We start from the raw sequence: 209,930 nt of genomic DNA, 5'->3' as shown, positions 1-209,930 counted from the left end.
ACAAACGCAGACTTTTGCTAGACCAACCAACCCCCCCCCCCCCCTGCCACAAGAGTCTACGTGGTTTATTAACAGTCCCTTACGTACTGCAGATTGATGCGACATGACTTGGTGACGTTTGAATTCATTTCACTTGTGATTCCATCGTGTAAGATATTTGCTGTTCATCTACATGTCGTAAACAACGTGCTTCTTCAATTTGTTGTCCGATATTTCTGCTATCTAATAAATATGAAAAGGTATAATCGTGCCGTGCCGTGTCTGAGTAATGCGGATCGAGCTTCGAACAAAACAGGAAAATCTGACACAGGGGCATTATACGCTGAGAGAATGAAGCAGCGTGGTTCATTTCGTAATTACTCCGATCCGAACCTAAGAAAGATGTTAGAGAATCATCGTGCAATAGAAATGCGCGCAATTTTTTTTTTTATTAAAATGAACTCCCTGGTTTTATAGCAAGATACTACGATGGTTTGCGCGCGCTATCATTCCGTCCGCGTCACCGCCATAAGTATTTGAGAGAGGAGAGAATGAATCGCAATCGTACACTGGCACTGCGAACGACCGGCGGATGAGTGGTGAAGGTAGGCACGATATCGCGTATCGCGTAGGAAGGTGGATAATGTTGGCTTATTATTTGATTTGTTGCTGGCAGTGTTGCCAGATTCTTAGTCTGAAAGGCAAATTTAAATCACAAAAAAATAGTTTTACCCACCCGGTCGGTGGGTGGTGTGTTTCTTCCTCCCAACAACACTAGCATCTAGAATACTAAATTAAAATCCGACTGGGTTTGAATCTCCTCCATAATAAAAACATGAAAAGTCCTATAACACACGAAAAACAACAACCGGCAGCGGGAGGTTGACGGTGAGACGCAACCAGGTCAGGTGGAGACTGAAAAATTACTTATCACGGCAATTGTGGTGGCGTATGTTCGCTCGCGCTGCGGTATGCCGTCTGTTTAGTTGACTACCGAAACCAGAGCAGAACGGGTGGCGTAGCGCGAAATCTTGCCACGGTTGTCAGTTGGCTGCTCGATGTGTGCAGCAAAAGGACAGACCGACCGACCGACCGACCGCGAATTGGTTGATGCAAAACACAAACTAACAGGCGGCTAAGTTTCGGTCGTCAGGTTGCCATAGGTGCAGTGTGCGAACATTTTAGGGAAACAAAGCAAGCTAACCGGAGCGCGGTTGACAGTTTGCCTCCGGGATAAGTTTCTCGTGTCCTCGGAAAGAAAATAAGTTGTTAGCTTTCAACTGGCAATGGGCCGGGGAAGGGTGTAAAATTGTGCTGTTATAAAGCTTGATACGGTTCATGCGATGTGTGATTGAAGGTGATTAATTAGCCTGTCGGTAAGAAATGGTTTCTCTTTGTAACGATCAATCGGTTGTGTCAGGCGTGTAACCAGAATGTCATCGTAGAATGGGAATTCAAGAAAAGTGTGATTTTCATTAATGTGCTTGGTCGATAGTTAGTGATACATGAAGCACAGTGCGTTTCCAGTCGTAACACTCCACACTGCGGCTTGGCTACAAGAGTTTGATGATTGGAAGAAGACGTGTGAAAATATCGGTACTAACTAATCTGCAGTAGCTACATATTTTTAACTTTTGCACGTAATACAATTCAAACAAGACACAGCTGTGCAGGTACCGATTATAGTATTACATCAGAGTCACGTAGATCCGGCCGGAATTTAGCGTGGGGCATCCCGTACAGGTGAGCAATGATTATTTTGAGATTGTTACATTCATCACACATTTCTGGAAGGTTTATCAAATTAAACACTGTGTTTGCACAGCAGAGTTCATGCGAGTAAGTTTCTAATTTGGAAAATAATAACTCTGGAATTTTAACTTATTTTGATAATAAACAGGTCGTTAGATGCGAAACTAAACATTATCTCTAAATTTTTTATTAAAACAAAGACGTTGCTTTATAATAATATTGAAGAATTTCCTTATGATTGGAAAGTCGCAAAATAATAACTATTTTCACATTATTGTCCTAAAATCGCATAGTATTTTTAACAAAAGAACATAATTTAGCAAACCGCTAGAATGAACTATTTTCCTTCTTTCCAGAGTAATGCAAAGATTGAAAATCGGTTGCAAAATGACAGCTCAGCTATTTTTTGTGCTGAAAGTCTCAAAATATAGTTCTTCTTTGTCATAAATTAGCATTTTGATGGAATTCATCATTTTTTAAACATTGTGATCGTTCGCAGCGGTAGGACCCGTTTCCTGCCTTCCAATAAACGAACGAAGCGAACAAGGCACAAACAGCGAAACAAAGACGGACTGTGATATAAAAGTATAAAGACACAAAGTACGATCGATCGACCACCGCCGGCGGTGACTGAACTAGACTGTCGTGAATTTTATTTGGCGCACTTTATCACAGATAATACATGTACAACGGCGGGGGCATATGCACAGATTGCGCTCTGCCGCAACATACTCCCCCACCAAAACGAATGTTTTTTTTGTCAACAGCTGTATGATTGGTTTAATAAAGTCAAATGACGGGCACTGAGAACTTTTGAAATGAACTTCGACATGTTTGCTTCATTATAGTAACTTTGGACGGTGGTATTCCATTGTGTTGACATGATGGCGTTCAGCGATTTACTTCGGCGGAGCACTTGCTTTTGATGACTGCATTTGGGGACGTTGCGATCGGTGCAACTGGAAGTTGATCCCGCTGGAGTAATGCATTCCACTAAGCGGCTGCAAGTACGCCCACACCGGCTTAGCTCCGCAGGGGGATGATATTGCTAAGCGGCTGCATACTTGCCCACACCGGCATAGCTGAAGTGACGCGAAATAGAATCGTAACCAATTGTCTTCACATAAATTCCAAATTTGAATAATCGGTCGGCAGGTTGTTGTGGCACGGTGGTATCCTGGTCACGGCACCATATGATCGTTCGCAGCGGTAGGACCCGTTTCCTGCCTTCCAATAAACGAACGAAGCGAACAAGGCACAAACAGCGAAACAAAGACGGACTGTGATATAAAAGTATAAAGACACAAAGTACGATCGATCGACCACCGCCGGCGGTGACTGAACTAGACTGTCGTGAATTTTATTTGGCGCACTTTATCACAGATAATACATGTACAACGGCGGGGGCATATGCACAGATTGCGCTCTGCCGCAACACATTGTTTTAGGCTGTTTTTGGTGAAATCTAAAAGGTCACTTTAAAAGTACAAAATCACTGCAATCGGTGTATATTTTAATTTTGGATGCACTGCCGAAACACCCTAGGGTTCTTCGAACACATTTTCAAGTGACATGTAAACATTCATAATTTCAAAGTAGATCAATTTCATGAAAATAAAAATTATGCAAACCATGACATAATGTGAGCCCATGTCTAAGTTCAAAATGTAATATAAGTCTCTGACATCCCTGAAAATAGCATTTTTGAATATTCTTTCAAGCGACGCGTTGAAGTATATCCAGATAGTCCATTTCGGCTCATAGAATAAAAAAACATTGGAAATTATTGCGAGTGACTAACGAAAGTGAGACAGAACAAGATTCATTTAGTACTGCCTAACCTAAAACAAGCAAACAAGCCTGCGCGAGATTAGCTTTTTACGCTAGAGTCCTTCACGGGACGTGGAGATTGATGGTGTGGTCACGGAGTTGAGTCTGTGCTTAGATGATTTTTTGATGCTTGGATTTTTTTCCGTGGATCGGTCCCTAAGGGTAATAGAAAACGAGCGATTTTATTCGGTACCATTCGAAGGGGATAAGAAGGTTTAGTCCCCATCAGACTTCTTTCGGGTGGCCTTCGCCGGGTTCATACAATTAACTCACTTTTACATGGATAAGGTTCATCAACTCGTTCGCCTTTTTGTATCGAGGATCATGAACTGTCTCTGTTGTGGTCATATTCCACATGATCTCTCGACATGTTCCCGGTACAAACTGCGAAGGAATAAAATTAAGGGACAACTCCAGACAAAGAAAGAACGCTCCAGGCGCTTTTATGCAGAAATGTTTAAAAAAGTTACACCTGAGTCATTTATTTAGAAAATTCCTTATGATCTCTTGTGATTTGGTGAGACGCTTTTGAAGAACTGTCCATAGCTGAACTTGGGAGTTCGACGAAAAAACCTTTACTGTTTCGATCTTCCGAGTAAATGACCTAAGCTATCTCCGTCTGAAATAAAATCGATACCAAATAAAGGGCGAGTCGATAATCTTTGCAACACTAGATTGATGGGTAAATCGACAATGTAATCGAAATGAATCCAAAATTTTACAATAGTTCAATATATGTATTTATTTCAGCTCACATACATCGTTCAAATTTTAGGATTAGTTTGAATAAAGTGTTTGACATTTGCGATTGACTTTCTTTATCAAAGCCAGTACAGTCGTTACGGGCGTGTATTTCTTAGCTTTTTCCACTTGCTTGTCATTTTCTTTCCATACTTCACCTCCTATTTGGTTTTCCGAATTTGGTGCTTCATTATGGCTCAAATAGGACATATTTCTGGACAGGTTTGTGGGTTCATTTCTTTCGGCACAAAATTCACAGAATCAGCCGAGTACCATTTCTGCATGTTTTCACAGTGACATGAAACCAAATCGGACCCAAAGAGCTGTTTTTGATCATGCTGCCTCAAAAAACGGTAAAAGAGGCACCCAGTTTTGTAGATGCTTGAGCAACACCGTAAAAAAAGATCTTTAAACATAGTGACTAAAATTGCATGGACAAGAATTATTCTCGTTTTTTGCAAGAATTGTAATATTATTAAAATATATCGCAGGTAATTTAAGCAGGCGAGATAAGTAAAAAAAACTTATAAATTATTAAACGGTACTTGAATAAATCTTCACTGGTAGTACACATCCAGTTCACATTTTCAACGATGATGCCTATTCTTGTAAAACAATTATATGTAGAGAACATGTTTAGTCTGATCATAATTTAAACTTATTTTCGCGATTATATAGATCTAATTAAATTTTAATTCAAACATCTGTCTAATGAGATGTGTCTAAAGTTGAATAACAAGAAATAAAGGAAGTCAGTCAGTCTAACTTCTGACCTCACACAAAGCAGAAGCAACAAAATCGCTATGCTATAGCAGGCTATAGGCACCAGTGAATCAAGCTAGCTATTGTTCTATATCAATGCACATACAAACTGTATCGTTGCCCCCGGCTGCGGAGTGAAATGAGTTTTCCAAATGAAACAAAAGTGCCCGTGCTACGGGATAACACGATTTCGATCAACTTTAATAAAACTCGTGTTAGACCCACAGTTCAGGAAGTGGAACAATTAGTTAAAGTTAAAATGGAGCTTAATCTCGCTGAAGTTACGTACATTCTACTACATCACGTAAAAAACTGTGTTTTGATCATGTTTAGAAGCACAGGCCGAAAACTTCATTGCAAAGAACAACATGCAACACGAGGTCGAATTTAATAACACCAGAATCAATATCCCCGTGCATATGGAAAACGATATGGTGGACGTGCGTATCCATGATTTGACCCCGCGCATGAAGAAAGATTACATCAAACGAATCATGTCGCAATATGGAGAAGTAGAATCTATTACGAATGACACCTGGAGAAATTTCACCGACATTCCCAACGGCGTTCGTATTGTGAGGATGCGAGTGACTAAACCAATACCTTTTTACATGACTATCGAATGCAAATCACCGAAGGATGGCGTGACCTATAAGCAAACAACGTTAATCATATCCCGGGCAGACTCCAACATGCCAATTCTGCAACCATACAGCCCACTACGGAAAAACATGCGCCGAAGCAACTAGTCAAAACTCATCTACTACAGCCCACTCTAACAAGCAGCCACCGACACCTTCAGATAAACCAAAAAACAACGATCCAATTAATCATTAATGCAGGTGCAAGAACCACGACAACCGCTCCCAAACCAACAACTAGCATCGCCAATAAAGAAGCAAATAGCGATGAAGACGGATTTAGAACAGCGACCCGTAAGAACAAGAAACAAACAAGAACCTCTGATCGCGAACAGCAAGAAAGCAGTACCGATGACGACATGGACGGAAACGAGAACGCGAGATAAGGCAGACTGAATGACCCCCAAGCGGCTTCACCGCCAAGGAAAAGGATCTCAACACGCAGCAGCAAACTGCGTCAACAAGATCTGGCAGACCGACATTCTTAGAATTTATATATATTTTTTATTTCCACTTATTGTAAAAAAAATTAAAAGACCCACGGCTCAGATGTGCTAACGCATTGAGCCGTTTCAAATAAAACTTTAGATTGAAAAAAATAAAAAAAGGAAGTCAGTCACTTCCCAGTCTAACCAGCGACGTCTGCTCCAAATATGAACCAAATCTAACATGCGTATCTACCACATCAATGTGCTTGAAATTTGTATAAGATGTTTCTACAATTTTGACTCTATATGCAAATGCAAATTTGATGACTCTGTATGCATTAGATTCTTACTGCAAGTGAGCAGCGCATAGTGGTTCCATTCCTTAAGGGAGGCGGTCATAAATATATTCAATGCAAATTTTGATACAAAACTGCATTTCTATAGTAAATTTGGGTCGCTGAATTCAAATTTCGCAATAAAAAATCTATTATATCCACCTAACAGTGTGATTCGGCCTTTCTTATTACATTAGGGCTCATCATTTTTTTTTTGTTCCAGGTTTTTTTTAGTATCGAATAGTACAAGTTGTGCTTCGCTGGTAAAAAAAAAATAATAGTTATTCATTGGAAGTCCTCTAAATTGTAGCTTTTGCACCTGAACTCAAATATTAGGATATCGTTTTCGGTGAGCATTATATCTCGTTAACCAACTAACAGACCAATCTGCAAATATTGTTCGTAATTGGTACAGCATGTTAACGAAAGAATTTTAAATAAATCGTGTATTTTTTCCTTTAAAATTATGGTTTTCGTGAATAACAAAATGTTTTCCTGCAATAAAAATTATCCCATAATAAAAAAAACTCCGTTAGAGTACCAGCTATTTTAAAATGGAAAAACGAGAAATAGTTTATGATTTCAAGTTTATTCGTAAAAATTAATCGCATTGGGCTTTTTAACGCACTTGAGAACGTAATTGTAATACGAAGTGGAGTGAGACATTTGCCTCGTACATTGCATATTCCGTAGCGACATGTGTTTCAACGAGAAGTGTCAAATAAATGAATATAACTCAACTTCTAATGATTCGATATAATAATTTTAGATATAATAATAATAATTAAGCTATATAGTTTCGATATCAGTAGTAATTATTAACGTAATATTATTTGACAATGTGATATAAAGTTTTTTGTCTTGCATTATCCCGATAAACATATACAACATCTTAGATTCTCTAGGCAGTCTGGGCGCAGAGATGCGCAGCTGAATCCTAGTTTAAGTGGACTAGACCATTTTGAAAAGAAGTTCGGGAAGGATATTGAGAGACAAAGTTAGTTAAAGTCATATTGAAAAATTTTAAGTTAATTTTTATATTATATATACAAATAAACCCATTTTTCTGCTCTCCTTACACTCCAGTAACTGAATTTTATCATTCAATACACAGTTAATAGTAGTGTTGTCTGAAAAGAAATATGAATATTAAAAATTACAGATCGAAAAAACATTTTTAGGCGAGCAATCGATTATCGATATTACTTACATTATCGGTAAATAACGAACCACCCTATGTATTATTCTACATACTAAGAAAACCAGTTCATTTTTGACAAAATTCATCATGAAACTATAAAATATACATCCATACCGATGCAATCGCACGATAAAAACACGCCTTCGCCGAAATATTTTTTTTTGGGGAGACCACTGTGCAGCGTAACAACAAGTACAGATTTTTTGAGAAAAAGTATAGAATGGTACAGATTTTTGCAGCTAAAACGGAATTTTCGTTTGACAAATCTAATAATAAGTAATGTTGAGAAATTTTTGATAGTTGACTGACAAACGTGATCGCCACTCACCCCAGTGGGTCTGGGTTCAATCCCAGCCGAGACCGTTGAGATTTTCTGAGGTGAAAAATCTGTGATCACGTCTTTTTTCGGAAGCGAAGTAAGACCGTTTGTCCATCTGTTGATAGGCTGGTACCTAGGGTCCAGATGGAGGATTTACTTCTCTCATCAGAGTTACAAATATTCTTGTTCACTGAATGAAAATTGAACATATTCAGCCGAATTAATCTACTGTACTGAATACTGTACGAAGCGAACGTGCAACAACGAATCGAACGCACCAAAGTAGACACTGGCACAATGTAAGCGATGATAATTATAATTTTAGGGGATTCTGCACCCTACACCCCTTGCTTATATCAAAAATTGCAAAAAATTTCTAGAACAGGGTAACACCAGTCGGAAGTCCGTCATAGTAAACATACACTGTCAAAGTTTGATAACTGTAAATTCATAGCATCCCGAGAAATAAACAAATAACAATAACGTGCTCTTCTCATGTAATTATTGTGGCTCGTAAAACAAGGATTTGCAGCTCTAATAAAGGCTGTTATTCTATTATATCAGTGCATTCCAGTTCTATTTATACCGTATTAAAAAAGTAATTTTGAGAAAGTGCTTTCAGGATGTAGAAATTATCAGAAACTATTTAAGTTAATGCCACACCAGTTTATCATCGCATTCTTGACCAATTTTTACAAACTTGATTTCAAATGATATATATGACACTTCCATTGATTGCTATTGAATTTCAATTAGAATTTTCCTTTGGTCTCGGAGTTATAGGTTGTTTAAGGGGGTCTTTTACTTTCACGGTTTCAAAAAATCGATTTTTTTTTCTTTGTTGAATTTCAATCTATATGTATCTGAGAATACGCCACAGAAAGGATTTGGTGAAAAGCACATTCCTTGGCATGTTTCTGGAAACCGGAAGGTACCCAACTCCGGCCGTTTCTAGGCGCGGCGCACCACGATGGCGCTTGTCTATGGAAAAATATTGTTTAAAGAATTCACCGGTCCATTTTTGTCGGTTTATGTATGTGAGCGTCTGTGAAAAGTTCCTTGTTTTTTTTAGGACGAGATTGTCGTATGGAAAAAAGAATGCGTCGGACATGTTGAGAAGCGTATGGGAACGAGACAAAGAAAACTGAAGCAGGAAAACAAAAGGTATCGGTGGGAAAGGAAAGGAAAGTTGAGGGACAAATCAATCGGCCAGCTAACAAAATTTATGAGCTGGCGATTCGGATAAACTAAAATTCTGTTGAATATATGCGAAATGCAAATGGCTTCCCTTGAACACTGCTCGTCATCGCACGAAAATCCTCAACACTAAAAGTGTCCACCTGGTGAGAACAGTTGGTGCAAGTGGCGTCAGGCCTAAGCGAAAGAAACTTTAGAAACTTTCGAACATGTCAGTATCTACGAAAGTCTATCATCTAATGATTTATTAGAGAGATGCTTAGGAGCTCACACCCAAAACATCAATGAGTCTCTGAATAGTGGAATCTGTTCCTTAGCGCCAAAACACATGCACAAATTCTAGCATATCATCAAATAAAATAAATCCCTCTCGTTTAAATATAGCCAACGTGACTATGATTATAAAAAATATGAGTTTTCTGATTACAGATTACCCAATTTGCCAAAACTACTTAAGCGGGACCCATGGAGTTTCAACATTAATGTCACCAATGAAGTTACAAAGTCGCGAGAGATTTTTCTTTTCATCTTCAAAAGTAGAATTGAAAAGTTAAAACAAGTATCTTCAAAATAAAAAAAAAACAAGTTTCTAAATCCATTGAGTAGATTCTTTACAATTTATTTCCAAAAAAGTGCTCAAATTCGGCCTAATGCACATTCAGTCTAATGTCCATTCGGCCTATTGTCCATTTGGCCTAATGCCGATTCGGCCTAATCTCCATTGGGCTCAATGTCCATCAGCCTAGTGTCCATCAGCCTAATGTCCATTCGGCCTAATGTCCACTCGGGCGAATGTCCTTCGCCCTAGTGACCTTCGGCCTAGAAAAAATATGCAAGCACTCTAAAAATCGACTTTTTAACTGAGGCCCGAAGAACTGAGCCTCTCGAGGTCGGAAAATGTTTGTGCCGCCTCTCCCCCTCCCCGAAATTTTTAAATTCTTGAGAAATTTTAAAATAGTTTCTATTTTAAATTCGTTCTAAACTCAAAATCATTCCAAACCAGATACGATCACCAAAACTTATTTTAATTAAATGAGGTTATTACATATCACGTGTTGTACCATGAACATTTCAAAATCGAAATTTCGGACCCCCTCCGAATTTTTTTCTTCTGGATCCGCTCCTGAATGCGTGTGAAGCTTATATATCCACTTTTTACGATTAACGAATGTGTGTCGTTATCGCACGGATAGAAATGAGGTGTTTTAGGAAATATGTATGTTTGTTGGCTCTAGTGTACGCCTCTGACAGCCATTTTTTCAGGAAGTTTCAGGTTATGAGTTATTTATAGCAGCGGAGGAAAGAATGGAACAAAACAAAAGGCAACAATCAAACGATTGAGAGTGTTGGGCGGAAGGGGGTGTAAGTTGTCGAGGAAAGGGAAACTTTTTGAACTTCATTAGGATACGAAACCCTAATAATAACGAAGTTATATGTTTTGCCTTTCTCATATAAAGAAAGGCTATGCAATCACTGTAAAAATCGACTTTTTAACGGAGGCCCGGAGGGCCGAGTGTCATACACCATTCGATTCAGTTCGTCGAGATCGGCAAATGTCTGTGTGTGTATGTGTGTGTGTGTATGTGTGTGTATGTGTGTGTGTCATTTAAACTCACACAATTTTCTCAGAGATGGCTGAACCGATTTTCGTAAACTTAGTTTAATATGAAAGGTATAACGCTCCCATAAGCTACTATTGAATTTTTAGTTGATCCGACTTCCGGTTCCGGAGTTACGGGTTGAAGAGTGCGGTCACACAGCAAATTCCCATATAAACTGGTACCACCATGATGTTCAAATGATGTAAAACATATTAAAATTGATGTAGCATTACTCTAGTTTGCGGGACTGGATCACTAATGATCAATCAAAGCAGCTTTGACCACATTGGCCACCTATGGCAGTTCATGACGCCCCCGGGGAACCCGCCAAGTTTCTATGATTATATCACACCCATTCCCCAACGATTTCTCTACCGATTTTTACAAACTTGATTTCAAATGAAAGATACAGTAATGCCATTGACTGCTGCTGAATTTCATTCTGTTCTGACTCTTGCTTCCGGAGTTACAGGGGTGTTAGTAAGGATACACTGGAATTTCCCATATAAATCGCGGTAGAATCGTAATACCTCAGAGGCTAAAAACTATTGAAATGGTCACCAAATTACTTCTAATCGCAGATCTAGATCACTGATTGCCAATCAAACATTCTTTGAATATATTGTCCACTATCGACGATTCCGGAAGTCCGGAATTCCGGGCATATTCCACAAATAAAGTCACATTCGGTGATGACTGAACCGATTTTCTCAAACCAAGTCTCAAATGGAAGGCAAAAAATGAGTATTGCATCAGAGCCCCTCCGCCCCCCCCCCCCGCCTTGCCCTTAAATCTCCATCCTTCATCACTACCGTCCCCTTGGACCACCCTCACGCCCGCATTTCCTTCATCGCCCGCATACCAAAATAAGATGAAGGATTTCTGACGCATCCTCCACTCCCACTCTACTAACCCCCCATTCCCTACATGTTCAAACCCATTCCACCAACCTTTCCAAATTATAATCACATGAAGATAACATTGAACTCATGCTTATTAAGCTAATTAAATATTATTCTTTTGCCTTTCTTATATAGAAAGGTTATGCAATTGCTCCAAAAACCGACTTTCTAACCGAGGCCCGGAGGGCCGAGTCTCATATAACATTCGACTCAGTTCGCCGAGATCGCAAAATATCTGTGTGTATGTATGTGTGTATGTATGTATGTATGTATGTATGTATGTATGTATGTATGTATGTATGTATGTATGTATGTATGTATGTATGTATGTATGTATGTATGTATGTATGTATGTATGTATGTATGTATGTATGTATGTATGTATGTATGTATGTATGTATGTATGTATGTATGTATGTATGTATGTATGTATGTATGTATGTATGTATGTATGTATGTATGTATGTATGTATGTATGTATGTATGTATGTATGTATGTATGTATGTATGTATGTATGTATGTATGTATGCATGTTTTTTTTTAGAGTGCAGTAAAAAAAAAATTCAGAAAAACCCTGAGTGAGGAAAAATGTACAAAAACCCCATTGTCAGGGAACGGGTTTGGGCTGCCATCACCCGACCCGCTAAAAACCACTGCTCTTGCCCAGAACCTGATTCCTCCCCGGCACTACCTTACGGCACTACTTCGGGGAGGGGTTCCTATGTGCATAGCACGCACTCTAATTCAACTACTTACTAGTTCGTTTCTTCCGTAGGGTGACAGCCCCACTCCTCTACACACCACCAATTCTCTACCATCCACACAGACTGGCAAGCTCTGCATGGCAGTCGGAAATCTGGCTGTGAGTCGAGGCTTAGTACTCCTCCCCTACGAGTACAGTCTGAGCGGCAAACTTCTGACTGTCTAATTCACCGAGCCCTTCGGCTCGCTTGTGCCGGTTAGCACCGCAACTCCCTTCTCGCACCATTCAACGCCGTTTACTCTTTGAGCACCAGACTTGTTCGCGAACTACTCGGTCTAGTCTCCGACGATGGACCTAGCCTACTCCGACGGAGAATTCCCCGGCGAGAGAAGTTCTCCCGAAACCGAGCCAACCAACCAGATGTCGAGGTCAGTTCGGCGATTCCGGTGGAGCAGAGCGTCCGGTTCGCTGATGCCCCGACGACCTGCAACTGGTGGTATTTCGTCGCGGTCTACTCAGTCTAGTCCCCGGCGGTGAATCTAGCTTACGCCGACGGAGAGTTCCCCGGCGAAGGAGGCTCCCCCGGTACCGATTCTTCTTTTGTTTTAGCACCACAATTTCATGAGCCCTTTGGTTTCCTCTCGTTCCGTTTCGCCCGATCTACTCGATCTAGTCCCCGGCGGTGGATCTAGCCTACTCAACGGGCCATACAGTAGGTGCTGAGGTCTATCCGGCGATTCCGGTTGGAGCGTAACTTCCGGTTCACCGGCGCCCCAACGACCCACTGCTAGCTCTGCGACGCGGTCTACTCGGTCCAATCCCCGGCGGTGGATATAGCCTACTCACGAGCTACCCGGAAGGATGTCGAGGTCGGTTCAGCGATTCCGGTGAAGCTTGACGTCCGGTTCCCAGGCGCCCCGACGACCCAACTCGGTGCTACATCACGCACTACTCAACTGGTCCCCGGCGGTGGACCTAGTCTACACAGTTGGAGAGTTCCCCGGCGGCGGAATTTCTCTCGAAACCCGATTTGCGGTTTCTTGTTGGTCTCTACGCCACCTCCTCTGCAACTCGGAGAGTATGCTCGAGACCACTCTGTTGACAGCGTCCCAGGTATGTTCGTCACGGCACATCTCTTCGACGATATTGTCCGCTGTCATACCAGGTATACCCCTACGAACTTCTTCGAATCTAGGGCATTCGAAGACCACGTGTTCCGGTGTCTCCTGCACGGTCGCATAACCCGGGCAAAGGGGTGACGAAGCATGTCCAAACCGATGCAAGTAATTCCGGAAGCATCCGTGCCCGGACAAAAACTGCGTCGAATGGAAGTTCACCTCTCCATGCTTCCTATGTACCCAGGCCGATACATTTGGGATGAGTCGGTGGGTCCACCTTCCTTTCTCCGCGTTGTCCCACTCCTGTTGCCATTTAGCCAACGAGTCCGCTCGAACCTGTCTCCTAGCGTTACGTGCATTTCTCCGCTGATAGCATTCCACGTCCTCCGCCAGGGTAATGCAGATGGGGATCATCCCGGCGATAACGCATACTGCCTCCGGCGATATTGTTCTGTAGGCACTCGCGACTCGTACGGCCATCAGTCGGAATGTCCTGTTTAGCTTTTCACGGTTCCGCTTGGTTTTCAGCGCAGCACTCCAGGCAGGAACCCCATATCGGAGTATCGATGACGAAACAGTAGATAGCAGACGTCTCGTGCTGCTTCTCGGACCGCCGACGTTTGGCATGATTCTCGCTATTGCGTTCGTTGCCTTCACCGACTTTTCACAGGCGTAATCAACGTGGTTGTTGAAGCTCAACCGGTCGTCGATTATAACTCCCAATTGCATCAAAGCACGTTTCGATGCAATCACGTGCCCTCCGACGTCGATCTGCATCCGTTGGACCGATCTGCAGTTACTGACCAACAACACCTCCGTCTTGTGGTGAGCTATTTGCAGCTTAACCCCGTTCATCCAGCTCTCGATCGCGTCTATTGTCTCCGTCACCGACACCTCCACTTCTTCAAGTGTCTCACCCATCACCGTTAGTGACACGTCGTCCGCGAAACCTACGATTTTCACTTTCCTAGGCAGCTGCAGCGTTAAGACCCCATCGTACATCCCGTTCCAAAGGGTTGGACCGAGAATGGAGCCCTGAGGAACGCCCGCTGTGACACGCAATGACTTCTGTCCTTCGCTCGTCTCGTACAGTAGCACTCTGCTCTGAAAGTAGCTCTTCAGGATCTGGCACAGATAGTCGGGAACCCTCATTCTATGCAGCGCTGCAGCGATGGCTTCCCAGCTGGCACTGTTGAACGCGTTCTTCACATCTATTGTGACCACAGCGCAGTATCGATCTCCTCTTCGCTTCTGTTTAGATGACTTCTCGGCACTCTCGAGCACTATCCGAATTGCATCCACTGTCGATGCTCCTTTGCGGAAACCAAACTGCATCTTGGACAGTCCGCGCTCACCTTCCGTGAATTTCGTCAACCTGTTAAGAATGATCCTTTCCAGGAGTTTTCCGAGTGTATCCAGCAGGCATATGGGTCTGTACGAGGTCGGGTCGCCAGGTGGCTTCCCTGGCTTCGGCAGCAACACCAGCTTCTTGACCTTCCACATTTCGGGGAAGTTGCCTTCATTTAGGCACTTCTGCATCACTATCCTGAACATGTCCGGATATGCCAGGATCGCAGCTTTCAGTACCACGTTTGGTATTCCATCCGGACCAGGGGCTTTCTTTGGTTTTAGGCGCTTCGATGCTTCTACTAGCTCGTTGTTAGTCACTTGCCGATCCATGTTTGTTCCTTCTTCCTCGCCGTGCGGTGACGGTGGCCATATAGTTGGATCGTGCTTCGGGAAAAGACCCTCGACGATTATCTTCAGCTTACTCGGACACATTTCGGCTGGCGTCGTCGGACCCTTCATTTTCGCCATCACGACTCGGTATGCGTCACCCCAGGGATTGGCGTCTACTTCTAGGCATAGCTCCTTGTGGCACTCTGACTTGCTAAGTCTGATCTCCCGTTTTAGAGCGGCCCTAGCTTCCCGAAACGATGCCTTACGCTCTTCTCTATCTGGTTCCGACCTTGCTCTTTGGGCCCGCCTTCTGGCTCTGAGACAAGCAGCGCGTAACGTACTAAGCGTCTCGTTCCACCAGTAAGCTGGACGCCGTTTGTTGCGTGGTTCCAGTTTTCGCGGCATTGTGGCGTCACAAGCCGCCACAATCCTTCTTGTTAGGTCAGCCGCATCCACGTTCTCGGTCCCGCCGTTCGGCCGAAGTGCCTCAACAAAGAGGGCTTTGTTGAAGGCTTTCGTCTTCCACTTTCGTTCGCCGGTCACCCTTCTCTGTACTGCCGCGGGGTTCCGTTGACCGATACGGTAGCGAATCTCCTGGTGGTCACTATGCGTATACGTTTCGCATACTCTCCAATCCATGTTCGCTGTCAATGAGGGACTACAGAATGTGACGTCTATGATAGACTCCCTCCCGTCTCTCCGAAATGTACTAACAGAGCCTTCATTGCACAATCGTACGTCTAACTTCGCTAGAGCTTCCTGCAGGATACACCCTCTTGTGTTGGTTACTCTACTGCCCCATTCCACAGCCCAGGCGTTGAAGTCACCACCAATGACTACCGGCTTCCGATCGATCAACTGCTCGGTTAACTGCTCCAGCATTAGGCTGAACTGCTCTACTGTCCACCTTGGGGGAGCGTAACAGCTGCATACGAAGATGCCGTTGATTTTGGCTATCACGAAACCCTCATAGGAACGTTCTACCACTTCTTGGATAGGGAATCTTCCCATTACTTGTATCGCTGCGGTTCCTGATCTATCCGCCACCCAGTTACCGTTATTAGGGGGGACTTGATAAGGCTCTGCGATCAAAGCGACATCGCACATAGTTTCTGTCGTAGACTGCCACAACAGTTGCTGTGCGGTATCACAGTGATTCAGGTTTATCTGGGTCATCTCCATCACCGTTGGCCTGCAGTCGCCTTCTTGTACGCTGGGCATTTAAAGCCACCCGTCTGATGGTCGCTTCCTTCCGCTGGGGTGCAAAGCAAGCACTTCGGCCTCTGCGTGCAGATGGCAAGATGGCCCGTCTCTCCGCATTTCCAGCACATCCCGGATCTGTCCGGGCCTTTGCAAGCCCCTGCTAAATGTATGTATGTATGTATGTATGTATGTATGTATGTATGTATGTATGTATGTATGTATGTATGTATGTATGTATGTGTGTATGTGCGGATTTGCTAACAAAATGTCCACATCGGTTTCTTGGAGATGGCTGAACCGATTTTTACAAACTAAGATTCAAATGAAAGGTATAATATTCCCATAGGTTGCTATTGAATTTCATTTTCAACCGACATCTTGTTCCGGATTACGAGTTGAAGAGTATGGTTACAAAACAAAATTTGTTGATTTGTCCACATCGGTTTCTCGGAATTTTCTGAACCGATTTTGACAAACTTGATTTTAAATGAAAGGTCCATCAGCTGCTGTTGAATTTTGTGTGGATCCGAGTTCTGGTTCCTGAATTACAGGGTGATACGTACGATCACGCAGCAAATCCCGATTCTAACGAATTCTGCGATGAATTGGTGAGGTGATTTTTTTCCAAAATATAAACACAACTGTTGAATTTGTAGATCTAGGTCACCAACAGTCATTCAAAGTCTCTTTGGCCACCATCGACGGATCCGGAAGCATCGAAATTCAGAATAACGGTTATATTGGTTTTTCGAAAATGGCTAGAACGATTTGATCAACTTAGTCTCAAATGAAAGGTGTTGCGTCCCCGGAAACTGATATTAAATTCCATCTCCATCCGACTTCCAGCTCCGGAGTTACGGGTTGTGGAGTGCGATCACATAGAAAACTCCGATTCAAACCGATACCTCGATGAATGCAAAAAGGTGCTCTTATATATACTTACCAAGTGTAATAAGAATGAAAGACATTTCCATAATGTTATATTGTACGAACCAGTTATTAAATCATAGTTTGGAGAAATGAGAAAGGCACAATTGCACCTATAGGTGGATTAAAACAGGTTTTTTTCGAGAGCGTTGCACTCACCTCAAATTGTGAACGGAATTGCCCTTACTCAAAAAGCTGTGATATCTATTTTCGCTTGATGACATGAGATTGTGAGCATACAAACGGAAAATGTAATGCACGCAGTTTTGGGTGCATGGAAGAATTTTAGTATATAATAGGCGTCGTCTTCCGGTTTGGAAATTTCAGCACCATTTTTCACCGAATAGAGTGCACCAATGATAATATTTCAATGGACAGATTTAGAAGTTAAGTGTCTTCGATAAAGCTGTAATTTAGGCACTTTCAAGTAAAGTTTTTGTGCATGCCCTATTCTGTCTCCCTTTTTCAAAATATGGAACTAAAATTTTCTAGCAAATTGATGACTCATATTGTGTAGTAACATTCGACTAAACATACTGCAAAAAGAATCGTGTTAGGTTCCTTGCAAAACTGACTCAGATATCTCTTTGTTAAAAGTTCAAAAAATTCTCCTAACAAAGCTATATTTATAGGCAAGGGAATTATCATTTTTATTCTCACTTTTAGTGAAATTTTGAAACCTAGTGCCATCTAGTGGTAGAATTGTGAGATATTAAACTGTTAAAAATCCTAATAAAACATTCACCATGCTGGTCCGAGAGCTAAATTTGACCGATTTCATTCAAATTTGCAGTAGACAATCCTGGTGGGACCAAGAGTCGATTCACGATTGACTTTTCAAAAAATTGTTTTTTTTTGTATGGACAGTCTAATATGAGTCATCTAGTAAAGGAGAAATCAATAATCCATTGAAGGATTTTTCCTTCAATTTCATTGTATAGAACTCCACGAACTACATCACGCATCTTACGTATACTTATTGCGATAGTCGCCTAAGTCAGCCTAGAGAAAGTTCCGCAGACCACTTTACTTATGCCTCAACTTTTCACATCAATCCTAGAAGCTTAGTCTCTTCGCGCATCGCAATGGAATCGCACGGTAATCAAACGTAACCGCGAAAAATCAGTCATCGAACACATATTCGCTTTTTGTCGGGCGCACGAAAATTGCCCCAGACAAATCATTATTAGAGCCTTCTGTTTACTGGAGTAAGTGTAATCTAACAACTCGCACATGTTTATAAATAGCATGTTCCTCCCGGCATTATCCGTTTACATTTGATCATGTGACAGTGAACCGGTTACTGTTTGATTTACCACAATCCACCCGTACCAACCAACGGCGCTACCTGAGCCGACTCCCACGGATCTCACCAGAAGTGTCGGTGGTACTGATTAGGCAGTTTTTGACCCCCGCCGAGGAGGGCAAAGTGCGGATGAACGCGCATTATTTACCTGCCTACAGTCGGTGTCACGATCCGTGCCAATGTCCCGTTCCATGGCACAACCTTCACGCTGAGGGAGAAATAAAATAGGTAGGTAGGTACTTATTGCAGCTCGAGGACGAAGCCTACAGAAATACAGAGCGATAAGCCGTCATCGTGAGGGAAATATCGAACCGTGCAACGGAACAAATAGCGGAGATAATCAGTGGTGCGCACCTATCTTTACAATTGCCTATCTTTCGGTGATAATTTTCGTCTTCGAATATTCACCCTTACCATCAAATCGAACGTTGCAAATTGGTTTGGTATTAGAGACCCTTTGTAGTCGTTCGTTATCGTTCCCAAGCTGTGATATCTATTTTTGCAACGGTCAATCTCTACGAAATTCGATGGCGCGTGATACGAGCCAACTCGAAGAAACTGGTTCAAATGTTCGGTTGTGATGTTAGTGTGAGGCTGTTTAAGAACTTGATAGGGTAAAGATTTTTCCAACTCTGTGAAGAAGGAACTCGTCACTAGATTTACTTTTCAATTCGCGTCGTTTTTTATCAGTCTATTATATTGATGAGGACCGGTTCTGCAAGTCAACTCGATAATAGATGGTATGTAGTAATTGATTGAGTACACGCTAAGCTTCCTCATCACCCCAGTAGCATTTGCAAACATGCATACGTTTATGTCCGGGAATGGTGATAGTATTTAGCCGTATCGTTGGGTTTTCGTTAGCGCAGTTCAGTTCCAGCTCTCGATTGCCATGTCCACTCGCAATGTTTGATCCGCACGTCCGAATGTGGCACAATCGTATGATGCAATAAAAAAAATAAGCAACCAATTAGTTATCTTTTAATCCCTGATGGACATTTAGTGGAACAACAACACATGGCTATAATGTGCAATAAAATTGGACACACAATGCCAAATTGATAATTTCGATTATCATTCGACAGCAGTTAATGTAGATATAGACCGATGAATTTGTGGTTATGGTCTTTTCAAACAATTATTTGTGATTTGTGTGTGTGTGTGTGTTTTTGAATATTGCAAAAAAGCGATAATCAAGCTCATTCATTTGCGTATAGCAGCGGTGTTCACCGTTCATACTCTCTACCAGCTCAACTAGCGTTTCCAGAAAGCATCTTTCTTGAAATATCTTATAAAGATCCACTCCAGATCTACTCAAAAATTCTTGCACAATCTTTCCAAAATGATGATAAATATTCATAAAGAAAAAAATGGTCCCAAAAAATCGATTTGTTTATAACAATAATAGAATGAATAAGCTAAATAACATAAAAAGTATTTCAAAGATTTTTGCAAGTTCATAAGAAAACGAATTTTTTGTTTATAGAACATTTTTTCCAAGCATCGAAACTCGTAAATTATACGCTAATCAAAATTTATCAACCGGGCCTCTAAAATTGGGTGAAATTGAAATTTCGATGGAAAATCCAATGTCTCGGTGTATACAAAATCAAATTTAGATGGCCTTGCAAAAAATTGACCTTAGCATTGACTTTTTAAGTGTTTTGCCTGTTTATTTAAAAAAAATGCAACGGGGGACGTAATTGACCGATTTTAACGAACTAATTACCAATGAAATAGTTATAAGACACACATTGTTTGTGATTTTTTTCCGATCCGAAAAGCTACTGAGGAATTCCACGAAGATCCGTCCCAAAATCTTTAAAATCGTGACCGACCATCTTAGATTCCAATGAAACTTTACACGTTTCACCGTCATGCAAGACTAAATATTTTCCACAGGTAATAAGATTATTTTGACTCAAGAGCAACTTTTCAAAAGGGCGTAAACGTTTCTACGTGTATGAATTTCAATTTTTTTTGTTCGATTACTGTATTTTATACAGCAAAACTATCTGAGAACGAATTACAGGGAATGATTACTTCTGTCTGAAAAAAATATACACTGAAAAAAATGTTGTGTCATTTTTTAATAAAACAAAAATTTATGATAAAAATTTAAATTGCGAAAAAACCCATTTTTTTTAAATTTTTTATATTTTGTTAACAAAAACCTAAAGAGAAAAGAAACATTTTGAATGTGATTGCATGATGGAGAAAAAGTTGGTAAAAAAGTTTTCCTAACAATAACTTCGTACATATTTTTAAATTCCATATTAATAGACATACAAAATTGTAATTCTATTACAGAATATAATTCTAAGCACCATTTAAAATCAAAATGCATTTAACAAAAATCTTCCAAAATGCGATAGTTTTCGAGATATTTGAAATTTTGCTCCTTCAAAAACAATTAATTCGTGTAATTATGCTCTTTTTAAAAGGTATTCGCGTTACCCCATCAAAAAATGTCAAAAATTTAATGTTTATCGTTTTAAAGACGTAAAAGCAACTTTTTTAGTGTATTTGGATCCTGGAGAAGCTTTCAATAAAATAGTTTTCCTAACAACAACTTTTGACATTTTTTTATAATTCTTACTATTTGCAGTCAAAAATGCAATTTTCTTTTTGAATATGATTCTAAACGCCATTTTAAATCGAAATGCTCTTAACAAAAATTTTCTAAAATGTAGTAGTTCTCGAGATATTTTAATTTTTGTTTTAACAACACAATTATTTTATTTTATTACGACCTTTTCATAAGTTAGTCGCGTTTCTCCATCAACGATAATAGGTTTTTTAAAAGGCCCGTAAACTTTCCTGCAACTTTCTCTTTGACATCAAGGCGATATTGTGAAACATTTTAATGTTACATGAAAACAACCAACATATGATTCAGATATTGGATGTTCCATAAATGACGTAGCATTTTTTGAGTGATTTTAACACCCCCCCCCCTCCCCCATCGTAGCATTTCGTCACAAACCTCTAAATACCCCCTGGTAATTACGTAGCTTGACAGTAACTCTGCCCCCCTTTTCTCCGTAAATTTTTTAAAAATTCTATTCTATTTCCTTTTAAAAAAGCTACGTAGCATGACATGACCCCCTACCCCCCCCCCCCCCCCTGTCGTCACACATCATCACAAAATACAAAACTCCCCCCTCCCCCATATAATGCTACGTCATTTATGGATGATCCCTATATAGTTTAATCAACAGACCCTATGGTTGAAATATATTTTGGTTGCTTTCATGTAACTTTCAAATGGTTTACAATATCGCCTTGATGTCAAAGAGAAAGTTGCACGAACGTTTACGGGCCTTTTGAAAAACCTATTATTGTTGATGGAGAAACGCGACTAACTTATGAAAAGGTCGTAATAAAACAAAATAATTGTGTTGTTAAAACAAAAGTTAAAATATCTCGAGAACTACTACATTTTAGAAAATTTTTGTTAAGAGCATTCCGATTTAAAATGGCGTTTAGAATCATATTCAAAAAGAAAATTGTATTTTTGACTGCAAATAGTAAGAATTATAAAAAAATGTCAAAAGTTGTTGTTAGGAAAACTTTTTTATTGAAAGCTTTTTTTTTAATTCGTTTATTTGACACGGCTCAATGCGTTAGCTTAGAGGAGCCATGGGTCTTTTATATATTTACAAGAAGTAAAAAATAAAAATAACAATAAATTTTATTTTGGGCCTGTAAGATCCCGTGCGCGCAGCTTGCTATTGCGAGCGGAGATCTTTTTTCGCGTCAGGAAAATGTTCCTTCTTTCGCCAACTTCGTGGTTACCCATGTTTGTCTCGTTGTTGCTTACGTCGGTATCATCATCTCGATTACTGCCGTGATACTCGCGATCAGATCTTCTTTCTGGCTTTTTGTCCTTGCGGGTCCCGAATGTGAACACTCTATCCTTGGTGGTAGCTTCTTCACTGGTGGTATTAGTTAAGTTTGAGGCTTTTGCAGTTGTCATTATTGCCTTAACTCCAGCCACAAATTTGGCAACCGATTGTGGTTCAGGTAAAGATATTGGGGCTTGGGTGTTGGCATTGTTTTCTGCAACTGAGCTTTCCTTAGCAGTTTCTGGGCAGGGTTGTCCGTAGTGCGCCGTTTGTTCACAGAATTGGCACGTATTAGTTTGTCCCTGATATGTACAAAGAGTTCGCTGTGTAATAGTATCACCCCTTTCTGTGTTGTACTGCAGGGTAAGGTAGGAGGGAATGGGTTGGTCTACCCGCATTCTCACCACAAAGACGCCATTTGAAATACATGGGAAGTAGTTTCTCCATGTGTCCTCCGTAATAGATTCCACTGCTCCATAATGCGACATGAATCTTTTAATTGCCACTTTGCAAGTAAGTGGAGATAAATCATGTAATTTAACTTCTATATTCCCATTATCCATGTATACAGGGATCTTGATTTCAGCGTTGTCACAAATAAGCACGTGTTTTAAGTTATTCTGCGAAATGAATCTTTTCGCCTGGGCGAATTTGTTGAAGGTTATCAGCACCGCATGCCTGACGTGCTCAAGCTGTATGCAGGTGACTTCCGAAAACCGAATCTGCATTTTCACCTTCAGCAGATGTTCCACATCACGAATACTTGGTCTTATGCGAAAAGACCTGAAGTCAATGGCCACTGTGTTAGGCCGAATAATCACGTTTTGTTGATGAGACTCAGTCATCTAGATAGATCACACGAGAATAAAAATAACGGTATCCTTTGTTGTTCAGATAATGCACACAAATAACTGTTTTTTCGTTCGCTTTGCACTGGCTCGGACAGAAGCAGTAGCACACTGGGTATTGTGACCGATGCCTTTGATGGTTGAAAATAGACTGAGTTATTGAAAGCTTCTCCATGATCCAAATACACTAAAAAAGTTGTTTTTACGTCTTTAAAACGATAAACATTAAATTTTTGACATTTTTTGATGGGGTAACGCGAATAACTTTTAAAAAGAGCATAATTACACCAATTAATTGTTTCTGAGGGAGCAAAATTTCAAATATCTCGAAAACTATCGCATTTTGGAAGATTTTTGTTAAATGCATTTTGATTTTAAATGGTGCTTAGAATTATATTCTGTAATAGAATTACAATTTTGTATGTCTATTAATATGAAATTTAAAAACATGTACGAAGTTATTGTTAGGAAAAATTTTTACCAACTTTTTCTCCATCATGCAATCACATTCAAAATGTTTCTTTTCTCTTTAGGTTTTTGTTAACAAAATATAAAAAATTAAAAAAAATGGGTTTTTTCGCAATTTAAATTTTTATCATAAATTTTTGTTTTTTTTTTGAAAAATGACACAACATTTTTTTCAGTGTATATTTTTTTCGGACAGAAGTATTCATTCCCTGTAACTTGTTCTCAGATAGTTTTGCTGTATAAAATACAGTAATCGAACAAAAAAATTCAAAAATTCATGCACGTAGAAACGTTTACGCCCTTTTGAAAAATTACTCTTGTATCAAAATATTCCAATTGCCAGAGAATATCATGGAGATTCATACAGCGAACACACCTGTAAAGTTTCGTTCGAATCGACGATGGTCATATTTTGCGGTCGGCCGGTTTCTCATGGAATCCCTCTACTATTTTGTATATATTTGAAATAATTTTTATAACACAATGAAATAAAAAAAGCTGGGTGGGTAATGTCTGTGACATAACCGGGGTGTCGTGATTACACTTCAGACTATTACTTCAAGGCTTATGATATTCAAGGAAAACTTAATTCTTATTGGATGTTAGGCAATGGTCACGCCGGAGATCAATTTGTTCAGTTTTTCATCATTTGCGTTTCCTACCAGCTCCAATATTCCGGTGATGAATTCCTATTACGGCCACAAACTGGACGGATGCTCTAGCATAGTAGCCCTTTCTCAGCAGACGGTGGATTCGACCGACAGGAAACTGAAGACCGGCACAAAACGAGCGGGATTATTGTTTTCCCTTCGTCTTTCCTTCTTTACCGCATCCAAACATAGCGAGCGTATGATGTAGGCAGAACGAATATAATATAACCCCCGGTTTTGCACTCGATTCAGTTTACGTTCGAAACCAAATGGGCTGACCATCGAATGAAATCAGTTTACTTTCATTGTCAAAGTGGCGGAGCTTCGAACGAAAACAGTTGAATATTTGCGACTCGGTGCATGAGATTACTGGGAACCAATCAGGAATGAGCTTCAGTCAGATGATTTAAAATCGGGGTTTTCCATGTGTGTTTGCTAATTTCGACCAGTCGGAAATAGTTGCTGATGGAAAAGATGTTCAAATTTAATTCTTGGTTGATGCTTTGATAACGCTGATAAGGACTAATTTGCTCTCTGGGTGGCAGATTTTTGTTTCAATTGGCCCTCGTTACTAGCACGGAGCTGCACGAACTGATTATTGTAAACCTTCTCTCTTGATGGTTGAATGTAGTCTTGTGCCATCTGGCAAGGTTGACTAGTAGAAACTGACCAAAATCACAAATCTTTCTGTTCAAGATTTGCGGCTTGGTGCATGAAATTAGCGGGAACCAAACACTAACGAGCTGCGGACGGGCGTTTTAAAATCGTTTTTTCCATATTCCATATGTATGCTAAGTTCCACCCAACGGAAATAAAAAATCCGATTATAGTACTCGAATGATGCCTTAATAGCAATCGACTCTCGGTTTTGTTCTCGGTTTAGCTTACGTTCGAAACTAAAACGGTTTACTTCCATCGTCAAAGAGGTTAAATAGCTTTGAACAAGCACTAATCTGGCTCGCGTGGTCCGTTGATCGAATTGTACAGATTAATTACTGCTTTCACAAAATCTATTATTACCGTTATTTTCAGTAATTCTACGTTTTGCAAAATTATTTCAAATACGGCTAAAACTATAGCTCTTTACCACACTGGGTTAGTAACAATAGCATATCCTGCAGTTTCAGCTCTCTGTGCATAGGTTCATCTATGTATGGAGAACCAAAAATTCGGATACGTTACATTACTACAGGGTAGTTGCATATGGCAGTTGCAGCATTACTACAGGGCAGTTGCATATCAAATGATATGATGCTCTGTAATCGGTCTCATAAAGATCACATGAATAATACTCAGTGCGCTGAATAGTAAGCATGTGATAATTGAGTTTTCAATGTCAAGTTAGTGCCCTGACTAGAGTTGTGCTTGGAAAAATGCAACAAATTCATTGACATTTTCGGACTCACATCCGGCAGAAAAGTCTTTGTTTGAACGCAAGTTTGCACGCCAATGGTTGGCATGTTCGGATGCAGCCCAAGAGCGAATCTTGTACTTTATCCAACTAATCGACAGTGGTAGAACTGGTTCTGGACTAATGAAGTCAGTCGCAGCACTAGCTCTAGCCAATTCGTCCGCCCATTCATTTCCAGTAATACCGGAATGACCGGGTATCCATAGAAGGTAGATAAAAGTTGAAATGCTAGGTTCTTCGATTTGAGTTCGACATGCGATTACTAATTTCGATCTCGAATCTGCCGAATTAAGTGCTTTGAGGGCAGCTTGACTGTCAGAGCAAAAATAGATTATTTTTCTGCAAATTCCCTGTTGAAGTGCTGATTGTACGCCACACAGAATCGCAAAGATTTCTGCTTGGAGTACGGTACAGTATCTACTCAGCGAATGATATTGGTTTAATCTCATTTCGTGACAATAGACACCAGCACCGGCTCGGCCCTCCAAAAAAGAACCGTCAGTATAACAAACTACGTATTCTTCAAGTTGTCGCTCCATTCAGCCAGACAGGCATTCGTCGCGAAGAAGAATTCTCACATTGAAAGTTTTAAAAGGAAAACTACATGTGAATGTAAGGTCACTAGGAGAAAGTGTATACTCATCTTAAGTAATCATTTAGGGCCACAGTCTTGTGTGGCTAGTTGCACGATCTATTGGGTTACTGTTGCAGAGCCCAGTAACCTTAAGACTGTATGTACAAGAAAGCGCTTCTTGTTTCAGAAACACATGTAGCGGTTTTATGTTCCATAGTGCCTCTAGAGCAGCAGTAGGTGTTGTCGAGAACGCACCAGTCATCGCCATCAAGATCATCACCTGAAGATGATTGGATTTTCATGACTTCTCCCTTCTGCCACCAAACAAGTCACCCGTATACCAGTATTGGTCTAACGATTATTGTATAGATCCACTGAATGTACTTGGTTTTGAGTCCCCATGATTTGCCGAAAGTCCGCCGAAGGCCATGCAAGTTTTCTTGATCCTGAAATCGATGTAACCTGTTCTATTATTTTTTGAGTCGAGAATCACCCCAACGTACTTAACTTGATCTGCGATAATGATTTCAGTGTCAAAAAACTGTAATGGACGAGCACCAGTTGTAATCCTTCTTTGCGTGAAAAGCACCATTGATATTTTATTTGGATTAACTGATAGTCCAACATGAAGACACCATTGCTCAACACCCGTATAAGGCTTGTTACATCAAATCAAAAAGTGTGTTAATGCAAATACCGGTGATCATTATGTGATAATCATCGGCGAAACCATACGCCGGAAACCGAAGCTCATTAAGTTTCCTCAACAAGCCATTGGCGACAAGGTTCCATAGATGTGATGACAGCACACATTTAGTTTCCTTATCTCTACTTCTCTTAACGATGAGCACTAATGTCGGTTGCTAAGCATTGCGTGTATCCATGATATATGAAGGTAAACCATGACCTCGTGCTGCTCCCAAATCCACAAATCTCGTCTTTCGTAGATGTCTAAATCCACAAATCTCGTCTTTCATGGATGTGTCGAAGAAAATAGTATATTCAGAAGTATTTTTGAAATGAACACGGTTGGAATTGTAAGAAGAAGGATTTATGTTCTGCGCTATGTGGTCAAAGCACAGGGACATGAAATGGGTCTGTGAATTGAGCTCGACAAGCCGTTTCGAAATTTTCAATCACCTCCAAGTTCAAGATATCGTATCGAATGAGCAATCGATATGAAAGATTCCGATACCTAATGTGGCATCCCCAAGTACCTTTCGAGTCGAATCAGACGCCTATATATTTTACTGTGAAGACTTGAGCAATAGTTTGACCCAATACCAGAAGCTGTAGTGCTGGCTGGTTCATGCTTCCTAGAAAATACAACTAGCTCAGTTGTCTCCGTGAAGAATTCGATACCAAACTTAAATTGTAATAGTCCTTGAAGATCGACAGCTTTGGGTCCCGTTACAGAAACCACGCCATCGTCTGCAAGTTGAACATGCAGGAATTGTCAAGACATTCATCAATGTCTTTGACATAGAAATTGTATAACAGGGGGCTTAGACATGAGCCCTGGGGAAGGCCCATGTAGCTAAATCGTGATGTCGATAAGTCACCATGCGGAAAATGCATGTGCTTTTCCGATAACAAGTTTAGTAAAATGTTGTTTAAAGTCGCTGAAAGACCATGCTGGTGCAGCTACTCTGAAAGAATGTTGATAGAAACTGAATGTAAAGCCCGCTTTATATCTAGAAACACCACCATGCCATCTACTCTTTGTATGCTAGCCATTTGATTTTCGGTTGAGAGCAACGCAAGACAATCGTTCGTCTCTTTGCCTTTGCGAGAGCCAAATTGTGTATATGACAGTAAGCCATTTGCTTCAACCCAATTGTCGAGGCGGGGCAGGATCATTTTCTCGAACAACTTCCGGATATAAGTCAGCATTGCGATCGGTCGATACGAATTGTGCTCGGAGGCTGGTTTTCTTGGTTTTAGGAGGGCGATGACCTTCACTTTTCTTCAATCGTGTGGACAATGTTAGCCTCAAGCAACTTATTAAATAAGTTCAACAAGCGTCTCTTGGCAGAGTCTGGCGGTTTCTTCAACAAGTTGAATTTGACTCTGTTTGGCCCTGGAGCTTTTATTACATGACAAGAGAGCAAGTGAGAACTCTACAATCGAAAACGGTGTTTCGTTCGCGTTATCGTTATAGGACGCGGCGCGGTAGATCTTCTGTGCCGGGGCGGAATCCGGACAAACCTTCTTGGCGGAATCGAATATCCAACGGTTGGAATATTCCACGCTCTCATTAGTGCTCTTTCGGTTTCGCATACGTCGGGCTATTCCCCAAAGAGTGTTCATCGATGTTTCTCTCGTTAATCCTTCGACGAACCGGTGCCAATAACTTGGTTTCCATCAGACTCTTCACTCGCTTGTCTAACGTCGCGTACTGTCTAAAACTACCGGGTAACCTGTCGTTCCGGAAGGTCTTATACGCGGCGGCCTTCTCCGCGTACACGTCTGAGCACTCTTAGTCTCACCATGAAATAGGAGGACGTTTTGCCTTTCTCATATAGAAAGGTTATGCAATCACTCTGAAAAAGGTCAACCTAATCCCGGCCCGGAGGGCCGAGTGTCATATCCCATTCGACTCAGTTCGTCGAGATCGGAAAAAGTCTGTATGTGTGTGTGTATGTGTGTATGTGTGTGTATGTGTGTGTATGTGTGTGTGTATGTATGTGCGTATGTGTCAAATAATGTCACTCATTTTTCTCAGAGATGGCTGGACCGATTTGCCCAAACTTAGTCTCAAATGAAAGGTGCAACCTTCCCATCGGCTGCTATTGAATTTTGGATCGATCGGAATTCTGGTTCCGGAATTACGGGTTTCAGAGTGCGGCCACACAGAAATTTCTCATAAAAACTATAGGAAAAATTAAAAATAGAATTTTTATTTTTGATGCTAAATGTATTCAAGGTGCATAAAACGTCGAGATTTGATGCAAACACGAAAAAAATTTGACTACGATTCACTTTTTTGGATTTTGCACATTTTTGCCTTTCTCATATAGAAAGGTTATGCAATCACTCTGAAAAACGTCAACCTAATCCCGGCCAAATTTTTTTTTCGACTCGCATAAGGTTTCTGGATTTTAACAGGGACGTAGTTGATGGTTTACGGAGAGGGGTTACACCCCCCTCTACTGTTCACTGCCCTCCTTTAAAAATCTCCTTAAATCACCCCTCAGACCACCACCTCATACCCCTCCCTTTCAACCCCATCATCTTTGAACCACCACTATATTACAAAGCATACCAATTTAAGCTGGGGAGTCGTTCGTTCATGGGACTTTCGCCCTCCTCACATACCCATCCCCGCATGACAAAATGAGTTAGCAAGCAGATAACATTGATCTAATGCTGATTAGGCTAATGGAGTATGATATTTTTTTGTTTCAAGTGTTTCACCGTCGACACGTAGCTCATCAAGTTCGTGGCTGGCATGCCATTGTGTATAAGTGCAAAGTGTACTAAGAATGTAATGGACATTTCCACAATTATGTTGAACATAAAAAGCCTCCGTGCCATAGTTTAGAGAAATGAGAAAGGCACAATTGCACCGCTAGGTGGATTAAAACAGGTTTTTTTGTATATTCGCGTCGGTTACTGGATTAATCTGAGCTTGTTTCACGCTGTCGAGAATCAAGCCAGTCAAAAAGGTGCTCTCTTCCTCCGGAGGAAATTCTTGAGTAGATTCGATGTTGTCGGATATCGCGGCAGCATAGCTTTTCCATGGAAGGAAATAGTAAAACTGGTATATTTTTCTATAGACATATTTTAATTTATATAAGTAAAAATCAAATAAACACACTAAATACGTATCAATTTCTTACCTCCTGTAAGAAATCGAAAGTCTTATTGTAATGTTATAATCCATTTGATACAAACATTACAATAAGGTGGGACTGGTTGATGAAACGATGGCCTCGGAACATGTCTGACGCTGTATACGAAATGGATCATCAGAAAATCCATTTGGCTAATACCTACCTAAATCCATAAACCAAGTTGTTTGCATGAATTTGTTTAAATACATGCAAACATTTTTTATCTGTAAATCACTACCGGTTAGTGGGAGTTACGATGGTTAACATACACACCCACTATAGCTATTAACAAAATGTTATATTTTACATGCACCCACAAGCATGTAGAAGATATTGAGTTCATCAATTACGGGTACAATATGGAAAAGTTAAGAAAAATACAAATGTTGAAACTAAACTTCCGAAAAACAACTATTTCGGCCCAAAACATAAACCCACACTTTGTATAAGGTATTTTCAACAAAAATCTTCGAAATTGAATTTTATACAACTTTTCTGAAAACCTAAATCATCCAAACAATAGAAATTGTAGAATTATATTGTGAATATTTTTTCAAGGATACCTAGGGTCTATATTATCTAAGGCCTCAAATAGGTATTGTTCTATTTTTATGAATTTGTAGAACTGAAATTATTGGTTAAACTAAAGTAGAATCCTCGGACTAAATAAAATCATATACATAGAGTAGATTTATTTTTGTATTTTTTTAACTTTTCCATATTGTGGCCATAATTGTCCATATGTTCTACATGCTAATAGGTGCGTGTAAAATATAACATTTTGTTAATAGCTAATAATGTACACAATTTAAAAATAATATAAACATGGTCATCCAAGCAATGCGACCCACTATATCCTGTTTCTATGTAATATTAAATTTATTCTTGAAATAATAGAGTATTGCCGGATCCACGGAAAAGGTGCATAAATTGTCGAATTGTCGGATTGAATAAGACATTTAATGGTAGTGAAATACCGAATTCTTTTGTCAACAAACGAAAATGCTGCATTCAAATAGGTTTTTATCTAATGAGGAGTCTCGAAAGTTTCGAAAAGTAGGCTTTGCCTCAAGCGGTTGTGAAAATTTTGAGGCTGTCACAATTTTAGAAGATTTTTTAAACCGTAGCTTAAAAAGAATTTTTAAAAGGTTTATTTTCGAAAAGTTCAGTGCTAAATTTCATCGTGATAAAGGATTATTTGTTTAATCTTTCCGAAAGAGGTAACAGATTTCACTCAAGCTGGAAGGGGAACTTCAAAAGATCCGGTAGGATTACTTAAGTGTTTCGATTACCCCGTTAATGGCGGACGGGAAACGCAGTTCGCTCGGCTAAACTGGAAACAGCCGTTTCGAATAAACTTTCGTATCGAAATGGACCACTAATATTGCTAAGTATCTGTACCGTTTTTATTATTTACGACTTTTTATATTGAAACCATGTTTAAATAGCGTACGTTATGGCTCCGGAAAGAGCAATGTATTTTGTATATCTCCTTCCTCATTTGTCCTTGATTCCTTTGTAAGAGTTTATATTACCGTATTCGATCACTACATTGCCATAGTGAGACAAAATTGGAAAACAATATGTTTTTCGAATTAACATGTAAAATTAATTAACCGACATAGAACTCTATATTTTTGCAATCTTTTTGAGAGTGTAGTCGATGTGTTTTTTGAAATTTAGATTTTCATCTATAATTACTCCTATTTAATTTAACTGACACGTTCTAACACATTGTTATCCAACTTAAAATTAACCCAACCACTGTTCATTGGGTTTTTCTCAATCAATAAATTTTAGCCAAGAACTCAAACTTCCTAGATGACTATTCAGTTTTTCAGCAGCTGTAGTAGCATTGTAGCAAGCAATAAATATCACACAGATTAGGGTACGTAGATTGGTGTCTCTAGTCAGAAGATAACAATATTTGCAATGACTTCCTAATTCTGAGGAATTATGTAGTTATTGCTAATATTCCCAGAGCGAGTAAAGGCGCTTTAACCTAGGCTCTTTAGCCAGGGCAAGGTGTAAATACCTCTGTCCCATCCCAAAGGACCAAAGGAGTGACATTAACCTTCTTAGCCAAGTCACGCCCAACGTTTTATCCTAACCCCCTATAATCTGAAACGGTCGGTACGGTTGTCCTCGTTTCTTCCTCATCCAAGTTTCAAAACGATTCGTTGGTTGAATTGTTCATTAAGTGAATAATTCAATTGCCGTATAATATTGAAACATCTTCAAACACAACTCTGCACAGTAGGCCTGGCCGTTTTAATATTTGCGACATATTATAATATGCTTCAAATATTAATGTTGACAAGAAAAACACTAAAGAATAACTGCAGTGTTTTCCAGGATGCTTTTCAATACTGGCTGTGTAAGGGTTAGGATAGAATAGAATAGAATTAGGAGTCTCGAAAGTTTCTGAAGTGGAAGGGCGAGTGTCCGTTTCTCAATAACGTCTCTTCACCTCTTTTTCAACCATCACAAACGTTCCGAAACAAATCGAAATAAATTGGATTATCATCCAGGATAAACTGCAAAAATTGTAACTCTTGGCAAAGGAAGCTACTTCAATGAGATACAAAGCCGCCGCACAGTGGGACGGAGTCAAAAAAAAGCCGGACATTGATATTTGCAATGAAACTATTGGTTATAGCACGTTGATGTCTTCGGAAAAGTTTCTTTATTTTTAAGTAGTTTAATACAGGATGTTTGGTTCATGGTTAAGAACCTCTCGGGGGATGATAGACTGTCATATTTGGAGAAAAAAAGTGTTCTACACATACCATCAAATCTCAACCCGTACAGAGTTATTGAACTTTTTGTGTAAAAAACTTATTTGTCTAAAAATACCTCTAACTTTAAAAGTATACTTTGTATTTTAAATATTTTAGTTCCATTCGAAAGGTGTGAAAATTTCCTATTCAGTGGTGTTCTCATATCTTTTAGTTAATTAGTTTTAATTACCTCTTGCTGTAAAGTAGTTAAAAGTTAGTGTTTTTGAGGAGGTTTTTGCTAATTTTCTCGAAATAATGAAGTATAATTATAGCAATATCCATTATCCAAAAGTTGGGTTTTAGGACGATTCATAATTTGTTCTTGGACGACATATTCCTATCTCTTCTCATTTCTTTGTAATTTCATTTCTATTCTTTTCCTGTAACCGACTTACAAGTGCTTAAAAGGCTCCAATCTGAAAAATATGCTTTATATCGTTATTTACAAGATTTTATTGGAAAGCTAAGAAAATGTCCTATCAGTGTATGTACAAATATCTTTTAGTTAAGTGTACTAAATGATTTTTTACTAACGAAATAACTCAAAATTTATGTTTTATGGAGTGTTTTTTAATTATTCTAATTATTAATCAACAAAATTTATCGTTACTATTGTTCATTTGATGCCCCTTAATGTTCACTATAACTTTTTATTTAACACTTTGTCTGTAACTTTTTTCATTTTGCTGCTATTTAATAGTTAACACACCTCGCCACAAATGTAGTGGGTTCGAAATCGTTATTTTTGCATATGAAACGATGTGATAAAAACGATTTTGCGTCGAAACCAAAAGAGATAATTGAATGGAGTCAAAGAAAGAACTGTAGAATTTGCTGAGATGCATTATTTCCATGATAATAATGGTGATGTTTATTATTTACTATTTTAAGAAAATTAACGAAAATGCTAATAATAGCACTAACTTTAAACTAATTTACTTCTAGAAGAATACTAAATTCACTTAACTGAAAGGTATTAATACATTTTTCTCTGTAAAATTTTCCTGGCTTTCGAATAAAAAGAAAAAAAGTACAATAAGTGCCATACTTTTTCAATTAGAGCTGGTATTAGTGAAAATTAGATAAAAATATTCAAGTTGAATAACCCAAACTCATGAAAATAAGAAAAGGTAAGTGTATCATGTCAAAGAACGAATTGTGCAGCTCTTCAAGACTAACAATCTGGATTATTAAAATGATGAGGTTAACTATTAAGATTTTCAAGAAAAATCGTTTAAAATTGTTTAATTTTTACTAAATTACTTTGAAAAGGCTACTTAAACTCATTAGCTGAAACATGTGAGGGCATCACTCAAAGCGAAATTTTTTCACCTTCTCAGTGGACCTAAAATATTTGAAATACAAAGTATACTTTTTGAGTTAGAGGTATTTTAAGACAAATAAGTTTTTTACACATAAAGTGCAATAACTCTGTAACGGTTGAGATTTGATGGTATGTGTAGAACAATTTTTTTCTCCAAATATGAAATATCTATCACCCCCCGAGAGGTTCTTAACCATGAACCAAACACCCTGTATAATGTTGGAAAATTTTAATTTAACTTTGATTAACTTTGCAAGTTGTTGCCAAAATTGATAGTCATGCATGGAAAGTTTGTAGACGAAATGATTTTATGAAACTTTGTTGAAGTAGCAAAATTGCTATCTGTTAAGCGAAAAAAGTTATTGGGTGAAACTTTTTTATTTGATTTTTTACAGTTTTTCGATGTTCTAGAAAGTTGTAGATGCTTTCAAAACACACCTTTTTACGGAATAGACCAACTCGCATCTCTTCGTTTTTAGGATGTATGCCTGTTTTTTGGGCTAACTTTAAGGGGTTTGTAGGTTTGTAGAGTAGCAAGTAGTAGCAGCTAAATTTATTCTTTTGATGTTCAGCCAGAAATACCCTATTGACACATATATAAATCATACGGGGATCTAATGGGATCCTTGGAATAATGTGGGGTAAAATAGACTAGCGTTTCTATAAATTATTTGTGTTATGAAGCATGAAAAATAAACTATTGTGCGAAATTAATAAACATTTGAAACAACTTTTATGAGATTTAAAGTTAATTTTTTTATTAACATGCTCATAAGTCATCAGTGTCCTGCCAAATCTTCTTCGTCATTGGCAATCAATCAATTTTGGCAACAATTTGCAAAGCTATTTTTTTATCTGCGTATACCCCCTTAAATCAAAATTTTCCAACATTATATTAAACTACTTATAAAATTAAGAAACTTTTCCGAAGACATTACCGTGCTATAACCAATAGATTCGTCACAAATATCAATGTCCGGCTTTTTTTGATTCCGTCCCACTGTGCGCCGGTGTAGTAGCTACTGCCAGGAGCGAATCCAGAAAAAAATTTCGGAGGGGGTCCGAAATTTTGATTTTGAAATTTTCATTGTATAATACGTGACATGTAATACCCTCATTTATTTCAAATCAGTTTTGGTTGTCGAATCTGGTTTGGAATGATTTTGAGTTTAGAACGAATTTTAATTAGAAACTATTTTAAAATTTCTGAAGAAGTTTGATATTTTGGGGGGGGGGGGTCCGGACCCCCAGGACCCTCCTCCTGGATCCGCCACTGAGTAGTGCAGAAGTTGATGACACGTATCAAGATCAGTTTCCATTCGAGAGAAATGAAAATCGCTAAACCCGAATTGTATCTTTAAAATACAATAAATACGTAACACTATCCTCTAACAAAGTTTTATTCTGAACCATACAGATTCTGAGATACTTCTGATTGAAAGCGTACCGATTCTGAATTAGAAGGGATTTAAGCACTATTTACACCTATTGGATCCGATTGTGAAATCAGTCGCTTTGTTTTACACCAAGAAAGGCAGAGGAACGGGAAATCAGTCAAATGTATGGCATATTACATTTATTTTAAAACTACGACTGGTACAAACCAGTTCGGAGGTCGACTTCGGTGCGATTGTCTTAACGCGTAAGAAGTCCAAACAAAACATTTACAGTAACATCATCTGACGTAAAACGCCTCATTTCGCAGAACACTGTCACTATTGTTAGCTTAGCTCGGAAAGTGGCTGAAAGGAAATGCTTGTCGGTTTCAATTGATGCTTGAATCACAACGACAAAGCCAACGACGACGACGACGGAGAAATGCAGTTCTGTTTACACTTCCTCTAGGGCGGCATGCCAGTATGTAAGTCATTCTATGCACAAATTATTACTACAAACTCTGGAACCCGATAAATGAGCAGTGGTCAATTACCTACTTACGCCGGCGAAGTGGCATTGTGTGTTGTAAACTAAACTACACAGCGCGGGAGGGTTCCGCGAAATCGATCCATATTTTTATGACAGTCATCTAAATTGATCATTATCTACTTTCGCGAAGCTGGATGCCGCCGCCAGCCGCCAGTCGGTCAGTTAGTCAGCCAGTCTGTTATGGAAGTGACCGGCGAGAATAGAAAAAAAATTCCTCATGGGTTTAAAATAGAATGGATGCCGTCGGTTGGGCCAAATTTAGGAGCCAGATGGCGTATTATTTAGGGTTCGTCGCGGTTGCGGTAATTACCGCAACCGCGCGGTATTTACCGCACCCGCACCGCAAAAACTGCGGTGCGGCGAGACACTTTTTCCAGCGGATGCGGTGCGGGAAATGAGCTGTTACCGCGCGGTATTACCGCAACCGCACTTCAAAAAATAATTGATAAAGTCTGCTGTCTGCATTAAAAAGTGAATCAAAACTATGACTTTTACTATTTGAGAAGGACACGACTAGATTTATTTTCTGAACGAATGCTTAGAATGTCAGAACGTTCGAGTTTTATTTATTACTCTACAATAGAGAAACATGATAAACATTTAATTGCTCTAATTTCCATTGACTTGACAATGATTTGAAAAGAAATCCGAATATAATCTGTATTCGACCTATCGCTACTTGATTTTTCACATTTTGGTCATTCTAATGTGATAAAACATATTTTAACTAGGAAATAAAATCTATAAGCTGTGCCCAATATAATTTGGCACCATTATTTTTACGACTTATTTTGAAAACTATTTATTTTATACTTCACAGAAAAAATTTACAAACGAACCTTTTCAAATACATAAAACGCAAAATTGAAATTGAAAAACAATTGAATTTTACTGTCAAATCCAATTACAAAATGCATCATTTCTCCTTATTCCTCTTGGCAATCGTGGAATAATGACTCGTTTTCGATGACATTCACTCAAATGTGAATTTTGATTAATTTGGAGAACTTAAATATGAAATAATGATACTAAGACTTATAAACAATCCAAAGAATGTAATTATCATCATCAAACCAACGACATCAAACCAAAACGAATTTGGAGGATTTTTTTTCGCGTTAGTCCAACTGGGAATATTTTCTACCAAATTAACAAATAATATTTTTCAGTTAAGAGTATTTTATAACTTTTTGAAAATAAAGCTTTCGAAGTTAGTGTTGGGCATTGCGATTTGTTTTTGTGTTTCTCCAAGTCTCCCTCAAGGTCTCCCTTCATATTGTGACAAGTGTCAAAGTTAACCCAGATGCTAAATTTTGCGTAGTTTGGACATTTTTCGCCTTAATTGAAAATTTCTCTCCAAACATTAACGTAGGGGTTAGATATTTTTACATAGAATCTGTATACAAAGTTTGAAAGAAATCGGTTAAGTAGTTTTTGAATGGCAGGTACACCGAAAATCATGTTTTTCCAGAGACGTTATATAAAAAGCTTCGTCACCGGGTCGTTTGTCGATATTTTGCATGAAAAAATTACAGCATGTTATTGAAATGGTACACTATTACGCAGTTTAAAAAATTCGAGAAAGTGTTTTTTACGCCAAAATCCTTACCTCCTTAATAAAACTTGCAAAGTTGAATATTTTCATAAATATTCCATTCTGAGGAGTCCGTCAAAGTTAATTTTCGTGTAAATAAGAATAACTTTTTTACTATCTATGGCTATACAAAACAAATGAATAATTTTTCAGCACAATTTTTAAAATACATCATTTTTACCGCATTTACCGCATTACCGCGCGGTGCGGTGCGGTAAATAAAATGCGGTTGCGGTAAGCGGTGCGGTTTTAATATTTTTTTGCGGTTGCGGTGCGGACTATCCATTTACCGCCCACATCCGCACCGCGACGAACCCTAGTATTATTCTTTCACTGCACGCGCGTGCTTAACATGTTTGATTCATATATCGTTCGCAGAGGTTTTTTTTGTTTGATCCTAGCAGTATTCTACCGGCTTTGATCTTTAGCGGTTAATTGCTGATTACTTTTACTACGAACTGCGCTTAACATTCATTGAATTAAGTGAAGTTCATTCAGAAACCCTTTGAGGAACGATTGGCTTTTAATTGGATGTAGTTAAACCCTATTTATAAATATTTAGAGCGTGAAAATTTTAAATAGACAACAGCCTGCTTTGAAAAAAAAAATATATTGGTTAAAGGTTGAAAATGTGCAATAAGTTAGCGATCAAACGAGTTGATTGTGTGTGTTTTTAAATATTCCAGCCAAACAGTAGAAACTTTCCCAGGAAATGGCAATTCTTTTCATATAAATGTATAAATAGGGATCAAACTGTAATTGTTATCAAAAAATGTTATATGAACAATCGGTGGGTAATTTATTTACAGACAATTTGAAATTTTGGTCAGAATCGGCAAAGTGGAACTGAAAATATTTGTGGAGATACATTTTTTTAAAACATCAACATTGATTTTCCGCGATCTTGCGAAATCCGTTTCGACCGCATTTTCCATTTCAGGGAGTCATTTTCGAGCTCGAGATGCGTGAATCTGCAGGAGCACAGGTGCCGCTGTTCCAAAAATTGTTTACTCTCATCCGTAAAGACTGGATTGTAAGCGAGCATTGTAATTGCATACTGAATAGTGTCAGTATTGTGGGGAAAGTTAACATGATCTAGCGATATGTTCCGCGTACAAACAGCGTAATTAGGAACTGAATTGTAAGGGACGCTTTAAGCATTTTTTTTGCAGAAATGCTAAAAAGGGCTACGCCACCGGCCATGACTAGCTGTTGGGTTGGGTTGGATCTGATCCAGGAAGAGTGCAACTCTGACGATTTCTATATATTACTTTGCTTATAAGCTATAGATATGAGAAGATTCTTTGCACACTCCAGATCAACTGTATAGACCAAATGGTTTCTTCTAGGGGGCACCTAATATAGCAGATTGAAGAATCACTGTCGCAAAGCCAAAGCGAAATTTGATATTAAACAAGGAATTCCTAGCGCATCCAGGGATACAAAAAATGTCAAGTATTTCAATAATGTAGCGAAACATTCTATCTAGTGGTGGACTAATGAAGTTCTCTGGCATGGTGGACTTAATTTTCCCAGATTTCAACGTTTCTGATCCTGTTAAAAGTCTCTTGATCATTTTGCTTCTTATAGTGAGAATATTTGTAGAATATTTGATTGCGAAATGGCCTAAGCTTGCAGCGATTGTATCTTTCGATAGCTAATTCTGCGTACAAGGATCTACAGTGATCCAGAAAATACTAGTTGAACCGTTTCTGCGTATCTACAAATCGCCTGCTAAATCAGAAGCTATAGTGCAAATTTCGTCATTCTCTTCGTTCAAATATTCTAACAATATTTTTTTCTACTCATTCAATTTAGCATCGTGTACATCTTGCAAACGTGTAGTTTTGAATACCTTGCATTTTCTAGCTCCGTCAAGGTTGGTTAGCATATAAATACCATGAACTCTTGAATATCCGTTATCGTAACAAGAGTAAAGTGTAACTTGTAAATAAATAATAAAACTCATTTTCAACAGCAAAAATATATACACTTAGCTGTTTTAACGCGTTTTTACGCGGATTTTCTTAATTGGTTTTTTTACGCGGATTTTCTAATTAACGAAGTTTTTTATGCGGATTTTCCAATAAACGCAGTTTTTGCAAAATTATTCCAAGTAGTTTTGAATACAAAAGACTTAGACTTTTTGCTGAAAATCATTTTAAATGCAAAGAACTTTGAAGAATTTTGGCAGCTTTTATTTTGCACGGATTTCGCAATTACTACGGTTTTAGCAAATAATATTCTACGTCCTTCTGAATGCAAAAGACTTAGAAGATTTTCGGAAAGATGGAAGAGACGGGTCTGGAAGACTCCTTATGACCCGCACCTCAACAATATGGATATTTTCGGAATGGACTTGACGAGTAGCTGTCAGAAATTGATTTTTGACGCCATTTTGAAATCCAAGAATGCGACTTCCGGTTTAGCGAAATTCGCTATAACCCAATCAATATGGATATTTTCGGAATGACCTTGAAGAGTATGTGCCAGAAATTGTTTTTGACGCCATTTTGAAATCCAAGATGGCGACTTCCGGCTTAGTGAAATTCGATATAACCTAATCAATATGGGTATTTTCGGAATGGCCTTGAAGAGTAGATACCAAAAATTGTGATATGGGTATTTTCGAAATTGTCTTGAAGAGTAGATGCGAGAAATTGATTTTCGACATTTTGAAATCCAAGATGGCCACTTCCGGTTTAGTGAAATCGCTATAACCCAATCAATATGGGTATTTTCGGAATGGTCTTGAGGAGTAGATACCAGAAATTTATTTTTGACGCCATTTTGAAGTCCAAGATGGCGACTTCCGGTTTAGCGAAATTCGCTATAACCCAATCAATATGGATATTTTCGGAATGGTCTTGACGAGTAGGTGCCAGAAATTGATGATATGGGTATTTTCGGAATGCTCTGGAAGAGTAGGTGCCAGAAATATATTTTTGACGCCATTTTGAAATCCAAGATGGTGACTTCCGGTTTAGTGAAACCGCTACAACCCAATCATTATAAATATTTTCGGAAAGGTCTTGAAGAGTAGGTGCCAGACATTGATTTTTGACGCCATTTTGATTAAAAGATGGCGACTTCCGGATTAGCGAAATTCGCTATAACCCAATCAATACGACTATTTGTGGAATGACCTTGAAGAGTAGGTGCCAAAAATTGGTTTTTGACGCAATTATGAAATCCAAGATGGCGACCTCCGGTTTAGCGAAAGTCGCTATAAATACCCAATTAATATGGGTATTTTCGGAATGGTCTGGAAGAGTAGGAGACAAAGGTCGATGTTTGACGCCATTTTGATTTCCAACATGGCAACTTCCGGGTTAGCAATATTCGCTATAACCCAGTCAATATGAATGTTATCGGAATGATCTTAATGAGTAGGTTCCAAAAATTGATATTTGACGCCATTTTGAAATCCAAGATGGCGATTTATGATTTATCGGAATTCGCTATAACCCAAACAATATGGGTATTTTTGGAAGTTGTAGTACACATAGTTTCAATTAAACAGTTGAATCTACTTGAATTTAAGAAATCTGCTTAATTTGAATCAATTCAAACCTCCAATTCACACCACATACGTCTCTTTCTTCTCTCACTTCCATGCTCACTGCACTCTTCTGGATGAAAAAAAAAATTTTTTTTGCGTTTCGCTGGTTTATGATTAGATCTTATATTCGAGGATGTTCTGGATTATTGCCCAGATTTTTCATGCGGGAATTTCGGTGGACCGGGAATATCCATAATAATTGTGTTATAGCTAATTTCAGTAAATCGGAAGTCGGAAATATAAATTTGTGGCACCTACTCGTTAAGACCATTCCGAATATATCCATATCGCATGAGTTACAGCGAATTTCGCTAAACCGGAAGTCGCGATTTTGGGTTTCAAAATAGCGTCAAACATAAATTTCTGGCACTTACTCGTCAAAACCATCCCGAAAATACCCATATTGTTGAGGTGCAGGCCATAAGGAGTGCAGACCCGTCTCTTCCATCTTTCTGAAAATCTTCTAAGTCTTTTGCATTCACAAGGACTTAGAATATTTTTGCAAAAACCGTGTAAATTGCCAAATCCGCGTAAAAAACCGCCAAAATTCTTTGCATTTAAAAGGACTTAGATTTTTTTTCAGGAAAAAGTCTAAGTCTTTTGCATTCAAAAGGACTTAGAATATTTTTGCAAAAACCGTGTTAATTGCGAAATCCGCACAAAAAAAAAACTTCCAAAAATATTTTAAGTCTTTTGCTGAGATTTTTTTGCACGCGGATTTTCGAATTACGCGGTTTTTTTACGCGGATTTTCCAATAACCGCGGTTTTTACACGAATTTTGCAATTAACGTGGTTTTTTACGTGTAAAATCAAACATGGGTGTATCCGGTTCTTCACACATACTGGTCACTCCAAATTGTATGTAGACAAGGCACTTAGGAGTTATATGGAATTGGAACAGGATATATTGTGACAGGATGCCAAACGCCAAACGATAAATAACTCACATACGGCAGATGTAATGATTGCGTCGCCTTACGGAAACTATGAGAACTGTATCTTCAGTTATGCGTGCGGCACATTCCTTTGTAACGTGTAGACGTACTGAAACCCAGTGTACTGAAACGATTATTTTAAACAATTTCGTCGAAAATAATTGCAAAATGATGTATCGAGCTTCAAAGCATTTACAACGAGCAGAAAGTAACGGATAACATGTTTTTTTGAAACTTTTCATGAACGATCAGATTAGTTCTCACAAAGTCACATCAGTATTACTGTTTTATTTTTATTTAGAAAAGAACGAACACCGATTTGAATTGGAAAGGCGCATATTTATGGCGTTTTTAATTATGTAATTTATGATTTGCTGACGGGCGAAATAGGTAGCAGGGCCGTCTTAAGACCATTCGGGGCCCCTGGGCACTGTTGAATTAAGGGCCCCCCATCACTGAACAGGTGTAAATAGATGTATATTAGCATGGTTTTTCAAGCCAGACTTTCAAATTTGAGCCAAGTGTGCCAACAAACCACCAAAACAATACATAGTTATAGATTCTACCATCAGGTGGCATTATACACGCATAATGGTCTGAGATGATCTAAAAATTTATTAGCAAGTGACTCTATCATGCACAGAATTTCCAAAAGAAAATCCCGGACACCCTAAGCTAAACTTAATAGCGTTTAACCCATCTACGCCCATGTTGTTTGTGGACAACAACGTTTTTAAACAACTATAACTTTTGATTGAGGCAAGATTTTCTCACAAAAACAAGTAAGGCTCATAAATGTGACTATTGCCTTTCATTTGGGTTTTAACAGTTACAAGGATCGGCTCTAGAACTGAAGTTATTGCAATTAGTCTGATTGGATTCCGATGAAGCAATGCTGCCAGACAATTTAAGTTAACGACTGAAAATGAATTTTTCATATATCTTCGTTATGTTGCAATAGTATTGAAAACTGATAAAACCTATCAATTTAGACTGTCTTTGGCTACGTTTTCAACGCAAGTGGATTATTGTAAATATTTTAAGAGAATTGTATTGAGCATTGGAAGGTAAAAATTGTGCAGCTTCTAGCACTGCGAGGAAAGCACCTAGCTTTATGAAAAAAGACTTGCTTGTTGCTTGACCCCATCGTTTTCAAGGAAAAATAGTTTTGAAACCCTACATGCACTTGAAAAAAGTTGGGCATGAAAGGGTTAAAATGATAAAGCGGAATATGGCAGAGAAGAATTGTGTTGCAATCAAAGAACTCTAAAACGAGACATATTGTAAAAGCCATTGGAAAGATAGAAGGACATTTGAAAGTTATTAATAAAGAAATATTGTGTAACGTTTCTCTTAATATCAGTTGCATAATATAGCAGAAACCTGACAGAATCATGCGGTAATCTGACCTTCATAGTTGCATGACGTTGTTTGAGAATGAAGAGTGCTTTAGTCAAGGGGAATCCTGACGTATGACGAGTTCGCGCCCAGCATTTGAACGTTGGCTCGACCACTAGAAAACCTTTGTATTTCGTGGCGGTGGCGTTCGTAAACAAAGCGCTAAATTTATTCATAGGGTAATAGTACGGTTTTCACATTTTCAATCTGAACATTTTATCATCGAGACTATAGCTGTCAAATATCGTATATGGGCGAACATTGGTATTTTAGGAGATTAAGTAAAGTAAAGCATCACACATTCTAATTTTTACAATGCTGACAAAATAAAAAAGTATTTGTTGTTCATTTTTTTGTTGTATTTTTTGCTATTTTTTCGGAGTTCTTCTCTTCTAGATCTAAAGCTAAAGTGTGCCCAATCTATAAGAAACGATGAGTCTTGCTTCAAACTGAACTAACTAAAATTGGAAATGCATTTGCCAAGAAATAATAGTCAAGTACACCATTTGGCCGTGCATGATAAATTGAATTTAACGTTTCGAATTCTTCTTATTAACGTATGACAGCCATCTTGATCGCGATGTTAGGTCCAAAATTGCAGACAATAAATTTGAATGGTAGGATAACTAGTTTTTAGTTTTGAAACTACGAGAGTTAAAAAATACGCATTAACATTGTCCCGTTTAGAACTTCTTGATTGTGAGCAATACAACATTCCTGATGTAATGAAAATGGTCAGAGTCAACATCCTACTTCCAAAAAAGCCACATATTCTTTTCCATTGAACTTCCCACTTCTATCCTCGCTGTAGGAATAGAAACAACGGTTCTTAGCAATATCCCAGCGTGTACGAATTTTTTGTCGAAGCAGGCTTTTTTGTTAAATAATTCAACAAATTTAAACTTGAATGTTTGTGCAATTGTTGAATTGGTTCAATCTTATCCTGACCTGATGCGTTTCCTGTCGCTAGTAGAATAATTCTGCTTTGTTGTCTGATGCTTTTTGATTGTTTGACCACATGGAATACGAATCAATGTGCGATTTCGGGCTGCTTTGCTACCGATTCATTGATATGATGTATTGAGATATTAACCACAAATTCAAATTTCTGACATTTTAGCAACGCACTGAAGAGTTACAAATATTCAAGTGCACCTTTTTTCAAAGACAGACGTTAGTATGGATTTATATCCATCCTCAGTGCGAGGTCCCCAAAATCGCGGGGCCCCTTGCTCTGGCCCAGTGTGCCCATGCGGAAAGACGGTACTGATAGGTAGTAACTAGGAAAAAAGGGTACGTAAAAGGAAGGAGCCATGGCATTCAAAGGGGAAGAGCGGGCATACCATATTGTCGAATTAGGCAACTGTGCAGTGAATTGCACTGAATTGTGCTCGGGAGGTGGTAGAAAAAAGAATCCTCGTTTTTAGCATCTACCAACTGTCGAATCTGAAAAAAAATCTCTGCTGAAAAGCTATTGATTTCAAAAGCAATCTTGGCAACAAAGAAGTTGCCGCATTTGCAGAAATCTACAGCTAAAATGTGAAATATTGTTCCAGAGTAAGTGGAATGTTTTGTTGTTCCGAATACTAGTTAAATTTGTTTTATAAAAATCATAATTGTGAACGTTTAATTGCACTGTTTAGTTTTTCTCGCTCTTCTAGAAACAATAGTTCGTGCACCGGTATTTTACCGGTACTACCGGTACTGAGGGCGTCAGAACCGTGGAACCGGCTCTCGCCAGAAAGGGAACCCTCGTTATTACACAAATAAGCGTAGAGGAAATTTTCACTTTGTAGTAAGCAAGCTTTTCACTGCATCCTATCAGTACATGGACTCGTATTAATTAAACACATTAGTATGGATGGATGGATAAAGCACAAGATTAATTTATAGGAAATTTTGATACAGAAAGTTGGAAAAATCGACAATTCATAAAAACGGGACAATACCGTAATGTATTTTATGACGTGTGCGTTGAGACATTTATAAAAATGCCAAAAAAAATTTGCCACAGAGTATATTCTTAGCAACGTGGCCTTTGATGGCTGCATTTATTCTAGTTCCGTTGAAAATGTCAACCTCGGATGCCGCATTCGGAAGGAAAATACGAAGAAGAATTGTTTCGTTTTTCCGTTTCACTCGACGTACGTTAGATTTGTTTTCCGAATCATTCTGTCAAGACAAAGTTATTTTTATTCCAACCAACGGTTTTTCATTGATTCGTAACCTAAGGTGAGTTTTCCGTCGTTATAAATACCCTAAAAGTTGGTTTCCGTGCCTATTCTAATACTGTACCGGAATCAATTAGCTATGCAACGAGGTCAAGAAAGAGTCCTTACTACTATAGTGTATGTGTTTTTTTTTCCTTCGCCGTCGCCGGTTCCGTCCCAAGCATTTCTCGTCCGATTGATTTATGATTCTTTCTCCGTCTGCCAGTGAGTCATGTCAGTTCCGTTGTGGCGTCTTGACCTGGTCTATTTTTGTATTCATATGCGGATTAGCAGCACATACTGTATCAGTTTACAAACAGCACCCGGTAATCACTAAATAGCACGGATCCCGGACCTTCACCGGAGGCAGCAACCCGCTCACCTGGCGCGCCGCGGCCCTTGCCAGCCAGGGTCGAGTGGCAATGCAATGAGTTGTGCACAATTTGTCATCATAAATTCGTGCGGATGGGTGTCGGTCGTTCAGCGTTTGCCAGCCGGCGGACAGCTGCACCACAATACCCGCGCGGTCCATCGAACGAGCGAGTGTGACTGACTGTATCTAAACTGTGATTGATTTATGCACATCGCAAACTGTTCCTTTCGCGGCGGTCTTATCTCCTCGCTTTTTGGTGGTGTGTTTCTGCAATTTCCAACAGATAACATAATCAGCTAAATGAACACAGTGATAATGCGTTGAATTGGCTCGATATCTGCTGACAGTCAGTGTGGAGGGGATCCGGTGACCGGATGAGAGTTATTTTTATTTACTAATAATTAAACGGTAATTAGATGGAAATAAATGGCTACACAGCCGTTGTATTAAATACTACAATTAAAAAAATTGTTTTGTTTGGTTTGGCCATTCAACGATTATTATCCTTTTCTTCTTGGTTAGAACTATATCTTAGATTGATTGGAGGCAGCCGCAATCTGAAGGCAAGCTGTGTTTAATAAAGCTACACCGCAAGAAAAGTGAAAATGAAAAACAAACAGCTAATTTGGGTGGCCAAGTCAGACGCCAGAAGGTACACGACCTAGAGCCGGAAAAAACTTGAGGAATTAATAATGCTAACCTTTTGCTTTCCGACTGGTTGGGGCTAGAAACCAGAATGAGGGCTAAACAAAGCACAGTAATGAGTTCTAATGGCATAATGGAAGAGAAAATCGCAGCAGTTTTTAGTATCTACTAGTAGATGTTTTCCAACGAGCATTGCCCCGCGGCTGGTTGTTAAAAGTGAGCTACATATATTCTCTGTCGCAGCCGTTCTATACTGACCGCCATGCCAGCCAGTGTGATCGGAGAGAGCAGGCTGCGGCTTTGTTGGATCCGGCCGTCATCCGTTGCAAGAACGCGTGGTCATCGCGTGCTACCGAAATGTGACACACACAAATTATGAGTAAATAAGCGCGGGTTTTGCCTTTGAATCTATAAATAGTGGGTCATATTGTTGGACGATTGATTGCTGGCACTTTTCGTGGTGTTTGTGAGCTGGTGCAAAGAAGTGGATTTATTTATACTTCTATGCATGATTCTATTCCATATTCATCAGGAGGAGGAGGGTGATTTAGAAAATAGCTGTCCTTGATGAAAACATGAGCTTGCTGCACAGCGGAAGAAGGTGAAGGTTATTAATAATATATGGATTGAAGAATACATGTTATTCTTTTGAGACTACTTCGGCTACGCAACCAAATCTCACTTCTTCTTCCTAGTCAACACATTTTTTTAATTTAACGAGCAAATAGTCGCACCCATCAAATTTGGCAAGACAATTAAGATAATGAGAGTACAGTGATGAAGAACAAAATAAATAACATAACAAATCCGCAAGGCTCCATTGCAGTTGAGTATGCAGTCGGTTTCACGACTCAAAGTTTATTCCCTGAATAAATTCCTCCATTTCGTAGATAAAAAGGCCAAAGTCTCTGGCTGATTCATGTTTCAGATAACTCTTTGAACAGGTGTTTCATCGCAACTCTACTACCGCGCCACCATAAGCAACAATTTTCCTCGTCCCGCATCACATTGCTTGTATCCCCAGTTCCAGATAGCGAAGTGAATCAGAATGCTTCGTCACTGACCTAGCGTTAATATCCTGTTTGAAAATTCGGAATAATCATGGATTATTCTCTGTACTGACCCGGCAGCTTTGAAACGTTTCGATTGAACTCTAACGCTGCGGCAGTGATGCAGCATTCTGTTTGTGCCTTTAAACATTTTACACCGTTTATCATCGATCACGTTCCTTGTTTACACATTTATTAAATTCTTGTTTTGTGTACTGCTGCCGAGATGTGGAATACTAACGGGCTAGACAGCCGTGCGCAGTGTGTGCGCTTTATCCGAGCAACCATTTAGCGAGTTGATCGGACACAGGCAGGGCTACCATCAACAACAAGCAGGCGGAGAATTAACCCTTCGACGGCACGCTGGTGCTGGTTTGGATCTGGAATCAGACATGTGGCGTTAAACGGCGGTTTTTCAATTATTACGAAAATAACAAAATAAGATTTTTGAATACTACGCGTATAATTTTGTGTTTTCTTTATATTTCAAATGAGAAGTTTTTTTTGGGTTCACTATATGCAAAAAAAAAATCCCAATTAACAAATTTTTAGGTAAGACCAAAAACATTTATTTTTCAGCGAACTCTCAATCGATTTTTACTAACTTGATTTCAAATCAAAGACTCACATTGACTGCTATTGAATTTCATTCAGTTCTGACTTTTGGTTCCGGAGTAACAGGTTGGTTATTACGGTCACATAGGAATTTCTGCCCAGTTAATAGTTAGTTTGAAACCTCATTATCTCATCATGAATGACTAGACTTGCGTCAAGGCGGGCTTCCGGGGCTACTATTATTCACCGCCCAGCACAAGTGATCAAATGTAAGATCTAACAACTATCCTACAAGCAACAATAGCAATAATCTAACTGGTTCTGCCAGCAGAGCAGGCATTGCAATGAAGAAATTCGGTCAAAAGCATTCCTTTTATATCAAGCGATGAATTGTGTAGGACGCTTTTGAATGTCGAGATGAGGTCCGTGTTAGGGAAAGTCTTGCGCAAATTTGTGAAAATTGTATATGTTTTCCCTATTTATTGCATATTTACGGATTTTTCAATAGTTGGCTAATAAAATCCATTGATAAATTTGATAACAATTTTTTACTGAATATTTTCTGAATTGATTGGTGTTCGAATCATAAAAATCCATCAATAATTAACAAAACGTAAGCGAAAACTTTGCCTGTTTTTTTACATTTTCCCAATATTTTTACAATAACACGAATTTTTCAATAGTGCACATTTGAAATAGCAATTTATAGTTGAAACCAATTTTTAAGTTAGACTTCTCTGAATCTATTAGTATTTAAATGACGCAAATCCATCAACAGTTAACAGCGATTCTGTTTTTGCCTTTCTCAATAGAAAGGTATAACAATTGCTCTGAAAACCGACCTTTTAACGGAGGCCCGGAGGGCCGAGTGACATATACCATTCGATTCAGTTAGTCGAGTTCGGCAAATGTCTGTGCGTGTGTATGTATGTATGTGTGTGTATGTGCGCCTGTGTGTGTATGTGACCAAAAATGTCACTCATTTTCTCAGAGATAGCTGAACCGATTTTGACAAACTTAGTCTCAAATGAAAGGTGCAACATTCCCATAGGCTTCTATTGAATTTCTAATGGATCCGACTTTCGGTTCCGGAATTACAGGGTGGTGAGCACGATCACGCAGAAAATGTCGATTTTGATAAATTCTGCAATGAATGTATAAAGGTGAAAAATTTTCCAAAATATGACCACAACTGCTTCGATATGTAGTATTAGGTCACTAACATCCATTCAAAGTCTCTTTGGCCACATTGGCTACCATCATTGGTTCCGGAAGCCCCGGCGGAAGTATCTAATTTCAGAATAACAGTCACATCGGTTTCTCGGAGATGGCTAGACCGATTCAACCAAACTTAGTCTCAAATGAAAGGTATTGCGATGAAAGCAAAAAAGGTAAAAGTTTAGGGAAAATGTCTTTCAAGCAACTTAAATTTGCTGTTCTAGGTCACCGACGGCCAACCAAACTTTCGTTGACTACACTGACCACCATAGACGATTCCGGAAGTGCCCGGGAAAAACATCCATCTTTCAAAATTAACGAACTCACATCAGTTTCCCGGAAATGGTTGGGCTGATTTTCACAAACTTAGTCCCAAATGATAGCTATAATATCCCCACAGATGTCTATAAAATTTTGTACGGATCGCTTATATGGTTCCGGAAATATAGACTAAACCGTCCAGTTACATATGAAATTCCCGTGTAAGCCGGATCTCAAAATTTTTTTCAAAGGGAAATTTCTGAAATCGAATTCGTATTTTTGATGCCAAACATCTTTAAAATGCATGAAACGTCGAGATTTTATTTTATCTCGAATTTTTTTTTTTATAAAAATCGACTTTTTGGGACTTAACCGATTTCATTTCTTTTTTCAATTCAATATTACCGTGGCTGGTTTTTCTTTTGCAAAATTTTAGAACTAGAACAATGATTTCTTTTCTTGTATATAGTTGTCAAGTATAATAAAATTGTAATGTATACATTTGAAAGCTTTTAATAAATATAAGCAACTAAAAAATTCTCGTGTTCATGGTTGAGAAAGGCACAATTGCATCGCTAGGTGGATTAAAACAGGTTTTTAAAATTATGCCACATTTTCGTGACGCAGTTCGAAATCAGATTTTAGTTTTACACCTAGCCCCATATAGTAGAGTAAATCATTTTCAATGCTAAAAATTAAAATATTAAAAAAATAGGAATGGATCTCATGTCCTTCCTTGTCCAGCCAGAGTATCCAGACAAATTCAATTTTCACCAACGATGTAGACACTTATGCATTGTATAAAGAATAACTTTTGAACCACAAGTCGCAGCCTATTACACTCTTCTAGGAAGTTGTACACGGTATTCGTATCTACCAAAATCGGCATAGCATATATTTTTAGAATACATAGGAACATGTCAACGGAATATTAAATATCCATATTAAATCACATACAAACTTTAAACCATTTGTGCCAAAATATAGTGCAACCTATCAAATCATCATTTTGCATGGTTGAATGAGGTCGTATAGCTAGTAGTTTTAGATCGGTTCTACTGAATTCTAAAATTTGTGCCACCCTACTGAATATGTAATATACATTTCCACCATTGTATTGAACATGACCAGCCATGGAATCGTAGTTTGGACAAATAGAAAATTGCACCACTAGGTGGATTAAAACAGGTTTTTCCTGAATTTAAAAAAAAATAAAACACTACACACTATTAAAAGTATGGGAATCTCGAAAGAACCCTTATCCTAAAGACTAAAAACAAAATAAAAATTGTCATTGGATAGAATATATTTGTTGGCTGGGTCTTCCAGAGCAGTCGAAATTGTAGTATCATCACATATGTGCACCATCTTCAGTAGTCACAATGTGTAAGTTATCTCGCTTGAAGTAATTCCTAAAGGACCTATTACACTAGTTTACATCATTTCTGAACTCAATAAGCTGGTAGACATTTTCAATGTAAAATCGTGTGTCAAATCCGAAAATGAAGTCCAAAAAATTTACAGTAGAACAGTTTTCGGGTTAAAAAACAGTAAAAAAATGAATTTCACCTGTAAAAAAAGTACGTCCAGTAAAATTTAAATATCTTCGGTTGTAGAGCATCGCTATGCAATATTATTATGTTGAATTAAAGGCAATTGAATGTACTTTTGGTCGTTCGAACATTTTTTTAGTGCGATTACTGGTTCTGGTGTTATTTACGAGTTTATTGAACTTCTTCTTATTTTTAACTCATTTTTCAAAAAAGCGCGTTTGGTCAAGATTTTGGGCAAGATAAAGCAATCCGAAAAATTATATTTTTATGGGAAATTAAAGTCTGCTAATAACCAATGACAATAAGCACTTTCAGTTTAAATCGGATGGAAATTGTGAAAGTTATTCAATTTTTTATAGAATGGGATTTTTTGAGTTTCTCGTGGTTCAATAAGTTGAACCGCCTCGATTCCAATTTTTTCTAGGGATTGTTTCATAATATATGAGGGATGCTTTGTAAGAATTCTGTTAAACAAGAAAATTTAATTATTTTGAAAGAATTTAATCTGGGGTAATATTCGAACTCATTTATCTAAATAATTCAAGATTACTGATAACAATATTTTTTTGGAATGATGTCTTCAAAATATTGGTATTAAAAATTCCATATATTTACACGTGTCAACAGAATCGAATATTTACAAAATACGTTATAAACTGCCCGCTCGACAACGCCCTGATACACATATCGGAAACTTGTGACGACGCAAAATGTTAAATGCTGGCACTAGCTTCACAATTGATGACTTATCCACCTATTTTGTCAAGTTTTGTTCTACTAACATTTTATTTTACTTTATTAAAACGTCTAAAAATATAATTTTTCGGATTGCTTTATCTTGCCCAAAATCTTGACCAAACGCTCATTTTTCTTTAAAAAATAAGAAACAAATTATGAAAAAATTCAAAAAACTCGTAAATAACGCCAGTACCAGTAATCTCACCAAAACAAAATGTTCAAACGACCGAAAATTAATTCAATTCAACATGATAATATTGCATATCGATGCACTACAACCGAAGATATTTGGATTTTACTGAACGTACTTTTTTACAGGTGAAATTCATTTCTTTACTGTAACTCAAAAACTGTTCTACTGTAATTTTTTTTGAATTCATTTTCGGATTCAGCATACAATTTTACATCAGAAATGGTTCAGTTTTTATTTTTATTTTGTAAACTAGTGTTTTAGTATTAATATACTCATTGGCATAACCTCATCAAGTTATTATGAAATAGATGAGAATTACCCATTCTTAGAAACAAAAAATACCCGCTTTTTGATAGCTCGAATAACTTCCGAAAATGAGCAATTTATAATCATGAAATTAGTGAAGTTTTTTGCCTTGTCTAGTCTAGTCTAGTCTACACATACACAGCCAATACATGTAGGGATCCTGGAAAATTGCAGAAAATTTCAGACGTTCTTGTCAATATTAATGTGTGTGGCAGATATGATATGTGACACAACCATTAAAGCGGCCAGGCCAACTGTGCAGCGTACAATGTAGAAGATGATTCAAAATTATAAGGCAATTAAATTATTCATTTGAAGAATAAAATCAACGAACCATTTTAAACCTTGAATAAGGATGAAACGTGGACAACCGTACCAACCGTTTCAGTTCAAAGGGGTTTTTACAAATCGTTGGGAGCAGGCATTGCATTTACCGCTCATATGAGTAAATGCGCCCGGATAGTTTGCTGCCGCGACAATAAAAACTCACATTTTCACACGAAAAGTTAATGGCACTCACAAAACTTCTCCGGATAAATACAACGTGTTATTACTCCGGATAAATAAAACAGCCGGAGAATGAGTGAATGAGTTTATCACGGTATCCATTTTGCGTTCGCTGCTTTGTTGTCGTTATTCCAAAACACGAAAAAACAAGTCTATCGTACTTCTTTGACGCTTTTCTTTGTAATTACATGTATTTTTTGAAGTTTTAATTGATTTCCACGAAATTAAAATTTTGCCACCTTCTCCGGTGAGAAGAAAAAAGTCAAATAAATTTTGTCCGGAAAATCATTCTCACGCTATTTGTGGAGACGGAGAATTTTGCGACTCATCTTATCCCGGAAAAGTTGGACATCGGATAAGCTTCTTCTCGCGTGAGTAAGAGAGAATTACAATGCCTGGTTGAGAGCGACTTGACTAAAAAGGTTCATGTCACTCCCTTGGTCCCAACTTCTTGGGATGGGACAGAGGTATTTAGACCTGTCCTGGCTAATACGCCTAGGTTAAAGCGCCTTTATTCACTCTCTGAAATAAAGATGTGGCAGCCATTCTTTTCTTCATCGGTTTTTTGTAGCTGCCTACTGGTACTGTGATCTGATGCTTCGTCCGAGGAAATTTCCAAAAAGAGCCAACGGTGCTGACAGATTTGCTGGATCCGACTGGAGTTTATGTGGTTCGGCTTCGTTTGTTGATGGTTGATGATATAGAAGGTACGACGTTTTAGAAATGGTACTATAGCTGCTGTGAGCGAGGTTTCCTGCGGAATGTCACCCGTAGCACCTGATTTATCGGTAGTCTTGAGTTGGCCCCAGAAGTGGACATTGGTGAGCAGGAAGTCCAGAGTCTATTCCATTTGCCACACTGCTACAATTATAATATTTACTTGCCTTGAAAAATCTTGGAAAAATGCCAAGTTGAAAAAACAAGTTGAAAAAACACGTCTGTTTACACCAGCCTACTCAGTTCAAATCATTAGTGAAGTTTTTTGCTTTGTAACGAAAATAACACCGAAGGTGACAGCCAATCTCATATCCGTTTTATAATACTATACAAATACTATTAAATGAGAGGTGAACAGCTTGACTCCCACCGGAATCGTTATTGTTAATTTCTTCAGCTGTGGTGAAATTTGTTCTACTTTGCCGCACAATTCCTGTACAATTTGATCATTTCTACTCATTAGACGATAATAATTAGATTAGTCGACAGTAATGACTATAGTTTCCTACAAATATAACAACACTCTCAAACATCATTTTACTATCCATGTAGTAAGTTTTGTTTCGTTTTTCCTATATAGAGCAAGTTGTGAAAATCAGACAAAAAGTAGTTGGGTCATTCTGACATAAAATTGGAGAAAAACAGAGCCCCCCCTTCCCCCTATTGGCATGACCTGTCTAGTGTTAGATCCTGCTTCAACTGTAATTTGATGGATTTAAAAAATTTAAATTTAAAAATGTGCGCCTCTCCAGAGCTAGCCGTTGATTTTTTTGTTTTCTACTGTGTGCATTGGAAGCTACAAAATCTTCAAATTGGACCATTCCAGGTAAATTGAATGTTAAAAGAATCCAAGCATACCGCTTCTAGTTGTTCGTGATACGTATGAGGTTAGCAAGTAAAATCAAACGAGTAGATGTTGTAAACATTTGTAGTAAATACTCTCTATAAACAGTACATTTAAAAAAAATATACGAAAATTAACATCATATTAATGAATGCTGACACAATATCCGCAACTATTGCACACTCCTAGAATGTTGGGATCTTCTGATAATGTGAGCCTTTCAGACCAAGATCATGTTGCTTAAATCAACAAAACCAATACTAATGTTTTTTATCGGATGTGCATAACAGACTAAGATACAGTGCTTGACGAAGGCTGCATTCGTAATCGTTATTTAAAAGTTTTAAGAGAAAGCAAAACGTCGACTCATTCTGGTATTGGTTCATTTGCAAATGACGCAAATCCCTAGTATCTCTGCACATGCATTGCATTGCCGTAGTCGTCCATCCACATAGTCACATAAAACGACTTGGAATAGAAATTCAAATCATTTTTGCTCTTCTGTCCCCTCTCATTGTCATGCAAATGATAATGATAAGCGAAGAGCTTATCGAACCACGCGCACCGCTGGATCAGCTTCTGTGATAACAAAGTTTCAAACCGACAACAGAGAGCTCACTAGACGAAACGATCCAGCTCCTCCCGCTTTCAGACGCGTCACCACGAGCGCTTGCTTTTCTGTTGACCAGAAATGAACCTCAAAAGACACCGATAACGATCTCGCTTCACTTTAGTGTTGTTCCTTCTTCAATGGGATTTTTGCGGATACGGACACACTCACAAGCAACATTGTTGACTCAAAATTACTTTGTTACTTTGATTTTGGATGTGCTGTAAAGAATGTGGCGAAAAGAGGCTGGATGACACTACTGTAAGCATAATCGATTATCCAAAATAAATGAGAACTCTAAGTCCCGATCAAGACGTGAAATTTGAGTCACCCTTGCAAAAAATATCCAAACATTCGCCCGAAAGTTAGTCTTCCCTCATGACACACTTTGATCCAGAAGAAACAAAACAAAACATAATCTTGAACCGGATGATAAGATTGCAACGCTGCTGGGGGTTTTTGTTTATCACCAGTGCAAATGTGTTCGGTTGTGTGTCTAGATGACATCCCGATAACGATCAAATAGATCAGCACGGTTACGAGTGGCTGACCAACGACGACGACGCTAACTCAATTATTGATCCGCCAATTGATTGTTCAAACAAGACGTGCGAGTTTTGCACCAAAGTTGGCCACTTTTGGTTCTGCGATTTGATGAATTATTTCTCAGCTGTTATGGAGCTCTTATTTTCCTTTTTACACATTAGTCGTGGTGAACTAGAGATGCTTTGAAGTATTCTGGTTGTTACGGATTTGTAGTATTGTTGATAAACATATTTAGGAAACTGTGCTTTACAAAAAAGATTTATTAAGTTTCTCATACCTTGAAAAATTTGGATTAGAAAAAAAAACAATGAAACAATAGTTAACATTGTGAGACGAGACATCATAAAAGCGTGAAATATCTTTTATCACACAGAAAGCTAACTAATGATCGAAATAGAACAAATGTACAACGCAAAATCAGATAAATAGGGTTACTGTGCCATTAATCATCTTAGGTGATTTATTCATCTCACCCATTGGAACACATGATTTAGAACAGCGCACAATATGAAAAATGAACGTTCATATCTGCATATGTTAAAATTCGCTCTCGCTAAACTTTCATTTCAACCGACTGTTGTCCACTAGGAGGTTGATTACAGTCGCAGATAACAGAAAGCAGTCGATCTCTCTCTGAAAAAAAAACTAGTCTAGAGGCCGTATGGCATCCATTTCTGCCGAGCATCAATCCGCTGGGTTTCTGCTCACGTGTCTCCGAAGTTCTCAAGTCAAGGTGTTTCGCCGTGTCGAGAATCTAAAATCTAAAACCGGGACATTGGGTGATCTTCATCGGGCCCGAAGGGAATCCAATAGTTGATATTCGATATCGTGATAATCGTTGTCACAAGCGCAGATACCGCTATTGACAAGCTCAATACGTCCGAGATGAGCGTCTAGCTTATAGTGATTGGACATGAGCCGAGACATCACACGAATAAAATCCCGACCCACATCCATTCCTCTGGCCCAAGGTTTCGTTGATACCTTCGGGATGATAGAATATAGCCACCGTCCTTATTCTCCATTGCTCCAAGATGTCTGCCAACTTTCTAGTATCCTTTGATGAGAGATATTGATAAATTCAATGAAGTAGATTGGTCTTTCGTATATGTCTAAAGCTCCCGCCTTAGCTAAAGAGTCTGCTTTTTCATTACCTGGAAAGGAGCAATATGAGGGATCCTGAACTAAGGTAATCCTGTACGATCTTACAGACAAAGCACGCAGGTGCTCGCAGATTTTCTCCAGAAAATATGGAATGTGCTTTCTAGGATTCACTGAACGGAGAGCTTCTATTGAGCTAAGGCTATCCGAGACAATAAAGTGATGATCGGTGGGCAAAGTATCAGTAATCCCAAGAGTATACTGCACAGCAGCAAATTCTGCGACGTAAACTGAAGCAGAATAATAGAGTTGGAATGAGGCAGTGAGGTTTTGATTGAATATTCCGAAGGCAGTGGGGCCATCGAGACTTGACCCGTCGCACCTCTCCATAGAAAATTGTGACAAAATTATAAAAATTGGTTTATGTGACTAAAAGCTGGGTTTGTAAGTAATTTTGGGTAGCTGAATTCATTTCAGTTACCAGTTTTGAAATTCTATATTTCCATTTTCGACTATTTTTATGTAAACTCATTTGAATGCGTCGGTCGTTAAAGAGTTAATATACACGTTAATAATAGCAGCCAATCACATCGAATGCTAGAAATGGTTGACAAAACTAGTACAAATCACTCATTTTTCAGCAATATGATGGTTAGGCAATCAATTTGTAAGAAGATTTATAAGCCATGAGGCGTCTCCATATGGGAATATTCAAAATATAGATATAAAAACTTCGGCGCGAAAATGCGCAAGATGAGGCCTGTATATTCCGAAATTTTGAGTAAGATTCATGATAAATGACCCATGGGAGACCATCTCAAAAATTGTAAGACGCGTAAAGATAAATCACTTATATGACTTTCAATTTCTCAATTGATTTTTCTTAATTCAGAACAAACGTAAGTGATATTTGCCCAAAAAGCTTAAATCTATAGTTTAACACATTCATTCTTCTTTCTGAAGCACTCAAAACAACTCCAATCGAACTACATAGCCGTTTAAAATTCGAAGGTACGAAGAATTCTTATGAATTGAATTGAACACAAATCCTTGACATCACTTGCTTCAACGACATGTTAAAAATTCACTTTTCATCTGATTTTGGTAAAATTTGAAGATAATTTTATTCAAACTAAGAAAAAAGCAGAATTGATATTATGTGCCATGTAATCGAAGTACAAGGACATACATCGGGTTTGAGAACTGAGCTCGACAAGCCTTTCAAAATTCTGCAGTTACCAATGGGCACAAGATATCGCACCGGATGAGCAATCGATATGAGAGGTCCTAAATTTTTCATCGAAAGCACTCCCATCAGCACTTCTAGCCTCATCGTATGGATCGAGTGTATGCACCCCAAAGCAATACGCAAACAATAATAGTTTGATGAAGTGTATGTTCGCAGCGGAGTGAAAACAGAAACACCCGTACTCCATCAACGACAATATCGTTATTTGGTATAGCCTGATCAAGTCTCCTTGGTCACCCACCATGCTCCGGATATTGTACGGAGAAAGTTGATCCTTTGTTGTCACTTCTGTTTCAGATAGCTAATGTAACATCCCCTGGTACATTCAGAGTCAAACCAGACCCCAAGCTATACTAGACACGAGTAACTCAGTTTTCTCCATGGAGAATTCGATACCCAGCTGGAGGGTCCAAGCCCCCTTAACATCCAAGAAAACTGATATCATCTACTCTTTACTAGCATAGGCCATTTCAATTTCCGTTGCGTTTGCGGAAGCCAACTTGTGTATCTGACAGTCAGTCATTTGCTTCGAGCCAATTGTCAAGGCAAAGCAAGGCCATTTTTTCGAACAACTTCAGGATGCAAGACACCATTGCACTTGGTCGATAGGAGTTGTGATCGGAGGCTGGGTTTTCCTGGTTTTTTTATGGCAATGAGCTTCACTTGCCTCCAGTCATGAGGGACAATCTTAGAAACTTATTAAATAAATTCAACAAGCGTCTCTTGGTAGTGTGGCAGATTCTTCAATAAGTCGAATTTGGTTCTGTCTGGTCCTGCGACTCCACAGAGAGCTCCACAATCGAAAAAGGGGGACGTGGCGCGATGGATCTTCTGTTCCGGGGCGGAATCCGGACAAACCTTCCTGGCGAAATCGAATATCCCACGGATTGAGTATTCCACGCTCTTGTTAATACTGTTTCGGTTTCGTATACGCCGGGTCGTGCCCCAAAGAGGTCTCATCGATGTTTCTCTCGTTAGCCCGTCAACGAACCGGCGCCAGTAGCTACGTTCCTTGGCTTTCACTAAACTCTTCATTCGCTTTTCTAACATCGCATACTGTCGATAGATAGCTGGTTTTTCCCACCATGGGTTGGGAGGACAGCTACGAAAGTTCGCGTCTGGTGCGCATTTAGTCTGAGTTTGAATCGCGGTGTCGAGAATCTAGCCAGCCAGGAACCCGAACTCTTCCTACGGAGGAAACTCGTGTGTGGATACGATTTGGCCGGATATCGCGGACGCGTAGCTCTTTCAATCAATATTTCGTGTGAGGTCATACGAAATAACGTTAGCAATAGTAATTACGATTGGCAGAGAGTCGCTGCCGTGGGGATCAGGGTTTACTTTTCACATGCAATCTTACCGCAGCGATGTGTTATTTCACCCGTGTTCAAAATGGTCACTGTCGCCGACGCAAAATCATAAACAGCTGTTCGCAGCGAGCACAAGAAAACCGTTCGGCAGAATCAAAACAAACCACCGCAACATAGAACAGTTCGTTCTGACCTAAAGAGGCAGAAGGAAAATCAAATTACATTCAAGTGCGCCCAATGATGAGTCAATGCGCGCTCACGCAAGGGTCATATATGCTTCATCGGCATTTTCGGTGCCACTGCCGGTCACAGCGCATTCGAAGACGATAATTATATCGATATTTGACTTCGCGCGGTGGCTTGGATAATAAAACATTTGTGCAGAGTTGACAACAATATTCATTGTTAACATTCTGTACCAAAACAAATCCAAATAAAATCGATTCAAAAATCGATTATTTGTAAATAGCTAGCTTTAGGAAAGTAGGTATATAAACCAAAAAATTGTATAATAAAATCAAGTTGAAATCGAGCAGTCGAAAGTACCACTTCACTCAGTCGAAAATCCTTTACTTCGTGTCCAGACCCTGGAGTTCTTCGTTGGTTTTTCCACCTTGTTAAATCCAAAGTCAAATTACTTCCTTGTTTGTAACGCAAGCGGGGAAGCAAATTGTCTTACGACCAGAATTAGTATTGGTTTGTTACGCAGAACGATACTAACTGGACGAGGAATTCCCGGCTTATTAAGCTATAGCGTGTGGTATTTGTAACGCAGGTGCCACAAACTATACTTAGTCTAGAATTAGAAGTGGCTTGTACCGCAGGACGCTTCTAACTAGACCCAGCACCCCCTTCTGCGGCGAAAGATCGTTCGGCGGAACGATATATGGTGGCTCCAGAGAGGATTTATCCTCACAATTCTCGCCACAGAAGGCACGAAGTAAAGAAAAACTACTAAGTCCTACACTGACCAAGCTACGGTAGTGGAAAAAGGCATAAACATTAAGCGAACACCTACAAACTGTGGTGGAAAAACGCTAGAAACACAGCGTGTCCGTAGCTTATAACGGACAGTAATACGCATTGCAATACGCGTCACTTACAAAATCGCTAATAAGGCGTATCCGCAGCCAATAGCGGATTCGGTGAAAACAAACAGTGCTTGAATAAGATATCACAATATATATCACACCGTGCGATATATCACTAGTGAATCTAAAACAAGCCGAAAGAGAAAGCGGATCTAAAGGATGGCATCTGGAGGATACGCGCACAACCCGAATGGGAATTGCCGCCTGTGCAAGGATAAGGACAGCGCGGACGAATGGATGGTCGAGTGCTCAAAGTGTTGGAACTGGTTCCACATGACCTGCACCAAACTTGAGAAAAGACCCTCCACTAAGGACCTCTGGCACTGCCCAAAGTGCAAAGAGGAAATAATGGAGCTCCAGCAACTAAGAAAGGAGCTGGAGGATCAAAAGAAGAAGACTACCAGGAGTGTGTCCAAGGAACGCGGACCAGCAGACACTGTAGAGCTGCTAAGACGCCAATTTGAGGCACAAATGGAAAGCCAAAAATTGCGTGATGAGGCATTTCAAAAAGCCATGATTGAGATGGCAACCAAAATGCACCAAGTAAAAATGGACCCCGAAGCGGGACAACAAATGGCTCCGACAATCAAATTGCCGGATGAAATTACAAACTTACTGAGGAGGCAAACAGCAACACCCCTCCCAGTTTTCAACGGAAATTACAAGGATTGGCCAAATTTCAAACGGCTTTACGAACAAAGCAAACGAGAAGGTCAATTCAGCGATACCGACAACATAAACAGACTTATGGCAAGTCTAGGCAAGGCAGCAAAGGTACACGTAAGTGCCTTGCTGATGGATCCAGGAAACGAGAAACATGTAGTAGAAACTCTGGATAGTATTTACGGACAACCGTTGGCTATATACAACGAACTATGGAAGGATTTGGCAAAGTTACGGAACCCACGCATGGAATACCCTCAAAGCATGGTGGACTTCGTAGTGACTCTCGGAAATTTGGTGTCCAACATGTCCATGATACAGTGTGAGGATTATTTAACTAATCCGTTGCAGATGGCTGAACTTGTTTGCCGCTTACCACTGAACTTAAGAGAACAATGGGCGGACAAGGAAGCAGAAGCAATGATTCCGCAAGAAGGACGACCACGGCAAAAACTCACACTAAAGGAATTACACGAGTTTTTGAAACCGCAACAGCAAAGAGCAACACTTCTTATTGCACAAAAGGTGTGTCAATCTGAGAAGGAAAACCCGAAAAATGAGCGCCAATCAAGAGTCAATATGCACGCTGAAACAACATCCAGATCCCAAGCCAAATGTTCCTGTTGTAGTCAACAACACTGGATAGTAGCATGCCCGGTCTTTAAAAAGATGAGTGTGGAAAAAAGACGAGAACTGGCACTAGAGAAACGCATGTGCTTTAACTGTTTACGCCAAGGACACTCCTTTAGAAACTGTCAAATGAGGCCAAACTGCAGAACAGAAGGATGTACAGCATATCATCACACATTTCTTCACGTCAGACCAAAAACAAATGATGAAAAACGAGCCTCCCAAAAGGAGGAAACAAAACAAAAAATCAAGGAACCTTCAGGACAATCAAAAGACAACAAGAAGAACCAAGATAAGAAGGAAGTGAAAGAAATAGATGCGCAAGCTCCAACATCGTCCACCTCGAAGGAACAAGAAGATGTGCGCACTAACATACACGCTACCAAAAGAAATAAGGTCTACTACCAAATACTGCCGGTTACACTTTATGCGCAAGGAAGACAATTAGAAACCTTCGCATTTTTGGATCACGGCTCATCGAACAGTCTAATCCTCGACGACTTGGCCAAAGATTTAGGTTTGCAAGGGCCAGTATCACCATTATGCATAAAATGGACAAATGACTCCGTACACGAAGATAACGAAAGCCAAAGCGTATGTTTCAAAATATCAGGCGACAACAAAATTCGATACCAAATGGAAAGTGTACGTACAGTAAAAAAATTATCCTTGCCACGACAGACACTTGACTACAAGGATCTTCATGACAACTACAACCATCTTAAAAACCTTCCTATTCAAGGATACGAGAATGCTGAGCCGACATTACTTATTGGACTTGATCATCCCCGACTATTAACAGCAACAAAACAGAGAGCAAGCAAAGTCGGTCCAGTTGCCGCTAAAACACCAATAGGATGGGTCATTTACGGAAGGACCAACTCCCGACATCAAGGAGAAATATATTCCTGTGTAGTAGAGGAGCAAGACTCACTACGAGAAGAAATGAGGAAATACTTCTCAACGGAAGAGTTTGGCGTTAAGGTTAGCACCACTAACCAACAGAGCGAGGAGGATAGACGAGCTGAAAAATTGATAAAAGAAACAATGAAGTATGACGGGAGTCAATACGAAATTGGCCTTTTATGGAAACAAGCCAGGCCCATAATGCCAAAATCAGAAAGCTTCAAGGGAGCATTAAAGAGGTTAGAATACACTGAAACTAAGATGAGGAAAAACCCTGAGTTTGCCCAATGGTACACGGACAAAATTAAGGAATACGTTGAAAAGGGATACGCACGAAAATTAACAGCAAACGAGATAACACTAACAACCGATAAAACATACTATTTGCCTCATTTCGCTGTCGTAAATCCTAATAAAACACCTTTAAAACCGCGACTTGTATTTGACGCAGCTGCCAAGGTACAAGGATTATCGCTCAACACTGAATTACTCTCTGGTCCCGATAACTTGACATCGCTCTTTGGAATTTTACTGAGATTCCGAGAAGGAAAGTGCGCAGTAGCAGGAGACATCCAAGAGATGTTCTCACAAATTAAAATACGCAAAGAGGATCAGGAGGCTCAACGATTCTTATGGAGGGACGGTAAGGCTTCAAATACCATGGGACACTACGTAATGCAGGTAATGACGTTTGGAGCAACCTGCTCACCTGCATGTGCCCAAGCAGTAAAGAATGCAAACGCAGAGAACTACCGAGATTGCGATCCGGTGGCAGCGAACGCCATTATAAAACAACACAATGTTGACGATTATCTGGACAGTTTCTCGACAGCGGAGGAAGCCAGTGCAGTCACGTTCGGAGTTATAAAAATTCATGAAGCTGCACACTTCACACTAAGAAACATCATTTCAAACGATGCCGAAATGCTGGACGTTCTACCTGAACGCAACGTCGCGAGACAATCCACCCAAAAGGAATTTATTGAAAAAACTGCAACATCAGAGAAAGTCCTCGGAGTATACTGGGACACGACGCAAGACACAATTGGGTATAGAATAGCAGACTTCAAGTCCAACGCCATACCGACCAAAAGAGAAGTCCTCTCAACAATTGCCAGAATCTTCGACCCTCTTGGATTAATAGCGCATATTACGATTGGAGGTAAATTACTAATGCAACAAGCCTGGAAAGAAGGTATAGACTGGGATGAGAAAATATCTACGAAACTAATGGAAGATTGGACGATTTGGACAAATAGACTATCCACAATATCATATCTGAGAATTTCTAGGTGTTTCTCTCCCAACATACCGGACGCAAAATCATTGGAATTGCATATCTTTGTTGATGCATCAGAATCAGCGTTCGCCGCGGCAGCATAAATACGAGCAGAAACCTTACATGGATACGACGTAAGCCTAATAGCAGCAAAAACGAGAGTTGCACCAAATAAAGCCATGTCAATTCCAAGGCTAGAACTTCAAGCCGCGGTGTTAGGCACACGATTGAAAACAACCGTTTTAAAGGAACTTCGATTGAATATTACAAACGTAACCATGTGGACAGATAGCACCACTGTACTCTCCTGGATACGAAGTGACCATCGCAGGTATAAAACATTTGTAGCCAACCGAGTAAGCGAAATACTCGACGACACAACGATCTCCCAATGGAGGTGGGTACCATCAGGAATGAATCCGGCAGACGAAGCAACACGGAACATCCAACCTACGGAATCTATATGGTATACAGGAGCGACGTACCTAAATACAAAAGTGGAATCATGGCCAAAGGAGAAAGGTGCAGTCATTGAAACTTCAGAAGAAAAAAGGGTTTGCAGCGTTCAAGAAATACAACCTGCGAACATTATTATGCACACAACTTGGTGCTCGGATTGGGGACGACTAAAGAAGGCAGTTTGTTACTGGCTCAAATACATGGAAAAATTGAGGACGAAAGTATCAAACTCCAGATATGATGAGACAATTACTTCTGATCATTATAAGCGAGCAGAAATCCTATTGTTACAACAAGCACAGCAAGAAGCTTTTCCATCCGAGCTAGTGGCTCTGATCAACGGCGAAGGTATTTACCAGAACAGCTCTGTAGCAGATCACGAGCTTGCATTAGATGAAAACCGTCTCATCCGAATCAGCGGACGAATACAAAACATGACTCCAGTACTATTACCAAACAAGGGACATATAACGAATTTGATCATAAAACAATACCACGAGAAATTTCTACACCGTGAAACGGAAGCAGTTATAGCTCAAATACGACAGCATTTCTGGATAATCAAGATTAGGGCGGCAGTAAAAAGAGTGAATGCAAGATGTCAACTCTGCAGAAACAAGAAGGCAAGCCCTCACCCTCCAAAAATGGGCACATTGCCAAGCTGCCGCACCACTCCAAATTTAAAACCATTTACACACACCGGTATAGACTTCTTTGGACCAATGGAAGTTACTGTAGGAAGAAGATGTGAAAAACGCTGGGGTGCACTCTTCACCTGTATGGCTACTCGAGCTATACACCTGGAACTAGCAGACGACTTAAGTACAGACGCGCTTCTCATCTGCATAAAAAACTTACAAAACAGGCGCGGCAAGGTCTGTGAAATGTACAGCGATAACGGCACCAATATGGTTGGCGCAAGTAATCAGATGAAGGAATTAGAAATCAGAACAGCGATCGAAGGAATAAAATGGAATTTTATTCCACCATCAGCTCCACACTTTGGAGGAGCATGGGAACGTATGATACAAGAGGTTAAAAAATTACTAAATGAAAAGCTATGGCCAGTATCAAAACCCAAGGAGAGCGTACTTAGGAATGCTCTAATCGAGATAGAGCATCTCCTGAACAGTCGCCCGTTAACACATATACCATTAAGCTCCAACGATGATGAACCCCTGACACCAAATCATTTTTTGATTGGATGCGCAGGAGGAACGTATCCTTCACTCGACGACACGTCGCGAGCCGAGGCAACAAGAGAACACTGGAAAAAGGCTCAAATGGCAACTACTAAATTTTGGGATCGGTGGAGTACAGAATACCTTCCTAAACTGAACAAACGAGAAAAATGGAAACAGAACACAGAACCACTCCAGCCTGATGATGTCGTTGTTTTTCCAGACGAACAACGGAAAGGGAAGTTTCATAAAGGAATTATAACCGAAGTAAGGAAGGCGCAGGATGGCCAAACAAGGTCTGCGGTCGTTCGCACTGAAAACTCTAAATTAGTTAGGCCAACTGTAAAATTGGCCAAATTAGACGTAAAGGCAGATACGGTATTCACCGGTCACATACAGGAAATATCACCAAAACGAAAAGACGTCTTCCCGCAAAATAGTAGCTCAAATGCAAAGGCAAATATGACAGATTGGGGTAAGCGACAAAAAATCGACATAGAGCTAGTAAAACAACTAGCAGAAAAGCACAAAGCCGCTCATCCAACCAAACCGAAAAAGAAAACTATTCGAGCTAGGCCAAACATGTGGGCAAAAATGCTCGTCACTACAGCAGCAGTACTATCTTTAAATACAACGTCTAGTATGACCATCAAACCCGTACCAAATGCGGGACTTTTATTCGATCACGAAGCTACCTATTTAATACAAACCGGAATTTGGGACACACAAATTACTACAAACATATCTCCCACCGACGATGTAAAACTCATTGACACGATACACAGAAACATCGAAGACGCTATAAATGGACTAAAGCAGAAAATAAAAAATCCAACACTCATCGACTTGGCTACCTCGATTGAACAACAGTGTTACGCCGCGAAGCAGGAAATTTTGGAACCAGCTCGAGTAAAAAGAGGAAAGGGAATTTTTGGATTCCTTAAAGACATACTATTCGGAGGCGATGATCTGACAGAGCAAATCGAGGCTATCCGAATGAACGAAGAACAAAAAATTCATGACGTCACACATAGCATGAATCAGCTAAGGGAAAGAACCCTGCAACAAAACAATCAATTTGAACAACGGATTCACCACGCATTAGATGGAATCAAACTTTTGAACAAACAGTTCGCGATGAACTATGCAGAAACTCTAGCCAACCATCTGATGGACACAATAATGGTGGCTAAACAACTGATCGAGAGTATTCTCACACGTCACAGAAAATTGAAACGTATACCCATCACCATAGAAGAAAGAAATGAATTCATCCAACAAGCGAACCTGCGACTTCCTGCAAATCACTACATACCCGAGGATGAGTTTGCAACCCATTATAAACTCAAAATAAAGAATGATTCGTATCACATCACGATGAGATCTATTGTGATACTAAGAGCTAATCATTCGAAAATTTCAAGGTTATAGCTATACCAGACTTTGAAAACAGAACAAAAATTCATGTTGATCAACCAAGAATCGCCATCAATCAGCACAACCAGTATTTCTATCCCTCTAATGAGGCAAGGAAACTAAACGAAACACACTTCCTCTGCTTCAAGCCAACAATACAGATGGAAATGTCATGCGTGCCAGCAGCAATATTTCACAAGCGTCCCGTAAGAAACTGCAATATTACAACTTTCGATAACCTGCCCACCGATTACGCGGAAGTAATCATATTATCACAACCAAACACACTACTATACTACGCAAAAGATCCAAATACAATCACGATACTCTGCAATAAGGAATTGAATTTCACCTCATACAACATAGCGGTTGTAAAATTAGATCCTGGTTGTGAAATACGAACCAAGCACAGCGTAACGTACGCTAGCATTGGCGGAACTTCAAAGCAACAAAAAATATACTTCAAACGCCACGATCAAATACCTCAATGGAAAAACGACAATTTCAATGCGTCAGAAGACACTTGGGAAACAACAGAACTTGATCCGATAGCTGCAACCCATTCATCCTATCACAACGATCCTGAAACAAAGGCGATAAATCATCATGTTCCGGTCATAGTAGCAGCGGTATCATCAGTACTTGTTGTAGCCACGATAATCAGCGCCCTTTACTATAAGAAAGGCAGTCGACGTTACACCATTAGAACATCGAGCAGACCAACTCCACTTCCAAGACGACCACCGAGAATAATTCCACGAACAACAGCTGCAAATAGTGTTACACAAATTTAAAGCAAGTGCATTAATAACTTAAACAAATATTAAAAAATAACTTGAAAGATAGGAACGTTATCATTTATTAAATATTAAACTAGGCTCCAAAAACATAAATCATTAGTAGGTAACAAAAGTAAATATTATATGAACCTTTATAATCAAATAGGCATCGAAAATCTCGACAAGCAAGATGACCATCGGCGCGTCGGCTAGTTTTTCGTAAGGTCTATGGGATAGACTTACGGGGGGCAATATGTCGCCGACGCAAAATCATAAACAGCTGTTCGCAGCGAGCACAAGAAAACCGTTCGGCAGAATCAAAACAAACCACCGCAACATAGAACAGTTCGTTCTGACCTAAAGAGGCAGAAGGAAAATCAAATTACATTCAAGTGCGCCCAATGATGAGTCAATGCGCGCTCACGCAAGGGTCATATATGCTTCATCGGCATTTTCGGTGCCACTGCCGGTCACAGCGCATTCGAAGACGATAATTATATCGATATTTGACTTCGCGCGGTGGCTTGGATAATAAAACATTTGTGCAGAGTTGACAACAATATTCATTGTTAACATTCTGTACCAAAACAAATCCAAATAAAATCGATTCAAAAATCGATTATTTGTAAATAGCTAGCTTTAGGAAAGTAGGTATATAAACCAAAAAATTGTATAATAAAATCAAGTTGAAATCGAGCAGTCGAAAGTACCACTTCACTCAGTCGAAAATCCTTTACTTCGTGTCCAGACCCTGGAGTTCTTCGTTGGTTTTTCCACCTTGTTAAATCCAAAGTCAAATTACTTCCTTGTTTGTAACGCAAGCGGGGAAGCAAATTGTCTTACGACCAGAATTAGTATTGGTTTGTTACGCAGAACGATACTAACTGGACGAGGAATTCCCGGCTTATTAAGCTATAGCGTGTGGTATTTGTAACGCAGGTGCCACAAACTATACTTAGTCTAGAATTAGAAGTGGCTTGTACCGCAGGACGCTTCTAACTAGACCCAGCACCCCCTTCTGCGGCGAAAGATCGTTCGGCGGAACGATAGTCACATTGAAGTTGTCATGTCGTACCGTAGAAGTTAAAATCACCTAAAACTAGCCTTGGTTCGGGGAAAAGTTCTGCAATATCGTAAAGCTGTTGGTGGCCAACTGAGGCTCGAGGTAAAATGCAAAGGTTTTTGCCTTTCATTCTAGTTTGGCAAGCGACAGCTTGAATGCCTGGTGGCAAGAGGAGGTTGAGTCGATTGAAAGAATAGCACTTTTTGATCCCCAAAAGTACTCCTCCGTAATAGTTTTCTCGATCCAAGCGAATATTATTAAAATCGTCAACATTCAGGTGTATTTCTAAAGTAAGCCATGTTTCGCATAATGCAAATGCATCGTGTTTCAAATTATTTATTAAAATGTTAAAAGAATCGATTTTTGGGATAATGCTTCTGCAATTCTACTGTATAACAGTGATCAAATCCGTGACCTCGTACGATGAATTGGCCATAACGAATCTTATTACTACAATGCGAGGCTGTGTATCCAAATTGTTTACAATTAGTACAGTTCATGACCCGCGTCACAAAAGGGCGAACAGGTAGACGAATCTTGTCAAAGAGAAAGTAGTTAGGCAGGGCTGATCCGGCGAATATCACCCGATAAGAGTCTGAGTTAATATATGTCCTCTTTCCGTCAGACGATCCCGATCCCGCACACTTCAACCCGATTTGCTGGTACGTAAACTCTCTAATCCGTCGTAAAGGCCCGTAGTCAGCAATAACATTTGCCTGATTCAAACTATTTACCACCATCTGAAGCTTATCAGGGCGAATTTTCGATATTTCCGCCACGGCCGATTATCGCTACATCACTGCAAATTCAAACACTTTGACCCGGAAACGGATCACATAAGGCCCGGTGGCAGAACATGGATATATCTTGAGACGGGGAGTCGATTTTGTTTCTACATCCATCTTATCTTGAGGTGAGCCATTGTGAAGGGAATTCATTTTTGTATTGCCCAGTGTACGTTAGTAGGAGCATCAATGTAATATAGTAGTGGTACTTATGTTTTATTTATAACGGTATCCAAGCTGCTCACAAGATGAGAAACGCTGCCACTGCTCTGGGGGTCATATAACTGCGAACACCACAAAGCACAATCGCGATTATCTCGAAATCATGTTTTCCAAAAACGTATTTGCGGTGACTACGATTGCCGAAAAAGTTTTCAACCGATTATTTAATTGTTCGTAATTTAACTGCCGTGTCCTTGAACGATTCCTACTTTTTGCAACCTTCTGAGTTAGAGGTCATTGAAAACTATCATTTTTATTTAAAAAATGATCGTAACTCGATAACGAAAATGATATCGATTCACTATCTTCAGCATAAATATGCGCAATGAAAAGTACTAAAATTTATTCATAGAGGGTATGAAGATAGACCCACTATTTAAAAAGTTACAGTTGAAAAACTGACTTTTTCAGAAACACCCTAAGTTAAAGAATAAAAATAATTTTAACATGAAAACCGATAATGCTATAACTTTGATGTATTTGAAAATGTTACTTGAAAAATATTTTTCTACAACTTTGCTGAAGTAAGTACCTTGCTATACCATTTTGTTCGAAAAATAATTTTTCGAAAATAATGTTCGAGAGGACCACCCTAGCTACATTTTACTTTAAAAGAAAGCCAATTTAATTCCCAAAAATATTCTCTCAGACATAATTTCTCTAAAATGAACGGTTTGGGAGTTATTGATTTTTGTACCGAAAAACTGCCCTTGTGACCCATAGTGGAGGGGTACTTGATGAGGGAAGGGCTGTTTAGGGAAGGGTGGTGAGTGATGTGAGGGGGGGGGCGTTCCCCTCACCGTATCCCCCCAAACTACGACTCTGTTAAAATACAGAAAACCTATGCAAGTGAAAAAAAATTAGGATTAGGTTGACGATGCTCAGAGTGATTGCATAATCAGGGATGCCAAAGGTACTGGTAAACTACATTTTTTCGGTATATTTACATTTGCACAAGCCGTACAGCCCGCTACAGCGACGCATCACTACAGCTCTTGCCAGAACGGTAGCCAAACCGAGTACATTTTCCCGTAGAGCAGTAGAATACATTTTTGTTTTGCTGCTGTACTCCGACTGCTCGGTGAGAGTGTGGTGTAGTAAAGTTTGTTCTCTCGCTTTGTACACTTTTCTCTGTGTAGTCAAAGGGAGAGGCCCGTACACGAAAGCGATGATCCCGGTCGTGGCGTAAACGAACCGCATTCATTGTCGTCGTTTGTGATTGAAAATATTGAATAGATTAAAAATATTAAAAAGTGTAAAATAAGGAAAGAAAAGCTGTACCGCTCGCGTCTGGTGGCTGTACTGGGGGCTGTATTTCTTTGTCATGTTACTGCTTTGCTTACAGACTGCCGTACAGCGCTGGGTGTCCTGCAATAGCGAACGACAGCAGCGTCAAATGAGAAATGAGAATGTAGGCAGAAAAATTGCAGCCGCAGAAAAGGTAGGCATTTTGCATCCTTGCGTATAACCTTTCTATAGGAGAAAGGCAAAAAATTGTTCCAGCTTATTTGGGAATTTCATACGTGACCGAACGATTCAGTCTATATTTCTGGAACCATAAATCCGATTCCTAAGAAATTTCATTGCAATCTATGGGGATAATATACCTTTCATTTCGTAAAAATCGGCCCGACCATTTTTGAGAAACTAATGTGAGTTTGGTAATTTTGAACGATGGACATTTTTTATCGATACTGCCGGAACATTTTACGGTGGGCAATGTGGCCAACAAGACTTCGAAAGAATGGTGGGGGGAAGGGTTTATCGGAGGTGTAACCAACCGCATTGTATACCTTCCATTTGATTCTTGGTTTGTGAAAATCGGTTCAGTCATCACCGAATAGACGATATGATTTTAATTCTGGAATATACCAGAGACCCGGGACTTCCGGAATTGTCGATAGTGGACAATAACTAAGAATCTTTAATTGTCCATCAGTGATCTAGATCTGCAAATCAGAGTTATTTTTTGTCCATTTCAGTAGATTTTGAACCTCTGAGATATTCTAATCGTAACGGTTTATATGGGAAATTCCTGTGTGACCGCATTAATCAACCTATAACTCCGGAACCTATAGTCAGATTGGAATAAAATTCAATAGCAGATAATGGCAGTGTTATTTCTTTCATTTGAAATGAAATTTGTTCAAATCGATCAAGAATTCATTGAGAAATAGACGGGATATTAACTTAGGAATTTGGCGATTTTCCGAGGGCATCAAGAACCGTCATAGGTGGCCAATGTGGTCAAAACTACTTCAATTGGCCATTATTAATCTAGATCCGCAAATAAAAGTAATGTTGCATACATTTTAATATGTATTTCATCATTTGGATATCATGTTAGTACCAGTTTATATGGGAATTTGCTGTGTGACCGCACTCTTCAACCCGAAACTCCGGAACCGGAGTTTCGATCAAAAAATATTCAATAGCAGCCGATGGGAAGGTTGTACCTTTCATTTGAGACTAATTTTGTGCAAATCGGTTCAGCCATCTCTGAGAAACAGAGGTGACATTTTTTTCCACATACACATACATACATACACACAGACATTTTCCGATATCGATGAACTGAGTCGAATGGTATATGTGAATCGGCCCTCAGGACCTCGGTTAAAAAGTCGATGTTTGGAGCAATTGCATAACCTTTCTATATGAGAAAGGCAAAACGTGTTTTGCGAAAATTGTTATAGCTTCGATAATTTTTAATATTTTTTTACGTTCTCGAGTAGATTTTGCAAATTGGACATTGTACTACGCTAGACGTATAACAAGTATTTCATTAAAATATAGCTACATAAATTACCAAAAATTAAAACTTTTTCCTGCATCTAAACATATATAACCCATTAACCCTCCGGAAGTCGCACAATTAGCTCACTGAACGAGCAGCCGCAGCTGCTCTAAGACGATTTCGCCAGATTTTCAGAGCAGCGTGCACTCAGTGCACTAGCGTGACTCCCGGAAGGTTAAAGTTTGTTTGAAGCAACAAATCCATTTTCGTATTTGGGTTATCAAGTGAAGACCTCATCAAAATGCTTCCCGGTTGCGCCCCGGACAGGACCAGGTGTCCAACCATCTGTGTATTACCATTTCCTCGTTTACATTTATTCGACGACCTTAATGCATATATCCTCCTCCTCGATAAGGCCAGCTTGTATAGAAATGATCGATGCGTTTCCGTCATAGCACACGTACCATTGGTCAGGGCGCAGCTATCCTCGTGTTACTCACTTTTTTACCAGCAACAGCAAAGGTAAGACTCGTTTGAGTGTTATAGCGAGCTGGGTGATCCTATCCCTAGTTAAGGTCATGTATAAATGAAGTAAGGCATGAACAAAAACAGAAATATTATTCTGTTGAACGAAAGAGTGGTTTTTAATAAAATTGATGTTATATTTTTAGACACACTTCTTTCAACAGTTATGAAAATCAGCAAGTTGTTTATGCTAGATCCAAACCGCCAGATGCTTCATCCCCAACCTATCCACAGGTTCTACCGCTGCAATAAGCTCCTCACGATTCACGTGTATGTCAAAAAACCTTTTTCTTCTCGTTCTTTGGAGCTAGCGTCAATCCGGCACTAGCTTAGTCCTGTCACTAAGTTAGTGTTGGATTCTGATGAGACGAAGTTGAAACGCAAATTCCATAACTAACTTGCTCTTGAATCAAATGAACGTTGAATCAATGTACTTCGTCTTTACTATCACACTTAGACATATTTTGAGTAGCTGTAATACATTCATTTTCGCAACACAATGGAAAACGAAATTCCCAAATTATTAGTGTTTCAGGTTTGCTAATGAGCGTACCACTCTGGAACAAGCATACTTTGATTTAACTAGTATTAGATCAATATTCCAGCATAATTGTCTCACGTAAGAATTTCAACGTTAAAAAACAATTCACTATGACAAAAAGTATTTTTCATGATGCGTCATCAAAAGCAAGCTGTACTAATGGAAAATTGAATGACAAACAGTATGCTGATAGTATAATTTTGTCCAACACAAAAGAACATGTTTAAAACTTGCATTGCATTTTTCTCGACTGAATGATTTGGAATATGGGACAAATATGATTGGAACGGCATAGTACAATTACTCAATAATTACTTAGCTGTTTACTAACAAAATAATAAAAAAATTCCAAGTTTCTCTTGGATCATAAAACTTTAACAGAAACTTTCAATAAGTTTCATAAGTTTCAACAAAATCCTATCCAATCCATCCCATTCAAATAAATCTCTGGTCAATATTGAAGCATCCCTAAGCCTCGCATTCGTACACACAAGCTCTTATCACGCGAGCCATGCTTCGCGACGACGGATCTGATTCTTAGTTTTCACTACTTTTTCTCTTTTTCTCCCTTCCGCAGGAAACCACCCCCGAAGTGTGCTCTACTTTGACCGATCAGTTTAGGAAAATCAGAAGCAGAGCAGAGCACTCACCAAAGCAGACGGAAGGGAAATAGTAAAAATCACAACCCCAAAAAAGGGGTCAAACGACAAAAGCTCGACCTTACTCCGGTCAGTTGGAACAAAAGTGGTTCATTTCCATCAAGATATAGTAGCAGACGGACAAAGCAAAGGGAGGGAGAGGCTGGGTACGGTACACCTTTGCCACCCACGGCGCGGACGGACGGCAGAGCTTCACCATCAGTAGTTCAGAATGGAGACGATTAACAAGGAAAATATACAAATAGGTGATAATGGTGGACCAACGGCCATAGTAGCGGCAGCAGCGGTAGCCGGCCCTGCACTCACACCACCAGCGGCGACAGCGTCGATGACGGTTTTCGAGCTGGGAGAAGAAAAGTCCCAAATCGAGAAATCAGTTCACTCTCAGTCACAGTCGCCGTTGCAGCAGCCAGCGAATACGGGATTACGCGCCTGGTTCCGCAAGTCAAACACTTGTGGCAGTTTGTACGTGAAGTGTAGTTGCAGCTCCTTGGGTGGAGGACCGCACGCCACGACCGGAGAAGGGGTGGCCAAAGGTGTGGGCAGCAATAGTCGCAATCGCAGTAGGCCTTTTTCGACATCGGAGAAGGATTTTCGCAAGATCAAGGTACTCCATGCTTTCGCACATCCCGACACGACTACTTTGTTCACGCACGAGAACAAATACGCGAATAACATTAGCGAATCACCGACACGGGCGCTGATAACTTCTGCCCAAGCTGGAGAGTTTGAAGTTCTGCACTCGACACATTCCAAGCGGCTGTCGATTCCGAACATCGATCCGGACTATGCGTTTCATCCGGAGTTCGTACTCAAGAAGGTAGCACCGAATAGCAACGGGTTCAGTAAAGAAGGCAAATCTGCGTCCGTTTCCATTCCGTCGGCTCGACGAGGTTATTTGAAGAAAGGATCCAAAAGCTTCCCAGGACTATCGCCATCCGACAGTAGCGTAGATTCGATACTGCGCTCCTTTGCGCAAAACTATTCCGAGTCTTCGAGTGTAGACGAAGTGAATGAAGAAGAAGAGCAGCAGAATTGTCAAAGTTGTGGAACCGAAGAGCTAAGCAGTTCACAGGATTCGTATGTGTCGTTTACTGCAGAGGAAAATCCTAGTCGAAGTTCATTTAGCAATCGCAACATCCGACAACTCTCACTCAAGTATGCCGGAATCGGTAGTGGTGACAGTGAAGAACCTGACCTAGCGAAAGACGATAAAACTGTCTGTGAAAGTGATATTCAATTAGTGGAGAACAAGCGAAGTATTCCGATTCCAACGAGCAAAGCGAATGTTAGTGGTGTTTTAGCAACTCCAGGTACCAGCAGTAGTGATATTATTTGTGATAGCGCTCAAAGTATTTGTAATAGCGACAGTAGTAGCAATGAGAGTAGCCCACGGAGCCCACCGTCGCAGTTGTTGAATCCGACTCCGTGTTCCTCGGCGGGTCGAACCGTCAAACCAAAGCTAGACTCTTCAGCGCATGAGTTCTTCATACTGTCCGGTATACTAGGACCAATGGGCAATGGATCGTCACTCATGCGGAAAACCTCCAAGATTGTGCCGAATGTCGACGCACCGGTCAAGGAGAAGGTGAGTTGATGGATACATGAACAAAAAAGGGAAATGACATTTAATCAAGTTTAAACGAATTGCTACTACTTCAATTGAAAAGTGACGCCACAACGCTAATTGACTTTTTCAACAACAAACTGATCACGGGATGCGTGGAAGAGCACATAGCGTCTCACGTTCTGATCGTTGTTTAGCTTGGCTCGGAATGACTAAGATTGTTTGCCCGCATCCAGCGGCCAGCGACTGATTGTTGATTAAGATCGAATTAAGTCGGCCACTGGTGTTTGGCATTGAACGGACATTCGTTGGGAATTAGTGTTCATTGATTTTGAAGACGAGTGTTTGTTTCGGGGGAAACCGAAAACTTTAAAGTGCGATGTTTTTGTCACGCCAATTGAACCATTGAGTCAATAGATATACGAAACAATAATATTATTGTGAATCGGCTTGGTTTCCGCAATTGTTTTAGAAATGTTACATCTATGTTCGATTGATTGAATCTAGATTATTGTACTAAATGACAATTTCATTCCAATCAGTCTGTCAACGGCAATCTAAATTAAAATGACACGAAAATCTTCAATATACAATATATTAAGAAGCTCTGGAAAGGTGATTGACGATCAAATTTTTTAGAAACAAATCCCAATTAATGAACGTTTGCTGTAGTTGATTTAAGGTAGGGGGGGGGGTGGAGGTAAGGGTTTAAGATGTGAGATAAGCACAGTTTCCAGTCCTGCACAAATAACACTTCGAATAAATTGAATAAATGAAAGAAAAATAATAAAACAAATGAAAATTTAAAATAATTATGAAGCAAATAAATAAAAAAGTTATTCATGAAATGGCCAGAATGAAATATATAAATAAAATTAAAAAAATAAATCAAATTAGCTCAAAGGAAAACTAGACAATATAAAAAAATAATGAAATTAAGATAGTAAATTGAATTGTTTCAAGCTAACAAACTGTCATCCAATAATAAAAAGAACTGACTAAACCGAAATAATAAAATGAAGAAACTTAATAAAATAAATGAAACTGGTGAAAATTAATAATTTAATAATATGAATAAAAACAAAAAAATTAATAATATCAATAATATAAATAATATGAATAATATGGATAAAATTAACATTTTCATACTCAATATTTTTCTTGAACATGGTTCCAAAACCGTTTTTCTTAAAAGTGTTAAAGTAAAGAAACACGAAAAACCTGTTTTGATCAAGTTAGATTCTTATCTAGCAGTGTGAGAAGCTGCTCAATTTTTACAACCGACACTTCTGCAAAGTTGTCAATTCGGCAGAAAAGATAGCCGAAAGCAGTCTATATTGATACAATTTATCAGTTTTCAACAATATTTGAAGACAACGAAGATATATCAAAATATATTTTTCACCGATAACAGAAAATGTCTCTGGCAGTACTGCTCCAGTGAAATCCAATTAGAACAATTGCAATAACTTCAGTTCTACGGATATTTTTTGTAACTATTAGCGCTCAAATAAACGAGGATAGTCACAATTGTTAGTTTTACTTTTTTGTGAGGAAATCTTGTTTGACCCCAAAGTTATAGCTGTTTGAAAACGTGGTTGTTTATAAATAACAGGGTATACAGAGGGTTCATAAAATCAATAAAATAAATAGAACGAATAAAATAAACGAAATGAAGAAAGTGATAAAAGGAATAAAAATATTTTCTTTCTATATATTTTATCATTTTTTGCCTTTCTCATATAGAAAGGTTATGCAATTGCTCCAAAAACCGACTTTCTAACGGAGTCCCGGAGGGCCGAGTGTCATATACCATTCGACTCAGTTCGTCGAGATTGGAAAATGTCTGTGTGTGTATGTATGTGCGGATATATTAACAAAATATCCACATCGTTTTCTCGGAGATGGCTGAACCGATTTTCACAAACTTAGTCACGAATGGAAGGTACAAGGCTCCATTCGGCTGCTATTGAATTTCATTTAGTTTTGATTTCCGGTTCCGGAGTTACGAGTTGAGGAGTACGGTTACATAGAAAATCTTGATATAATTTGTCCACATCGGTTTCCCGGAATTTTCTGAACCGATTATCACAAACTTAGTCTTAAATGAAAGGTACAACGTTGCCATCGGCTGCTATTGAACTTTGTGTGGGTTGGACTTCTAGTTCCTGAATTACAGGATGATGAGTACGATCACGCAGAAAATCCCGATTTCAACGGATACTGCGATTAATGTATAAAGGTGAGATTTTTTCAAAAATGTGACCGCAACTGCTTGGATTTGTAGTTTTATGTCACTAACAGTCATTTAAAGTTTATTTGGCCACATTGACCACCATTGACGGATCCGGACGCCCAGGCGAAAGTATCCAAGAATAATAATTACTAGACCGATTAAACCAAACGTAAATGAAAGCTTTTACTACCCCGTAAACTGCTATTAAATTTAATTCTGATCCGACTTACGGTTCCGGTGTTGCGTGTTGTGGCATGCGGTCACATAGAAAATTCCAACTTAAAATGATACCTCGATGAAGGCAAAAAGGTAAAAATTTTGCTAAAATGAATATATCTTTGTGTCAAACAACTTGCATTAGCCGTTCTATGTCACTGACGGCCAACCGAAGTCTCGACGACCGCATTGACCATCATAGACGGTTCCGGAAGTGCCCCGGAAGAATCACCACCTATAAATATTAACAAACTCACATCAGTTTATCGGGGATGGTTGGGACGATCTTCACAACTTAGTCCCAAATGAAAAGTATATAATCGCCATACATGTGTATAAAATTTCGTACGGTTCTCTTATATGGTTCCGGAAATATAGATCGAACCCTCCGGTCACATATGAAATTCCCACATAAGCCGGAACAATTTTTTTTTCTTAAGGGGACTACATGAAGTTTCAGAAATCGAAGCATAGTACTTTCGATGCCAAATATCTCCAAAATGCATGAAACGACTAGATATTGTGGTATGTCGAAATTTTTTTTGGCTGCTATTGAATTTTATGTCGCTTTGAATCCGTTTCCGGAATTACGGCTTTAACCCACAAAAAGACAAGGGATCTCAGAGGCCCGGTTAGATACTGTTCTCTAGTTTCGATTAACTTGTAATTTGAAATACAAATGATCGAATGTTTTCGGGGCTTCGACTCTCTCTGATAAAACGACAAAACAAGAGGCTTACGATTTCGTTGGGTTTTAGGAGTGATGCTTCTTGAAGTCACAATTATAAGAGTGCGACCACACATATAAACTGATACCACTATAACAGTCTAAATCACTAATGACACCCCAAAGTCGTTTTGACATTAGCCATACACCTAGAAAACATCGTGTAAATTTACGTATCCTGACCCCGGCATATACGAGCATCAAAAATGACTTACTTTTAAGTTTGATTTTAATTTTACATGACGTTGTATTTCGTAAATCACGTAATTTTACTCCACATATAGCGTTTGTTCTGAATGGCAGTAAGTGTAATTTTATGTCATTGCGCATGTAATGTATATGTTTCATGTGAAATTAAACGGAGCACGGTTATATTTCGTCATTTCGTGAATTACGGTTTGTTAAATTCTATCATGCTTGCAATTACGTCAACGATAAAACTTATATTTTTTTGATATGCATCTACGACGGTTTTTGAGTTCACAGAAGTAGGAACTGAATAAGAAAATTATAAAATCGAATTTATATTTTTAATGCCAAATGTCTTTAAAATGCATGAAACGTTGAAATTTGATCAAATCTCGAAAAAAAAGTCGACCAAGATTGACTTTTTTGTATTTTCGCAAATTTTTGCCTTTGCTTTTCTCATATAGAAAGGTTATGCAATCACTCTGAAAATCGTCAACCTAATTTTCTTTCGACTGACATAGGATTTATGGATTTTACAGGAGCGTAGCTAGGGGAGTAAGGAGGACATCAGGTCCTGCGAGCGTGTGTAGGTGCAAAGTGTATTAACCCTAGAAAGTTGCACTGGGGTACAAATGTACCCCACGCCTTCTTTGGAGTCGTATGAAAACGAGAATTCGGTATTTACCGACCTGGGACCCTCATCATAATTCAATTTAGAGTTCCTAGTAAGAGTAGAAAAAGGTGGTTTGCTTATAGCCTTTGTGGAAGCAGGTGTCAAAGTAGGCGTGGGGTACATTTGTACCCCTGTTTACGGTTGCCGTTAGTGTTTCGTCAGATTTCGTGCTGTCAGTGGAAATGTGATTCGTGACAATACCAGTTTAAATACTGGTTGTTTTATTGCGTAAATAACAACTAGTGTTGATTGGGCGTCAACGCAGCAGAAGAGGTTACCAAATTTTTAAGTCTTTATTGAATAGCGGAGTTCAAAATTTCCTGAAATAGCTGAGTTCATGTAAAATACTTCATTAAATCAAATTTGTGTCTTACGTTTAGTATTCTTCTGTTCGTTTCGCTTTTCCTGCGCCTTATCAATAACAAGAACGACTTGATCCTGAGAACCTAACGGTAATACAATTGTAGAAATTGTAGAAATGATAACTGCAATTACATTGCTTTGGTCACCTAACTTTTACCGGTGCCGTTTATACTATTAGTTTCTGTGGTAAGCGTTTCGCTGAACCTATGGTGGTTATAGGATAGTTGAGTGTAAATGCTGAAAATTATTTTTCTTACCACTTTTTGTACGGGAACTACTTTTAGGCCCTCAATGATCTTAATTTTAATCTCTTATAAATTATAACATTTTAGAAATTAAGCTAGAATAGCTTCTTAACCCATTATTGCCCAACTTATTTTTCACGAGCATCACAAATTGAGTTTTCCGATCGGAAAAAAATGATGTGGTCATTCCAGTAAAATTATTTTCGTACTCAAAGCAGCCGATATAATAAGGAACAACCAGTGAAAATTTCAGCTTGATCGATTAATTGGTTCCTGAGATATCGTGATCGCCGCGAATGAACTTTTCAACAAAATACAACTCCGAGATAATCGAGTTTTACTGTCGATGCAGCGAGTCAACGGTCTAGCGTATCAAACACTACGCACCGCCTACGAGTGGTCGATGGGTAGCGGTCTATGAATAGCTATAACTCAATATGTAGTATTCCGATCTTAATGAAATTTTGAGAAAAATTTTCTCAGCGTATGTAGTTTCAGAATATCTAATTTACAAAAATTCGATTTTTTTTCATCCTGACAGAAATGTGTAACTCCTTAAGGGAAAATTGATTGAAAACAAAGCGTAAACACCGGTTTAACCACTCTAACTTCTCTAAACGTATTCTGCAAGAGTATACGAACAATAATAATTCATTTATAATGCCTGTTCTACGTTATTGTTTTAGTAATAGGAGTTTTTCTTATCACCCACTATATATAGTAGGTTGGGCAATAATGGGTTAATGTTACCAACTATTTTACTAGCACAGCACTCGACTCACTTCCATGCGGTTTGCCTGACTTCTTTTGTCGATTTCCCCGTTGTACTATGATAGGGTAGCAAGGGCTGTTGTCCGTGAACGGCTCATGTCAGGGAACCATGGGTTTGCGAGCAGATGTTGTCCGAGTGAAGCGCGTTGACCGAAGGGTCGTTGACAACTAGTATTATATGATCGTTTTTAATCATTTATTTAATTTATTTAATTTAATTTTGCAGCGGATAAAAAAGTTGTTCTCATTTTTGCTCATTTTTATTGTTTTATTGTTTATATTTTATAGTTTTTCAAAGCAATGGTTCGCAAGTATAATTTGCGCACAGTAACTGCAGTAACAGTAACGTTGCGTGTTACCAATGTATTACTGGTCAGAAATATTTTTTCATTTCAATTTCCACCCCATTTCGTGGTATTTTCCAAAACACGATTTTCAAACTTTTACTCTTCAAAATATTTGCACTTTTTAAAATATATCGAAATTCCATTTTTTACCGTTTCAAGTCCATCCTTTGAATTTTTAGAATCATTTGATTTTTTTCAAATCGGTTCAAAATTCGCAATTATGGTAAGCGATTTTTTCACTTTTTATTTTGTTCAAACCAATTTATGTATCATTGATTCAATAAATTCCTTACTTTCACTTGCACAGCTGTTTTCAAAATTTAAACACGAAGAAAGTGATGTATTATACATTTCTTTTGTTTGCATTTTTACCTGCGAAAAATGCGATCAAACGCGTGGGGTACATTTATACCCCAGTGCAACGTTCTAGGCTGGAAAACGCAAGTGAAACGTTCTAGGGTTAAGAGTGTAATAGACATTTCCACAATTATATTGAACATAATCTGTCATGGAGTCATCGTTTGAAGAAATGAGAAAGGCACAATTGCACCGTTAGGTGGATTAAAACAGGTTTTACTTATTTGAAGTTACTTATTTTGCTCATTATCCGAGACAAGTTCCAAATCGATCCAATGGTTATAGGTTTGAAAACTAGCTGCTGGCAAACACAAATTTAAGCAATGATAAGTGATAAAGGCGAGGATGAAGGTAAATCCTGACATCTTACAACTGTTTGTTGAATATTACTAACGGTGGTAGATAGAAAAATGAAAAACAAATATAAAATTCGGCTGGTTTTTTTAAAGCAATCATTACTGTGATGAAAAATGGGCGCTGAAGTCTTTTCGACAACTTTCAAAATATTTAAGATAAGCTACAAATTTGCTGAGGATCATCTCAAAATACTCGTGAAAGCAAAATTCATAAAAATATTTCACTTTTAAGGTGATTAATCTGTGAAAACATGGTATCAAAAGAAAGAGCATATCGTCACGGTTGTGCTATCTTATGACAAGCGGCATTTTGCATATTTCGCGAAAAACGATTTTTAAAGTCGGAATTAAAGTTTCTATATAGAAACTTATAAACGGTATAAACAATTCAAAGAAGACAATTGGTGCTTCTATCTATTCTGTATTAATCTCGCAAATATTACGAAGAGCAGTCGACTATGTTACGAGTTTGTGCTATAAATGTAAACAAAAGTCACACTCACACGTGTCATAGGTGTGTACTGATGACAAAATTTCTATGGCGTGTCATAATCGTGCATGGAAAATTTCCCAAAAAAAATCATCAATTATTAACTGTTATTCATATCTTTGGCTTCATTTGGTCTATAAACAATGAGTGATATGCATTTGAAGGAAATGAGTCAGGGAATCATGAAAAAAATAGTTATATTACAGTGTTGCCAAATATGCTATATTTCCGGTTTAAAACATAAATTGCATTTTTCTCACGATTCGTGCATTTTTGTTTTGAAAATGATTATGCCATTGTGTTTCTCAGATAGTTTGATCCAATCTCCAGTCACAGTCATTTGAAGCAAAAAATTAAAAATTTCTCAGCACGTTTCTCGCTATATCTCAGTAACCAAGCAGAATGTAGAACTTTGTAGAGATTTTTTAGACAAGTGATGTGGCATATCTAACTCAGTTTGCCCCAAAATGGCGTTTGTCGTAACATAGCACAACAGCGACGATATTGCATCAATTGAATTCTCCCAAGATACTATTGGTCGAAAATTTGCCATTTTGGCGTTAAAAACTAATTGTTTGTTTTTCGTTTTATATCTAGGTATGTTTTAGAAAACGGTAAAAAATCATCGTCGTCATTTGATGTTAACCGTTATGTGTCCGACAGGGTACCCGGGTATCTTTTCATATTTTAATCTTGAAAATACAAGTGTTCTTCCCCAAGCATGATATTGCTACTTAGTAACATCTTAGAACATCACTAAGCACAGCTTTTGGGGAATGATGCGGGGAACGGGGGTATGGGGAAGGGCTCCTGGATTTTTTTTTTACCCCGTATCAGGCCGACAACGGTACCCGGATACCTGCCAGTTGAAAAGCTCACATGGAGCTCATCTAATTTTAGACTCGTTGAAAACGTACCGGATGAATTCATCTGGTTTCCGGGAATTCCGTATTTCCGTAGAAATGTTCCAGTATTGATATACTATTTGTGAATTTCAATGGAATATTAGCAATATTGGTATCAAAATTCTTGGAAATGCCTCGGAAGACTGTATCTCATGGTTTTAGAACCATTTGGTAATTTGACCCCGGAACGGACATTCCGGAGCAAGTTCCCATGGGACCGTGAGTGGCCGTTCTGAGAATACATTGCCGTATGGTTTTTTAACGTTAAATAACAGACTTCTGCGACAATTTCACGAATTTGGATACTTATATTGCTAGAATTTTATTAAAAGTTTTAAATCATATCTGGTACGGGAACATCCCTCCCAAAATCCGAATTACCGGGTACCGGATGCATTTACCCGTTTCAATTTTGTAGATTCTAAAAGTGAATAAGTTTATTAATCCAAATGCCATAGTTATTGGCTTTTTAATTTGCGGAAACCCGTGACTGACCTAGCACTACAAATCTAATCAGTTGTTGTCACATTTTGGAAATTTTTTCACCTTTATGCATTCATCGCAGAATTCGTTAAAATCGGGATTTGATGCGTAATCGTACACTTTGTAATTCCGAAACCGGAAATCGGATACATTAGAAATTCAATAGCAGCTGTTAGGAACGTTGTACCCTTCATTTAAGACCGAGTTTGTGAAAATAGCCATCTTTGAGAAAAGTCAGCGAGATTTTTGGTCACATACACACACAGAGACGCACACACAAACATACAAACACACGGGTATTTGCCGTACTCGACGAACTTAATTGAATGGCATATGACACTCGGCCCTCCGTGCCACGGAAAATCGATTTTCAGTGCAATTGCTATACCTTTCTATTGAGAAAACCAAAAATCTTTTGAACTTGAGTTTGAGCACGTGAGATTAATCCTTGTATAAGAAAAGTGTTAGGCCCTCGAATGAGTTGATAAGATTCAATTTGATGCCAGGGAAGAAAACAAAAACTGCGCTGAGCGGCAACAATCTATTAGAGCGTCACAATTTATGTTCGTAAAATAGTTCACAAAACCATAAAATACTGCCGATCAGTTACACTTTCATGATCTAATTCATCTTCCCACGGAACACCGCGCTAAAAAAATCCGATAGTACGCTCAAGAATATCACGGTAACGCGAGTTGAAATTACGAAAATATTGACCACGGTCCCGAAATTATGAACATAAATCAAATTATTCAGACAGGAAAAACCAGATAACAAACTCGTGAATAAAATATCACGATAACGTACATAAAATTTACAAAAATTTTGAATAAGCTCTCGAAACCATGAAAATAAATCACATTGCTCTCCACGAAAAATTCGAATCATAATAAAAATAAAATATTACGAAAACATGAAGAAAAGTTACTCAAAATCGAGACTAAGATCCTGGAATCATGAACATTAATCGTATTACTCTACCAGTAAATCCGATAGTAAATGCATTATAATCAAAATCAAAACATTGTGGAAACACTCATAATTTCATTAATAAGGCTTGTAAACTGCACGAAATGAGGTTTAATCCCTATTTTGCGAATAGGATAAATTTGGTTTGAGGCCAAAATGATATACTCGATCAGCAGCACATAATAAAAAGATTGCAAAGCTATATCTCACGTTGTTACTTGTTAGAATATTCGGTTACTAACTAGAACAAATTTACGTCACAGCTTACTACCAAACTTGTTTTCTGTTATAATTTTGTTTTAGCATTCTGATCGGGCAGCCCATAGGACATTGATATTTTGTATAATCCGCTGAAGTGAGTGCGTGAGTCAGAAGAGCTTCATACTTCATTATCATAATGCAATATAAATATTCTCTTACAAGCCAATTCATTTAACTAATTTACACTTCTACAGTAACAAAAATGATGCAATATTAACATACCTTCCTTTGATTCTCTCCGGCAGATCCGCAAAAACTCAAAACTACTGTACGGCAAACGAACGGTCCTAGCGAATGGGCGGCGGAAATCCATTCCACCCGCCAGCAACTCGGACAGCTTTCAGTCGTACGGAAGCACACCGACGCTGTCCGGTGACAACCGCAAAACGCTGGAAGAGGAAATCGTTGGACTGCGGCAGCTGCTGAATACTCGCGATGAAGAAATTAGCAAACTAAAGCGAGAGATCGATAAACTAAAAGTAAGTGTCACGTGGAGTCATTATCGCACCGATAAGGCGACCAATTTGGGCAGGGATTGATGAATATTTGATTTTTAAATGCACCGTAAACTGGTCGGATGCTTTTAACAGAACGATGCTAAAACCTATTCTTAGAAGAGTGTCGTTGCAATGTCTTTTGAAGCACCGAGGATAAGTTAATTATTTTTTAAAGTGGTTGATTTTGGCAGTATTGTGATTAGTAATGAAAATTGAGCCTTAATCACGTATTTGAGGTTACTTTGACCAGCAAAGGTGCTTTTACCGCCGGAAAGAATATTACGCGCGCCATAGGGGATGCACCAAAATTTACTGAAGAGAAACAGCGTAATTCTAAAACTGACCAGCAACTACCTTGAATCACCCTCGCAATTACACCGATGGAGTCAATCATACACTGTCACTTGTCAAGGTCTACTAGTGGCGGCTAGAGGCACGCGACTTCATACAAGTCGCGTGCCAGGAATGAATAATTTCAAAATGATTAAAGTTGAGTTTTACGACTGTTAGTTCACTGACGTTGTTTTACTTTCGATTCTCTTCCTGCTTCATTAGAGCGTCCTCCAGCAAACAACAACAACCAGCATGCATCTGCCACAGCAGGAGAATTCGACGTCGGCGCTCAACGCTAAAATTCATCATGTTGTCGAGGGCGATCTGCTGTCCAGTATTCAGACCAACTACGTTATGGCCGGACAGCAGCTGCCCATGTCGGAACTGTATCGTATCTCCGGGAAGGGTTTCAATTTGGTTCATTCCAACAACGATAGCAATGGCACAAGTGGTTCTCCGAGCAGTACCTTTAACTACAACAAAAACAAGGGAGCCACGCTGATGGCAATGAAGAAGCAGGGTGTCTCCGGGGAAAGCTGCGAACTGATGGGCAACCCGTCTGATATTAAGATTCCTAAATACGAAAAGGATTATAGGTGAGATTTGAATCAATCAATTATCGAAGTATTTTCTTTTATAGTTAATTAATTTCCCAAACGTAGCGCTAAACAGCTCATCAAGGACGCAATTTTGGAGAATGATTTCTTCAAAAACATCGATTCGCTGCAAATTCGCGAAATTGTTGATTCGATGTACAGTCGCGAGTACCACAGTGGCGAGTACGTGATCCACGAGGGTCAGGCGGGATCCCACCTGTACGTTTCGGCCGCTGGAGAGTTTGAGGTGCTGAAAGATGGTCGGTTTCTAGGATTGATGGGTCCCGGGAAGGCGTTCGGAGAGCTGGCTATTCTGTACAATTGCACCCGGACGGCTTCGATTAGAGGTAGGAAAGATTGAGGGAAGGGATTTGTGACAATAACACTTTTTGATGGTTTGATTTTATTAAAACAGTTTTGTGTGATTCCCGAGTATGGGTTCTGGATCGACGGGTTTTTCAGCAGATTATGATGCGAACCGGAATGCAGCGGATTGAGGAAAATGTAAACTTTCTGCGGTCGGTGCCGCTGTTGAAGAATCTAAGCAACGATGTACTTACCAAAATTGCTGACGTGTTAGAAGTGGTGAGTGGTTTTTTTTATTTCATTTAAATTTAAGTCATTCCCAGCTTCAAATATTACCGAGTTGTACCAATAGAGATCTTAATTTTTTTCAAACATGACGGTATGACTACACACACAGTCCGTACCATAATCCACAAATGCTCTAAAACATGGTTTTTATACAATATCGATCGGACCGCAACGATGGTGTTTTTAGGAATGGAACCCATTTCAAACAAAAAGCAATTGATGTGATTGTGGATCACTAGCATGGGGTTTTATGGGCTTCTCATTTGCTCGAATTCACAGAACATCAATATACTTATACAACTAATTTTGTAGATTAAAGCATTTTTCTCCCTAGAAGTTTGCTCAGAAACACAAATAGTGTTTGTTTTGTTGGAGCTAGTGTCAATTCAGCGCTAGCTTAGTCCTGTCACACAAATGACGATTTGATGATGGGGGAGGGGGGTGTTAAAAATCACTCAAAAAATGCTACGTCATTTATGGATCATCCCTTTAGAAGTTGGTTTTTGGCGGACGGGTTGCGCAACACTAGTACACCTACAGGGTGATTGATCATTTTCGCTGCAAAGTCTTTCACATGCTGCGCAAACGGTACATCCGGATCAAATGATGATTTGATGATTGATTTGATTACTGTTAGCTCTATGCTATATTTCACCCTAAGGAGGAAAATTTGGTAAAAACCAAAATTTCTCGCTAGGGTGAAAATTTGTTGGTAAAAACCAGTCTTTGTACAGGGCACAAATCCTTATTTCATACTGTGTTGCGTTTCGGCTTCGCCTCATCAGAAACCAACACTAACTTATTGTCGGAATAGATTAGCGCCGGCTTGACGCAAATCCCTTAAAACTAAAACACACTTTGTGTTTCAATCGAACGACTGATCAAACGTGATGTCCCGTTCGAGCAGAAGTTCAGTTTATGCCGATGAGACACATTGAAACCAAAACTTGTCTTGGCTTAGCAGGCCTATGCGAAAGCACTATGCTATATTTCACCCTAAGGAGGAACATTTGGTAAAAAACTGTTAGTTGTCTTAGTTGTGTTGCTGTGTTGTAGGTTACTTTGTGTTGTTATTTGGTAATATCCAAACTATCAGTAGAGACAGCCTCGAACAAGTTCGAAGACTCATCTGTTGGATTATCACAGGTTACGAAGATCTGCAAAAGCAAAAAAGTGTGGTGTAGGTGTGTTTCTCCATAAATGATATTACCACAAATGGTTATTTAGAGGGTAACATCCTCCGTTGTGATTTGTTACCAATACACTCTCAGTCTGCGGTTATGCACTCCTTCGCAATGAATCACTGACTAATTTATTCAATGAACGATGAAATTCAATGGATTCACTTTCGTATTTTTACTACTTTTTGTGCCTAAAGGTTTGGAACATTTTCCCAGGTTTTAGAGCTAATTTAATATGGAATTTAAAATGAAATCATAGCTCAATTTGTGTTCATTAAACATAAGTTGAAATTATTCCTTAAACAGAGGGATTTCATGACCAAAAAATCTGATCATTGCTGATTCGAACAAAACTTAGGCACAAATCCCCGACTATGTACGGGAAACGTGCCATTTGAGCCAATATATTCTGATTCCTGATTCCTGCCGACCAAAAAATCTGACCATTGCTGATTCGAACAAAACTTTGCAGTTGTTTTCGATTTATAAATTTCTATAATCTGGCAATTAGAACATTTTGACACATGAGCACTTTTTCAAAAGGGCGTAGAAGTTTTTGTTTTTTTCTTTCAAAAAAATGTTGTTTAAAACCTTATTTTGTACAACAAAACTGTCCGAGAATAAGTTAAAAAAATAGTAGTACTGAAAATAGTTGAGTTTTGTTTTACTTTTTAACGACATTCAATTAGATAGAGATTACTGAGTAGGGAGAGTTATGAAAATTTAGAGCCATAGTACTCAAGTGAGAGCAAGGTTGTGAAATATACAGATCGGAAAACTAGAAGTGGCAGGGTCATTAGAAACAGCATCAAAATCTTACGGACTACTCTTTTGTCTTCTGCTGGCAGGGATCGAGCTTAGGCAGCATTACGAATCGCTCAAGTCTACCAACATGTCTCACGGCAAAGACAGACTTATCTCTCCTTACTATGAGAACCGACAAAAGAGAAGTCACGCAAGATCACCACGGATAACCTGTCGACGCGTCACAGCATCAATGAAATGCTGCTGTTCATCTCTGATTTGCCTTTCGAATGCCGGGATAGATTTTTATTTGACTATTGCCATTGCGTGACTTAAGGTGGTGGTTGTGAGTAGCGGGTAGCGGATTTGCTACTGTGTGTAAGGTGAAGGCTGTGAATCGTCGACAGGCTTCCATGACTTCTCGTTTGTCGGTTCTCATGGTAAAGAGAAACAAGTCTGTCTTTGTTGTGTGACATGTTGGTAGACTTGAGCGACTCACAGTAGTGCTGCTTAATGTTGACTCCTGCCAGCAGAAGACAAAAGATTAGTTCGCAAGATTTTAAGCCTGTTTCTAACGACATGTATAACTTATCAGTTAAAGTTTTCTAACAATAACTTTAAACATGTTTTTTTTCAATTTGTTGCGAATGGTCAGAAAAGGTTCAACTTTATCAGAGGATATGAAAATGTCATTTCAAATCAAAATACATTTAACGAAAGTTTTTCGTGTTTTTCCATCAACATCATCATCAACAATCAAATGTTTATCGTTTTTATCACGGAAGATTTTTTTCAGTGTATTCGGATCATGGAGAAGCTACCAATAAGAAATTTTACAATATTGTTTCAAACCATATTATTTGCATTCAAGAATAGGGGAACATGGGGAGATTGGACCAGGTTTTCAGTTAAACCTACGTAAATCTCTAAAAAATTCACTCCTCCAAAACTTATTTAAATGTAATGTGCAAAAGTTTTTCTTTAGAATTGCATGATTTTTTTTCTGAATTGTTAATTTACATTTTCAAAAGTTATAAAAGACTTGACCAAGGCTTGATAAATAGAATTTTGAATCATCAGAACAAAAATAATGGCACAAAACATGCTGTAATCATTTTTTTCATATTATCGGGGTTTTTAATAATAAGAAACAATACAAAACGATTGTATTTCATGAATTTTGATTTTTTTAATGCATTTTCTTTTTGGGATTAACTATGCTGATTACATTGCATGTTCATATATCACGAAATCAGCCGTATAACTGTAAATATTTGACTAGTACTATAAAGATATAGACTGGAGTTAAAGGTGAGATTTTTTGATTAACATTAACAGTAGGTCCAACAGAATAGTAAATATCAGAAATTATATATCTTTCTTCAGCTTATTGCCACTTGGTCAAGTCTACCCATAAAATCTTGGTTAAGTCTTAGTTCTTAAGTTCAATGCCATGTCAATTTTATAAATAACTATTCCAATATTCCGATAATTTAACTGCAGTTCTATAAAAAGATTAATTATGATCTAGTAGACATGTCCATACAAAGTTTGATAAAAAATCAAATCATTTAACGCAAATTCATGAATTACGGAATATTTTCTATGCGGAAAGGATTTTTCACTCCAAACTTTTAGAATTACCTTATGAGATCAAAACAACTATAAAACACACAAAAAAAATTAGGAACCAAATAGAACACGATATTGAAAATTGTTGAATCTCGCACTTGGTCAAGTCTCCCCATGTTCCCTTGCATCTTTCTTACAGTATTTGTATTTTAAATCAAAATGTTCATATCAAAAAAATTTCCAAACTATAGCCGTCTTCAAGAGGTTCTAAATTTTGTTTCCATAATTTGTTCGTGTTAATCCATAAAGAACATTCAGTTTTTCAAAATGCGTATAAAATTTGTATATTTGAGGTTATGTAGATCACGACTCCAACATAAAATTTTCTGTTACTTTTCTTCTAACATTAAGGCGATATTGTAAGCCATTTGAAAGGTACATGAAAAAAAAACAAAAATATGATAAAACTATACAGTTTAAACATCATACTCTGTATATTAGAGTGGCTTTTTCAGCACAGCACTTTTTGAGTTTCTTTTTAGAGCGAGTAAAGGCGCTATAACCTGGCTTATTAGCCATGACAGGGCTAAATACCTCTGTCCCATCCCAGGAACCAAAGGAGTGACATTAACCCTCTTAGCAAAGTCACTCCCAACGATTTATTAGACCCCCATCAAATTGAAACGGTTGTGTACGGTTGTCCACGTTTCTTCCTTATTCAGGTTTCAAAATAATCCGTTGATTAAATTATTCATTAATTGAATAATTTGATTGCCGTATAATTTTGAATCATCTTTATTTTGTACGCTGCACAGTTGGCCTGGCCGCTTTAATGCTTGTGTCATATTCAATATGTGCCACAAATATTAATAATAACAAGAAAAATTGTGCACGAACGTCTGCAATTTTCCAGGATCCCTACATGTATTGGCTGTGTATGTGTAGACTAGACTAGACTAGACTAGACAGCACTTTTTGAGTTTCTTTTGTAGTCCCAAATGCATGTGCAAAATTTGGGAGCAGTCGGTTGCTTTCCGGGTTTGCGCATTGCATTCAAGGTTTGTATGGGATTTTAAATGGGAAAATCAATTATTTTGCATTTATGTTAATAAAGATTGCTATTTCACTCAACATGAAAAACCAGTTTTATAAAACTATAGTTTAAACCTTGGTTGACAACTTTGTCCAAAACGGTTACTGGCTACAAGTTTTCAAAAAATAGTTAATATCGATTTTAAAACTGTTAATTCAATCCAAATGCAGAAATTCATTATTTCTTCCAACACTGTCAGTACGCCACCGACACCGATACTTTAAACTGAAATAAGTGAGAAATACTCCATACAAAATACCATACAAACTGCGCAATGCTCAAACCAGGGAAGCAACCAATCGCTACCAAATTTTGCACAGGCATTTGGTACCACAAAAGGAATTCAAAAAGTGCTGTGCCCGCTAGTTTGAATCATTTTGGAGTTTTCCCATACAACCGACTGTACATGAATCAAATATTCATTGTTTCTCGAAGTTTTGTTCCCAACATCGCCTAGATGTTAAAAGAAAATTTTATGTTAAAAATTTATTTCTCTTGATGGAAAAACGATTAATGATTGTTTTTGTTGAAACAAAATTTACAATATCTCGGAAACTTTTAGATTTTTCATAATTTTCGTTATTTGCGCTTTCCTTTGAAATAGCATTTAGAATCGTATTCAAAAAGAAAATTGAATTTTTACAGCAAATAGTAGGAATTTTGTTTATGAATTGAAAAGTAGTAAATGTGATGATCTTATTTGTTGTAGACAACATGAGTCAATGGATTTATGAGTAATCCATGTATTTTAACAATAAAACCAATGTTAATTTGTAAATGCGGATTTTTTCCATTTTCTGTAAAAAAATGCAAAATGATTGTTAGCCCCTGTTTGGACGCCTGCCATTCAAGCAGTGTTTTCGTTTTTTGAAACTAGCGTCAATTCGGCGAGCTTGTTTAATCATGACACTAAGTCAGTGTCGGATTCTGATGAGATGAAGGCGAAACGAAAATTCCATAACTATTTTAACCATAGTGGTTCCGTACAAATTGAAAAGTGTCAAGGCATAGTGAAAGAGCAGAATTTCAAGGGTTTTACTTTTGTAGATTTGTCCGTTATCGATCCCAAATGTGATAAAAACCTGAATCATTTTGCTACATCTGCAGAACGCTTGCCAGACGCAGATTTGTTGGCGCTACGGTTCGGTCCCTTCCGAACTTTGTATATTTATAGTCCAAAACACTCATAGTTTTTTCTCCAAATAAAATGAAATTTGAACCGAAATATTTGTGCGACGCTTGAATTGTTTCAACGCCATGCTGACCTTGCTGTAATGCGTTGCCTGCCGCTAGTATCATTTGGCATGATATGAGGCATTGGAATATAGATAAAATAACGACTTTCAATTCAAATTTCTGCCATTTTTAGCAACGCACTGAAATTACAAATATTTTTTTTCGAACTCTAAAGTTAGTATGGATTGTATCCATCCTCAGTGCGAGGTCTTCAAAATTCCCGGGCGCCTGGCCCAGTGTGCCCATGCGTAACGACGGTACTGTTTATACATTGATATCACTTGAAGCAGATTCTACGAATATGTTTAGCAGCTACATACAAAAGTTAGACACCGTCTCCAATAATGGGACGTCCACCTTATTCGCAATTAACACTTTTTAATTAAATTTACATTAAGTAGTTAGTGGTTACAGATGTTCCATCGTTTTCCAGTCAGGTAGCGAAAAACATTCTAAATATCAAGATGAATCAACGAAATATAGAAATACTCGTCACTGGAACAGCCAAAAAACTTCCACACATGGGCAAGAAAATTAGATCTACGAGCATACTTAGTCACTGATGTTGATATTTTTGACAGTTGCCATGGTTGGTTCATAAGGGTTTGTGTACTGTTCAGGAATCAGAATATATTGGCTTAAATGGCTCATTCCCCGTATGTAGTCGGGGAGTTGTGCCTCAGTTGATCTTAGAAATTAAAAATTTTATTTTTCCGAAACGTGTTGGAAACGTGGATTTTACCGCCCCACAAAAGCGTACGCCGATGTCGCCTTTTTAAGGTCAGCTCAGATATGAAGGAACGCGACACCGATTTCCCTATTGTACTAACAAATCAAACCGTTTTCGGTTGTGTGCTAAACTCTGGGCGCTATCAATGTCGATGAAACGATGATTACCAGAGTTTCTGCTCGGTTTCAATCGTTTTTCAATCCGGAACTCGACGGATTCCCTTATGTTTTGTGACTCTGCTTCTTGCGGTTTTTCAGATCATCAAGCATCTCTTGCCAGTGGCTTTCTTTCATATTTTTGGAAATCTGCGAACATGTTTCCAATAAGCAAGACATGAATAACTATCGTGCAATAAATTCATCGGGCTAGTAATATCGCTTCTATTAGAAAAAGATTATCGTCGGATGAAACAATGAAATGGTTTCTATGACCCATAAATATACCAAAATACGGTTTTTATATGAGAGCTACAGCCAACGGTAAGAGTGTTTTCATGGGTTGAACCCATTTCAAACAGACCATGAGCATTGAGGTATTATGTGCTTTCCGTTTGTCCGAGATAGCTGTCGAAAAGAAAATGTTGGCATTTTCTTCGTCTCTCTGGTCGCCTTATTGATCAGTCCATTTTCTGTTTTCGCCACGAAATTTTTCGAATTGTTCCTCCACGTCAGGTTCAGCCGGAATTTTTCAATGCGATGCAGCTGGGGAACGCTCCATCTCCTCCAGCGACTGCTTAGCATAACGTGCTGAGGCCAGATCCGGCCAGAACACGACATCGTCCTTCGATACTACATCTACAAACTCACGCTGCGCTGCCATCACCGGGACTCCCGTTATACAGTACTACGGAAGCCTCCGAGCACTTCGACGTAGTCGCGCTACCAGCCAGCGACCAGTTCAACCATCCCAGCCTTGCGTTCGGAGGTCTTCCGAACTCCCTCCTCAGGCGAGTATGCTGCTTTAAATGATACTCCGCTTCCTTTAGCACATCGTCGCATACAACACATGATTTCCAGCCCTTCTTGCTTACCCTCACTTTCTACGACTACGATATTATCGTTCTCTTCCAAACCTGGCTATGTGATGATATATTAAACGCTTAGCTATCGACGAACTACGCAATCTACCGATGCGATCGCATCCACTCTTCTACTACTCATCTAAGCCGCGGAGGTGGTGTTCTTATAGCGATAAAGAAAAACCTAACTGGAACTATACTAAAGGCCGAACTTAATATGTTTGCTGCATTTATCGGATACCAGCGATAACAGCGATCTTGACATGTACAACTTTCACTCCTCTGCGGTCCAAAATATTCTTAAGAAGACCAACCGCCAAGACAATGTACTTGTTGTAGGCGATTACAACCTCCCTCATCTTCGGTGGATTTTCGATGACGATCTCAAGGGCTACATTCCTAAAAATGCAACATCGGCTATCACGGAAACGCTGGTCGCTGGTGGTTTGTATGAAATCTGCTCTCTTAGCAATGTGAATGGACGGACCCTTGATTTACCCTTCGTCAACGACACGGACGTGTTTGAACTGACTGAAAGTAGACTCTCACCATAAACCCTTCGTTCTAAGATTTGACACGCGTTCTGATGGTAGTGACGCTTTTAATGCAATCAACGACGATCTAAACTTTGACTTTACTCGACGCAACCTTGATGAAGTCTCAATGGCCATTGGTGCAGTCAATTGACGAGATATGCTGGATAAAAAAGATTTAGATCAGCCAGTTCTGCATTCTACGAGTCAATATAGGAGATTCTTCGCCGCAATGTTGTTAAAAACGTGTCAGCAGAAAAGCAGATTATAAGTTTCCGTGGTGGAATATCGATCAACCTTCGAAATAATCCCTCGACATTCTTGACGTTGCTGTTTTGAAACTGGAGTGATTAGGTTTTTTTGGATGGGTAACCAGATGGCTGCATTCCTACCTCTCCGAGCGATCCGCTTTCGTTAGTACCGCACGTTCGAAACGCCAATCAGTGTGCCTCAAGGAAGTCACCTTGGGTCACTGATCTTTCTCTTATTCATCAACGATCTCTGCACCCGCATCAATTCTGGAAAACTACTGTACGCTGATGATATGAAAATCTTTAATTAAATTGCTTCAGTACTCGACTCTGCTGTGCTTCAAGATGATCTATACAAAATACTACTTACATGCAGATCAACGTCGATAAATGTATGGTGATAAGTTTCGGGCGCTTGGCTATTGTAAGGCGTTGCGAATATACCCTTTAAGCCTGTGTCATCATCCGTGACTTGGTAATGTTGTTCGACAGAAACCTTTGCTTCGCCGACCACTGTAACAACGGCGAAGGCTTTTGCAACACTAGGCTTTCTGAAACGGAACATAGTTGGTTACTACGCGCCGAAATCTATATACTGCGCACTGGTCCGGAGCACCTTAGAGTACGCAGTTGGACCGTGTTCAGAGAAGCTTTGTATGATTTGCTCTCAAAAAACTGTCTTGGAACGACCCTATTCGCCTTCCGCCGTATAATAATAGATGCTAGATTTGCCAACGTTAGAGTCTCGCCGCACTTTCTTGCAAACAATGTTCATCTACAATGTGTTATCGAGCAATATTGACTGTCCCGACATTCTTTGTAGGATCAATTTGTTTGTTCCTCCTCGTGGTATAAGGAATCGTCCACCTCTGTTGAATCCTAAACACCGTAGAGCTTATGGGCAGAATAATCAGGTGGGCAGATGTCGTAGTAAACTCAACGAAATTACTTTAGCTTATGACAGGCCCGTAGCCAGGATTTTGTTTCGGGAGGGGCTTAAAAATTATTACACAAATGTATTAATTCTGATGACTTGAAATAATCACTGGAAACTGAACGTAATTATGAAAAGTTCTTAGTGAAAAAAATTCCGAAACTAAGACAATAGACACTAAAAACCCTAATAATATGTTGTCTGTTACAAGAAAGGCCATAGTGCATCGACGAATTAAATTTGATTATTTTTAATTTACAAATTAGAAATTTCTCTAGTTACAAAAATGAATATTTAAGAGGCCAAAGTATTTAGGGCTGCTTGAAAATGCTACGCTGCATGCTACGCTGCTTGAAAGTGCTACACCTTTACAATTTGTAGATGACGCTAAATTGGAATGAGTAAAAAATATCCAAAAATCCGTCTCACGAAACTTTACACGCATTTGCTGATCAGGAGAACGAAACCAACGTCAAGGTTGTCCCAATGAATAGGAATATATCAGTGTGAAATCAAAGTTTACCGTTGCAAAGAATGTCCGAACAAAGTGAATGTTGAAATTAGCTTCAAATATTCTGATAAGGCAGGCGATTTGTAGGTGCAGAAAATAGGTGCAACTCCTATTTTCATGATCAGGCGTCTTTCTACTATTACTAGTTCTGTGACTTCATCCGAAGTTTGCGTTAACTCGACTTTATGAAATTTTCAATTTAAATGATACTGATCATGTCATAATCAAAACAATCCTGAGAAAAACACATGTTTTTCATTTGACTCTCATAGGGAATGGGTTAAAGACTATCTTCTACAATATTATCAGGCAACTCAGAGTAACTATCTTTTTATCTATTTAAGTAGATTCTTTTTAGGTACTTTTTATATCATTGTACTTACGAATTAAAAATATCGTAGACTGATTTTCCTAGATCCCTGAAACTATAGTAAAAGTCAAAATGTAAAGTGAGTGCAAAAAACTACTGATTTCACTACAAAGCAAGAATACCTTAGCTCTATTGACTTTTAACAATTTTACAAAACCGTTGTAACTTGAGAAGATTACCTAGATTAACTAAATATTATATTTGAACATTTGAAGGTTTTATTTCGGAATTCGTGGGTTTTTTGACAATGTCAAATATATATTTCAACGATTTAATCTACTAATACTACTACCCAGAATTTAATCTACTGAACGAAACTGCTCAGAATTTATTCACTAATCGAAAGAAAATTACTTAGCACTGATTAGTCAATGCTTCTAATTTACGTAAAATTTGGTAAATATAACATTGATGACACCACCAAAATAACTAAAAACTATAAACATAGATAATAATTTCAGCATCACTTGCTTCCTACACATGAAAGAGAACACATCGCACTTGCATCTAATTTGCCGAAGAGGCTTTCTTTTAGAGTTGTCTGGTTTTAAATTACAGCAAATTATTCTTTTCTTGTGAAACTTTTGCAAAACTTTTTGTCAATTCATTAAACAAATATGTGAACACTAATCTGTTCAGTAATACGTTTGTTTATGAATAAAAATAATTAGCTCTTGATTTTTTTTTTTCAATCATCATCAAGATTGGAACAGATTTATGATTTCTTGAAGATAGTTGTAATGTTTGTCTGATTGCATGTTTGTTTTACCACTATTTGGGAAAAAGTTTAAAGTTGTTGTACCTAACGCAACGAAGACGAAATGAGAAGATCAGAGCGCAATTCGGAAAGAACTCGCGTTGAGTGTATAGTAAAGATAGAAGAGTGATCTTGAGTCGATTTCGATTGGTTGATTTTTTCCTCTCTTTTCTCTCTTTTTTAAGATTATCTCTCTCATTTTATTCCATGGCGAGCAAAAATGGAACGAAAGACTGTCACATACTGAAGACATGAAATCAAAACTCATCCCAACTTATTGGCTTATAGAATCAGTCAGTCCCAACATTTTAGTCCCTCTTCGTGATTGCCTATTGTTTTACAACTTTTTGCCCGGTCCACTTTTAATAGAATTTTCTTTTAAACGTTTGCTGCAGATATCACGGATTTACGGATTAACAGTGTATTAGTGCGGAACGAATACCTCGTAACAATGAAATGAAGCGACAATAAAAATGGTATTGCGTTAAAATGACGCGAAACAAAAATTTTCTTCTCGGCTCAATCGTTCTCAGACAAATTGAAATACTTTTTATGTAGCACAGTACAGAGAACAGAGTGTACAGTGTGCACTGACCTAATACAGAAATTCAAAATTGTGTGCAATTCAAAAACTTATCATTTAAAAATAACAAACGGGGTCGTGGGTCTTTTATAGATTTCCTTATGTAAACAATAAAAATAATATAACGAGTTTAAATGGTTGTCCTGCAGATCTCGCGCAAGCGCTTAGACATTGCACGTGGAAACCTGTTTACGAGGCGAGGAAATGTTTTTTTCCTCGCCAACTATGTCTTGGGGGGGGAGTTGTTCATTTCTATCTCGCTATTAGACATTTCCGTGTCATCATCGTAGTTGCTGCCTTTATGTTCGCGAATATCTTCCTTGCTTCTCGCCCTCAATAATTGCCCTTCCAAATAGATTCAGTTTCTCCCAAATGACATTAATCTGCGAGTAAGCGGTATCCGATCTTGTAGCGGAACATTCATTTTCTCATCGTCCATATACAGAAAGATCTTAATTAAAGCATTGTCACACACAACCTTGTGCTTTACATTGTGCGAAATGAATGGTTTCGTCTGGGCTAATTTGTTGAGCGCTAAATGCCTGACATGGTAGAACTCGATAAAGGCGGCTTCCGAAAGTCTAATCTCCATTTAGACCTTCAAGAAATGTTCGACATTATGAATGCTCTGTCCTATGCGAATCATCAATAATTTTATAATCACCGTATTTGGCTGGAGCACCAATTCTTGCTTCTACTACTCCCTAATCTCGACAGATTACTACAGCTACAATTAAAGTAACAGTTTCTTGTATTCTTCAGAGAAGGCACACAATATAAAAGTTACTGTTTTTGTCGTTCGCTTCGCACTCGAGCAAAAGCATAAAGCACACTGAATTTCGTGACCATTGGCTTCGGTGGTTAGAAATAGCCTTCTTCAACTTTTTCTCAATAATTTGTTCAAATCAAATGAGCAACAAATTTTGTTAAAAGTCGCCGGTTTTTTAAATTTATTTTTGAAAAATTTTGGGAGGGGCTTTAGCCCCCTAGCCCCCCCCCCCCTCTGGCTACGTGCCTGGTTTATGACCTCCATACCACTAAGTCTAGTTATAAGTTAGCAATAAAAAAAAATTAATATTGACATTAACAATAGTATTAAGAGATTACTCGGTATATGCCGAAGACAAAATAAATAAATAAATAAATAATTGGTTTAACCCTTTCATGCCCAACTTTTTACTAGTGCATGTAGGGTTTCAAAACTATTTTTCCTTCAAAACGGTGGGATCAAGAATCACGAAAAGCCTTTTTTTCAGAAAGATAGATGTTTCCCTTGCAGTGTTTGAAGCTGCTCAATTTTTACCTTCTAATGCTCAATGCAATTCTTCTAGAATATTTACAATAGTCCAATTATGTGTCAAATGTAGCCAAAGACAGTCTAAATTAATAAGTTTTATCAGTTTTCAAAAATATTGCAACATAACGAAGATATATGAAAAATTCATTTTCCGTCATCAACATAAACTGTCCCAGGCAGCACTGCTACATCGGAATTCAATCAGACTAATTGCAATAACTTCAGTTCTAGAGCTGATCCTTGCAACTGTTAATACTCAAATGAAAGGCAATAGTCACATATATTAGCCTTACTTGTTTTTGTGAAGAAATCTTGCCTCAAACAAAAGTTATAGCTGTTTAAAATCGTTGTTGTCCACAAACAACATGGGCATGAATGGGTTAATGAAGGCCCCAACACCCAGCAAGCACCTCGTGCTTGACCGGCATTGACATTGATGCTCTTATTTTTCTTCAGGAGCGCCAGGAATATGTATATGGGCATTTTGCTGTATCCGGCCGACGCAGAGTGCGCCACGATGACGAACTTCTTCGATGCCAGGGTTGAGCAATACAATGCGACGATACAATGGTGGATCCATCATTAGGTGGCAGGTTATTCGCTTGAAAAATGCAAGCCATACCTAATCAAAAATCAGCATGGCTTCACGTCTGAACGTAGAACAAAGACTAACCTGCCATGTTTAGTATCCTACATAACAAGGAGTATGGTAGTCTTAACAGATCTAGATAATGGTTTTCAATGGAGACTGTTAGGCATTCATATTTACTTTTACATCAAGAATAGCCCAGGGAAGCTACTTGGGATCGTTGATGTTTCTGCTTTACTTCAGTGGCATGCATTTAATACTGAAGACAGCCCTCCGGTCCTTCGTAGATGATCTCAAAATATTTTCTTTCGTCCGCTCAATTGAGGATCGCAGATTCCTCTAACAATATCTTGAAATTTTCGCTGATATAAGTGTAGCAAGAACCACGTTTGTGTAAATCCAAAGAAGTGCTCGGTGATAAAGTCAGAGACTAATTGAGACGGCGGACTAACGAGTTTTCCGTGGCACAACTAACTCAGGTAGTACTAGATGGTCCCTCGAAATGTCGTTGATTATCGAGGATGCTTTGCTTTTCTTTATCACTTGTTTTTATTTTTCCTGCTGGGCGCTCTGTTGTTTACGGCGCAGTGAGAAAGTTTGTTGTAGAGCTGCTTTTTATGGAACTAACAGAGCTTTTTATGGAACTAACGGTTTCCAATTGCGATTCACACGCCCCGCAAACGATTTTCAGTCAACTTTCCCAGAACCATCCCTAAGTAAAGGTTGATGAATTCTGGACAATTTTTGTTTTTCAAAATATTTTAAAACAATATGCGAAACATGCAAAGGTTTCATAGTTTTCAAACAACAGTGGCTTGTCATTATAACCGGGAGAGGAAACAACACAGTGGCCGAAACAGTAAAAGAAATAAAATCCAAAAACGAAGTTGTGCGAAATCTTACGATGCTAATCTGTCTGGGCCCTGAAAGATATCAAACTGGTCGGATTGAGTGTTGCTTCACCTGTGGTTGAAAAACTAAAAGGTGTTGCGTAGATGAAAAACGGAGACATTTTTGAATGTAAACAACAGATGCATCCAACGATCAATAAATAATACCTGCTACCAACTTTGCAAGCTCGATGCAAAGATTGGTTTGTCAAGGTTGACAGAAATGAAGGGACCGTGATACTTCTACGACTTCTGAAGATCTAGAACACAGTGTACCACAGAATTTTGAGTGTTTTTTCGTCAGTTGGTAGTCTCTATTAGTCTCTGATAGAGCTCCTAGAGATCCCAAAAAATGAATGCTGCAAATCTAGGGAGAATTTCGACTGTTTTTACTCTACTGATATGGTCACCCTATTCCACGGTATAAACCAAACCATGGCTTGGCAGTCCCTGTGGTAAATCTTGGCAATGATGGTCTTTGAAAACGATGCCAGTTTGACAGCATTTAAAATCAAAAGACAGCAACTCCATAATTTGTGGATACTATCGACATGCCAAAACTTCAAAAGTAATTGTAGACACCAACCCTATTTTTGGTGGTGTTCCAAAATGGAGGTAGCAATAGAAAATTCCAAAATCCTTTCTATGTATTTGTTTCGAATTTTTTTTTATTACTTCCCTTTGACTATTTTTCGCTATTCGATGGGGCGGCTAAATATCTACTGAAATTTCATATTTTTTATTACTTTAATACCAAAAATGAATTTTATTTTTTCTATATTTGATGAAGATAAGTTAAATATATCGGATAAGACTGAAAGTAAGCCAAATAAGCGGAAGAAATGCAGGGTGCGGCTAAACGAATTTCGATCACAGAATGTTTAGAGTGGTGATAATTGATTCTAAGTGGTGGCTAAAATTAAAATCTAGGTACGAAAATTAAAACCTCTAATATTGTTATTCATGCGTAAAATTATGTCGGATGTGTGAAATGGATATTGGGTGTGTATCTCACGAGCGATTATTGTGAAAAAATAAGAAATTTTGATTTTATTGCCATTTATGGTTCATGTGTTTTATTTATTCATCAAATTAATTTAATTCATTTAGCTTACGATTTTGAATCATTTCATGTGCTTTTACAAATTTCTATAATTTACCAATATATGAAATGATTACACTGAATTTTGAATAAGTTGAGTACCAACTACACCGGTGTAGTGCATTGTCAAAACCGGAAATGTCGTTAGACACACTAGTGCGTTATGTACCGAAATCGTATCGCAGTAGGTGGTTAAAAATTTAAAACACGAAAATATGAAGCACCTCTTTAAAAATCGAATCGGTACCTTGCCGGGACAGATCCGATTATGGGGCAGTTGTTCTCCGGTTATCTAGAACAAAAATGCAAAGTACAAAGTACATCATTACTTTCTTTTCTTATCTCGTGAAGGAATTCTACCCAGCTGGAGCGTACATCATCCGTCAAGGAGCAGCTGGCGACACATTCTTCCTAATCAGCCAGGGTACTGTGAAGGTCACGCAGCGTTTACCAGGTATGCACTAACAAGCCACTTTTGGACAGTCTCATTAATGTCGTAAAGTATACCTGCATAGTAACCCGCAATTAACCAAAATAACCCTCTCTCTCGCCACAATTCGGTTCCCCTTTACCACCCACCACGCTCACACGCCACTCAACCACGCGTAGGGTGTGCCGTCGAGGAGGAGATAAGAATTCTCGGTCGCGGCGAGTACTTTGGCGAGAAGGCTCTCATCAAGGAGGACAAACGAACGGCAAACATTATTGCCATGTCGCCGGGAGTGGAGTGTCTCACGCTGGATCGAGAGTCCTTCACCAAACACATCGGAGATCTGTGCGAGCTGCACGAAAAAGACTACGGTGATGCCGAGCGGGTGTTGGCTTTCCGCAATTTGGAGAATAATTTGCCCGCGTTGGACGCGGTTAAACCGGGTTAGTTTGATTATATTTGCCTATTTGGAAATTGTATTAGAGGTTTGTTTTGTTCGCTCTAGAATTGTTGGACGTGGAACTTTCCGATCTGGAGATAGTGGGGACATTGGGCGTTGGTGGCTTCGGTCGGGTTGAACTGGTTAAATTGGAGCGCAATGGGGTTATTCAAGTGTACGCGCTCAAGTGTATGAAGAAGAAACATATCGTGGATACTCGACAGCAGGAGCACGTGTATAGCGAGCGGAAAATCATGCTGGCCTGTCACAGTCCCTTCATCTGCCGATTATATCGGACGTATCGAAACGACAGGTGCGTTTACATGTTGCTGGAGGCCTGCATGGGCGGTGAGGTTTGGACAATTCTTCGAGATCGATCGTACTTCGATGATGGAACGGCTAAATTCATCGTCGGGTGTGTGTTGAAGGCGTTTGAATTCTTACACGCTAGGGGGATCGTGTACCGAGATCTGAAACCGGAAAATCTGCTGCTGGATTCGAAGGGATACGTGAAATTGGTGAGTGATTTACTTGCTAGTGTGAGAGATGATTGGTTTAATACTTTTTTCTTCTTTTTAGGTGGATTTTGGATTCGCAAAATTTATCGGATACAGCAGTAAGACGTGGACGTTCTGTGGAACCCCCGAATATGTTGCACCTGAGATAGTTTTGAATAAGGGACACGATCGGTCAGTTGATTACTGGGCACTGGGAGTGCTGATACATGAACTACTGACAGGAATGTGAGTATTACATTAATAGGTTCGGGGTTGCGTACAAGGCAATCGATTTAACAACTACAATATGCCCGTCCCCGCTCAGCTATGCTTCTAAGAACTAATCCCAATAATTAAATATTAATTCTTCAATAGGGCTAATGAGATTTTTGTACACAAAGGTTTCAGCTTGAAAAAAAAACATTTTTTTTGTGAATTTTTTAGAACTTTGCGTGAAGCAAATTTATCAAAACTTTTGTACATTATAGTGAATCATTTCAATAACATGCTGTAATTTTTCTATGCAAAAATATCGACAAACGACTCGGTGACGAAGCTTTTTGTACAACATCTCTGGAATAACAAGATTTGCGGTGTTACCTGCCATTCCAAAATTACTTAACCGATTTCTTTCAAACTTTGCATACACATTCTATGTTAAAAATACCTAACACTACGTTGAGATTTTGAGATAAATTTTCAATTAAGGGAGTTTTTTACTCATTCAATTAAAAATTACTATTTTTCATGAACAATTTTTTCACGATTTCCGCCATGTCACTACCAAATCGATTTTCTGTACGTGAACTAGTTTACAACTTTAAGAATATTATTCATAAAACCAAAGGGTAACTCATGATGTTGTTCATAGATTTGGAAACATTAATTCACAAAATTAAAACATTCTGAATATTTTTTCGTGAACTAGTTCACGAGACTCGGAATTTTATTCATGAATTCCTCCAATCCTCGTGAAATAATTCATGATTCCTAATATATTAGTCACGATCCAATACCTGTGCTCGTGAAAATCAGGAAATATTGTTCATGTATCCGTGAACTGGTTCATGATACTTAACATAATAGTCACGACTTGCCATTCGTAATCGTGAAATGGTTCATGAAATCATAAAGTATTAACACTGTGAATTGGTTCATGATCCCTAGTATAAGTCTGACGATTCGTGCTCGTCAAATAATTTACAAAATATGAAATATTGTTCATAGATTCGTGAACTAGTTCGAGATGAAGGCAACGCTCGCGAAAAAAATCGATAACACACACTCCATCCATCACACGCAATCTCGTCGGTGCTGCTGTACTGCACTGAATTTTGTTTTGTTAATTTTTTTCTCCGCTGCTATAAATAGCTCATGACCAGAAATTTCTTGTAAAAAAATCCTAGATTCCTAGATTAGAGTCGACAAACATCTATTCGCTAAAAACACCTCTTTACAACCCGCATCATGACGACATGTACTTGCTGAGTAGTAAAAATGGCATATACACGCTGCACACTAATGATGAGTGAGATAATATCGTTTGGGTCCCCGCCGCCGGGCCGGTATTTCAGCATCGACATTGACGCCTTTTGCTTTGTACCACTTTCCCGCTGTTTTATTCTGTTTGTATGTGTTGGGAACTAAGCCTTACTAAAAAACGGGTGGCATCTGAACCGGAACCGACTAACATCTATTCGTTAAAACGCCTACTTACACCATAGGCCATAGCGACACATGATGGGTAGCTGTTGGAATGAGCTATATAAACTTCTCATCATTGTAGCAGCGATCACATGCGGGATAGCATGGAGACGTTAGTATGTGTTCTTCACGTTTTCTCTGCACTGTGTAGCCAACGTGTAGAAATAATATTTGTTTTTGTTTTGAAAACTTCAGACACGGTTTCCGCCATGCCACTACCAAATCGATTTTCTTTACGTGAACTAGTTCACAGCTTAATGAATGTTATTCACAAGTCCAAAGGTTAACTCATGATGTTGTTCATAGATTTAGGAACATTAGTTCACAAAATCAAAACATCATGGATATTTTCTCGTGAACCGGATCACGAAACTCGGAATTTTATTCATGAATCCCTTCAATCCTCGTGAACTAATTCATGATTCCTAATATATTAGTCACGATCCAATATCCGTGCTCGTGAAATAGTGCAATATTTTTCATGTATTCGTGAGCTGGTTCATGATTCCTAGTATAATAGTCACGACGGACCATGTGTGTCCGTAAAATAAATCACAAAATTATAAAATATTTTTCATGTGTACGTGAATTAGTTCATGAATCCTAGTATAATAGTCATGGCTTACCATTCATGCTCGTGAAATAGTTGCTTGCTCATGTATTCGTGAACTGTTTTATGATACCTAACATAATAGTCACGACTTACCATTTGTGATCGTGAAGTAGTTCACGAAATCATAAAATATTATTCATGTATTTGTGAATTGCTTCATATTTTCTAGTATACGTTTGACAATTCTACTACTGATATCTTGAACATGAGTCACATTACGCCACCTGTCAAATTGAAAAGTAAGCTCTATAATAAAATATCAGGATAACGTGAACAGAAATTACGAAAATCGTGACAAAGATCTTGAAATCATGAACATAAATCACACTTTTCGTTACAAAAATGTCAAAATTTGTAACTAAGATCCGGAAATCAAGAACATAAATGAACATAAATCTCTACTCGTGACTAAACAATCACGACAACGTAAATAGAAATCACGAAAATCATGACAAAGTTCTATTGAGAAAGGTAAAAACGAAATTTTAATGTGGTACTGAAAAATTTTCGACGCTCCGTGCTGCAACTGGACGCACACAATCATTAATAAAATTTTCGTGAGTTAATAATAAGGACTATTTTACATCTCCAGTGTTGTAATTCTGCGAAAGACAATCTCACAATATCAAATTACCGTATAATAGTGACTCCATATACAAGATATTGAGAGTGCGGCATTTCTCCTGACGCGTCATCTCTCTCTCGAAATTACCCTATACCAAACACCCTGTACACAGATCCATGCATACATATGGTCAAGGTTTCTGTCTGTCACGTTACATTTTTACGCATATTTCATAAGATAAGTCAGCAAAAACAATAAAACCATTTTCTATCACAACTGCACATTATTAAGGTTACTAAACCGCACATTTTTTCTACAGAAAGTTTTTTTCTATCATGAACCGTTTTCACTTTATTGTCATTTTGATACGTGTGTCACGTTACACAATTTTCGCAGTTAGTTTGGAGGTTGCCCGACTAAATAGAAAAAGTCTGTTCCGTTGGCCCCCAAATTTGCATGAAAACAGTTTTAAGTTGAAGCTTGGAAAGCAAGGAAGAGTTTGTAATATAGTTTTCCTGAAGAAAAACTTTGTTTTCGATTTTATGGAGTACTCTCAATGATCTGTCACGTTACAACCAGAATCTGTCACGTTACAGTTCTGCATTTTCATTGAAGCAAGGATATCAAGACAATCGTACACAAATCATCCTTAATCTAGGAACTGAGTATTAACGAGAAATTTCATGTTTATTTTGAAAAACATATTGGTTTTGATGAACAAACGTGAAAAACTTTTGAAAAGGTCGTAATTTCACGAAGTAACATATTAAGTCGAAAGAAAACCCAAAATAACTTGAAAACATCTGCATTTTGAAGGATAATTTTTCGTGAACATTTTGAATTGAAAACCCATTTTAAAATACATTCTATAACTAAACTATTTAAAGAAAAAAATTAAATAAAAATTCAAAATTAAAAGAATTATTGAAATATGTTAAAACTTTTTATTGTTATTTTCTCTACGATGCAATTATATTTTCAAGTTTTTTATTTGCTATTAAATTTTAAACGTGTTATGTTTTTTGCGTTTGGTATTTGTGAGTAATTTATTAAAAAGGCGTATTTTCACTACTAGATATTTTTGTTGAAAAAAAAATCAAAATATTTCGAAAAAATATTCTTCAGAGCATTTTGCATCGAAATTATATTTAGCATTAATATTGTATAGGAAAATTATATTTATGACTGGCAAATACTAAGAAATTTGGGAAAATACTTGAAGCTAAAAATGTTTTCTTACTAATAACTTCCTAATAGTGCAATTATAGTTTCATCAGTTTACAGGCTTTCGTTAACAAAAAAACATTGTTTTTCTGTTATTGTATTTTCATTTTTTTTTGTTTTTTTTTAACAATCTATTTGTATTTATAACATTTTTTTGCTTTTTTTTGAAAAGTTTCACCAAAAAATATTCACACAGAACAATTAATTCCCTAGAGCTCGCTAACATATAGTATTGCTGCACAAATGGCGATTTTCGAAAAATATATGTTGAAAGTAGTGCATTCAAGATCCCATACGCCCTTTTTAAATATTACTCTTGAATAAAAAATGTTTGTTTAATATTGAAAAATACTTAGTGTCCCATATACATGAAATGTAAAAGGTTTCATCAGAATCAAAGATGGTCACCAATATTGACGCAATTGAATCAAACTTGATAGAATTGCTTTACAGCAGAAAAAATCTGTCACGTTACATAAGATAAACTGTGTTTTCTTAAAAATTAATAAAACTTTAAAGTTTTCACAGCACAGTTTCAAAAAGTAGACTCAAAGTAGTAAGAAAAAATGCAGGTTAGACATTGTATGCATGCTGTTGGTGTGGTCCATAAAACTTTTTTGAATTTTTGATCTGTCACGTTACAAGTTATTTGGTTTCTATTACTTCACAACTGAAAATAAGCAATAATCCATATTCATCAAAAATTTTCAAGCAATATCATCAAATTTAAATTAGACTACGATAGAAAAATGTGCTTGCAAGCAAAAAGTTGAAAATATGGATTTTGTTTACCTTTTTATCTCCTTACTGTCTTTTAGTCACTTTCAGGTCATGCAAGTAGCATCAACAAACTTTCATAAATGACAGACATGAAATTTTTTTCTGGGATGACCATTCATATTTTTTAGTATTAGAGGTTATATACATACGGAAAACAAACAGTTTGACGCAAAATTTGATAAAAAATAATTTCGCCTGTGGTTGCCACTTTCGGCGCCTTGACCATATGTATATGGATATATAAGCGTGATATAATCGAAACATTACTGTATCTATAAATGTGTCGACCACAAGTATAGTTTGTCTGCTTAGAATAATTATTTTGACATTGAAAATGTTTTACTACACTATCTGGGACTGGGTGTCATTTTAAAATTTAAAATTAAACGATGTCAATTTTTCGCGTCACTATTTTGAACTCTAATATCTCAGTCTTTTATGGATAGATTCCGTTTTTTACCACCAAACAATTCGGAATTAATTGAAATTTTGTTCTATTGCAATATAGTGTATGTATTTCAATAGCACACCATTGAACATTAGACTGCACAGTGGCTCAAAACAGCGTTTTGAGGTACTTAATTCATTTGAGTCAAAACTGCCCATATTAGCGATTTCACATATTCTACAATGTTTGTTTATGTAAAAAGCGCCATCTTTTGGTAATATTTTTTTTTTTTTTAAATTGATCATAGTAGGCTTGTTAATGCAAAAAATCAGAAATAAAAAAGTTATAACTAAAAATAAGAAATGAAGGAGTTCACCATAGAGAACTTCTCATAACTCGATTACTATGAGCGACAGAGACAACATATCTTCTGCAAAATGTATAAAAATACTCTTCTCTACAACTTTGTCGAAGACATCCAAGCGCTATCTCTTTCGGTTCAAAAGTTAAATTTTCTGTAGCCTACTATGATCAATTTAAAAAAAAAATAATATTACCAAAAGATGGCGCTTTTTACACGCACAAACATTGTAGCATACGTGGAATCGCTAATATGGACAGTTTTGACTACAATGAATTAAGTACCTCAAAACGCTGTTTTGAGCCACTGTGTACTGGTTCAATTTTTAACTTCTAGCTCCACCAGGCCCTACTGATTCCTTTTATGGGCCTTAGTAATTGTGCAAATTTTGGTATCGATCGGTTGTGTCTACGGACCCTCCAAAAAATTCAAAGTTTATATAGAAATTAGTATGGAAAATCGGTTAAAATTGAAAATAAATTCTTAAAAAATCACCTCATCAATCAATTCATAAGAACACTATATATTTCTAAAGGTATTCTTCTATTGAACACATTCGTGGGTAGGTTTGTGAAAATTCGCTGAGAAAAGTTATTAGCTAAAGAAGCAGCATGACTTCAAAACAAATGAATTTTATTATTAATCATACCATTCCTGTTTTAATAGCTCTATCGTTATACAAGTATAAACTAGACTTGTCACCAACCGCTCCCGTATGGTAGATGCAGCTATTCAAACAGGGTTGCTGTGATTAATAATAAAATCCACTTGTTTTGATGTCATGATGCTTCTTTAGTTAATAATTTTTCTCAGCGAATTTTCACAAACTTACAATTTTCCACGAATGTGTTCAGTAGAAGAATACCTTTAGAAATATATAGAGTTCACATGAATTGATTGATGAGGTGATTTTTTAAGAATTTATTTTTAATTTTAACCGATTTTCCATTCTAATTTCCATATAAACTTTGAAATTTTTGGAGAGTCCATAGACGCAGCCGATTGGTACCAAAATTTGCACAATTACTAAGGGTCATAAAAGGAATCAGCAGAGCTTGGTGGAGCTAAAATTAAAAAATTGAACCAGTCTATTGAACATTCTTAAAAATTAATAGGTATCGGAAACGTGAAAACTCCTACACATATATTACGGGCAGAACCATCAATAGGGAACACCTAGCGACTTAATCAAATACCATGAGATTATAAATAAAGGTGCCGCAGGCCTGTTTGAGTCAGTCGATGCTCGCATTCCGAACGAGCAACATCATGACTATATCGTCCGGACAGTACAATAAGCGGTAAACTCTATGGCATTTCTGCAACCCGACCACACTTAAACCGTGTACAACATTCACCCGTTTTCTTGCTCTGTTCAAAGCTTATCGTGCATTGCGCGAAACTTTTCATACACGCAAATGGAAATGCGATAGGATCGAGTCGTGTACACATAATGATTGGCAATGTGGGTGGGAAAGGTTGGTTGGTAGGGTGGGCTTGGATTAAGTTCAACACTGCAGGATGTGACGTGTGTGTGTGCTGCTTGAGAGTTTGCGAATTGGGATAAATTAATTTATTTTTATGCTTGTGTGTGTATTGGGTTGATGGTGTGTAAAAACGATTTGTAGGTACGATTTGTAGGTACGATTTGTAGGTAATGAGCCTATTGACACTCACGATTCATATTGCGAATACACGTGATGCAGACTCAACTTGATTTGCGCTTGCTAATGTGCGCGGATTTTTTGGAGCTTAAGGTGGGCGAAGAGATTGAATTTTGCTAGAGCAGATTGAGTTTTGAGATGTTTTAAAGCTCATTTTTAGCTAATTGTCGTAACTACATCAAGAGTCAGAAATGAGCGTTCTAATGTCGGGCTTTTGCTGAAAAACCTGCGACAGCTGCGCTGATTCGAGCGTCTACTTTGTTAAAGCTATAGTTGTAGAACTTGCCCTTCATGCAGTTACGAACACTCATTTGCCTACGTCGGACGGTTCGTTGAGGATGAAACCAAATGCAAATTTCGAAGTAAAATGTGGCTCTTGAATGAGATTTTTTTCAATTAAATTTACAATTGGATCTCGTGCACACAACTTTTTACTCCGCGTGGAGACCCTCCTTCGTGGTGGGTAAACAGTTGTCTGATCATCTGCTGAATCATTAAGATCATAAATCTCTTGTGTCTTTCACGTCAAGGCCATCATCGTTAAAGCTGTCGTGATCCCCGGGATTAGATCTTCTGTCCTCATTATTATTAACTTCCTCGTCTACGTTGGTTACAGTTGATTTTAGTGTGATGGATGCTACTTTTGCAGTTGTCATTATGGCCTGAACAGCTGCCACAAATTTGGTTCAGGTATTAGTATAGAAAACTCGTTTGGGCTGATTTGCCGTAGATGAGTTGTCAATCGGTTGAGATTCATTCTCCTTTGCATCCTCTGCGCATGGATGTTCATGGCGTCCTGTCTGATTACAGTGCTTGCACGCAGTGATGGCATTTCACCCTAGTGATGCACTGGCGCGTAAGTGTGATGCCTACACAGAGGATACAATGATCACACACCACAGAAAAAAGCAAAACGCTCTTTCTTTCGGAGCTGTATAGACCGATTTCAAGTGTGCGCTGGTGTTGAGGTAGTTGGGTGCCAGATAGCCGTGCTCTCTTGCTCTTTAAATTCTCTGTGGCGCGCTCAGATAAAGTCACCACCGCGCGCGCCCTAGAGTCGCTGTGGTGTATTCACTGGCGTGGTTTCACTGGCGTATATTCACTGGCGTGTGATCTTTGGTTTGTTTTCGTCTTACAAGCGGCATTGCGAGTGAGATTGATTTGATTTGCACAGGTTGTTGCGTTGTGTTGTGTGGATGGTGGTAGCTTATTTCAAGCTTATATTATTTTCTACTGAAGATTTCATACAAGTTGCTTGGTAAAGCGAACGAGTTTATAAAGTATTGTTACACTACCTGCAAAACTAAAAGTACTCGGTCCTCGGAGCAAATTGGGAAAACTTTTTACGTATCATCGTATAGAGAGTTTCATAATGACCAGAGGCACCTGATATGCAAACTCGTGTTATAAGTATTAATAGTTTTATTATAACTTAATCCTACAAGTTTAAAACGAAATCTTAGATTTCGTCGTCAGGCTTGACATATTCAGTAAAATTAGGTATACGCTTGTGACGATAATTAATTTACATACAACATCACAATTGAGCGTACACCCGTTATTCATTCGTTTATTTGTCTATTATTTTGCGTGGAAATCGTTTAAACAGCAGGCGAAAGCGAATGTTTCAAGAGCATGGGAGCTAGGACCGGGATTCTGCGCGTCAATGAGCGAAATAAATTGGCTCAGTTTCGGGGTCAAGAAAAAAGGCCACTAGTGTTCACGCTTATTTTAAATGAACAATGAATCTTGTGTTCCATAAAAGGATGTTATAAATGGGTCAGCAGCAACAATGTTTATTATACGTATTCTGGATTTTTGCGTCAGTTAGTATTTTAGACCGTAATTATAATGCACGGATTCATTGCACGTAATATCAACAGCAAAACAAAGTATTAGGTATCTGGTAGTATCTGTCGGAATCTCTGTCAATCTCTATGAAATTTTCGTGTTTTCAAGTAACAAGTAAGGTGTTTCCTCAAGTTTAAACAAGCGATTTTTGTGTGAGAAATTATTCCTCATTATAACTTTCTTGAATGAGGTGTTTTATCAAAAAGGTAGTGTTGGGAAAATATCAAAATATCAATGTTCACAACAGAATCTTTTCATCGCCGATTTTCTAATAAAAAGTTCACTGATATAAAATATCGCTACGGAAAAAATCGTCAGTGAACTTCAAGAGTGCCGATGTTTGGGAACATTATTCCGTTCAAGCAAATATCGGAAGAAGAAAAGATCGCTTGCGAACTTTTATATCAACGAAAATATAGAAAAAAAAATTCGCCTTATGAAAACATCTTGCACGATCTTCGAACAGGGGATTTCCGAGGGATTTTCAAAGATTCCAAAAACCTGTAGATTAACATGATATAAAAAACTACGTTCTATAATATTACGGCGATAGCTCAATAGGATAAAGCGTCAGGCTACTTTAGTGTCAACGAAGCTTTCTTCAGAAGCCATCGTGTAAAAAAAAATTCATCAATCGACAGAATTAAAATGGGAAAGAATTAAAATGGTGCTTGAATGGTATGTTGTCAATATATATATATATATATATATATATATATATATATATATATATATATATATATATATATATATATATATATATATATATATATATATATATATATATATATATATATATATATATATATATATATATATATATATATATATATATATATATATATATATATATATATATATATATATATATATATATATATATATATATATATATATATATATATATATATATATATATATATATATATATATATATATATATATATATATATATATATATATATATATATATATATATATATATATATATATATGGAAAAAAGCAAATTCTGGTATGGTGGCCGGTTCTTAACAACCCGTTGTTTGTATGACCGAGTATGAAAGTTATATATAGTTGAGCTAATGTATCTATAGTTGCATGTCCCATAGGAGCCGTAATTAGCAATGGCTATATTAATGATACATGGTAGTGGTAATGGTACAAGAAGTTTCACATACATAAATTGGTTAATAAACAATCTTAACAATTTTTTTTTATCATTTTTGGGATTAAATGCTTTCGTTTAATATATTGACATCGCCCATAGAACTTTTCATCGATTTTTTAGCAGAATTTTCTTAAAGCATCAGCGGCTGCTCGTTCAGTGGGCCATAAGCGCGACTTCCAGAGGGTTAATGAGATATATAACATTACTTTATTGCAAAAAAATGATTTATTCGAGTAATTTCGTCACAAGATGGCGGCTGTGCAGCACTTTCCCGTCGGGGAGTTTTTTGGAAGGGGTCCACGGCCGGAACTCTCTGTCCCATAATTTTTGATCCAGAGCCAAAAACCAAAGCTTTTTAAACTTCTTAGAACGACAGCAAGCAGCATAAGTAAGATTTTTTCTATGTCTTGATTTTTCGCGAAATGGCACATTTTTTAGTCGAAAAACGCTGAAAATGTGTTAAAAATCGACACAAAATTTGCTTATTAAAAATTATGCAATGAAACAATTAAATACCACGTACGGAGAAAGTAATCTTGAAAATGCTGTAAAAATTTTAAGCTGATCAAAAATCATTTGTTCGAGTTACATTTCCGGCCAGATCAAAAAAAAAAAATTTCGAGAAAAACACGGTTAACGTTTTCAGTATACTCGAGGTATACATAAGAGGCGTTGCGAAAAAAATTGAATATTTATTTATTGTTTTCGCGATTCATTTTTTGGAATATCATTTTCAGCATCCTAAAGCACCAGTAAACAAAATTCAACCAGTAAATAAAAATTAAATGTTTTAAAAAATCTACAGTGCTGTAACCCCTTGAAGGCACTGTACCGGTCAAATAGAAGCGCTTCTAAATTGGCAGGTCATTATTTTTAATAACGCGCTACAGAAAAAAACAAGTAACAATGTGAATTCTCGTGAACGTTATCTTGTTTTATGTGGACTTTATCTCGGAAAAGTTGGACATCGGATAAGCCTCTTCTCGCGTGAGTGAGAGAGAATTACAATGCCTGCGAATGATAATAATCGAAAACGTGTGTAATACCAGGACATTACTTGTAATGGATCACTTTACTTTTTGGCGTCGCCAAATTCGCAATCAAAATAAGTTAAATTACCATTGAGTTTTTCAGTCGAACAACAAATAGGCCGGTCCTAATGTGGGTGTACAAATCCCGTCTTACGTCTGTTATACGATTAATCTGATACTACAGATCATTATAAAACTGTGTTTATACCAGCCGATACATTGATACGTAAAACGTTTTCCTTGTTTGCCCCTAGGCTCGAATACTTCAGGTTTCCCACGGTAGTGTAACAACACTCTATAAACTTGTAAGCTTTACCAAGCAACTATGAAATCTTCAGTAGAAAATCATATAAGCTTGAAATAAGCCACCGCCATCCACACAACACAACGCAACAACCTGTGCAAATGAAATCAATCTCACTCGCAATGTCGCTTGTAAGACGAAAACAAACCAAAGATCACACGCCAGTGAATACACGCCAGTGAAACCACGCCAGTGAATACACCACAGCGACTCTGGGGCGCGCGCGGTGGCGAATTTATCTGAGCGCGCCACAGAGAATTTCAAGAGCTCTTCTCCACACTCTAGATCGTTCCAGTGTTGGGTGTATGAAAATTTACCTCTGCCATCAACGTGCGCTTACACATATCAAATACGGTGGTGTATATGAGCGAAAGAGAAGCGCTCTCGTTTTGTTTGCCAGAGTGTGGGGAGTAATTTCAATTTCTCTTTACTGCACAGAGGATAGGGACATCACTGCTTGCACGTAGGAGTTTACCTCTCATAATTGCATAGCGTAGTTTGTTTCAAATTTATTTCATTACTTATTTATTAAGGCTTTAACCTATAAGTTCATTTGCCCTTTTCATACATTTCCAAGATACAATTCTGTTAACAATTCAAAGTAGATCAAAATAAATAAATAAATAATTTAATATTATTTGTGTCGATTATTATGGACGCACTGCTCTCCGCTTCTTTCGTTAATTTTTGGTGTCGAGCAATGGTCAGGTTTACCCTCTGCCACTTGCTGATCATTCCGTCTACCTTCTCCCTCGCTTGTGTTTGTGTTCATGTTGTCGTCGCTAGAGCTTTGATTTGCGCTGTTACATGTTTTGTGCCTTTTGTTTTTTTTTCGAAACACTCTAGTATAGCCATCTTATTTTTTGTTTATTTCTTCCCTAGGTATGTTAACTATTGGCTTGGGGATATCGTGGAATATTGTTTGTCCAGTATTTGTTTTTAATGGCCGGCTGTCTATGGTATGTCAGCAGATGTCGAAGGCTGTTTGATGGTGTTGGTTGTAATAGATGGATTTTCTGTAGTTGTTTTCGCACATGGCTTACCATAGTTTTCCTTTGGTCACAGAACTGATACGTGAACGTCCGCCCAGGGGATGTGCGTAGAGTTCTTTGGATGTACTTAACACTGTGAGATGATCTGTCCTCGTGCGTCAAGTAAGACAGTATAGATTGGTTCATTCGCATTAGCACTACTCGAACACTGATAAAAATGCCAGGGAAAAAGTTTTGATATAATTCTTGCTAGTATGTGGTGTCGAATCGTGTAGGCGATTTTTCGTCAGGTCAAGGTTACATGGGGATCGTATTTTTGACATTTTCATATTCGATGTCGTGTTACATGTTGTTCCTCGTTACGAAGCTATCTGCCTCGGCTATGGAGTTTAACGTCATTCGTACTACTTGTCTCGTACGATGTAGCTGTATGTGTGAAACTTCTATAAGAAAAAGTTCTATTTTCACCTTTATCTACTGTTCTACCTCGTGTACTGTAGGTCTAAGACGGGTCTGCGAAAAGTCAATCGCGATTTTGTTCTCCGGTAATGGGCGAAATTTATTTTGTGATTTACAAGCGGTGCGCCTTTTGACTTCTGATCTGTACGAGATGAAGACGCAGAATAAGTTTGAGTATTTCGATGAGTTTTATGTTTCATAGTCAATTAGGAGGGAATAGGTTTTTCGATTCGCAACCGTTATGAATACCCGTGAAGGAGTTTCTCCAAGTATCAGATGTAACGGAAAAGTAGCTAGTGAACGACAGCTAGCAGCTTCTCGATCTAGTGTGCATTGTCTCGAAAACAGATGAAACATTGTAATTATTCTTGCCTTCTTGAGTAAAGCTGACGAAAAAGCTTTGCTTCGACCCAACGTCACGGTCATTGATTTATACGTTGGCGTAGGGTCGAAGCAGAACTTTTTCGTCAAATTTACTCATAATTGCAAGAATAATTTCAATGCTTCATTTGTTCTAGAGACAATGCACACTAGATCAAGGGGCTGGTAGCTGTCGACCACTTGGCTCGATTGTAGGTCTGACTCGGGTAGAAGTTGACATGGCCGAAATGTTCATTATTTATCTATCGAATAATGTGAGGTCAAAAACGCTAGTATTGTTTATATGAACATATTTAACTCATGTGTCGATAATTGACACAATAGTTTCATTTAACGTGTATTTTTATCCTGCAGGAAAAAAAATGGATTAAACAAATTGCACATAGGGGCACAGAACCTATCATTGAAAAGTTGGATTGCAATGTTACGTGTTCCACTCATAAGCAGTCAGTTGTTTTAGGCGTTGTGTGAACTGTTTGGATTTAGTGTCTAACTGGCGCCAGCTTGGTGTTAGTGTGGATACATTGTCCAGCTGGTAGTAAGTTTGTGTCGGTTACAGACGGGTGGAACAAGAAACAATAAAATCCAACTTTTCAATAGTTTCATTTTTCGAGGCTTGTGTCAGTATTTCCAGGTCTGCGATACCTAGGTTCATGATAGTGTTACCATCTTCTTTATGTAACTAAATAAGTTTTTAAATGTAAATAAATAATGATTTATTTCTAAATTAGCTCCATAATTTCAGCCTCCTTAAAACTGCTCTGCCTAACATCAAACTGAATCGCAACGAACTAACTTTTCCAATTCATTTACAGACCCCCGTTCGCAGCAGCTGACCCGATGAAAACGTACAACATCATCCTGAAGGGAATCGATATGGTGAACTTCCCAAAGCACATGTCCCGCTCGGCAATCAGTTTGATCAAACGGCTCTGTCGGGACATTCCCTCGGAACGTTTGGGCTACCAGCGTGGAGGAGTTCAGGATATTAAGAAGCACAAGTACTACCTCTGATCTTCCACAATCGGTGTTCGCTATAGCAATACAAATATTATTTGATTTACACTTCCACAGATGGTTCCAGGGCTTTGACTGGGAAGGACTTGCAAACCAAACGCTCAAATCGCCACTGCAGCCGAAGCTAAAGGGACCATTGGATTTGTCTAATTTTGACTTCTTTCCAACTGACACCGAGACGCCGCCGGACGAGAACTCGGGCTGGGATGTTGATTTTTAAAGGAATAAAAACTTTCTAAATTTTTGCTACGAAATTTTAGTTTCTAGAAATTTGTCTAGCCTTACGCTATAAGCAATGTGAGACGCGATGCAATAAAATGGATGGAAAGCTTATTGTTCCGTACTGTAGAGTAGAGTGCACGGAATAGAACCCAGTGGCCTTAGTTCGGTATGATTGGAATATTATCTATCGTTGTTATGGATATATAAAAAATTGGTATCTATAAATAGAAAGTTGAATTTAAGTATTTGATAAGCTTTATTGTATCGGTTTATTGGAATGATAAATCATTGGAACTAATTGTTCAAGCTCATTTCCATGACGAATGTCCGAATTTCCATCGGGCCTAAAGTGACTTGATACACGTCGGAAGGTTTGGTCGAACTGAAGGGTACGGATTCGTGGGTTAACGGCACGGGACCCGATGAGAAATGTAGCCGCGATTTATCTTCCTTCCACTGATTTCCGCCAAGGGTCGTTTCGCGGACACTGTAGATGTTGAACTTTGAAAACACATCCTTCAGATTAATTGTCACAGGGGCAGAGTACAAAGGATCTTCGGTCTGTTCAAGCAGATGCTCGAATCGTATCAGGAAAGTGAATGGTTGCTTCCACGGTTCGAATGTCAGCAGGTTTACGTTCATTGGAAGCGATGAGGGTAAAGCTGAAAACTATTAGAAAGAAACGTGTGTATTAGTAAGATATCGGTGCGATAAACTTGATTAAAACTCACGGCGGTTTTGGTACTTGATTGCCAATCCCGGAACGAAAGATCGGTGGCATCACTAAGGAACATCCAAGCCGGTGTAAGTACTTGATTCTGCAGGAATCGTTCCTTTGCCTTTTGGGAAGCCGGTGGGCCCAACATCAGGTAGTGTTTTCCGCGAGCAATCAATCCCGACCCGTAGGCAGTTTCGTTCAAAGCTTCACCAACTCCAAAGGCATCATCCTTCAACAATCTACGATGAACCATCAATTCCAAAACTCCATCCTGCATGCTGGTTCCACCCTGAGCCCGATCGTTCAAAACTGCCATTCGTTGATTTTTGTCCTCCAGTGCGATTTTCGCCGTCACCGGGAAGTAATTGCCGGAAACCGGTTCCGCCAACTCCAAATTCCAAGTATCGCGATGATTTCGCACTCGTTTAATCATTTCTCGGCCATTTGCATCGGTCCAGAAGACACCGTTGGACTTAATATCGGATTGGTAACGAGTCACAATCTCCTTTCCAATGTCGTCCTCGATCGGAATCGGTCCAACCATCCATTCGAATTCTACGTGCTGTTCGTCCTCGTAGACACGAATCACCTGACTGATCCAATCGTTGAATATCTGATGAACCTCCTGAACGTGATCCCCCTTGTACACTTGCAGTTTGATTGAACTGGTTACATGTTTCTCGGTTCCATTCGGTCGGAAAATATACGCTCCGGAGGAACGGTTCTCTGCCACTTGATTGTTTCCCAGGGCTCCCTCGTAGTACAGGAAGTTCTGTTGCAACCAGTGACTTTCGCCGTTGATGTTTACCATGTTCAGGAATCCGTTGTAGTTGAAATACAGAGAGAGGTATTTGTTTCCGATGGTAGTTACCTGCTGCTTGGGAAGTGGTTCAGTATCCTTGCGCGAGACGGAATCGTACGCTTCCGTAACAAAGAAAGATGTGAAACCCATTGGAGGGATTTCGTCAGCTAAGAACACAAGTTCCTGATTCGCAATACTATCGCGGGACTTTAGATTGAACACCGTATCGGGCAGGGGAATCATTTGAGTTGTAAGCACATCGCCCTGGGAGTTCCGTACCACATAATTGTTGCCATTTACCGGTAGTCTCGCGTACTGATAAGTAGAATGTCCCATAGGATTGTACAGCGTAACTACGAAAGTTTCCTTCGTTTCAGACACCGCACACTGACTTATGTTGAGCAGGTGGCAGGACTCAAATTTCATATCCGTCGTTGTCTTCGTCATGTCCTTCAACGCCTCATTCGTGTTCTCTCCACAGGCTTCGAATGCCGTGTGGAGCATCCGTGCGTAATCGTCCGCCACGTGTTGCTTCTCTGTTCCGGTGATCGCATCGTGATGCTGCATAACTCCAATCGCATCCCGCAGCACGGTCAACCGGTTTTGGAAGTAGCTCGAACGGGTAGCAGGTGAAAGAGCGGTCAGCTGTTTGCAGACCTGCAGAAGATGGTTGCCGACTCGTTCGAATCGTTTCGAGGTGGGTCGTGACGTGTAATATCCGGTCCAGTAGGTGTGAGGATCCGAGGCGTACGGGAAGAAATCATCGGACTTTGTTGGCCAGCTGAGATCCGCTTCGTGCAATGCCTTCAGGTAGCAGGTTGGTGTCGAGTAGAATGCGTTTACTTTCAGTCCCTGTTGCTGGCGGGCGTTGGTGTATCTGAAAATATATGTTTGTGGTTTGAATCATAGATCAGGACTTTCGTTCCGGGTTGTTTACTTGATAAGTTTGTCGAGGTTCTTGAAGTACATTCCAGCGTCCTGGTAGGTGAAATCACCTCCCATTGTTAGGATCAGATTGTTTGAACGGTATTTCTGTGCCATTCCGTTTACCCATTCGAGGAAAGCATCAATCTAAAAAAATAAGTTAAGGGTTAGAATACTGTCAAACAAAAACTTACATGTGGACAAACCCTTTGATCAACATTATTCTCGGCACTGTTGGGTCCATCAACAAACGGTTCATCGGAGCAGAGTACATCGAAACAGAATCCCGGAGGAGCTTGATACAACGTGTACAGTATGGTGGTAAACAGTTCGCTGTCCTTCAAATTCTCACTAGACTTCCAGATCAGTTCCGTATCTTTGTTAGCTTCCCGCTTCGCCCTATCCGCGTAGTCCAATCTGGCGAAGAACAACCCATCGTATCCCATCTGAGCCAACAGCGAAGCCTGCTCCCTCGAATGTCCAAACGGATCGATCTGCCATCCTGCCCGGGGACGTCCGCACTCCCCAAAAGTATCATTCAACAAACCTAAGCCCCACGTGTACTGATCGATCAAACTCTGGTAGTGGGCTGCAGCCTCGTCGTTCATACTCCACGCTCCGTTGATGAACTCTAGCCGTCCTTGTTGGACCAACTCCTTAACAGCTTCCTGCAGTTCCGCCGTCTGCTCGTTCCACCATTTGAAGAAGAATGCCGACTCGACGTAGATGAATTTGCGTTCCGGATTGTGCAGTAGAGCTTCGATCACCGAGTCCAAGATGTACTGGACACCGGCTCGTTGGATGCTGGTCTTGCTACCGTAATAGTACTGATCTACTGTCTTCAGCCAGCCTACGTCGTCGTGAGTGTGCGGCACCAGATGCAGGTTCAGCATGTCTTTCCGTGCCACTGGACATGACTGGAAAAAATGGAAATATTATCTGTAAGTCATCTGCTTGATGGTGAAATGAATGACCGATGGTGGGCACTTCAATTTGAAGATACCCGATTCGTTATCTAAGTGGAATGAGTTGATCGAGTGATTGGACTTTGTACAAGCTGCGGTGACTTCGACTTAAAAGTGAAAGCACCACTTAAATGGAAGTATGATAGAGGAAGTATACCATCTGTTTGAGAAAAGCTCAATTATTTGAAATACGTTAATCTTCTGTTGATTCATAGCAAAATACAATCACCGATAAACGTTTCTAATTTTCTTGTATGGTATTTCCTAGATATTTAATTGATTCAGTTACAATTTTGTCTAAGGCTTGAGTTGAGAGTTTTACATTTCTTGCAAATGAAATGCATAGGATTCTCTCAAATTTTGAAAACGGTTTCTCCTCATAATCGGCAGTGATGCAAATGCGCACCACATAATTTTGGGCAGCTCAGATATCAATTTGAGAGGCACCGAAGTGATAGAATACTGAAGCAGTACAAATCTGCACATACTTAAGGTAGTATATCGACCAACATTTGCACGATCTGGCAAAGGAGAGGTGTTAGATGTAACTCTCTGCTCTCACAGTAGTACGCATGAGTTGGCAAACTGGCTCGTATCGAACGCGCTCGAACCGTCGTTATCTGATCATAAGTAGAGTAGGGTGGGGTAACAGTGCGCATGGGGTAAAAGTGCGCATTGAACTTTGTGAAACATACAAGTATGAAAACCCGGCAACACTGTATGAATTTGTCACATAGTTAGGTCAGCTGATCGCACATGAATGGTTTCATTCTAGTGGCGTGAAGTTATGAGGTAAGTAGCTTTTTACACTATTTTGATCTAATTTTTCCAATTTTGGGGATTACAAAATCGTTCTTTGAATGATTGAGAACCTCGAAAACTATACTACACAAAAAACCTCCAATATATGGTAGTTCTGTATACGCTTTAGTTTTGATGAAAAATATTCCGTGATTTTTGAAGCAATGAAATCTGTTTAAAAACATACGACAGGGTAAGAGTGCGCAGCAATCATGGGGCAAGAGTGCGCATTACATACCTGTTCAAGAAGATTAAAAATTTAAACAATCCTTCTAGGACCTACAAGAGAAAAACCAACCGGAAGGTATGTACAGCAGATATGTTAGAAACAGCCCGACAAAGACTTCGGAATGGGGACTCTAAGCGACAGATTGCGGCTGATCTCGGCATTTCGGATGCATGTTTGAGGAAGAGGCTTAAATTGGTGAGATACTTAATTTATTTGTAGAGGTTTACCATACATAATCACAATCTAGTTTCTGCAGGGATTCACTTGTCAACAGTCGGAAGAACTAGCCGAGCATTGTAGAGCACTGGACAGGGCGTTTTACGGCTTGACTTTCACCGACTTGCGACGCTTGGCTTTTCAGTTTGCTGAAGCAAACAAAGTGCAGCATAGATTCAATCAGGGCACGAAATTGGCAGGGAAAGATTGGGCACTTACTTTCATGAAGAAACATCGTCTATCTTTGAGAACACCTCAGCAGACCAGTCTGGCCCGAATCATGGGATTCAACAAAGAGCAGGTCAAAATATTTTTACAAAATTTGTTCGATGCAAAAACGAAGTATAAATTTCCTCCAAATCGGCAATATAATATGGGTGAAACGGGTATGTCGACAGTTCCCAATTGTCCCCCAAAAAGTAACCGCCAGTACTGGTAAAAAAGCTGTCGGCAAAGTTAGTTCAGCGGAATGGGGTGAACTTACCACAGCTGTGTGCTCCATGAGTGCAACTGGAAGTTATGTTCCCCCTGCACTGATTTTCAAACGAAAGCGTCTAAACTCTTTGCTCTTGAATGGGGCACCTCCAGGGTATCTTTTGCTTGTGTCAGACACTGGTTATATGAATAGTGCACTATTCTTGGAGTGGCTGAGATATCTCCACAAGGACGTAAAGCCAGCGGTGAATGACCCTGTTTTATTAATCTTGGACAATCACAGTTCTCATCTGAATCTGGCGGCCATCTTGTACTGTCGTAACAGTGGGATTGTAATGTTATCAATCCCGCCACACAGCAGCCACAAGATACAGCCTTTAGATCGTTGTTTTTTTTAAATCCCTAAAGACCCATTTTTCAGAGGCTTGTAGTACATGGATGACGAATAACCCAGGTAGGGTCATTACCCAATACCAAATTGCAGAATTGTTCGGCATAGACTATAGTAAATGTGCCACTATTGAGAAATCTATCACTGCGTTCAAAACCTGTGGAATTGAACCTGTCAACCCGGATGTGTTTGATGATGGTGACTTTCAACCGTGTTTAGTAACGGACATTCCGCAAGAATCGAATCAATCTTGCACAATTTCCGAAATCCAGATACCCATTCCGAGTAATGCCACGCCACTACAAACATTTGTACCACGGGTATACGATGCACCAATAATTCATTCAGTGCCCAATTCATATCCGTCGACCTCTGGTGCATTGCGATTTAAAAAGAGAAACTGTTTTGAAGATTTGGAAGTTCAATCATTGGATCTTAGCAAGTCGGCTAACGTGTCACCAGCAGCGATACGCCCACTTCCTAGGAGAATCAGGAATCAGAATATATTGACTCAAATGGCACGTTCCCCGTACATAGTCGGGGATTTGTGCCTTGCCGTGTGTTTTCATCATTTCCTGAGCGGAAGGAAAAAACAAGGAGGTGTGGGGAAGTAGAATTGGAAGGGTGGGAAAAATAACAGCACAAAACAAAAATAAACAACAGGTAAGTTAAACTCAATCGAAGTCAATCGCTGAACCTGCCCTGGCCAATTCGTCAGCCTATTCATTTCCAGTAATACCGCAATGTCCGGGCACCCAGACAAGGTAGATAGTGTTGACAATACTTAGTTCTTCGATTTGGGTTCGGCACGCGATCACTAGCTTGGACTGGGATTTGTCTGAGCTAAGGGCCTTGATTGCAGCCTGACTATCGGAGCAGAAGTTTATAACTCTGCCGGACAAACTCAGTTGAAGGGCCGATTGCACCCCGCACATAATCGCAAAGATTTCTGCTTGGAATACAGTACAGTATCTACCTAGTGAGTGAGATTGTTCCAATCTCATTTCACGACAGTAGACCCCAGCACCAGCACGTCCCTCCATCAGAGAACCGTCAGTGTAACAAACCACTTGCGTTTGTTGTTGTCTTTCCATAAAGCCAGACAACCACTCCTCTCGAGAGGGAATCTTCACATGGAATGTCCTGTAAGGAAAACTACAAGTGAGTGTAATATCGCTGGGAGCAAGAATATCTTCACCCCATGTAACCATTTGTGACCACAATCGTGTATGACTGGTAGCAAGATCAATATGATTACTGTTCCAAAGCCCAGTAACCTGCAGTCTGTATGCACATGATAGTGCTTCTTGTTTTAAGTGTATGTGTAATGGTTTGATATTTAGAAGTGTATATAAAAACCCAAATTTTTGTGTCAATTGAACCACCCCTTGGGTCATGGGAGCCGTTTTGACAAATTGCCAAAACCCTTGATTTTATTTTATTCATATCTCCGGTTCTATTGACTCTAGAATCAAACCGCTAGATTGCTTTTGAAGGAAATTATTCAAGGAGTCTAGAAAAAATATTAATTTTTAGGGGCAGTGCTGCCAACTATGCGATTTTTTCAGTTAAATATTAAAAATTAATTTTTCTCCCGGTGCACATATTTTTATTTTGAAAGTTCTAATGCCATCATGTTCCTCACACATTTTTACATAAGAAACACTTATAATCTCAATATAATTTGAGCGGATCCTGAGATACACCATTTTGAAGGGAAAAACTCGGATTTTCTGACATAAAATTTATTTTTTTAACCCGAAATTGAGAAAATCTTCAAACGGTCATAAAAATCGACCTTGATCTGCTAGAAGCAAACCAAAAACGTAGTTTTTCATCATTTCTCGTCTACTTCACGAAAAATCATGTTTGAACTCAGAATACTCAAGTTGGTTTTTAGTGTTGTGCGCTTGCGATTTTATATAGAAAATTGCGAGTTTTCCCCTTCAAAACGGTGTATCTTAGGATCCGCTCAAATTATATTGAGATTATAAGTGTTTCTTATGTAAAAATGTCTCAGGAACTCGATAGAATTAGAATTTTCAAAATTAAAATAAAAATATATGTATTGGGAGAAAAAATAATTTTTGATATTTAACTGAAAAAATCGCATAGTTGGCAGCACTGCCGCCAAAAATTTATATTTTTTCTAGACTCCTTGAATAATTTTCTTCAAAGGTCATCTAACCGTTTGATTCTAGAGTCAATAGTACCGGAGATATGATCAAAAGAAAATCAAGGGTTTTGGCAATTTGTCAAAACGGGGGGTGCTCCCATGACCCGAGGGGTGGTTCAATTGACACAAAAATTTGGGTTTTTATATATTGGCCCTAGATGAACAACCAAGTTTGGTTCAAATCCGTTAAGGTCGATTGCACGTGCATTGATCACTTCGCGTGGAATGACCCCTATCCATTTGTTATGACACGAACGACTCGCTCTGAAGATACGAAGATCAACTTTTTCAGTATTACAAAAAAAAAAAAAAAATATGTACAATTTCAAACTGGAACTACTTTTGAATCATAGAGAGAGAGTATGTGGGGATGTAAATCCAAGCATTGATTAGCTTTGTCTGTTGGTGGTCGTAAATAAGTTATTTAAGCAGTGCGTACTTTTGCCCCGACCATGGGGCAAAAGTGCGCATTTGCGTATTTATAAAAAAATGTTTATTTCTCGAGTTACAACCCAAAACAAGAGATTTCTAGTAATACGTTTTGAAGCTATATGATAAAGGTACACATTTGTAATATATCCGTTATCGTGGTGCTTTTCTTCTAACTGCAATCTTACGAAAACTGTTAGGTGCGCACTGTTGCCCCACCTTACTCTACAACGTCTTTGATAATTTAAACGTCTCGTTAGGTATCGTCACATATCTCATATCTACGAACTGGGTTTGGCGACTAGGTTTCATTTTTATGGGTATCTTTCAACGATCGAATCTCAAGTTCACTTCAAAGACAAAACAATGTGTAAATTCACTTTAAACTGAAAATTGGTCCAGAACCGATGTATTTACCCGGTAGATTAAGTATTGCGTTCAGTCGTGAGATAGACTTGGATGGTATATGAATGCATGATCACCAACTAATCCACCTAGATAGAGAGAAAATAGATTTTCAATATAATTCATATTCATATTATACTCGTAGAATCACCGAGAGAAACTGTATTTTTAAATAACAAAATCCTAGTGAAAAATTGTCTTCTTTTGCAAGATTTATATCTACCCTCAATTTTATCAGCTTTTTGACTCGACTTTGTCAGCATCATACGAACTTTTCACATGGGTGGGCTGTGGTCAGCTATTTTCGTCTGCGTCCCTTATCACTTATTTTTATAAAGTGATTCATCAGCAAGGCTATCTTTGAAAACGATCCACCTCGATTATGAAAATAATTTTTCCTATCTTCTTTTAATGCAAATAATTAAGCAGTCCTCATTTCGATATATTCTGAATTGCACATATTTTGTCGTATGTAATTTTAAATGTTCTTGGATTTTATGGCATTGTAAGGGAACACGTATCCGCCGGTTGATGCCAATCGAGCTAACATTTCTTTAGACTGAGCAAACTAATTTCTTTGTTTGTTAAGTGTTTATTTGGCCAACTAGGAAACTAATCCACTGGGTATTTAATGCCGTGGGGAATACGCATGGTCTTGTCTGAGTGAATGATGACTTTTGAATTATGTATGAGGGTTGAGAATTGACAATTCGCAAGAACAATTTAAAACCAATTATCAATTTGCGGCAATTTCTGTTCAGCACGAGGAACAAATGTTTTATTGCCATATTCAGTGGTTCACTTTTAGTCCATTAAATCGTCAATCAATTATATTGAGCTAAGAATACTTAATATTTGGAGATGGGGGAGTTTGGTTCGTGCATGATATTAATATCGTTTAGTAAAGCAGCATCGATATTTTTTCTGCTTCGCGTCTTCATTGTAATATCGTAATGTTTACTCGAACGAGGTGGAAAATTTAATGTTACGGGTTCTCAATAAGCTTGTGATAATACCTATAAAGGACCATTTAAAAAAATCTTCCGCTCTATTGTGGGAAAGAGCTATGACAAATTATGACGTAAATGGGATGGGATGCACGTTATGTGCTTTGACGCATTCGGCGTTTTACGCGTGATTGTGCCATGTGTATATAAGAAATTCCATAGAACATGGATACTTTTGCATGTATCGGCAGTAATGTGCTCCTACAAAAAAGGGAAAAACTGAAATCATTCGGTTCGTATTAGACCAAGGAGATAAAGAACGTGGTCATATGAGAGAGAGATTTTGCTAGTATTAAGCAATCTTTGCATGACATAATTTATGAATGGTCCACAATACCAATTTTCCAATTCGCTGAGATTTATATAGACTAACGCATCCCTTAAAACTCATTGTTTATGGTCCATTTTATATTGTCGACAACACTCCCGACAGCCGCCTGTCCGGAATTCAAGTTGTTTTCAATGAAACAAACTCTCGATAAACGGTTACCCAGAGTTCAACCGCCTTAACATCTAAAACATTTACGTATCCTACAGTCAGTAAACTCAAATATATTCCCAGTCGTATCGCTTGCTTGAGGCGAATCCTGACTAAAAACTCAACCACTACCCAATTCGTGGTACTTATTGGAGTGTCACTGAGTCGGGGCCTTCTGTTAAGTAAGTACCACATCAACATTTCCTGTCTCATATTCCAAGTTACTGTAAAGATGGTCGTGGCCCGCAATGGTGGTGCTCAGGCGAAATTCTCGCTTGGACTGGATCAATTATTATTCCCAAACAACGCTCCTCAAGTAGTCTGGCTGCAAATGAGAGTCATCAGTCTGCAATCTACGAAATATACCGTGCTTACGCAACGCAACTCATCATACGAACTTTTTACATGGGTGCGTTTCGACTTCGTCTCATCAGAAACCGATACTACCTTTTTGTCGGAATAGATAAGCGCCGGCTTGACTCAAATTCCTAAAACTGAAACACACTTTGTGTGAATTCAGTTTTAGAATTCATGAATCGCATTCTCTCTGTTTAAGGGGTTTGAAAGCTCGTGTAAGCTTATCTCAGTTTACTATTTCCTATTAAGCATTAAAATACTGGACCTGAAAATTCTATTCTGTACAAAAATCATTTTTCAGATATTTTTTCCTTTTAGCATTCTTTTTATTCATTTTGTTTATTTGAGCTCATTTTATCTATTGTAATTAATTCGTTCTTTATGTGCATTCCGATCAGTTTATTATCTCGTGCATCTTATTCGTATCATTCATTTAACTTATTGTATTCACTTTTTTCATGCTAGGCAATTTTATTTTTTGTCTAGTTCACACATTTTATTAATTTTCAAAATCTGAATAATTTTTATCAGTCATTAATTTTATTCATATCATCCATTATTCATTACAATAATTAGACACAATTAAAATTATTCTATTAATTCTGTTACTTCTTAATGTTGTAATTTTTTTTCATTTTAATCTGTTTATTGTTTAAAAATAAACAAGATAACAAAAATGATAAAATGAATAAAAATAATTTTTTTTAATCATTTTATAATTTCTTTCACTTTGTCATCCTATTGGTTTTATTGATTTTATTAACCCTCTGCTTGCCCTGTTATTTATGAACAACAACGTTTTCAAACAGCTATAGCTTTGGCGTTATACAGGATTTCCTCACAATAACAAGTACAACTAATAACTGTTACTATTACCCTAATAGTTACAATAAATATCCGTAGAAGTACATTTATTGCAATTGTTTTGATTGGATTGCAGTGGATCAGTGCTGCCAGTCATTTTCAGTTATCGGTGAAAAATTATATTTTGATATATTTTCGTTGTCTTCAAATATTTTCGAAAACTGATAAATCTTATCAATTTAGACTGCTCCCTTTTCTGCCTAATTGAACTATTCAAATTTTTGCAGAAGATGTGTGCAAAGGATCGGTATGCCAAAATTGAGCAGCTTCTAGCACTGCCGGAGAAACACCCAACTTAATCAAACCAGTTTTTTCAAGTTTCTTTACTCCCACACTTTTAAGCAAACCGGATTTGGAACCCTATATGTGCTAGCAAAATATTAGGCATGAAAGGGTTAATTTTATCATTTTTATTCATATTATTATTTGTCTTAATTGTTCAATTAATTGATTTTTTTGGTTTTATTCATATTATTAATTCCATGTATTTTATTAAATTGTCAATTTTTCCCAGTTGATATATTTTATTCAGTTTCTTAATTTTATTATTTCGATTTAGTAAGTTTTTTTTTGTTATTGGATGCAAGTTTGTTAGCTTGAAACAATTTAATTCAATCTCTTAATTTTATAACTTTTTTTATATTGTCTCATTGTCATTTGAACAAATTTGATTTATTTATTTCATTAATTTGATTTATATTAATCATTCTACCTGTTTTATGAATAACTGTTTTTTGATGTTTTTTTATGATTATTTTAATATTATCTGTTTCATTATTTTTCTATAAATTATTCAGTTTATTCGAAGTGTTATGCCACAGTGATATGTGTAAGAAATGTCTCATCTCATTGATAGATGGATTAAATCGTTTTTTCTAAAAAAAATCTAAAACAATTTCGGTTGGGTCTTTAGTCCCCTAGCCCTTTCTCTGGCTACGTGCCTGATTTAGTTGATGATGAAGATTGTATGTTGGATTTGCTTGCAGTTGATGTTATTTCATTATTGGTCCGTAGCGTCTCTTCTTATTACACAATTGGCATCTTGGAGTCTGCCCTTCATATGTACTCATCGTGATTTGAGATCTGGTAATGCCGTCTATTTTGTTTGGAAAGTTCAAACAGGAAGGAATAGGTTTGGTCTCATTTTCACGATACTAATGTTACTTTTAATGCCTGATTTTTTTTTACGTTTCAAACCTAAAGGATTCTACCTTTCTCTATCTCGCCATGATAGCTGTAATTAGCTTTTCGAAAGTATGTGTAGATATATCGTGTAGACGCAAATCAGTTTTGTCATGGTCCATATGAACAGTAGAACATTGCTAAAAACTTTTTTTTGAATTCTCAATGTCTCCCTCACTTCATATTACGACAAATGCCAAAACAGATGCCAAATTTCGCATCATTTCAATGATTTTAGGACACACGCCCACTTCACAGTTTATGACAATGGCACAATGGAAAAATATTTTCAGGAAGTTCAGGAAACTGTGTGGTTTTGTGGTACGGTGTTTCCAAAATCTCGTATTTTCAATAACATTTCTGCTTTACGTTGCAAATCATACATGTTTTGCAGTTTTTCTAATGTAAGAAAATCTCAACAATCAAACGAAACCTTGGCGTCCTTTGTTCTAATACGTAAAATTCGGGCTTTAGGGTAATTTATCATTTTTCTCGTTCATATATCTCTATTATTCTGCTATCAATTTTGATTATTGAGAGTTTTTCACGTATCACGTTGCAAAATATGAATGATTTTCAGCAAAAAGCAGAAATTTGATTGAAAATATGTGGAATAGAAACCTATGAAGAAAGTATAATATCACGAAAAAGTTCTTCAAACAAATTGTAAAATGTTTCGAAAACGGATGCGTATTCAAAGTGGATTTTTAAGATTATTCTGTTTGCCAATAACTTGAAAAATCAGAATTTGTTACTAAAAATCACTGATTTAGACAAAAATACTAAATCTGAAATTTTAAAAAAAGTTTCTCTTCGAAAAAGTTCCTTGTACAATGTGGCTTCATCTAGTTTGCTTTCTTCTCACTCCATCATTTTTTAGATTATTTTTAAATCGCGCAGTGGAGACGTATACAATATATCATATCTTTCAATATGTTTATTTTTCTTACGTTTCATTGTTTCTTCAGAAACCAACTAATTTAGAGTTACGCTTTTTGAAAAACACGTTCCAAAAGCTAGTCAAAAAGGTTTCTCAGATTGATGAAAAATACTTCATCTTTCACATTGAAAATATGTGTCAAATTTCGTCAACATCGAATAGCGTCGCGCCGTTAACAGATCTGGCACTTAATTGCTCGTTTTGCAGCTTATGAAATCACTTCTAATAAATATCCTATTTTTCGACACCACATCCCGACTTCTACTTGACTTCTTGCTATTACTCAAAAGGTCATTAAAATTCAACGCTCATTTAGATACCTCATATCCACATTTGGCTTCCTTCTGTGCGTGATCCCATTCGCCGTTCTTCTTCACAGGATTTCCTCCGCCAAAACGACCCGGATGAGCTACCGTTCCGACTATCACTATACCCAATATCAGTAGAAACTTCATTTCGACGAGGCGTAAATTTGCTAAAACTAAAACTTAAACTGTCTCATTCGATTAAATATTCTTGACACTTTAAAAGTCACTTATTTGCAATTTCCGATTGTGATCCGATCTGGACCGGCCATCCAACTTGACTAATTGAGTAGTTTATATATCACTCGGTAGAAAGCAAAATTCCCATCTAACAATGGGATCGTTGCATAATGTTGTAATCTACATAATGACGGTTCGAATAACTATCTCTTGTCAAGGAATCCAAAAATAAAGATAGATTGTTCTTCTTGTTGTTGTTTGTTTATGCCGGCTGGTGGTTATCGATATGATTGAAGATGCGCATCTGTACGGTCAATTGTGTTTGGCTCGCTTATGTAACTTCAGTGATTTATATTGATATCAGTCAGACTATTTGGGATCATTCACCGGGTGGAAGTTGTAAACAAATGCAATTTTTGTACCATATAAGTATTACGACAGAGGTTCAAATACTCTAATCATTCAAATTTGTGTTTTCAACAATCAGTGTGATATTTTTCATAATTTATTTAACGTAGAATACATTTAAGCTTTTAAAATAGGGTTGCAAAATTAGCTCGGTTAGGTGGGAGAAATTGAATGCTAATTACATTTATTGTCAGCAACTAAAAGATTTAGAATATTTCGTTTGAAAAATTTTGCTGTTCTGTGTTTCTCGAGCATTTTTGAAGTATTAATGTTGTAAATTTCCTTCATTCCACTATTCAAAAAGAAAAACAAGTACATGGGAAAGATATGTAGTGTATGACTTCTATCGATCTGTTGAAGGAAAATAGTCTAAATTAACCACCAAACATTAAAAAATGTAGATTTTTTATGATTTTATTGGCAAAAATGTTTAGGGTTACTACAAAAGTTTATTTAAGAAGCAATGTTCACATGTATATGCTTACACGAGATTATTCTAATTGATCCAAAATATGCTGATAAATTGTACCTTTCTCAATTGCAAGATAACTCGCTAAATGTTTGGAATAAAATTGATGTTTGTTTAGGTTCTTGGGAGAATTAATCTCATCGCACATTTACTAAAAGAGGTCTCATATAAGCTCAAATATATTGGAAAAAATGTCCTCACATCACGGATGTTATGAGACACTAAGTAAACATAGGAACTATGTAATTTTCACCCAATCACACTTTCGGTCGAAAATAAGCTTTTTCACTTGAACGTTTTCGTATGTGTTGTGTTGAATATTCCGGAAAGCCATACACAACGTCACAAAAAGCCTGCTTCGGCAACGTTCAAAAACTATGTTGAAAAAACCTTTTTCAAATCGTCTATTGCAGTAATTCTCAACCTGCGGTCCGCGCCCCCTAGGGGTCCGTGAAGTCGTTGCTAGTGGGTCCGCGAAGAAAAATATATTCTCCGAGTGCAGATTGAAATTTCAAGTATTTCTCCTAAAAAACTGAAAACAACATATTGATAGCATACAAAATCGATGCTTATCCGCGGGGGTCCGCAGCAACCCAGGGTGATTTATAAGGGGTTCGTGGTACGAAAAAGATTGAAAACCGTGTTGCAAACTTGCGGAACGAGACCAGACGAGGCAAAAACTGACGAGTGCAACAGCAGACCGGGCAGTTAATATCACTCGATGCAGGAGCATCAGTGGCCAACAAGAGGGATAAGGCAGCAAAATCTAAGCTCAATTAAGCAAAATAACACATGCGAGGCACAGTAGAGATTTCTGTTTAACAATAAACTGTCTGTAATAACATGAGCTTACATCTAATTAATACATACAATCTACTTTCACTAGATCTTCAGCGCCTTGTACTGCATTCCCGATCAGAATGCAATAACAAGATTATAACAGAATTCAATTTTCGTAATAAGCTGTGTTATAAATCTGGTCTCGTTAGTAGTTAAAATAATAGAAAATCGTAACAAGTAACAGCTCGAGATATAGTCTTGAAATATTTTTGTTATGTGTTTCTGATCGGGTTGTGTCGGTGGGGGCCCCGTTTTCCTGCTACTTCTGCTCTGCATTCTCCGCCTTCGAAGCGTCGCACCCGTTATATCATGCGACCGATTGACTTCTCTCCTTGTAGTACAGCTGCATTAACGTTCGCTGTCTCGCCGCGTCCGCGACCCGAATGCACCGCAGTCTGTCACGTGATACTCGGCGGTACCGTGTTTCGCACTCGTGTGTATTATTTGTTGCGCGACTCCTACGCACTCGTTGTAGTTTGTGGCGCAACCACGCATACGTTAGTGATCTCGCCGGCCTCTCGCTCTATGGGTATGGTGGATCATGTGGCTCGAGGAAAAGGGTGGAGTGGTTGTGGTCTGCTCTGCTTCGCACTAACTGCCCAGTATCGGTATCGCCGCTCAGCAGCAACCGTCGCACGATCGTTGTCGTACGGGTGAGAGTTGACTGTTTAGCCTGAAAATAAAAGCCCTCTGACGAGGTTTTGTCTCGTTGTTTGAGATTTGTCAGCCAGTCATACACAAACTATTATACCTGTTGAAGGGCTTTTCTTTCTTGTGCTAACGACTCGTAGTATCGCATGCAATTTGATGATGTTGAGTGATCCTACACAGCCTCTCTTGGCTCTTTCCGTGTGCTTCTAGATGATGCGAAACGATTAAAACTCATTCAGATTTGATGGTTATGTCGGATTACCTATGACCTTGAGATATCAGGCTGCAATGGAATTCTTTCCGACTAAACCGTACGTGGTTTTCAATCAATTCTACGGCCCAGATATCATCCGAACATGCAAGAAAGCTGTAACCAACACGTTAGAATAGGCATGAAGTTGGTAGTATTGAGTGTTACCTTTTAGGGACGATTCATTTGATCACAATGGATTTCAGGATGATCGATTTCCACGTGTTCGTTTGCCGAAATGACGTGTATGCCTTGAATCGTCAAATGGACCAAATTAACATTAGTTGTATAATGATTTACTGCGGTTTACCTTTCGTTTAATAGCTGTACTGCTCAGAGTAGAAATTTGCGATCCGATGGGCGTAGTTCCTCACGTACCGAAACCATTAACAGCATGCACTGTTCACCACACACCACTTTTGTTCAGACTGTTTTAATTGTATCTATCCATGCGGCTTTGAGGCCAAAGATCCTCGTTGCGGTACGAGAGCGGGATCGATATATGTTTGATCATTTCGTGTGAAAGCTAGATCGTGCATCTCTTTTAGAACTGGCTGCGTTCTGGTTCTAATTGTGCACTCTGAGAAATATTTTTGTATTTCGTCGACCGAATCTCGAAATGTAACAACCGCTGGTCTATTAGCTCAACGCACAAGCTCAACCTTCTGGTATTCACGTGAATAGCTCCCAAAATGAGCAGCCGCTGATGCTCAAACGTGATTTTGCTGGAGATTTTAAGAGTGTTGTACTAGATACAATGATGCGAGTTTTAGACCAACAAAGTTTAACAAAGTCGTGGATGTTTTCAAAATATTTGTAAAAAAAGATAATGAAAGAAAAATCATTCTCAACACGTGCTCATCGAATCCTGCGCACGCAATTAACCAGTGCGGACTGCGATTCTTTTCCTTGCTGGCGGGGCGTTTTCAGCATCACTGATAATATCTGAGGTTCGTTTGGCCTAACCCTTCGAATACCTTTGTCGACCAAAACATGTCATCAATACATCATTGAATGTGAAATGATTCCGAGAATTAATGGCTGAAATATTTTATATAAAGGCTACTCTTAGGCTTTAAATTTATGTAAAGAGTTTCTCTGTCACATAAGATTTTAAAAGACTTTTTTCTAAATTGTTACTAAAAATGAATAATTTACAATAAATTACTTTTTTTGACTTTGGTCGCTCTTAACCCCTTAAGTTGTTGATATTTAATCCGAACATGTTAGACATTTTTGTTATTGGCACATCAAAACCTTTCGAATGGTGGGTCGATTATGTTGATTGAAAGTTTTATCCCTAAGACTACAAAAAGTTCCAAAAACACGTTTTTCAAAAAGCTCAAAAACGATTCTATGAAAAAGAAAATGGATATGATTGTCGCGTTCAGCGACCCAAAATTTACATTGAAAATGTCTTTTTTTCTTAACTTACTGCAATTACCAGAAAATTGGTAAACTAGCGTAATAGAAGAGCCCGGGCCTGTTTGTGGAAGGCATAAGTTGGCAGAGTTCCTTTGGCTTCGTTTCTATTAGACATCTCTCGTTTTTTACCACAAATTATGTAAAATATGTTTTCATATGTTGCAATTCATTTTATTTTGTAAAAATCATGGGTGACAGTTTTCAAACGTAATAAACGAATTTCCTTAATGTTGTGGAATTTATGTTATTTCCGGTGAGTTTTATTCTATTACGTGAATGATAATATTTTTCAACAATGCACAATCTACTTAAATAAAAGAGATAAAAAATGAAAATTCCGCCAACTAGCACAGGGTTTCCCTACTCTTTCGAATCAAATAGGGTAAATTTATTTATTGAAAATCGGGCTCGGGTCGGACACGGTTTTTAATTTATTTTAATTTGGATGCGGGTCGGATTTGGGTCGGGTTCGGGTCGGGTTCGGGTCGGGTACGGGTCGGGTACGGGTCGGGTTCGGGTTCGGATTTTTTTTACCGGCCCGAGTATGGGTCGGGTTCGGGTTTTATATTTTTATAAAATCCGGGTACGGGTCGGGTTCGGGTAAAGTTACAAAAATAATATTCGGGTTCGGGTCGGGTCCGGGTACGAAAAAATCCATACCCGCCCATCTCTACAGCGGGAGTACCACTCCACTATGGGAAGGTTCCATACAAACAGGTGGCCAAAAAATTTTTTGTCTCATATTCTTTCGCGAAAAGCTTGTTTGAGTTGTTAATAATGAACGAAACTCATAATGGACGTATCCAGGTTTAAAAACCTTATGGGGAGGAGGAGGGGGAGAGAGGGGGGGGGGGTTGGTGTAAAGTGTTCCAAGTATTTTTTTTCAAACAAATAAAAAAGAGGCACAGAGAGTTTTAGTCAATTCAATCACTTTCCATATAATGATGCAGTATTTGAACAATATTTTCGTAAATTTTCATTGGTCAAGTGACAGTGAATTTCCGAAGGCACCTCGAAAAAATGCGGTGTGCATCATAACTAAAAATCTACTGGGCCAATCGTTTCGAAATTTTTCACAGTTTTTCTTCACATCATTCTCCAGGTTACTACAAGACCTTTCTATAAAATTATTATTACAACTATTTTTACAAAAAATGTTAGTAGTTTTTTTAAGAGAAAATGGGACTTTGGCTTCAAAGTGTTACGAAAAACTCAAAAAGTGAAAAAAATGAAAAACTCAGATAAAATGTGCTTTCTAACCTTCAAACCAATAGTAACGTAGAGAAAATGCATGTCGCAAAAGAGACATAAATATTTCAATTTATTCATTGAATAGAAGTAAATAGAAAGTAGTTTGAAGTGCATAGGCTATTTAGTGATTATTTCAATGTTGAAATGACCAATGAGCTTTAAAAAAAATGTCGCTCTTTCAGTTGATTGCTATGCCAATATATCTTTTTCATATTTATTGCTTGCGATTAATTGTTGTTTCATTTGGAACTCTTGTTCCGGAGATATAGTATAATGAATCCTATATAAACCAATATCACGAAAACGAAATAGTTAAAACTATTAGAATAGGTATTGAAATACATATTTTATATTACGAGTGGCCATAAAAAAATTCTTGGTCACAAAACCTGCTTTTGACGATTCCGGGGCTCATTATTATACGCATGAACATTTTTGAATTTACAAATCATGCTATTTAAAAATTTCAAATATTTGGTTATATTGATCGCGTTAACGGTAAGTTGGAAATTCCAGTACAACTCAGTACCATTTATTGCTACACAGTAATCTTGAATAGCAAAAATGTAGTTAGATGAATTATCTTTTCAATAAAAATTGTAGTCCACGCTCATTTCGTTGTGGAATATGATGCACTCAACCGAAACATATACTGAAGTACCCTTTTCTGGTCGACTAGTTGAGACTGCCTTTAAAACTTCAAGTGATGCGTTCTCAGTTTAGGGCAAATTCGGGCAACTAAAATCTTCGCTATAAGTTAGAAGATGCAGTATCCTTGCATCCCCCATTGAGAATTCCGGGGGACATTGGGGGACTTTTTTTCCCGGATCCAATTTGTGGATATTTTAGGACTTTGAATCGTTATTTTTCATATAACTCCATACCAATGCAATATATTGCATTGGTATTGAGTTATATGATTTCAATAATATAATCACAAAGCTGGCATTCTTAGCTTTAAAATGGCATATTTGAACATATGTTTCATTCAAAATTCAGCAAAGATACGAACAGTTGAAAAAACGCACGTGATATTTCTATTTTTCAAAATTTTTATCTTTAGACACCCATATACACAGTTAAGTCATATATATTTCTGAGATACTCTGGGAATTTCTTAGCTAGAGTATATATAAACATTCAGTATAAAATTAGTTTAAATTGGAGTTGATGTAATTTCCGATTTTTGACCACATGCCTCCCCATAGTGCACTCCACAGTGTTTTAAAACGTCGTTTTCGTGCTCAAAATTAATAGCGTCCAAACCGTTCACTTTAGAGATATAGTTTGTTCGGAGAAGTTGTTGTTCTTATGATTGCGCATTTACAGGAGTATACCGTTCAGTGATTAATTTACCTATAAGTGACTTTGTGTCTTCGGTAAAGTTGTAGCAAATATTACTGCAGAAGAAATTGCTGAAGACACCATATATCTATCTTTAGTAATTTACGAGTTATGGAACATATTATATGGAAGACCCCTTAAAATTAGTTTTTTCATGATAACTTTTTTAGACATTCTCGTATCTACTTGGAATCTTCTACAAAGATATTTGCGGTATTGAAACACATATTTTTGCCGAAAATAGTCACTTCCTATCTGTTGAATTTAAAAAGATATTCCAAATTTTACGATTATTTTGGGGTAACTTCCACCTTAAATAATTCGTTAAGGAGCAAAAAGGAGCAAACAACATCATAACATACTGAAAGTACTAGCTTTTTACTTTCATATAGTGGCCCGATTGTTAGTCGACGCGATTCTCCCCGAGTGTTATGTTCAATACAATATGCCATCGCAGTGGAAAAAAAATGAAATATTCAATCGCACTGCGACAAACAGCTTCATGTTTTATGATAAATTGCATAGAACACGTTCGCCTATAACATGCAATGCATATGGTTTGCCTTTCAAAAATCAAAGTGTAGTTTTGGATGTGTTTAATAATGTCGATGTTTTCATTATAAAATAGATAAATAAATCTATTTTTAATAATCGTTTTCTCCGTCATCTTCAAAGCTTTCTTCTTCCGCTCGAAGAGCTTTGGCGTCTTTCAAAAATCATTTTATACTTTTTTTTACTATCCCGAGCTTCATACACGACAAGATCCACATTGTGAACAGGTGACGTTAATCAAGCTCCATTATAAATGTTATGACAGACATTAATAAACCTTCTGGTGGGATTTCCATCGTTTTTTCTAGCTTACTAGTATCCACTGATTGTTTAAATTTCACGTGACACACTTCTCGAACACACGATATGCTACGTTTCGTACTTTGATCTTGATTGTGGTCAAAGTTCCCTTTTCCTTTTTTGCACATCTATGAATATGTTTTATGCAATTTATCATGAAAAGATGAAACTACTCATCGCAGTCCGCTGGAATATTTCATTTTATACCACTGCGATGGCATATTGTATTGAACATAACACTCGGGGAGAATCGCGTCGACTAACAATCGGGTCACTATATGAAAGTAAAAAGCTAGTACTTTCAGTATGTTATGATGTTGTTTGCTCCTTTTTGCTCCTTAACGAATTATTTAAGGTGGAAGTTACCCCAAAAAAATCGTAAAATTTGGAATATCTTTTTAAATTCAACAGATAGGAAGTGACTATTTTCGGCAAAAATGTGTGTTTCGATACCGCAAATAACTTTGTGGAAGTTTCCAAGTAGATACGAGAATGTCTAAAAAAGTTATCATGAAAAAACTAATTTTAAGGGGTCTTCCATATAATATGTTCTATAACTCGTAAACTACTAAAGATAGATATATGGTATCTTCAGCAATTTCTTTTATAGTAACATTTGCTACAACTTTAACGAAGATACAAAGTCTCTATCTTAATTAGTTCGGAAAATAAATTTCGTATATCACTTATAGGTGAATTAATCACTGAATGGTATACTCCTGTAAATGCGCAATCATAAGAACAACAACTTCTCCGAACAAACTATATCTCTAAAGTGAACGGTTTAGACGCTATTAATTTTGAGCACGAAAACGACGTTTTAAAACACTGTGGCACTCTTTAAAACGGGAGGTACGATGAGGTTGGGACACTGCGACTTCCCAGAAAAGTGAAAATAGTGGGTTTCGCGGACGCAGTATCACTAATGGTTATGTGTGAGACACTTGAAGAAATGGACGTGTCGGTGACGGAGACAATAGACGCGCTCGAGAACTGGATTAAATGGGCCAAACTGCAGATAGCTCACCACAAGCCAGAACAATATCGTTGAAAATAGTATGCACTATCACCGGGATGATCCCCGTCCGCATCACCCCGGCGGAGAATAACGAGTGCTACAATGTGAGAAACATAAGAAACTTGAAGAAGATGATGAGAGGCGATTCGATGGTGAGGTTGCAGCAGGAATGGGACAGTACAGAAAAAGAAAGGTGGACCTACCGACTCATCCCAAACCTATCGACGATGGGCAATAGAAATGACGAAGAGGAGACCTTCCACCTGACACAGCTCCTATTGGGCCACGGCTGCTTCAGAAAGTATAGAGAACGTCAAGGAGCACCGAATGTCCGAGGTTCGAAGTGACGCACATGGAGATGCTTGAAACGGGAGGATGGGACATCAACCCGGATAATGTCATCTAGAGAATGACAAGCGACGTTAACACGTGGAACGCGGTTAACAGCGGGGTAACGCAGATCATGGCCGCCTTGCAGCGGAAATGGCGTGATGAGCCGCGAGATACGGCTTTGGGAGACCAATCACCGCCGAGAAACTCTCCACCAAAGCATGCTAGATCCACCGCTGGAGACTAATCGAGTAGGCTGCTACAGTGCCCGGGTATGGTTCGTCGGGGTGCCAGCGAACCGGATGCCACGCTCCACCCGGAATAGCCGAACCGATCGTGGTACCCTGCCGATTGACCCGATAGAAATATTGCGAAAACCATAGAAGAATTGGTATCGGGAACGTTTCTATCGGACGCCCTGGTCCACCGGAATCGCCGAACTGATCTCGGCACCTGACTGGTGGGCTCGGTTTCGGTAGTAGACCGGGTAGCTCACAAACAAGTCGGGAGCTCTCCGATGAAGTGGTGCTAAAGGGCACAAGGGTGTCGAAGCGCTCAGTTAATTAGACAATTTGGCAGGACGACGATTGGGAAGCAAAAGACGACTTTTCCTATTGTATACATTGTTGGTATTCTTCAGAATAAAAGTTTTCAACAAGTTTCGCGAAAACAATCAAAAGGCTGCAATTGAGGTATCTATTTAATCTCTTGGGTAGTTTATTCATTCAAACTCTCCATCATACAAATTTTATAACTGCATTGAACTACCTGGTAAGTACAAATATAATACTTTTACAGTTCAGAAAACCATTTCCATTTCCAAAACAAAAGTTTTAATCTCCATTGGATTTAGCGTGAACTCCAATCCAGCTTCCTCCGCCTTGGTCACCTTTGTCTCCTGAGTAATCGGCACTGCATCAAAGAAGAATTTCAAACGGCTGCTGTCTTCTTTCCATTGGTTCCCAGCTAGGGTAGTCTCACGGGCGCTCACGATTCTGAACTTCGAGAAGACACTCTGTAGGTCGATGGTCACTGGCTGTGAGTAACGGGGATCTTCATCTTTTTCAAGCAAGTGCTCGAATCGTATCAGGAAACTGTTGGATCCCTTCCACGGTTCGAACGTAAGCAGGTTCACGTTCGCTGGCATTGATCCGGACAGTGGGGTGAACTGAAAGTAAAACTGTATGAAGCCAAACAAACATCATATCAACGGATCGCAACTTACGGCACTGTTGAATGAAGTCTGCCACGCTTCGAAAGAAAGACCGGTTGCATCACTCACGAATAACCAGGGTGGAGTAAGAACTTGATTCTGTAGGAAACGTTCGCTGGCCTGCAGCGATACTCCTTGCTGTGAAGTTTTTGGACCAAACAACAGATAATGCTTTCCACGGGCGATCAACCCAGCACCATAAGCCGTTTCATTCAGTGCTTCGCCAACACCGAACGCATCATCCCTCAGCAGTCTACGATGAACCATCAACTCTAGAACTCCATCCTGCAAGCTAGTACCCCCCTGAGCTCTATCATTCAAAACCGCCATCCTAAGCTGATCATCTTCCAGTGCGATCTTCGCCGTTACCGGATAATAATTTCCAGCCACCGGTTCCGCCAACTCAAGATCCCAAGTTTCCCGATGGTTACGAATTCTTTTGATCATTTCCCGACCGTTCGAGTCCGTCCAGAACGTTCCAGCGGATTGAATATCCGAATAGTAGCGAGTAACAATTTCCTTTCCCTTCCCATCCTCAATCGGAATCGGTCCAACCATCCATTCGAACTCCACGTGCTTTTCATGCTTGTAAACTCGGATCACCTGACTGACCCACTGGTTGAAAATCTGATGTACCTCCTGAACGTGATCACCGAGGACAACCCGAATCTGCGGGGAAGCTCCAATGTTGGTTACGGTTCCATTCGGCCGTAAGATGTATGCCCCAGAGGATCGATTCTCAAAAACTTCGTTGTTACCGTAAGCTCCCTCGTAGAACAGGAAATCCTGCTGCAAATTGTATCCCCGTCCGTCGATGTTGATCGTGCTCAGTAAACCATTGTCGTTGAAGGTGAGGGTTAAATATTCATTTCCGATGCTGGTTGTTTGCTGTTTGGGCTGAGGTTCGGTTTTTCTGTTCTTTTCGTGGATTTCTGTTACGTAGAAAGATTTATAGCCCATCGGTGGTATTTCATCGGCCAGGTAGATTAACTCTTCGGTGGCTGTGCTTACTCGGGAAACTAGCTCAGTAACTGGTTTCGTAACTGAGATTATCTGGATGGGTAACTCGGTTCCAACGGAGTCTCTAACCTTGTAATTGTAGCCGTTCACCGGTAATCGTACATATTGGTAACTTGCATGGGCTAGAGGATTGTACAGGGTGACGATAAAAGATTGTTTGGTTTCGGTTATGTCACACAAGCTAATATTTAGTTGGTGGCAAGACTCGAATTTTAACTCCATTCGATTGGTTCGGCTTGCTAGACTATTCAACGCGACATCTGTGTTTTCGCCACACTCGTCAATTGCTTTGTGAATCATTCTGGCGTAATCGTCGGCCACATGTTGCTTTTCGGTACCGGTGATCGCGTCGTGGTGCTGCATGACTCCAATAACTTCTCTCAAATGAGCCAGATTTTCCTGGTAGGACTCATCTGTCGATGAAAGAGCAATGGCAGTCAGTTGCTTGCACACCTGCAGAAAGTGATTTCCGATTCGTTCGTAACGTTTCGAAGTCGGTCGAGATGTAAAGTACCCGGTCCAGTAAGCATGCGGGTCGGATGCGTACGGGAAGAAGTCATCGGTTTTCGCTGGCCAGGTGAGCTCAGCATCGTGAAGTGCTTTCAGATAGCAGCTTGGGGTCGAGTAGAACACATTGACCTTCGATTCCTGTGATTGGCGGGCGTTGGTGTATCTGGAAGAAATTCTCATTTAGAAATGCACTTCTAAGGTCCAGATCGAAATCATACTTGATAAGTTTGTCCATATTTTTAAAGTTCATGTTAGCATCCATGTAGTTAAAATCGTCTCCCATGGTTATGAGTAAGTTGTTGGAGCGGTATTTTGTCGACATGTTCCCTACGAAGTACAGGAAGGCATCAACCTAAAAGAGAAGATCGTTCAGTACTAGTCCATCCGGTGGGAATTCCAACAAACGAACCCTTTCCTTAACGTTGTTTTCTGCGCTGAAGGGTCCATCTACGAAAGGATCATCCGAACACAGCACATCGAAGCAGAACCCAGGTGGGGCACTATAGTGATTGTAAAGCACCGATGTGAACAGATCGCTCTCGTCAAGATTTTTACTTGCTTTCCAAATCATCTCCGCTTCCTTGTTCGACAATCGCTTCGATTTATCGTTCCAGTCCAGTCGTGCGAAGAACATTCCATCATAGCCCATCTGGGCGAACAGCGAAGCCTGTTCCCTGGAATGTCCAAACGGATCAATCTGCCATCCGGTAAGAGGTCGTCCGCATTCCCCGAACGTATCATTCAACATCCGCAGTCCCCACGTAAACTGATCGATCAGGCTCTGGTAGTGCGAAGCTGCCTCATCGTTCATGCTCCACGCTCCACCAACAAACTGCAGCCGTCCCTGTTCGACCAGTTCCTTGACCGCATCCTGTAACTCCACCGTCTGCTCGTCCCACCATTTGAAGAAAAATGCCGACTCGACGTAGATAAACTTGCGCTCTGGGTTGTGCAGTAAAGCTTCGATCACCGAGTCCAGGATGTACTGGACACCGGCCCGCTGGTAGTTCGTTTTACTACCGTAGTAGTACTGATCTACCGTCTTGAGCCATCCGACGTCATCGTGGGAGTGCGGGACCAGATGCACGTTGGTCATACCACGCTTCGGAATCGGGCATGACTGGGTGAAAAGAGGGGAAATTTTTTAATCAATCAGCTGAAATGTCACTCAGTGTTCGATCTAGCGATGAAATGACATTTGTCTCCAGCAAAGATGCGAGACAATGAGATGGCACGTAAATTCTGGGAGAGGTTTCATTGTTGACAAACAAAGCAATCGTTCGCTTATCGGAGTCATGGTGAACAATTAAAGTATCTCGCGTTATCAGTATTGTATAATATTTGTGTCTCTATTGAAATAGAAAGACAATCAGTTATTTTCGGCTGTCTAGGCTCTGTTGCTTTTGTCAGTCAACTTTCGACTGATTAAGTGATTGTGTTCTATTTTCCAAATTTAATAATACAGATTCATGATTGTATATATGTACAGGGTTTTTGATTCATCCATAAAAATCCCCTTAGATCATATTCCGACGCATATGTCCAAATATGAATCGCTCGAGCTATTGAATTCTTGCTGCAATGGACTTGCTTAAAAATCCTCTAACGAATAGTAGGTATTTATTCAAATATTAAATAATCCCAAGTACACAGCAAAACCGTTGAACCTTTTTCCTTCGCTCTTCAAAAAGGCCATGCAATCACTCAAAAAATCAACTTTGCAACTGACTGTGTTACAAATCAAGATCGTAAGATGTATGTGTGTAACACAATTTGCTCAGAGATGGCTAAACCGATTTGCATAAACTTTTCAAATGAATCGTACAGCGCAGACTGGTTTTGATTTTTTGTCGATTCAAGTTTCTGTTCCTGAGTTACGGTTACACAACGAATTCCATTACAAATTGTTTCTATGCAAAAGATTTCGACAAAACTGACTGATAAATATTCAGTCGTAACTAATATCTCCAAAGCTCGCCCAGATGACTTTAAAACTTTGAAATCCAATTTAAAGCAAGTAAATGATGATACGGGCAACAAGTCGTTTATAAAGGACTACGGCAGCTACATATCCGCTCACAACGTTGAGATCGACGCTGTGTTCTCCGGTTCGAACTTATCACGCTGCCATCACTGGGACGCCTGTTATACAGTACTACGCGCTACCAGCCAGCGACCAACTCAGTCGTTCCGGCTCTGCGTTCGGAGGTTGTGAGGGGGTCTTCCGAACTCCCTCCTCAGACGAGTATGTTGCTTTAAATGGTAATCCGCTTCCTGACAACCCTTTGGTCCATAGCACACCGTTGCATACAGCACATGATTTCCTGTCCGTCTACTACCAGAACGTTCGCGGAATGAGACCTTCTTGCTTGCCCTCAACTCCTGTGACTACGATATTATTGTTCTCACCGAAGTCTGGTTACGTGATGACATATTAAACGCTGAGCTATCGACTATCTACGCAATCTACCGATGCGATCGCAACTCTTCTACCAGTCATCCAAGCTGTGGAGGTGGTGTTCTTATAGCGATAAAGAAAAACCTAACTGGAACTATACTAAAGTTGCCTGGATGTGAACATTTGGAACACGTTGTCGTACGTGTTTTACTGCCAGGCCGATCTTTATATGTTTACTGCATTTAACTGAGACCAAACAGCGATCTTGACATGTACAACTTTCACTCCTCTGCGGTCCAGAATATTCTCGAGAAGACCAACCGACAAGACAATGTACTTGTGGTAGGCGATTACCATTTCCCTCATCTTCGGTGGATCTTCGATGACGACCTCAAGTGCTACATTCCTGAAAATGCAACATCGGAACAAGAGATGGCGATCACAGAAACGCTGGCCGCTGGTGGTTTGTTGCAAATCTGCTCTCTTAGCAACGTCAATGGACGGACCCTTGATTTAGCCTTCGTCAACGACACGGACATGTACCTCACCATAAACCCTTCGTTTTGAGATTTGATACGCGTTCTGATGGTAGTGACGCTTTTGATATAATCAACGACGATCTCAACTTTGACTTTACTCGATGCAACCTCGATGAAGTATCAATGGCCATTGGTGCAGTCAATTGTGTGATTGTCAAAGTGTCGGTCGGTATTAGATAATTCGTTGATGCTTTTTAATCCATTTTAACTGCAATTATTTCGCTGTTCTTATTGCACTTTGTGTTATTGTATACGTGAGTGTCCAGTGCGCACTAGTGTGATAAAGTTTTTATGTACATTCGGAGTAATCATTGGAAAATCGTCGAATTAAATTATTTCTTCGTCATCGATCGTCATTGTTTACCCAGTGTTTTACGTTCATGATCTACCGTATACAAAAGTGATCGTTCTCTCATTACACGCCACGCAAAATGATTTGCTAGTGGCATCACAGAGCGTTATATTGTATGCCGAGGTTTTTGCAATGCTGCCTTCCATCCCAGCTGCTGCCGTGTCACCACAGATGTGCTAGAGGAGGTAGAAAAAAACAACCAATTGTTCTGGATGTGTCTGCCATGTAGCTCCCTGATGAACGATATCCGTTTTCGAAATGCCGCACGTTCTGCTAATGAAGCTGGTCAGGATAAAGCGTAAATCGGCCTGGAAAATTTGAAGTCAGAAATTCTGACTGAATTGAAGGCTGAGATCAAAACGAATTTTGCTGCCTTAATTAACTCCAGCACGTTTACACCAAAAACGACCCAACGCGCTGCAGTGGAACCACGATTCACGAAAGGGCGCAGATTGTTCAGCGCGAGAGAGAAAACGCTGCCTCTCGTCAGAACCCACCGCTACTGCAAGAAACCGGAAGCACTCTCTCACCATCTACAGATATAATAGTCGTACCAGTGGCCCAGCCAAAATTCTGGCTTTATCTGTCGCGTATTGTCAAAGACGTCAAGTTTGGCTGAACAAGTTTGTGCACTAGCCAAAAAACGTCTAGGAACGGATGACATACATGTGGTTCGACTAGTTGCTAAAGGAAGGGACATTAGCACATTGTCATTTGTTTCATTCAAAATCGGCGTTAGAGCCGAGTTGAAAGCTAAATCGCTATCCACTTCCACGTGGCCGAAAGGGATGGTATATCAAGAGTTCTCGGACCCCGCCATCGCTTTTCGAACGCAGCTACCGGACAGCAAATCGCTCCGGATTCCGGAGCAAAATGTCTACCTGATAGTCTAATGCTCTATTACCAGAACGTCGGCGGAATGAACTCTTCCCTTGATGACTACAAGTTAGCTGTTACAGATCGCTGCTACGATGTGATCACGCTGGTCGAGACATGGCTTGACTGCCGCACATTATCCTCTCAGATATTTGGATCGGAATATGAGGTTTTTCGCTGCGACCGCAATCCATGGAATAGTAAAAAACTATCCGGCGGAGGCGTCGCTGTTGCTGTGGACAAACAACTGAAAGCTAGAGTTGTCGAGGACGATGCATGAAAATGTGTTAAACAAATCTGGGTTGCTATTGAGCTTGGTGATCGAACCGTTTACCTGTGTGCAGTTTATTTCTCTCCGGATCGCATTTGGGACAATACGTTGATCGATGCTCACATCCAGTCGATTTCGCATGTAATGGCAAGTATGACTCCAGTCGACGAGATCGTTATATCAGGCGACTTCAACCTACCTGGACTGTCGTGGCAGCCATCTCACAGTGGGTTCCTGTATCTCGACCCTGATAACTCCGTGTTTCACGCAAGCTGCATCAACACCATCGACAGCTACAGCGCAGCCACATTTTTTCAAATCAACGACGTGGTTAACGAAAACGGCCGCAGTTTGGATCTTTGTTTTGTTAGTGCCCAGGATGCTGCTCCAACTATCTCTATCGCACCAGCTCCATTGGTGAAAACTGTACCTCATCACAAGCCTCTTGTTGTCTCGCTGAACCAAGAACGGCCTCGTGTAGTCGAAAATGTCCCTGATCCGGTTTTCTACGACTATCGTAATGCAGACATCGGTGTTTTTCTATCTGAGCTTGACTGGGATCACTTACTCGATAGTAATGATGTTGATCAAGCAGCACAGACCTTCACTCATATTATGGCGTATGCCATCGATAGATTCGTCCAGAAGAAAGCAAACCGGAATGAGAGAAAATTCCCATGGCAATCCATCGAGTTACGACAACTTAAAACAGCAAAACGAGCCGCCTTGAGAAAATTCACGAAATACCGAACTCTGTCACTCCGGAACCACTATGTGTGGCTCAATTTCGAGTACAAAAAGGTGAGCAAACGTTGTCACTCACGTCACAAGCACAATATTCAACGCAAACTCAAATCGCACCCGAAATCCTTTTGGAGGTATATCAACCAGCAACGCAAAGAGTCTGGCCTTCCGTCGTCGATGACTCTAAATGGTGAAATGGCTACCGATAGGAATGAAAAATGTCGTCTCTTTTCCATTAAGTTTGCCAGTGTTTTTAAAGCTGAAGTTTTAACTCCCGAGCATGTTTTCGCCGCCGCCAGAAACGTCCCTTTGCAAACACAGACTTTTGGTCAAATGGACGTGGATGATACGATGATTACGAGAGCAGCCCGCCAACTGAAGTCAACTCTCAAACCAGGACCAGATGGAATACCGTCCGTTCTTTTGAAGTATCATATCGACTACTTGCTGTCTCCACTCCGTCATCTTTTCCAACTGTCCTTATCCAAGGGGGTTTTCCCTTCGTGCTGGAAATATGCGCATATGTTTCCGGTATATAAAAAAATTAAAGGGTTGTGTACAGGACGCGACCACGGTGACATTAAAAATGTAGCTTTTTTCAAGAGCGTGCAAATGAATTTTATCTATCACACATATCGACTCACGTTCTTGTTCACTCGCCTGTTTTCATATGTTACAATTTGCTATATACCCTCCCCATCAAAACATAATTTATTGAAGGTCTTTTAATGGTAATCTATTAATTAATCAAGTATCTCACTAGGTGATTGGCATTATTTGGCTGATCCATCTAGTAAAAATAGGCTGGTCTGTCCAAAAAATATATTCAAAAGAAAAGTTCCATATTGAGAGCTGTGATGAGGAAGCCCACGCCCTCCAACGGAAATATACAGATTCTCCATGAAATATGAAATTTCATTTTCCATTTAAATTTTCAATAATGTACTAATGAACTTAAGTAAACAATCTTAAGTTTAAGTATTTCTTGATCGATTAGTGGTGGAAAAAATGGAATTATTTGATAAATTACATTGTTATGCAACGTTCGCACTACCAGTTAAAACGGGTTTTTATGCTATCTTGGTGACATTTTTCTTGTTGCTAATTATTAAAACGTGTTATAACTCTGTAGTGTAAACATTGTATTATTAAACCAATTCTGCAGCGTTTTATGTTATATAGGTGTTTTATGTGGTAATAGGACTGACATAATTATATCTTCAGTACAGCGGTTTGTTGCATAATTTAAAACAGATTTATTTTAAAATTTAAATTAGTATCCCCAACCGTTCTATTTGTTGTATACTTTAAAACGCAATTAGAACTGTGTTTAAAATACATAGGGTAGGACAGATATTCTGACTGGATAAACTGGGAAAACAATTTTAAGTCCAGTAACGCTTAAGACATGGCTTGAATTTGAATCGAAAAAGAACACCCGCTTCAACTGCTGCTGGGACGGTAAGTTCTGTTTTAAAATTTTCCGTTGTGTGCAGTACGAAACAAAAGTGTTTGAAATTAGAAAACAAAAAGTTCTGCTGGGAATGTGATTGTTTCCGATGCAATTACACTCAGATTTTTCACGCAGGGGATACAGGCCGTGTAAATGAAAACCGCGTAAATTAAAAAAAAAACGCGTTAATGAAAACCGCGTAAATTTCAAAATCCGCGTAAAAAAACCTGAATGTACTCTCCTATATAAAATACTACGCTGCTGAACAGTGCAATAACTACAGAAGCACGTTGTCAGATGCCTTACTGATAAAAAACATAACCGAAATATGAAACATGAAAACTACAAAGCTACAAAGCGCCGTAAACATGGTTTAAGGTTCAAGTTACCTTTTTTAAGCATGTGTTAGAATTGAACGCTTGGTAGTGTGCGTAGAAAAATTTGTGTTCAGCTTTGCCACCGGATTACCCATTTAAACCTTTTTAAAACTCTAAAAGAAGAATATCAGTCGATTTATTAGATCATCACGATTCAATTCATGCAAAATACCTGCTGGAAAAACCATCGGCTTAGCTAAATGGTGCTTTTGAAAAAGTGGCTGTGGTTTTTTTCATTGCGCAGTTGTGTTGCGTACCCCAGCTCGGTGTGGTAGTGTGATAAAAAATCACAGCCACTTTTTCAAAAGCACCATCCAGCTAAGCCGATGGTTTTTCCAGCAGGTATTTTGCATGAATTGAATCGTGATGATATAATAAATCGACTGATATTCTTCTTTTAGAGTTTTGAAAAGGTTTAAATGGATAATCTGGTGGCAAAGCTGAACACAATTTTTCTTACGCATACTACCAAGCCTTGAGGTAACTTGAGCCTTAACAAGTTACAACGCACACGCATGCATAAAAATAAATATATTTTTTTCAAACGCAACACTCTTAAGCATCACACACCGTATTGAATTAAATCCAAACCACCCCACCCACCCACTTTGCAAATCATTCTGTGACACCGTGCTGGTACCCGAAAAATCCGCACACGGCCACCGCTGTCGAAAATGCATAGCGTCTACTGCTTAGTGTAGTGCCCAGCCACTGCAGCCATGATCTTACCCGTTCGACATAAGAACAAAAACTGATTTAAACGGGTACGCGTCACCTCTATTTATAAACTAACCGTATATGGTTTAGTCACTTAGGTGCGAGTGTGTGCAAATGCCAACGTTACCGAAAATCGATAGCGCTTATTGCATCGCCCGGAGACGATGTCGCTCGTATGGGATAAGAGCAACAACTGATTGAAACGGACATGCGTTGCTTCTATTTATGACTTTTCGTGTTTTATTGAGCAACTAAGTTGCCCTCTCTTGACGGCTGTGTCTGAGAAATCTGCCTCACGAATGGTAATTTTCCCGTTTTTCGTGAATTTTTTAATTTTACCAATTTCCAAAAGTCTACTTTTATTGGGGAGATATTAAATTATTACCAATATTTAAGTTAGGTGTTTCTGAATCGGTTGGTGTATGAATGATTAAAATCCATCTAGTAATATCGCAGTTATAAGCGTGCAAACCTTACATAGTTTCGTTAGATGGGAGATAGTTTAGATTTTAGAATGACACCTAACCCCAGATAGTGGAGTAAGACATTTTTAATGTCAAAAGAACTACTTAGACAGTGCGAAACCATGCATATGATATGCATTTATTTAAAAATGTATTTATTACGTACTTAAACAATTGTTTTGAAACCTACTTTTGTTGAGTCGATATAGTTCTACTTCGAGTTAAATTACAAAACATTTCTTTAGTTTAGTTTAAATGACTTTAAATTTGCGAATATTTGAATCGCGCTTCGATTTTCGCTTTACCATTTCGATCAATGCGTTGAACTATTTGTTTTTTGTCCAAGTTTATTAGCTCTACTGTTGCAAAAAGCAACGCGGTACTGGATTCATCGCAACGGCATGCACTCAAAGCACAGCGCACTGCATTACTTAAACATATCTGTCAGCTACTGCTATCGTCTCCGCTGCGACGTTCGACCAGTGAATTAGCTCGCCCCGCTCGCCCAAGCAATGCTGAAAGTTATACATCCGAGGATAGAGTCATCGGCAACATCAAACAGCCAATCAGAGCCATGAAAAGGAGACATCGAGAGCGCTAGGCCGCTGGATGCCTAGACCTGTCGCCCCACCCCCAGTGGTAGCAGTGATCAAATGCAGTACTCAGCGCAGCGTTCTTTACGGCCCGACGTTCGACGGGCGAATGAACCCTCTCGAGGAATGATATTCCTTAAATAGTCGAGGATGACGTCATTCATAGAAGCGTAGTGTTCTGGGTGCTCAAATTTGTCGTACGAGACGCTATGGCAAAAGAGCAACTACTGATTCACATAGGCACGCGGCACATTTATTTATAACTTTTCGTGTTCAATTTAATCACTTAGGTGCTTCCTATTGAGCTCTGCCTGAGAAATTTGCCTGACGAATGGCAATTTCCCCTTTTTTCGTGAACTTTTCAATTTTATCGATTTTCAAAAGACTGCTTTTATTGCAGAAATATTACATTATTACCAATATTTAAGTTAGGCGTTTCTGTATCGGTTGGTGTATAAATGATTAAATTCCATCTAGTAATAGCGGAGTTATAAGCGTGCAAACCTTACATAGTTTCGTTGCATAGAGATATTTTAGATTTTAGAATGACACCTAGCCCCAGATAGTGGAGTAAGACATTTTCAATGTCAAAAAATAAATAAATCGATACTTTGTAAAAAAGGTGGGTCTCAGTTACATGTTGATATAGTTTTCAATTCATTTCCATACCATACGATGCAACCATGCATCGTGCCATAAATTGGAACTTCTATTTATGTTTTGCAGGAGCGAAGCAAAAGCTTATGATTTATTTATATAATTACAATTTATTGAATTTGGCATACTTCTTGATATTTTGGTGAAGATTTATAGCTTCTTTACTATAATAGAACATATGATTGAAAAACTTCGAAGAATTTATACAAAGTTGACATTTATTGGATCGATATTAGAACATATGGATATATGTATATTTTCATCAATACAAGGAAGATGTTATAATATATGAGATGATTACAACATATTTCGGATATCAATAAAAGTATATTATGATAGCCGAGTTAGTTATCTCACGTTCACATAGACAAAGTCGTATATCAAAGTGGTATAATAAAAGGCGTTTTCCCATGAGTCAATGAGTTTGGCCCGAACTAAGCACACTTATCAGATGGTGTATGGGATGATCCATAAACGACGTAGCATTTTTTGAGTGATTTTTAACACCCCCCTCCCCCATCGTAGCATTTCGTCACAAACCTCTAAATACCCCCTGGTAATTACGTAGCTTGACGGTAACTCTGCCCCCCCCCCTTATCACCGTAAAAAAATTTAAAAATTCTATTCTATTCCCCTTTAAAAAAGCTACGTAGCATGACATGCTCCCCTACCCCCTGTCGTGCCACATCATCACAAAATACAAAACTCTCCCCTCCCCCATATAATTCTACGTCATTTATGGATGATCCCTATGGGATATGTTGCTGGCTCGTAAGCTGATGATTCAAGGTTCGATACTGAGTGAACCGATTGATAGGAAAGAAAAAATGCTAAAGACGGTTTAGGATGCCAAAATTTTAAAGTTTCATCGTTAAAAAAAACAAGCGGTTGAAAGATGTGTCTCATTCTTAGTTTTTATTTTATAATTATATTTTCCGAAAGCCTAATATAATCGTATATAGTAACGTTTTGAGTCGTAAGAGTGTATAAAAGGTGTCTGTTTATACCACATGAAATCAGACTAAGTACTGATCACAGTCGCATTTTTGTATAGTTTATATCGTATATTGAAACCCAATTTTCTCTCAATGTAGATGTATTACTTCCACTTTTGTCCGTATATAGGGTTGTCCCGCATTGTATACGACTTAGTTGTACTCTATATTTAATGTATAACTTGGTTTAACTTTCGATATAACTGCAAAATTGTTTGCTGGGTATAATGTCTCCCCCAGAAGCGTATGCTCTTATGATCGTGGAATTTTTTAAGACTTGAGTAGCAGGGCACCGAGTATGGCCAGAAACCCATAGGAGCAATGTGTAAGGTGTTTTAACAGTTATATGTCCAACAAAAAAAACACCTTTAACAGGCCAACGAGGGTACCCGGGTACCCACAAATTTAAATGCTCATAACTATGGCTTCCTTTAACCGATTTGGACACTTTTAGATATTTTGGATTCAGGAACTCGTCCACTTTTTGATTCTGTACAATATAACCGGAATAATGGAACTGGTGCTTGGTAATCCGGATTTTCCGGAGTAATGTTCCAGTACTAGGATAAGATTTGTAAATTTTAATAATGTAGTAGCAATATGAGTACCAAAACTCTTCAAATTGTTTTAGTAGTCTGGTTTTTATTGTTATGGGACCCTATGGCAATTTGAAAAATGGAATTGGAATGGAATGGCTACTCACGGTCCCACGGGAACCTGCTCCGGAATGTCCGTTCCGGGGTCAAATCACCAAATGGTATCCAAAACCACAAAATACAGCCTACTGATACAATACCAAGAATTATGATACCCATATTGCTAGTATTCCGTTGAAGTTCGCAAATAATACCCCAGCACTGGAACCTGCTTCCGGAAACCCGGATTCCCGGAAACCGAATGAAGTAACATGATTCATTTTTACCAAGTCCAAAAGTGGATGAGTTCCTGAATCCAAAACGGTCAAAAGTGTCGAAATCGGTTGGATATTACCTTAGTTACGGGCATTTTTGTTTTGTGGGTACCCGGGTACCCACGTCGGCCTGTTACGTAGTGTGAGGAGCCCCTCCCTTACTATATCAACAATATTATTAACCCAAAAGCTTGACTTAGTGAAGTCCTAAGATGTCACAGAGTTTCAATTTCCAGCTATGGATAAAACATGGGAATTTCATTAATTGAAACTTAAAAAGGTACCCGCGTACCGCGTCGGACACACAACGGTTAAAGTATGTAAGATTGTTTAGACTTTTCTGTATCTAGCAATGTTTTAAAAAAATAGACTTAGAAGATTGAAATGGATTCAAGATGCTATTTTCAATGTTTGTACTGGTCATAATGTTCATTTTAACTGTGTAAACATATTTGTAAAGAATAATAAGCAGAGGGTGGGTTTTAGCGCATGCAAAGTGTTTTCCCTTCCAACAACACTTCATGTTGACTAATAAAGGTCAGATGAAAAATAAACAACAAATAAACAAATATGAAAGAAACTGAAAATAGCTGAAAACTTCTTGGAATGTTATTTTTTCGAGAGTTGTCCTACTGGAACTGTAGAGCTAGATTCTTGGAAGTGCGCCCCGTCAGAATCATTCACTACAATTACAGACGATACGGGTAATGTCACTCAATAAAACACTGCTCAAGGCCAATTGCAACGGGCCGTGATTCTGAATGTAATATTCATTGTACGGTTTCGATAAGTGCGGGTACGGTTAGCAGTTATTGATTTCAAAGTGGCCTAGATTTCGAAATAAAAGAAGGTGCCGCATACGAAAACTATTTTTTGCTGAAATGAATCATTCCATTCAGAATCAATTAAAAACAATAAACATGTTTTGTTGATCAGCACAAATCAATTATCTGAGAATAAGGTCATCAGTTTCACTTTGAAGCTTTCACTTTGAAGCTTCTTTTGAATTAAAAAAAAATGAGGGCTTCAGTACCGTAGTACCGGTTCTCGCCAAAAAGGGTCGGTACTGCGAACCCTAAATGCCACCAAAGTACCACCAAATTTGTAAGTTCAAATCCTTGTTATTCCGTTACAGTTTATTTTAATTGCAAGCAATCTTTATCATAAATCAATTTGATTATTAAATATCCGTTAAAGCTGGTACAACCTATTTGTTTCATTTGACCAACTTAACAGTGCTCGCTTAAAGTTTGTTTGGGGTACAAATGTACCCCACAAAACCGTTTACGTTAGTCTTTTGTCATGTGTACATAATTCGGAAAATTTATTAAATATAGTTTTAAAAGCAAAATATCGATACATAGTAAGCAAGAAACTTGTGTAAAATTGTATAAGTTCCAGCTCTGCCGAATAATAGAATCTGTTATTTGATATAACAAAGCACTATAGCAAAGTAACTAGAAAATGGGCTTGGATCTGCATCGTAATTTTTACTTTTGCGGATGAAAGAGGCAAAACATATTGTATATAGTATGCAAGACGCATCATTCGATTTGATATCTTCTGCAGCCCAGGCTCTGGATCATACTTTATATACACGTACAATGCGCCGGCTCTACCTGTTCCTTCGACGCCTTCCTGTTTCATCTCCGTTACTACATATTGCTATATTTTTACCGTTTCTATTGGCGTTTGGTGTTCAAAAAAGCATCGGAATAAATAAACTCTTTGACCGGTTTTTGAATAATTGTGTCGAAATGGAAACTTAATAAGCTTTACAACGCCGTATAGATAGTCAAAATCGGTTTGAAACTACCGGAGTTATAGCAATATGAATGAATTTTGACGTATTTTAAAGATTTGTTCTATACAAAATGAAATATTACATAATTAAATGGTCAAAACGCGAATATTTTTAAACAGATTACTTTACGAATGATTTTAGAATAAAACTATCCAATTTAATTATAAATTTAATATAAATTAGACATATTAGAACTATTTTAGTCCTGGGGTACGAATGTACCCCACAACACCGCATACGTAGAGAAAATGTCGCCGCGGCCTGAGTATCGATTTTAAAGTACCTGTCGAAATTTATATACCATAATATAAAGTTGAACCGATATTTTCCGATAAATTCCTGTTGACTTGGTTTATTACTAATTATCATGGAAAATAAATAGAAAAGAGATTTTAGATATGAAACACGTATTGTTGAATGCTCTCTCATGAATGTTCGTTTTTAAAAATTACATAATTCAGCGAATCTGAAGAAACGGAATTTTATGCAAGAATGAAAAAATACAATATTTGAACACCAGAGAATACGACGAATTCTTGCGATTCAAGGGTGCGAACATTCGGTACGGTTATGTGTGTAATCCATTCGTATCACGAAGTATAATTCACTACTACAAAAAGAGACTGCGTTTTGTGCACAGACGCAAACAGCGTCAAGAAATGGTTGGGTTGATTTGTTCAAAACCCGAACCCGACCAGACCCCGACAATTTGTAATTTGAAAAACCTGAACCCGACCCGAGCCCGAAAGTTCAAAATTTCAAAAACCCGGACCCGACCCGAACCCGAGAATTTCTAAATTTACCCGAGAAGCTTAAATTTACAGAACCCGAACCCGACCCGAAACCCGTCGGGTTCGGGTTTCGGGTCATAAACCCGAACCCGACCATCTCCATTGAATACTATAGAACAGAAAATAGGCTCACATTAGCCCTCCAGGCCTCCTCGATACACCACTATCGAGCCGTACTGTAATCAACATCTTGAAGCGGGTTTCTTATATAGAAATCAAATCCTGAGTAGTCATAATAATTGGTGTATTATTAACATGAGAACTAATTAACCTCTAGTAGTAGAACTTGGTGAAAATATAAACTAAAAAGAACCAAGGTCCTTATATTTAGATAACTCTATTGAATCTATTGTGGCATGATGATGTTTACAATGCCGTTAATTCCATCAACCTTCGAGAGGGACGTACTGGAATGTTAATGCACTCAAAATTAGCTAGCCTACCCTGAAAGCGAACATAATGAGATACTATAAATCTGATGTAAAAGTCACCTTGGATGACAAACATCAAAAAGAAACAATCAACCAACAAATAAAACCGAAATAACTTTTGCAGTGTGGATTTAATTGTGCGTAATTACGATTCGAGTAATGTTTTTAATGAACAAAAGTATTAAGTTCGGTAAACCAAAAACAATTTGTCACCTGACTAATATTCTGGAAAACCAAAAAGTGAATAAATGATTCCCGGGAATCGGCAATACCTGGCAAGTTTATTTCCAGAAAAATCGTTCCCGGGATTCGTAACCCTATCATAAACATCTGCCAATTTTTAAATATAGTATCGTTCATTGAATTGCAGTTAACCTCTTGCCATTCCGATCAATAAGTAATAATAATAAGAGCACCTATGCTAAACAATAACAGCATCGTTCCTTGCATGATGACCTGTCTCTTCCACCATTTTCTTATGATTGAATGGAAAATTCGAATATTGGTGTGTTCGGAACTAAACATAAATTTGACTAATCACAATAGTGTTTACAAAAATGTGTATGCGTTGGCTTAGAACCCACGAGAATGTAAACACTACACGTTAATCATAATATAAATTAAACTATATATGTAAACATTATAAAATAAACTAAACTTCAGTTAGGTCAGCGTCTGCCCTATTTGTTGAACGCATTGGCTCAAATGATAGTGTGTTAATTGGAGCATTCGAATGGAGTTTTCGTTGAGCTCAAACAGAAACATTTTGTCATTCTTTTGTACTAATATCAATTCTATGAAACTTAGCGAAAATTTTGATGCACATTTAAATGCATTCCATCGATTGTAATGAGTAACTTATGAAATAGTGCGACCTCTCCCTATTATGGTTTAATTGGGTTCATTACCCTAATACGACCTCAAACAAAACAAATTATGCACCTGATAACCACAGCTGCTATCCTTCCGAACATTGTCGAAATCGTGTCGTTCCACTAGCAAACCGCTCCCACTATGCGCTCCAGGCCTACTTTGCACGCCGCCGGCCAGAAGCGACAGTATCACTATCACCAAACACTTCATTGTGCGCGCGGCAGTTCAAAGTTCACCAGCGACAGTACCCAGAACACAGGAATATTCGCCTCGCAGTGGTTCTGACCGTTCTGCTTCAACACTGAAATCGACACACTTTCGCAGTTACAAGTAAACAAATCGGCACTAGAATAGATAGTCCCTTCAGACCGTCTTCAAGGACCGATCGAGCTTGACTGGCTAATATACCACCCGATCCCGTCATGAGGGGCGTATATTTGCGGGGAAGCAAGCCGCTCAATAGTGATAGCGCATATTCTTCTTCGTTTCGTTCGAAAGGAACCGATATTGTCAATTGTTGCTTTATCGCTTCATGCTACGAATATTGGCTTTTACGTCGGGCGGAACAATTGGTCATTCAAATGTGCCAATCAACAAGTGAGTTTCATCGCCTACCTAATGCTCTACGACTGGCTACTAGGTAGGGTGCCGTGTAGGTCATGCAGGTTCAGGCAGGAGAACGGTTGACTGTCTATCGGTACGTAGGCCTATGATTGAGAATCATACGACTGGCAGATAGGGGTGTTAGTTTCCTTTGATAATGAGTGGCTTATAGAGAACTATTTCCTTGGAATATTTTGCATGGAAACGGTACAGCTTGCTTTGGTGAATTTCCATTGGGTGATGTTCTAACTGATCAACTTCGAATGTTTTTATTCAGGTAATCGTACCGTCATAAAGTGAGTGTCAGCGATGGCATCGAATGTGATAGCTGTATATTAGGCTGCCCCAAAATAAGTCTATGTTCGAAAAATCATGGTGCTCAACTTTAGAATTAAAAGTATGCATATTTGAAGCACTTTTGTAGCACAAATCAATTTTCTTTAAAATTATCTAGAGATTTCGCTAATTTGATTTATGAAAAATAGCCTTTTTTAGCAAAATTGTTGTATAGGATATTTTAACCCTGTTTCTATTAAAATCAAAGCCATTTCACGCCGTTGGTTAGAGCAGTGTCTTCAAACTTTGTTCAACAAAGTTGAACACTTGTTGTTTGGCTCAAATTGTAGAGTAATAATTTCTGCATCCGATTCGAAGTTTCGTTGCGCTCAGACACGAGCATTTCACCGTTTTCAGGCTATTTTTGTTATTATATTGGTTTTTAGAAACGAAGCAAAGCTGTTTATGCCAAGTTATACGCACTCCATCGACTGTAGGCCGATAAATTAATGAAATAGTGAGTTGCCCACTATATTAGAGCATTTTTTCCAGTTTCAATATTTCAAAACATTTTTCCAAATTTTTCTGTGAACATTTTTTCAAAAAAAACTTCAAAAATAAGTTAAGGCTATTAAATTAAAATAAATTGAAAAGTTGGATTTGAATGTTTCGTGTTCCACTCGTAAGTAACTGACACCAACTTGCTCAGAGTTAGATTAAATATTCAAACTTTCAGCAAATTCGCACCAGATAACCGCGCCAATTTGGTGTTAGTTTGGATATATAGTCTAACTGTTAGCAAGTTGTTGTTAGTTACTGACGAGTGAAATACGAAACATTCAAATCCAACTTTTCTAAGTTCGGTTTTGTGCCCTCATGCGTAAATTGGTTTTTTTCATTTCACCCCTATCTGCCAGCCGTATGATTCTCAATCATATGGGTCATTCCAGGCGAAGTGATCAAGGCACGTGTAATCGACCTCCGCGGATTTGAACAAAATTTGGAGAAATTGTTCATCTAGGGCCAATATATAAAAACCCAAATTTTTGTGACAATTGAACCACCCCTCGTGCCATGGGAGCACCCACCGTTTTGGCAAATTGCCAAAACCCTTGAATTTCTTTTGATTATATCTCCGGTTCTATTTACTCTAGAATCAAACCACAAGATGGATTTTGAAGAAAATTGTTCAAGGAGTCTATAAAAAATATTATTTTTTGCCGACAGTGTTGCCAACTATGCAATTTTTTCAGTTAAATATTAAAAGTTGATTTTTCTCTTAATACGTATATTTCAATTTTGAAAATTTAAATGCCATCGCGTTCCTCAGACATTTTTACATAAAAAACACTTATCGTCCCAATATAATATGAGCGCATCCTGCGATACACCGTTTTGAAGAGAAAAAACCGCAATTTCCCATATAAAATCGCAAGCGCACAACACTAAAAAACCAACTTGAGTATTCTGAGTTCAAACATTATTTTTCGTGAAGTAGACGAGAAATGATGAAAAACTACGTATTTGGTTTGCTTCTAGCAGATCAGGGTCGATTTTTATGACAGTTTGAAGATTTTCTCAATTTTGGCCAATAAAAATGGATTTTTATATGAGAAAATGGGAGTTTTTCCCTTCAAAACGGTATATCTCAGGATGCGCTCATATTATATTGGGACGATAAGTGTTTTTTATGTAAAAAAGTCTGAGGAACGCGATGGCATTAAAATTTTCAAAATTAAAATATTCGTGTTGAGAGAAAAATTTACTTTTAATATTTAACTGAAAAAATTGCATAGTTGGCAACACTGTCGGCAAAAAATAATATTTTTTATAGACTCCTTGAATAATTTTCTTCAAAAGCCATCTTGTGGTTTGATTCTAGAGTAAATAGAACCGGAGATATGATCAAAAGAAAATCAAGAGTTTTGGCAATTTTCCAAAACGGGGGGTGCTCCCATGATCCGAGGGTTGGTTCAATTGACACAAAAATTTGTGTTTTTATATATTGGCTCTAGATGAACAATTCCTCCAAATTTTGTTCAAATCCGTGAACGTCGATTTCAAGTTTGCATCTTTTTTTGATCACTTCGCATGGAATGACCCATATAGAAGATTCTTGGAATTGTCAAAACCTGCGCTGAAGATGTATTGTTTATCTTATACGAAACAATCCAAAAATGGGCCGGGGGCACACGCCCCCCCCCTTTCTTCTTTTCAGTTTCTGACTAAGTTCATGATATTCAGAAATTCATTCTGAAACAGTACTTTAAACATAGGCTTAACGAAATATTTGATTAATGGTATTTTCTGTAATTTAATGTAAACATCCGTCAGCAGTATTTAACTTAACTTTAATTTAATTTATGATTTAATTAACAGGAAATCTATTTCCACTGGGATTCCACCTTAGTTAATTATCTTATCTTAATTGCACATCAGATAGATATAAGTGTCTGTCTCAGCTCAGTTTATTTTTGTTGCTATTGTTCATGGGCTGAGACAAGTTGCGTCCACTACCAGGGGGCTCTTGTATGAGTTCTTTGGTGTGGGGGAGTGTGGTAAGCAATTACAAAAAAAAATCATTCAATGGTACCAAGTCTCTGCGATGAACATATTCTCATTTATTTAAATTTAAGATACCGATGTCGTTGGTGCATAGTCAGTGTTGGAAGAAATAATGAATTTGGGCAATTGGTTTGAACCATAAGTTTTAAAGTCGTTAGAAGTACTTTTTGAAAACTCGGAGTTAGTTACCGTCTTCGACAAAGTTGTTAACAAAGGATGGTGTCTTCGAAGAACTATTGTTTTATAAAGCTAGTTTTTCATACTGAGTGCAATGGTGATCTTTATTACCGTAAATGTAAAAAAATGCTTTTCCCTTATAAAATCCCATGCAAACTTTGAACGCAATGCGCAAACTCGGGGAGCAATCAACCACTCCCAAATTTTGCACATACATCTGGGGTCACATAAGGAACTCAAAAAGTTCTGTGTTGAATAACGACATATGTCGAGCCACTCCACTTTACATTCGGTGTAGGAATCGGCGGTCAACAACCCGGAATCTTCATTGAAGAAAACGGAGTCCTCCAAAAATCCGTTGGTCCGGTTTAATGTTTCTTGGTCAGCATGAACTCGCTTTTCGCCGTCTTCCCAGAGGTTGTCCTAGCGATAGGGAGGTCAACGACCTGAGTGAGAATAAAGTTACAGACTGCGGCGATCGCTGTCGGTTGATGGGCCGAAACAACGGGGTTTGAGGTACCAAGTGCTCTATCTCTCATTCTTGTAATTAGCACCACTCTTCTACTAGTCGACCAGTCAAACTAAATGGCACACTGATTCCCTTCCGTCGGAAACCGAAGATCTGCGGGATCACACTGGATCGCCACCTCACTTTCATACTGCACTTTCGATCACTCAAACAAGATTGCGAAAGCAGGAAACGTTTAATCTGTACCATCAGCTACTGGCATCTGACCATCTTCAGCGTCGGAGGGCTCTTATTCACCGTAAGATCTACAATGGAACGGTTTCATGACTGTATTGGTTCCTCTGTACAACAGTACGATACGACTGGCTTCAAATCTACTACAACCGGAGGTCGCCTATGTTCCGATCGGTCTGCTCTACTTCATTATGCTCCGATGCGTCCTAAGATATCTGGAGAGGACATCGGATAACGACTGCGCCTTACTACAGACTACCCAAAACATATTTCGGGAATACACTGTTCGGAGTCTGCATACATCTACCTCCAGTCAATACCAGCGGATGGTCCTTGTGCAGTTCGCCTGTTGATTTCTAAGTCCAAAGTCGCTCCGACGAGGATTCAAACCATTCCACAGTGGATCCACTCCATACAAAAGTTGAACAAAACCTCAAAAGTAGTTTAAAATGTCTGAAAATATCATCTAAGGGTAATGTTGGTGCGCTGAACTCGATTTTGATTAAATTAGGACGCTAAAATGAAAATTAGACAGCCTAGGGTGGTTCCAAAAGTTTTTTTTTTAATTTCGCAAAAGTGAATTTTATAAACTTCTTAAAACAGATACTTCGTAAGTGAACAGAAACATTTTGATTTCCTAGGGTAGTCCTTAGTAACGAGTATTCCAGGGTGGTTCCAATTTATCGAAACCTGGAGAATAAAAAATATGTAATTTTATACATTTGTTTGTAGATCTTCAGTTCAATCTGAATACCATCGTAGAAAAAATAATTCCTTCATAGCTCTTTAAGAGCTGATCCTCATGTACTAATTTGTGAACGTATGCGCATACGTTATACGCATATGCGTTTAGAATAGTTTTGAAAAATAGCATATCTAAAGGTGTTTGATAGAATTCCTTAAATTTTTATTTTTTGGTTTATTTAATTATAGTTATCGTCAAAGCTATTAAAAGATGACGGGTTTATTTGATTTTGATGAAGATCTCAAATCATGCCCTACTATGCTCTATGCACAGTTGCTCATACGATGCATGCTGTAGCTAAGCCGCTCAATACTTTTTCCATTGATTTTCAATTCCAATGATATGAATATGTCTCCTTGTGGGTACTGACTTGGTTTTTCGTACGAAAATATCCTGAGCATACTTTGCACTGTATGTGTATACTTTAAAAAAGAGACGTGAGCGTTTTTGCATGAAGCTCTCGTCAATTTGGAAGTGAATTATTGAGGGAGATTTTGAATTTGATTGTTGATTGTGATAGATTCAATCGGGAGTTTGCACTTGAAAATAAATGTTGCATTACTGGCCAATAACTAAAAATCGGGTAAAAAAGAACACTTCCCACACTCACGTGTTTATCTTTCATCGGTCCACCAGTAAAGCTAACGAGCAATACCTACCAAAGAGATAGGATTCATGGAACGATATAATAATAGTTGCAGTTAGTTTGCCTGATTTGAATTTTTCTATACTACAGATAACTGTGAAAATGTAGAAACACGAGTCATAGTTGCAAGACGGTTAAGACATACTTATATTTGTATCAAAGAAATCGCCCAAAACCTTGAATTTACAAGCAGCGTTCAGAAAAAGAAATGCACCGGTGAATAATAAAACAAAACTTCATGAAAATAAAAAAGTACCACGCGCCTCCACGAAAAAACTTATTTTTCAAATGTTCAAATATCAACCTTTGGCGCAAAACGGCGCAAGATGGCACTATGAGTTTTGAAAACTAGATAAAATTCTACGTCAGTTGTACTAGATGAGATCCTTCAACACGCTTTTACCGATAAAGAGATGACACTCTGAATGTAAATAAGTCTGCGTTAAACAATTTAGTTGTATTGATTTTATTGGTAACTTTTTAAATACTCATTATTTCTCAAATCGAAATACACCATTAAACTCCTGAGATGATTTTCTATTAGAAACGCTTATACGTGTTGTTAAATTATTATTGTAGTACCTATTAAAGCGAGATGAATTAGAATGAACAAAAGATGGGTGGGTAATGTCAGAGACATAACCGGAGTGAAGTAGAATACACTTTAGACCGGTTAATTCTGCTCTGGAATAAGCAATTCCTATGCGATTTTGTCGACTATAGCACATTCATAGTTTATTTGGAGTATTTTTGGAATTATCAAGTTGACAATTGGTAACATTCTTTGAAAATATTGTTGAACTTTTATGAATGAAGGCACGCAAACGAGCGTTTGACCGTCGTCCTACTACCAGCATCAGAGAAGTAGCAGATCAGCATTTTTCGCTACATGGCCTGTACCAAATAAACCGCTCGTAAGTCCACCGAAGGAAAGACTCCCCGCAAACAGTTGGTAACAGCCCCCTGGCAACCCTATACCATCATATGGAGTTTGACAGCGACCGACATATATGGGGCGTTATAGCTATAAAGCCCCAAACAAAGAATTATGTTCGGCACTATGCTCGATATTCAAGCATTCCACACGACGTTTTTCATCTTGTGGGATGATTTAATATCATATCATTCAGAAAATAGACATTTTGTAACTAAATACAGCTTCTAATCATTCGGTTCAAAATCAATGTTTTGCCTTTCATGGCAGTGATGCTGGATGTACAGAGATGTCGTCCTTGACAGGGGGCTGGTTTGCTACGAAGGCCGTGTAAAAGTGCCCCAGTCACGGTTGGCGTTAAGAAGCCTCATCACTACCGAACAGAAACTGTCGCCCTGCGAAAAATTCACAGCTATCAGAAATCGAGCGGGCCTAAATTGTGACCCAAAATAAACCACAAACCAACAAGTTGTTTTCAGGACCAGCCAATTATAAAGTATTATTATTATAAATGAAATTTTCCATTGCCTTACAACCTCCCTCCACCTTTACTTCCGGCTTGATTTACTATCAATCTTGATGATGCTGTGCGGCGGGTGCACTAGTTTTTATTATAGTGGAAAGTTTAGGTTTGCGCATTTTTCCCAAAAGTTTTTTAGCTGTTTTCAAGGAAGTTGTAGTTGAATTCAAAATAAAATAGTTTATTTCAATTGTGTGAGAAATGACCATCAAACGAAAACTAGTCTGGCTCGCTTGGAATCGAATTGTATAGACCAACCACTGTTTTCACAAAATCTGTTATTTTCAGTAATTGGACATTCTACACAACTAGTCACAACTATTTCCAATCAGCGCAAAAATCGAAGTTTTTCATTCAGTACAATAGCAGATTTTCACTTTTAGAAAAACAGGCAACATTCTGGCCGAAAATTTTGAAACGGAGCACCTATATCGAAACGTTAGAAAACGTTCGATTTTTGTAAATTGAATCATTACACTAACCTGTCTACAAATCACACAAATAACTTTTTTATTTTGTGCCATTCTACTTGAAAGCGACGATATTGTTCACAAGTGGCTCACTTACCATCCAACGCTCTAGGCAAGCCACTTTCTGATGCTTGTAATAACAAAACTTCAATTCAATTCTTTGTCGATACATTGATGGTCCTGAAAAGGGCCTTTTGTTTGGGCAGTGTTCGAAATTTACTTGGAGCTGGTGTATATGGTAACGGTTTTGGTGCCATCGAAGACGGCGTGCTTGGCCAACTCTTCTGACAGCAGCAAACGGACGGCGGTTTGAATTTTGCGGGATTTGCTGCAAACGAACTGCTGCATGCTGATGCTGGAAACGAACTGAGCGTGAGCAACAGCATGCTGAGTTTTTATACCTGACTACAGCACAATGTAAGCTCGTCCTTTTTTGTGTTGTCCTCAATATGTGTTCTTCGAAGCTCCACCCCTTCGATACACATCAAAGCGGGTATATAAAGACGGGCTTTTCGCGCGGAAGGTAACAGTGTTCGCTCTATTTTAGTGTTACGAACGGAGGTGGCAAAGTTAAGGGAAAGTCAAAGTCCGCTCGAATCGCGCCTGTCTTCAATTTGCTGTGGGCCGAATTCACCGTCTACTGTGGAAAGCCAATTATGCTGGGGATTCGTTACGACGAAGTGTTGAACAAACTGCTTTCCAGAGTGACCATTGCTCAGGGCGGTGTGTTGCCCAATATTCAAGCTGTACTGCTGCCCAAGAAGACCGAAAAGAAAGTATAAATTTACGGCGAGAAAGAAATGCTCTTGTAAAAACCGTCCTTTTCAGGACGACCACATATTTTTGATAAAGAACAAATTTGAAATTGTGTTTCCAATACGGAGATTATCAAACACTCAGGGTAAAGAGAGTAATGTAATACGGACCTTGGTAAAATGTTTGAGAATTGAAACCTTTTTTGAATGCGCCTAGTAAAAATGTTTTCCACTTCACTCCAGTTTGTTTCAGGTTATATTTGCAATTTGCGTACTGAAATACATCATAATTTAGGGTTTAACCCAAAATGCTCTCCAGGGAGAAACAGTCCATGAAACAGAAAATGCAAACTTATTCTTTGAAATGATTTTGGTGGCCCTGAAAAGGGCCTTTTTATAATGATGCAAGTGAGTTCTAGCTTTTCAACTTCCAAATCCATACAAAGTGCGTCCCTGCCGCTTCAGAGTATAGACGACATTCATTGCGGTTTTGCGCTTGGCGTGTTCAGTGTAGGTCACGGCATCTCGGATGACATTTTCCTGCACACCATCAGCATTCGTAGATTAAATCGGAGATGTGTTTTACACCACCATGACGAGCTAAACGCCGAATGGCGGATTCCTTGGATTTTATCACGAAGAACCTTGCGATGATGCTTGGTACGGGAACGCAAGCATGATACCGCTCATTGTACCGTCCGGACGAGCATGTTGCTCGTGTGGTAAGCGAGCACCCACTGATACAAAACAAGCTCGCGTGACCTGTATATATAACATTCCCGTATGTAATGAAACGCTTACATGCTCCTTTTTGACGGCTCTGCGTGGGATATGCTGGCAAATTGCGCATTTTCCTCGCTGTTTCCGAAGGATTTTCTGAAAATCCTTGTTTTGGTTTATTTATAGTAGTCGCAGTAATTTCGAAATTTAATGCGAAATACGTGCACAAATTTCCGATCAGATAGTGCAAAAATATTGCGATTTCGTCCAGTAGAACGGAAGATATTCGCATTTCAAACCTGGGAAAATTGCTCAACTGAAATTTTTGAAACGGGACCCCATATTGAAACGTTAGAAGTATTCTACTTCAAAAAGCGACTTTCACGCGGAGACGAGCCTCATCTCCGGTTGACTTCACCTTTTGCTCCAATCTCATACCCGCCCACTGTTCGTGGTCCGTGCTTCATGATTCATGCAGCAGTGATCACTTCCCGATAGAAGTCGCATACAATTGCGCACCCCCATCAACATCACGTCGCTAGCGATAGATATTCGGGGAAGCGGATTGGAACGCCTTCAAAGATATCTTCTCAAATAACTTCGACCGCAGCAAAGAATATTCCTCCGATGAACTAACTGAGCTAATCACTCGAGCGGCCGGCATCCCCAGAAACCAGTGGTGATCCCCCTCGTAATTCTACTGGTGGAATAACAAGTGACGAAGATTGTTTGGGATCGTGGTAGAGCCTTCCGAACTTTTCGTAAGGCCCTTACCAATCGTGCCCTTTGGGAAACAAGGAAGCGTTGCCAGAAAATCAAACGCTGATGCCAAGGCATCCAGCTGGCCAGACTTTCTGGATGGGATTCATCCCGACCAAACAACGGGTAAGATTTGGAGCTTAATGCAGTCGCAAACGAGCTCGGTCGTCACTTTGTCTCACTCTCTGCCACTGCTTCATTACCACCAGTATTTCTACGTAGGAACAGGATCCTTGAAGTTGATCCGATATCCTTCACTCCCGATTCCAACTCGGACGGAAACCAACCATTCTCAGAGACCTCCAAACATTGACTCCACTCTAGCCCGATCCGTTGAGGCGAAAGCAAAATAATACCAACGCAACTGTTAAATGATATGCGACATACGAATTTTTAACGGCGAATGGGCGAATGACCTTAACAGTTAAAACCTAAGTAAACAACAACAACAACAAGAACCCCTCGTCTAGGTTGATGGGTTTAACGGTATTGCAAACATCATCAAACATATTTCGTGCAACAGTTTTGAAGAGCCTCTGGCAGACAATTGCATTAATGTGGTTATTTTATTATGTCTCGATAGTGGTGCATCGAGGAGACCGAAAGGGCTTACGGACCTTTTTGTTTTGTGTTTTTTCATACTTTGTATCTACCAGCCCAAATTAACGTTCAACCACTAGCCTGTGCGAACTGGCGGGGCCGACTGGCGGGTCGTCGTGAATTGACTTTTGCTGTGGGCCGTGTTTGCAAACATTTTTCCGCAGCTTAATGGTGGTGGTGTTGGTGGACACGGCTCGCAGTGGGGGTCATTGTGGATCGATTTATCGATCGGCTTCGTCATCGTGTGCAGGTTAATGAAAGAAGTGTAAAAGTAGAAGCCTATTCGTGTTCGTGTAGTATTAATTGTAGTTTTTAGTGCTAGTGCACAATTGTTGTATGCTAGTCGTATGTCTATCTGTGTATATGTTCATCTAAGTATTGGTGACAGCTGAGTCAGGGAATGGATGCAGAACTGGCGTATATGATAGAAAAATGGGTAATTTATTGTCTCGAGTGCATTTATGAATCGTTTATCACTTGTCTCTAGTATTCAATTCGATTATATAAATTAAGGATGGAAAGATTGGGTTGGATAAATAAAGGTACGATTAGTGTTCCAAAGCACCCGAATCATCATTTTTCGGTCAGAATAGTATGATCAGGGCCGGCGGAACACTTTTTTTCCGAGTGGGTAGTAAGATTCAAAATGATTTCTCCTCGTCTTGACGAAAGTTCAGATATGGCATGTGTAAGTGAAAATAAAAATTTCCTGATATCTGGTGGCTATTTGGAAACACCCTTTGTTAACAGGACTGTATGTCCGACGGCTTAGCGAAAAAGTGTTTGTTGAATACAGATACTACAAATGTACTAACTCCATTCCTTTTCATTTCATTGCATTAATTTTCCGTGCCCTGCGATAAAACCTTCTTTCGCGGGTACTGAATGACAGTGTTGACGAATGGGAAAGTATCTTTGACGATCGAAATCCTTTCAGGCTTAGAGGAGGTCGATTTGAATATTTCTCCGATGGCAAAGATAATGCCGATAAGTCTCGTTTTCGATACAAATTATATCTAATACAACCTGCCCCTGGATGGTGTACTTCCACACCAAAGACAAGCCATCGATATATCGCGTGATCTAACTAAACAACCCTTGACCGTGTACGAAGAAATTTTTTGTCTACGTACCCGCTCGGGAAGTAGAAATTGATGGTGTGGTGTCCGAGAAGGGTCTTAATTGCGAATTTGGGCGTGGCTCCTTCTAGATTCCTGTGCTTCAGTCAGTGAAAATTAATGCATGCAAGAAATTGGGCTCAGCAAAATCGAGGAGTATAAGAAAACTTATTTTCAATTATCCTCATTTCGAGCTTTTCGCCGGCGTTGTTCCTCTAAAAATTATACTGTTGAACTAATTTCGAAAGAGGAGAATCATTTCCTACCCTAAGTTTCCTCCGAATTTCGAAAGAGGAGAATCATTTCCTACCCTAAGTTTCCTCCCTTCCTGGTCTCGGAAAGTCCACATGCGACATCCAAAACTCACAGTGACTCTATATTTCAGTCTTATTATTTTCCTAGATTCTGCACAATGCATTACATAATCTGGTTTTCTTCCGACGTGGATCTTCTTCAATTTTAACATTTTTTGCTTTGGTCGAGAAAATACTATTGAGGAGCGTTTTGGGGATGAAACCGTGCTATTATTTCAATCGGATTAGCCTTTGATCGGTACCAGGTATTGAAGTTGTCGCTTGTTACATCCGAATCATAGACAAAGATTATTATTATATTGTTTCCATATACATCGCACCTCAGCTGGTTCTAGAAGACTTCAACTCCCACGGTATGCCATGGGGTTGTCTTCATTCTGATAACCGATCCATCTTACTGCATGATATTCCCGACAATTTCATTGTGATCTTCTTGAATACAGTGGAAATAATACGAATGCCTCTACCTCGCTACAATCACTCGCCTATTGATTGAAAGAGCTACGCGTCCACTATATCTGAAACAATCGAATTAAAATAAGAAATTCCTCCGGTGGAAGTGTACAACGCTTTGACTGGCTTGTTTTTCTATACTGCGAATCCCACTCCGTTGTAGGCAGAAAGTTCTTAGAATTGTATGCGAAAAGGTCCTATGAGGACTTTTTGAGCGTCGGATCGCCCAAATTTTACCGAATGCGACGTTAGAAACGCAAATGAAAAATTTGATGAAAACTGAAAAACGCGGTTTGTCAACGGATTACCGAGAGAAAAAATATTTCATCAAGTAGCTGGGCCCTACGTTGTGTACACGATTCAACCTTTGATCGGAATACACGGAGCTAAGAATCCTTTAACGGCGACAGCAGCATTACACATAGATTCACATTCAAATGATAGACGTTCTCGATGAAATTATAATAATGAATATAAACGTAATAATTGTTCTTCTAACACACAAATTTATCTGACAGCAAAGATACTCGCACTAAGAATTCTTCCCACAAAACGTGTGGTTATATTTACCTACGACCATATCCACATCATTACAGCTCCAAGTAGGCGCTTCGATTGATGGAGCACGGAAAGCAGTCCTTGTTTTTACTGGAAAAAAATGGGAGTTCCTAGAATTTTTATTTAAATATTGTTCCCGATTACCTGATACAAATATTAGTTTGAATTCTTTTGTATTGCTCTAGTCCGGGTAATGAGAAAAGTGGAACTTAGATTAGAATTGTAATGAGAAGGCGGATACATTAAGGCATTAGAAGGCATTAATGAAAAATCGCGCAGCTTTGCCGAATTTTTCAGTATTTATTGTCAGAGGACGCACGAAAATTGGCAAATTTCGTGGGATAATGAAAGTTTAAGAATCCCAAAGGCATCAACTAACCTTGGTTAAAAAGGAAGGAGAAAGGTCGTGACTTCCTTCGTGTGGTATCTCGGGTCATGTCCAATCATTATACGTTGAATGCGGACGTATTGGGGTCATACAGAGCATTTTCTGCGCTTGCGGTGACAGCTATCGCGACATTAAACATGTTGTCGGGTCGTGCGCCTAGTGTTCTAGCGCCAGATCTCCGTTAAACGAATCTCTTCAGCCTGGTTCTAATCCGAGATGTTGGAATCATTAATCTTTTGCCTTTCTTATAAAAAGTCTACAAGTGTTTTTCGTTGTTTCAATTTTTAATCAAATGATTGTTCATGTTTTCAAATTGTGTATCTTGTCCTTAAAAATATTTCAAACTGCTTCCCATAGTCTGAATAAAATTGTATTCATATTTTTTGTCTACCGATCTGAGCTTTTTGTTATATGATGTGGATGTCAAAATGTATTCCCATGAGTATAAATATAAAACAACATTCCAAATTTCAAACAAATCCTAATTATTAACGCATATTTTTAAGAAATTTAAATTGTAAAGCAAAGAAATTTGTATCTGAATAAAAATATGAAATTGTTTTATATTGAAAATTTAAGACGTAAAAATTTTGTGCGCAAGATACATACGCGTGGTTAATCTCAGGTTTTGGTTTGTTCCAGACTTTCGAGTGGGTAATTCCCCTCTCGGTAATTTTCGAGTGGGTAGTGCTACCCATACTACCCACGCATTTCGCCGGCCCTGAGTATGATAAAATTCTAAAAGAATGCAATTGTCGTTATAAGTAAATAAACATCATTTGCTGGAATTTAGAGGAGTTAAAGTAGTTTGATTGCTTGTTACATGTGTTCTTTTCTTCTACTTCATTAGTCTGTTTTTGTTTTACTTCTAATAGTTTTCATTTCCACTACTCGTCTATACCAAAGTAATATCGGTCAATTTATACACTTCTAATAAATCTTTTTCTTTATTCGGCACGTTATGTTTCCTTTTATTACTCCATCATAAATAAGATTGATACTAACACTCACTAACACAATCAATTGCATTTTATATCATATACACTCACAATCTCTCCCATTCCAAACGTACGAACGCTCGTGGCCCTCACGATAATGCAAATCTGGTCACAAACGCGAACAGGCAATCCCAACAAACAATTCAGCTGGATAATGGTTTAAACAGTTATTGTTCAGCCTAATCCCTCGTAATAAAGGCTTGTTCAGCTTTCGTTGTTTGTTGGTATTGCAATCATCCACACATACTTACGCCCTTATTAAAACTTCCCATTATTTAAGTGGACGTTTTAGAACCGACCAATTTACAAACGCAGTCCCGAGCATCAACCTCTGCTCCCGCGATCATGAATGGTCATGTCTGGAAGTCCGTCCATGCACAACTACGCCCACGATCTCATAAATAGTAAAACACCCCGGTGAATAAGTGAATGTTTTATTGCTCGTTTCGTCTGTAGATAAACCTTCGTGCAAGTTTTTGACGCAGCAAAATAAATATCCTCACATCAAACTGCACGGAAGATAACAAGTAAACAAATCGAACATCTTATGCACAATCCTAGAGAGTGCGCTCAGTGTTGTTTTTGTTAGTCACCGCAACAACCAATCTATGACAGATGCGGTGTGAGCATATTTTCGTGAGACAAAATTATTTTGCTGCGACTCTATTCAGGGGTCAAATTCGCAACAGCAGTAATAAACTTATAAACGCAATCTCAAGTGGGAACACAAACACCCATATTCGCGCAATAACGCTTTGGTCATGTCCGGTAATCTCTTCCCTCGGGTTTACACGGCTGTAAAATAGGATTTATGCACGCGAAGTTACATACACGCTAGCGCAAGTGACAAATGCGTTACCATACAAACGCTCGAGCCCTTTCCGCTGTCTCAAGAATAAACCTACAAACGTCCGTGTTCGCTCGATCATGAATCGATTACAGATTCACGGTTTGCGCGCGATCATCCAAGAACACACGTGAATATGCGAATGGGCACACGGTTATAAAACTTAAATTAGGTTTTATTTTTTGTGTTTCGAATTCATCTCGTCAGTAACTAGCACCATCTGGGTGTCTAGTTAGACGATGTATCTAAACTAGTACCCAAATTAGCACTAGTTAGACACACAAAAAAATCCAAACAAAATTAGGTTTTGTGCCCTTAACGCGCAAAGTGGTTTAATACAATTTTCTCTTATGGGAATTATGATTGCATATAAAATTTAATTTTTGCACACACGGTAGCACACGCGACGTACAAACGCCCACGCGATTGTGAAGTCCCTTCGCCCGCACATATCTGAACCGTACAATGAATATCACATTCAGAATCACGGCCCGCTGCGATTGGCCTTAAGGAGTGTTTTAGTGGGTGACATATCCAAGGATGCAAAATGGCTATCTTTTCTGCGGCTGTAATTTTTCTGCCTACATTCTCATTTCTCTTTCGACACTGCTGTCGTTCGCTAATGCAGGACGCCCAGCGCTGTACGGCAGTTCGTAAGCAAAGCAGTAACATGACAAAAAAATACTGCCCCCAGTACAGCCATCAGACGCGAGCGGTACAGCTTCTCTTTCCTTATTTTACACTTTTTAATATTTTTAATCACAAACGACGACAATGAATGCGGTTCGTTTACGCCACGACCGGCATTAACGCTTTCGTGTGCGGGCCTCTCCCTTTGACTATGCAGAGAAAAGTGTACAAAGCGAGAAAACAAACTTTACTACGCCACATTCTCACCGAGCAGTCGGAGTACAGCAGCAAATGAAAAATGTATTCTACTGCTGTACGGGAAAATGTACTCGGTTTGGCTACCGTTCTGGCAAGAGCTGTAGTGATGCGTCGCTGTAGCGGGCTGTACGGTTTGTGCAAATGTAAATATACCGAAAAAAATGTAGTTTACCGGTACCGTTGGCATCCCTGGACATATCCCGTCTCGTTTGCAATTGTAGTGAGTGATTGTAACGGGGATCCTTTTCGAGACCCTAGCTCTACAGCTCCAGTAGGAAAACTCCTGAAAAAAAAAAGAAATATCAACACCAATATTTCGCGATGATCAAAGTCCCGTTATGTCCCTCGTAAACCCGATCAAGTCACGCGTGATATTCCAGCAGAAAGTGCAGAAAAGAAAGTCCTGATCAAGCAGGTGAAAACAACGGTAAAGAATTTCTAAAGATCCAAAAGTGAGACGAGTAGTGGTTAAAACCGAAATAAACAAAACTAACTACTTCTATCCTCCTGCATGGAAGGCTTCAGTTGAATTGAAATCACGTAATATTCAGTACTTTTACGGTAGCGTGCAGCAACCATGTCGAACATAGTGAAGAGATAGTTTTGTGTCACAAGTTACTAAACTTGAACCAGAAATTATCATCATTTCAGTTAGGACAACAAATAAATCCTACAATTCAACTCATTTATTCAGTCTCGCTTATCCCTGCTAAGTCGTCACTAAACTAATTATGGCCTAAACTCCAATTGCAAAACGAACGTACGAATCTGCATTGGACCCAGCACTATCTCGTAACCTTCGTTGCTCACGTTCCGTAGATTCTCCGCCGCTTCTTCCTGTTCCGTTTCGCCGTTCGCTTGCGATACCTGCCCGTTCTGGTATGGATTATTCTCGAAGAGGGAGGCCTTTGTCACATGTTGCAGATAGGAAGGATCCGGTTTAAACTGTAACCGTTTGCTGTCCTCCTTCCATTGGTTTCCAGCGAGTGTTGTCTCACTGATTTCTTCGATGCTGAGCGAACGGAAGATATCCTGCAGGTTGAACCGAACCGGCTTGGAGTAAATCGGGTCTTCGTCCTTCTCCAGTAGATGTTCAAATCGGACGAGCAGACTGTTCTCTTTCCACGGTTCGAACGTCATCAGGTTGACGTTCAAGGGGAGGGACAACGAAAGAGCTGAATACTGAAATGTAGAATTATTCGTTAGTTATTTCGTAGCAAAAGAAAAGATTTGGGTTACTTACGATATTGTTGAATCGTTTCTGCCAATCTTCGTACTGGAAGTTGGTGGTATCGCTGAGGAATACCCAGTTGGGCAGCAAAATCTGATTCTGCAGGAACCGTTCCCTGGCCTGCAGGGTCGGACTAGAGGTCTTTTTTGATCCGAAAATAACATAATGCTTGCCGCGAGCAACCAGCCCCTTCCCGTAGGCTTGCTCATCGAGTGCTTCATCCACCCCAAACGCATCATCGTGAAGAAGTCTGCGATGAACCATCAACTCGAGCGAACCATCCTCCATGCTGGAACCGCCTTGAGCACGATCGTTCAAAACAGCGAACCGAATGTTGCCATCCTCCAGTGCGATCTTCGTCGTCACCGGGTAGTAATTTCCGGCAATCGGTTCTTCCAGCTGCAAATTCCACGTATCACGATGATTCCGAACTCTCTTCATCATCTCCCGACCATTGGAATCCGTCCAAAATACACCGTTCGACTGGGCAGCCGTGTAGAACCTCGACACCACCTCCTTACCGACACCGTCCTCAATCGGAATAGGACCAACCAACCACTCAAACTCAACATGATTCTCATCGGAGTAGATACGAACCACCTGACTGATCCATTCGTTGAACACCTGGTGAACCTCCTGAACTACGTTACCCTTGAACACTCGTAACAGAACAGACTCACTGACGTGCCGTTCGGTCCCATTCGGACGGAAAATGTACGCTCCCGATGAACGATTCCGCCACTCGATATTGTTTCCAACTGCCGCTTCGTAGTACACAAAAGTTTGCCGCAGCCGGCTGCTGATTCCGTTGGCGTTGATCGTGCTCAGGAAACCATTACTGTCGAAGCTAACATTAAGGTACTTGTTTCCGATGACGACTTCCTCCGCGTGCCACTGTTTTGGGGCTTCGTCCGCCTGCATCGTTGCCGTCGGCGGTGGCCTATGATCCTTGGTGAAGTCATCGACGGATTCGATCACTCGTGAGACGAAATATGATTTGTAACCCAGCGGGGGAAGTTCGTTCGCTAGGAAAACTACTTCGTTCGTGGCGTTGCTAAAGCGGTAGGTTAGGTTTTGAACCGTCGCCGGAATCGGTACCATCTGGGAAGGAGTCTCCACGCCTCGGTAATCTTTGACGATGTATTTGTTGCCGGAAACTGGTAGACGAACGTACTGATAGCCGGAATGAGCTAGTGGGTTATAGAGGGTGACCATGAAAGTATCCTTAGCTTCGGTGATTTCGCATTTGCTGATGTTCAACCAATGGCAGGTTTCGAACTCGAATGTGAAGTCCTTCTGTAAGCCGTGAACGTCATGCTTAGGGGAGGTTTTCTTTTCGACCGGATCAACCATCTGATTCAAGGCAATCTTGGTATTTGCTCCGCAGGCTTCGATAGCTCGGTGAAGCATTCGGGAATAATCGTCGGCTACATGCTGTTTCTCGGTTCCGGTGACGGCATCGTGATGCTGCATTACACCCATCGCTTCACGAAGCACGTTTAGGTGGGCGGTGAAGTGGTTTTCCTTCTTAGGGGCAAGTGCCGTCAGTTGTTTGCAAACCTGCAGGAAGTGATTGCCGACGCGTTCGAACCGTTTGATCGTTGGTCGGGACGTGAAATATCCGGTCCAAAAGGCGTGAGGATCCGAAGCGTATGGGAAAAAGTCGTCACTCTTCGTTGGCCAGGTGATGTCGGCGTCGTGTAGGGCTTTCAGATAGCACGATGGAGTTGAGTAGAAGACGTTGACAGCGGAACCGTTTGCTTGGCGGGCGTTGGTGTACCTGTAAGTGGATAGGTTTGTAGATGTTTCCCGTTACAGTTCAAAGGGTAAAGAGTACTTAATAAGCTTATCTTGATTTTTGAACCACATTTCAGCGTACTGATAGTGAAAGTCCTCCCCCATGGTTAAAACTATGTTATTTGTGCGGTAGGATGAACTCATATTCTGAACAATAGCAATGAATTGGTCAACCTAAAGGAATATATTGATATTGTATATACAATCGAAAATATATTTCCGTGAGTGCGACCAATTTCCGGGAACCTCTTATCAATATCTGATCCAACTGACCAGAACTTGTGAGTACTGTGCATGTAAGACAAAATACCCCAGACCTGTTAGAACACAAAACACATAGCCCGGAGCTAACCCCGTTTACCTGATCAGTTTGTCCAAGTTCTTGAAGTACACATTAGCGTCCATGTACGTAAAGTCCCCGCCCATGGTCAGCACAATGTTATTCGTCCGATAGTGTTTCGCCTGCAATTCTACATAATACAAAAATTTCTCGACCTTTTCCCCGAAATTGGTCGTCGATTAGTACTAAAACCGAATCTATCCAACAAGCAACGATCTCACCTTCGAGTTCACATTGTTCTCCGCACTGTACCGACCGTCCATGATCGGTTCGTCCGAGCACAGGATGTCGAAGCAGAACCCCGGCGGAGGTTGATAAGTATTGTACAAAACTCCCGTGAACAGATCACTGTCCGCCAGATTCGAACTTGCCTTCCAAATCATTTCAGCGTTCTTCTGTGTCAAGCGTTCTCGCTTATCCTCGTAGTCCAACCGTCCAAAGAACAGCCCATCGAAACCCATCTGAGCGAAAATTGATGCCTGCTCCCGCGAATGCCCGAACGGATCAATCTGCCAGCCAATTCTCGGCCTACCGCACTCTCCGAAGGTATCGTTCAACAACCGCAGCCCCCAGGTGAACTGATCGATGATACTCTGGTAGTGCGTCGATGCCTCATCATTCATACTCCAAGCTCCACCGATGAACTCCAGCCGGCCTTGATTAACCAGATCGCGAACCTTGTCCTGCAACTCTGGAGTCTGTTCTTTCCACCATTTGAAGAAAAAAGCGGATTCGACGTAGATAAATCTGCGCGTGGGATCTTTCAGCAGCGACTCGACCACGGAATCAAGTATATATTGAACACCTGCCTTTTGAATGAGCGTTCTACCTGTAGATTGAAATAAGAAACGTTAAACTTTAATTTAAGTGCATTGTTGAGTGAAAGACTCACTCCCGTAATAGTACTGGTCGACCGTTTTCAGCCAACCGACGTCATCGTGGGTGTGCGGAACCAGATGGACGTTCAGCATGTTCTTCTTGATCTCGGGGCATGACTGGAAAAAGAACGGAGAATAAAACAAATGATGAATGCGGTAACAATAAAAACCGTGATCAGCAACTGTTTCAATTATGCTTATAATCCGATAATGACGATTACATTGTTTGGATTGCCTTGAATCTTTCCATTGAAAGTATCCCGCCCGTAGGGAACGGCACTCTGCCCGTGCTGGCCGAAGTTGTTTACAAACCAAAATGCGAACCGTATTCATAGATCACCGTTGGGAAGCATTAAGATTTTCTATGCAAACAAAGCTCTATCAGTAAGTAACCGATGCTTGTTTCTAGTAATCAATCCATCTTTTGTGGTAAATATTGAGCTATTTATGTAGACACGTGAATCGAACAGACCTATTATTACCCAGGGCGGGCATATTGGGATTTTTCCAGTGAACTCAACTAGTATGATTTATATTTTCGTTTTGGAAAGGTTAGAGAGCACAGCTTTATGAATCTATTGAATCGATGAAATGATAGCGTTTTCATTTTTGCTTGTTGCTACATCGGTTTAATGCACCAAAGGAGATAGGTTGATTACACCTAAGTTTAAATTAGTGTAGTACCGGCCATATGTAGTGCCCTGTTAAAAACGAAAATGTCACCATATCAGGGCCGTAGAGAGAAAATTTGGGCCCCAACCACTGTAGATGTTTTGAACATTAAAAATTGTAATCTAGATATCCATTGAAAGGAACAGTTAATATTTATAGAGAATAGAATTGAACGGAGTTTATTGTCTTTAAGCTATAGCTGGTTTCGTTTAGAATTTGCCAAAGAACAAAAACGCTTTCGACCTGGACGGACAAAGTGCAACAATCTCTAAAACATTGAAAGCCTCTGGAAATACAGGGTCAAATCTATTTCTTATTTTAGCTAACTTTTCCTTCCGTTTAGTGGGAGAAGCCTGATTCATGTATTTTAACCAATTCTTAATTTATATTCGCTACCATATTATTACAGAATTAATTTAAAAAATAGTAAGAAATGGGAAAATATGAAAAGAATTGATAAGAAATGAATTTTAATGAAAAGCACATACTAAGGAGGAGAATTTAGATATTGTAAAAAAATACATAAATAACAAAATAAAAAATCGCAAGAAGCGGATAAAAGAAAAGAACAAAATTACGATAAAATATTAATTAAAGTGGAAAAATGGAAAGTAATGAGTACAAATAGTTTAATGTTAAAAATAGAACAAATGATTGAAACGGAGAAACATCTAAAAGTGAAAAAGAATAAAATAATGAAAAATTAAAAAAATGTTGCAAAAAACAACTCAAAATAACAAAATCAAGAAAAGATGGAAACATAACTAATGTACACAAATTGAAAAATTTAGAAAAAAAAAACAAAAAAGTGGATAAATAGAACCCGGCAGACTAGTTATAAAAATGCATGAAAAAGAAAAATGTTAAATAAAGATAAAAATACTGAAAATGGCAAAAATAGTAAAAATAAATAAAACATTGAAATATTAAAAACATCTACAATAAAAGTTATAAGGCAGAAAATGGGTAAAAGTAAAAAAGTGATGCATCAAAAATAAGAAGAAAAAAAATCAAAGAGAAGAGGAGAGAGGAGATAAAATAGATTAAATGTTATAAATATGCTAAATCATGCAATGGACAAAATATGAATATAAATATTACGAATATAAATAAAATATATTTGCGGAGCTTAAAAAGTTTAAAATTGAAAATAATGAAAAATTGAGAAAAATTAGAGTGGAATGAGTGTTGATAAAGAGAAATAAAAAAAAAGATAAAAGGGTAAAATGTAAAGAAATTTGCAGACAAAGGATTCAATAGATTGAATAAAGGATAAAATGGAAAAAGGAAAGTATAAAATTGAAGAAATTCTGGAAAATTACCGAACATCAGCATTTGGGAAAAACCAAAGAACGTGAAAATTGAATAAATAACTGAAAAAGTTTTTATTCAAAATAAATTAGAAAACGAAACATAAATCCGAATGGAAACAATTGCGGATAGGAAAAATGAATAAAATAGAGATGAATTGTAAATTCTTAAGGAAATGACAAAAACAATAGAAAAGAACAATATAGAAAAATGATGAATGGAAAAAACTTCCAAAATAGAATTGTAGAGTTTATGATAATAGAAAAACTGAAACTCCAGCGAAAGAAGGTAAAAGCAAAACAACGTGGCATAAATAAAAAAAAGATAAAACAGAAACGAATAACATTGATTTTTTAAAGTGTTTTAGGTTAATTTTATTTGAGAAGGCAAAAGACTGCCCGTTGGTAGCCCTATTGAAGATCGAAAAACCAAGTTTAATTAAAAAATATATTCAAGGTTGTCAGGGTTATGGCCCATCCTCCGAAGCATGTTTTTGGCAGAGGTTTACGGTGAACGCTCTCCCAGCCGAACCGCTCAACTGAAATCCAAAAACTAAAAATATTATTACAGAAAAATGTATTGTGGTGTACTTGAACGGATCGGTTTTCCAATGTTGACCAAAAAATTGATTTCCGTGGTGTTCAAAATTTTAAACAAAAATTCACTGCAAAGAATCGAAAAATTTTTGATGAAAAAGAAACCGTTCAAGTACACGAAAATGTAAATACAAACAATCCAATTTTTTTTTGAAAATCGGATGAATAGTTTTTGAGATATCACGATCACTGCTACGGTACTTTTCAAAAAACTTTATTCCGAGATAATTGCGTTTAAAGTTTTGTGTCCACTTCATTCGTAGAAGAACCAGCGCGCTGAAAAAGCGGCTGTAATTTAAAATCTAGTGCGCCAAAGTGGATGAAATATTGCACAGATAATTTAAAAAGTATGTACTTTCAGAATATTCAATAATTTTTTTTTATTTTTTGAGTTCCAACTTTGTATATAACCCCTAAAAAATAAAAAAAAACTACCAAAAAGCAAATCAAATAAAAATTTGCAGCATATAGGATAAAGGTAGAAGAGAAAAAAATTTAGGAAATAGTGAAATTTAAAAAATACTGGTTCAAATGGAAAAAGAAACAATAGAAAATTTAGAATAATTCAAAAAATGAAAAATATAGATACAAATAAAATACATAGAATTCCTTCGAAAAATGCTCATTTATCAAAGCTATGATCTAATAGCTGTTTGCGTTCAATATAACATTGTGGAAATATCTTTTACATTCCTATTACACTTGGTAAGGATACATGAGTGCACGACTGCCACGAACCTGAAGATCTCTGTGACCATATTCCGCGACCCGTAACTCCGTAACCTGATGACAGATCGAAATAAAAATTTAATAACAGTTTTGGGGGACGCGATAGTTTGGTCAAATCAATCCAGTTATCACTGTGAAATGAATGTAACTATTACTTTGTATTTGGATACTTCTACCGCTGCTTCCGGAATCGTTGAAACCTATAAATCCAAGCAGTTGTGGTCACATTTTGGAAAAAAATTCGCCTTTTAGAAAAAATTTCACATTACTTCATCGCCTTATACACCCAAAACGGCGGGCTCAGATTTTCTGTTTTTTGGGCTCGCAATCTCATTTCCAAGGGAATCCTTTTTGAACACTGAGCTGGTCGCGCACAATTCGAGATGATCGCAACGCTCACGAAAAAAAACGATGACACACACTCACACACAAGGTAACTTTGTCAGTATTTGGTTTCGTATCTTTCTTCTACACCTTACATTCCCCCACCCATCTGCCACAAGCAATCTCATCATAATTGCTGCTGCATTACATTTTGTTTCATTCTTTTCTCCGCTGCTATAAATAGCTCGTGATTTGAAACTTCTAGTAAAAAAATCCTGATATCGGATTCTAGATTAGAACCGACAAACTTCTATTCGGTAAAACACCTCTTTACTACCCGTACCATGACGACACACTGGTGCAATAGTAAAATGGCATATATAAGCTTCACACTAATGATGAGTGAGATAATATTGTTTGCCTCCCCGCCGCCTCGTCGGTATTTCAGCATCGTCATTGACGCATTTTGCTTTGTACCATTTCCCCCCCACTCCCCGCTGTTATTAATATTTCGTTTGTATGTATGTGTTGGGAACAAAGCCTTACTAGAAAAAAAGATTAACAGGGTAGCATCATCAGGACTGGAACCGACAGACATCTACTCGCTAAAACGCCTACTTTACACGTTAGGCCATAACGACACATAAGGAGTAGTCATTCGAATGAGACAAAAACTTCTCATCATTGCAGCAGCGATCACAAATGGGACAGCATGGAGACGATGGTATGTGTTATTCAAGTTATCTCTGCACTGCATGAGCCAACAGCGTGTAGCTATGGGGTACGATATAGTATTGCACAAGTATTAGGTTGGTTGAACACTAACGCGTCGCTCACAGTTCGAGAGCGAAAGAAAACAGATGCATTTCCGCTCTCAAAGATTCGTTTTGGGTACATTTTAATATGTATAGTATCATTTGGACATCATGGTGGTACCAGTTTATATAAGAATTTGCTGTGTGAAAGTACTGTTCAACCCGTCACTCCGGAACTGGAAGTCGGATCAATAAAAAAATCAATAGCGATAGGAAGGTTGTACCTTTCATTTGAGACTAAGTTTGTGCAAGTTGGTCCAGCCATCCCTGAGAAAAATCGGAGAGGTTGCTTGACACATACATACATACATACATACACACATACACATACACACACGCAAACACATACAGATTTTTGTGATCTCAACGAACTGAGTCAAATAGTGAGAGAGATTCGGCCCAGCAGACCTCGGTTAAAATGTCGAAATTCCGAACGATTGCATAACCTTTCTAGATGACGAAGAAAAAATGTATGAAAATTGTTGTATATCCTCAAAATCTTGATTCATTTCAAGAAAATCATTTTTCGGGAAATTAGGCTCTAAACAATTTTCTACGCGGATTTCTCAGCCGATTTTTTTTTTAGTGTTCTGGGAAGAAGCACTATGTTATGTTCTTTAGTTAAATATACTATGCGGTTTGGGGACAACGATTTGGAAAGAAAAAATTATTATTGCTGCTTTTCTGGGAGCACTGGTTTCCGCTTCTCTTGATGATTTTTGTTGGTGATCAGGGTTACCTTCTGTCACATGCTGATCATTCCATTTGCTCTCCCTCGCTGGTGTTTGCGTCCATATCTTCAGCGATGGAGCGATGGTTGTCGGTGTTAGATGTTTGGTGCTTTTTCTGTTTTCGGTTAACTTTGGTACAGCCGTCTTCTTTTTTGGTTATTTTTTCCCTAGGTATGGTAACTATTGGATTAGGGATACCGTGGAATTTTGTTTGGTGGCATTTACTATTTGGCTGGCTGTTTGCCGGCTTTAACAGATGTTGAAGGCTGTTTGGTAATGTTGGTTGTAGATGGGTTTTCTTTAGTTGTTTTGGCGTATGGCTTACCGTAGTGTGTCGTCTGATTTCAGATCTGGCGCGTGGGCATCTGTCTAGGGTATGTGTATAGAGTTCTTTGTACGTAGTACGCTGTGATGATCTACCTTCGAAAGTCAAGTGAGACGGTATATGTTGGTTCAGCCGCATTTTCAAAACCCGAACGCTGTTGAAAATGCCAGAGGAAAAGTTTCCACATGTGTCCTTAGACTCCATAATTCGACAACAAACTTTTAATATAATCCGTGCTAGTACGAGGTGCCAGATCATGTTGGCATAGATCAGGATCCGTATATACAGGGATCTTGGTTTTAACGTTTTCATATTCGACGTCATGTTGCATGTTGTTCTTTTGCTACGAAGATTTCCGCCTCGGCTAAGTAGTTGAACGTTATTAGTACTACTTGCCTCGTATGGTGTAGCTGGATGTGTGAAACTTCTGTAAGATCAAGTTCCATTTTCACCTAGATTAACTGTTCCACCTCGCGCACTGAAAGTCTAAGACGGGTCTGCGAAAAATCAATCGCGATTGTATTCTCCCGTAATGGGCGAAATTTATTTTGTAGTTCACTCATTTCACTCGCAGTTAAGGACAACAATAGGGCGGCGCGGCGCGGGTAGTATTCTTTCTTTGTGTGTTGTTCGCAAGTGGTAAGCTTTTTAGCCCCATATTACAGTATCGATGACGAAACACTAGCTAGCCGACGTCTCGTGTTGCTTCTCTCTTTCCTTGCCTTAACTGAAACTTAACCGGTCGTCGATTCGTTTTCCTAGTTTTCTAAGTTTATCCAGCAGGCATATAGGCCTGTATAAGACGGGATCACCCGGTAACTTCCCTGGCTTTAGCAGTATCACCAGCTTCTGTACCTTTCACATTTCGGAGAAGTGAGCATCATCTAAACACTTCTGCAGCACCATCCTGAACATGTCCGGATATACCAGCATCACAGCTTTCAGCTACGTTTGGTATTCCATTCGAACCGGGGGGCTGGAAGCCATCTACTGCGTGGTTTCAGTTTTCGCGGTCACAATGCTTTTTGTTAGATCAGCCGCATCATCGTTCTCGGTCTCGCTGCCCAGCGGAAGCGCCTCTACGAAGACATCTTCCACTTCTGCTCGCTGGTCGTCCTTCTCGGCGCTGCAGCGGGTTTCCTTGGTCGATGTGGTAGCAAATCGCCTGTTGGTTGCTATGGGTATATTTTCCTTCGTTCGTCGTCGGTGAAGGGGGGCTATAGAATGTGACGTCGATGATAGACTCCCTTCCTTCCCTCAGAAATGTGCTAACGGAACCTTCCACAGCGTTCAAGGATCTGTTCTGGGGTTGGCTCTCTTTTCATTATTTTTAAATGATCTGCCGTCTGTACTGAAATACTTCCATGTGCATTTATTTGATGATGATATACAAAAATTTATTTTTGTGCCAATGAGTTTGAGTCTGCAGGGGCTCGAAAAATAAAAAGTGATCTTGAAAGGGTGTATCGATGGTCTTTGAAGAATTTACTATCAATTAATTCATCCAAAACAAAAGCCATATTCATACAGCAGCGTAAAATTCTTCTTGATTCACCATGTTTATATTTGAGCAATGTACCAATTCAGTTTGTAGATCGTGTAGAGAGTCTCGGTGTTATTTTAACATAACGTTTAGAATAGGATGCCCTTATAAACATGCAGTGCGGAAAAATTCATGGAACTCTCAAACGTTTATGCTTGGCAACTGGACATCTTGACGTTCAAACCAAATTGAATTTGATCTAAACTCTAATACTACCGCATGGAGAATTTTTTACAGCAATGCAACCATGGCAGCACTGAACAAACTCAGGGTAGCCTTGAATTCGTGTGTTCGATACATATATAATCTTTCAAGACGTTCAAGAGTATCTTATCTTCAATAATCATTCCTTGGTTGTACTTTTTCGAAATTCTTTATGAAAATATATATAAATTATATGAAAATATACAAAAACTCCATTATTTGTACGAAAAGTTGAGACCTCTACTCAATAACAGATATAAAAGCTTCATTATACTAAACAACAGCTCTGCTTATTACAATCAATCATTCTTTGTGAGAAGTGATAATAGATGGAATGGTCTGCCCGTAGCCATTAAGACTTGTAGAACCAAAAGCAAACTTAAACTAGAATTACTAGCCAAATTAAGATCAACCTAATTATAATACTACTACCATAGTTGTTTTCCGATTGAGAGCAGCGAACAGCAGGGCCGCAGAAAGAAAATACGGGCCCGGAGGGTCCAACGTACGGGCCCCCACCACTGTGTACTCAGGCAAGTACAAAAAAGTTAATGTTTAAAATCCATTGGAGTTCATTGATATTATGTATAGTACAATGACATTTTATATTTATGTCAAGTTTTTTGCTCTATTTATTTGTAGTGCTAATGAAGGAAAAAACGTAGAGCTTGTTATACTTTGGGAGTCTTTTAATACCTCTTCGACAGTTTTGGTGACTTTGAAAGGCGCCATTTTTGTCAATAGTATAAAAGTAAGGAAATGGAAGGATTAAAAATATTTTAATTACAAAAATTAATAATATTATCTGAACGGCGATCAACGGCAAAAGATAAAAAATAGGAAAATTAAATATTAAAAGAATGTACAAAAAGCTAAAAACAACAAAACAATAAACAAATTAATGTCAAATATTAAAAAATGTTTAATCGAAAAAAACCAAAACAGAACCTTTCAGAAATTGATAAAAGAAAACAGGAAACTAGGAAAACATACTGCAAAGATTAAAGAAGTCGAACATTATTGAACAAATGGTGAAAATAATGAAAAATCGGTATGAAAGTAGGAAAAAATTTAAGAATTAATGAAAATGAAAAAACTACTAAAAAGAATACTCGATACATCAAGAAAAACAAGACATATTTAAAGCAATAGAAAAAGTAAATAAAACGTGAAAAATGCATAAAATTAGAGGAGTATGCATAAAAAACAAGAATAAAATAACCATAGAGAAATTTAAAAAAGGGATGGACCGGAAAATTTTATAAAACTGGAACATTGAAATGATGAAACGGCGAAAAAGTAAAGAAAATTGGAAGTATTGAACAAAAACGGAGCAACCAGACCAAATGGAAAACAAAAAATAGTAGAAAAAAGCCAACATGGTTTACTATAGAAACACACAAAATGGAGAAATTAACCCAAGAAAAATGAATAAAATGGATTAAATTATTTAAAGAATAGAAAAAAAGTACTAGAAATGCTATTTGAAATAAATTCAAACAGAACTAAATGTAAAATGACAGTCGTTTAGTCGACAATGACTGGGCAGTGCGTAAGCCTCTTGTACCTGAAGGCATAAAATAGACCCCACTTGCGGTCCTTAGCTTCCTGCCCAGTAACTCCTAGCCCTGGCCTCCTCGTGGCGTCGACTGGGATACGAGTAACCTTAGTGAAGATCGGGTAACCAACCCCGGTGGGAACTTTGGTCGTATGCTGGCAGGGAAGGGGGGGTTACCCTTCTTCGGAAGGTGTAAACCTGTCCTGGTGCCCAGGTGGGACCTTAAGCAGTCCTGGCACGATGGCCCACCGGCGAGACAGGTGGTTGGCGTAGGCCCTATAAGCCGCCCCTTAAAAAACCCACATAACGAACAATACAGAAGAGAATACGACCCAGAACAATCGGCAACGACCCAGGCGACGAATAAAGGATCACGATTGGAAACTCGGAACATGGAACTGCAGATCGCTCGGCTTCGCAGGATGTGACAGGATAATCTACGACGAGCTACACCCCCGCAACTTCGATATCGTGGCGCTGCAGGAACTTTGCTGGACGGGACAGAAGGTGTGGAAAAGCGGGCATCGAGCGGCTACCTTCTACCAGAGCTGTGGTACAACCAACGAGCTGGGAACCGGCTTCATAGTGCTGGGCAAGATGCGCCAACGTGTGATCGGGTGGCAGCCGATCAACGCAAGGATGTGCAAGTTGAGGATCAAAGGCCGTTTCTTCAACTACAGCATCATCAATGTGCACTGCCCACACGAAGGGAGACCCGACGACGAGAAAGAAGCGTTCTACATGCAGCTGGAGCAGACATACGACGGTTGCCCTCTGCGAGACGTGAAAATTGTCATCGGCGACATGAACGCACAGGTAGGAAGGGAGGCAATGTACAGACCGGTGATCGGGCCTAACAGCCTGCATTCCGTATCAAATGACAACGGCCAACGATGTGTGAACTTCGCAGCCTCCCGTGGAATGGTAGTCCGAAGCACCTTCTTCCCTCGCAAAGATATCCACAAAGTCACCTGGAGATCACCGGACCAAGTAACAAAAAATCAAATCGACCACGGTCTAATCGACGGTAGATTCTTCTCGGACATCACAAACGTCCGCATTTATCGCAGTGCGAATATAGATTCGGACCACCACCTGGTTGCAGTATGCTTACGCTCAAAACTTTCGACAGTGCATAGCTCTCGTCGAAGCCGAACGCCGCGGCTAAACATCGAGCGGCTACAAGATGGCAGAGTGGCTCAAGAATACGCGCAACAGTTGGAAGTGGCACTACCAACGGAAGAGCAGCTAGGCGCAGTTGCCCTTGAAGATGGCTGGAGAGATATCCGATCCGCCATAGGTAGCACCGCAGCCACTGCACTAGGTACGGTGGGTCCGGACCGAAGAAGCGACTGGTACGACGGCGAATGCGAGCAGTTAGTCGAAGAGAAGAATGCAGCATGGGCGAGAATGCTGCAACACCGCACGAGGGCGAACGAGGCGCGATATAAACAGGCACGGAACAGGCAGAACTCGGTTTTCCGGACCAAAAAGCGCCAGCAGGAAGACCGAGATCGCGAAGCGATGGAGCAGCTGTACCGCGCTAAAGACACACGGAAATTCTACGAGAAGTTGAACCGCTCGCGCAGGGGCCACGTACCACAGGCCGACATGTGCAGAGATACAAACGGGAATCTTCTCACGGACCAGTGTGAGGTGATCCAGAGGTGGCGGCAGCACTACGAAGAACACCTGAACGGCGATGCAGCAGACGACGAGGATGGCACGGTAACGCACCTGGGAGCACGCGCGGAAGACATTACCCTACCGGCTCCGGATCTCCAAGAAATCCAGGAGGAGATTAGCCGGCTCAAAAATAATAAAGCCGCTGGGGTTGACCAAATACCAAGCGAGCTACTAAAACACGGTGGCGAGCCACTGGCTAAAGCGCTGCACTGGGTGATTACCAAGATTTGGGAGGAGGAGATTTTACCGGAGGAGTGGATGGAAGGTGTCGTGTGTCCTATCTACAAAAAGGGCGACAAGCTGGATTGCAGTAATTACCGAGCAATCACTCTGCTGAACGCCGCCTACAAGGTACTCTCCCAAATACTATGCCGTCGACTATCACCAATTGCAAGAGAGTTCGTGGGGCAGTACCAGGCGGGTTTCATGAGCGAACGATCTACCACGGACCAGGTGTTCGCTCTTCGTCAAGTACTGCAGAAATGCCGCGAGTACAATGTGCCCACACATCATTTGTTCATCGACTTCAAAGCCGCATACGACACTATCGATCGAGACCAGCTATGGCAGATTATGCACGAGTACGGATTCCCGGACAAACTGACGCGATTAGTGAAGGCGACGATGGATCGGGTGATGTGCGTAGTACGTGTCTCAGGGACGCTCTCGAGTCCCTTCGAATCACGCAGAGGGTTACGGCAAGGTGATGGTCTCTCGTGTCTGTTATTCAACATCGCGCTGGAAGGTGTAATAAGAAGAGCAGGGATCGACACGAGTGGTACGATTTTCACAAAGTCCGTTCAGCTACTTGGCTTCGCCGATGACGTTGATATTATTGCACGAAACTTTGAGAAGATGGAGGAAGCCTACATCAGACTGAAAAGAGAAGCCAAGCGCGTCGGACTTGCCATCAACACGTCGAAGACAAAGTACATGATAGGAAGAGGTTCACGAGAAGAGAATGAGAACCGCCCGCTTCGAGTTTGCATCGGTGGCGACGAAATCGAGGTGGTTGAAGAGTTCGTGTACTTGGGCTCACTGGTGACCGCCGACAATGATACCAGCAGAGAGATTCGTAGACGCATCGTGGCAGGAAATCGTGCTTACTTTGGCCTCCGCAAGACACTTCGGTCGAACAGAGTTCGCCGTCGTACGAAGTTGACCATCTACAAGACGCTGATTAGACCGGTAGTTCTCTACGGGCACGAGACCTGGACCATGCTCGTGGAGGACCAACGCGCACTTGGTGTCTTCGAACGGGAAGTGCTGCGTACCATCTACGGTGGAGTGCAGATGGAAGACGGCACATGGAGACGGCGAATGAACCATGAGTTGCATCAGCTGTTGGGGGAGCCGCCCATCTGTCATACCGCGAAAATCGGACGACTACGGTGGGCCGGGCACGTAGCCAGAATGTCGGACAATAGCCCGGTGAAAACGGTTGTCAATTGCAATCCGACCGGTACAAGAAGACGTGGCGCACAGCGAGCACGATGGATCGACCAGGTGGAAGACGATTTGCGGACCCTTCGCAGACTGCGTGGCTGGCGACGCGCGGCCTTGAACCGAGTGGAATGGAGGAATCTTTTGTATACGGCACAGGCCACTTCGGCCTTAATCTGTTAATAAATAAAAATGTAAAATGAAGAAAAAGTGCGCAAAGTGTCAAAAAAGATAAATCAAACGATTTTTAGGAAAATCAAAACAAAATTTAAAAAATTCAATGTAAACGTATAGGAAAATGGTCAACAGAAAAAGTACTTTCAAAATAGGTTAAATGGAAACAATGAAGAAATAACAATAACGAATTAAAGCTTAAGGAAAATGTGCAAAAAAAAAATAAAATTATTTGAAATGAACAATGAGAAAAAATAAAACTATGTAAAACGGAAAGCTAAAAGCTAGAAAATAAGGAAGAAAATACGAGAAAGGTAAAAAATTAAACAATAAGACAAATTAGAATGAATTTAGATAAGTAAAATTGCTTTTGGAAATGCAAAAAAATATAAAAAAGGAAATATAAAAAGGCAATGATAAGAATAAATGTAGTAAAAAGACAAATTTTGAAAATTAGATGGAATGACAAAAGAAACAAATAAAAAAGTAGAGCAATAAAATATGAAACAATAAGAAAAATAAAATAAAGAAAGCAGAATTTCCTTGAAAAATTTCGAAAAAAATGAAATAACAGAAAATACATACTATAAAATAAAACTATAAATTAAAGTAAGTGATAGTGATAGCAATAGAAAAAAAGCAAAAGTAAGAAACGTGAAAAGATGGATAAAATAAAAGTATGTAAATAGATAAAAAAGGCAGAATCTTAAAATTGTAGAAATACAAATGCAATCCACAACTTGAAAAAGTAGATCAATGAAATATTAACAAAATAAAAAAATCCATGTAGAAATGAAAAAAATGAAAAAAAAAATTGAGAAACATGGATCAAATTTCAAATAAGGGTTGTGGCTGGATTTTACACTTTGCTGGTTTCGAAAACATTCATAATCCTATAAAAACATGAATTATTCTGTTATTTGTGTTGGTGTGTTAGCACACCTTAAAATATTTTACGAGAATGTTGTAACTGATTTCTAGTAAATAGTCAAAAATAAAAATAAAATCGTTACGTTCAGGAAGCGACGTTCAAAATCTCACGCTCTCTTGTCCAATACGAAAAGATTTTACATGCAGATTTAACTTGCTACATTAGTTAGCTAATCTTGCTAAAAAGTTGATTTAGTTTGGTAGCAGAGTTAAACTTTCTCTTAGAAATCAATCAAACAAAATTTAGTAATATAGTTGAACGTATGCTTCTTAGAATCATTATCAGCTGCAGGATTGTGAACTGAGAGATCTTCTCTTCATACATATAAAATTCAAAACAAAATTATTAACACTATATTCGTCATGAAAGGGGCTTGTTGTGCGCAATTTGCTGTTATAATGAAAATGTTCATAAAATGCCGTATTTGAAAGAATTGTGAAGCGTATGTATTTTTTCATCCCTGGACGCTTTGCAAGGGAGGATTGGTAGTTGCTACGTTTTTTACAAGAATTTACAAGTTAGAATTTTGTTACAAAATGCTACGTAGAGGAAGAAGAGGTCGAAAATCGCCGAAATTTTTTTTGGATTAATCTCGATTTATTTTAGCATATCGAGAGTTTTTGATGACTCATTTGACCAATTGATCTCTTAAATAGAGGTAGGGCTACTGCCTCTAGTGGTACTTTGACCAGCAGAGTTTTACTGAACAAGGGATAAACTTCAAGAGACACATGGGTATGCGTTGAAATCAATTAGAATTTCGAATTAAAGTGATCACTCGACAGAATTTTGGAGCGCTTCCATTGCTTTTTGTTGTATAAAATGCTTAAAACAAATAAATAGGGTAAAGTACCTATTTTCACCATACTAAGCGGGGTACTTCATTAATTCATCAATTTCTCGGCCTACAATCAATGGAATGCGTAAAAATTGACATCAACAGCTTTGCTTCGATGTTAAGAACCAATATAATAACACAAATGCGCTGAAAACAGTGTAATTCTCGTGTTTGAGCGCATCGAAAACTCGAAGCGAGTGCCCCTATTGTTGTGCTACCATTTGACTCAATGCGTTGAACAAAGATGGCAGACACTGCTCTAACCAACGGCTTCAAATGGGTAGGGTGATAATAGAAACATAGCGAAAATGGGCTCATCACCCTATGCACTGTTTTATTTCTTAAGTAGCTCGTAGTACTAGGAGGAAAATGTCTTATTTTCTTCACATTCACCGTAGAGTGTAATGTTTTGGTAAAGTACTCCTGTTTTAGCATTTGTGAACAGTTTTGTTGATTTAGTTGGATGTAGTACTTCGCTTCCTCGGATATTCACAAAGAATCTAAAAGCACCAGCAACTCTCGCTGTGCTTTTACTTTGCTCTGCTCCACGGTATACAAACACAGGCGTGAAATCACACTTCAGTTTCTTTCGAGAATCTTTGTGAGGAACATTGATTCATTGAAGCGAAGGTTCAACGAGGTAAAGTAAACCCAAATGGCACTTTTAAAATAATATTTGCCAACACCAAGAGGGCCTGCAACCTGAGGATGACGTTTATGAGGACTAGATGCTGGACGATTCCAAAAAATGCAAAATAATCCAATGGATTCTTCCGGACGAATTCGGATTTACCTCAACCATGATACGGAATTCGACTCGAAAACCGTTGTGGCAACCCTAAGCAGGGTTTTTTTAATTTCAATAATTACTTTCGATACTAATCCAGCACTTTAGAAGATTGCAAATTCAATAAATCAAAAAATCTATTTCATTTAACCCTTTCATGTCCAACTTTTTTTCTAGTGCATGTACGGTTTCAAAACTATTTATCCTTGAAAACCTTTAATACTCAAATGAAAGGCGATAGTCACATTTATTGGCCTTACTTGTTTTTGTGAGCTAATCTTGTCTCAATCAAAAGTTATAGCTGTTTAAAAACTTTGTTGTCCACAAACAACATGGGCATGAATGGGTTAATTGTTTAACCCTTACAAGTCTGATCATATTTTTATTTCGATTATAGACATTTTAAACTTAAAGGCATTCGCTTCTTCATTCAGGTTAGGATTTTTTTATAAAATATCTCTATTCCTGTATGCGGGGTTGTGATTCATACCCAGGTGAGCTGCGTACATGGCATTCGATGTACAAATTCCGCTATGTCCGCTCGAGTCTGATCTTGTTTCGACGCGAGAATTAGGTTTGTATACACATAGTTGATATCAAATATGCAGTAGTTTAGAATTTTCGCTATTCTAGTTACCTCATGCACAAGATATTGAATTTTTAGTTGCACGCTCAAATAAATTTTTGTCGAAAAAGTATTTGTTAAAATTTTAGTTTCTGTTAACAATCCGGGCCCCCTTCACAACTCCGGGCCCGTCGGGAAACACCCCGGTCCCCCCCTCTCGGTGGCCCTGGCGAACAGTAACATAAGATTAATTCAGTTTTTAATACCACTTGTAACATTAAAAGAGGCATTGGCCTTACGTTACATTATTACGAATAAATAAATAACAATAATAATAATAACTTCACTGGTGCGTCCTGCAGGATACATCCACTTGTGTTGGTTACTCTACGGCATACTTCACAAGCCAGGTATTGAAGTCACCACCAATGACTACCGGCTTTCGGCCGATCAACTGCTGGGTTCACTGTTCCAACATTAGGCTGAACTGCACCACTATCCACCTTGTAGGTGCACATAAAGACGCCGTTGATTTTCGCAATCACGAAGCCTTTTGCTCGCGAGTTTTCTGAAGTTACCTCGGACCATAAAATGGCTCGAGCTTTCATCCATATAATTCCCGACATTCCTCTTGCTTCCGTCGTTCTCTCTATATATTATTCTATGTAGATCCCCTGCGTACTTGAGTCACTTAGCCACGAACTCCACTCGGATATTACCCAGCGGTAGGATACCGCAAGGCATTTCTTTTATTTATTAATCTCCCGTTTTCGTGAGATTTCGTCACAGTCATCCATTTAACTTCTGATACCATGAGCTATTTAGATCCGGTTTAGTTTAGTTGCCAGTTTTGTCACGATCTACTCGGATAGTCCCCGGCGTTAAACTCACCTTAATCCGACTGAGAGTTTCCGGGAAGCGGAATTCTCTTCGGTACCGACGTCCTATTCTTGAACCAATTAGCTCCCAGTTTTATCACGATATTTAACTCTCCGCATCGTCGCGATCTACTCGATGTAGTCCGCAGCGGTAGACCTAGCCTCCAAAACGAACCAACCGGTAGCTGCCAATTTTCACTACAAAGAAATATTCTCAGAAGGTAGACACATTTTTGTCGAACATATTCAATTTTTCAAATTTCAATAAAATAGTTTGTGTGGAGGGGTTGTGCTCAAAACATCCCCGCCACTAAATCTGGTAGGAATACCAGCTCAACTCACGGCATCTTAATCTTAAAATATTATCAGCCGTTGAAATCTGCAGTTCGGTCATTGAAAACTAAAGCACTTCTTGTCAATGTCGCTCTTCAATATTAAATTGTTATTGAAGAATTTTATTTCAATTTATTTATTTGATGTTTCGAGGAGAATGAATTTTTTCGACTCATAATCCAACTAGAAAGTATCATTAGAAAAAAAAAATCATCAGTCTTCTAGATTAACATTTTTTAAGTGATGCTTTTTTGCTTATCTCCGATCGGAATGGTCGAAGAATTGCCTAAAATATCATGCGAACAGAAATGTTTTCTAGCCTTGAGAAAAAAATCTTAATAGACACTGCATCTACCGTTAGAATAAATTATAAACGATTACTACACCTCTATAAAAACTAATACGGAATGCAACCATTTAAAGCAAAAACAAAACCTACGTCTACAAACATCAACATCGTCATCGCGTAAACTGCAATTCACACATCCCTACCTCATATCCGCAATTTGTTCCACTGTTGGAAGCATCCGCACCGTACGCCCGATACTCGTCACGTTGACCCCGCTTGTAGAACCCGTTCCCATTTCTCCACCGTTGTATGCTTGGTCCAGCCGAGACACTCCACACACAAACAGCTACAAGCAGGAGCAAAGACTTCACAGATCCTGCCATTCTAGCCATTATCACCAGCAAACACTTCAGCAAAGGGTCACCACAATCTTTTTGATTATCTTAACCTCAGAGAACATTAACAAGGTTCAATCAGCATCGGTTCGTGAAATTCTAATGTATTACGTAGTAAGAACAACTCAAACACTGACGATAATCCACTGTTCTAATCTAAGAAGACACTCCGCCCAGATTGATTATAATGATCGGAAGCGGTCGCCGAAAGAACACACAAACTTATTGCAGACACGGACGAACGACACGATCACCGATCCGTCGAGCGCAAGTCACCGTTGAAGACTGACTCGGAGTACGCAGTTTGGTTTACTGCTTACTCTCCGCAGACCGGATTAGTTCGCTCAGTTTGATTCATCGCAGTGCAGTTTGGTTTGTTTCTGACGTTGTTTACCAACATACCTACTCCTAGCTACGCGTAGGGGAATTGTGGGAAAAACCGACACTGTGGGTAAAACCGACACCCCACAACTTTTCCTAGAAATCAAATTTTTATTCATTTCATAATGATACAATATTATTAGTACGTTTATTTAAAGCATTTGAAGAAAAATTGGATTTACGTTAGTGCGCCGAATGTCATAAAAATTAACAAAACATTCGACAGCAGCGTTCATACTCGTCTGGATGTAAAATTTCGTTGGTAGATTTAAAGGTTTTAACCGAACGAAAACTTTTCAAATCACCCTATTTTTCAGTACCTATTATTATCGGCCTGTCCTATGATCAACTAGGTGCATTGAAGACGAGTTTGAAAAATTCAATATTTTTAATTGCTTTTATAAAAAAATGTGCGCTGTTGGGGTAAAACCGACACCCTATGGTTAGGGTAAAACCGACACCCCGTTAAGATGGTTGTGTATAGTTGCGATTCATTTCAAAATACTGGGGATCTTTGTGACACTTCAATTAGCCTATTAGAACACTATAGTATTAGCAGAAACACACAGAAATACTTTTATTGTGTTTATTTCTTGTAAGTCTCTTTAAAAATCAAAAATTGGAATTTTTGCTTATCTGATTCTAACGAAGCTTTTGCTATTTCTGCAAAAAGGTCATCAAACCGAATTTATAGTGTTCTCTTGGTTTGTCATAGACGAATTTTATCACAATGAGACAATGATATTATGTATACTCCAATAGATCGTTGATGATCAGAGTCTGAAAAATCAAATCTGAAAAAGATAGTTTTACTAAGAAGTGTGTGTGTCACTCACAAGTGAATGAATCCAATTAGCAGAACGTAGAACGCTTGAAAATCTTCTCTTATGAAATAAAATGACACTGGAGGTTGCAATGATGTGCGCAAGGATTATTTGGAAATACTCATATCAATAAATAATCCTATAGCATAAAATACTCTTATTTATAGTACTACGCTTTCGAACTTTCTTCCCCTCACTACATGATAAAGCAATAAAAAGCACATATTTGCATCATACATACTCACACTTTATTAATCAAGCATATATCTCATGTTTAATAAAGATAAAGATTTTAATAAAGTGGAGAGAAAATAAATTAAAGGGGGTGTCGATCTTACCCCTATGGGGTGTCGGTTTTACCCGCAGTGCTTACAAAAAGTCACTTTGTTTTCCAAGTTTTACAACCAATATTTTTTAATGAAATTAATTTTTTGAAGTGCTGAAAAAATTAAGTCTTGTTAAGAATTTTCTGAAGAAGAATTCTGCATAAAAATTATAATTTTATTGGTTTTGTGGCAACTTAGAAAAAGTGTTAAGCTTAAGGTGTCGGTTTTAACCATAATTCCCCTACCTTTTGAACGCATTCATTCACAACACAAGCCTACTGTGCGAGCAACGAACGGTCAGTCCGAGCACTGAACGCACTCATTTTTTGTGGTTGATCAACAAGCGGGAAACGTGAATTAGATGCGATCGGAAGTGATTTGTCTCGTTCAAATGCTAGTCGATTGATGCGTGTGAAAGTGAGAAATGCTGAAGAAGTGTGTTGTGAAATGGGGGGTTAATGGCAATTTAGCAGCGGTTGAATGTTTTAATCAAACGCTGTTATACTAAATGTTGATCAAAATGCATGGTTTAATGATTTCTTCAAATTTTAATTATAAGTAAGGTAAACAGTTTGTATACAAGGCAATGAATTTAAAGAATTAGATTTTCACTATCTCCAGCGCAATATGTTTGACATAATATGTAATAAAACGCGCTACCAAGCATAATAGAGAATAAGAAATATTAGCTGCAAAATATTGTAAACAAGAAATCTAGAGGAATTAGAGAAGATTGAGGTTATAATGATGTTTTGAGTAAAAATAAAAAAAATGCATATAGTTGATTTGATTTGTCTCAAATCAATATATTCTGTTTTAGTTTGGCCTCGAATTTGAATCAGGTTCTAGCTTTAACTACTGTTAAGTCATGTATTTTGATAGTAGTTACAGTTAAGTTTCGCCTTAAGCTTCCTATTTAAGCATTGGTTAAACCTAGAAAAAATATGTAAATTGACGACAAGTAAAATTAAAAACCAATCATTGAAATTTTTGAAAATTGTATGCGCCCGTTTCAGGACACTTATATGTTTACTATTTTAACTAAATGTGTACTATTTACATGCAACTTTTGAGACAACTTCCAGACAAAAATACTAAATGTACACTTAATTGAGGGAAAGCTATAAATATCGCAAATCCAATATTTCCTCCCTCCGATGATTTATGGAGGTGTATACGAACCAGACTAGGTTTCACAGACATTGAACTTGTATCATTTCAGCGCGGCTAGGTACGGCAAAATGAAACGTGACCAAACTAATTATCTGTCGATCATGAAGCATACAGACGTCGGTCGCCGCCGATGAAGCAGACCTGCGCCAGACGCACAGGCAGACACAGACGGAGCGGTGAGAAAATCGTATCTGCTTGACAGGTAGGTATGAGATGTTAGGGTGCTTAATATTCTGTTTAGATTTCGTGTTTTATTAATCTTGAAATACATAAAAAATAATCAACTTCAAATCGAACTGTTGTCGAACTACTAACAGCTTAAATAGTAATCAAGGTGTTCCAGCACAAAAGACATCAAACACCACCCTAATGAACTGCTTTAGAGCGCCTAACCGCTTCATTCGCAGCCGCAGCCTCCTGTGGTTAGCTTTTTTTTCAAGCCCTAATAAAAGTGAGAACTAAACTTTCCCATTTCTTCGGCTCCGACTCTTACGCGATCAACGAAAGTGAAGGTTCGAATTGTTCTACTTACGCCAGTCCCTTTTTTCCTTCTTCATTTTTCGTCGCAGTTTGGTCGAGCGACCGTGACCACGACTGGTGCGGCGACCCTCTCTAGCAATCGGTCATTAATTTCGCTCCGCAAAGCTTCCGATCCGATGGAGCCCGTTACTGACGACGACGACGGACAGCCTACGGAGAAACCTTTGGAGGAAATAATCATGATCGACGCGTTTTGGCGAAAGATGAATGATTTCCTTCTTCGCTCACTTTCTTTCTTCTGTGTTAGACAATAATTTAGTTTCGGCTATGATCAGCAGCTTATGTGCAAAAACAAGTCTCAATTGGACTTACCGCATCGTTGTACTGATTAGCGAATTGAGATTGCGTTGGAGAAACCTCTCAGTTCGCAGTCAGACGGTGGGATTTCGTTGGGGTTTGGCATTTGGCGGCTTCCCAAATAGATTATTAAGATGTTCAATAGGTTCATTCTTACGGGTGGTAGAACAAGTCCAATTTAACTTTTCAAAAGGGCTAATAAGATTTGTAAACAAACTTTTGTTTTGCTAATTTCTCTAAGTTGGCTATAATCTCAACGCAGAAAACATGTGGAATTGCCTCTACAAATGGTGAACATGTTGATAAACGTATCTATTTTCAATAAAATTCCACTAAGCAGCGGAGTAATTAGCAAAACAAGTTTGTTTACAAAAATCTCTTCAACCCCTTTGAAGAATCAATATTGAAGTCACAGAAAACAGACGTCCATCTTCAGAATTCAACTTGTGTAAAATCTCTAACGGTTTCGAAGGTAGTTGGGATATCCAAACCAGGTGCGCTACTGTCGTCATGTTTTTTTGTGGCTGAGTTCGACTGAATTGACAGCGGTTATTCCTCTACCCAGTCAAACTAGTCCGGAACCAGTTCGGACTTCCAGCATGAATTCCAGCTCAAATGCATCAACCGATAGAGTCGGAATCGGTTGTTTTCTTTGAGCAAGATTCCATACTGAATCCATTCAGGATTTCGAACCGGTTCCGGAATGGATTTGACAGATAGTTGGGATAGGTGGGTGTGGCGGCGCTAGTGTTTATCGTATATTAATTCAAATGTTTACACACGTTTTTTAAATATTTTTGTTCGATCATGGATGTCTGTTGTCTGTGTTGAAGTGATACAAGTGATCCAAGTGATCCAGCACGGTGTGTTTGGTAGAACAATTTTTTTTCGAAAAAAAAATCGGCATCGCTAAAACTTCAGCATGTGATGGAATGGGCTTTTCTTTTTCATTTGAGATTAAAATTAAAATATTCTGTCGGGGACTCCAGAACAAATTTTTAATTTAAAGTTTTTTTGTTTGAAAAGTTAGGTTTTTTAATGAAACTGGTTCGCATTCTTGCCCCTAGGTAGTACTTTAGACATTCAAATGTTACCAAAAGTGAGAATCTGATGGACAATTTTATTGTGTACAACTTTGTAGAATACTACATCGCGATCTAAAATTGCCAGAGAAAGCTATTAAATTTTTATCAAAGTTTCTAGATTCGCACGGGGCCTATTGGTTAAGAAGCTTTATTCCAAAAACATTTTCATTTGTAAAAAAATGGATTGCCTTATTTTAACAGTGTGCTCAGAAGAACTTGAATGCTAGCAAAGTCCCACCTTTAAGCGTAAAAAAATAATTCCAGATTCCACAGTTTTACGCGCACCAATGATATTTTAGGAGCATGGAGATATAGAGAAGAGTAGATAAAATTTGAACGAAATTAAGACTCTTTTGAAAGATGTTGGGTAATGCAGCAGAATGAAACAGTTTTTTTCTGTCACAGATATATTTGTCTCTTCGTTTTTTTCTTCACTCATTCTGGAGTATGCTTGATGTAATCGTGAATCAACCTTTTTGCTCGTTACCATCTTGTGGGATATATTTGGCCTAAATTTTAACTTTATGTTTGATCAAACTCGATTAGATATTCAGTCATTTGATTTGATTTCGATTGAAAATCCTGATTGACAGTTTCATAAAGGACAATAATGAAAATAATTCGATGAGATTTATGTTCAAGTTTGTTAACTTTTGGGAATCGCTGAACATTGAACTGAAATCGCAATAGTAAATGAGAAATAAAGGTTTTGTCTATTGTACGAAGATAGCTATCTCAATATAAAAGTAGATATAGAAAGTATCACCTTTAGCCGAAAGACGTGTTGCTGTTAATGTCTTCAGATTCTGAACTGAACTGGCAACTCTGTCTTCTTGATATGTGGTCTTTGCTCTTATCCCATGTTATGAGGGAAATCTTCAATAAACAGACTTGTATTACTTTGAGAATTTACTGAATGTATGGTCCAGCCTGATATTTTTTTGTTCGTTTTCTGTTGTGATCCGTGTACAACGAGTAACGACTCCGCAATTTCTTCTTAAAGGAAATTATGAAACATGGTTTTGTTCTTTTTTCTAAGATTATGTGAAGTGTGTTCGATTTGGAAATAAAATTTGAGAACAAGCAAAAATCTGCATCTATAAATTCTGATGAAATGAATCTACCCAAAAGATAACAAACATGGATCCAAAACTCGAAGAGCTTTTTTTCTTTTTCAATCATCTTTCTTTTAATGTTGATAAAGACAAACAGGATTCTCAACCCAAAATTGCAATAAAATCCGTCGTTTATTACAATGACTCGAAATGTCTACTTTAGTTCATTCAAATATAAAACTTTGAATTTAAGCCAATTGTATTTTACCAGGCAGGATAGGATCAGGAAGAAGGTCATTCTAGTTTACATTAGCTATCCCCTAGAACAAGAAAAGAAATGAAAAAGGCATGATAATATCCTTTACTATATTAATCAACATTTGAAAAGGTATAAGATTATCGAATAAATTTGGTCAACACCTTTCCACGCCTCCTTGCTCATAAAGTGTCATTTTCGCCCAAGACCCGGAGAAATCTTAAAATATATTTTTTTCTGCTGAGAATGGAACATTGTATATATTGAGATTTATAGGAATTTACTGTTCATTTAAACCCAACATTTTTTGTAAGTCCTTGTTAATCGACTTTTTAATCCATAGACCCCTCGCACACCTAAAAACTGATAAAATTTTAATAACTTTCTCGGGTGATTTTATATCGATTTATAGTATTCTACGAAGTTGGGACAATGGGATTGTTCATCAGATTCTCACTTTTAGTATTTTTTCAATGTCTGTAGTACCAATTAGTAGCAAAAATGCGAATTAATTTCATTAAAAAACTTAATTTTTCGATCAAAAACTTTAAAATAAAAAGTTGTTCTAGACCCCCGACAGAATACAGGTAATCTTCGATACAACGTACCCTCGATATAGCGTCATTCGATATAACGTACATTTTTCCTCGATATAACGTGCATATTTTTTAATTTATTTTTCAGGTCCAAATTTATCTTCAATTACGCATGTATTCCATATTTTAAGAATTCATTATGTTATACACAATCTTAAAACATACTAATTGGGCTTCTAATGAGCACGTTAGGAATTGGCTACTTCATTGAAGGTTACGAGAGCGATTTTTTTTTAATTTCATTTGCGTATGATCGTGATTTATTAAAACCAACCATTTATCTCAATAAATAACCCAATATCAGTAGGGGAGCCCGAGGCTAGTTGGCGGTTGGGGTAAGTTGGCGGAATCCCTTTTTCTCCGTTTCTATTAGACATATAGCACAGCCTCTCGTTATGTACCTCAAGTTATGCGAGACCCATTATCCAATTTGTTTTGGTTGCAAAACATTTTGTATTGTGGAAGTTCTGGGCGATATTGTGTTTTCGAGCATACTTAGTAAATTTCCTAAATTTTAAACACTGTGTTATTTAGGGTGATGGCGGTGCTGCTCGCGGGGCAAGTTTGCGGTACTATTTACGATGCAAACATTTTTAATTCTGGAATTCACTCCAAAGTAAGAAAATCTTTTTCTTGTGTATCTTGTCAATGCAGGAAACATTTACTTCGGCTAGTCACCTGAAGAATTTCGAAAATTTGCTATTGCTTGCTATGAAAATTTGCTATACGCGTCAATGTCAATATTCCGGGATATAGATATTCAGCATGTTAGAAAAGGACCCATGGAATATTTGATTCTCCATTTGATTGCTTATTTTATGGTGTATCTATACATATCGCCAATTTCCCCCGGGGCCGGGGTAAGTTGGCCGTTTTTCCGCGTCACATATTTTTGTCTCTAAAAATGGAGACAATGCATCAAACATTTTAATGAAATTCAGAGATGTTGCCAACAGTCTGCCCTTCCATGCCACGTGTTCTATTTTGCAAAATCTAGGTACATCAAAGCGGTAAAAAATGAAAACTGAAAACACAGCCAACTAGCCCCGGTCTCCCCTAAGTTCTAACTGAAAACTAAAATTGATAATATTTGTGTGACCATTGTTGGTTGGTTTCGGGACTGCGGAATCTGATTCTCTGGGCCGAATGACAACGTTTAAGTTCCATGGCATGCTATGCCACAAAAAGAATGAGAGGTCATATTTGTAGTTACACGGACAACTGTGTACGCTTCACGACCGGTTTGGGGTATTTAGGAAATCGGTTAGCGGACTGAAATATATCTTCAGAAATTTTTGAATCGTGGATACAAGTGGATCTTTATACTCTATTCTAATTATTAAAGTTCATAAATTGTATGATAATTAATGATTTAATAATTAGGAAAGGATTCAGAATAGAGAATATTTTCGGAGGTAGAGATAGCGTAGTTGGTAACTCGATTGCCTTGTACGCTCACCTAGGTTCAATTCCCAACCCCGCACATAGTGTTAGAGATTTTTCTAAAAAGATTTCTCTAACCCAACAAAATAGCAAATGACCCTAAGGTTAAAACCACTAAAATCAACAAAAAAAATATTTTCAATAAATTTAATTCATATAAGCAAAAAAAAATGATTATGGCATCTTTTTTATGGATCTACTATAATTTTCTTATTAGAAAAGTTGTTTTGCACTGCTAGGTAGGTAAGATTTTCAAAATTTTTTACGCGTTATCAAAATTCTACAAAATAAAGTACCACGAACAACAATTCTTTGAACATTTTGCATGCTTCGATATAACGTACAATTCGATATAATGTACAATTTTTAAACCGAGATGTACGCTATATCGAAGTTTACCTGTATTTTAATTTTACTTTCAAATGAAAGCGAAAAACCCATTCTTTCATAGCCATAGTTTTACAGATGCCGAATTTTTTTGAATAAAGTTGTTCGACAAAGACACCGTGCCAGGTGAGCCAAGTGAAACAAGTAAAACAAGCAAAATAAGTGAAACCGTCGCGCCGACGTCTAATGCTGGTAATTTGGCAGTGACAGCCCGTATCTGGTCATCTTCGAAGGTGCAGCTGTTGATGATCTTCTCAGTTGACCAGTGGTTTCGGGGTAGGTTCAGATCAACGATGACCACAAGGTCTTGTTGTTGAACGGCTTCGTGTTGATAAATCACTTGGTTATTTTGGTGATCTTTGGCAGTTAATCTGTTAGTAAGCGCTTCTAGTATTGATAACTTAAGGTTTATGACATTCGCAAACCTTTTCGTAACGCTGCGCTGCTTTCTTCATTTGCGGTGAATGATTTCGTTCCGATTGAAGAATCGAGGAGTTAGTAATTCGGTGTGACAGCCGGGTCAGACTGCTTGTCAATCGGTACGAGCTCAATCTCGTTCGGAAGGCTGCGGAGCGTATCAGCCTAAGTCCTTTCTAACAGTGCGAATCCGTTCCCAATTGCCACCCATATGCGGTAAAGCCGGTGGGTAGAATATCCCTTTGGTTTCTGAACTGGCAAACTCTTTCTTCATCGTTAGCTGATTGATAACGGTTTCAGCTTCCCGTTGTTCTCGACTCGCACCGACAAAGCTTGTTCCACAGTCGATGTATATCATTTTAGGCATACCGCGCCGAGTGACAAAGTTTCGATAGGCCATGACACATGAGTCCGTACTAAATGAAAATATCATGTAGATTGCACGGATCGCGAGACTGTTTCTCTACTTTTCTTGCGACGACGACCTCCATGGGCCCAAATTGGCCGATTCCTGCGAGTGTGAGTGGACGTGAAAATGCGGCGACCTGTTCCGGTTGTAGATCGACCATGATTGGAGGGCAGGGAACTGAACTGTCGTTCTTACATCTCTGGAATTGTCGTCTGACCTTTCCATAGCAGTTACCAATCTGTCTCCGGGCTCCAAAAAGTTTGAGTCATATCCGGTAGATCAGTTCATTGTTAGCAGTGCTGCACGATATCATGACTATCACTTTTCCATCAAAATGTACGCCAAACTTCGGTCACTAATCAAAATGATCGTCTTTTTCAATTGAGAGAACATGAGTAACCGAAACTGAACGGGGTGAGTACCAGCAGCAGTGACGAGAAAAAATGAGAAAAAAAATGACAGCTCGCAAATAGAAACAGCACTCAATTGAAGTGAGAACACAAAGCAAATTTGTCTCTTTCTGTTTTTTCACCTCGTGCCATTTTATCTGTTAAAAGTTTTCTCTTCGTGAAGGTTGGTTCTAACTTGGTTTGTGTGTTATTTTTTTATTTAAAATGGAACAAGAGAAAAAATCCAGAAAGCGTTCGTATGCATCGATTACGCGGGAGTGTGTCAAAGTAGTGGACGAAGGTTTTAAGTGCAATATAGATGAAAATATAAGTTGCACTTACTTTCAAAAAAATTACGATGCCGGTAATTTTACCCGGCATTTTAGAATCAAGCATCCGGAGGCGGCAACTATTCGAGGACTTGCCAAAGCTACTGATGTTAGTGCTAAAATGAAGCGACCAATTGCGAAACGGCCAGTGGCTATTGATTCACAACATTTCACCGAAGCATGTTTGAAGCTAATCATCCATCATAATTTACCGATGCGATGCTTTGATTGGGAAGGCCTCCGAATGTTATTAGACCCAATTTCAGAAGCAGTCAACATAAAAATAACCCGAAACAATATCAAAACACATATACATGCTGCATCTGTAAGGATAATCGAGTCATTGAGAGATGAAATGGCAAACCGATTAATATCATTGAAAATCGATTCAGCATCGAAGCACAATCGTCATATTATCGGGATTAACGCACAGTACCACATGACCAATGAAGTGGTAATACGAACCTTGTGTAAGTACCAAGTTTAATAAATATGCGCATGTGAAATACATTTAATCCTTTCTAGGCATGATTGAAGTACGCGAGAGCCAAACGGCGAAGTTTTTGAAGAAAAAAGTTTTGGAAGTTCTCAGTCGGTACGGTGTGTCGATTGATCAAATATTTTCAATTACTTCGGACAACGGTGCCAATATGCTGTCTGCGGCAAAGCAACTCCAAGAACTCTTCACGCAAACGATTCAAACTAATGGTAGTTTGCATTCAGATATGATGGATGACGATACCAAGCAAGATGATCTAGTGGATGCTTTATCAACTGAAATGAGCACACATTTTAACATTGTTCGATGTGCTGCTCATACATTTCAGTTGGCATTAAATGATGTTGTCAAAAACACTGACTCACACATCAAATCCATAACTGAATTTGCGAAAAGTGTTAAAAAAATTAAATATAAAAGTTTATTTGAGGTCAACGGAGCCTCCTATCCCCCGCTGTGGTCACCCACCAGATGGAGTGGGAAATATGTAATGATTCGAAGCATAATACAACAGGAATCATTTTTCTCTAGTCTGGTCGAACAGTTCCCCGAACTATGTAAGTGGCACACCTTATATTTTATAAACTTTCGTAACATATTTTTGTAATTATTTTTACAGCTTTGGGTGAAGATGATTGGGAATATATGAAGGAGTACGAAAGCGCATTTAAACCGTTGTATATAACGACCAAATTAATGCAGTTAAATCATCAAACATATTCCGATTTTTACTTACAATGGCTTTTGTCTATTAAAGAAGTCAAAGAACTCACCAGTAATAGATTCTCAGAGCCATTGCAAGAATCTCTTAATCGCCTTATTGTGATTTTGAAAGAGAATATGGCGTTTAAATCAGCTCTCTACTTGGATCCCCGTTTCAATTTCCTGCATTCGTCAGTGTTCACGCCTGAGGAAAAAAATAATGTACAGGTAATAACTAAGCTAACGTTTTGCGCTACTGCTCACTTAGATTTACAGATAACTTTCAATTATAGCAATACATAATCGGTATTTGGAACAGAATACAGAATTTAAGTCCGTCGGGGTCCAAGTCGATTGACACTGATAATGATCAGAAAAGCGCGAATTGCGATAAGGACGATTTTCTGACAACAATGTTTGGAGGATCGTTGGACGCTTCTTCATCAACCACAACTACACCTTTGCTCCAGCAATTAAAAATGCTAGATATAGAACCTCGTCAGCCGCATGATTACAATGTTTGGAACCATTGGACCGCTCGCAAAGCTTCTCACCCGGAACTTTATGCAGTAGCGATGGTAGTTTTAGCTACACCAGCCAGCCAAATATCTGTAGAACGGTCTTTTAGCGCTTTAGGTTTGATACTATCTGATTTGCGGACAGGAATATCTGATGAGGTTCTTGAAGATATATTGCTGGTCAAACTAAACAAAGAGTTGTTTGAAAAAATCCTTCCGACACTTTACGACTGGAAAAGCTTTAGTTCAAAGTGATTTTTTTTAACATATCCATAGAAGTAGCACGAGAGCTGATGTTAACAACTGTATATATGTACATATTTACCCTAGTTGTAAGTTTTTAATGTATTGGATTCAACTACATAAAATAAACGCAATGGATTTGAATTAAACACACGCGCTTGTTATTTACTGAGCTAAGACGAATGATGCAATCAGCAACTAGTTGACTCTTTACACATTCCTAAAAGAGATCACAGTCAGAAGTATACTCAAATTGAAACACAAAGATACTTATATCTTCCAAGTTGGCTTCCTGAACTTACACTTACTGCAAGCAATTTTGTAACAGCTTCAGTTTTTTAGTTTGTAACTAATCAAACACATCAGCATAAACTAAAAGCTGAAAATTATTCCACCGTTTGTTTTGATTTTCCTTCAACTTTTAACCATGCCTACTGCGATTGGAAATATGTTAAGCGGACCCTACACGGGACAAGAATATTGTCAATAAAAATATTGTCAAGACTGCTTCAATACGTCAATCCCATTTGATTTCTACATGATCAATATTTTCAAGACACCCTTACACGATCAATATATTGATCAATAATCGATTTATTGACAATATTTCTGTACGTGTAGGGTCCGCTTTAGATGAGCAAACACTCTATCCGGTCATTACG

General features: G+C 38.8%; 4 protein-coding genes across 7 annotated transcripts; 2 read left to right on the top strand and 2 right to left on the bottom strand.

Annotated features, from left to right (window-relative positions):
- The first annotated feature begins 960 nt into the window (after positions 1-960).
- LOC131683327 (cGMP-dependent protein kinase, isozyme 1) lies at positions 961-119,657 on the top strand. Its single transcript, XM_058965205.1, has 12 exons — positions 961-1,722; positions 74,621-76,290; positions 86,103-86,336; positions 86,910-87,283; positions 87,350-87,630; positions 87,699-87,868; positions 103,620-103,722; positions 103,878-104,141; positions 104,204-104,655; positions 104,717-104,880; positions 118,936-119,121; positions 119,195-119,657. The coding sequence occupies exons 2-12, from the start codon at positions 74,914-74,916 to the stop codon at positions 119,355-119,357; spliced, it is 3,768 nt and encodes a 1,255-aa protein (XP_058821188.1). The 5' UTR covers positions 961-1,722; positions 74,621-74,913; the 3' UTR covers positions 119,358-119,657.
- LOC131679442 (uncharacterized) lies at positions 61,017-64,439 on the top strand. The gene has a single exon (XM_058960172.1). The coding sequence runs from the start codon at positions 61,017-61,019 to the stop codon at positions 64,437-64,439; it is 3,423 nt and encodes a 1,140-aa protein (XP_058816155.1).
- LOC131683328 (lysosomal alpha-mannosidase-like) lies at positions 119,597-160,400 on the bottom strand. 3 transcript variants are annotated; one of them, XM_058965207.1, is made up of 5 exons: positions 160,059-160,394; positions 122,010-122,720; positions 121,817-121,950; positions 120,091-121,756; positions 119,597-120,028 (listed from the first exon to the last, which is right to left on the bottom strand). In XM_058965207.1, the coding sequence occupies exons 1-5, from the start codon at positions 160,197-160,199 to the stop codon at positions 119,654-119,656; spliced, it is 3,027 nt and encodes a 1,008-aa protein (XP_058821190.1). In that variant the 5' UTR covers positions 160,200-160,394; the 3' UTR covers positions 119,597-119,653. The 3 variants fall into 3 exon arrangements, with proteins under 3 accessions (XP_058821190.1, XP_058821191.1, XP_058821189.1); XM_058965208.1 differs by lacking the exon at positions 160,059-160,394 and adding an exon at positions 132,999-133,250; XM_058965206.1 differs by lacking the exons at positions 119,597-120,028; positions 120,091-121,756; positions 121,817-121,950; positions 122,010-122,720 and adding exons at positions 142,711-143,169; positions 143,227-144,907; positions 144,963-145,096; positions 145,154-145,864 and having other exon boundaries at positions 160,059-160,400.
- Positions 160,401-176,678: 16,278 nt separating this feature from the next.
- LOC131683293 (lysosomal alpha-mannosidase-like) lies at positions 176,679-197,671 on the bottom strand. 2 transcript variants are annotated; one of them, XM_058965124.1, is made up of 6 exons: positions 197,208-197,671; positions 180,287-180,389; positions 179,616-180,223; positions 179,416-179,549; positions 177,270-179,037; positions 176,679-177,208 (listed from the first exon to the last, which is right to left on the bottom strand). In XM_058965124.1, exons 1-6 carry the CDS (start codon positions 197,394-197,396, stop codon positions 176,756-176,758), a joined length of 3,255 nt encoding a protein of 1,084 aa, XP_058821107.1. In that variant the 5' UTR covers positions 197,397-197,671; the 3' UTR covers positions 176,679-176,755. The 2 variants fall into 2 exon arrangements, with proteins under 2 accessions (XP_058821107.1, XP_058821108.1); XM_058965125.1 differs by lacking the exon at positions 179,416-179,549 and adding an exon at positions 179,095-179,228.
- Between the last annotated feature and the right edge of the window lie 12,259 nt (positions 197,672-209,930).

Source organism: Topomyia yanbarensis, chromosome 2 (genome assembly GCF_030247195.1).
Source record: "Topomyia yanbarensis strain Yona2022 chromosome 2, ASM3024719v1, whole genome shotgun sequence".
Classification (NCBI taxonomy): domain Eukaryota; kingdom Metazoa; phylum Arthropoda; class Insecta; order Diptera; family Culicidae; genus Topomyia; species Topomyia yanbarensis.
The sequence above is the reverse complement of the archived record's forward strand: the minus strand, read 5'-3'. Positions and strand labels throughout refer to the sequence as shown.

What these genes read in the sequence shown, in the direction of transcription:
- LOC131683293 (XM_058965124.1), bottom strand. Translation starts at nt 197,396, where the DNA reads ATGGCTAGAATGGCAGGATCTGTGAAGTCTTTGCTCCTGCTTGTAGCT. An exon ending in GAACAAATTGCGGATATGAG is followed by an intron (nt 180,390 to 197,207) that starts GTAGGGATGTGT and finishes TTCTTTTTCCAG; the next exon opens with TCATGCCCCGAGATCAAGAA. An exon ending in AACTTGGACAAACTGATCAG is followed by an intron (nt 179,038 to 179,415) that starts GTAAACGGGGTT and finishes ATCCACTTACAG; the next exon opens with GTACACCAACGCCCGCCAAG.
- LOC131683327 (XM_058965205.1), top strand. Translation starts at nt 74,914, where the DNA reads ATGGAGACGATTAACAAGGAAAATATACAAATAGGTGATAATGGTGGA. An exon ending in AAATACGAAAAGGATTATAG is followed by an intron (nt 87,284 to 87,349) that starts GTGAGATTTGAA and finishes TCCCAAACGTAG; the next exon opens with CGCTAAACAGCTCATCAAGG. An exon ending in CGAAGGGATACGTGAAATTG is followed by an intron (nt 104,656 to 104,716) that starts GTGAGTGATTTA and finishes TCTTCTTTTTAG; the next exon opens with GTGGATTTTGGATTCGCAAA.
- LOC131683328 (XM_058965206.1), bottom strand. Translation starts at nt 160,199, where the DNA reads ATGAAGTGTTTGGTGATAGTGATACTGTCGCTTCTGGCCGGCGGCGTG. An exon ending in ATAGCAGCTGTGGTTATCAG is followed by an intron (nt 145,865 to 160,058) that starts GTGCATAATTTG and finishes CTTTTCACCCAG; the next exon opens with TCATGCCCGATTCCGAAGCG. An exon ending in AAAACAACGTTAAGGAAAGG is followed by an intron (nt 145,097 to 145,153) that starts GTTCGTTTGTTG and finishes CTTCTCTTTTAG; the next exon opens with GTTGATGCCTTCCTGTACTT.
- LOC131679442 (XM_058960172.1), top strand. Translation starts at nt 61,017, where the DNA reads ATGGCATCTGGAGGATACGCGCACAACCCGAATGGGAATTGCCGCCTG.